This window comes from Astyanax mexicanus, chromosome 23 (genome assembly GCF_023375975.1).
Source record: "Astyanax mexicanus isolate ESR-SI-001 chromosome 23, AstMex3_surface, whole genome shotgun sequence".
NCBI lineage: Eukaryota > Metazoa > Chordata > Actinopteri > Characiformes > Acestrorhamphidae > Astyanax > Astyanax mexicanus.
In genome coordinates, this window is record NC_064430.1 from 32,156,293 (window position 1) to 32,368,045 (window position 211,753).

Here is a 211,753-nt window from a genome sequence, read left to right on the forward strand (position 1 = left end):
CAGGAACACCTGAAATGTTTTAAATCTAATGAATTATCTAGACATAGTTATTAAATTTGGCTCGTGAGCTGAATCGTTATATAAGTAGTTTTTTTTTCTCCCATGTAAAATTCCGCATAATATAATATCAGCGTGGGTCTTTTATATGGACTGTGTTACATTTTTAAATCATGCGCGCTCTCGTTCACAGCGCGTTCACGCCTATTGGTTCTGGCCCCTCGCTGCTAATGACGCGTCGGATAGTTAAAGAACCTATAGAGAGGAGAATGCTCACTTAGCAATGTCATCCGGGTTATTTAGGTCGCCGGAGGGCGCTTATTAGTGAGTTCAAAATTGATGGGCTCATGGGGAGCATTGTGTAATTTTGAAATGTAATTTTTATACTGAACGTTTTACGTTTTCCTCAAAACAGAACAATATCAAATGTTTCATTTCCGAAAAAAACTATTTTAAACTTCAGAATCAGCTCACCAGCTAGTACCTTTAATTATTGTTTAGTGTCTATACGACAGAAACCCAGTTTACTGTAGAAACATGGAAAAACAGAGGTCAGTTATCTTTGTTTTTTTAACAGAATACTTTATTCTATTTTTAAATAAAATGAATATTCCGGACAAGTAGTTAATAATTATTTTTAATTTGAATGTTTAGCCGTTTAGCTCCATGCACCCTATTTATTAAGGGCCCACTCGCGAGCTCGCCCTAGCGTCAGTTTCCGATTTACCGGGGGAGATATGAAGTGGTCAGTCTCGCGCTATAAACCAGCTGTGGTTAAAGATGGCAGGGCACCTTTAGCGTGTTTAGCTGAAGTCTGAGAACTGACCGTGTTTACATATTAAAGTAGTGAGCGGCTCAGTGACTCCTTTAGTCTAAATGCTGAGCGTGTAGTGAACTAAACAGTACGACCTTAAGAATGTGTGAGTGTTGTACAGATTCAGTGTTAGAGGATGAGGTTAGGAGGTGTTAGGTAGCTCCGCTGTGCTAAGCTAATGTTAGGTCACTGCAGGGTTCAGTACAGTATTGATATATAGTGGTGTGTGTTGTAGAGGATGTGGGGTGTGCTGTGTGTGAGGGTGCGGGGGTGTTCAGTGCTGAGAGGAGCAGTAGGAGTGTGTAGGAGGAGTTTGGTTAATCTGGTTAAAGCGCAGCTGAGAGCGGGCGCTGGTGAAAGCCCTGCCCGAGGGTGTGCTCAGGCTGCGGGCAGGAGCCTCTCTGAGCCCCGCTACAGGCTGCTGTTCTTCGGGAGTGATGATTTTGCAGTGGAGTCTTTAAAGCGCCTCCATCAGTCTCGGTAAGATCATTCTTCTCCTGTGTTCTCCTTCTTCTTGACTGTGTTCCTGTTCACACTCTCTGATCATTCACACTCTGGTGTACTGCTCTCTCTAAGCAGTGCTCCTTATAAAATGGTGCACCTTATAGTGCAAAAAATACAGTAGATTTTCCAAAAGTTCCACACTAAGCTTTGAAGACAGATCTGCACACTCTTGGTATTTTTTACGATTTTTTTTTTTATATAATTTATGGTCAATAGACCTTATTTACATAAAAGTATACAGAAATATTTTTTTTATATTTTGACAGTAGTTAAAGTCAGAGTCATATACAGTGAAGGAAATTAGTATTTGATCCCTTGCTGATTTTGTAAGTTTGCGGACATATGGATAAATGAACAGTATAATTTTATACTGGAGACTGGCTAGGCCACTTCATGACCTAAATTTGCTTCTTTTTGAGCCACTACTTTGTTGTCTTGGCTGTATGTTTGGGTCAGTGTCATGCTGGAAGACCCAGCCACAACCCATTTTGTCACTCAGGATTGAGAATGGCTTCATCCATTCTCTCATTGATGCGGTGAAGTAGTCCTGTGCCCTTAGCAGAGAAACACCCCCAAAACATAATGTTCCCACCTCCATGCTTGACAGTGGGGATGGTGTTATTTGGGTCATAGTCAACATTGCTCTTCTTCCAAACACGGCGAGTTAAGTTGATGCCAAAGAGCTCAATTTTTGTCTCCTCTGACCACAGCACCTTCTGTGATTTTCTGGATTTTATATTAGATATTCTATCTCTTATTGTTAAAATTAACCTACCCATAAGTTATAGACTGTTCATGTCTTAAATCATTTAAATGTTTGAAACATCACCCAGCACATGTGGAAAGCTTTTTTTTCATGCTAAACCGCATGTCAAACAAGTCTTTTACATTTACTATATATACATTTTTATGTATATGTAGTAGTCAGATGTGTATCAGATGTGCAGATCTGATTTACTATAGTATTCCTATGGCAAGCTTTCTTGATATAAGGAATTATTATTATTAAAATGTTTTGACAACTGACCACCTCAGTTCACATGCTTCTTTCACTTTCAGTGACAGATCTGCATCATTTAGCTTGTCCAGAAAAGGGTGATTCAGGGTTGGCTCAGAATGTGTTTTACATTTCCTGACAGTAGGTTGAGCCCAGGAGCTTTCCTAGGTTTTTCTGAGTTAGACATTTCTCTATAGCAGGAATTTCCAACCTTTCGCCACTCACAGCCCACTTCACCCACCGTTTTCCCAGCCCACCCGAATATTTTATTTGTCGTTTAAAACCAAATACAGCACAAACATCAGCTTCATAGTTTTTGGTTCCTGTGCACATGAAGCCTAGTGCTAGTTTACCACCTGCTGTATTTTCTTCATTTCATATGCTGCTTTTCTCGGTTCTCTCGGTTATTGGCTGCTTCACTTGTAGATGGTCTTTTGTTGTGAAAAAATCCTGTTTTTAATTGTTTTTTCATGATGTACCAAACAAATTCCACAAGAAATTGATAACTAGTTTGTTAATCTACTAGCTAGATAATGCTGTTTGTCATGTGATTGTACTACACCCAACCAATCAACAAGCTCGACCTAAACATGTTTTGCAAATAAATGTATTAAATGTCTTACACATCTTAAGTTACATTTACTGGACTGTCTATACATTGGAAGACTTTTACTTTGCAAAAGTTGGTTTACGGCCCCCTTGCAGTACCTCTGTGGTCCACTGGGGGCGGCACCCCACAGGTTAAAAACCACTGCTCTATGGGCTACAGGTATTGTAGGTCTCTGTGGTGGGGAGCTGTAGTTAGCTGTTAGCTGTTAGCTTATTGTTAGAATTTGCTTGTTTTACCTTAAAACACCTGCCTGACAACTGCCTCAGGGGCCAAATGTATCTAACAAGCTACTGTGCTTGTTATGAAGAAAAGACCCATAACATATTGCAACTAAATTAAATAAAAGTAATGTAATTGTAAGTAAATAGTACATTTGTTGTTTTCTCTGTATGTATTAGATGTGAAGCATTCTTTAGTTTGTTTATTATACTGCTATACGTAGTTTGTTTTAATAACTCTCTTTATTAAGTGGAGACGGCGCTTTGGTGGATTTGCTTGAAGTCGTCACCCTGTCCAACAGCGTCCCTGTTCAGAAATATGCTGAGCAGCACGAGCTGAGAGTTCACAACTGGCCGGATGTGGATTTCAGTGGTCAGTTTGATGTTGGAGTTGTGGTATCGTTCGGCTGTCTCCTGAAGGAGCACGTCATCAGCAGATTTCCCTAGTGAGCATTTTCTCACTTTTACAGTCACCCAATAATAAAATCATTTTGATTTGTATTGTGCTGAAAAAGTGAAGATGATTTACCTTTGTGTCTACACCCTCTTTCTGCTGTTATTGTTTCAGTGGAATTCTGAATATCCACCCCAGCCTCCTGCCCCGCTGGAGGGGTCCCGCACCTGTGTTTCACACTGTTCTGCACGGAGACGCACTCACCGGAGTCTCCATCATGCAGATCAGGCCAAAGAGGTCCATATCCACACCTTTTGTCTCTGTAAGATCAGGAGGACGATTGTTTGGTGTTTGTTGATCCCATTATCAGATTTTTTTTATTTGGTTATTTCGGTTTGGGTTTGTTTCAGGTTTGACGTTGGTCCAATACTCAGCCAGGAGCTTTACCCAGTCCCGGAGAAGATCACTGCAGAGGAACTGGGAGCTTCTTTGGCTGTTCTGGGAGCTCAGCTGGTAAAACTGAAAAAAAAAAGTATATTTTATAAAAATTAGGTAACATCATTGGTAAACAGCTTACAGCTGGTCTGTCCATTTCCAAAGCATTTTTCTGTGGTACAGCAGTGCTGGAACAGACTGTATTTCTGCACTCTCTACCGCAGCATTTGCACACTTACACAGAGCACATTCACACTTTCATCATAAACACTAGAAAAAGATACAGAAACGCAGAGAACTATTGAACTATTAAACTATATATACCTATTAAAATCAAAAGTGTTTTCTTTAGTGAAATTACAGTTGAAGCCAGAGAGCTGTTCCCTACACCTTTAAAAGACTCTTCGAAAACTGGTACAGTAAGAGGTCTGGCTGACCCACATGGCAACAGCACCTTTAGTTTAGCTTAACATTGGACATCTCAGTTTCAGCAGTAAAGAGAAGAATAAGTGGCAGGCAGCATTAAAGTCATTGATAAAAATGCAGCTTGTCTTGGTCATGCAGCACAACTACTGAACTACTGAAAAAAGGGATGTTCTAAAAATTGGACCAGTGGTTTATCATGATTGCAAACAAAATACTGACTGACAGACTGACTGACAAAACAACCTGTGCACAGTTCTGAATGGAAAGCTTAGCCTGATTGTCTAGAATCCCTTCTTGGCAGTTAGCTTAGCTACCCAGCTAACACATTTGGACCCCTTCCTTCCAGCTCTCGATTGCAGCTTTTAATGCCAAGTTCCCTCTCAGAGGCAGTGTGTTTTGCAGGATGCTGTCCTTCGTTTGCTAGAAATCTTTCTATCCAGCTTACAAATAGCTTCAGTTCCACCAACATGAAGCATAAACATAAATCAGTATCAAATTCCAGCTGTCACCAACATTACAGCTCTTAATTTCAAATGCCCCTGTGTCCAAGCACACAACCCTGGTGGCTGTGTGCTTGGAGATATGCTATTTGTGAATTATTTACTGGTGGAATGTGTGCTAACTTGTTAGCTGGATAGATAAGCTAAGTAAATGCCCTTGCAACAATCCATATTAATAATAGTCTGATTTGTTATTTGTAAGTTTGTGTGTAATTTCTCTACTGTTGAAATGGGTGCTAATTGTGTTAGCTAGGTAGTTATGTTGATTTTTAGAATATTAACTCTCTGCCACTGCTCCGTGTTAGATTGTACAGAAATAAACAATAGTTCAGAACAAAGGATCTTCTTCATACATTACTCTCTTGCTCCTGCCCTCTGTTTTTCCCCCACAGTTAATCGACACACTGAGAAATCTTCCAGAGAGAATAGCAAATAAAAGAGAACAGTCCAAAGAAGGTGCCACGTTTGGTAAGAATACACTTTCTTTAATAATACACATCCATATTTTTAAGGATTTTTTTTTTCAACAAACAAAGCAGTTTACATTGCATATATAGTTCTCAAAGTTACAAGAAAGAAATAATAACTGTACCCCTCTGTTAGCTCCTAAAGTCAATTCCTCCATGAGCTACCTGGTTTGGGAGGAGCAGACGTGTGCGGAGATTGATCAGCTGTATCGAGCCTTAGGATATCGGGTGAGCTGCTTTTTATTGATAACTGTGGATTTGAATTTTTAAAGTTGTGTAAAATGTTCTATTGGTTTCAGTGTTATAATAATTTAATTTATATGTGAACAGATTCCTTTAAGAACTATGTGGATGGGCAGACCAATCAAACTTCTAGATTTTGTTGGAAGATCCCAACCATGCATGAGTAAGTTGTCCTATACATGTGTCCAAATGTGTATATATTACATACATACATACATACATACACATATATGTGATGTTTGCAAATATGGGAGAGTGATGCGAAAGAAGCCATTTCTGCAAAAGCACACCTCAGGTGACTCTGTTTGTGGCGTGCTTGCAGAAATGGCTTCTTTCTCATCACTCTCCCATACAGCTTCTCCTTGTGTAAAGTGCGCTGTATTGTTGACCGATGCACAGTGACACCATCTGCAGCAAGATGATGCTGCAGCTCTTTGGAGGTGGTCTGTGGATTGTCCTTGACTGTTCTCACCATTCTTCTTCTCTGCCTTTCTGATATTTTTCTTGGCCTGCCACTTCTGGGCTTAACAAGAACTGTCCCTGTGCTCTTCCATTTCCTTACTATGTTCCTCACAGTGGAAACTGACAGGTTAAATCTCTGAGACAACTTTTTGTATCCTTCCCCTGAACAACTATGTTCAACAATCTTTGTTTTTAGATCATTTGAGAGTTGTTTTGATGAGCCCATGATGCCACTCTTCAGAGGAGATTCAAATAGGAGAACAACTTGCAGTTGGCCACCTTAAATACCTTTTCTCATGATTGGATACACCTGGCTATGAAGTTCAAAGCTCAATGAGGTTACCAAACCAAGTTTGTGCTTCAGTAAGTCAGTAAAAAGTAGTTAGGAGTATTCAAATAAATAAAATGATAAGGGTGCCCATACTTTTACACCGGTCAAATTTTGGTTTAATGCATATTGCACATTTTCTGTTAGTACAATAAACCTCATTTCAATCCTGAAATATTACAGTGTCCATCAGTTATTAGATATATCAAACTGAAATGGCTGTTCCAAACACCCAAATATTTACAACTAAAAATGATTAAGATTAATAGGGGTGCCCAAACTTTACTTGATTCATTTAATTCCATTTCACAATGATGTGCTATCTCAATAAAATACATTTATGTATTTTATGTTAATGGTTAGTTGTAAGGTGACAAAATGTTCAAGGCTATGAATACTTATTATGCCACTGTATTTGTTAGCTAGAACGTGTAAGAGTCTGCTCTTGTTATTCTGCGTTTGTGATTCTGTCATCATTGTTTTGTTTAGCAGGTTCACATTGTGCTGCAGTTCCAGGGTCTCTCTTTTATCAGAAGGAATTGAACACACTGCTGGTGTGTTGCAAGGTAAGTGCTCGGAGGTGCTGCGTCATGATAATATAGTAAGGGTGTGATGATTTCAGTAGAGTTAAGCAATAGAATGCAGGAGGAGTGTCATCAAAGCTATGATGATAAACCTGAATTTTAATGCAAAAAATCTTTTCTTCCAAAAAATAGTTTTACAACAAATGAGTTATTGGTATCTATCAGTAACAGCTCCCTTGCCGACCTTAATACAGTACTCTACAAAATATGTATATTTCTTACACTGTCTAACTGACACTGAAACACAGAAACAGTGGTTGTAACACAAGTCTTCTAATATTATTGAAACACAGACCAAATATTTAGGTGCTGTGTTACCTAATTATCCTATCAATAAAACCAATTTTCCTGTATACGTGCATCCTTCTTTCAATCTCAGAGTCATCTTGGCATAAATCAAATATGTATTGGATTCAATATCACATACCGAAGTGGTCTGAATCAGAGTGGAAAATGTTATCGTAAGTCACAAAATAGACAAACACAGTCTGCTTAAACTAATACCACACAAGAAATGATATGTTTGCATGGTTTTATTGAACACAAACTCCTTTGGCAGCAAAAACCTCAACCAAATCTTTCCTGTAGTTACAGATCAGACCTGTACAACAGTCAGGAGGAATTCTGGATCATTCCTCTTCACAAAACTGTTTCAGTTCAGCTATAATATTCTTGGGATATCTGGTGTGAATTGCTCTCTTGAGGTCATGATGCCACAGCATCTCAATTGGTTTCAGGAGGTCAGGACTCCAGAAGGCGTATTTTCTTCTGTTAAAGCCATTCAGTTGTTGATTAACTTCTATGTTTTGTGCTGTTGTCCTGTTGCATCAGCCATCCTCTGTTGAGCTTCAGTTGGTGGACAGATGGTCTTAAGCTTTCCTGCAAAATGTCTTGGTAAACTTGGGAATTCATTTTTCTGTTGATGACTGCAATCCGTCCAGGTCCTGATGCAGCAAAGCAGCCCCAAAACATGATGCCCACTTCACCATGTTTCACAGTTGGGGTGAGGTTTTAATGATTGTGTGCTGTGCCTTTTTTCTTCGCACATAGCGTTGTGTGTTCCTTCCAAACTCAGTTTTGGTTTCATCTGTCCACAGTATATTTTGCCAGTAGTGCTGTGTAACATCCAGGTGTTCTTTTGCAAATTTCAATCGTGCAGCAATTTTTTATTTTTTTTGGACTGCAGTGTCTTCCTCCGTGGTGTCCTCCCATGAGCTCCATTCTTGTTTAATGTTTTTCTTATTGTAGATTTGTCAACAAAAATGTGCCAGAGATTTCTGTAAGTTTTTAGCTGCCACTCTAGGATTCTTCCTCACCTCATTGATTATTCTGTGCTGTGCTCTTGCAGTTATCTTTACAGGACGACCACGCCTAGGGAGAGTTTGCACAGGGCTGAACTTTTTCTATTTGTAGACCGTGGACACATGAACATCAAGGCTTTTAGGGATACTTTTGTAACTCTTTCCAGTTTCATGCAAGTCAAAAATTCCTGAATGTAGGTCTTCTGAGATCTCTCTTGTGCAAGGCATGATTCACATCAAGCAATCAAGCTTCTTAAGAACAGCAAACTTAAAAATGGTGTCTGTTTTTTTTTATAGGGGAGGGCAGCTTTAACCAACACATCCAATCACATCACATTGATTGGACTCCAGCTTGCTAAATTCTGGCTCCAATTAGCTCTTAAAAAAATGTCATTAGCCTAGGGGTTCACAATTTTTTCCACCCCGCACTGTGAATGTTAACATATTGTGTTTAATAAAACCATGCAAACCTCATTGTGTGGTAATAGTTTAAGCAGACTGTGTTTGTCTATTGTTGTTATTTATGTGAAAATCGGAACACATTTAATGACCAATTTATGCAGAAATCCAAGTAATCCCAAGGGGGTTCACATACTTTTTCTTGTAACTGTATATACAATACCTGTCAAAATTTGGATGCACCTTCCTATTGTATGTGTTTATTTATTTATTTATTTAAGTGGCTCTTACCTTGAGTCTGGTAACTCTTGAAGTTTGTCTCAACTTCTTTCCTGGGATGGTTCTGATGAGAGCCAGTTTTATCATAACATTTTTGTTTTCGACTGCACTTGAGGATACTTTCAAAGCTCTTGAAATTTCGGGTTGGATGACCTTTTTCTTAGAACTTACTAGTACTACATTCTTATTACTCAAATAGAGCTATTGGCTGTATACAACCTCTACCTCTTCACAACTTTACAACTGATGCTCTTAAACATATTAAAAAACAAGAAAGTTAAGTAATTAACTCTTGATGAGTTCAGCACAGCTGTTAACTAAAAGCCTGAATTCCAGATGACTCTACCTCATAAAACTTAGAAAATGCAGGCAAAATGTGCAAAGCTGTCCTCTAAGCAAGAGGTGCTACTTTGAAGAATCTTAAATATAAATGGTTTGTTTAGCACTTTTTGTTGTTCACGAACAAAAATTGCATTAGATAGATAGATAGATAGATAGATAGAATCTGTCTGTAAACAGAGCAGTGCAGTAGATGTTGCTAATAGTCATTACATAATTAAATAATTAACAGAGCAAAGTGCAGGGTGCAATGACATAGATTATGAAAGTGACTGATGTGCCATGTAAATATAAATATGCATCTGTAACAAATATAGTTCTGAAAAGTGAATATGTGAATACCCAATCATGAGTAAAGTGTACTTGAATGTAAGTGAGATTGGGGAAGTGATAGTGAAAAGAATTAATAATTAAGTGGTTGAATAATGTCCATGTGATGTGACTGGGTTAAACTCAGTCAGCAGCAGCATCCCGTCCCCGGTGGGAGGAGTTAAAGAGTCTGATGGCTCTGGGGATGAAGGATTTTCTGAATCTGTCTGTTGTGCAGCTCTGTGACAGCAGTCTTCCGCTGAACACACTCCTCTGCTTCATGATGGTGGTGTGAAGTGGGTGACTATTGTTGTTCATGATAGAAAGCAGTTTATTTAAAGTCCTTCTCTCAGCTATTGTAACCAGAGAGTCCAGCTCCACTCCAACCACTGCCCCGGCCCTCCTGACCAGCTCCTCCATCCACAATGCATCTCTCCTCTTCATGTTGCCTCCCAGCACACCACAGCGTAGAAGAGAATGCTGGCCACGATTGATTGGTAGAACATCTGCAGAAGCTTCTTACAGATGTTAAAGGACCGCAGTCTCCTCAGGAAATAGAGCCGGCTCTGTCCCTTCCTGTACAGGGTGTCTGTATTTGTCCAGTTTGTCGTCCAGCTGCAGACCAAGGTACAGTTGTGATCAAATTTATTCAACCCCCAATGCTGTGAAGGGTTTTATGGAATTCAGTGCACATTTGTAATTGTGTTCATAATGATCATCATCCTTACAAGGACTTAAAGAACTAAATGCAACTAAGATAGCATCAATTGTTTTTGTCATAAAGTATTAAATGGCCTTTTTGTGATTTCTTCATTGACACAATTATTCAACCACTTTACGACTACCACTCCTAAGAACAGGTTCATTCCAGTGTTTTCAATCAGGTATTGAAAACACCTGTGGATGTCAACGAGCAGCAATCAAGCATGATAAGCACCAATTAGGCAGATTTAAAAGGACTGGTGTGTTTACAAGCATGGTGAAGGCAAGAGAATGGTCCCAGAAGACAAGAGAAGAGGTTATTGCTCTTCACAAGAATGGCAGTGGATATAAAAAATGGCGAAGTTGTTAAATATTCCAAGAGACACTATCGGAAGTATCATTCGCAAGTTCAAGTTAAAGGGCACAGTGGAAACGTTACCTGGTCGTGGCAGAAAGAAGATCCTGACCGCGACTGCTGTGCGCTACCTGAAGCGTAATGTGGAGAAAAATCCCAGCGTGACTGCTAAGGAACTGAAAAAAAGACCTGTCAGATGTGGGCACTGAAGTTTCAGCTCAGACAATAAGACGCGCACTGCATAACGAAGACCTCCATTCCAGAACTCCCAGGCGCACCCCCTTGCTGACTCCAAAGAACAAGAAAAGTCGACTGCAGTATACCAAAAGTCATGTGGACAAGTCACAAAGGTTTTGGGACAGTGTACTGTGGTCAGATGAAACTAAATTAGAACTGTTTGGGACAATGGACCAGCGCTATGTTTGGAGGAGGAAGAACCAGGCTTATGAACAAAAGAACACCTTGCCTACTGTGAAGCATGGCGGGGGGTCAATTATGCTTTGGGGCTGTTTTGCTTCTAATGGTACAGGAAAGCTTCAACGTGTGCAGGGTACCATGAATTCCCTTCAGTACCAGGAGAGCTTGGAGGAAAATGTGATGGAGTCAGTCACAAACCTGCGGCTTGGGAGACGTTGGACCTTCCAACAGGACAATGATCCGAAGCACACATCCAAGTCCACTAGAGCATGGTTGAACATGAAAGGCTGGAACATTCTAGAGTGGCCATCGCAATCACCAGACTTAAATCCAATTGAGAACCTCTGGTGGGACCTAAAGAAGGCAGTTGCAGTGCGCAAGCCTAAGAATGTGACTGAACTGGAGGCTTTTGCCCATGAAGAATTGGCTAAGATACCCATAGGTCGCTGCAAGACACTTGTGTCAAGCTATGCTTCACGCTTGAAAGCTGTCATAACTGGAAAAGGATGTTGTACTAAGTACTAAAAAAATAATGTCACTAGGGGGTTGAATAAAACTGATAATGATGTGAGCACAGAAAAGACATTTGTGGTTATTCCATCATAAATATTATGTTATATTTGTCTAATTTATAAGTGCCTCTTTGATATAATTGTAAATAAGATTACTGAAATGATCAAAATCAATGTCAAACTGGCCAAAACACTTTATTTCAGTGGGGGTTGAATAAATTTGATCACAACTGTACTTGTAGGTCTTTACTGTCTCCACATCAACCCCCTCGATGGAGACCGGCTGCAAGGGTAGTCCAGACCTACGGAAGTCCACCACCCTCTCCTTGGTCTTGGATATGTTCAAATGCAGTTGGTTCAGTTGGATGACATTAGTATTAACATCAATGCAGAACATTTTAAAATAATGAAAAAAAAAAACACTTAAAGGTGTGTCTAAGCTTTTTACAGGTACTGTACATGTAATCACTTTCCAAAGAACTGGAAAAAAAAAAACATTTCTATCAACATGTCTATATGTATCACGGTCATGGAGAAAGCATGAAAAGCTATTGAGTGCCCCAGAATTACTTGGAATTAAATGATTTTCCGTTGACTTCTATTTAAAGTTTTTGCAAATATGATTTTTTTTTTTATTGACCGTATATATACAAATTTTATGCTGCTAATCTTTGTTGTTCTGGTGTTTCTTTTGTGTTCCAGGATGGCTGGGTTGGATTCAGAACCATAAAGCTGAAGAAGAAATTGTCAGCAGCAGATTTCTATAATGGATATCTTCATCACAGTGTGAACAACCGCCAGTTTCAGAGCTACAGAGAGAGACCTACAGGACACAGTACTACGCCATTACTCCTGAATACAGGAGTCCATTAAACGCTAGCTGTGTTCACCAGTGAGAAACCTTGCAAATGTTTGTCTGTTTTAAGGCAATGAAATGTGCTCATTTATTATTGTACAGTACTTATTGAATGTCCTGTATGAGGCATCATAGGTGTGGTTCTTTTAATAAATCAATTTCTTTCAACTTGCATTTGATAATATCACTGACTTTGATGGTCACCTACTTACTACTAAGCATAATAAGCTATTAGGTATCTGAGCTCTGTTAATTACCAGCTGTGTGTTTTGAGCAGGTAAATAACGACTGTGCAGAAAATGTTCATATTTATTAAAGAAACCTTTGTATTTATACAACGAAATTTTTAAAAACATGTATTTTTATACTGGTAAAACAAGTGCTCTGAAAATTTGCTTTACCTGTGGAGCAATGCTACTGAAGGTTAATACCCATTGCAGTTCTTTAGGAACGTATAAAATGTATATTAATTCTGTAATAATATTTGTAGGCTAATTAAGCTTTTAAAAATATATAACATTAAAATATATAATAATATATAACAATATATAAAACCTAGCTGACTATTTGTATTTCTTTGTGTAAGAGTGTTAATCAAATTTGAGAGCAAAGTAAATATATCTGCTCAGCTTTTTAAATTTGTCCTCCAATATGATTTCACTCATTCATTCATTCATTCATTGTCAATACCGCTTTATCTGTCAGGGGGGGTGGGTGTCTGGAGCCTATCCCAGCTGGCATCGGGATGGAAGGCAGTATGCACCCTGGACAGGCCGCCAAGCCATCACAGGGCCAATATGATTTAAAGGTGTAAAATGGACTTTTGCTGTAGTAAAACGTGATAAAAAGTTCTTAGCATTGATGAACAGCACACCTCCGTTCTCCCACAGCGTTCCGAGATCCATAAATTTTAACTGTTTGTCCAAAAACCCTTCAGACTGGGTGACACAGGGCATAATTTGCTCCGATAAATAGTTTTTTCCCCCGTTATTCAGCTCAAAGTAGCTCCACACATCCTTGCTAGAAGCTGGAGAGCCCTGACATTTAAAACAAGGCATTAATAACTTAAAAAGTGCACAAAAAGTTTTTTTTAAAAACCACTGTTTACATCCCATAATAACAATACTGATAATGAAATAGACATATATGTATATATCTGTCTGAAGGGTGTTTGGACAAACTGCTAAAATTTCTGGATCTCGGAACGCTGTGGGAGAGCGGAGGTGTGCTGTTCATTAAAGGTAAGAACTTTTTATATCATGTTTTACTACAGCAAAAGTCCATTTCACACTGGAGTTCTCCTTTAAGATCACAAATTCAATTCAGTTCAGTATGGTGCTGCACAATATGGCCAATGGGAGATTATTCATCTACTTTAGATTTTTATTGCACCAATTGCTGACACAGATTTGCAAATGCACATTACATTCCTGTAAAGAAGTATTGCCAATATAAGAATCTCTTGAGCAGATAATAAACATGAAGCTATTGACATGATGTTACAAGTTTAGGTGTGGGCTGTAGATAGGTATAAAGCCCCCAGAATTCAGCTGTGAATCAGGGGAACTGTGTTCTCTGGAATGATTGAGCTAAATCCAATAGTTTTGCTATGAGTCATCCTCACAAATGCTCTTTTTGGTGAATGCAATCAAATCCGCACAGCAATATTCCTACAATTCCAATAATTCTAGTAGAAAAAATCTTTTGACAGCAGACAGTTATCTTTGATTTTAGCCTAATGAATGATCAAGTGTTCTTATACTTTTGTTCATATTTTGTATAAAGTGGACTTTCTGTGTGTTTCCACTTGAGTCTGAACTAACACTATAAACACTCCAAGCACCAAAACAATCCATCCATCTGTCTTCTGTGAATCAGCTGAAAGAGTTTGGTGTCAGGAATCAGATGCTTCTATGAGCTGTATGAATGACATCACAATAAGGAAAACCTGCATAGAACCATCCCTCATCCGTCAGCCCCCACCAGAGTCACACCCACTGAGGTAGCGAGATGAACAGTGCTGTGGAAAAGTAATTGTCCCTCTACATTTCTTTTGGTTTTTTTTTGTTTTCAGCTTAACAAACATTTTAATATCAGACAAATATAACATGAGTTAATATAAAAAGTAGTTTTTAAATCATCATTTCATTTATTATGGGAAACAATCTGTTCAAATCAACGTGGCACTATGTGAAAAAGTATTTGCCCCTAAATCTAATAACTTGGTTGTGCCACCCTTGGCAGCAACAACTGCGATCAAGCGTTGGCTATAACTGGCATTGAGTCTTTCACAGAGACTGTAAAAAAGATGGACGCCGCGTCGCTGTTCTCATTCATTCAATGAAAATGAAGCCAAAATCTTCCTCCATGTTGGCGATCCTGAAACCCGAGTCTGTGCAGTAGAGACCAGAGGAGGGAGAAAGACTGTGGAGAGACAGCCTACTCTACCTGAGGGCTGCCTCCACAGAGCTCACACAGGAGCTCACAGCATGGGTCCCACCCATTCAGTCATTGGTCCCACCTTTTTGAATAGAGCTGAATAACGTTTTTAAAAACGTTATTTAACAATATAAGCAGAGGTTACACTAGCTGCAGCATTTAAATAAAGGATGTAGAATTACAGTATATTGGAAAAAAACGTGATTGAAAGTTGTCTTTTTGCCATTGAAACCTATGGGGATGGGTGGGGTTACACAGCTTTCTGCAACCGAACAGCAGGGGGCCCCGACCTGTGGTGGCTTCACTTTTGAGAGACAATGCTCTGTCCAGCTCTATACATTCTATGGTATTTCACATCTCTGTAGAGGGATTTTGTTTCACTCTTCTTTACATGATTGTTTAATTCAGACACACTGGAGGGTTTTTGAGCATAAACCTCCTGTTTAAGATCATCCACAGCATCTCAAACAGACCACTTCAAAACCTGCATTTTTTTTTTTTTTATATATATATACATTTGGAGGTGGATTTACGGGTGAGCTTTGGATAATTGTCCTTCTGCAAACTCCAAGTAAACCTGAGCTTAAGATCACAAAATGATGGCCGGACATTTTCCTTCAGGATTTTCTGATGGAGAGCAGAATTCTTGGTCCTGAAGCAGCAAAGCAGTCCCAGATCTTTACCATGTTTTACTTTCAGTATGATGTTCTTTTTCTGAAATGCTGTGGTAATTATATGCCAGATGTATTGGAACACACACCTTCCACTGAACACAAAAAAGAACTGAGGTAGAACAAACATTGACTTTTTGTACATATGATCAAATTCTTGTATTTTTTAATATCTCAGTTAGGCATGTGCCATATTATATTGTATGCAATAATACAATTTTATTTTGATTTTGTTGCAGTAGTGTATTCTTGATTTTTTTCTTGTTTTGTCATATCACCAAGAGTATTGTTATCGCAAAAATCCTATAAAATATTCTGATATAATTTTAGGGCTATATCGCCTATCCCTGGTCTTTTGAAAAAATTATTTTCTTTTTGTATAGTTGTATAGCTGATAGTGCTGCTAGTTTTTAAACACTGTTAATGTTGCACATTTAAAAATATATAAATATGTGCTCAACATTTCCATAGCATCACTGTAATGTTTAATTCACTGTTCTTTATTAAGGTAAAGCAATACTGGTCTTTGAAATTGGCAGGTTGTGTTGCTAATCAAACAATGCAAAATGTTTACATTTTTCTAAACTGAACCATCACATGTTTATTAAATAATTATATAATCCACCACAATTTATTGTATTATTGTAATGTTTCATTCATAAATGCTGTATAGGCCTACAGTAAGAGCAGGGTAAGAGCACAGTTTTGCTCTAAATATTGCAATGCACACAACATAATGGGTGACATACCAGCGTTCAAAAGAGGACAAACTGTTGGCGCATGTCTTGCTGGCACATCTGTGACCAAGACAGTGAGTCTTTGTGCCACGGTATCCAGGGTAATGTCAGCATACCACCACGAAGGACGAAACACATCCAACAGGATTAACTGTGGACACTGTAAGAGGAAGCTGTTGGGATGTTCGGTTGCTAACCCGGATTGTATCCAAAAAAACATAAAACCACGGCTGATCAAATCAAGGCAGAATTCAATGTGCACCTCAACTCTCCTGTTTTCACCAGAACTTTCCGTCGGGAAAATAAATTGTTGTGGTCTAAAAACAGGTGCTTCAGTTTCATTGTCCAACCCCTGTCCAACCCCTGTCCAACCCATGCACCCACAATGTTGTGTGCATTGCAATATTTTAAGCAAAATCTTGTGCAGAACCGAGATGAGTACAGTGTATTAGTCTGGTCTTCTAAAACCGTTGCAATTTCTCATGTGGCCCTTGGGGAAATTAATTGTCCAGCCCTGATACAGCAGAGCAGTGGGGTATTTCTGTAGGAGGCTCCCTAATTTTCGTTCCCTATAGAGGGGGCCTCCGGCGTTTGGATTGAGCTGCACCCGGCAACCGGCCTTTTATTGGACAAAAAGTCGTGATAGCTCCGCCTTTCCCAGAAGCTGCGCGTCTATTGGCTGTGGCGTTTGTTTATTTCAGCCACCTCAACAAGTTCGGCTTCACTCGCTGCCTGTCATCGAGCTGAAGCGCGCGCCGCACTGTGAGTAAACCTCGTATTTACAGATTATAGAGGCGGATTCAGCGCGGATTCAGGGCTGATTCAGGGCTGAGGGAGGTTAGTGATATATTCTCAGGCGCTGTCTTACTCCTGTTCGGCTGATATTAAACCCAGGCTGTGGTTTAGTGTTTATATTACAGAGCTAGCTGAGCCTGAGGACTAGCTTTAGCTTCCCAGCTAACCTGCACTGTTTAATGTCTCTCTCCTGATAAACAGTAATAAAACTAATATTCACACAGACAGGCTACACTTTATACACTTTACACAGCCTGTTAATTACAGCTTTTATATAATCTCGCCATCCAGTACAGACAGTCTTCTCTGCACAGTGGAATATGAGGTTACATTTATTATTGTGTATTTTTTCATCGTTTTAAAATTATATGAAATATAGGGATAGGCGATCCAGGTCCGGAGAGTCAAACTCCAGCCCAGGATTTTATTCCACCTGCCTGAGCGGCCCTGTGTGGAGCTCAGCTGCAGTGGCTCCGCTGAGGCAGCTGGAATAAAATTCTGGACTGGAGTTTTAGGCTCTGGACTTGGATCACCTATATCTTCTTATACATTCACATATTCATATATTTAATATTCATTTTCAGGGTTTATTTAAGTAAATACTCAGCTGTTTCAGCCTCAGCAGCAGAACAGGGAAGATAAACTGCTGTGTAACTGAATGACCTTAAACCTCAGCTAGCTCTGAAATGATCAAACTCATATCAGTGACCTGCTGCTGAACACAGGCTTCATATCACTGCTGTCTTCACCAAGCTGCTCAGTATTCAGAATAAAAAAACACCAATCATAATAATATTAACAACAACAATAATAATATTAATAATAATAATAATAATAATAATGAGAAAAATAATATTAACAACAATAATAATAATATTAACAATAATATTATCAACAATAATAATATTAATAATAACAATAATAATAATAATAATAATAATAATAATAAGAAAAATAATATTAAGAACAACAACAATAATAATAATAATAATAATAATAATAATAATAATAATAATAACAACCAAACAACAATATATTACTATTATTAATTGTACTATTATTATTATTGTTATTATTGTTATTATTATTATTATTATTATTATTATTATTAGCATATTGCACTCTCACTTATCTGTATCCCTAAAGCCTCTATACTGTTAATGCAGTTGGCCAAATCTATTACTCTGTAACTCGTTGTGCAAAATAATGTCCTTTAATATTTATTCTACAGCAGATGTTCTTTTTATATTCTGTATATTACTGTCAACTCACACTGCTCTTACAGATCAACATTTAATTTGCATTGCTGCTCTTATTACATGCATACTACACTTCTAGAATAACTAAGATAATAATCGCAAGCCATCAAACCAAGCTGAACTGCTTGATTTTTTGCACCAGAAGTGGCGTAAAGTTATCCAAAAGCAGTGTGTAAGACTGGTGGAGGAGAACATGCCAAGATGCATGAAAACTGTGCATTATTTGAGGTCTGATTCTCTGTTTCTGCAAATAAGTGCTCTAAATCACAATATTTGTATTTGTAATTTGGGAGAAATGTTGTCTGTAGTTTATAGAATAAAACAACAAAGTTTATTTTACTCAAACATAAACCTATAAATAGCATAATCAGAGAAGCTGATTCAGAAACTGAAGTGGTATTCATTTATTTTTTTCCAGAGCTGTACATACAGATATTGATAGATATGCTTATACTTCTATCTGTACTACCTGTTATGGTTATTACAGCTCCTCTAATTAGATGCTCAATGGCTCTGTACCTTTATTCTGCACAATGACAAAGTTTATTCTAATCTAATTAATAATATTAATTACATTTAATAATACTAAGATTAACAGTAATTGTAATAATAACAACAACTAGGAAGAAAAAGCCCATTAACAAACTTTAATTTGTTGGAAAAAAGCTGGAAAGTTATAGAACCTCAAATTAGGGGTGGGCAGTATTATATCGTATACAATATATCGGGACACAGAAATATCATGATATTAAAAATCGATATCGTGATAATAGGGCTGTTCTGTCTTAAAAGTAGTCTATTATTTACTGTGAAGCTTTAGGTGTATTTATTGTATAATTGTTTTAGTTTGCAGTTTATATGCATGCACTAAATATTCTGCAATATTATTTGCTGCATTATATTATTTTATGCTATATTATTTATTTTGCCACATTATGATTATGCTGTTATACTCTTATACTATATTCCTGAATTTTTTTTTTTTTCTGCTTTTCTATATCGGCAAGTATATCGTTATCGTAAAAATACCCTGAAATATTGTGATATTATTTTAGAGCCATATCGCCCACCCTTACCTCAAATCCACATCTTCAATTTCACTGCCACCTTAAATTTCTGCATAGTAGTAAAGCTGTTTAAATACAGCTGTTTTCACAAACTCTTGAATAAATGTTGGCACCTAAAACCCTTGGTTTCACCAAGTTCCTTCTTTAGTTTGTGCGAAAGTCTTTAGTTACACTAATCAATTTCACACTATTATTAGACTAAATCCGGCTGCACCACAAGTATGCTTTATCTTACCTAGATAACTCATGCACACTCATTACACTGTCACCTTTACATGACGACAACAAATATACGTCAGTCAACATCCTGTCCTTGAAACGCGGTTGTCAGGCAGCACAGATGAATCCCACAACATGTAATGAAATAGAAATGAATACATGCTGGTATATTAGTGTTATATTAGTATTTATCATTCCTTCTCAATGACAGAATATGTAATAAAAAAAGCAATTTCTGAATAACAGACTCAGTAACAGCAGCATCAGTTGGTAAGTCGGACAGAACATTATCATGGCCTGTTAAAGTAATAATATATAGGTTTGATATGTTATTAAAACAGTTATTATTTATATAGGTGGAGGATATATTTGTATTATCTGAAATAGTTATGAGAAGGATGCAGTCTGTCTTGCAACACCCAGCAGTGAAAGTTATTCCAGTCACCCTGCTGGAATCGCTCCAAATGACCCGTATACTGGTTTAATTGGTTTAGTTACATCTTACACCTGCTGCTCAGGGGTGGGTGTAAATATTTAGTAGCTAGTATCTGCTATGTATATACTAGCTTCTGGGGTGCCTTTTCAAGCCAGCTTAATAATAAAAATAATAATGTCTTTACATATAACCTTTCATACATAAATGCACATCAGAGTGCTTCAAAGATTGATTGAATTCTGTATGGCCACCATTATTTTCCAGCACTGCCTTAACTCTCTCGCATGGAGTTCTGGTGGATGTTAGAAACCTTGTGCTCTTGCACCTTTCATTTGAGGATGCCCCACTCAATTGTGTTTAGGCCTGGAGACATACTTGGCCGGTCCATCACCTTTATCGTCAGCTCCCTCAGCAAAGCAAATGTCGTATTTGAGGTGTGGTCGTTATTGTGTTATAAAACTGCTGTGCAGTCCAGTTCCAAAGGTAGGGGATTATGCTCTGCTTCAGTGCTGGTCAGATTTCAGCTACCCAGTGCTGGGAGCGTTCATACAGCTCCAGACCATGAAGCTACCACCACCATGCTTGACTGTAGACAATGAACATTTCATGGTACTCTTCATCAAGGTGCCACCACACTGGACACCATCTGAGTCAAACCAGTTTGTCTTGGTCACTTCAGATTACAGGACATGGTTCCAGTAATCCATGATCTTGGACTTCTTGTCTTCAGCAAACTGTTTGCTGGCTTTGTTGTGCATCAGCTTCAGAAGAGGATTTGATGCAGTGCTTGGCATATGGTCTGAGCACTGCAGGCTGACCACCTCCAACCTCTGCAGCAATGCTTACAGCACTCATACTTTTATTTTTAAAGCTAATCTCTTGATATCACACTGAACATGTGAATTTAGTTTCTTTGATTGACCATAGGGAGGCCTGTTCTGAGCACAACCTGTCTAGTCTTTGTGGAGAGCAACATTCTCAGAGAGTTTTTATTCCGTGAGGTGCCATGTTGAATATTCAGTAGCCAGTGTAATAGAACTGTAAGTAAAACACAAAATTTAACAGCTCTGATCCCCATTCACACCTGAGACTTTGTAACTCTGAACACATGACACCAGTGAGTTATTGGGTGTACTCACTTTTGTTGCCAGTGGTTTAGACATTAATGACTGTGTGTTGAGTTGAGCAAATTTACAGTGTTACACAAGCTTTACATTGACTACCTTACATTGTATCAAAGTGTCATATATTCAGTGTTTTCCCATGAAAAGTTATAATCAAATATTTACAACAATATGAGAGGTGTACTTACGTTTTCATGTTATTGTACTTTGTACTAGTAGCTACATAATGTAGGCCTTAAACATTAGAATTCTTAAATTAATTTAGAGTTTATGCTTTATAGTATCAAAAATAATTTATTGTGTTATACTTTGTTTTGTAATTAAAAAGTTAAACAGTTACTGACTTTTAGGTCTTAAAATATAAACTACAAGAAGCTTAAAGTTTTCACTGTTAGGTAACAGTAGCAGAGACTGTATGGCAGGGTAATGATGCACAGTGCTGGGTGAGAATAATGAGATGTAAATATTAGGGGTGTCACGATTTCGATAATTCATCGAAATCGATCAAAATTATGTCATGGTCTTGAGCATCGAAGTGTAAAACAGGATCGACGATCCCTCCCGCAAATGGCACAGCACACTGTAGCTCACAGAGCAGCTCTTTCTCCAGAGAATGTGCACATTCTCATCTTCTTAAAGAAAAACTTGAAAATATAAAAATAACAGTTGTTTTGTCTAGCCTCAAATATGTTAATAGTTTTGGCATCTTAAGGAGCATCTTTCTCTCAGATAAAGTTAATAATATATCTTTATTAAAGAAAAACACTTCTCATTCTCAGGGACTGAAAAAGTCTTAAAGTCTTATTTTTCATGTTTAACTGTTATAGTAGGATAGAGTTCAGTTTGTTAAGGCCCTAATTGTTCTATTATTCTGTACACGGCTGTTCCTGTATTTTGTTTATTATTTATTTTGTTATGTTGCACATTGCTGTTTTAATAGTGCACACTGCTGCTACCAAAAAGCCACTAGATGGCATTACAAATATATCCTAATTAAATTATTTAAAACTGACCATTAGTGCCTAATGTGGTGTATTACAGATCACTTGTATCACTTTGCATCACTTATATCAAGCCCACCTTTTGAAATAAGATATTGTAAATTTGATGAATCAAACCAATGACTGACCATAGACTAATCTAAAACTGGCATAGGCCTCTCTGCTGTAAAAAAAAAAAAAAGAAAAAAAGAAAATTGAATCGTGACACTAAAATTGGAAATAAAATCGCAACGAGGATTTAGAGAATCGTGACACCCCTAGTAAATATTAGAGTTATTAAATGATCCACAGCTGCAGCAGTGTGAAGGTGTTGTGTTGATTGCACACTGATGAGTTAATGAGTTGAGGTTAATTTGGAGAAATGCTGGAGAAAGCTGTGGATTACTGTGCTGTAACTTGAGAGAAGTGGTTTAATGTAATGTTATCCTCCTCCTCCTCCTCCTCCTCCTCCTGCTGCTGCTGCTGCTGGTGGTGTTATGTACGGGCGCTATAAAGCAGTGTGGGAAATAGACAGGTGTGCAGACTGCAGGTATAAGATGGAAATCTTCCATGGAACAGTTTGGAATTACGTTCACTAGGAAACTTCACAATCCACCTTTTGTTCTTTCTGTGGGAGAGGTTGTGTATTGTTGGAAATATTGATTTGCTGATATCCTAAGATAAGCTAACGAAGGCGGTTCCTAAAGCAACTGATTCAGCATTACTATTAATATTATACCTGCTGAGCTTATCAGTGTTTTATATCAGTACACTCCAGCAGAACAATGGACTTCTGTGCTGTAAAGTTATATTATTAGGAGTGTAACAAAAATAATATTTCTATTGTATTATAATCACAATATTTTGTTTTTCAATGTTGTATCGATTTTCAAAAACACAGTATACATTTTTATTTATTAGTTAATATATAAAGATTGGTGTCAGAAATGGTTAATTTAGTGTTGTTTATAGCATGCCCACTAGATACATTGTTCTGATTGGATAAACAGTAAGTATTGTAGGTCCTTGTCAATACACAGCCCTAAAGTAAAAGCCACGATCCCAGATCATTAGATTTTACCAAATCTGATGTATGTTTCAAGCTGTTCACACAATTCTTTAAATGTGACCCGTAGCTGACATTTGAGTAAACATGCTCTGTGTAACTGATGTTCAAGCGCTAAACTGCTGGGCTTCACGTGAAGTTTCGGTTTCATCCTTACCAGAATCTGAAGAGCTGTGGATGAGTTCAGGCTACAGCTGAGCTCAGTGTCACAAGATGCATTTAAAGCAAAAAATACAAATCCTTAAAACCACTTCAAAAGCTAAACAGATGAACAACTCAGTGCCACTGGAGAAGCATTTAATTACTAAAATCTGTTAAAATTTAAAATCTTATCAGCATACCATCCAGAAACTTATCACATATGGTGACCTCATGTTAGTAAGGTATAGAGCCAAAACCTTGTTCTGGTGCAGAGAGATTGAGGGATGCTGGATGTGTTGATAGGATGTTTCTCTCTTTCTTTTTCTCTTTCTGTCTCTCTCTCTCTCTCTCTGTCTCTCTCTGTATTCAGTGTGTGTGTGTGTGTTTAGTGTGTGAACTGCTGAGCAGGTGTAGGATAAAGGAGGATTTCCAGTAGGTGTTGTAATACTCGGTGCAGGTGAGGGCTAATCCTGTTATGTATGGAACCAGCTTATCTCAAAATAAAATGTATGTGCCAAGATCTAAAACATCTGCACAGATTTTATTATGAGATTCAGATGGGCTGTGTGAACTTGTTTTACCCAAAGACATAAACATTCATACAAATCAGATTACAATCGCCCAGCAAAGAGGATGACACAAGATAGCGAGAGAACAAAGTGAGCAAGAGAGAAAGAGAGATACAGAGGGAGAGAGAGAGAAAGCGATACAGAGGGAGAGAGAGTAAGAGAGAACGAGAGTGTAAGAATCAGAGAGCTATGGGAGAGAGAGAGAGAGAGAGAGAGAGAGAGATGGGGAGAGTGAGAGAAATAAGGAGAGAGCAAAAGAGAGAGAGAGAGAAAGAGAAAAAGAGAAACTCGTCCGATTGGCAGATGTGATCCAGACATCACATGATCGTATTGGGGTAATAAACATGCGCCCATAGACTAAGACTCATCTCTATTTTTTTTTTCTGAGCATAATTTCAGATTTTATTAAAAGTATGCTTGTTTGGAAAAGTCAAATAATGTAATGAAATGTAATGTGACTCTCTTACAACAAAACTGTAATCAATAAATAACCTGTTATTTGCATAACTGGTGAAATTTGGTGAAATTGTATGCATTTTTAATATCACTATATCTATTGCATAATATCTAAATAACAAGTAAATATTGCAATGTAAATTTGTCCCAATATCGTGCAGCCCTGGTGTCTACAGAAATACTTAAGACATATATTTTATATCCCCGGTGTGATTGGTTAATTGCAGTGTGTGTAATTGAATGTACCGTGTGTAAGGGCAGGTTTTGCAGTAGGTTGCTGAGTCAGTAGCAGCTGAAGCTCGGAGCTCTGCGTCAGAGATCTCCAGGCTTTCTGCTGCAGCAGATGTTTTGTATTAAATTAGCTGTGGGTTGTTCTCTCAGCTTTCAGCATATAGTTATTAAAGCATTTGTTTCTCTGTGTTGATCTGAGGCGTGTAATTACCTGTGAACTAATGCTAAGCTTAGACAGGGAAAGTTGCTGCTGCTGTGCTGCAGGTTAGGTGGGACCCTGTGTTTAGGAATGGTGTTTGTTTTTTTTAGTCTGTTGGATCTGCTGAGGTCGGGACAGAAGCTGTGATATGAATGCAAGCATGATAATTACAGCGGCTGCTTGAAATTCTCACAGTTCCAGAGAGACCACCTCATGAGCAGACTCTGAGCTGGACCAGACTGCACTATTCAGAGTGGGGCTCTGTATCGGATAGGGGTGTGCTGTATTGTGATTTTAAAAATCTGTTCAGTAGCAGTATTCTGTATTGAAAGCAATTTAATATTTATCCTGAGACTTCAGGCCAGATTATATTAATAAAAAGATGCAGGGGGGTTGTTAGCCCTTCTAAGTGGGCTCAAGCTCCTTCAGAACATGTCCCAGCACCCCTAAAATTAAAAGCAAAAAGTCATAGATGGAAGTTTGTCTCTGAAGCTAAAACAATGAAAAAGATATTAGAAAGTAGATCATTAAACAACATTTTGGTCATACTTACATTTTCAGATTATCAAACAAACTTAAACATCAAACAAATATAATCTGAGTAAATATAAAAAGCACTTTTATAAATGATAATTTAAATTATCAAGAGAAAAAACCTATCCAACTCAATCTAGCCCTTTGTGGAAAAAAGTGTGTCCCCCCCCCTAAAATTAACTGTAATTAATCACACTTTTTGTAAAACTGAGTTCTATTTCACTACTAAACACAACCAGGCCTGATTACTGCCTGACCTGTAGAATCAAGAAATCACCTAAATAGAACTTGTCTGACAACATGAAGCAGATAAAAGATCTCAAAATGCAACACACTATACCCCGATCCTAAAAAAAAAGTCTAAAACAGATAAGAAAACAAAGTCATTGATCATCTATCAGTCTGGAAAAGGTATAAAGTCATTTCTAAAACATTGGGACTTCAGAGAACCACAGTAAGAGCTATTATTCATAAATAGAGAAAACCATAGAACACTAGTGAACCTTCCCCTGAGTGACCAGCCTACCAAAGTTAATCCAAATGGGCATGGACAACTCATCCAGAAGGTCACAAAAGAAGCCAGAACCACATTTAAAAAACTGCAGGTCTCACTTATCTTAGTTAAGGTTAGTGTTAACGATAATAAAAAAGAGACTGGGTGAAAATTGTATCCATGGGGTGAGGTTCCAAGGAAAAACACTGCTGACCAAAAAGAACCCAAAGGTCTATTTCACAATAGCCAAAATACATCTTGATGATCCCCAGGACTTTGGGTAAATATTCTTTTTTGAAAATTTTGGAAGGTATGTGTCCTGTTACATAGTAAAACTACCACATAGTTTCTGAAATAGAACATCATACTGAATACAACTTGCTGAAACAACATGATGGAACCAGAAAGTCTGTTTACCAGACAATCCTGAAGGAAAATGTCCGGCCATCTATTTGTGACCTCAAGCTCAGGCGTATTTGGGTTCTGCAGCAGGACGATGATCCAAAGCACAAAAACAAGCCCACCTTTGAATGGCAAAAAAAAGTCTAGTCAAAGTCTGATTGAGATGTTGTGGCGTGATCTTATGCTGGAAAACCCTCCAAAGTGGCTAAACAATTTTAAAACCGTTAATAAAAGAAGTGGAAACAAAATTCCTCCACAGACAGGTGAAAGACTCACTGCCAGTTATCGTTAAAGCTTGATTGGTGTTGTTGCTGCTGTGGGTGGCAAAACCAAGTTATTAGGTTTAGGGGTAAACCCGTTTTCACACAGAGCTAGATTGATTTGGATATTTTTTTCCTTTAATAAATACAATTATCATTTAAAAAGTGCTTTTTATATTTATATTTATAGTTATCTTTTTCTGATATTAAAATTTGTTTGATAATTGGAAAAATATCAGTTTGAAGAAAAGGCAAAAATCTGTTGGGGCAAATACTTTTTCATGCGACTATAAGTTTGAACCCAGAGTGTTGGGTTCCTTGGGTGCTCATCGCCCCTAAAACCTTTTAGAATCACCCCAGAAAAGGTGTAGAGTAAAATAATAAAGAACATACAGTTTTTGTTTTATTTAGATCTTACCAAGTAAACTTATTTGCATCTTATTGTTAAGAATTTTAAGCAGGGCTATTATATTTTATAATTTCAGAGTAACATATTTCAGCTATTATTATTAAAAAGTATTTAGAGTTGGTCACTTTAATATTTGGTTGGATCGCCTTTAGCTTTGATTGCAGCACACATTCGCTGTGGCATTGTTTCAATAAGTTTCTGCAATGTTAAAAGATTTATTTCAATCCAAGATCTTGCAGCAGCATTGATGATGGTAGAGTCTGACCACTGCACAAAGCAGCTCTTCTCCATCCAGCACATCCCAAAGATTCTCAATGAGGTTAAGATCTGGACTCTGTGGTGAACTCTCTCAATCCATGTGTAAAATGATGATCTCATGCTCCCTGAATCACACTTTCACAATTACAGCCCCATGAATCCTGACATTGTTATCTTGGAATATGCTCATATCATCAGGGAAGAAAAAATCCATTGATGGAATAACCTGGTCTATATTCAGTATATTCAGGTAGTCAGCTGACCTCATTCTTTCAGCACATACTGTTGCTGAACCTAAACCTGCAGAACAACTGCAGCATCAACCAACCCCACATCATTTACTTACTTACATCCAGGTGGAGACTTTTTTTGGGCCCTGTGTATTCTATATTAGTTTTGTATTGTTTAGGTGAATAAAGGAGCACCTAAAAAAAACTGGTCTAGTGTTGTAAGTAGGGGTGTGCCATATCGTATCGTACACGATAATATCGTCAAAAGTTTTAAATATCGTGAACAATATTATACCCTGAAATATCGTGCCATATCACCCACCCCATTTCCCATTATATCTGCTAGACACAGATTATATCTGTCCAGTATCATTAATTTTACTTTAATTCTGGATATATGGAGATATTTGGAGTGCATTATTATTAGTATTACATTCTGGATCATTGACATCTGTTACAAATCTGATAAAATCATTTTATTTGTTTATATCTCAATTAGGGGTGTGCAGTATTATATTGTATGCAATAATATTTTTTTTTTCTTGCAGTGTATAGTGTATTTTTTTTAAATACATTTTTTATAGTGTTTTATCATATCGCTAAGAGTATCGTTATCGCGAAAATACCATGAAATATCGTGATATTATTTTAGGGCCATATCGCCCACCCCTAGTTGTAGGCATTATACAGTATTTACAGCACCTGCTGTAAATCAATAAGCATCGCTGTATTCAAGCTGAGCGCAAAGAGCAAAACACTTTAGACTAAAATATATATGTTTTAGCCTGGTAGTGCCAGTGTGTGATGTAAGTTCGTTAACGTTTTACAGGTTTTTTTTGTTTTTTCTTGTTCACAGGTCAGAAGTTGATGCTCTTGTCTGTGATTTGAGTCTGCTGCCGTGGATCCGAGTTCTGGAATGATTCTTTATGAAACCAGTCCCAAGACATCTGATCACCCGTCCAGTTCTCTCTGCTCCACTCTCACCCAGCTCCCTCTGGACCCACTCCGACCCCTCCTGCTGCACTTCTAGCTGCTTGCCCCGCGCAGGGAAAGCTGTTCCCGGGCCCGGTGCCCCCTCCCCACCCCTGGCGGTGGCCCACGCTGAGTGTTGGCGTGCAATGGCGCGGCGGGACGCTAAGGGTTGCCGCTGCGGACTGTGATGTCGGAGCCCGGCAGCCCCGGCGAGAGCCAGCGCGGCGCTCCCAGATTCTTCGTGGGCTGCGAGGAGGATGAGAGCGAGGGCCTGGACGGCTACGGCAGCATGAGGACAGACATGGAGCTGTACGAGGACAACCAGGAGGCAGACTCGGTAAAGACACGCCAACTTTCTGGAATGTGGAAGAATGTGATCAGTGTTCGGAATAAACAGTAGACACTCCCTGTCTCATTTAGTGTCTTCAGTGTTAATCTCTAATCTGTTAAATAGTACAAATAAAGTATAATTGTTAATAAGAACGTGAAATTAATAAAAAAGTGTCCAAGCTTTGAATGGTAATGTATGTTAATGTTATATTTTTTTAACCATATGATATCAATTATGACATGTACACTGACATTCCAAAAGTCATAGGGCAGAAATTGCACCATATATACACCAAACAGCCCGAGAATAGCCCACCAACCAGAAATATGTAGCCAACAGCATCCGTTGGCAGTTTGTCCTGTGGGCACTGATGAAGTACTAGAGAATGACCAACACTGTAAACTGTGCAGCAACAGATTCAGATCTTCTGTCTCTGACTTTACTTTATCTACAAGGTGTTTCAGCTGTAGGTAGGAGTGTGTAATAGAGTGGAGAACAGTGAGAGATTAAACACAGTGAACTCAGTTAAGAACTCCAGCAGCACTGCTGTATCTGATCACCACCATCATGCTACTCAGTGCTAATCACTGCAGTGCTGAGAATAATGACCCTCCACCCAAATTATAATGTTAAGAGCTGATCTGTGTTGGATTTCTCTCTTGTGGTGTTCTGAGTATTGAAGAACAGGGTGAAAGGAGGAGAATAATAAAGTACAGACCTACAGTCTGTAATTATTATACAACTAAAAAGGGTTCTGAATGATCAGTGGAGCTAAAAAATGGTAGATGGGTTTAGAATTCTGGATATAAACAAATAAGTAAATGTAACTACACAAAATAGTATAAGTAGCCTAATCGTTTCAGCATTAAGTTGCTCTTAAGGTGGCTCTTAATTCCTGATCCAACAGAGAATTGGACCTCCTCACATTTTAACCCTGGGATTGAGTGTAACCTTCTCCCCCAGGAGCCTGTTTATGTTGACCTCACCGTCAGACTCTGTCTAGCCTCAGCTTCTTAAGTGTAAAGATGTTGACAACTTGTTAACGACTGTTTTGGTTGGTGGTAATGGCGATGCTTGTGCGCTCCACCCTCCTCACTGTTGTCTCTCTCCAGCCTCCTGAACGTCAGATTGTGGTGGGGATCTGCTGTATGATGAAGAAGTCCAAGTCCAAACCCATGACTCAGATCCTGGAGCGGCTCTGCAAGTTTGAGTACATCACTGTGGTCATCTTCCCGGAGGACGTCATACTGAACGAGCCGGTGGAGAAATGGCCCCTCTGTGACTGCCTCATCTCCTTCCACTCCAAAGGTCATTGTTTGTCCTACTTAAACTTTATTTTTAGAGTCAGAATAGATATTTGTTTGCCAAATTCTAATCTGAAGATCTCGGAACAGTCTCCAACAATCTCCAAAACTTGAGTCTTTCCGTTTCATGTGTTGCTGTCTGATGAAGGACTCTTGTCTAAACTCAGAGCCTTAAGATGTTAGCCACGTATTTGTTTATTTACAGTTGCAAGTAAAAGTATGTGAACCTTTTGGGATTACTTGGATTTCTGCATAAATTACTATTTAAAGCATGTAGATGCTCTTATCTGGGGAGCTGTTAACTTGCAGTTTCTGAGGCTGGTAACTCTGTTAAATTTATCCTGTACAACAAAGGAAACTCTTGCTCTTTCTTTTCTGGGGCAGCCCTGATGAGAGCCAGTTTCATCACTGTATTTTTGATGGTCTTAAAAACTGCACTTAAGGATACGCTCAAAGTTTTTGAAATGTTTTGGGTCGACTGACCTTCATTTCTTAAAATAATTGTTTTCTTTATTTAGTTGAGCAGTTCTTGCAGTAGAAATGTTAGAGAAGGCTGGATGCCGGTGTGCTAATGTTGCATTAGTGATTGGGAGGGGTGCAGAAGTCAGAATGCTAATGCAGTGGTAGTGATGTTGCTCAGAGCCTGCAGCTGGAGTGTTAATGCTGTGGTAGCAATGTCCGTATTGTTACACGCTTTGACGCATACATTAATGTAACAAATTCACATTGCAAAAGTAAAAAAAAGTCCTTTAATTACATGACGTGCATGTAATAAAAAGAATGTAATTTACTGTGGTCTGCATGAAAAATCTACCACTGCTGATGCATTTCGTCTGCGTGTAAAAACATTGCAACAAATTCTGTTTATTGTGAAAGTGTTTAAATGTTGTGATATACTTTTACCATATGACCTACCTCTATTAGTGCATGATAACCTACAACACAGGCATCAGCTTTTATACTGGTCATATTGACGTCGGAATTGTGCTGTTTTGACCAAAATATATTGGGTTATCAGTGTTGGCTGTATCATCCAGCCATAGACAAATTACCATGTAGCTAAATTTAAATATGTTTGTCGGTCCCGCCCTCCAAAACAGTACCAGTTTTTAATGTTATATTAATTACCCACCCCTGGCTTAGACCATAACCACTGTGCTTCCTTCTAAAACCAACAAATCTGTTGAGTTTCAGTATATACTGATTTCTCTCAATGTCTCCAAATTCCGAATGCATTTGCTAAATCAGCTGTTTTCTCATTTGATCTCTCTTTGTATTAAAGTTATGTTCTGTTTATTTACAGGCTTTCCGTTGGATAAGGCAGTGAGTTACGCCAAGCTCCGCAACCCACTGCTCATCAATGATCTAAACATGCAGTATTACATACAGGACAGGTAGGACTGAACCTCAATCAGTATCACCTATATAAAACTATGTGATATGAGAAAATATTAATGTGTGAAAGTATTAAGATTTTATTTCTTACAAAACTGGACTGATTAATGAAAACACAGTATGGATTTTTATGAATAGTTTGCGTGTAATAATTGGTAGCAGACAGTGATTAATTTATTGTTCTGATCAGACAGCACTGTTCTGAATGGTTTGAAAGTAGACTTTTCTTTTACTTTTTTAGATTTTATAAATATTTTTGTAAATATGATATTTTTTATTCTATAAAAAAACTTTGGTTTGCTTACAGTATAGCATTATATCACAATTTATTACATTTCAACTTCTTTATTCTTATACACTTTTTCATTACTTTTTTTACTTCTATTTTCTTCTACATTTTAAATTAATTCTGGAATGAATACAGAATACTAAAATACTGTGAAGAAACACATAAGGAGTCATTTAGTAACTTTAAAGTGTTAAACAAACCAAAATATGCATTTAGTTGTCTCTTAATTGGGGAGCTGTTAACTTGCAGTTTTTGAGGCTGGTAACTCCTTTTGATGGTCTTTGCAACTTAAGGATACTCTCAAAGTTTTTGAAATGTTTCGGGTTGACTGACCTTCATTTCTAAAAGTAATTGTTTTCTTTATTTAGCTAAGTATTTCTTGCCTGAGACTGAGAAAATCCAGCCAATATGTGCCAAAATGTCATCTAATCAAGAGGTGCTACTTAAATAAAATATAAAATATATATTTTGGTTTGTTTAACACTTTTATTTTTACAAAAGAGTTTAATATGTTTTTTTATAGTTTGGGTGATTTTAGTATTAATTCAGAATGCAAAACATTTTGAAATAAGGAAAACACTAAATTTAAGGAGTTCAAACTTGTGACTAGTGGGGTTGTGTCGTACTGTGTCCAGGCCCGTCTAAAGACATGACTTCATTGATGCTGCCTCTGTAAAAATCTTCTTATGTGTGCAGTGTGATTAGGAAAATCACTGTGTTGCATAATTGATGAATTTGTGGGGATGTGAGATCAGTCATGCACTCAAAATCACTTCAAATAAGCGTCAGAGTAAATCTGTGAAATCTGTGGGACTGGTTTAACACAGTGTGAAGAAGGGGCATTCGTGCTCAGGCAGCTGTGCCTAGTGTGAGTACACCCTAAAACTGGCATCAGCAATCCAGCTGAGCAGTGATTTTTACAGTAAATTAGTGCTGTCAAACTAACTAACTTACTCGATTACTCTGGAAACTCTTTATTCATTCTACCTACTGTATTTCTCGCACTATAAGGCGCACATAAAATCCCTTCTTTTTCCCCAAAAAAGTCTGCCTTATAATCCTTGTGTATGAATTTTACCAGTCAGGTATTAAGGAGCAGTAAAGCCACTCCAAAAGTACCAAATTACAGCGTTAAACAGGAGTTTCAGTTTATTTCTTCAGCATCGAGACTAGACACTGAAGCAGTGCTAGCATTAGCCACTAACTGCAGTTAGCACTAGCTCTTTTGCCATTCAGAGGTGAGCATTGCTGGCCTGTAGCCTGCTGCTAACTCTGGGTAGCACTGCTGGAGCAGCATTAGCATTACCTGCTAACCGCACTAGCTCTTTCGCCGTTCAGAAGAAAGTATAGCGGACTGTAGCCTGCCTGTTTACCATGTTAAAACAACCTGCGTCGGACAAACTGCTAGCTAATATCGCCATGGCTTACTGTGAAGTGCTGTCAGGTGGAATTAGCCACTAACTGCTGATAGCCATAGTTCACTGTAAATAAACGGAAGCGCTTTATTTACCCAAAATAAACAGTTTTCAGGAGTGAAATCTGTGGAGATTAACATCCAGCACTCATTTGACTTTAAAAGAATATATATATATTTTTTTAAAGAATTACAGTTAAGTTTACTTTCCACTCAGAGGTGAGACCTGCTGAATTACAAGGGAAACATGGCGACATCCCTGTTCCTTACTAGTGTTGCTTAATGCACCTTATAATCTGGTGTGACTTATTTATAAAAATAGACCAAAAAATAAATGTTCATTGATAGTGCGCCTTATAGTGCAAAAAACACCATATTTTGCCTCCAGTGTCCTGCTGTAATACATATGGATACTCTACTGTGCCAACACCGCCACACATACACACACACACACACACACATATTTTTGCATATTTTGCATTTATGTTGACATTTATAAGTAAAAAGTGTAAAGAAGGAAACATTTGATTATTCCCATGAATTGTGTGATTAATTATTTCCTTTTTTATTGCTCTGGTATTGTGATGACTCTTTAGGAGGGAGGTGTATCGGATTCTGCAGGAGGAGGGAATCGACCTGCCACGCTATGCTGTGTTAAATAGGGACCCGGACAAACCTGATGGTACGTCAGTGGCACCGTCGCAGACACATCTTGAACTCTTTGTGAGAGGCCAGAGCATGTAGTTGCTTTTATCCACTTGTCATGGATGAGCTGAGAATGAATTAAATGCCTCCAGAGCAGCAGAACATCCTGTTCTTTGTTTCCGCTCTGCTTTATTTTAGCCTGTGTGATTTATAAATAGCCACTAATGTAGAGCAGTTAGGAGCAGTTCACTGCTTTGACGAATCCATTAAGCATCCATTAACCCTAAGGGTGCCAGACTCTGCTCTGGGGTAGTTATCCAGGTAATCACTTAAAAACTCTTAGACTTTCAGAAACTATCAGACACAGAACTGCAGACTGTTTGGGCACAACACTGACTTGGTTTTGTTAAAAAAATCAGCAGGGTAAATCTCCAGCAGCAGAGTTATATGCTCTACTGATTTAATCACTAGTAGCATCGTTCTCTTTAGAAACAGTATATTATATGGGGAAAAATGGAGTTCAAACACGCCCCTTAATCAAAATATTCAGTGGGTTTATTTAGTGTCATGACCACAGGTGTATAAAATCAAGCTCTTAGCCTTTTAGTTTTACAATTTCATACATTTATTTCTAATTTCTCCCCAATTTACAAGGCTAATTACCCAACCCACTCATAAGGACTCCCCCTATCACTAGTGATACCACAACACCAGGAGGATGAAAACTAGCACATGCCTCCTTCTATACATATGAAATCAGCCACCACCCCTTTTCTAGCTGCTGCTGATGCAGCATTGCTGAGTAGCATCACAGCGCACTCGGAGGAAAGCACAGCGACTCGATTCCGATACATCAGCTTACAGACTCCTTCTGCTGATCAACATCACCCAAGGAGTGATGAGAGGAAAGAGCGCTATCTACCCACCCAAAGAGAGCAAGGTCAATTGTGCTCTCTTAGGCTCCGGCAGTTGACGACATGCTATGTGACCGGGATTCAATATAAATAATTTCTTACATTTACTTTAATTTAATTTAATTTATTTTACTGGATTTATTCGTTAATATACACCTATCCCACATGTTTGTGTTCTTCAAAAGTTTGCTAATTTATACATTGGTGGCAATGAGACTTAATAAAACACCTAAATTCAGTGAATTACAGGTGTGTCCCACACTTGTGTCAATATAGTCTCACAGGCTGATGACCATGTTCCTGTGAGATGAGTTGTGTTCCTGGTTACACTAGACAGGTTTATAACTGTTATATATCTTTTGTGTATGTGTGTGTGTGTGTGTGTTCCATGCCACCCACTATTCCTGTTCTACTGTTTCTGATCTTCCAGAGTGTAACTTGGTGGAGGGGGAGGACCATGTGGAGGTGAATGGTGAGATCTTTCCAAAACCCTTTGTAGAAAAGCCTGTTTCTGCAGAAGATCACAACGTCTACATCTATTACCCGACCTCTGCCGGTGGAGGCAGTCAGCGCCTCTTCAGAAAGGTTTGTTTTTCTCCCTCAGTGAGCCGAGCCTCTTCCCCTCCTTCCCCTACGTCTCCCTCGTGTCCATAGTGTTCTAATAGGCCCGTGTCATTACTGGCAAACCAGAGAAGCTCATCCAGAAATAGAGCAGACTCTTTGCTTTGTGGGATGCCATAAAACCCACAAGTACATACTGACATTTGGATCCTCCATCAGAGCTCAGCCACTAGACACTTATTTCTCTGAGAGCACCTGTTATTATGGAGCGTGGGGTGAGGAATAAGAGGTGTTGGAAAGGTTTTTAGCCATGATATAACTGAAGCTTGACACAGCAGTGTGGAATTAGTGCTGAATCATGATTTTTCCAGTCTCAACTGTGTGTGTTAGATCTCTCAAAAGTACACAATAAAGTAAACAAAAGTTTTGTGTCTGTTGTTTATTAAGCACAAACAATAATATACCAATAACATTATTCATAGTGCATGTATTTTGCGATTTGGGAAAAGAATAAAGGAATAAACTGTATCTAATTATTTTGTTTTGCCCATTATATAAAAAGAATGTACAAAGAATATGTATAAGACAAGTACGTATGAGTCATCTAAGTATGAGATAATTTACCCTTTAATATTACACTGTATACTCACCCATACTATATTATGGGTAGGAAAATATTGATACAGGGATATATTGTATTTGTTCACAATACATTACTGATACATGGCATCAAATATCAATATCTGGTATCTGGTTACACAGTTTGAAAAAAGTTCAATTCAGTTCAATTTTATTGATATAGCACTTTTACAATAAAAAATTGTCACAAAGCAGCTTTTACAGAGAAAAACAGGTCCACGCCTCTTATGAGCAGCACCACAGAGATGCCAATTACTGTGGGACACAGTGGCAAGAAAAACTCCCTTTAAGAGGAAGAAACCTTAAGAGGAACCAAGACTCAGTCAGAGGAACCCATCCTACTCGGGTTGACCCGCTCAGTACAAACAAACAACAAACAAATAACAGAACAAAAATAACAGAACAGAGAGATAATGTGAGGTGTAGCTAATGTAACTGGTACTAAATTCTGAATGTAAAAATCTGAGGGGCACATAATTGAGAGATATGGATAATGCAGAAACAGGTACTAATCTATCAATCTAAAAAAAGGTGATGAGCCCATAATTGATAATGAAGAGCTATGGCTAATATAGAAACAGATACTGAATGTGTTAATGTTGATCAGTGCAGGGTTGTAGAGCTGGAGTACAATACAGCGGGCAGTGGAGAGCCAGGGTGGGAAACCTCAGGAACAGGGCATCTCAATACATGTAGAAGAGATAGATAGAGAAAACAGAAAGAAAAGAAAGAAAAAAAAAGCAGAAGTTGTGTAATGATTCTGCTCAGTAGAGTTTAGTGTAGTGTAGTTAAATTTTCCCAAAAATCGTCACTGCACCTTTATGTGTGAATTTTACCAGTCAGATATTAAGGAGCAGTAAAGCCTCTCCCCTACAGCGATATACATTTCAGTTTAGTTCTCCAGCACCAAGACTGGAGCAGTATTAGCATTAGCCGCTAACCATGCTAAGCGCTAGCTCTTTCACCGTTCAGTTTGCTTTACCTAACTCAGTTTCCCCCCACCACCACCCAGCGCCGGGACCTGCCGAATTAGAAGGAAAACATGGCGACACCCCTGTTAATTTCTAGTGTGATATAATGCGCCTTAAAATCTATTGCTCCTTATAGTGCGAAAAATACGGCACACATTTTAACAGCAGCAAAATTTTTCTAATTTATGGCAGTGATGACAAGTTCATTTTGACACAAGTAATTTACTTTGCTACGTTGAAAAACTCCCAATTACTGAGTAAAAATAAAATGCTGGGGGAAAATTGATCATAGAAACCTATGCCTCTTGTTCTTGAAAATGTTTTATGGTTTGGTCTGAACAAATACTGCCTAAAAGGTCCAAATTATTATGTGAAATAATAGTTCATTAAAAACGATTTAATTGATGATTCTTTTTTTTACATCAAATGATTAAAAGTAACTATGTAACTTTAAGTAAAAGTTTTTTTTTTACTTTTAAATTGAGTACTTTTTTACTTTTACTCGAGTAGATTTTTAGATGGGTACTTTTTTTTTTATTTGAGCAAAGTAAAGGTACTTTTACTTAATTATAATTTTTCAGTACTTTTTCCACCTCTGACAACAGTAAAGAACAGTGAATAACACTGCTCAACTGTAGCGGGAGCTCAGGAACAAACCAGTTCACCCCTAATGCTGTACAGTAACACTCTTATTAACAGTACTAAGCCTTGTACTCCTCCTCTTGCAGATTGGAAGCAGGAGCAGTGTGTATTCTCCAGAGAGCAACGTGAGGAAGACCGGGTCCTACATATATGAAGAGTTCATGCCCACAGACGGCACAGACGTGAAGGTACAGTTTTACACAGTCATCTGAGACTCTTCAGCTGTGCTCAGTGCTGAGCTAGGTTTCATATGTGAATGATTCTGCACTTGCTTTAGTAATGGACACATGTTAAAGCTTGGTGAGTATTTTATGTAGACGTCCAGTTGACCAGCTTTATTTAAAAAAATCTATATAAAACACTGTTTTTCTATAAGGCAGCTCATCAGGAGAACTTTAATATTCCTCTTTGTGGAACATTTGATAAGCATTTTGTTTCAGGCTTTGGGATTTGGGTGTGTGTGTTTGTTTTCCTAGGTTTACACAGTAGGGCCTGATTATGCTCATGCTGAGGCACGCAAGTCTCCTGCTCTGGACGGCAAGGTTGAGCGAGACAGCGAAGGAAAAGAAATCCGTTATCCCGTTATGCTCACTGCTATGGAGAAGTTGGTGGCTCGTAAAGTCTGCCTGGCTTTCAAGGTTGGTTCTTGAACCTTGTTGAAATGTTCCAGTAATCAGTACAGAACTTTCAGCCAGTAAATCTGTTCTGTTTCTTCTACTGCAGCAAACGGTCTGTGGGTTTGACCTCCTCCGGGCAAACGGACACTCGTATGTCTGTGATGTCAATGGCTTCAGCTTTGTGAAGAATTCTATGAAATATTATGATGATTGTGCCAAGATACTAGGGTGAGCTAAGCTGATATTACACACCTTTTGATACATACTGTATCAGACAAGATGGAAACGGTGGCCACATTCACTTTAATTTGTGTTGGACTGCTGTTTTAGTCTTTACAGGCAGGTCAGTTCACTCTGTAAAAATGCCAACAGGCGGTTATATCCACTCATACAGAACCTGCATCCTGTCTGATTAAATAGAGAGAGACCAAAATACTCTAAACTGAAGGTATAATTGCCTTTTTTTATAACATTATTTAAATCACTGATATAATCTGATAAAAACTAGGGATGCACCGATACAACTTTTTCCACTGATACCGATACCAACTGTCTTATCCTAACAAAATATATAATAACCTGATTGGCTGCTCTGCAGTTTCCGCCTATTTTTGTGAAAGATCTGTAAAGATGATTGGCTGCAGTAGATAATGATTGACAAGGAGCTCCTGTTGTCGACTTAAAATGATTTAATTGAACATGTAATGATCAAAATATAGTAAATAAACATTTTTAGGCGCTTTTAAGATTTTCTATTTTTATTTTTTATTAAAAGATATATGTGCAGTGTGTCGGTGCAACCCTAATAAAAACCTCATTATTAGTTCGTAGCGTAGGGCCTAATAAAACACAAACATTTTTGTTTTAACTTGTTCTGGCTGATGTTCTTGCACAAATCACCCTCCCCACCAGAGCTGGGTTGTGCTTTATGAGAACTCTGTCAGTGGCTGCTTTAAGCCCATCTGTGCAGTGCGTACACACTAGTACACACACACTCACATACACACACACACACACACAAACACGCAGCACAGTGACCTAGTGAACACATTTGCCTAAAGCGGTAAACAACTCCAGCACTAGGCTGTAATAACACTGAGTGAAGTAAAAAAAAAAAAAAAAAAAAGTATTATAGAGAATTGTGATATTTTGAGTATCTCAGTATCACTGTAACCATATCATGATACAAACATGTGTATGTGGATACAAACAGTGTGATTTTGTATTTATTTTCAAGTGAAAACTACAGCCTGTTTTGGATGGATGATATAGACACACAAATTGGCTGAATATAAAGATTGATCTTGGGTTTATTTGATCAATACCAGATCATTTAACATGCCCCTATTTCATAATAATTTTTCGAGTGAAATTTTTCAAAAAATAGTAACAGGTAGTAACAGCTAAACACTAAGCCAGAGGATCCAGAGACATTGAGTGAAGATGCAAACACAAACTGCAGGATATAGTCACTTTTATTGCATCCAAGCAAAAAAGCAATTTGTATATTTATTAGTGCTAGTTCCACCTAATGCTCATTATTACGTCGGAGTGATATAAAACTCTCAAAAGCCAGGATGGTCCTATTGGTAATCCCAGGGTGGTCATGTTTCCAACTAAAACCACATAAATGTAAACCATTTTGTGACTGCTAACAACATCCAAACTCATAAGTAAAAACTTTCAAGTAAACAATTAAGGCAGCGTTAGTGTGGCCTACTTAGTCTTCCAGTATAAAAATATTTAGACTGTAAGCTAAAATATTCACAGAGCTAGTTATTGTTATTAAACTGCAAACACATGGTAAAATGTGCTACATTAGCTTTGCACTTTCAGCTGAACGGCACAGTGTTTTCTTTGTTTTAAAATTTCTGATATTTCAGTAGTCAATATAGATAAAAAAACATAATTACTTTTCATTACTCATTTTTATTGGACAAAGTAGCAAAGGTTAACAAATAAAAGCTATAGTATTAGTGCAGTGTCCATGTACTGCTAACATTTGTCTGCTAACATTAGGGCATGGCATCAAGTCTGAAGGAATATCTGTTTAGTACCTGGTAAACTCATGGATAATAATTCTGTGTAAACCAAGTGTGTAATGAAGATTCCTTCAAAAACTTAGTTTTGTTTTGCCAGTGTATTGACTGTGTCTGTGTCTGTGTGTGGTAATAGGAACATCGTGATGAGGGAGCTGGCTCCCCAGTTTCAGATTCCCTGGTCTATCCCCACTGAGGCTGAGGATATCCCCATAGTCCCCACCACATCTGGCACCATGTGAGTACAGACTGCAGAACTATCAGTTCACTTCAGGATTTACCATTTCCATCTGCATGCTGTATATCAGGAGTATTTCAGTATTTTAATTCAATACGCTCCAGTTATAGGAATTACTTTCTCTCTATTCCTTATCTCTGTAACTGGCTGCATGTGAAGCAAGAGTGAAGCCTAACTACAGAACAGGATGCAACAATCTAAACCTTAAAAAAAAAAAAAAAACTTTCCTTCATATTTCAGATTTTGTGTTGATGTTACTTTTTAAAATTGAGCCGGTACTAGAACAGTCTGTGTTAAAAGTAAAAAAGATGCCATTAAACAAACATATGTTAATATATATGTACAGTATTGTGCAAATGTTTTAGGCACCTGTGTGAATTTCAGTAAAGATTAAGCTTCTTATCTGTGCAGTAAGTGTTTATTAGCTCAGTAAAACACATTACAGCATTACAATAAATACAAACAGCAATTTTACTAAAATCAGAGCCGCTTTTACAGCCCTGTTTTCCTTAAAACATCTCCTAATCTCTCCTCCTCATCTGAGTTTAATAGAGTTATTTCTAGTTCTCATCATATTAATTAACACCTGGTTTGGTAAATTACTGGTAAATGTGGTAAATCAGGTGAGCTGCTGACGGAACTGAACATAATAAACACATGCTGGCTGAGGAGCATCCAGGAGAAATCTGGAGAAAACTACACTTTGTTTTTCAGCTTGGCTCAAGAACTTAGTTAAAAATGTTACGTTTTTCTGTATGTATGTTTATTTGCATCTGTTCAAATCATATGTGGTGCTTTTTTCAGGTAAAAACACTCATATTGCTGAGATAAATGGATTAGTGTAATTTGCTTTGCTGCCTAAAACTTTTGCACAGCACTGTGCAAACAGTTCTCCTGCACAGGTTTTGAAGAAGACTATTTATAAAGAATAAACAGTGTTTGTTGTGTTTTTGCATGATTAGATTATACATTTTTAGTATAAAATTAATCTATAATAATTTAATAATTAGTGCACAGTTTTCTAGCTTTGGTGTGTATGCACACATTCACATTTTAGAATCCAGGCAGAGTTTTATGAATGAGGCCCCGGGGCCGCGGTCCGCCTGTCTGTGACCTGTGCTGTGTGTTTTAGCTGAATGTGCTGTGAGTGTGTGAGTAACTGGTATCTCCTGCAGGATGGAGCTGCGCTGTGTGATCGCAGTAATTCGGCACGGAGACCGCACACCAAAGCAGAAGATGAAGATGGAAGTCAGGAATCTCATGTGAGCTTTTGTTACTCCTTATAAAACTCACAGTATAACCCTGAGACCCCTCTGTGCTCACACCCAACCTAACCTGCACTCCTACACTGATGTGCCAAAAGTCATGAGACAGCAGTATGTAAGGTGATAATGAAATGTGTTCTTAGGGGACAGCCTTTAAGTTTAAGTTTGAGGTGTTACCTTCAAGTTAGCTTGAACACTAGCCAATAGGGCATCCTGTAAGCGTGGCTCCTGTTCTAATCAATGTTTTACCTCACCTGCTTATATCTAAACACCTGTGAATGTCACCCTGTAGCCCAGTGTCTTACTTAACATAACAGCTTTTTGCTTCCTCTATTGCTGTAGAATGAAATAAACAGCAGAATGGACAGAAGTCTTTTAAATAAGGAATATTCTGATACCTAGTGAATAAATATGTATAACCTGTAATCTGTGTTTGGACCCCAGCACTATAGTGCACTGCACTTACATATGAACGATTATTCCACACAGAAATTTCAACAGAGTCAACAGATTTTTATAATCAGCTTTGTTGATTATGTTGACTAATGTTGATTATGTCCTACCTGCCAGCGTGCTCATGACACGGTGGCGTAAATGATCAGATTTTAAGTGAGGCGGGTGCTAGATGGATGGGCCATATCATTCCAAAGTTGTGCAGGTATTAAATGAATCAAAGGTATTGGTAATGTAATGATAGTGACTGTAGGTGTTTGGCTAGAACTGTCTGTCTAAACAGACTCTGTCAGAAATCACATTCAATGCAGGAGACCCCACCCACATATTCCACAGCTTAGTGCAGCATTCTTTAGCTTGGCAAAAACATGGCAAACATAGCAAACGTCATGGGACAAAATCACATCACATATTAAAATAATATACCTGGCATTTAAAGTATATTCCTGTTCATGCCCAAGTAATATGGCCCAAAAACTTGGAAATAACTGTTTCTGTTGAGGGAAAAAAATAACTTTTATGGACAATATTGTGCCATCACAGCCGAAATTTAACAAACTTCTTAACTTTTAGGGAAAAGACAATTACAGGTCATTTTGAATCATTTACATTGGTCCATTTTACATGAAACATTACAACGGTAAAAATCTAAATAGGTAAATTCTGTGTTTTCACAGGTTTTTTGAGCTGTTTGAAAAGTATGGCGGTTATAAGACTGGCAAGCTGAAGCTAAAAAAACCCAAACAACTGCAGGTAATGAGCTACATTTGTATAATATAAAGCTTCTGAAAATGTATATTTGCATTTCACCTTGGAATGAAGCCAGTAGCAGTTTGGCACCTGAAGCCAAAGAGCAGATTGTTTTATTGCCTGCTGTTTGTTTCAGTTGTTTATTTCTTGTGCAGCAGATTAAAACCGGCTGTACTCACACACTGTTTTACTGCTCTGTACTGTAGGAAGTGCTGGACATTACCAGGCAGCTGCTGGCAGATCTGGGGCAGCACAATGACTGTGAGATCGAGGAAAAGAAGTCGAAACTGGAGCAGCTGAAGACTGTTCTGGAGATGTGAGTGATGTGTTTAGAACTGGGCCACTTTAACCGGCACAAGCTGTCGCCTGCAGGAATGTTCAGAGAAGCTCTATAAAAATTACTTGTGATCAGCACACACATAATGACTATTTACTACCATTACATTGGCCTTTTATCCCATATTTATAATGCTAGGAATATCCCACTCATCTTATTGCCCCTGGCAGGCTATGTTTTTAGCCTTGTGATTGGTGAGGGTCCTGCTGATGTCAGCCTGACCCACTTTTAACCCCAATTAGCAGATAAACACACATGAACCAGGTGTTGGGTTAGAGGTATATGAAGTCCCCAGCACTGAGGTGATGAGGTAGGGTGGTGATCATCCAAGATCCTGACCTCACTGAGTGCAATCAAATCCATACAGCAATGGCCATCCAAAACCTAGTATAAAATATTTGACTCCAACAAAAGCACAATAAACTCTCTTTATATCATTGCTTTCAAAACATACAGTACATGAACTAGGGGTGAAACGATTACTCGAGTTATTCAAGTTACTCGATTAAAAAAATTGATCGAGTAATATTCTGTGCCTCGAGTAATCGTTTATTTAATTTAAAAACTCAACGCACGGTAATTCACGCTTTTAATGTGACAACGTGCTCAGCGTTACGTCCCCCGCCCACAGGAAGAAGGAGCAGGCAGCGAAGGGTCTTACTTTAGAAGAGGGTATTTTGAAGCGGTGAGGGAAAAGAGCGACAACTAGCGACAAAAAAAGGGCAATAATAATGGAGCGTTTCAGGCTGGACAGCGTGTATTTGCTCCTGCCTCCCACAACAGCACTTCTTTAATGCTGCACCGTCTCAGCCGAGAGAAAGTTAATATAACTCATAATAAATCAATAAGATTAACATGAATATACCTAATAATGTAATGACAGCGCTGTGGAGCGCTAACTACTAGAAATACTGTCTAATGTGTGGTTAGTTTATAAAAGCAGACAATTCTAAACTTAATACAGGCTTTATGTAGGTGAACACAGCGCTGAGGAGTTTATAAACAAATACACGTCACCGGCTCGGTGAGACGAACTGACACCATCTCTGCTGTTCAGAAGCTAAGATGTACAACAAAATGCAAATGTTTATGCCTTTTTATTCATTAATTCCCTATAGTTTTGATACTTACAAGAAATCCTTGTTGAAAATAATTTAACTTAATTTATTAAAGTACTAATTATTAAATTATTATTATTCCTTTATTTCTGTTTGTGTTTGCAGTTTGGAAATGTATGTTGTGAATTTAAAAATATAACTTATCCAAAAAAGGAAATCAATTTGTCATTCATTATTAAGTAAAATGTCTTGTTTTTTTTTCTTGTGTATTTTTAATCACTCTTTAAGCAAACAAATATGTTTTATTCGATAACATGATTAATCGAATCGATTTTTCAGTAGAGTACTTGATTACTAAAATAATCGACAGCTGCAGCCCTAAAATGAACAAGTGTGCCAATACTTTTGTCCACGTAGTCATTTATCATTTTATACAGCATGTAGAGAAATAAAATATAATGTGTAAATGTTAGTATTTTAGATGAAGTAATGTATTTTTTTGGTGATCTTTCACAGTGGCATGACTTTAACTGGTCATTTCTGTGTTTCTGAATTGAATTAATGTGAGTGGTTTGATTGTCAGGTATGGGCATTTCTCTGGGATCAATAGGAAAGTGCAGTTGACCTATCTCCCTTACGGACGGCCGAAGACATCCAGTGAGGAGGAAGGTAAACACGGGGTCAGATACAGACGGTTACAGACAAATCCACTGGCCACAAAAAGGATTTATCTAAATGTTTTTTTTTTGTTTATTAAATCTGCAGACACGCGTAAGGACGGCCCATCCCTGCTGCTGGTGCTGAAGTGGGGGGGTGAACTGACCCCCGCAGGCCGGGTACAGGCGGAGGAACTGGGCCGAGCATTCCGTTGTATGTACCCTGGAGGACAAGGTAGCGTATGAGACTTTATATTCTCTCTTTATATTTCTTAGGATCTTTATGTTATATTTGTTTCTTTTCTTTTCTCTTTTACACAGTAGTGACATTTTATAGGTGAAAGTTTCGGCCTAATATCTCCTAGGACTGTGCGTTATGAACGTATAGGTCCTGTGATGGTAGAAAAACATCTATTTTTAGTATTACACTCTATCTTCTATATACATGCCAAGATTTTTTGTAAAAACAGGGTGATTTTTGAACTCTTTAAACTTTATAAATATGAACTTGTTTTCAGAAAGCTCTGCATCTGTTTGTAATTTCAGCCGTTTCTTATTTTATGCAAATAAATGCTCTAAATGACAATATTTTATTTGGAATTTGGGAGAAATGTTGCCTGTAGTTTATAGAATAAAACAACAATGTTCATTTTACTCAAACATAAACCTATAAATAGCAAAATCAGAGAAACTGATTCAGAAACTGAAGTGATCTCTTAATTTTTTTTCCAGAGCTGTATGTGATTTAAGGTGTTGGGATGGAAATTGGGACACTTCCCATCATGTTACTGCTTTATGTTATGTTTAATGTTAAGTTTAATGCCAAGTTTCTTCATAAATTGAGAAATACAGTAAAATATAAAAATAAAAACATACTTACTTGTATTAACTGTTTAGTGTCATAAAAAATAGGTCTTTCATATGGTTAGTTTATAAAAGAAATCACTGAATTTATAGAAAATGTGCTGTATCGTGATCCATATCGTTAACATGATATGAAATTGCTTATATTGGGATAGGGATTATTGGTCATATCGCACAGACCTACCTCTAGCTTTATGTTAACTTTTTAAAATCAGTTTGTTCGTGTTTTTGCTAACCTTTTAGTTCTTTAAATATAAACTGTATATAAGACAGTAGGTTTAAGTCAGTGTGAGTGTGGTAGGAAGGGATTTGGAGCACTGGAAGAATGAAAAGGACCGTTAAGAGATTATATAGTCTGCTGTATTGCTGTATTGTATTGATTATCTGCTGTATTGCTGCATCCGTCCCCTCATTTAATCCAGTCTATCGCCAGCACTCCTCTTTACTGAAACCACAGGCCATGTTGAGTAGTTTAAACCGGGTCTAGAGAAACGGCCATTTATGAGGAGTGTGCAAATTGAAATTGTGATCAGTAGCCCATAACTGAATTATTTAACATTATAACACAATGTGCTTTTCTCTAGATATGGTGGATTTAGTCAGTGCTTAAAGTCAGTGCTTGTTGAAATTAATAAGAATTTATTGTGATCATGTTTTTATTCAGATATTTAAACATGGCATTACTAAAGTTTTTTTCTGTCTGTACCAAATTAGAAAACATAGATAGAAAACTCGAAAGGACCATTTAAAGATTATATTTGCTGTAGTAAATCTCAAAATGATCAGGCTATATCCTCAGATATTAAGAAAAGATGCTACGTTTTAGTAATGGCAGCTCTTATCAGCAGAGCTTCAGCCAGTATTTTCATACTTTAATTGTGTGATTCATCACTAGTGTAGGTTTAGAAATTGGAGTGCCATAGCCATTTAAAACTCTAGTGTGTAAATAACAGTGTGCAGTTGTATAATTTTATAACATTTGGCCCCTAAATGTTTTATATATTCTATTATATTCTCTGCATTCTTCATCTTCTATCAGTCACTGGAATTTTAGTAAAGAAGAAGTTGTCGTTGTCTAAATGACGCACTAATACTATTAAAAGATCGTAGTGGTAATCTGTTTTCCGGTAGTGACTGTAATTTTCCTCGGTGTTTATGTGTTTTAATGTAGGAGACTACGCTGGTTTCCCCGGGTGCGGCCTGCTCCGCCTCCATAGCACGTATCGGCACGACCTCAAAATCTACGCTTCCGATGAGGGCAGGGTGCAGATGACTGCAGCTGCTTTTGCTAAGGTACCGTTCAGATAAGATCCCTCACCTCAGATGAACTGTGCTGTGTGTGTGACGGGGTGTGTGTGGGTGTGTGTGTGTGCGCGTGGAGCCGCAGGGGTCATGGTAACTGATCTGGGTGGCATTCCCTGCAGGGTTTGCTGGCGCTGGAGGGCGAGCTGACTCCCATCCTGGTGCAGATGGTGAAGAGTGCCAACATGAACGGCCTGCTGGATAACGACATCGACTCGCTGAGCGGCTGCCAGCACAGGGTCAAGGCCAGGCTTCATGAGATCATGCAGAAAGACGAGCCCTTCACTGAGGAAGACTTTGAAAAAGTGAGACCCTTATAATCATAGCTTAGACAACAGCCAGCAATACAACACAATAATATAATGCCTGTCAAAAGCATTTAAACATATTAAACATACATTTTATTAAAACCTCATTTAGATCATTGCAAAACCCAAGAAGCGAGGTTTCAGTATCAGGTATCAGTTTGCAAAATAAAGCTGTTTATTTCTGGTCACTATTTTAAACCTTTGTCATACCAAGGAAGATGTTAAAAATATAGCTAATGAAATATAGATTTATCATGGTACAATAACATTATGTTATATTGCCCAGCTCTATTTTCTATTATAGGGTAACGTCAAGTAAAAAAAAAAAAAAATTAGTATGTAGTTGTAGTTTTTGAAGTAATTAACAATGCAATATCTCTTGAAACATTTGTCAGGCAGTATTCTTATATCTGTAATCTGTGCATATGTGCACTGTCCATAATTGTTTTCTCCAGTGATTTCAAATAGATTCTAATAAATTAATTTTATTCTGTTTCTTTCATAGCTGGCCCCAACCTACAGCGTTTCTCTGGTGAACTCTATGAGGGCAGTTGAAAACCCAGTGAGCACATGTGATAAAGTGTACAGCCTCGTGCAGAGCCTCACTTCACAAATCCGCAAGAGGCTGGAAGATCCCAAATCTGCAGGTGGCTCTTCTGATTCCTCTTCATTAAGATGCATTCCTGTTTAACACAAGTAAAACTACATTTTAATATTCCACTTTGTATTGTATTGGGCTACAAGTGAGTATGTAATCCTCTGCATGAGCTCACCCCTGCTACTCTGAGTGCTTTTATTGATGAGGTGATTTGTTGGTCAGGTGTGCAGTGCAGGGGGTGCAGAATCAGGGTTTATATGAAGACCAGTGTTGGGCACATTACTTTGAAAAAGTAATTAGTTATAGTTACTAGTTACTTCTCCAAAAAGTTACTTCACATAAATTCCCAGAAAGTTTTGGTTAATTCATGGAAATCTGCAATATACAAATGTGTGTTTCTCTTTATTGACTGAAAAAAGCTATTCTGAGCTAGTAAATATCAGCTCAGAGTTAGTTCAGTAATGTCGCCCTACACAATTGAGCTCTCAGGATCTGACACAGTTTATTTTTTAAGATTGTGTCAAAATATCTTATAGAATGTTTTATCATTATAGTTTTAGTTACTTTTGGTTTTATTGTCCAGGTCTGCACTGATGATTTAAAGATTGTATGGTCATGACAATGTGCCTTGAAGACATGGAAAAGTCCTGAAAATTTAATGGAAATGTATTAATTAAAAAGTGTATAAACCCTGTAATGGTCAGATCTGTTGTGTATTAGGCATGTATGACACGTATGACTCTCATTGTGGGCAATATTATTATAAATTCTGATTATTTATATATTTAGATCTGCAGCTGTACCACAGCGAGACTCTGGAGCTCATGCTGCAGCGCTGGTCCAAACTGGAGAGAGACTTTCGCATGAAGAGCGGCCGATATGACATCAGCAAGATCCCAGACATTTATGACTGTGTGAAATATGACGTGCAGCACAACAGCTCTCTGGGCCTGGAGGACACACTGGAGCTGTTCACACTGTCCCGAGCTCTGGCTGACCTCGTTATACCACAGGTATACAGGCATGTAAACTCTCTCTCTCTCACTGCAGAGTAAAGAGAGTTAACAGAGTGCTGACACTGTGATATCTACGCTATTTACTGCATGACTGATTAGAGGTGTAAATCACCGACCTTATGACCGGGTTTTATTGCAGTTCTTTAGGAAATGTTTTAGTAAAATCTCAGATTTTACCATGAATTAGTCCACAGCAGTTTATAAAAAAATATATATATATACACAATTACAGTAGGCCACTTATATACACTGCATGGCCAAAAAAATGGTCACACATTAATATTTGTTTGGACCCCTTAGCTTTGATTATGACACGCATTCAATAGGGAAAGCTTTATGTCACAAGATTTATTTTAATCCAGTGTTGCATAAAGTTTTTCACCAAGAAAAAAGGGAAAGAAAATCGCTTGGTTACTGCCATCTGACAGCCAGAACGCTAACCAGCCAGGCTAGGCTAAGTTAATTCTGAGCTAAAGCAAGCTACGCTAACCTAACCACAGTCCAGCTGGCTAGATAAAACCAACACCACCCAGCAAAACAAGCAGAAATGCTCAAAAAATGCGCAGCTTTCACCTGAAGACGACTCCACGGAGCAGAAGAGGAGAGTATTAGCGTTATTTCACGCTCCTAACGTTACCATCTTCACTTATTCCCAATTTTGATTTCAAGCTAACTTTCGTGGTGTTAGTCTGTATGAACCATACACTGTTTTGTAGTTAAGTTTCAGTTCTGTTACAGTTGTGGTGGAACTACTTTTTGGTGGAAGGCTCAGTCCATATTAAAACATATTCATTCTTAATTTCTTAAAGTTCTTTGATTTATTTTCTTTATTCTTTTTGTACAAAATAAACTGTTGTATAAAAGCAATAGAACACGAGAGGGAGTGTGTTATCACAGTTAACATCACGGCTGTGATGATCTACAGTATTCGCCTTCGGCTCGTGCCTACGACCGAATCACAGCCGTGATGTTATTCGTGATAACACACTCCCTCTCGTGTTCTATTGCTTAATTAATCATCAGCACATCTAAGCTGTTTATCTGTATTATTAATACAAACACAGCGATCAGATCTGATTGGTATCGGCTGATGGATTCAGAGAGAGGGTCCAAATAATCTGCTTTGGACATCCGTAATTACTAAACCGTTAAACTGTAATTGTTGTTTGTATTCTCCAAATATGTTCTTCCTTCATAACCTACGATATGCACATTTCTCTTACCTGTGTAGGAATATGGCATTAATAAGGTGGAGAAGTTGGACATAGCGTACGCTTACTGCCTGCCCCTGATCAAGAAGATCCAGCTGGACCTGCAGAGAACCCACGAGGACGAGTCTGTTAACAAGCTCCACCCCCTGTGAGTCCTGTAGTCTTTATTATGTTCCTTAATGAAGTTATTGTGCAGTAGCTGTTTGTTTGTGATGTTAAGCTGGTGGTGTTCCTCTGTGTCAGGTATTCCCGCGGCGTGCTGTCCCCCGGCAGACACGTGCGGACGCGGCTGTACTTCACCAGCGAGAGTCACGTCCACTCCCTGCTAAGCATCTTCCGCTACGGAGGCCTGCTGGATGTAAGAACTGGAACAGACGCACTCGTTACAATGTGCATGCAAACACACACACCAGTCCTTGTGCCAGTTCATACAAGTTCAGTTCATACATGCTCAAAGTGAACAGTTCACGTTCAAAATTCACAATTTTAATTCTGAACTAGTTCAAACTTCAGTTCATTTTACTTTTTTCGTGAGATATTCAAATAAATACTTTTTTTCACACTACAAGCTAGAAATCACTATACGTTCTTTAAACTGCTCATTGTAGATATTCGCTCATGATACTGTAATTGTGGGTTTCTTACCAGCTGATGAAAATGTTCATAAGGAGAATCGGTGTCTGTCTCCGTGCATCACTTCCTCTCTCTCTCTCTCTCTCTCTCTCTCTGTATCTCTGTATCTCTCTCTCTCTCTCTCTCTCTCTCTGTATCTCTCTCTCTCGCCCTCGTTGCTCCTCTCTCTCTCTCTCTCTCTCTCTCTCTCTCTGTATCTCTCTCTCGCCCTTGTGCTCCGCGCTCTCCGTGTGGTTGCTCCTTTCTCTCTCTCCCTCTCCCTCTCTCTCTCGCCCTCGCGCTCCGCGCTCTCCGTGTCTTTGCTCCTCTCTCTCTCTCTCTCTCTCTCTCTCGCCCTCGCGCTCCGCGCTCTCCGTGTCTTTGCTCATCTCTCTCTCTCTCTCTCTCTCTCTCTCTCTCCCTCATGCTCCGCGCTCTCCGCATCGTTGCTCCTCCCTCTCTCTCTCTCTCTCTCTCTCTCTGTATCTCTCTCTCTCTCGCCCTTGTGCTCCGCGCTCTCCATGTCGTTGCTCCTCTCTCTCTCTCCCTCTCTCTCTCTCTCTCTCTCTCTCTCTCTCGCCCTCGCGCTCCGCGCTCTCCGTGTTGTTGCTCCTCTCTCTCTCTCGCCCTCGCGCTCTGCGCTCTCCGTGTCGTTGCTCCTCTCTCTCTCTCTCTCTCGCCCTCGCGCTCTGCGCTCTCCGTGTTGTTGCTCCTCTCTCTCTCTCGCCCTCGCGTTCTGCGCTCTCCGTGTTGTTGCTCCTCTCTCTCTCTCGCCCTCGCGCTCTGCGCTCTCCGTGTTGTTGCTCCTCTCTCTCTCGCCCTCGCGCTCTGCGCTCTCCGTGTCGTTGCTTCTCTCTCTCTGTCTCGCGCTCCGCGCTCTCCGTGTCGTTGCTCCTCTCTTTCTCTCTCTCTCTCTCTCTCTCTCTCGCCCTCGCGCTCCACGCTCTCCGTGTCGTTGCTCCTCTCTCTCTCGCCCTCGCGCTCTGCGCTCTCCGTGTCATTGCTCCTCTCTCTCTCTCTCGCCCTCGCGCTCTGCGCTCTCCGTGTCGTTGCTCCTCTCTCTCTCTCTCGCCCTCGCGCTCCGCTCTCTCCGTGTCGTTGCTCCTCTCTTTCTCTCTCTCTCTCTCTCTCTCTCTCGCGCGTATGTTATTACCTAGTCAACGTTCATTTACAGTGATGTCTGCCGCTCATGACACATACTGTGAACTAATTCACGTTCAAGTTCTTTATTAAATAATGTGTTGCGTTCAGTTCAACGTTCACGAAAAAATGAGCGTGTTCAATGAAAGCGTTCTTTTGAACTTGTTCACGCACTGACACACTGACACACACCCACACAGGTAGCTGACCGAGATTTTGACTGTTGTAGGAGGAGAAGGACCAGCAGTGGAAAAGGGCCATGGACTACCTGAGCGCCGTCTCTGAACTCAACTACATGACTCAGATAGTCATCATGCTGTATGAGGACAACAATAAGGTATCGGGTGTTTTCCCTACACACTGCACTACTCAACAGCACACTGAACAACACTAGAATCCCACAGCTGGTCTATACCAAGCAAAAAATTATGACCATTTTTTCAGCTCCACTCATATATAATAATTATTATATGTTATAATAATTACAGAATGTAGTCCTGTATCTGTTTCTCTGTTTACTTTATTATTTTTATCCTCCTTTCACCCTGTTCTTCAATACCCCTTCAATACCCATCTCATGCATATTATTCATTCCCTTTTGGAATTGCAGTGCATGCTGGTGTAACCCAAACCTTAAACTATTTGATGTCTAAGTAAGCTAAGGGTGTTTTTTTTGACGGCTTTAGTTTGTCCCCTTATCCTTTTATGTAAAATTGTTTTAATTGGTTTTGTTTTTCTTTTTTTCTCCTTTAACACAGTATTATTGTATTTTACAGACTATAAGGTGCACTGTATTATAAGGCGCACTATCAATGAATGTCTGTTTTCATACATAAGGTGCACAGGGTTATAAGGCATTTTAAGCGAAAATAGTAAGGAACAAGGGTGTCGCCTTGTTGACAGTCTACACAGATTTCTCTCTTGAAAACTGTTTATTTGGGTGAGTAAAGCGCTTTCGTTTATTTACAGTAAGTTTAAATTTCCAATATTATCAACAGTGCTGTTAGCGCTTAGTGCTAGTATATGCTGTCCAACAGCATTACACTGAGGAACCTGAGTGTTTAGGTAAGCCAGGGTGCTTTTATCTAGCAGTTTGTCCCACGGAGCTTGCTTTAACATGGTAAACACTAGGGGTGTCACGATTTTGATATTTTATCGAAATCGATCGAAATTATGTCATGGTCTCGAGCCCTGAAGTCTAAAAGAAGATCGACGCTCCCTCCCTCTAAGCTACTCAAACACACGCGAGCGTTACGCAAATGGCGCAGCACACTGTAGCCGACGCCGCGGACATTGTGACTTCTCAAAGAGCAGCTCTTTCTCCAGAGAATGTGGAATTGTATCACTTTGCATCATTTATATCAAGCCCACCTTTTGAAATAAGATATTGTAAATTTGATGAATCAAACCAATGACTGACCATAGACTAATCTAAAACTGACATAGGCCTCTCTGCTGTAAAAAAAAAAATCGAATCGAAATCGAAAAAACGAATCGAATTGTGACCCTAAAATCGGAAATAAAATCGAATTGAGGAGTTAGAGAATCGTGACACTCACTTCCGAACGGAGAAAGAGCTAGCGCTGCGGTTAGTGGCTTATGCTAACGTGGATTAGTGCTAAAGCAACTTCACTGAAACTCCTGTATAAAGCTGTTCTTCAGCAGAGTGGCTTTACTGCTCCTTACAACATGACTGGTAAAATTCATACATACTGGATTATAATGCTCATTGACGGTTTTGGGGAAAATTTAAAGGATTATAGGTGCTCCTTATAGTGGGGAAAAATATGTTATTCAATGTTTCTATTTATGAGAAATAGAATTATTTGTTTTTCTCTGTATCAGCTGTAATTAACTGATCTCTTTTGTTTTGAAGGACTCTTCATCAGAGGAACGTTTTCATGTGGAGCTGCACTTCAGTCCAGGGGTTAAAGTGTGTGAGGAGGAGAATGCACCGATGGGCTTTGGCTTTCGTCCTGCATCTTCAGAGGTAAGCCTGTACTGCTGGCCTGCTAAGAGATCCCATATCAATATTATATAATAATTATTATAATAATAATAATTATAATATTATGTTATGATATTTACTATTTATGTATCTCTATCTCTCTCTCTCTTTTAATTAGTGTTTTTGTTTCTGTGTTTGTATTTGGTGTAGAATGATCAGAAGCAGACGGACCCTGGCAGCTTGGAGAACCTTGTGCGGGATGAACCGGACCGGGCCCTGCCTCTGTCTGAAGCGGTCAGCTCTCAGCGCCGGTCTCCTCTGATCCGAAACCGCAAGACCGGCTCCATGGAGGTGTGGCTCAGTGACAATCATGCAAATCTAACTTTATCTTTCCTTTAATGCAAATCTGCCCTTATCTCCCTGCACTGCCCGGCCGTGTGCACACTGCGTGCGATAGGGCTGCACTGCATCTGCTGCTGCACTGACCCTTAGCCTGATAACTATCTATATGATGTCAGGTTTTACACACTAATTGTGTGTGTGTGTGTGTTTTTCACTGCAGGTCCTGTCTGAAAGTACGGCCTCTAAAGCAGGCAGCCATCGCCTCTTCCCCTCCTGCTCACGCCAGTCTCCGGAGATGAAGCAGAGCGGATTAGGTGGGTATCGTGTGTCTTGTTTGTCTCCACAGTCCACACTGACCCCGCCCCTCTCTCTGTCTGAAACACACTGCCGGGTCCAGAGGTGGAAAAGTGATTCACCGAGCTTAAATAGAGCACAGCGTGTGAGTTCAGCAGTTACAGAGGCTTTGTAGACTGAAGGACGGTCCAGTAGGTGGATGGCATTTTGTCCTTGGTGTGTTCTGAGAGAGAGGAACTGGGCGGTATGACTATACACAATAGTATTGTGATTAAAGGCCAAACTGATATCTCACCTGTACACCTGTGAGCACACTTTTTCATTACAAAGGGAGCATAATCTGTTGTTGGTGTGTGTAGGGTGTGAAATTTTGTGTAAAAATATTATCATCGACAATGTACATGACATGCTAATATTTTCAAATGTGGCCCTATTGAGTCTGACAAATTGAAGCTAAATTTTAAAAAAGAAAACTTGTGTAAACTCTCATTATATTTTCTACCATGTAGTAATACAAATAAGCAATGGGGCTGCATATGTTTTCCTTTTTCTTTTACAAGATGAAAAAATAAATAAAAACCTGAAAACTGGGAAATTGAATGAAATCCCATTTTTAATTTATTATACTAAACAAAAAAGTAAAATAGTTTTACACCAAAATGTAGCCTCAGAAAAAGTAAACAATTAATGTTACACAGACCATAATGTCCATTTGTAGATAGCCACTGCCTCAGGAGCAGTTTTTGATAAACTCTATCTCAGCCGAGAAAGTTAAAGGAGAAGATATCACTTGTCCTGTTTCTTTTATTCTTCTCCAGGGAAATGAACTGCCAGCTTACTCATCCTAAACCTTCCTCCCTAACCTTTAGTTCACTGATATCTCAGTACACGGCACACACAGTCCTATCAGAATATTATTATTACCTGGCCTGGAAAATTGCCACAAATGCCAGGTGACAGGGTTTTGCTGCACCTATGAATAAATGAGCACTAATCAAATGTATCAGTGTGCAATCCATTATAATAAAAGTGAAAGGATACAGTGTGACTGATGTCAAAAAGGACATGATAATAGAGTACCGGACTGAGGGAGGGGTGATAGAATCATGGAAACAGCTTATTCTGGGGGATGTTCTTAAGACGTTGTAGTACGTCATGATTTTAAAAAATCCATATTGTCATAACAGCAATATGTTGGTATAATTTGTTTATTTATATGCAGTAATATGCTGCACGTTACTATACACTTTTTTTTTTCAACTAAATGTTTGAAACTGTTCTTCTTTATTCCGGTAGTATATTATTGCAATAAATAATTGTAATATGTTTTGTTTTTTTCATATTGCAAAGAATGTTGTTGCTAATATACCCCAAAAATGTATTAAAATATTATTTCAGTGCCATATCTCCCACCACCAGAGGGACCTCAGTGGGATGGTCTCAGTGCTCTAGTGCAGTTTAAATGGTCTCAATAGTGTCCCCTGTGCCAGGTGGTTATTCACATTATTAAGTATATGGTCCATTTATATTATTATATTATATAATTACTTACAGTATATTTACTGTACAAACATAAAAACATTATTTATGTGACATATTTAAAAAATTAGTTCAGCCCAGTTATTATATTATGTTATATTATATTATATTACATAATATTATATTATATTATATTATATTATATTATTATCTATTCATATTATGTAATTTCAAACAGTCAACAATCAGCGAACAGTATATTTTGCGGCTCTCGCAGATTAAATTTAGGATTGAATTAATTAACTAACTAATTAACCACATTAAATGTGAATCAGTTTAAGAATGTATAAACTGATCCAGTAAGTTAACAAAATAATAGCATGTACTTTAGAAAATATTTAACTGTGTGCAATAATTATAAAAGCAGCATTATGCATTATGCTCCTGGGTTACAGTTGGGGAGTTTAGTTCTTGCTTTAAATCACTTATAAAAACATACTTCATTCATTTCTGCACAAGCTGTAAAATCGGAACCTTCACTGTGAGTGAAAGAAGCATGTGGACTAATATCAGTGGAGTAATATCACAATAATATAACGGTAATATGACTTGGGTTAGGCAGAATCATGCAGGTCTTGAAAGCATTTCCTTTCCTATTCCTGCCAAAGTTACATAGTGTTACATGTATTGTACTACTGTGCATGCACGCTTGAGTAGTCACACTGTTCTTTCTTTTACCTGTCAGTGCATCACAGTGATTTTAAAGCTAATAAATCAAGGTAAAAATGTTGCATAATGTTGCTTAAATGCTAATAACCATTCATAATATCATGCTTTTACTTCATATGCACATATACAAAATCTTTAATTAATGCTGGTAATGTCCACTTTATTAAACACATATAAAGCTTAGTCTTTACCTAATTAAGACCTACTTTTACTAAATTACATTGTGTAGAACATCACATGCACTGACCATGTGAATTGTTTGTGTAATTTGAAAATGTTCAGATTACTGCTTTAAATTGCTAACCACACCTTAATTGCTTAAAAATAAGGAATATATAACTATGATTACTGACTTTCACCTCCTTTTTACGATAACTGTTGCTTTCTAAATCTAGATCTGAAGCTGAATCTGAGTAACAGCATGTGTTTGTAGTGAAGACTAACTAATGTAGTGCTCTAACCCCTCCACAGGCTCTCAGTGTGCAGGGCTCTTCAGCACCACTGTCCTTGGGGGGTCCTCTAGCGCCCCCAACCTGCAGGACTACGCTCGCACGCATCGCAAAAAATTCTCCTCGGGCAGTTTGACCTATAAAGACGGTATGTGCTTGGATGAGCTGTTCTCCTACTTTCCCCAAAAGCCAGTGAGAGAGAGCTGAGGGCAGAGACTCTTAGATCAGGGCACTTCCATCTTATGCCTGGTTAGAGGCTAAAGGCGCTAATGATAATGCTGCTAACGGTGAATGTAAGTCAGGAGCCAGTTCATAACTGTTTCAATTCTTTAAGATTAAGAGGGAATGGTAAATGGTTTGGGTATTTTTGTAGCAGTAGGGAAAGAGTTGTCTTCATCACATCATCATTACTATTTTCTAAGTCTTTGTTTGCTGTTCTCATTCATTTTTCTAGTTCATTTGTCTCTTTTTTTAGTTTTGTGCTTTGTTTGGTAGTAACTCATGGAATTTGTGCATTTGCCATTCATCGTCTCTTGGCATGTTTGTGTATTCCTTAATTCATCTCAGTGTTTTCACTTTATATTTCTTTGTTCAGTACGGATCCAATGTCGTTTAAATCAATACCAGTACAAGAGTTGCTAATGGGTAGTTAAGGAACATACACACACTATAGATAAACCTTTTTGTGCGTTTCAAGGAAATTTCACTGATTTTTCAAAACATCTACATAGTTACACTATTAGGATGCCAACAGTGTTAGTTGGAATACTCCAATATTTGGTAGACATAAATTACCAAATCAAAATGCTGCATCGGTATTGAACCAATACTGACCAAAATCACTGGATCGAATATTGTAAGAAAAATATCTACCATCAAATTACTTTTAAGTAGTGACATTTCTCTGTAAGTATCAGATTACGTTTTATATGTTTATAAAACATGTATATAGATATTTTTAACAACTGAGATTTTTAACCCCCCCACCCATATTTCTGTCCATGCAGAGACATAAGTGCTGGTGTGAACATGCCAGCCCTCTGTAATATACAGTACAGGTTTGAACACACTTCTTCTCATTCAGTGTGTTTTTTTCTTTTTTATGATTTAGAATTTTTTATGATTGTAAATTTAAAATTGAAGACATTGAAGCTATACAGGAAGATATGCAGAATTATTCTGTAAACAAAATGTGTTATACAAACCAGATTATGTTTTATACTTCAGATTTAGGCAGTAGCCAGTTCCTGGTGGTGAACAATAGTTGCTGCTTTTCCTTCATGCTGTGGTTCAGCTCATTCCAAAACACCATCTCAGTTGGATTTAGATCAGGGGACACTTTTTACTGTTTATTGCGTAGTTCCATATGTGTTCCTTAATAGTTTTATGGTCTTTAATAATAATATACAATGGAACATAAATTAAATAAAAAAAAAAACACTGAATAAGAAAAGATGGAGACAAAGATGGAAGAAAACACACAGACAATTCCATATTTCACACAAATTGTAAATAAGCAGTGCACTATAGAAATCACAAAATTGTGGATACTAATGCTGCGTTCTTTTTGAACTGAGAATTTAGGTTTGACTTAGGAAATCAAGTGGAAGCTCCGACAACCCAGAATCCAAGACGGCCGAACGCACATCAACATTAATTAAGCAGTATTACTACACCGTTAAGTTCATTATAAAGCACTTCTATCTATTAGTGTCTCATTAAATCGGTTCTACACACAGTACTAATACAACTTCTACCTGTGGAGATGCTTCCTGGGGGTTTGGATGTGCAAAATACTTTATAATGTGTTCAATGTGTATTGCTACCACTGCTGACCTGGGAACTAATATCTGAATAATACTTCAATGTGAATCAAAAAATGGTAAATGGAACGCAGCATAAATCTGTGTGTAGACGTTGTGTGTAGATTTTTATGACTTGTCTATTTCACTGTTGAGGGAGTAAAAAGGTATTTGAGATGCAGCCACAGACATGCATGCATTCGGAAGCCAAAACAGACACAATCCTGTTTTTAAAAATATCCACATTATCTATCATTTACCACTGACAGTAATGTATAGCTCTGTATAGCTACAGATGTTGCAGATTAGATTGAAATGCTGGATTGTCCCTCTTAATTACATGTTATTCGCCTCTGCACAGTGTAGGCTATGCAGTGTTGTATAACATTTGGCATTCTGAACTTATGTCATCTTATTGCTTAAAATAAGTGAGTCTGTTTCCCCTTTTATTTTATTTACACTTTCTCTTACAGACAGGAGTAGTGCTGGGCAGTATGATGTATCGACACTGATGCAACTGTATGTTTCATTACAGAGATGATTTGCTGTAATGTGTATAAAAAAGTACTTAAATAGCAGTTTTTAAGAATTTGACACTGTTTTGTCAAAGCATTGCATAAATAGCTGTTTTCCTGAAAATGTCTTTAAATATTGTAATATAATATATAGCTTTATATTTAGCTTTTAAAATATAGCTTTAGCATCGTATGCATGTGCAGTAGACACATTACAGATTATTTCACTCAATTTTGGATACTTGAAGTGCATTACTGATGGGACGTCATGAGACGTTGGATCAGTAAAATTTTTTGGATCAGTGAATTTTTAATATCACATTGTATTTTGCAACATGTTGCAAACTGTTAGTTTGTTCCCTAATATTAATGAATTTAATATTTTTGACCATGAAGCCACACCAATGCGGTGCATAATCCAGATACAACTAAATATTATCTTTAAAGTCAGGGACACAGTTGCGTTTATCAGAGTGATGTCTGAAAAAGAGATTAGCTTCTAGAATGTTCTGAGCTTGTTTCTGGCTGTGGAGAGCAGAAGAGTCCACTAGGTGGTAGTGTAAGCCTTTGGAGTATGGTTTTCTGCTCCGCTGCCATTTTCCTAGCAGTGTTTAGTGTTTGGCAGGACTCCTTTAACTATACTGCCTATACTCACACCTCACTCACTCCTTTATTATTCCACACAGTCGACGTTTATTGAAGTCTACGGTGAATATCTATTTCAGAGTGATCCTCACTATCGTTATTCTGCCCCCCTACCTCCCACTGTAGTCTACACATGTGATCTCTGTAGACATTTCCTGTTGCACTTTAGTGTTACCGTGTCTGTTGTGCTGAATGTATGTGTGTGTATGTATGTGTGTGTGTGTGTCTGTAAGTGTGTGTATTTGAGGGGGGAAAATAATGGATCTCTCTCTCTCAGGATGTTATTGTTCCAGTCTGTCCACCATTTTGTTGTCAGACAGGGATGCCATCTCATCCGAGTGTGTGTGTGTGTGTGTGTGAGGGTACCGTAGGGAAGTGCCCTGAGGCTGATTTATAGGAACTGTAGTCAGCTTTACTGTTTCCATGTTTAATTAGAAGAACAGGCAGGAGATCTGAGACATTCCAAAACACGACCCACCATTAAACTTTAAAATACTGACCCTGACTTTACATTTACATTAAATTATTCTTTCATTGTTTTGGATTAGGTAGATGTGTTTGTTCACAACCAGGATACGAATTAAACAGTAATAATTGGGGGGGTGAAGTTTTTCTTTAGGTTATAAAGGAACACCACTACAGTAAAGTATTACAATCCGTACAATGTCTTGGCTGCTTAACGTAATGCCAACAGTGTGTAAATTAATTTATTAATGTTGCATATAATACATAATAACCTCTTTATTATAGAGTAAAATCACCAGATAGTATATCTCACAAAAACACAATCTAGACCTGTACCTGTTACTTTAAATGCATCTTTTTCTACACTAACTTGTATAAATTTAACAAGTTTTCAGCATATTATTATCTATTAAAAGCTAAATTCTGATTTATCCTAAACTCTATTTACCATATTTTTCTCACTAGAAAGCGAACTCAGAATCTGTTAATTTTCCCAAAAATCGTCAGAGCTCCTTATAATCCGGTGCTCCTTATGTATGAATTCTATCAGTCAGGTATTAAGGAGCAGTAAAGCCACTCCACTGAAGTACAGAGTTATACAGGAGATTCAGTTTAGTTCTCCAGCAGTATTAGCATTATCCTCTAACTGCACTAAGCGCTAGCTCTTTCACCATTGGGAGGTGATTAGCACTGCTGGAGCAGCATTAGCATTACCCGCTAACTGCGCTAAACACTAACTCTTTTGTCGTTCAGAGGGGAGTATCTCAGACTATAGTCTGCATGTTTTTACTGTGTTAAAACAAGCTACGTAGGATGAGCCACTAGCTGATTTCGCACTGGCTTACTGAAACACTCAGGATTCCTCAGTTTAGTGCTATTGGGTGGCATTTACTAGCAGTTAGCTGCTAATGCTAATGCTGCAGTCAAAGTGGAAATCTGCAAATCTTAGCTTACTGTAAAGAAACAGAAGAGCTTTACTCACCCAAATAAACAGTTTTCAGGAGAGAAATCTGTGTTGATTAACATCCAATGCTTGTTTGACTTAAGTGCGCCTTATGTATGAAACTAGACCAGAGAATAGACGTTAATTGATAGAGCAAAAAATATAGTAAAAATTACCACCACAGAACTTTTAGTGACTTGTTTACATCTTTCCTTCCATATTAAAACATCTTTTCTCTTCCACTTTTAAAGTGTTTGTGAACTGAGCCTGGATCAGTATACACCTGCTTGTCCAGATAATCAGATAATATTAATGTAGATGATGCAATAGACTGTTTAGGCTCTTAGATTTTCATGAGCTGGATAACGAAAAATTTAGGTACAGAAAATGGGCAGCACTGGATTTACACTTTTCTCTGTCCAGTATTTGTACTGCAAAAGCATTTCTCTAAAAATACATAGGTTAAGATAAGCTTGTTGCTACAGTGGGCATAAAAAAACTTGCAAAAGTATTCATACCCCTTGAACTTTTTTCACATTTTGTCACCTTACAATCACAAACTTGACTGTATTTTATAGAGATTTTAAGTCATAAACCAACACAAAGTAGCTCATAATTGTGAAGTGAAATGAAAATGATACATGGTTTTAAATTTTTATATAAAAACAAATCTGAAAAGTGTGATGTGCAAAAGTATTCAGCCCCCTTTACTCCCTAAATAAAATCCAGTGCAATCAATTACCTTTAGAAGTCACTGAAAAAGTTAGGAGTGCAGCTGTGTGTAATTTAGTATCAGTGTAATTCTGTATCGATTTCAGTGGTTTGTTAGAAAACACTAGTGAATAAACAGCATCATGAAGACCAAGGAACTCACCAGACAGGTCAGAGATATGAAGCACTGTTCATTCCATCATCCAAAAATGGAAAATGTATTTTACAACTGCAAACCTACCAAGACATGGCCATCCACCCAAACTTACTGATCAGAAAAGCAGCTAAAAGGCTAAAATGGTCACTCTGGAGGAGCTGCAGAAATTCACAGCTCAGGTGGAAGAATCTGTCAACTGAGGACAACTATAAGTCATCCACTGTTAAAAGAAAGACATAAGAAGTGCTGTTTGTACAGCAGACATGTAGAAGAAGGTGCTGTGGTCAGATATGTTGAATACAGAATGTATACAAAATAAAAGCAACAGAAATAGAGATGCATGTTCCCCAAAGTGAAACATGGTGGTGGCAGCATCATGCTGTGGGGATGCTGATCTTCAGCAGGGCTAGGGAGGCTGGTCAGAGATGATGAAAAGATGGATGGGGCTAAATACAGGGCAATCCCGGAAGAAAACCTGGTGGACTTGAGCCTGGGAAGGAAATTCAACACAATGACTATACAGTCACATACAGTCAGAGCTACAGTGGAATGATTTAGATCAGAGAATATTCATGTGTTAGAATGACCCAGTCCTGACCTAAATCCCACTGAGCTTCTGTGGAAGACATGAAAATTACTGTTCACAGACGCTCTCCATCCAACCTGGCTGAGCTTGAGCTGTTTTGTAAAGAAGAATGAGCAAAAATCTCAGTCTCTAGATGCGCAAAGCTGGTAGAGACAATCTATGTATCATTTTCATTCCACTTCACAGTTATGTGTTAGTTTGTGTTTGTCTGTCACTTAAAATCTTAATAGAATACATTTAGGTTTATGTTGTACTTTTTATGTTTTTTAGAGAATGGTGGACAAAAAGGGAATGTGGAATGTCTCAGTTGTCCTTAGAAGTCTCTTTGTCCAGTGTTTAACTTTTGTATGGATTTCTGATATCTCTAACATGAGCTGAATCTGCAAACAGTGAAACAGACTTAGTGAAACCCTGTTTTAGATGATCAATAGTGCCAAAGATGATCAGATGATCTATAAAAAAGCTGCACACTTTAGCTTGTGAATCACTCTGAATCTGAACTCTGCTGCTGCTTGTCTTGCTCACTCCCAGTGTCCCTGTATCTTAGATGTATCCAAAACCAAAAGCAGCATAGAATCCCAAAGTAAAGCAGTCCAGCGATGTTCTCCCTAATGTCCCTGAATGTCTCTCACCTTCAGCAATGTATAACCTCCACCCCCCACCCCCCACCCCTATCTAGTTAAACAGCCCCCCATCCTCTACAGGTGCACTGCAAAGATGGTAACACCAGTGACCTTTTTTTTCCTCAGAGTTGTTGTCTATGCCGGCAGTAAAGCGATTTTCTGTGTCGTTTGCAAAGCATCCGACTAATGGTACGTCTGCTTCTCTTCAAGTATATTTCCACGTTTCTCCACCTCCTCTGTCTTGCATGTCTGTGGAAAAAAAACATCTGTTCTTTAGTGTTTCAGTTTCTCTCAGTTTTCAGTTTAACATGGTGACTGCCATGGTTTCTCCAGTCCCTGCCAGTTTTCTTTCTGTTTCTGTCTGCTCATTCATCTGGACACTAGCTCTAACACCACCCTCACATTCTGTTTTGTAACTTCTTGCGTAAGATTGTCACTCTCACCTAATCACTCGGTGTTGATACGTTTCTGATTTCTTTCTGTTTTAAGTTTATTTCTAAGAGAACAGTACTGTATATTTATCAGGATGTGTGAGTGTGTGTGTGTGTGTGTGTGTGTGTGTGTGGTTATAGCATGCATGCACATGTTTGTTGGGTGGTGAGGTGTTTGTAGTATTATTATGATGTGAGTTTGTGACTATGTGCATTTGGGCCACAGATTTAGGTGTACGTCCTGGTGAACCATTCTCCTTTAAATATACATTATACACAACATAAAAAAAATGTTTTACTGTGAGTGAAAGGCATTTCTATGTATAGATACTATGTACTCCACCTTCTGTGAGCAGATTGACCTCACTGTCCACTGCCATATGTTCTCAAGGGCTTTTAGAGCAGTTAATGTGTCGGAGATACAGAGCAGTATAGCTGCATTATTTTACACACCATCAGTACATCTGCTGTAAACATGCGTCCTCTGATCCTCCGATATCCTATGAATTAATAACATTATTAGCATCATTCAGGATGCGTTAAGCACTTGAGTTGCATTAAGAAGGATTTCCAGTGGGTGTAAATTTGCATAATGCTGGGTGCATGCTGGGTATTGTAGAATGTACAGTAGAATAAAGAAAATAGAAAAGGTTATAGAAACATGAAGTCTAAAGGATAAACTGCTGCAATACAGAGTATTGTGGAAAGCAGGTAACTTAAAAGCATTATTATTGTTATTCTGTAAGTGTTATACAGAGTTATTTAATATTTGTTTTAAATTATTCAGTATTTACTATGATTGTGTATTAAGTATCTAAATCATCCACTATAGATGATGCAGTATAATGAATAAATAAATGATTCAGTAACTACTTTATGTAGTAGAAATGATTCAGTGATTCAGTTTTTATTATAAATGAATGATATTTAGTTTATTATTTAGCATTTGCTGTAAATGGTTCAGTATTTACTATAAGTAATAGTAGTTCAGTGTCTTGTAAATATTATGCCTTCATACTCCCTAATTCTAGTTTTAGGTGGTCATCTGCCTGTAGGTCTTCAGTAGAGCTGTAAAATCAGATCTTATGATTTATGATCTTGTGTCTTGAGATTTTGTGCACACATTAGGAAGGCAGCAAATATAACTGTGCAGTAATTTTAGTAACATTGTTAGAGGGAGATTTCTCTAATCCCTTGTACTGCTTGTAATTCTGTGTTTCTCATTGTGTACCATATATCATGTTATTGTGTCTTTATATTTACTGCAATATTGATAGTGTGGAGTATAGACCATTATAGAGTGTTTACTAGTCTGTAAGCAGTGGGAGTGGTACTAAACCTGCATGCCTGATTTAGTACTGATTGAATTTATCATATCATGCGCAGCTCAGTATCCACTGTACAATTCAGACTGAGCTTAAAGATTTAGGTTAGTGAAGTGCACACTACATTTCCCTCCCACACACACACACAGCCATACTGCTCCTGTGAGGTAAGCTGCAAGCCCACACAGTACACCCACTACATCTTAGTAACCATACAGCCTGCCCTTCGGCTTCACTACCATTGTCACGCTTTTACCTTCAGTCCAAACCAGCAGAGCAAATCAGCTCACAGTTTTTAAATCAGGGACTGTATTGGAGAAGATGCAGTGGTTCTCAACTGGATATAGAAATACATTATTATAAAGAGCCCATATCCAGCATTTACATTTTAGTCCATGTGTGACATTTGTGTCGTTTTATGTATCAAGAATTATTTAAATTAACTTGTATACTCCCATTTTCTAACCTTCCTTTGTCTCTTTAAATTAAACAGGCTAACTTTCCCACTGGTTATCTCCATACGCAACAGTATTTTGGAGCATTTGGTTCATTTATCATAACATTTTTACACAGTGGGTACGTTTACATGCAGCCTAATGATCTGTTAAAAATCAGATAAAAATCTAATTGAGGCCGCTCCGAATACAATTTCTATCCGATTGAACGAGGTGAATAATCCTTTTAATAATCCGATACAGAGAAGTAAAACAGCCTTGTAAACACCTGTGCCCGATTACATCCCCAATCGGAATGTTTAAGTACGTTTGCGCATGTACCACAGCATTTTAGGGCCACTCTTAAAAATAAAAACAGTTCGCTTCAAGATTAAAGTTCTAATATTAGGAGAGGAGATAGTCGTAGTATTTTAGGTAAATTTAATTCCAACTGCTTTAAGATGCAGTTTAGGAGTGGAGCAGAGGAGAGCTAATGAGCTGTTTCATAATCATCATCAGTTATCTGCATGTAAGATGCTGATTATTAATGCTGTAGTTTTACAGTTACTGTACATAATCCAGTGTCCAGATTTTCCCGTGGTAGCCTCCCGGAAACCGCGAGAAGCCTCCAGAAAGAGCAGGTGCTCCTGCGCAGAGATTTACGTTCCTTTAAAAATAAATAAATGAATAAATAAATCAGATGCTTTTTGAAACTGTTTGCTGATGCTGCTTGTCTGAGCCATTTCTTTGCTGCATAAAAGCAAAAAGATGCTTCTTCTCTTCTCTTCTTATCTGTAACACTATATAAAAACTATACTTTACTGTCCCCCTCACTCGCCTTTAACTACACCCCTATACTCTACTCTCCCCCTCACTTACCTTTAACCACACCTCTATACTCTACTCTCCCCCTCACTCACCTTTAACCACACCTCTATACTCTACTCTCCCCCTCACTTACCTTTAACCACACCTCTATACTCTACTCTCCCCCTCACTCACCTTTAACTACACCCCTATACTCTACTCTCCCCCTCACTCACCTTTAACTACACCTCTATACTCTACTCTCCCCCTCACTCACCTTTAACTACACCCTCTATACTCTACTCTCCCCCTCACTCACCTTTAACTACACCCTCTATACTCTATTCTCCTCCTCACTTACCTTTAACTACACCCCTATACTCTACTCACCCCTCACTCACCTTTAACTACACCCTCTATACTCTATTCTCCCCCTCACTTACCTTTAACCACACCCCTATACTATACTCACCCCTTTACTCACCTTTAACTACACCTCCTATACTCTACTCCCCCCTTACTTACCTTTAACTACACCTCCTATACTCTACTCTCCCCTCACTCACCTTTAACTACACCCCTATACTCTACTCTCCTCCTCACTTACATTTAACTACACCCTATATACTCTACCCTCCCCCTCACTCACCTTTAACTACACCTCCTATACTCAACTCTCCCCCTCACTTACATTTAACTACACCCCTATACTCTACTCTCACCCTCACTTACATTTAACTACACCCATATACTCTACTCTCCCCTCACTCACCTTTAACTACACCCTCTATACTCTACTCTCCCCCTCACTTACCTTTAACTACACCCCCTATACTCTACTCTCCCCCTCACTCACCTTTAACTACACCTCCTATACTCAACTCTCCCCCTCACTCACCTTTAACTACACCCTCTATACTCTACTCTCCCCCTCTCTTACCTTTAACCACACCTCTATACTCTACTCTCCCCCTCACTCACCTTTAACTACACCTCTATACTCTACTCTCCCCCTCACTCACCTTTAACTACACCCCTATACTCTACTCTCCCCCTCACTTACCTTTAACCACACCTCTATACTCTACTCTCCCCCTCACTCACCTTTAACTACACCTCTATACTCTGCTCTCCCCCTCACTCACCTTTAACTACACCCTCTATACTCTACTCTCCCCCTCACTTACCTTTAACTACACCCCTATACTATACTCACCCCTTTACTCACCTTTAACTACACCTCCTATACTCTACTCTCCCCTCACTCACCTTTAACTACACCCCTATACTCTACTCTCCTCCTCACTTACATTTAACTACACCCTATATACTCTACCCTCCCCCTCACTCACCTTTAACTACACCTCCTATACTCAACTCTCCCCCTCACTTACATTTAACTACACCCCTATACTCTACTCTCCCCCTCACTTACCTTTAACCACACCTCTATACTCTACTCTCCCCCTCACTCACCTTTAACTACACCTCTATACTCTACTCTCCCCCTCACTCACCTTTAACTACACCCTCTATACTCTACTCTCCCCCTCACTTACCTTTAACTACACCCCTATACTCTACTCACCCCTCACTCACCTTTAACTACACCCTCTATACTCTATTCTCCCCCTCACTTACCTTTAACCACACCCCTATACTATACTCACCCCTTTACTCACCTTTAACTACACCTCCTATACTCTACTCTCCCCTCACTCACCTTTAACTACACCCCTATACTCTACTCTCCTCCTCACTTACATTTAACTACACCCTATATACTCTACCCTCCCCCTCACTCACCTTTAACTACACCTCCTATACTCAACTCTCCCCCTCACTCACCTTTAACTACACCCCTATACTCTACTCTCACCCTCACTTACATTTAACTACACCCATATACTCTACTCTCCCCCTCACTCACCTTTAACTACACCTCCTATACTCAACTCTCCCCCTCACTCACCTTTAACTACACCCCTATACTCTACTCTCACCCTCACTTACATTTAACTACACCCATATACTCTACTCTCCCCCTCACTCACCTTTAACTACACCCCTATACTCTACTCTCACCCTCACTTACATTTAACTACACCCATATACTCTACTCTCCCCCTCACTCACCTTTAACTACACCTCCTATACTCAACTCTCCCCCTCACTCACCTTTAACTACACCCCTATACTCTACTCTCACCCTCACTTACATTTAACTACACCCATATACTCTACTCTCCCCCTCACTCACCTTTAACTACACCCCTATACTCTACTCTCACCCTCACTTACATTTAACTACACCCATATACTCTACTCTCCCCCTCACTCACCTTTAACCACACCTCTATACTCTACTCTCCCCCTCACTCACCTTTAACTACACCCCTATACTCTACTCTCCCCCTCACTTACATATAACTACACCCTATATACTCTACTCTCCCCCTCACTTACCTTTAACTACACCCCCTATACTCTACTCTCCCCCTCACTCACTTTTAACTACACCCTCTATACTCTATTCTCCTCCTCACTTACCTTTAACTACACCCCTATACTCTACTCACCCCTCACTCACCTTTAACTTCACCCTCTATACTCTATTCTCCTCCTCACTCACCTTTAACTACACCTCCTATACTCTACTCCCCCCTCACTCACCTTTAACTACACCTCCTATACTCTACTCCCCCCTCACTCACCTTTAACTACACCCCTATACTCTACTCTCCTTCTCACTTACATTTAACTACACCCTATATACTCTACCCTCCCCCTCACTCACCTTTAACTACACCTCCTATACTCAACTCTCCCCCTCACTCACCTTTAACTACACCCCTATACTCTACTCTCACCCTCACTTACCTTTAGCTACACCCTCTATACTCTACTCTCCCCCTCACTCACCTTTAACTACACCCTCTATACTCTACTCTCCCCCTCACTCACCTTTAACTACACCCCTATACTCTACTCTCCCCCTCACTTACATTTAACTACACCCTATATACTCTACTCTCCCCCTCACTCACCTTTAACTACACCCATATACTCTACTCTCCCCCTCACTCACCTTTAACTACACCCCTATACTCTGTTCTCCCCCTCACTTACATTTAACTACACCCTATATACTCTACTCTCCCCCTCACTCACCTTTAACTACACCCTCTATACTCTACTCTCCCCCTCACTCACCTTTAACTACACCCCTATACTCTACTCTCCCCCTCACTCACCTTTAACTACACCCCTATACTCTACTCTCACCCTCACTTACCTTTAGCTACACCCTCTATACTCTACTCTCCCCCTCACTCACCTTTAACTACACCCTCTATACTCTACTCTCCCCCTCACTCACCTTTAACTACACCCCTATACTCTACTCTCCCCCTCACTTACATTTAACTACACCCATATACTCTACTCTCCCCCTCACTCACCTTTAACTACACCCCTATACTCTGTTCTCCCCCTCACTTACATTTAACTACACCCAATATACTCTACTCTCCCCCTCACTCACCTTTAACTACACCCTCTATACTCTACTCTCCCCCTCACTCACCTTTAACTACACCCCTATACTCTGTTCTCCCCCTCACTTACATTTAACCACACCTCTATACTCTACTCTCCCCCTCACTCACCTTTAACTACACCCCTATACTCTGTTCTCCCCCTCACTTACATTTAACCACACCTCTATACTCTACTCTCCCCCTCACTCACCTTTAACCACACCTCTATACTCTACTCTCCCCCTCACTCACCTTTAACTACACCCTCTATACTCTACTCTCCCCCTCACTCACCTTTAACCACACCTCTATACTCTACTCTCCCCCTCACTCACCTTTAACTACACCTCCTATACTCTACTCTCCCCCTCACTCACCTTTAACTACACCCCTTATACTCTACTCTCCCCCTCACTTACCTTTAACTACACCTCCTATACTCTACTCTCCCCCTCACTCACCTTTAACTACACCCTCTATACTCTACTCTCCCCATCACTCACTTTTAACTACACCCTCTATACTCTACTCTCCCCCTCACTCACCTTTAACTACACCTCCTATACTCTACTCTCCCCCTCACTCATCTTTAACTACACCCTCTATACTCTACTCTCCCCCTCACTCACTTTTAACTACACCTCCTATACTCTACTCTCCCCCTCACTCATCTTTAACTACACCTCCTATACTCTACTCTCCCCCTCACTCACCTTTAACTACATCCTCTATACTCTACTCTCCCCCTCACTCACTTTTAACTACACCTCCTATACTCTACTCTCCCCCTCACTCACTTTTAACTACACCTCCTATACTCTATTCTCCGCCTCATTCACCTTTAACTACACCCCCTATACTCTACTCTCCCCCTCACTCATCTTTAACTACACCCCTTATACTCTACTCTCCCCCTCACTCACCTTTAACTACACCTCCTATACTCTACTCTCCCCCTCACTCACCTTTAACTACACCCTCTATACTCTACTCTCCGCCTCACTCACTTTTAACTACACCTCCTATACTCTACTCTCCCCCTCACTCATCTTTAACTACACCTTCTATACTCTACTCTCCGCCTCACTCACTTTTAACTACACCTCCTATACTCTACTCTCCCCCTCACTCACCTTTAACTACACCTCCTATACTCCACTCTCCCCTTCACTCACCTTTAACTACACCCTCTATACTCTACTCTCCCCTTCACTCACCTTTAACTACACCCTCTATACTCTACTCTCCCCCTCACTCACCTTTAACTACACCCTCTATACTCTACTCTCCCCTGCATGTCATGCAGTGCCTACACTTATCTAGTCTAGACCCTCAAAAGTGATTCCAATCTGGTAAGAAAACAATGCACAGTCATATGAAAAAGTTTGGGCACCCCTATTAATCATAATCATTTTTAGTTCTAAATATTTGGGTTTTTGCAACAGCCATTTCAGTTTGATAATTCATATATGTGAGAGTGATGCGAAAGAAGCCATTTCTTATTATGCCAAATATATATTCTCATTATACAAAAGCACACCTCAGGTGAGGTTTGTGGAGTGCTTGCAGAAATGGCTTCTTTCTCATCACTCTCCAATACAACTTCTCCTTGTGTAAATTGCGCTGTATTGTTGACCGATGCACAGTGACACCATCTGCAGCAAGATGATGCTGCAGCTCTTTGGAGGTGGTCTGTGGATTGTCCTTGACTGTTCTCACCATTCTTCTTCTCTGCCTTTCTGATATTTTTCTTGGCCTGCCACTTCTGGGCTTAACAAGAACTGTCCCTGTGCTCTTCCATTTCCTTACTATGTTCCTCACAGTGGAAACTGACAGGTTAAATCTCTGAGACAACTTTTTGTATCCTTCCCCTGAACAACTATGTTGAACAATCTTTGTTTTTAGATCAATTGAGAGTTGTTTTGATGAGCCCATGATGCCACTCTTCAGAGGAGATTCAAATAGGAGAACAACTTACAATTGGCCACCTTAAATACCTTTTCTCATGATTGGATACACCTGGCTATGAAGTTCAAAGCTCAATGAGGTTACCAAACCAATTTTGTGCTTCAGTAAGTCAGTAAAAAGTAGTTAGGAGTATTCAAATCAATAAAATGATAAGGGTGCCCGTACTTTTGCACCGGTCAAATTTTGGTTTAATGCATATTGCACATTTTCTGTTAGTACAATAAACCTCATTTCAATCCTGAAATATTACTGTGTTCATCAGTTATTAGATATATCAAACTGAAATGGCTGTTGCAAACACCCAAATATTTAGAACTAAAATGATTAAGATTAATAGGGGGGCCCAAACTTTTTCATATGACTGTAAATATCATAAATCTACTGGAACTGTGCTAGCTTGTATCTGGTAATGAAGGATTTTTATGCTACAACTAATTTGAAAGCTGGTCGTGATCATGAATCAGAAGGGCTAAAATGCTATGAGCAGTGACCTTGTGACCTCGCTCTGGGAGAATAAAGTTCATAAATGAGCATTTGTCACATATTACAGTATTATTTAATTCAGCATTGTGATATTAAGTTGTTTAAGGATTTAGACTCTTTCTGCTGCAAAAACTGTAGAAAACATGGACACTGTGTTTTTCTTGTCTTCCATTCTATAAAAAATAAATCCAGAATTATCCGCCATGTTGTCAGATTTGCATTTACAAAGTGCAGTGATCAGTAGAAGTCAGAAACGGAGCCAGACTCACCTGCTTCTTTGGTAGACCTGCCCCATCTGTCTCAGACCTCCTTCATTGAGTTTGCAGCGCAGCCTAAAGGACCAGAAACAATGCATGCAGTCCATGTAATGAACAGAACAGGTGCAATGCAGGTCCTGCAGAAGACTGGTCTCCTCCAGGCATCACTGTCGGTCAGTCACTTAATTCCTAAGTTTAGCAACTGATATCAAATAATAAGGTTTAAAAACTGATTTCAGAAAAAAGTAAAAATGTGGTAATTCAGGGAAATCTAAGTGATGGAATAGTGGGACACTGGAGATGGAAAGACAGTATAGAGAAGAAAAATGAACTGGGCTGTTTTGTCATTGAAACATATAGGGGTTGTGCAGAGGTACACATCATACTTCAACCATCCAGCAGAGGCACTAGACCTATGGTGGCCTCTCCCGAGATGTCTAGGATCTTTTTTCCATTATCCCAATTATTAGTTGATCAGCCAAGACAAGTTTGCTTAACAAGATTACAAGGCTAATGTTGCTAGAAAGTAGGGATGCAATGGTACAGTGTGGCCACGGTTCGGGTTCGATATATCAATATTAGAGTTTAGATTATCTGCCCGAACCCAACCTGACCTGAGATTTCCCACCAGTCCAGAAATAGTCTGTGACATAGGTATCTGTTTTTTAATGCTATTTTTATTTTATATAAAGCAATATAACCAAGTAACCAAGTATTATCATAAAAAAAAAACGAACGAAATAACAAAAACTGAAAGTAAAAAAAACATTTTCGGTAACTGAAACTAATAAAAACGGTAATTAAAAGAAAAAAAGGAAACTAACTGGAACTGTATTGAGAGTTTATAGAACTAATACTAAAACCAACTGAAATTACTGATATAATACACTTCGTTTTTGTGTTTGTTAATTTATTTATAAGCGCTGTTTCCACTCTAGCAGTTTTACAGCGGGCGGTGTTGTGGTTGCGGTGTTCGGCACAACAGCAGCAGCGCAGCGGCGCCTCGAGGTCCGTAGCGTTATAGAATATAAGCGCGAGGGAGATAAAACAGGAGATACAGTACCTGTTGTGAGTAGCTCATACATCAGAACACCCCACGCAGAGGATAAACTGATTAATCTCTTTCTCGCACTCACTCATAGTTGATAATTTTGGTGAAAATCAGGGAAACCTGTAAAGATTATTGAGTTTTTGAGTTTGTTTGTGTTTCTCAGATTGAGCTTTCTGTCAAAACTAATAAAAACTAGAAAACTCACTCTAAAAAAAAAATTAAAACTAACTGAATTAGGGGAGAAAACAAAATAAAATTAAACTGTAATGAAACATTCAAAACTATTATGACCTTAATTTACAAATCAAACTATATAAAAAAAATCACCAGTTAGAATGGTATAATCAGGCAGCTCTGGGTGTGGGCGAGCTTCCCCACTTGTCTGTGTTTGAGGTGCAGCGCTGTGTTTAGCTGTTCTTACACATTTTTATTAAATAATAGGTCTGTGCTCCTTCAGTGTTGTAGTGTTCATTAACATTATTCTGAACAGATTTTGCTCATTCAAACGGCCGGAAACAGCCAGTTTATAGTGGTATAGAAAAGGAGGAGCACTCACTGCAACCACCAACCGCTACCCCCCAACAGCACGCGATCAGCAGCCCCTCAGGGCCATTCAGTACCAGAGCGTTTGTTCACTCTGTTAGTGCGCACACCGAAATACTGCGATCCATCCGGGTGTATCGAACCGAACAGGCCAAACCGAACGGTTCAATAAAATACAGAAAAACATTGCATCCCTACTAGAAAGTAATGCAATTAAGAAGACATTCATTAGCAATGTGCTTATTGCATGCTTTAATCATCACACACTCAAAACTGTGTAGAGTTGTTCTCTGTGTAACACACTGCTGTCTGTATGAATAAAACATTAAGTTTTGCCCATACCTTCCACTGTTTGAACAGGGTTAGCTGTTAAGTTCAGGCTGTGTACAATGGATGTTTGAGCTACGGGCATGTGTGTTTTAAAGCCAGTGTACAGGGTTTGGAGAATGAAACTGAAACACATGGATTTAGACCACAATAATTTATTGTGGTGACGGACAGTTCTGGTGGAAACAGGAGAGTTGAGGTGCACATTGAATTCTGCGTGATTTGAGAAGCCGTGGTTTTATGTTTTTTGGATACAATCCGGGTTAGCACCCGAACATCCCTTTCAGACAGCTTCCTCTTACAGCGTCCACAGTTAATCCTGTTGGATGTGGTTGGTCCTTCTTGGTGCTTATGCTGACATTACTCTGGATACCGTGGCTCTTGATGCATCACAAAGACTTGCTGTCTTGGTCACAGATGCTCCAGCAAGACGTGCACCAACAATTTGTCCTCTTTTGAACTCTGGTATGTCACCCATAATGTTGTGTGCATTGCAATATTTTGAGCAGAACTGTGCTCTTACTCTGCTAATTGAACCTTCACACTGCTCTTACTGGTGCAATGTGCAATTAATGAAGATTGACCACCAGGCTGCTCCAATTTAGATATGAAACCTCCCACACTAAAATGACAGGTGTTTCAGGTTTATTGTTCAACCCCTGTGGATGTAAACGGAGTAAATGGGCCCAGCTGCCCAGTGAAAGGTTAGAGAGCTGAATAAAATCTGGGTAATCTTCTGAAATTTAAAGTCTGACAATATATCGTCCATAACCCCCAGACCACCCCCACCCCTGAACCACTCCCTCTCTTCGTCCTCGCACCTCCACGCTCTACCTCTTCTTCCTCAGAACCCCTGGAGGAGCACCACGTAGCCCAGCTGCTGAGGCGCTTCTCCACTGCCCCCAATATCGACCACTCGCTCTTTCTGGACAGTGCTCTGGCCCACCACCTCCACCAGTGCTCCTACCACCTGCGCCTCTTCCGCAACTGGTTAATCTCCGGCCAGGACCCCCTAGAGTACCTCTACGGTCAGCCAGCCCTGCTGCTGCAGCACCCCCTTACTGTGTAGGGCTGCACAATAAATATGAGAACAGTTGTTTAGGCATTATTTTAGACTCTATTTTAGACTATTTAATTTTATATAGCTGTAAGACAAAATTTCTTTAAAGCCTCTGGGAACACATTTTTTTATATACATTTATTTTTATAATACTAAACTTTAGCCAAGTTTAAATGTTAAGCTCCAGCCTGAGTAAAGAGTTTTAGCCAAACCGCTGGCCTTCTCCGTGAGGTTACAGAAGCTGGTTGTGTTGTAGACGACTTCACTGTGCCCAGTGCAGAATTAAAAACATATCCAATATTTGTGTGGTAAAACCTTAAAGAAAGACAGACCTGTATCTATTTAACGGCTGAATGGGCATCCAGAGAATGCACACCTATGAAATTTGAATAGTCTAATTAGTTAGTAAAATAGTTACTAAACAAAAGCTCACCAGCTTGACAATTCCCACAGGTCGACGGTTGCTCAGGCTCGAAGAGAGGGCAGTGCTATTTTATTAACCTTGTGATTGGTCAGGATTCAGCTGAGGTCAGCCTGAGGTCATCCAGTTTTAGTCCCGCCCATTATACATCTAAAGAAGAGTGATGGTGAAATTCAACCGATATTTATTAGAGTTGGGAAAATATTCATAAAATATACACACATTTACTTTCCCAGGGGCTTTAAATATACAAATTTTGTAAAACTAAATAACCAAAATAGCTGATCTACAACCACAAAGAAAGGGTTTATACCTTGAGTTTATGACTTTTAAACACAGCAAAGGCAGTTACATTACATTAAATCCACAATATAATACCGTATAATTAATTGTGCAGCCCTGCTCCTGTCCCCTGGCCTGGCCTGCCTTGCCCTGTGTTGCTGTGTGCTGTGCTTGCAGTAGCCTGTGCCCTGCTGCCACAGCTGCCCCTGAGCTTGTGTGGAGCATGTAATGCTTGCGTTTTCTTATAAGAAGATGTTGGTTTAAGCAGCTGGTTTGAGATTTGGAAAAGAGACATGTTGTGTAAGGCGTTTGTGAAAGAGTAACAGCTGTGTTGTGATTAATGCAGTTGACTGAGATTTCAGGGCTGGATGATGTGGATGTAGATCACCTGCTGCATGTTTGTGGCATTTGAATGCTCAGAGTTTTGGATTAAACACTATGCCAATTTACACCTCACTACTTGACCTGAGGCAGCAGCATTCGGTCCTTTCATGATTTGGATCTGCTTTGTAGCTGCTGATGTAAAATCTGGAGAGGGATATTATAGTATTTTATCTTACACGTGGTGGCATTAATCCAATTAATAGGGTAAACCTGGGTTAAAGAATATTGTTTGTTAAATTCTGTAAATCTGAAATAAATTGTCCTCTTCAGATGCTGTAAAGTATAGTAGTATATGATATAATCATTATCGTGGGCAATGTATTGTGATAATATCGTATTGTGATAGTATTATTATAAGATTCCCACCCCTAGTTATAACAGTGTATACACACACTAAATGGTCAAATGTATTGGGACACCTGCTAATGTATTGTTTCTTCTGAAATCAAAGGTATTAATCGTGATTTCTCTTTATGCTCCTATTTATTTTTTGGAGTAACTGTCTTTACTGTCCAGGGAAGGTTTTATCCTTAATCTTTGCAGCTACAGTGAGGATTTAATTGAATTCAGCAACAAAAGCATTAGTGGGGTTTGGTGTGTTTGGTTCTAACCTTTTTCTTGACTTTTTAACTATTAAAATGTTGTCTCAACAATAAAGTCCATATATCATTTAGGGCTGATAAGAGTACTTGGAATATTATTATTTTTGTAATGCAGTTTTTTTGCATTTTGCATTTTCAGATTTTTTGTTTGTTTGTATGAAGTAGCCTGATCTACATTCGTTTATATTGTTATTGTTTTTAATTCTACTTAATTTATTTTTGTCTTTTATGCCTGGTATTTCTTCTATTAAAAATCATCTGTAATATTAATACACAGTCCAGTCATAATATTATGACCATTTTTCCACCATCATTAGCCATTTTTTTTGGCTTCACTAGTCATGACACTGGCATAGTGCTGTATGATGTTAGTGTGTGTTGTGCTTGTATGAGTGGATCAGATACAAGATACAAGAACAGTGAGAGATTAAACACAGTGTTTAAAAACTCCAGCAGCACTGCTGTATCTGATCCACTCACTGTACCAGCTCAACACACACTAACACCTCACACACCACCACCATGCTAATCAGTGTCCCTGCAGTGCTGAGAATCCAAATAATAATAATGTAAAAAAATAATGATAATAGTATTAATAATGTTTTTTGCACCTGTGGAGTTAATATAATAATAAAGTATGCAGAGAAACAGATACAGTCTGTAATTATTATACAATTAAAAAGTGTCCTGTATGTGAAGACAGTCAGTGTAGAAACAAGGAAGTGTTCATACTATTGTGAATGGACTGTATATATTTAGCAGTTAATGGCAATTGGCTTGAGTCAGTCTATATAGAGTTTGATGCTTAGCTGAGTAAAATGTGCTTGGATGTGGTATTACTTGGTTTTAGAGAGCATCATCTTGGGAATGTGTGTTTGTGTGTCCTGATCCTGCCTGTGTTCTCTCACTAACCAGGATGTGGTGGAATGTTGGATTCTGTGTAGTGTGTTGTATGTGTGTGAGTGTGTGGGTGCGTGTGTAGTGTGGTGGTGTGTGGGTGGGTGTGTAGTGTGGTGTGTGGGTGGGTGTGTAGTGTGGTGGTGTGTGGGTGGGTGTGTAGTGTGTGGGTGGGTGTGTAGTGTGGGTGGGTGTGTAGTGTGGTGTATGTGTGTGAGTGTGTGGGTGCGTGTGTAGTGTGGTGGTGTGTGGGTGGGTGTGTAGTGTGGTGGTGTGTGGGTGGGTGTGTAGTGTGGTGGTGTGTGGGTGGGTGTGTAGTGTGGTGGTGTGTGTGTAGTGTGGGTGGGTGTGTAGTGTGGTGTGTGGGTGAATGTGTAGTGTGGTGGTGTGTGTGTAGTGTGGGTGGGTGTGTAGTGTGGTGGTGTGTGTGTAGTGTGGGTGGGTGTGTAGTGTGGTGTGTGGGTGAATGTGTAGTGTGGTGGTGTGTGTGTAGTGTGGGTGGGTGTGTAGTGTGGTGGTGTGTGTGTAGTGTGGGTGGGTGTGTAGTGTGGGGGTGTGTGGGTGGGTGTGTAGTGTGTGGGTGGGTGTGTAGTGTGGTGGTGGGTGGGTGGGTGTGTAGTGTGGTGGTGTGTGGGTGGGTGTGTAGTGTGGTGGTGTGTGGGTGGGTGTGTAGTTTGGTGGTGTGTGGGTGGGTGTGTAGTGTGGTGGTGTGTGGATGGGTGTGTAGTGTGGGGGTGTGTGGGTGGGTGTGTAGTGTGTGGGTGGGTGTGTAGTGTGGTGGTGTGTGGGTGGGTGTGTAGTGTGGTGGTGTGTGGGTGGGTGTGTAGTGTGGGTGTGGGTGGGTGGGTGTGTAGTGTGGGGGTGTGTGGGTGGGTGTGTAGTTTGGTGGTGTGTGGGTCGGTGTGTAGTGTGGTGGTGTGTGTGTAGTGTGGTGGTGTGTGTGTAGTGTGGTGGTGTGTGGGTGTGTGTGTAGTGTGGTGGTGTGTGGGTGTGTGTGTAGTGTGGTGGTGTGTGGGTGTGTGTGTAGTTTGTGGGTGTGTGTGTAGTGTGGGTGGGTGTGTAGTGTGGGTGGGTGTGTAGTGTGGTGGTGTGTGGGTGAATGTGTAGTGTGGTGGTGTGGGTGAATGTGTAGTGTGGTGGTGTGGGTGAGTGTGTAGTGTGGTGGTGTGTGGGTGGGTGTGTAGTGTGGGGGTGTGTGGGTGGGAGTGTAGTGTGGTAGTGTGTGGGTGAATGTGTAGTGTGGTGGTGTGTGGGTGGGTGTGTAGTGTGGTGGTGTGTGGGTGGGTGTGTGTGTAGTGTGGTGGTGTGTGTGTAGTGTGGTGGTGTGGTGGTGTGTGTAGTGTGGTGGTGTGGTGGTGTGTGTGTAGTGTGGTGGTGTGTGGGTGTGTGTGTAGTGTGGTGGTGTGTGGGTGTGTGTGTAGTGTGTGGGTGGGTGTGTAGTGTGGGTGGGTGTGTAGTGTGGGTGGGTGTGTAGTGTGGTGGTGTGTGGGTGAATGTGTAGTGTGGTGGTGTGGGTGAATGTGTAGTGTGGTGGTGTGGGTGAGTGTGTAGTGTGGTGGTGTGTGGGTGGGTGTGTAGTGTGGGGGTGTGTGGGTGGGAGTGTAGTGTGGTGGTGTGTGGGTGAATGTGTAGTGTGGTGGTGTGTGGGTGGGTGTGTAGTGTGGGGGTGTGTGGGTGGGTGTGTAGTGTGGTGGTGTGTGGGTGGGTGTGTAGTGTGGTGGTGTGTGGGTGGGTGTGTAGTGTGGTGGTGTGTGGGTGGGTGTGTAGTGTGGGTGGGTGTGTAGTGTGGGGGTGTGTGGGTGGGTGTGTAGTTTGGTGGTGTGTGGGTCGGTGTGTAGTGTGGTGGTATGTGGGTCGGTGTGTAGTGTGGTGGTGTGTGTGTAGTGTGGTGGTGTGTGTGTAGTGTGGTGGTGTGGTGGTGTGTGTGTAGTGTGGTGGTGTGTGGGTGTGTGTGTAGTGTGGTGGTGTGTGGGTGTGTGTAGTGTGGGTGGGTGTGTAGTGTGGGTGGGTGTGTAGTGTGGGTGGGTGTGTAGTGTGGTGGTGTGTGGGTGAATGTGTAGTGTGGTGGTGTGGGTGAGTGTGTAGTGTGGTGGTGTGTGGGTGGGTGTGTAGTGTGGTGGTGTGTGGGTGGGTGTGTAGTGTGGGGGTGTGTGGGTGGGTGTGTAGTGTGGGGGTGTGTGGGTAAGTGTGTAGTGTGGTGGCGTGTGGGTGGGTGGGTGTGTAGTGTGGTGGCGTGTGGGTAAGTGTGAAGTGTGGTGGCGTGTGGGTAAGTGTGAAGTGTGGTGGCGTGTGGGTAAGTGTGTAGTGTGGTGGCGTGTGAGTGGGTGTGTAGTGTGGTGGCCTGTGTGTGAGTGTGTAGTGTGGTGGTGTGTGTGAGGGTGAGTGTAGTGTGTGGGTGTGTGTGTAGTGTGGTGGTGTGTGGGTGTGTGTGTAGTGTGGCGGTGTGTGGGTGGGTGTGTAGTGTGGCGGTGTGTGGGTGGGTGTGTAGTGTGGCGGTGTGTGGGTGGGTGTGTAGTGTGGCGGTGTGTAGTGTGGGGGTGTGTGGGTGGGTGTGTAGTGTGGTGGCGTGTGGGTAAGTGTGTAGTGTGGTGGCGTGTGGGTGGGTGTGTAGTGTGGTGGCCTGTGTGTGAGTGTGTAGTGTGGTGGTGTGTGTGAGGGTGAGTGTAGTGTGTGGGTGTGTGTGTAGTGTGGCGGTGTGTGGGTGTGTGTGTGTAGTGTGGCGGTGTGTGGGTGGGTGTGTAGTGTGGCGGTGTGTGGGTGGGTGTGTAGTGTGGCGGTGTGTGGGTGGGTGTGTTGTGTGGCGGTGTGTGGGTGTGTGTAGTGTGGTGGTGTGTGGGTGGGTGTGTAGTGTGGTGGTGTGTGGGTGGGTGTGTAGTTTGGTGGTGTGTGGGTGGGTGTGTAGTGTGGTAGTGTGGTGGTATGTGTGTGGGTGAGTGTAGTGTGTGGGTGTGTGTGTAGTGTGGTGGCGTGTGGGTGTGTGTGTAGTGTGGTGGCGTGTGGGTGGGTGTGTAGTGTGGTGACGTGTGGGTAAGTGTGTAGTGTGGGTAAGTGTGTAGTGTGGTGGCTTGTGGGTAAGTGTGTAGTGTGGTGGCGTGTGGGTGGGTGTGTAGTGTGGTGGCGTGTGGGTGGGTGTGTAGTGTGCTGGCGTGTGGGTAAGTGTGTAGTGTGGTCGCGTGTGGGTAAGTGTGTAGTGTGGTGTGTGGGTGGGTGTGTAGTGTGGTGGCCTGTGTGTGAGTGTGTAGTGTGGTGTGGTGGTGTGTGGGTACGTGTGTAGTGTGGTGGCGCGTGAGTGGGTGTGTAGTGTGGCGGCGCGTGGGTGGGTGTGTAGTGTGGCGGCGCGTGGGTGTGTGTGTAGTGTGGCGGCGTGTGGGTGTGTGTGTAGTGTGGCGGTGTGTGGGTGTGTAGTTTGGTGGTGTGTGGGTGGGTGTGTAGTGTGGTAGTGTGGTGGTATGTGTGTGGGTGAGTGTAGTGTGTGGGTGTGTGTGTAGTGTGGTGGTGTGTGTGTAGTGTGGTGGCGTGTGGGTGTGTGTGTAGTGTGGTGGCGTGTGGGTGGGTGTGTAGTGTGGTGGCGTGTGGGTAAGTGTGTAGTGTGGTGGCGTGTGGGTAAGTGTGTAGTGTGGTGGCGTGTGGGTAAGTGTGTAGTGTGGTGGCGTGTGGGTGGGTGTGTAGTGTGGTGGCGTGTGGGTAAGTGTGTAGTGTGGTGGCGTGTGGGTAAGTGTGTAGTGTGGTGGCGTGTGGGTAAGTGTGTAGTGTGGTGGCGTGTGGGTAAGTGTGTAGTGTGGTGGCGTGTGGGTGGGTGTGTAGTGTGGTGGCGTGTGGGTAAGTGTGTAGTGTGGTGGCGTGTGGGTAAGTGTGTAGTGTGGTGGCGTGTGGGTGGGTGTGTAGTGTGGTAGCGTGTGGGTGGGTGTGTAGTGTGGTGGCGTGTGGGTAAGTGTGTAGTGTGGTGGCGTGTGGGTGTGTGTGTAGTGTGGTGTGGGTGTGTGTGTAGTGTGGTGGAGTGTGGGTGGGTGTGTAGGTGGGTGGGTGTGTGGGTGTGTGTGTAGTGTGGTGGTGTGTGGGTGTGTGTGTAGTGTGGTGGCGTGTGGGTGGGTGTGTAGTGTGGTGGCGTGTGGGTGTGTGTGTAGTGTGGTGGAGTGTGGGTAGGTGTGTAGGTGGGTGGGTGTGTGTAGTGTGGTGTGTGGGTGGGTGTGTAGGTGGGTGGGTGTGTGGGTGTGTGTGTAGTGTGGTGGTGTGTGGGTGGGTGTGTAGTGTGGTGGCGTGTGGGTGGGTGTGTAGTGGGTGGGTGTGTGTGTAGTGTGGTGGTGTGTGGGTGGGTGTGTAGTGCGGTGGTGTGTGGGTGGGTGTGTAGTGTGGTGGCGTGTGGGTAAGTGTGTAGTGTGGTGGCGTGTGGGTAAGTGTGTAGGTGGGTGGGTGTGTGTGTAGTGTGGTGTGTGGGTGGGTGTGTAGTTTGGTGGTGTGTGGGTGGGTGTGTAGTGTGGTGGCGTGTGGGTGGGTGTGTGGGTGTGTGTGTAGTGTGGTGGTGTGTGGGTGGGTGTGTAGTGCGGTGGTGTGTGGGTGGGTGTGTAGTGTGGTGGCGTGTGGGTAAGTGTGTAGTGTGGTGGCGTGTGGGTGGGTGTGTAGTGTGGTGGCCTGTGTGTGAGTGTGTAGTGTGGTGGTGTGTGTTAGGGTGAGAGTAGTGTGTGGGTGTGTGTGTAGTGTGGCGGTGTGTGGGTGTGTGTGTAGTGTGGCGGTGTGTGGGTGGGTGTGTAGTGTGGTGTGTGGGTGGGTGTGTAGTGTGGTGGTGTGTGGGTGGGTGTGTAGTGTGTGGGTGGGTGTGTAGTGTGGGTGGGTGTGTAGTGTGGTGTATGTGTGTGAGTGTGTGGGTGCGTGTGTAGTTTGGTGGTGTGTGGGTGGGTGTGTAGTGTGGTGGTGTGTGGGTGGGTGTGTAGTGTGGTGGTGTGTGGGTGGGTGTGTAGTGTGGTGGTGTGTGTGTAGTGTGGGTGGGTGTGTAGTGTGGTGTGTGGGTGAATGTGTAGTGTGGTGGTGTGTGTGTAGTGTGGGTGGGTGTGTAGTGTGGTGGTGTGTGTGTAGTGTGGGTGGGTGTGTAGTGTGGTGTGTGGGTGAATGTGTAGTGTGGTGGTGTGTGTGTAGTGTGGGTGGGTGTGTAGTGTGGTGGTGTGTGTGTAGTGTGGGTGGGTGTGTAGTGTGGGGGTGTGTGGGTGGGTGTGTAGTGTGTGGGTGGGTGTGTAGTGTGGTGGTGTGTGGGTGGGTGTGTAGTGTGGTGGTGTGTGGGTGGGTGTGTAGTGTGGTGGTGTGTGGGTGGGTGTGTAGTTTGGTGGTGTGTGGGTGGGTGTGTAGTGTGGTGGTGTGTGGATGGGTGTGTAGTGTGGGGGTGTGTGGGTGGGTGTGTAGTGTGTGGGTGGGTGTGTAGTGTGGTGGTGTGTGGGTGGGTGTGTAGTGTGGTGGTGTGTGGGTGGGTGTGTAGTGTGGGTGTGGGTGGGTGGGTGTGTAGTGTGGGTGTGGGTGGGTGGGTGTGTAGTGTGGGGGTGTGTGGGTGGGTGTGTAGTTTGGTGGTGTGTGGGTCGGTGTGTAGTGTGGTGGTGTGTGTGTAGTGTGGTGGTGTGTGTGTAGTGTGGTGGTGTGTGGGTGTGTGTGTAGTGTGGTGGTGTGTGGGTGTGTGTGTAGTGTGGTGGTGTGTGGGTGTGTGTGTAGTTTGTGGGTGTGTGTGTAGTGTGGGTGGGTGTGTAGTGTGGGTGGGTGTGTAGTGTGGTGGTGTGTGGGTGAATGTGTAGTGTGGTGGTGTGGGTGAATGTGTAGTGTGGTGGTGTGGGTGAGTGTGTAGTGTGGTGGTGTGTGGGTGGGTGTGTAGTGTGGGGGTGTGTGGGTGGGAGTGTAGTGTGGTAGTGTGTGGGTGAATGTGTAGTGTGGTGGTGTGTGGGTGGGTGTGTAGTGTGGTGGTGTGTGGGTGGGTGTGTGTGTAGTGTGGTGGTGTGTGTGTAGTGTGGTGGTGTGGTGGTGTGTGTAGTGTGGTGGTGTGGTGGTGTGTGTGTAGTGTGGTGGTGTGTGGGTGTGTGTGTAGTGTGGTGGTGTGTGGGTGTGTGTGTAGTGTGTGGGTGGGTGTGTAGTGTGGGTGGGTGTGTAGTGTGGGTGGGTGTGTAGTGTGGTGGTGTGTGGGTGAATGTGTAGTGTGGTGGTGTGGGTGAATGTGTAGTGTGGTGGTGTGGGTGAGTGTGTAGTGTGGTGGTGTGTGGGTGGGTGTGTAGTGTGGGGGTGTGTGGGTGGGAGTGTAGTGTGGTGGTGTGTGGGTGAATGTGTAGTGTGGTGGGTGGGTGTGTAGTGTGGTGGTGTGTGGATGGGTGTGTGGGTGGGTGTGTAGTGTGGTGGTGTGTGGGTGGGTGTGTAGTGTGGTGGTGTGTGGGTGGGTGTGTAGTGTGGGTGGGTGTGTAGTGTGGGGGTGTGTGGGTGGGTGTGTAGTTTGGTGGTGTGTGGGTCGGTGTGTAGTGTGGTGGTATGTGGGTCGGTGTGTAGTGTGGTGGTGTGTGTGTAGTGTGGTGGTGTGTGTGTGGTGTGGTGGTGTGTGTGTAGTGTGGTGGTGTGTGGGTGTGTGTGTAGTGTGGTGGTGTGTGGGTGTGTGTGTAGTGTGGTGGTGTGTGGGTGTGTGTGTAGTGTGGGTGGGTGTGTAGTGTGGGTGGGTGTGTAGTGTGGGTGGGTGTGTAGTGTGGTGGTGTGTGGGTGAATGTGTAGTGTGGTGGTGTGGGTGAGTGTGTAGTGTGGTGGTGTGTGGGTGGGTGTGTAGTGTGGTGGTGTGTGGGTGGGTGTGTAGTGTGGGGGTGTGTGGGTGGGTGTGTAGTGTGGGGGTGTGTGGGTAAGTGTGTAGTGTGGTGGCGTGTGGGTGGGTGGGTGTGTAGTGTGGTGGCGTGTGGGTAAGTGTGAAGTGTGGTGGCGTGTGGGTAAGTGTGAAGTGTGGTGGCGTGTGGGTAAGTGTGTAGTGTGGTGGCGTGTGAGTGGGTGTGTAGTGTGGTGGCCTGTGTGTGAGTGTGTAGTGTGGTGGTGTGTGTGAGGGTGAGTGTAGTGTGTGGGTGTGTGTGTAGTGTGGTGGTGTGTGGGTGTGTGTGTAGTGTGGCGGTGTGTGGGTGGGTGTGTAGTGTGGCGGTGTGTGGGTGGGTGTGTAGTGTGGCGGTGTGTGGGTGGGTGTGTAGTGTGGCGGTGTGTAGTGTGGGGGTGTATGGTTGGGTGTGTAGTGTGGCGGTGTGTAGGTGGGTGTGTAGTGTGGCGGTGTGTGGGTGGGTGTGTAGTGTGGCGGTGTGTGGGTGGGTGTGTAGTATGGCGGTGTGTGGGTGGGTGTGTAGTGTGGGTGGGTGTGTGGGTGAATGTGTAGTGTGGTGGTGTGTGGGTGGGTGTGTAGTGTGGTGGTGTGTGGTTGGGTGTGTAGTGTGGTGGTGTGTGGGTGGGTGTGTAGTGTGGTGGTGTGTGGGTGGGTGTGTAGTGTGGTGGTTTGTGGATGGGTGTGTAGTGTGGGGGTGTGTGGGTGAATGTGTAGTGTGGGGGTGTGTGGGTGGGTGTGTAGTGTGGGGGTGTGTGGGTGGGTGTGTAGTGTGGTGGTGTGTGGGTGGGTGTGTAATGTGGTGGTGTGTGGGTGGGTGTGTAGTGTGGTGGCGTGTGGGTAAGTGTGAAGTGTGGTGGCGTGTGGGTGGGTGTGTAGTGTGGTGGCGTGTGGGTAAGTGTGTAGTGTGGTGGCGTGTGGGTGGGTGTGTAGTGTGGTGGCCTGTGTGTGAGTGTGTAGTGTGGTGGTGTGTGTGAGGGTGAGTGTAGTGTGTGGGTGTGTGTGTAGTGTGGCGGTGTGTGGGTGTGTGTGTAGTGTGGCGGTGTGTGGGTGGGTGTGTAGTGTGGCGGTGTGTGGGTGGGTGTGTAGTGTGGCGGTGTGTGGGTGGGTGTGTAGTGTGGCGGCGTGTGGGTGTGTGTAGTGTGGTGTTGTGTGGGTGGGTGTGTAGTGTGGTGGTGTGTGGGTGGGTGTGTAGTTTGGTGGTGTGTGGGTGTGTGTGTAGTGTGGTAGTGTGGTGGTATGTGTGTGGGTGAGTGTAGTGTGTGGGTGTGTGTGTAGTGTGGTGGCGTGTGGGTGTGTGTGTAGTGTGGTGGCGTGTGGGTGGGTGTGTAGTGTGGTGACGTGTGGGTAAGTGTGTAGTGTGGGTAAGTGTGTAGTGTGGTGGCTTGTGGGTAAGTGTGTAGTGTGGTGGCGTGTGGGTGGGTGTGTAGTGTGGTGGCGTGTGGGTGGGTGTGTAGTGTGCTGGCGTGTGGGTAAGTGTGTAGTGTGGTCGCGTGTGGGTAAGTGTGTAGTGTGGTGTGTGGGTGGGTGTGTAGTGTGGTGGCCTGTGTGTGAGTGTGTAGTGTGGTGTGGTGGTGTGTGGGTACGTGTGTAGTGTGGTGGCGCGTGAGTGGGTGTGTAGTGTGGCGGCGCGTGGGTGGGTGTGTAGTGTGGCGGCGTGTGTGTGTAGTGTGGCGGCGTGTGGGTGTGTGTGTAGTGTGGCGGTGTGTGGGTGTGTAGTTTGGTGGTGTGTGGGTGGGTGTGTAGTGTGGTAGTGTGGTGGTATGTGTGTGGGTGAGTGTAGTGTGTGGGTGTGTGTGTAGTGTGGTGGTGTGTGTGTAGTGTGGTGGCGTGTGGGTGTGTGTGTAGTGTGGTGGCGTGTGGGTGGGTGTGTAGTGTGGTGGCGTGTGGGTAAGTGTGTAGTGTGGTGGCGTGTGGGTAAGTGTGTAGTGTGGTGGCGTGTGGGTAAGTGTGTAGTGTGGTGGCGTGTGGGTGGGTGTGTAGTGTGGTGGCGTATGGGTAAGTGTGTAGTGTGGTGGCGTGTGGGTAAGTGTGTAGTGTGGTGGCGTGTGGGTAAGTGTGTAGTGTGGTGGCGTGTGGGTAAGTGTGTAGTGTGGTGGCGTGTGGGTGGGTGTGTAGTGTGGTGGCGTGTGGGTAAGTGTGTAGTGTGGTGGCGTGTGGGTAAGTGTGTAGTGTGGTGGCGTGTGGGTGGGTGTGTAGTGTGGTAGCGTGTGGGTGGGTGTGTAGTGTGGTGGCGTGTGGGTAAGTGTGTAGTGTGGTGGCGTGTGGGTGTGTGTGTAGTGTGGTGTGGGTGTGTGTGTAGTGTGGTGGAGTGTGGGTGGGTGTGTAGGTGGGTGGGTGTATGGGTGTGTGTGTAGTGTGGTGGTGTGTGGGTGTGTGTGTAGTGTGGTGGCGTGTGGGTGGGTGTGTAGTGTGGTGGCGTGTGGGTGTGTGTGTAGTGTGGTGGAGTGTGGGTAGGTGTGTAGGTGGGTGGGTGTGTGTAGTGTGGTGTGTGGGTGGGTGTGTAGGTGGGTGGGTGTGTGGGTGTGTGTGTAGTGTGGTGGTGTGTGGGTGGGTGTGTAGTGTGGTGGCGTGTGGGTGGGTGTGTAGTGGGTGGGTGTGTGTGTAGTGTGGTGGTGTGTGGGTGGGTGTGTAGTGCGGTGGTGTGTGGGTGGGTGTGTAGTGTGGTGGTTTGTGGATGGGTGTGTAGTGTGGGGGTGTGTGGGTGAATGTGTAGTGTGGGGGTGTGTGGGTGGGTGTGTAGTGTGGGGGTGTGTGGGTGGGTGTGTAGTGTGGTGGTGTGTGGGTGGGTGTGTAATGTGGTGGTGTGTGGGTGGGTGTGTAGTGTGGTGGCGTGTGGGTAAGTGTGAAGTGTGGTGGCGTGTGGGTGGGTGTGTAGTGTGGTGGCGTGTGGGTAAGTGTGTAGTGTGGTGGCGTGTGGGTGGGTGTGTAGTGTGGTGGCCTGTGTGTGAGTGTGTAGTGTGGTGGTGTGTGTGAGGGTGAGTGTAGTGTGTGGGTGTGTGTGTAGTGTGGCGGCGTGTGGGTGTGTGTGTAGTGTGGCGGCGTGTGGGTGTGTGTGTAGTGTGGCGGTGTGTGGGTGTGTAGTTTGGTGGTGTGTGGGTGGGTGTGTAGTGTGGTAGTGTGGTGGTATGTGTGTGGGTGAGTGTAGTGTGTGGGTGTGTGTGTAGTGTGGTGGTGTGTGTGTAGTGTGGTGGCGTGTGGGTGTGTGTGTAGTGTGGTGGCGTGTGGGTGGGTGTGTAGTGTGGTGGCGTGTGGGTAAGTGTGTAGTGTGGTGGCGTGTGGGTAAGTGTGTAGTGTGGTGGCGTTTGGGTAAGTGTGTAGTGTGGTGGCGTGTGGGTGGGTGTGTAGTGTGGTGGCGTGTGGGTAAGTGTGTAGTGTGGTGGCGTGTGGGTAAGTGTGTAGTGTGGTGGCGTGTGGGTAAGTGTGTAGTGTGGTGGCGTGTGGGTAAGTGTGTAGTGTGGTGGCGTGTGGGTGGGTGTGTAGTGTGGTGGCGTGTGGGTAAGTGTGTAGTGTGGTGGCGTGTGGGTAAGTGTGTAGTGTGGTGGCGTGTGGGTGGGTGTGTAGTGTGGTAGCGTGTGGGTGGGTGTGTAGTGTGGTGGCGTGTGGGTAAGTGTGTAGTGTGGTGGCGTGTGGGTGTGTGTGTAGTGTGGTGTGGGTGTGTGTGTAGTGTGGTGGAGTGTGGGTGGGTGTGTAGGTGGGTGGGTGTATGGGTGTGTGTGTAGTGTGGTGGTGTGTGGGTGTGTGTGTAGTGTGGTGGCGTGTGGGTGGGTGTGTAGTGTGGTGGCGTGTGGGTGTGTGTGTAGTGTGGTGGAGTGTGGGTAGGTGTGTAGGTGGGTGGGTGTGTGTAGTGTGGTGTGTGGGTGGGTGTGTAGGTGGGTGGGTGTGTGGGTGTGTGTGTAGTGTGGTGGTGTGTGGGTGGGTGTGTAGTGTGGTGGCGTGTGGGTGGGTGTGTAGTGGGTGGGTGTGTGTGTAGTGTGGTGGTGTGTGGGTGGGTGTGTAGTGCGGTGGTGTGTGGGTGGGTGTGTAGTGTGGTGGCGTGTGGGTAAGTGTGTAGTGTGGTGGCGTGTGGGTAAGTGTGTAGGTGGGTGGGTGTGTGTGTAGTGTGGTGTGTGGGTGGGTGTGTAGTTTGGTGGTGTGTGGGTGGGTGTGTAGTGTGGTGGCGTGTGGGTGGGTGTGTGGGTGTGTGTGTACTGTGGTGGTGTGTGGGTGGGTGTGTAGTGCGGTGGTGTGTGGGTGGGTGTGTAGTGTGGTGGCGTGTGGGTAAGTGTGTAGTGTGGTGGCGTGTGGGTGGGTGTGTAGTGTGGTGGCCTGTGTGTGAGTGTGTAGTGTGGTGGTGTGTGTGAGGGTGAGAGTAGTGTGTGTGTAGTGTGGCGGTGTGTGGGTGTGTGTGTAGTGTGGCGGTGTGTGGGTGGGTGTGTAGTGTGGTGGCGTGTGGGTGGGTCTGTAGGTGGGTGGGTGTGTGTTTAGTGTGGTGGTGTGTGGGTGTGTGTGTAGTGTGGTGGTGTGTGGGTAGGTTTGTAGTTTGGTGGTGTGTGGGTGTGTGTGTAGTGTGGTGGCGTGTGGGTGGGTGTGTAGGTGGGTGGGTGTGTGTGTAGTGTGGTGGCGTGTGGGTGGGTGTGTAGGTGGGTGGGTGTGTGTGTAGTGTGGTGGTGTGGTGGCGCGTGAGTGGGTGTGTAGTGTGGTGGCGTGTGGGTAAGTGTGTAGTGTGGTGGCGTGTGGGTGGGTGTGTAGTGTGGTGGCGTATGGGTGGGTGTGTAGTGTGGTGGCGTGTGGGTGGGTGTGTAGTGTGGTGGCGTGTGGGTGGGTGTGTAGTGTGGTGGCCTGTGTGTGAGTGTGTAGTGTGGTGGCCTGTGTGTGAGTGTGTAGTGTGGTATGGTGGCGTGTGGGTAAGTGTGTAGTGTGGTGGCGTGTGGGTGGGTGTGTAGTGTGGTGGCGTGTGGGTAAGTGTGAAGTGTGGTGGCGTGTGGGTGGGTGTGTAGTGTGGTGGCGTGTGGGTAAGTGTGTAGTGTGGTGGCGTTTGGGTGGGTGTGTAGTGTGGTGGCCTGTGTGTGAGTGTGTAGTGTGGTGGTGTGTGTGAGGGTGAGTGTAGTGTGTGGGTGTGTGTGTAGTGTGGCGGTGTGTGGGTGTGTGTGTAGTGTGGCGGTGTGTGGGTGGGTGTGTAGTGTGGCGGTGTGTGGGTGGGTGTGTAGTGTGGCGGTGTGTGGGTGGGTGTGTAGTGTGGCGGTGTGTGGGTGTGTGTAGTGTGGTGGTGTGTGGGTGGGTGTGTAGTGTGGTGGTGTGTGGGTGGGTGTGTAGTTTGGTGGTGTGTGGGTGGGTGTGTAGTGTGGTAGTGTGGTGGTATGTGTGTGGGTGAGTGTAGTGTGTGGGTGTGTGTGTAGTGTGGTGGCGTGTGGGTGTGTGTGTAGTGTGGTGGCGTGTGGGTGGGTGTGTAGTGTGGTGACGTGTGGGTAAGTGTGTAGTGTGGGTAAGTGTGTAGTGTGGTGGCTTTTGGGTAAGTGTGTAGTGTGGTGGCGTGTGGGTGGGTGTGTAGTGTGGTGGCGTGTGGGTGGGTGTGTAGTGTGCTGGCGTGTGGGTAAGTGTGTAGTGTGGTCGCGTGTGGGTAAGTGTGTAGTGTGGTGTGTGGGTGGGTGTGTAGTGTGGTGGCCTGTGTGTGAGTGTGTAGTGTGGTGTGGTGGTGTATGGGTACGTGTGTAGTGTGGTGGCGCGTGAGTGGGTGTGTAGTGTGGCGGCGCGTGGGTGGGTGTGTAGTGTGGCGGCGTGTGGGTGTGTGTGTAGTGTGGCGGCGTGTGGGTGTGTGTGTAGTGTGGCGGTGTGTGGGTGTGTAGTTTGGTGGTGTGTGGGTGGGTGTGTAGTGTGGTAGTGTGGTGGTATGTGTGTGGGTGAGTGTAGTGTGTGGGTGTGTGTGTAGTGTGGTGGTGTGTGTGTAGTGTGGTGGCGTGTGGGTGTGTGTGTAGTGTGGTGGCGTGTGGGTGGGTGTGTAGTGTGGTGGCGTGTGGGTAAGTGTGTAGTGTGGTGGCGTGTGGGTAAGTGTGTAGTGTGGTGGCGTGTGGGTAAGTGTGTAGTGTGGTGGCGTGTGGGTGGGTGTGTAGTGTGGTGGCGTGTGGGTAAGTGTGTAGTGTGGTGGCGTGTGGGTAAGTGTGTAGTGTGGTGGCGTGTGGGTAAGTGTGTAGTGTGGTGGCGTGTGGGTAAGTGTGTAGTGTGGTGGCGTGTGGGTGGGTGTGTAGTGTGGTGGCGTGTGGGTAAGTGTGTAGTGTGGTGGCGTGTGGGTAAGTGTGTAGTGTGGTGGCGTGTGGGTGGGTGTGTAGTGTGGTAGCGTGTGGGTGGGTGTGTAGTGTGGTGGCGTGTGGGTAAGTGTGTAGTGTGGTGGCGTGTGGGTGTGTGTGTAGTGTGGTGTGGGTGTGTGTGTAGTGTGGTGGAGTGTGGGTGGGTGTGTAGGTGGGTGGGTGTGTGGGTGTGTGTGTAGTGTGGTGGTGTGTGGGTGTGTGTGTAGTGTGGTGGCGTGTGGGTGGGTGTGTAGTGTGGTGGCGTGTGGGTGTGTGTGTAGTGTGGTGGAGTGTGGGTAGGTGTGTAGGTGGGTGGGTGTGTGTAGTGTGGTGTGTGGTTGGGTGTGTAGGTGGGTGGGTGTGTGGGTGTGTGTGTAGTGTGGTGTTGTGTGGGTGGGTGTGTAGTGTGGTGGCGTGTGGGTGGGTGTGTAGTGGGTGGGTGTGTGTGTAGTGTGGTGGTGTGTGGGTGGGTGTGTAGTGCGGTGGTGTGTGGGTGGGTGTGTAGTGTGGTGGCGTGTGGGTAAGTGTGTAGTGTGGTGGCGTGTGGGTAAGTGTGTAGGTGGGTGGGTGTGTGTGTAGTGTGGTGTGTGGGTGGGTGTGTAGTTTGGTGGTGTGTGGGTGGGTGTGTAGTGTGGTAGTGTGGGTGGGTGTGTGGGTGTGTGTGTAGTGTGGTGGTGTGTGGGTGGGTGTGTAGTGCGGTGTTGTGTGGGTGGGTGTGTAGTGTGGTGGCGTGTGGGTAAGTGTGTAGTGTGGTGGCGTGTGGGTGGGTGTGTAGTGTGGTGGCCTGTGTGTGAGTGTGTAGTGTGGTGGTGTGTGTGAGGGTGAGAGTAGTGTGTGGGTGTGTGTGTAGTGTGGCGGTGTGTGGGTGTGTGTGTAGTGTGGCGGTGTGTGGGTGGGTGTGTAGTGTGGTGGCGTGTGGGTGGGTGTGTAGGTGGGTGGGTGTGTGTTTAGTGTGGTGGTGTGTGGGTGTGTGTGTAGTGTGGTGGTGTGTGGGTAGGTTTGTAGTTTGGTGGTGTGTGGGTGTGTGTGTAGTGTGGTGGCGTGTGGGTGGGTGTGTAGGTGGGTGGGTGTGTGTGTAGTGTGGTGGCGTGTGGGTGGGTGTGTAGGTGGGTGGGTGTGTGTGTAGTGTGGTGGTGTGGTGGCGCGTGAGTGGGTGTGTAGTGTGGTGGCGTGTGGGTAAGTGTGTAGTGTGGTGGCGTGTGGGTGGGTGTGTAGTGTGGTGGCGTGTGGGTGGGTGTGTAGTGTGGTGGCGTGTGGGTGGGTGTGTAGTGTGGTGGCGTGTGGGTGGGTGTGTAGTGTGGTGGCCTGTGTGTGAGTGTGTAGTGTGGTGGCCTGTGTGTGAGTGTGTAGTGTGGTATGGTGGCGTGTGGGTAAGTGTGTAGTGTGGTGGCGTGTGGGTGGGTGTGTAGTGTGGTGGCGTGTGGGTAAGTGTGTAGTGTGGTGGCGTGTGGGTGGGTTTGTAGTGTGGTGGCGTGTGGGTGGGTGTGTAGTGTGGTGGCGTGTGGGTGGGTTTGTAGTGTGGTGGCGTGTGGGTGGGTGTGTAGTGTGGTGGCGTGTGGGTGGGTGTGTAGTGTGGTGGCGTGTGGGTGGGTGTGTAGTGTGGTGGCGTGTGGGTGGGTGTGTAGTGTGGTGGCGTGTGGGTGGGTGTGTAGTGTGGTGGCGTGTGGGTGGGTGTGTAGTGTGGTGGCCTGTGTGTGAGTGTGTAGTGTGGTGGCCTGTGTGTGAGTGTGTAGTGTGGTATGGTGGCGTGTGGGTAAGTGTGTAGTGTGGTGGCGTGTGGGTGGGTGTGTAGTGTGGTGGCGTGTGGGTAAGTGTGTAGTGTGGTGGCGTGTGGGTGGGTTTGTAGTGTGGTGGCGTGTGGGTGGGTGTGTAGTGTGGTGGCGTGTGGGTGGGTTTGTAGTGTGGTGGCGTGTGGGTGGGTGTGTAGTGTGGTGGCGTGTGGGTGGGTGTGTAGTGTGGTGGCGTGTGGGTGGGTGTGTAGTGTGGTGGCGTGTGGGTGGGTGTGTAGTGTGGTGGCGTGTGTGTGAGTGTGTAGTGTGGTGGCGTGTGTGTGAGTGTGTAGTGTGGTGGCGTGTGTGTGAGTGTGTAGTGTGGTGGCCTGTGTGTGAGTGTGTAGTGTGGTGGCCTGTGTGTGAGTGTGTAGTGTGGTATGGTGGCGTGTGTAGTTTGGTGGTGTGTGGGCGTGTGTGTAGTGTGGTGGAGTGTGGGTGGGTGTGTAGGTGGGTGGGTGTGTGGGTGTGTGTGTAGTGTGGTGGTGTGTGGGTTTGTGTGTAGTGTGGTGGTGTGTGGGTGGGTGTGTAGTTTGGTGGCGTGTGGGTGGGTGTGTAGGTGGGTGGGTGTGTGTGTAGTGTGGTGGTGTGTGGGTGTGTGTGTAGTGTGGTGGTGTGTGGGTGTGTGTGTAGTGTGGTGGTGTGTGGGTGGGTGTGTAGTTTGGTGGTGTGTGTGTGGGTGGGTGTGTAGTGTGGTGGCGTGTGGGTAAGTGTGTAGTGTGGTGGCGTGTGGGTAAGTGTGTAGTGTGGTGTGGTGGCGTGGCGTGTGGGTAAGTGTGTATTGTGGTGGCGTGTGGGTGGGTGTGTAGTGTGGTGGTGTGTGGGTGTGTGTGTAGTGTGGTGGAGTGTGGGTGGGTGTGTAGGTGTGTGGGTGTATGTGTAGTGTGGTGGTGTGTGGGTTTGTGTAGTGTGGTGGTGTGTGGGTGGGTGTGTAGTTTGGTGGTGTGTGGGTGTGTGTGTAGTGTGGTGGCGTGTGGGTGGGTGTGTAGGTGGGTGGGTGTGTGTGTAGTGTGGTGGCGTGAGGGTAAGTGTGTAGTGTGGTGTGGTGGCGTGGCGTGTGGGTAAGTGTGTAGTGTGGTGTGGTGGCATGGCGTGTGGGTAAGTGTGTAGTGTGGTGGTGTGTGGGTATGTGTGTAGTGTGGCGGCGTGTGGGTGGGTGTGTAGTGTGGCAGCGTGTGGGTGGGTGTGTAGTGTGGGTGGGTGTGTAGTGTGGCGGCGTGTGGGTGAGTGTGTAGTGTGGTGGCGTGTGGGTGGGTGTGTAGTGTGGTGGCGTGTGGGTGGGTGTGTAGTGTGGTGGCGTGTGGGTGGGTGTGTAGTGTGGTGGTGTGTAGTGTGGTGGTGTGTGGGTGGGTGTGTAGTGTGGTGGTGTGTGGTTGGGTGTGTAGTGTGGTGGTGTGTGGTTGGGTGTGTAGTGTGGTGGTTTGTGGATGGGTGTGTAGTGTGGGGGTGTGTGGGTGAATGTGTAGTGTGGGGGTGTGTGGGTGGGTGTGTAGTGTGGGGGTGTGTGGGTGGGTGTGTAGTGTGGTGGTGTGTGGGTGGGTGTGTAATGTGGTGGTGTGTGGGTGGGTGTGTAGTGTGGTGGCGTGTGGGTAAGTGTGAAGTGTGGTGGCGTGTGGGGGGGTGTGTAGTGTGGTGGCGTGTGGGTAAGTGTGTAGTGTGGTGGCGTGTGGGTGGGTGTGTAGTGTGGTGGCCTGTGTGTGAGTGTGTAGTGTGGTGGTGTGTGTGAGGGTGAGTGTAGTGTGTGGGTGTGTGTGTAGTGTGGCGGTGTGTGGGTGGGTGTGTAGTGTGGCGGTGTGTGGGTGGGTGTGTAGTGTGGCGGTGTGTGGGTGGGTGTGTAGTGTGGCGGTGTGTGGGTGTGTGTAGTGTGGTGGCGTGTGGGTGTGTGTGTAGTGTGGTGGCGTGTGGGTGGGTGTGTAGTGTGGTGACGTGTGGGTAAGTGTGTAGTGTGGGTAAGTGTGTAGTGTGGTGGCTTGTGGGTAAGTGTGTAGTGTGGTGGCGTGTGGGTGGGTGTGTAGTGTGGTGGCGTGTGGGTGGGTGTGTAGTGTGGTGGCGTGTGGGTGGGTGTGTAGTGTGGTGGCGTGTGGGTAAGTGTGTAGTGTGGTGGCGTGTGGGTAAGTGTGTAGTGTGGTGTGTGGGTGGGTGTGTAGTGTGGTGGCCTGTGTGTGAGTGTGTAGTGTGGTGTGGTGGTGTGTGGGTACGTGTGTAGTGTGGTGGCGCGTGAGTGGGTGTGTAGTGTGGCGGCGCGTGGGTGGGTGTGTAGTGTGGCGGCGTGTGGGTGTGTGTGTAGTGTGGCGGCGTGTGGGTGTGTGTGTAGTGTGGCGGTGTGTGGGTGTGTAGTTTGGTGGTGTGTGGGTGGGTGTGTAGTGTGGTAGTGTGGTGGTATGTGTGTGGGTGAGTGTAGTGTATGGGTGTGTGTGTAGTGTGGTGGTGTGTGTGTAGTGTGGTGGCGTGTGGGTGTGTGTCTAGTGTGGTGGCGTGTGGGTGGGTGTGTAGTGTGGTGGCGTGTGGGTAAGTGTGTAGTGTGGTGGCGTGTGGGTAAGTGTGTAGTGTGGTGGCGTTTGGGTAAGTGTGTAGTGTGGTGGCGTGTGGGTAAGTGTGTAGTGTGGTGGCATGTGGGTAAGTGTGTAGTGTGGTGGCGTGTGGGTAAGTGTGTAGTGTGGTGGCGTGTGGGTGGGTGTGTAGTGTGGTGGCGTGTGGGTAAGTGTGTAGTGTGGTGGCGTTTGGGTAAGTGTGTAGTGTGGTGGCGTGTGGGTGGGTGTGTAGTGTGGTAGCGTGTGGGTGGGTGTGTAGTGTGGTGGCGTGTGGGTAAGTGTGTAGTTTGGTGGCGTGTGGGTGTGTGTGTAGTGTGGGTGGGTGTGTAGTGTGGCGGCGTGTGGGTGAGTGTGTAGTGTGGTGGCGTGTGGGTGGGTGTGTAGTGTGGTGGCGTGTGGGTGGGTGTGTAGTGTGGTGGCGTGTGGGTGGGTGTGTAGTGTGGTGGCGTGTGGGTGGGTGTGTAGTGTGGTGGCGTGTGGGTGGGTGTGTAGTGTGGTGGCCTGTGTGTGAGTGTGTAGTGTGGTGGCCTGTGTGTGAGTGTGTAGTGTGGTATGGTGGCGTGTGGGTAAGTGTGTAGTGTGGTGGCGTGTGGGTGGGTGTGTAGTGTGGTGGCGTGTGGGTAAGTGTGTAGTGTGGTGGCGTGTGGGTGGGTTTGTAGTGTGGTGGCGTGTGGGTGGGTGTGTAGTGTGGTGGCGTGTGGGTGGGTTTGTAGTGTGGTGGCGTGTGGGTGGGTGTGTAGTGTGGTGGCGTGTGGGTGGGTGTGTAGTGTGGTGGCGTGTGGGTGGGTGTGTAGTGTGGTGGCGTGTGGGTGGGTGTGTAGTGTGGTGGCGTGTGTGTGAGTGTGTAGTGTGGTGGCGTGTGTGTGAGTGTGTAGTGTGGTGGCGTGTGTGTGAGTGTGTAGTGTGGTGGCCTGTGTGTGAGTGTGTAGTGTGGTGGCCTGTGTGTGAGTGTGTAGTGTGGTATGGTGGCGTGTGTAGTTTGGTGGTGTGTGGGTGTGTGTGTAGTGTGGTGGAGTGTGGGTGGGTGTGTAGGTGGGTGGGTGTGTGGGTGTGTGTGTAGTGTGGTGGTGTGTGGGTTTGTGTGTAGTGTGGTGGTGTGTGGGTGGGTGTGTAGTTTGGTGGCGTGTGGGTGGGTGTGTAGGTGGGTGGGTGTGTGTGTAGTGTGGTGGTGTGTGGGTGTGTGTGTAGTGTGGTGGTGTGTGGGTGTGTGTGTAGTGTGGTGGTGTGTGGGTGGGTGTGTAGTTTGGTGGTGTGTGTGGGTGGGTGTGTAGTGTGGTGGCGTGTGGGTAAGTGTGTAGTGTGGTGGCGTGTGGGTAAGTGTGTAGTGTGGTGTGGTGGCGTGGCGTGTGGGTAAGTGTGTATTGTGGTGGCGTGTGGGTGGGTGTGTAGTGTGGTGGTGTGTGGGTGTGTGTGTAGTGTGGTGGAGTGTGGGTGGGTGTGTAGGTGTGTGGGTGTATGTGTAGTGTGGTGGTGTATGGGTTTGTGTAGTGTGGTGGTGTGTGGGTGGGTGTGTAGTTTGGTGGTGTGTGGGTGTGTGTGTAGTGTGGTGGCGTGTGGGTGGGTGTGTAGGTGGGTGGGTGTGTGTGTAGTGTGGTGGCGTGAGGGTAAGTGTGTAGTGTGGTGTGGTGGCGTGGCGTGTGGGTAAGTGTGTAGTGTGGTGTGGTGGCATGGCGTGTGGGTAAGTGTGTAGTGTGGTGGTGTGTGGGTATGTGTGTAGTGTGGCGGCGTGTGGGTGGGTGTGTAGTGTGGCAGCGTGTGGGTGGGTGTGTAGTGTGGGTGGGTGTGTAGTGTGGCGGCGTGTGGGTGAGTGTGTAGTGTGGTGGCGTGTGGGTGGGTGTGTAGTGTGGTGGCGTGTGGGTGGGTGTGTAGTGTGGTGGCGTGTGGGTGGGTGTGTAGTGTGGTGGTGTGTAGTGTGGTGGTGTGTGGGTGGGTGTGTAGTGTGGTGGTGTGTGGTTGGGTGTGTAGTGTGGTGGTGTGTGGTTGGGTGTGTAGTGTGGTGGTGTGTGGGTGGGTGTGTAGTGTGGTGGTTTGTGGATGGGTGTGTAGTGTGGGGGTGTGTGGGTGAATGTGTAGTGTGGGGGTGTGTGGGTGGGTGTGTAGTGTGGGGGTGTGTGGGTGGGTGTGTAGTGTGGTGGTGTGTGGGTGGGTGTGTAATGTGGTGGTGTGTGGGTGGGTGTGTAGTGTGGTGGCGTGTGGGTAAGTGTGAAGTGTGGTGGCTGGTGGGGGGGTGTGTAGTGTGGTGGCGTGTGGGTAAGTGTGTAGTGTGGTGGCGTGTGGGTGGGTGTGTAGTGTGGTGGCCTGTGTGTGAGTGTGTAGTGTGGTGGTGTGTGTGAGGGTGAGTGTAGTGTGTGGGTGTGTGTGTAGTGTGGCGGTGTGTGGGTGTGTGTGTAGTGTGGCGGTGTGTGGGTGGGTGTGTAGTGTGGCGGTGTGTGGGTGGGTGTGTAGTGTGGCGGTGTGTGGGTGGGTGTGTAGTGTGGCGCTGTGTGGGTGTGTGTAGTGTGGTGGCGTGTGGGTGTGTGTGTAGTGTGGTGGCGTGTGGGTGGGTGTGTAGTGTGGTGACGTGTGGGTAAGTGTGTAGTGTGGGTAAGTGTGTAGTGTGGTGGCTTGTGGGTAAGTGTGTAGTGTGGTGGCGTGTGGGTGGGTGTGTAGTGTGGTGGCGTGTGGGTGGGTGTGTAGTGTGGTGGCGTGTGGGTAAGTGTGTAGTGTGGTGGCGTGTGGGTAAGTGTGTAGTGTGGTGTGTGGGTGGGTGTGTAGTGTGGTGGCCTGTGTGTGAGTGTGTAGTGTGGTGTGGTGGTGTGTGGGTACGTGTGTAGTGTGGTGGCGCGTGAGTGGGTGTGTAGTGTGGCGGCGCGTGGGTGGGTGTGTAGTGTGGCGGCGTGTGGGTGTGTGTGTAGTGTGGCGGTGTGTGGGTGTGTAGTTTGGTGGTGTGTGGGTGGGTGTGTAGTGTGGTAGTGTGGTGGTATGTGTGTGGGTGAGTGTAGTGTATGGGTGTGTGTGTAGTGTGGTGGTGTGTGTGTAGTGTGGTGGCGTGTGGGTGTGTGTCTAGTGTGGTGGCGTGTGGGTGGGTGTGTAGTGTGGTGGCGTGTGGGTAAGTGTGTAGTGTGGTGGCGTGTGGGTAAGTGTGTAGTGTGGTGGCGTTTGGGTAAGTGTGTAGTGTGGTGGCGTGTGGGTAAGTGTGTAGTTTGGTGGCATGTGGGTAAGTGTGTAGTGTGGTGGCGTGTGGGTAAGTGTGTAGTGTGGTGGCGTGTGGGTGGGTGTGTAGTGTGGTGGCGTGTGGGTAAGTGTGTAGTGTGGTGGCGTGTGGGTAAGTGTGTAGTGTGGTGGCGTGTGGGTGGGTGTGTAGTGTGGTAGCGTGTGGGTGGGTGTGTAGTGTGGTGGCGTGTGGGTAAGTGTGTAGTTTGGTGGCGTGTGGGTGTGTGTGTAGTGTGGTGTGGGTGTGTGTGTAGTGTGGTGGAGTGTGGGTGGGTGTGTAGGTGGGTGGGTGTGTGGGTGTGTGTGTAGTGTGGTGGTGTGTGGGTGTGTGTGTAGTGTGGTGGCGTGTGGGTGGGTGTGTAGTGTGGTGGCGTGTGGGTGTGTGTGTAGTGTGGTGGAGTGTGGGTAGGTGTGTAGGTGGGTGGGTGTGTGTAGTGTGGTGTGTGGGTGGGTGTGTAGGTGGGTGGGTGTGTGGGTGTGTGTGTAGTGTGGTGGTGTGTGGGTGGGTGTGTAGTGTGGTGGCGTGTGGGTGGGTGTGTAGTGGGTGGGTGTGTGTGTAGTGTGGTGGTGTGTGGGTGGGTGTGTAGTGCGGTGGTGTGTGGGTGGGTGTGTAGTGTGGTGGCGTGTGGGTAAGTGTGTAGTGTGGTGGCGTGTGGGTAAGTGTGTAGGTGGGTGGGTGTGTGTGTAGTGTGGTGTGTGGGTGGGTGTGTAGTTTGGTGGTGTGTGGGTGGGTGTGTAGTGTGGTGGCGTGTGGGTGGGTGTGTGGGTGTGTGTGTAGTGTGGTGGTGTGTGGGTGGGTGTGTAGTGCGGTGGTGTGTGGGTGGGTGTGTAGTGTGGTGGCGTGTGGGTAAGTGTGTAGTGTGGTGGCGTGTGGGTGGGTGTGTAGTGTGGTGGCCTGTGTGTGAGTGTGTAGTGTGGTGTAGTGTGTGAGGGTGAGAGTAGTGTGTGGGTGTGTGTGTAGTGTGGCGGTGTGTGGGTGTGTGTGTAGTGTGGCGGTGTGTGGTGGGTGTGTAGTGTGGTGGCGTGTGGGTGGGTGTGTAGGTGGGTGGGTGTGTGTTTAGTGTGGTGGTGTGTGGGTGTGTGTGTAGTGTGGTGGTGTGTGGGTAGGTGTGTAGTTTGGTGGTGTGTGGGTGTGTGCGTAGTGTGGTGGCGTGTGGGTGGGTGTGTAGGTGGGTGGGTGTGTGTGTAGTGTGGTGGCGTGTGGGTGGGTGTGTAGGTGGGTGGGTGTGTGTGTAGTGTGGTGGTGTGGTGGCGCGTGAGTGGGTGTGTAGTGTGGTGGCGTGTGGGTAAGTGTGTAGTGTGGTGGCGTGTGGGTGGGTGTGTAGTGTGGTGGCGTGTGGGTGGGTGTGTAGTGTGGTGGCGTGTGGGTGGGTGTGTAGTGTGGTGGCGTGTGGGTGGGTGTGTAGTGTGGTGGCCTGTGTGTGAGTGTGTAGTGTGGTGGCCTGTGTGTGAGTGTGTAGTGTGGTATGGTGGCGTGTGGGTAAGTGTGTAGTGTGGTGGCGTGTGGGTGGTTGTGTAATGTGGTGGCGTGTGGGTAAGTGTGTAGTGTGGTGGCGTGTGGGTGGGTTTGTAGTGTGGTGGCGTGTGGGTGGGTGTGTAGTGTGGTGGCGTGTGGGTGGGTTTGTAGTGTGGTGGCGTGTGGGTGGGTGTGTAGTGTGGTGGCGTGTGGGTGGGTGTGTAGTGTGGTGGCGTGTGGGTGGGTGTGTAGTGTGGTGGCGTGTGGGTGGGTGTGTAGTGTGGTGGCGTGTGGGTGGGTGTGTAGTGTGGTGGCCTGTGTGTGAGTGTGTAGTGTGGTATGGTGGCGTGTGGGTAAGTGTGTAGTGTGGTGGCGTGTGGGTGGGTGTGTAGTGTGGTGGCGTATGGGTAAGTGTGTAGTGTGGTGGCGTGTGGGTGGGTTTGTAGTGTGGTGGCGTGTGGGTGGGTGTGTAGTGTGGTGGCGTGTGGGTGGGTTTGTAGTGTGGCGGCGTGTGGGTGGGTGTGTAGTGTGGTGGCGTGTGGGTGGGTGTGTAGTGTGGTGGCGTGTGGGTGGGTGTGTAGTGTGGTGGCGTGTGGGTGGGTGTGTAGTGTGGTGGCGTGTGGGTGGGTGTGTAGTGTGGTGGCGTGTGGGTGGGTGTGTAGTGTGGTGGCGTGTGTGTGAGTGTGTAGTGTGGTGGCGTGTGTGTGAGTGTGTAGTGTGGTGGCCTGTGTGTGAGTGTGTAGTGTGGTGGCCTGTGTGTGAGTGTGTAGTGTGGTATGGTGGCGTGTGTAGTGTGGTGGTGTGTGGGTGTGTGTGTAGTGTGGTGGAGTGTGGGTGGGTGTGTAGGTGGGTGGGTGTGTGGGTGTGTGTGTAGTGTGGTGGTGTGTGGGTTTGTGTGTAGTGTGGTGGTGTGTGGGTGGGTGTGTAGTTTGGTGGCGTGTGGGTGGGTGTGTAGGTGGGTGGGTGTGTGTGTAGTGTGGTGGTGTGTGGGTGTGTGTGTAGTGTGGTGGTGTGTGGGTGGGTGTGTAGTTTGGTGGTGTGTGTGTGGGTGGGTGTGTAGTGTGGTGGCGTGTGGGTAAGTGTGTAGTGTGGTGGCGTGTGGGTAAGTGTGTAGTGTGGTGTGGTGGCGTGGCGTGTGGGTAAGTGTGTATTGTGGTGGCGTGTGGGTGGGTGTGTAGTGTGGTGGTGTGTGGGTGTGTGTGTAGTGTGGTGGAGTGTGGGTGGGTGTGTAGGTGTGTGGGTGTATGTGTAGTGTGGTGGTGTGTGGGTTTGTGTAGTGTGGTGGTGTGTGGGTGGGTGTGTAGTTTGGTGGTGTGTGGGTGTGTGTGTAGTGTGGTGGCGTGTGGGTGGGTGTGTAGGTGGGTGGGTGTGTGTGTAGTGTGGTGGCGTGTGGGTAAGTGTGTAGTGTGGTGTGGTGGCGTGGCGTGTGGGTAAGTGTGTAGTGTGGTGTGGTGGCATGGCGTGTGGGTAAGTGTGTAGTGTGGTGGTGTGTGGGTATGTGTGTAGTGTGGCGGCGTGTGGGTGGGTGTGTAGTGTGGCGGCGTGTGGGTGGGTGTGTAGTGTGGGTGGGTGTGTAGTGTGGCGGCGTGTGGGTGAGTGTGTAGTGTGGTGGCGTGTGGGTGGGTGTGTAGTGTGGTGGCGTGTGGGTGGGTGTGTAGTGTGGTGGCGTGTGGGTGGGTGTGTAGTGTGGTGGCGTGTGGGTGGGTGTGTAGTGTGGCGGCGTGTGGGTGGGTGTGTAGTGTGGGTGGGTGTGTAGTGTGGCGGCGTGTGGGTGAGTGTGTAGTGTGGTGGCGTGTGGGTGGGTGTGTAGTGTGGTGGCGTGTGGGTGGGTGTGTAGTGTGGTGGCGTGTGGGTGGGTGTGTAGTGTGGCGGCGTGTGGGTGGGTGTGTAGTGTGGTGGCGTGTGGGTGGGTGTGTAGTAGGGCTGGCCCGAATAGCGTTTTTTGAGCTCCGGATATTCGGCACTGATTCGAAGCGAATATTCGAATATTCGTTTTTAAAAAAAGAGGTAAAAAAAAAATAAATAAAAAAAGCAAATCACGGCCCCTTTAATCCACTGAAAAATGTTCAATTTGCTCTGACCGACGAGACATATTCACCCCGGATTTTTGGTGTTTTTATCCCCCATATTTTTTTGTTTTCACCCCATATTTTTTCTGTGTTTTTAGCCCAGATTTCTTTGCGTTTTCATCCCGGAATTTCTGCTGCCCCACACGCGGCTTATCCGCTGCGTAAGCAGGCTAGGAGGCTGCTGCACGGTTTCTCCGCTGCGCAAGCCAGCCCAGTAAATTGCTGTTTGTGTTTTCACACTTTGGCTATTTGCTTAAAAAAACAAACAAAAAAAAAACGTTTGTTCAGGAAGTATTTTATATTCTTAAAAATTGTTAATTATATTAGAGGACAGTCATTGTAAACTGTACTTGGTCTATTTCGGTTAAAGGATTGTGCAGGGCATATTACTGATTTTGTATTTTTGCACTTGGGCTATAAGCTCAATATTAAATATTTCGTTTGTTTAGAAATTATTTTATATTTTTAAACCATGTTAAATTATATTAGAGTAGAGGAAAGTCATTGTTAATGACGTTATTGTACTTGGTCTATTTCGGTTTAAGCATTGTGCAGGGCATAGCCGTATTACTGATTTTGTATTTTTGCACTTGGGCTATAAGCTCAATATTAAATATTTCGTTTGCTTAGAAATTATTTTATATTTTTAAACCATTTTAAATTATATTAGATAAGAGGAAATTCGTTCAGACATCATTTTTGTAGGCCAGGCTTTTGTAACCGATTTAGCCCCTACTGTTGCCACATTACCCCTTACGTTTTATTATATAAATCAGTTTCGAAGAGCCTGCATTTTTTTTAATCATGTATAATAGAGGTCTGCGCGAGACTGATTTTTAAACCCACTCTTCCACGCTCCCGCGTTTCTGTCTCGTTACCGCTCCGCAAAAAAATTGCTTCTTTTAATCCCGCGCCCGCCCGCCACATACACATTTCTGCCGCTCCCGCCCCACGTTCCTAATATAAATTAAATAAACTACATTTAATGCTTCAAATTTACTTATATATTTATTAAAACAGCAGCGCTGAATAGTGCGGTCCCGTTCCTTACCCCAGTCCAAACACCATCGGTGTGTGCGTGTGTGTGTCGGTCCATCCTGCGCGTTGAGAGTTTTCTTTAGGTTTTTTTTTTTTTTTTACAATTATTACAGTTTTCTTAACTATTTATTAATTTGCTCCCGCATCGTCTCACGCTCCAGCCAATAACAGTTCAGTTCTGTCCCGCGCGCAAGATATTCTGACGGGACCCGCGAAAACAGAAGTGGTTAGAGTGAGGTGGAACTCTGGAAAGGAGAAAAAAAACGAATATCCGAATACCAAAATTAAAAACCGAATACCTACTCAACGAACGAATATCCGAATACCCGAATATTCGGGTCCAGCCCTAGTGTGTAGGTGGGTGGGTGTGTGTGTAGTGTGGTGGTGTGTGGGTGTGTGTGTAGTTTGGTGGTGTGTGGGTAAGTGTGTAGTGTGGTGGCGTGTGGGTAAGTGTGTAGTATGGTGGAGTGTGGGTAAGTGTGTAGTATGGTGGAGTGTGGGTAAGTGTGTAGTGTGGTGTGGTGGCGTGGCGTGTGGGTAAGTGTGTAGTGTGGTGGCGTGTGGGTGGGCGTGTAGTGTGGTGGTGTGTGGGTATGTGTGTAGTGTGGCGGCGTGTGGGTGGGTGTGTAGTGTGGCGGCGTGTGGGTGGGTGTGTAGTGTGGTGGTGTGTGGGTGGGTGGGTGTGTAGTGTGGCGGCGTGTGGGTGGGTGTGTAGTGTGGCGGCGTGTGGGTGGGTGTGTAGTGTGGTGGCGTGTGGGTGGGTGTGTAGTGTGGTGGTGTGTGGTGTGGTGGCGTGGCGTGTGGGTAAGTGTGTAGTGTGGTGGCGTGTGGGTGGGTGTGTAGTGTGGTGGTGTGTGGGTATGTGTGTAGTGTGGCGGCGTGTGGGTGGGTGTGTAGTGTGGCGGCGTGTGGGTGGGTGTGTAGTGTGGCGGCGTGTGGGTGGGTGTGTAGTGTGGTGGTGTGTGGGTGGGTGGGTGTGTAGTGTGGCGGCGTGTGGGTGAGTGTGTAGTGTGGCGGCGTGTGGGTGGGTGTGTAGTGTGGCGGCGTGTGGGTGTGTGTGTAGTGTGGTGGCGTGTGGGTGGGTGTGTAGTGTGGTGGTGTGTGGGTGGGTGTGTAGTGTGGTGGTGTGTGGGTGGGTGGGTGTGTAGTGTGGCGGCGTGTGGGTGAGTGTGTAGTGTGGCGGCGTGTGGGTGGGTGTGTAGTGTGGCGGCGTGTGGGTGGGTGTGTAGTGTGGTGGCGTGTGGGTGGGTGTGTAGTGTGGTGGCGTGTGGGTGGGTGGGTGTGTGTGTAGTGTGGTGGTGTGTGGGTGTGTGTGTAGTGTGGTGGTGTGTGGGTGGGTGTGTAGTTTGGTGGTGTGTGTGTGGGTGGGTGTGTAGTGTGGTGGCGTGTGGGTAAGTGTGTAGTGTGGTGGTGTGTGGGTAAGTGTGTAGTGTGGTGGCGTGTGGGGGTGTGTAGTGTGGTGGTGTGTGGGTATGTGTGTAGTGTGGCGGCGTGTGGGTGGGTGTGTAGTGTGGCGGCGTGTGGGTGGGTGTGTAGGTGGGTGGGTGTGTGTGTAGTGTGGTGGCATGTGGGTGGGTGTGGGTGTGGTGGCGTGCGGGTGGGTGTGTAGTGTGGTGGCGTGCGGGTGGGTGTGTAGGTGGGTGGGTGTGTGGGTGTGTGTGCAGTATGGTGGCGTGTGGGTGGGTGTGTAGGTGGGTGGGTGGGTGTGTAGTGTGGTGGCATGTGGGTGGGTGTGGGTGGGTGTGTAGTGTGGTGGCATGTGGGTGGGTGTGGGTGGGTGTGTAGTGTGGTGGCGTGTGGGTGGGTGTGTAGCTGGGTGGGTGTGTGGGTGTGTGTGTAGTATGGTGGTTTGTGGGTGTGTGTGTAGTATGGTGGTGTGTGGGTGTGTGTGTAGTGTGGTGGTGTGTGGGTGTGTGTGTAGTATGGTGGTGTGTGGGTACGTGTGTAGTGTGGTGGTGTGTGGGTGTGTAGTGTGGTGGTGTGTGGGTGGGTGTGTGTGTAGTGTGGTGGTGTGTGGGTGGGTGTGTGTGTAGTGTGGTGGTGTGTGGGTGGGTGTGTAGTTTGGTGGTGTGTTGGTGGGTGTGTAGTGTGGTGGCGTGTGGGTGGGTGTGTAGGTGGGTGGGTGTGTGGGTAAGTGTGTAGTGTGGTGGTGTGTGGGTGGGTGTGTAGTGTGGTGGCGTGTGGGTAAGTGTGTAGTGTGGTGGTGTGTGGGTACGTGTGTAGTGTGGTGGCGTGTAGGTGGGTGGGTGTGTGGGTGTGTGTGTAGTGTGGTGGTGTGTGGGTGTGTGTGTAGTGTGGTGTAGGTGGGTGGGCGTGTAGGTGGGTGGGTGTGAGGGTGTGTGTGTAGTGTGGTGGTGTGTGGGTGGGTGTGTAGTGTGGTGGTGTGTGGGTACGTGTGTAGTGTGGTGGCGTGTAGGTGGGTGGGTGTGTTGGTGTGTGTGTAGTGTGGTGGTGTGTGGGTGTGTGGGTGTGTAGTGTGGTGGTGTGTGGGTGGGTGTGTAGTTTGGTGGTGTGTGGGTGGGTGTGTAGTGTGGTGGTGTGTGGGTGGGTGTGTAGGTGGGTGGGTGTGTGGGTAAGTGTGTAGTGTGGTGGTGTGTGGGTGGGTGTGTAGTGTGGTGGTTCGTGGGTAAGTGTGTAGTGTGGTGGTGTGTGGGTGGGTGTGTAGTGTGGTGGTGTGTGGGTACGTGTGTAGTGTGGTGGCGTGTAGGTGGGTGGGTGTGTGTGTAGTGTGGTGGTGTGTGGGTGTGTGTGTGTGTAGTGTGGTGGTGTGTGGGTGGGTGTGTAGTTTGGTGGTGTGTGTGGGTGTAGCTCCTTGCTCAGCTGCAGACTCACACTGATAGCAGGATGGGACCACTGTCTGCTTCTCTGTCTCTTTTCTCTGCTCTGTAGGGTTTGAAGGCTGCTCCATGGTGCCCTCTATCTACCCACTGGAGACACTGCACAACTCCCTCTCCCTCAAACAGGTGGACAAGTTCCTGACGGCAGTGTGTGAGAGTGCTGGGGACTCGCACAGCAGGACCACCAGAGGTGAAGACCACCATCTAACACAATATGTCTTTCCAATCAGAAGAGATCAGGCCTGAAATGTGTCACCAGTGCAACGTATCAATAATTTCTTTCATATTTAAATGTTATGAAGAAGCATGAAGAAAAAAGCTAAAAGCTAATTATTATATTGGTTGTTATTATATATCACTAGGCTGCATTCCTCACTAAATCTGTCCTGTTACCCTTGAAAACATGCATGTGATTTAATTGCTAACACAGGGAGCATCTTTGTTAACGCCCACATGTGGCCACCAGAAGAGGGGCTGATGTCAGGCAGTGCTGTAAAATTGTATTAAACAGCAAACTGATGCATTATGCATTTTAAAGCATTATGATGCATAATGAATTGCTGCATTATGATTGCTCCACCCTATTCTAAGGCCGTGACTTAAACTCAGTGTCCCTTATTAGGCCGCATCACGCACTAGGACTATTCACCCTTCATATAGGCGTACTCATACTTTGCATATAGTAATATATATATATATATAGTGTATAGTATATAGTGTAAAGTAATATGTAATTTTGATTTAGAAGGTACGTTATACAACTTATACAACAGTTAGTTCCAACCTCACAATCTGATTGGTTGAGAAGTGTTCTAGCCGTGCTGATATATGTGATAACATCACGGCCTTCTCACACTAAACTTGTATCACTCCGCCGACGCGTTGCCGAGTAACAGCGTATGCACACAAGACACCCGCAGCAGCATTAGCTTAGCACAGGCTAGCGCTCAGCCGCGGCAAGCTCGCCCGCAGCGCTGACTCGTCTTTTTTGGAAAAAAGGAAAAGAAAATCACTCGGTTAATGCCGTCTGACAGCCAGAGCGGTAACCAGCCAGGCTAGGCTAAGCTACGCTAAGCTAATGCTGAGCTAAAGCAAGCTACGCTAACCTAACCACAGTCCAGCCGGCTAGCTAAAACCAACACCACCCAGCAAAACAAGCAGAAATGCTCAAAAAATGTGCATCTTTCCCCTGAAGACGACTCCACGGAGCAGGAGAGGAGAGTATTAGCGTTATTTCACGCTCCTAACGTTACCATCTTCATTTATTCCCAATTTCGATTTCAAGCTAACTTTCGTGGTGTTAGTCTGTATGAACTATACACCGTTTTGTAGTTAAGTTTCAGTTCTTTTACAGATTTTGTGGAACTACTTTTTGGCGGAAGGCTCAGTCCATATTAAAGCATATTCAAACTGAATTTCTTAAAGTTCTTTGATTTATTTTCTTTATTCTTTTTGTAAAAAAAACTGTTGTATAAAAGCAATAGAACACTCGAGGTCGTGTGTTATCACAATTAACATCACGGCTGAGATGATCTACAGTACTCGTCTTCATCTCGTGCCTACGACCGAATCACAGCCTTGATGTTATTCGTGATAACACACTCCCTCTCGTGTTCTATTGCTTAAATACAAAACAGCACATACGAAAGTTAGTCAGCTTAGCTGAATGTTGCATTAATTAGCTGATTGGAGATTAGTCACATCCACCTTCATGTTGCCTACTTATTTTGACCAGTGCTGACCAGTTTGTTGGACTTATATTAAACTTAGGATTAAACTACTCCAACATACTCTGCTACTCTAACTCTTCCTGTGTTCTGTAGCTCTGTCAGCCATGTTCGACTGTCAAAATCAGCCCTCAGTGGACTCCTACATCCCCCAGAGAGTGCTCTCTTCTTCTGCTTCTCTGCGACAGCGTTCTGATCGCCCACCCTGGTGTGAGTACTGCACTCCTCAGCTTTTTGATAAGTAGGAATATTTTGTAAGAACCCTCCAGCTCCACATGCTGGCCGTGCTTTAGTGCCCTGGGTACCCAGTAATAAAAATGAGATGGAGTTGGACTTTAGATGTATCAGAGGATACGTGTGCTAGTCTTCACCCTCCTGGTGTAGGGTGGTATTGGGTAGAAAATGAGATAAAATGAGATATAAATTATAAAAATTAAAAAATAACATTGACAGGTGGTTAAAGACTTTTGCACAGTATTAATTGGTTATTAAATTTGCTGCAATTTCTCCCATACAGATAGCAGTGGTCCCTCCAGCACGGTGTCCAGCGCTGGCCCCTCATCCCCCACCACAGCCGACACCTCCCCTCGTTTCAGTTTCAGCGAGAAGGCGGCTCTTACCCCCCAGAGCAGCGAGGAGATCCACCCGCCCTGCCAGCCGCCCAGCCAGTCCGCTTCAGCCTCCTCACTGCCGGGCAGTCCACCTGCTGACACAGACTCCCCCACTGACCCCCATCCCCCCGAGGACCCTCAACCCCCATGCCCCAGTAGACCCAGTGAACTGGAGCTGGGCATCACAGACAGCCCTAACGGCCCAGGACGCGAGGGAGCCCACAGCCCCCCCTGCTCTCCTCTGGCCGAGCTGAGCCTGCGGATAGAGCCCTTCTGCAGCCTGCCCGGCTCACTGCCTGTGCTGCTGGAGCTCCGGGAGAGCAGCTCGGAGGCCGGCTCCAGCGCCCAGACGCCCCTGACCCCCGACGAGCCCGACGAGTTCTTTGATACCCAGGAGTCTGTGGAGGTGTGGCGGAGCAGCCCGAGGAACCTGCCTCACTCTGGCACTCCGCTGGAGGTGGGAGTGCCACATGTACCTGAGCCCTGATGACCTGGAGCAGCTATATCTCTCACAGGACACTGCAGAGCTCTGCACATGTTTGTGTTTTTTCCTTTACTACACTAAAACGCTTTCAACACATTTCAGAATGCCCCTGCCCCTCACACACACACACACACACACAAATTCAAGGTTAGGTAGAGTGCCTGAGGAAACTGCTGAATAGGATTAGTTCACTAGGGGTGCTTGATACAGGTGCTCAAAAAAAATTGAATATCGTTGGAAAGTTACTTTATTTCAGTAATTCAATTCAGAATGTAACACTCATATATTATATAGATGTATTACACACAGTGATTTATTTTAAGTGTTTATGTATTTTATTGTTGATAATTATGGCTTACAGCTAATAAAAATATTATATAAGACCAATTGGTACTTTTGTCAGTGTGAGCAGTGTGCCAAGTCCTGCTAGAAAAAGAAATGTTGTCATTGTGTTGTCAGCAGAGACTGCACTGACTCTAGACTTGATAATAAAACACAGTGGATCAACACCAGCAGATGACAGACATGTCTCTCCAAACCATCACTGATTGTGAAAACTTCACACAAGACCTCCAGCACTGTGTTTTATTATTAAGTCTCTTAAGTTCCCTCTGCTGCTGATAACTTTTATGGAGATGCAGATTTCATTTTCCAGCAGGACTTTGCACACTGCCCACACTGCCAAAAGTACTATTTGGTCTTATATAATATTCTAATTTTCAGAGACACAGATTCTTGGGTTTCCATTGGCTGTAATCCATAATCATTGATAATAAAATAAATAAACCCTTCAAATAGATCACCCTGTGAGTAATACATTTTTATAATATATGAATTTCACATTTTGAACTGAATTACTGAAATAAAGTAACTTTTCAATGATATCATTTTTTTTTTGAGATGCACCTATACATAATGATATTGTGATAGATCATACTGTTTTCGCTTGCGATACATTATCAATATGTGGTGTGAATTGTGGTTATTCTTAATGAAAAATATGAGCTCTAAACTCTCTAAGACTTGCCGCAATTAGACTTTAGTCTCAAGTTCTTCTTCATTGCTCCACATCAGGTGCTAATCAAAAGAATAGATTAAACCTGCGGTGACGAATATTAGTTAAACTCTATGAAACTGACACCAATAAATCTGTAATTACTTGTATTTGGATACAATTGACAATTATTATCTTTGCAGTCACTCCACAGTTGTTAATAACAGATGAACAGACACTGTAGATTCATACAGGGTTAAAGTAAAAATATAGTGCCCAATCTCTTCTAAAACTGCAGTTGCACCTTCAGGACTGTCACACAGTTAAATTAATAAAATATAGAACTAATTAGCTTTAGTTAATAACAAAAATGTCTTTAACTCAACAGTTATCATCATACTGTAAAAACTACACACATTCATACTGTTTTAAACAGTAAAAACACAACTGCAGATTTAATGTGGATTAAATTATGTTATTACTATCAGGTTGTAAATAAAACTCATCTGCAGATTAATACTGGTATAAAAGCACAACTATTACTGACAGACTTAAAAACACTCACACTGCACATTGATACTGGTTTAATATCACTGACAGGCTGACTGAAAGCCACACCTACTTCATATTCATACTGGATTATCTTACAAACCAAAAACTGTGTGAAACCTGGGCTCCGCAGGACTGGGGCTGGGGTCCTGAGCCTCTCGTGTGACTGTGGTGTTTAAATGTGTGTCCTGCGCCTCGGCAGTGGTGATCCATTATTGCTCCTGCTACAGTGCCTCAGTGACGTCCCATGAAACTCATACCGGGTCCTGTAGATGCGGAGAGTACGCGGGGTTACTGAACCCAGTCAGTGGGGGAGGGGGTCAGAGAGACGGAGGCGTTCTCTGCTGGTAGTCTGTGTCTGTGGTTTTGCACGTTTGGATTTCAGTGTGAAGTTCCGATGCACTAAAATAAGAGACTTTATAAGAGGTTTTGCTTTGAGAGTGCAGTTATGCTGCTGTTGTAACGAAGCCCTACACTCTCAAACGTAAAAGTGCTTTAACTGTTTATTCGAGGGATGCTATAGGGATTAATCGTTTTCAAATTGTTAACAATTCTCTATTTGACTTTTTTATTTTGTTTAAATTTGCTACCCTGCACCTGGAGCAGGCTACTTTTTACTACCAAATTTCAGAGTGAGTCGAGGAAGAACTGTAGGAAAGTTGCAATAAAAAGTAGTTTTTTTTTGTTTTTGTTTTTTAAATCAGCAGTAGTTCTTATATGGCATCACTCAAATAAGCATTTAATGCTTCTTTTTTCAAAACTGTAACACTTCCGTCAAGGAAAGTTTATTTTAAATCAAAGTAAATTCAGATCATTCTGGTTAAAAGAATTTTCTCCAATATTGATGTTTTTATGCTTGTATTCCATTAACATGCTCAAGAGTTAGCTGTGTTGCTGCTGTTAATGAAGGCTGTTGCAGAGTATATGGCCAGTGATCAAAGCTGTGTGAGGTGCACTGAAACTGATTCTAACAGAGAAAATGAACCAGACCCTCCTGCTGTCTCTACTGCTTACTGGCTTTGGTTTATAAGAAGCTTTTTGCTTAAATTGTCCTTATTGTGGAAAAACAAAACTATTGAAATCTATTTTATGGATAAACATCAGTTCTGATTCAGTTCTTGATCATTTCTTTATTGATTCTGTCGGCTGTCGATTTTTTACGCATTTGGCAGAAAACCCTTTGCTTCAGATACTCCCTCCTTCCCTTTACACACAGAACAGAAGACTAAAGACTGAAAGGCAGTCTACTTAAGATTTAATGATTTATAGCTTGTTTTATTTTGCCAAACCCTTTGACACCACTTTCATAACTTATTATTAAATCATAAAGAACTGCATATCTGTGTACAATATATATATATTTATCAGCTAACAAAAAGAAGAATATTTTTAATATAGAGACAAAAATTAATAGTCTCATCTTTTATCAATTTTATATTTTTGTAAAACATATAGTACTACCATGGTTTGGACTAATGAATAAGCTCCTTATTTTATCATGATGAATTTTGTCCAGTTCGTTTCCCTCCGGCTTTGTAGCTTCTTCTCTTTCAGGAGCAGGTTTATACAGCGAGTTTGGCTCTGCTGGCTCTGAGAGAAGGAGAGATTAGCATTATTATAAAATATGATTCTGTTCTTTCTTTCTATTGTTTATAATGTACAGAGAAAAAGCTTACGAATAGGGAAAGGTAATATTTAATCAGTAAAATACAGTAAATATGCTGCTGCTGCTGCTGCCCAGAGGTTTACACTGTAATTTGCTATGTTGTCTGTTGATGTGCAGACCAGTAGTCGTGTACATTTCAGATTAAGAGTAGAGATTATTCACACTTCTATTTGACTCGTGTCTGAACTGTAGATGGTGGGCATTAGTACAGAATGTGGGTAGAGATCTCCTCATTTCGCTGATCTATGACCAGCATCCCATACTGCTCTTACCTTCCCCTCTCCGTTGTAAACAGAGGGGCGCTGTCCCGTCGGGGGGGGGGTGTTTATTTGCTGACAGACTACATTTCACTGTTCAGGCAATTTCACCACACTGTGGCTATTGATTGCAGTGAGACTTTTTCTCTGTGATTGGTTGAATCACGGTTGAACTGGTTCATAATCACTGACACCGAAGCTCCGCCTCTCACACATAGTGCTGCTGGTGCTCTGTATGCAGTCTGTGCAGTCGTATGTACGTGGCGTTCCTCAGTGTCCCAATACAAATGGCTTTCTTTGTCTACACAAACAGACGTGATAAATAAAGTCGATGTAAGCTGTTCTGTGTGTGTGTGATTACTGAGTGTTTTCTTGGTTAAACTTTATAAAGCAATGTTGGAGCACTGATCAGAAGCTTTCTCAAAGGGAAATTCATGAATTTGTTTATTATATTTTTAATAAGTTTAATCTTTATGAAACATTTTTAAACAATAGAATGCACAATTAAGTCTTGTCAGTTAGAAATATCTTACAGCACCTCCCAGAAGTGAGTACACCGGTCATATTTTTGCAAATATTTTATTATATACACTGCCTGGCCAAAAGAAAAGTCGCCACCAAAAAAAAAAGGTCACACACACTAATATTTAGTTGGAGCACATTTAGCTTTGATTGCTGCACACATTCACTGTGGCATTGTTTCAATAAGTTTCTGCAATGTCATTCATTTTTTTTTCAATCCAGTGTTGCATTAATGTGTTGTGTTCACCGAGATCTTGCAGCAGCATTGATGATGGTAGAGTCTGACCACTGCACAAAGCAGCTCTTCTCCATCCAGCACATCCCAAAGATTCTCAATGAGGTTAAGATCTGGACTCTGTGGTGAACTCTCTCAATACATGTGTGAAAATGATGATCTCATGCTCCCTGAACCCTGAACTCTTTCACAATTCCAGACCCATGAATCCTGACATTGTCATCTTGGATTATGGCCGTACCGTCAGGGAAGATAAAATCCATTTTTTTTTCGGTTAGGTTTATTTATTAGTGTTTTTCTTAAGACTAAACAGCTGTTCAGTCCCAAGCCCTAGAGTTCCCTTCAAAGTGTGGGTGTGGAAATGCTCTTACTGTCACTATTAAACATATCACTGACTTCTCCTGATGTTTTTCATCCATTTGATTTCACCCAAAGTTTAAGTGATTGTTGATCACAATAATTCATCGACTTTTTTCCAAGACGATGTATCCCACAGTCCTTCCAGTTTTTAATAATGTGTTGGACAGTTCTTCACCCAATTTTAGTAGTTTCTGCGAATTTCTTAGATGTTTTCTCCGCTTGATGCATGTCAGTGCTCTTCTTAAACAAACTGACATCTTTTCCATGACTACAGGATGTGTTTTTCAACATGGTTGTTTAAGGAATGAGAAGCAGCTTATGGCACCAATTGTTAGCGGCAGAAAGATAATCGCGCATGCAGTAGTTTCCCAATAAGAGGCTCTCACCTATTTGCTTAGTTTTATTTTTTGGCCAGGCAGTGTATTTACACTAACATTATAGAAATAAAATTTAGACATATTCACTGTCTTCTGAAAATCACACAGCCATTGCCACCTCATTGCAAAGAACTCTCAAAAGATTTGAGAAACAGAATTATTGCTCTACATGAAGATGGAGTAGACTATAAGAAGATTGCCTGAAACAACCGTGAAACTGAGCTTCAGCATGTTGTCTAAGGTCAGTGCTATAATGTCACATAGGTATGAACTGTTTACCCCCCCCCCCCCCCCCCCAAAAAAAAAACATATTTCATATTTTATAACCTGTAGTATTTAAATGTATACTGGTGTAAGTACTTTTTAAGTGTGATCATAAAGGTGCATCTGCATGTATTAAACATCTCAGACACTAGTGTGTGTTACATTAGTCAAATATAGCAATAAATAATTAATATAATTAGCAGTTTATATAATCGTATAATAAGAAAAAAACCCATATAAAAACCCCCATATAAAATGAGACAGTGATCAAATTTAAGACACAAGCTTTGGCTGAACCTGGAAAGTTCAGAGTACTCAGGTTTTGCATGAAATTTGTTATTTAAAGTTTTTTGGTTCATGGTGAGTCTTAAAATCTCTGAAAATTTGTCTTTATTTTTGCTCACAGTGAATCTTTCTCTCACTTGCTACAAGTGGAAATGAGGAGCGCAGACAATAACGTCTCAGTGTCAGTGGTATCAGCAACTACCACCCAAAACCTGATCCGGTTAATGGGGGTGTGGAACAGTGAGGCCTTGTTGGCACAGCCGCCGTACCCAACACTGCGCTTTCATACAGACACAAGAGCTTTGTTTATCTCTGTTAATCATCTATCAGGATTAAAAATGGAGGGGGGGTCTCAAACAAAAAAACGTACATGTGATTCAGATGGTGATGTCATGGCCATGTGCGGTCACTCTTAGCCAGTTCTGAAGGTGGACGCCAGCCAACCTCCCAAAATTCAGCACTGTCCATTGTACTGAGGGACAGTGTTTCAGTTGTCTAAATATCACAACTGAGTGAAAATATTGGCACTACAGTCCTTCAGTGGGAACGGCCTTAAGTAGACTAGTAGAGAAATATACACTATATGTGTATATTATATTTGCTGTGATTATATATGTTCTATAGGTTACAGTATGTTACACATCTCTGCACCTTATCCTCACTATACACTTTATTATACCGTATCGGTACTGCACTGTTTTTTTTTTTTTTGTATTGTCTCGTCTTTTGTATTTATTGTAGTCGTATAGTTTTATGTTGCACTATCGTCACTCCTGCACTTTATGTTGTCTATTGCTTGTTGTTCCATGTTGCAGAGGAATTACGGAGGAACGTAATTTCACTACACTGTGTAGCTGTACTGAGATGTAATGACAATAAAAGCCTCTCGACCTGACTTACCTTGTAATGGATACAGTTGTGCTCAAAAGTTTGCATACCCTAGCAGAAATTATTTTTCCTGTCCTTTCTTCAGGGGATGTAAAAACTTCTGAGCACAACTGTACTGTATATAAAGCTAATTAAGTTACATTTCGATTTCATAACATCCTAATGATTCAACTTCTTTTAGTAAAGTTGTAATTTATAATAAAAGACTTCTATAACTTAATACACTTGAGTAAACTTCACTCCACCCTTTCAAGTTCTTCAGTGATCATATGCACAGGAGCAGGAGAACTGCCTGCTCAACATTGGGTAAGCTATTCTACTTAAATGCAAATTAACATTCTGTAAATCACCTTCACTAAAGTATATTTTAGTTCCTGTATCTTAGTAAATTTGACTTAAATAAGATGGACCATAATAACATACATCTTCCCGACTGGTTCCTGGCATTCACCACCACTAACTCAGCATCAGTGTGTGGTCTTGCCCACACTGATGGTGGGGGAACACACCCAATATGCAAATAAATGATGCCAGAAATCATATGGGTATCAGCTATGGTTGTGTGAACTTCAACACATTGAGTAAATGAAACTGTTTTTTAGGTGCACTTAAACAGCAGACATTAAATAAACATAACTTGAAAATAAGTAAGTAAAATCTACTTTTAAAGTGTTACAGTGTATAAAGCCCCCAGTATTGAGCTGTGGATGAGTAGAACTGTGTTCTCTGGACTGATGGAGCTCCATCCAGTTCTTTTTGGTTTGAGTTATAATAATAATCTGGGGAGGGTGGACACGCAACATTCTGATATCACTAATGCTCTTATAACTGAATGCAATCAACTCCTCACAGCAATGCTTCAAAATCTAATACAGGGGCCCTATTTTAGTGATCTACAGCGCACTGATCATTTGTGATTCGCGCAGATTGATTTAGGGGCGTATCCTGTGTCAGTGGTGCAGCATTTGCGCTCATTTAAGGGAACAGCAATGTTATTTTATTCTTTATTCTGCTTATTGTTTATGTAAAAGCTGGGTTTGCAACACACAGACTTCAAATCATGGAAACCTCTACCTCAATATTTGATTAACTTTGCAGGTCTTTAATCACCTTAAGTTTATTTATCTGCTCTGCCATGCAGTTTGTGTGGCATTTAACAGCACTAAATGAGATTTTAATTAATTAACTAATATATTTTATATTTTAATATGCCAGATATTTACCTGAACACACATCACCTCCAGACCACCACGCCCACCTGCATTAATATTGTGGCGGCTCTGGGTTGTGTGTGTGGCTGCCTGCAGGCATGTTTCTGCTCTCCTGTGTGCGAGGATGACAGGGGTGGGGCATCTCCCTTGGGAGGGGTTATGCAGAGAGGGTGGGCACCACTCTGGATCTGCCATCTGGGAGACACACAGCTGGGTTGGTGGCCTTTGGGCTATTTTAGCTCTGTGGTTGCGGTTTAGCTCTCCTAGTCTTGTTAAAGACTGTAAGTGAGTGGCAAGCCTGTTCAATAAAGGAGCTGTTGAGCATTCAGCATGAGTCTCACGGGTCTTCCTTCCTCTTCCACGCCACATTTGGTGTCAGAAGTGACCCTGCTGGAAGATATTGAGCTGCTGGCAGGGGAAATCGAACGGCTGAGGAGGAAGACAGTGGACCAACGGACTAGAGGCAAGGCTCTCCAGCGGAGTGGACTCGGACCTGACGGCGCCAGCGGGCTGTTCGGAGGTCGTGGCCGGTGAGAGGACGACGCGAGCACGGCGGCGCTGGCTCCCAGAGCGGATGGCGCGAGGACGGCGGTGCCGACTCGCGGAACGGACGGCGCGATGATGGCGGCGCAAGCCTCCGGGATGGCGGGCTTGACGGCTCAACCCCGCCTTACCCCCTACGACGGCAGCGCTAACTGGACAGCCTTCGAAGCTCAGCTTGAGATCGTGGCGGGTGGTGCGGGCTGGACGGACGCCGAGACGGCAGCCAACCTCTGCCTGGCGCTGCGGGGCGACGCGCTGAGGGTACTGATCGAGCTCCCCGCCGAGTGCCGCTGTGAGCTGCCTGAACTGACGCGGGTGCTGAGAACACGTTTCAGCTGCCAACCGTCGGAGGCGGCCGCCAAAATGCTAGTGGTGGACAGACGCCGACAGCAGGGAGAGACACTGGGCGTGCTGGCATCGGAGATGGCCCTGCTAACTCGGCAAGCTTACCCAACGTTTCCGCGAGCGGCCCAGAGGAGGCTCGCGTTGGATCACTTTCTGCGCGCCCTCGAGCCGAGCGAGCTGCGCAAACACGTGAGGCTGGCCGACCAGCAGACCCTGGAGTCCGCGGTGGAGGTGGCGGAGCGGTCCAAACTCATCCTCTCAAGCCATCCTGGACCGTGGGGGGCATCGCCGGTTGCCCGTGATTCGCAGAGGTGGGGTCGGAGCCGGTCTGATGCCCAACTGGAGTGCTGGCGCTGCAGGGGGCGTGGCCACAAGCGAGCGCACTGCAGCCGGCCAGGAAACGGAGCCGGGACCACCCAGTGAGGGTTACGGTGGCCCCAGGAACGCTATGCTTACCCTCGGGATCTGATTCCGGAACTGCCGGACTCAGCGGCTATTTCCTGAAATGCACATTGAATGGAGTGACGGTGAACGTGCTGGTGGACACGGGCTCGTCAGTCTCACTGATACGGCCCGAGCTAGCGACGGAGGTAGCGGCCGAGTTTGTGACTGACAACAGCCAGCGCATCGCTCTCTCTTCAGTCACCGGGGATCCTATAGGTTTACTAGGATTAACGGAGTTGACGATTGATGTCGGCAAGGGGCCCTTTCAACAACAGTTCTGGGTAGGACGCATCAACGACCCGTGCATTCTGGGCAAGGACCTGCTCTCACGCGTCGGAGCTATCATTGACTGTGCACAGGGCTCGGTGCTGGTGACTGGACTCCATGTAGAGATACGCGACGAGTTAGGGGTAAGTGAACTGGTGGGAGGGAATGTGTGTGATTCGGTGCGTGATACAGTAGAGGGTCCGCTGGATGCGGGGTTGAGTGTAGATCCGATAGAGGAGATGCTGGAGCTCCTACCCGCTCCCCAGGATCGACGATACGCTGGACCAGCTGTCTGGCTCAGCCTGGTTCAGCTCGTTAGACCTGAGGAGCGGATATTGGCAGGTGCCCCTTGCGGCGGGGGATAGGGAGAAAACCGCTTTCTCGCTCGGCTCAGCCCTATGGCATTTCACGGTGCTTCCATTCGGATTGTGTAACTCGCCGGCTACTTTTGAGCGTCTTATTGAGCGTGTTTTATGCGGGGTTCCGCGGTCGTGCTGCCATTTATTTGGATGATGTCTTGGCGCACGGAACCGACTTCGACTCCGCACTGTCTCACCTTGAAATGGTGCTCGGCGCGATTCAGGTGGCTAACCTAAAGCTCAATCCGGCAAAGTGTAATCTGCTAAGGCAGCGCATGAGCTTCCTGGGCCACGTAGTGAGCGGTGCTGACGTGGAAACCGATCCCAAAAAGACGGAGGCGGTCCATGACTGGCCCACACCGCGAGACGCAAAAATGGTTCGCAGCTTCGTGGGGCTCGCCTCGTATTACAGGCGGTTTATTGGGGGGTTCGCGGACGTGGCAGCGCCGCTTCATGCTCTGACTAAGCCTAGTGTGAAATTCCGCTGGTCTGACGAGGCGGAGCGGGCATTCGAGGAGCTAAAAAGCCGCCTGCGCAATGCTCCGATTCTAGCGTATCCGAAGGTGTCTGAGAGTTTCATTGTGGATACTGATGCGAGCGACCACGGCCTCGGAGCAGTCCTGTCGCAGGTTCAGGACGGCTCCGAGCGCGTAATAGCGTACTATAGCCGCCGCCTGGACAAGGCGGAGCGCAACTATTGCGTAATGCGCCGGGAACTACTCGCAGTGGTCGAAAGCCTTAAACATTTTCGAGCGTACGTGTATGGGGTGCCCTTTCTGCTGCGCACTGACCACGCCTCGCTACAGTGGCTCATTTGTTTCTGCGAGCCCGAGGGCCAACTCGCGCGCTGGTTATCTAGACTCCAGGAGTTTCGTTTTGAGGTTGTGCACTGCCCGGGCCGTGGCCACAGTAACGCGGATGCTTTGTCGCGCCGGCCGTGTGTGGCCGCCGACTGCAAACATTGTGCTTGTGCTGAGGAGAAATCTGCTGAGACTGCACGCTGCGCTGCAATCTCCGGGGATGTTACTGGCGCTGTCGGGTTGGCTCAGGTGTCCGTAGAGCAGCTCCGCGATGCGCAACGGGTGGATCGCGAATTATCGTGGGCAGTATACGCGCTCAGTGCGAACATCACACCGTCGTGGGGGCAGGTGGTGCCGCTGGGCCCGATTGCTAAGGCGTTGCGCTCCAACTGGGCTAGTTTTAGTTTGTCCGACGGCGTGCTGCGCCATACCTGGGAGGATCCGGCGAACGGGCGGCGCGTTTTTCAGGTGGTGGTACCGCGGGCGCTTAGGGGATCGGTCCTACGGGGAGTTCATGGGTCACCTGGGGCTGGGCACTTTGGTGTCACCAAGACTCTGAAGCGCCTGAGGCAACGCTTCTATTGGCCTGGGTGTAGAACCGACGTGGAACTCTTCGTGCACTGCTGTGACGTGTGCGCTGCCAAGAAGGGCCCCTCGAGGGCGCCCCGTGCCCCACTTCACCCTTACCAGTGCGGCAGCCCGATGGAGCGTGTGGCCGTGGACGTGCTGGGCCCCTTTCCGGTGACGGACTCTGGAAACCGCTTTGTTCTGGTGGCGATGGACTATTTCACGAAGTGGCCAGAGGCCTACGCGGTGCCAGACCAATGGGCGGTCACTACTGCGGATATCCTGGTGCGGGAGTTCTTTTGCAGATTCGGGGTTCCGGAAGAACTGCACAGCGACCAGGGGAGAAATTTCAAGTCGGAGGTCATGGCGGAGGTCTGCCGCATCCTGGGAATCCATAAGACCAGGACGACGCCCCTTCATCCGCAGAGTGACGGACTGGTGGAACGTTTTAACTGCACGCTGGCGGCGCAGTTGGCCATGGTGTCGGACAAGAACCAGCGTGACTGGGACAGGCACCTGCCGGTAGTGCTGCTGGCCTGTCGCTCCGCTGTGCAGGAGACGACAGGATTCACGCCGGCTCTGCTTATGTTCGGGCGCGAGCTGAGGACGCCGGTCTCCCTGGCTTTTGGGGCGCCTCCTGACGGGGGCGGGTACGCTTCGGACACGCCCACTTTTGTCTCGGACCTTATGTCTTCGCTGGAATTAGCACACCGTCTAGCGCGCTCCAACCAGTCTGCTGCCGGACAGAAGCAGCTGCTGCTTTGGGGACCCGTTGGCCCCGTTGGGGACCCGTTGGCGGTGGGGGCGAGGGTTTGGCTATATAACCCTCAGCGGAAGAAGGGACTGTGCCCGAAGCTCCAGTCGGCCTGGGTGGGTCCGTGCTTGGTGCTGTCCAGGCTGGGGGAGGTGGTGTATAAGATCCGGTGGGGAAGACGCACTATGATTGTGCACCGTGATAGGCTGGCCCCCTATAGGCCGAGACTGTCGGACACTGTGGACGGTGGTGCGGAGCCTGCTGGCCTTGCACTCGTGCCTGACCTGAACTCTGGCTCTTCGGAGCCGCTGGCAGGCGGTGCCGTGCCCGGCCCCTCCAGGCTGCCGCGGGCGCGGAGGCCGCCCGCCCGCCTTAATGACTTTGTTTGCGACTGATTGTTAAAAAAAAAAAAAAAAAAGTTCTGTTGTACACGGGGTTTGTGTTGGGTTGGTGGGGTCGCCGGGACGGCTGACCCTTGGGAGGGGGGCTATGTGGCGGCTCTGGGTTGTGTGTGTGGCTGCCTGCAGGCATGTTTCTGTTCTCCTGTGTGCGAGGATGACAGGGGTGGGGCATCTCCCTTGGGAGGGGTTATGCAGAGAGGGTGGGCACCACTCTGGATCTGCCATCTGGGAGACACACAGCTGGGTTGGTGGCCTTTGGGCTATTTTAGCTCTGTGGTTATGGTTTTAGCTCTCCTAGTCTTGTTAAAGACTGTAAGTGAGTGGCAAGCCGGTTCAATAAAGGAGCTGTTGAGCATTCAGCATGAGTCTCACGGGTCTTCCTTCCTCTTCCACGCCACAATATATTATCAAACTCCACCGTTATTTTAAGGACACGTGCGCAAGCATGAAAATAGACTGTTGATGGAGTGTAAGATAGCGATGTATGACAGGGCCCTGAGTCTTTAAGTCTTCTCCGGACAGTAGAGACAGTTGCTCCAACGAGAGGAGGATAAACTCTTTTTATTGGACTTGATTTCAGAAGAAACGATGACCATGATCAGGTGTCCCTGTAGTGTTAGAGAGTAATATGATCTTCAGTGCAGTTGAGGAGAAGCTGCTGACCGCAGTCTGTCTCCAGTCTGAGCTTTTACAGCGTCTCACTGTGTCCTGTACTCCACCACCCCCTCCAGAGCTTCTGTATCTGAAGTCCTGTGGGGTTCAGAGTAATGATCAGATTATATGATGCCTGTGCATTTAACTGAATTTCAGCAGATTCACCCTCATCCAGTTACAGAGCTTCATCTCAAGGACTCGTTTCCTGCTCTCTGCTCTCTCTCTCTCTCCGCTGGATCCAGTTACAGCCTCGATACTGTACTGTGGGTCAGATTATATACATTTCCCCTGCTGTTTCTCTTTACCCCTTTACACAGTTCTTTTTAGTTTACTTCCAGGTATTTTCACCTCACATTGTAACTTCTGCCTTCCATTTATCTCAAAGTTCAGAGCTGGATATGATGTAACACCTGAGCTGACCACGTTACAGATCATTTTACCCAAACTGCTTCACCACAACTGGTTTAAGGAGTATTTATCAGTGCTTTATGGGGAATGTTTATGTCTCTGGTTGGTATTGTGCTGTTTTAAGTCCCCCAACCTTACCTTAAAGATTTTCAAGATATGGAAAATACATAATGCATTTTTTAAAATCAAAATTTAATAGAACTGAGAGTCTTTACCTTTTTTTTTTTACTAGTACATAGATCTACATTGTATTAAAATGGGGTTTGTCTCTTTAACTCTTAAAAAACAGGTTAGTTGATTATTTTTAAAATTCTACTCTTTTCCCTAATTTAGCTATGCCGATTACCCCCCCACCCCCCCTCACCTGTATATCCCCCATCACCAAGAGAACTTAGCCTAGCTGCACACATAAACCTAATTCTCCTCTTCTATATTAAGACAGAAAACATTATATATATGTGAAGCCAGATGTTCAAGACACAAAAGAAGAATTTTATGGTTAATGCATGATTTTGCAAAATATGTTCCCATCAACTGCTTGACAGTCAATCTGCGATCATACCTGAGGAGGTAAATGTATTTTCTCAAAGGTTAAACAAATTTGATCTACAATTAAATTAAATTATCAAAAATTTCAAATTTGTATTTTTTTTTTCATAAAAAATGATTCACCTGCGATAAATGTAATTCTGCGTATCCAAACAGCATGTAATTATGTGCACTGGTAGAAGTTGTACAGTACAGTGTGTAGGACTGATTTAATGAGACATTATTAGATAGAAGTGATAATAAACTGTACAATAATATCGCTCTACTACTGATGATGAACTCAGTTGGTGAGGACTTTCCCAGTAGGAAATCTGATACAGTGTGTTTGGGTGTTTCATTGTTGATTTTCTTATTTGAAACTTGCACATTCTGATATCAGAGGTCAAATTTACAGTATAATTCTGTGAGTAAAATAGATTTGTTCCTTCAGTAATTCCGCCTATAAAACATCATCATCAGACTCCGCCCTTTAATCATAACAGTAATAGTAAAAGCATCGTAACAGTAATATTTGCTAATTTCCCAATCACCGGGCGTCACATTCTCGTTCTGTGTCTCTCATGTCTGTCTCTGTGTTTCCTCCCCTCCTGTTTGTAACCTTTCTCTTCCATGCCTGTGTGTTCCTTGTAAGAGTGTTTTACTCATCAAACAACACAAAAAAACAAAAGCATTATAATTTTTCAACAACTGTATTTTAATGGTGATCACCAGGTTTACCATTTTACAACAAATCTGTAGATCTTCTACATTAAGAGAAATCCAAAATAAAGAACAGAATATTGCACACAAAATAAAGGAGGAAAACACAGAGCAAATAATAACTTAGAAAAGAAGAAAACTAATAAATCTGAAGAAAAAAGTACACAGTTTGTTCATGTTTAAAACACCGCACAGAGAAAATGAGAGCGCGGCCGGGTTATATGTGCCATCGAGACCATTGAGACACTTAGCATTTAAATATATATCTTTAAAATAGCACTTGGTTTAATATCGTTATTCAACTAGAACATTTAAGATCACATGCAGAAACTAGCTAGACTCCAACGGAATGCAATATCTGGATGGTCTGAATACGGTATGATGTGAAAAACTGAGGGACGCTCTGCACGGCTCACTGATCAGCTCTTCATCTTTTATCTTCAGTTCAGAAAACAGAGGGATATAAACAATGGATATAAAGTGTGATCAGTGATTTGGTCACATGATCTGGCAGTCAGGTACATGGGTTGGTGTTTTTGTATAGAAGTGTAATGCGCTGTTGGAAGTTGAAGCAGTGAGTCTATGGGGACGTGAGGACATTCAGGACAATGAGTTCAGTATAATGTTAGCATCGTTATCACTTGTTAGCACTTTAAAAATCCTCAGCAGCTCAAAAGTTCTTTCACACAGTAAACATCTTATAAACGATCGCCCAGATCCCCAGACTGAAGAGCCACTCGTGCTCTGTGGTCCTTTCCTTTTCAATCAATCATAAACGATATGATTAATTAATTAATCAACCTATCAATGCTGTTGATGTTGCTTTTTATCTTGCATGTTATGTTTTATTTTGGTCCATATGTTCTCTGAATTTACAAAAACGATGGTCATTTTTACCAATCCAAAACAACAAATAAATGTATAAAAATGACTGTTTACATGCACTCAATAATCCAGTCAGAATCAGGTTTCTGCGGTTATCTGATTATTTAATTGATCATGTAAAACCTTTTTGTTTCTGTAATCCACAAACGAGGTTAACAGCTCCACAGCTGGACAACAGCTTTGCAGTCACGACAACCTCAGACTCAGTGTGAAAGGAATCGTTATTATAGGTGGGTCACTTTTATAATGTATGTCATTTTTGAAAGTTTGTAAAAATCTGTGTGAACTCAATCAATTCATCCAATAAAGAGCCGGATTTGATTTTGCTCAGTAATCAAATCTCTCAGCACATATTTACACAAGTGCGTTAAAATGTGTTCATGTGATTACTGACTGATATCGTATTCACCGCTGTTCCCTGGTTATTAACTTCATGTAAACACACTGTACTGTGAGGTACCAAATCTTTGTTTCTTTATTGGCAGTAATATACAGTACAGTACATGCACGCATGCTGTACAGGCCTACAGTTTTAAAAAATATTATTATTTTGTCTTTTGGAAAAGGAAATAAGCTTCATTCAAACTGGCATATCTTATATTTCTAGTAGTAGCCAATTTACGTCTTTTTTACATACTTTTTGACGTACATTTGATTTGGCAGTTGTTCTTTACACTGTTTAAAACTTTCATGATGAATGGACCGATAGAAATGCTTTAAAATGTTTTTTTTTTATTTTTGCTTAACAGCAATGATGTATTCATTTTGTACCAAAGCCAAAAGTAAACCGGCAGTAAAAGTACGATTGTAGTTAAATGCCACAATGTGCTTATTTATTATTATTATTCCAGCAATATAAACACACTCCCATCCTGTAACTGTACGGAGTTCAATAAAACTCTACTGTCGTAATTCCGTGCACTCCCGGCCTCTGCATGTCACCTTACACAGGTTTATACTATTTAATATACCACAGATCAGAACGCTCAGTATCCTCAGTCTCTCTATTGCTTATTCCTTTGGCTTTGACTCAAACAGCTTCAGTCTCGCTCTTTATTTTCCTTTAACTCCATCTAATGAAGAATCCTGCGAGCTGTATTTACAATGCATTTAAAAAGGAAATGAAATCAAACTGAATTAAAGTGCAGGTAAATCTCATGTCTGCAACTGGGCAACACTTAAAATACAATGTAACAAAATAATGATTACAGGACTTTTTTACTCTTCTGTAAAATCTAAAAATAATGATTAACTCTTTTAGTGTACACCTCTTACATCACGTTTATATCATCAGTGAACATCGACTTAGCCTAGCTGCACACATAAACCTAATTCTCCACTTCTATATTAAGACAAAACAGTATATCAGACAAATCTCGCATCATATGTTTTAGATCCTACTTGATTTAGCGAGGTAGGGCTGGACGATTGGGCCAAACTTTATATCTTAATATATTTCTTTATTTTGTTCGATTTAAAATAATTTCTGATAATGATACAGAAAAACTGCAGAGAGCCCACAACTGAACTGAACCCACAAACCTCTCAAAAATGAGTTTAACTATTAATGTAATGCATGTCAGTCAGTAACAGATGCTGTAAATAATATATATATATATTAAAATGTTGGAAAGATTTTATATCACAATATATATATATATACATATATATATATATATATATATATATATGTATATATATATATATATATATATATATATATATATATAATACTGTACTGTATGTGCTATAGAAGGATTCTCAGAATTAGTGTGTGTGATGAATCTGGATAGTGGTCAGAGGATGATGTATCTCTGAAAGTTAGGTACTTGATTAAGATTGCCTGTGTACTGCACGTGTGTGAGAGAAAGACAGAGAGACGCAGGGGGGCTATCTATGTTCACTGTCATACCAAAACCTTATATCTCCATTTTTGACTTTTGAACATAATAAAAAATCACTTCAAAAAATCTGGCAGTAGTATTTTTTTTATATTGTATCCAAATTTCATGAATGAACCAATAGAAATGCTCTGAAAAGACATGGAATAACATAATATTTTCATGTCAATACCCCTTCATCTGTAAAGTCAACATTTTGTGGATACAAGGTTTTTTTTAATGACAGAGATAAGATGTATATGTGGTCATATCAGAATATTATTACCAATATGAACTTGAATGAACTTGGCCTGGGATGTGACACGCAGATGCCACGTGCCATTGTGCTGCAGCACTCAGGGAGCAGTGGTGTACAACTCGGGTAGCAAACCAACCATGTCATCAATAGCCCAGTGCTCTAACCACTGAGCCCCATGAACGTGTTTTACATTTCCCTGCTGAGAAAGCTGGTGTCAACCAGTCTAAGGCACCCATGGAACAAAGAGGGTTAAGTTCCTTGCCCTTGGGTACAGCAGTGGTAGTTAAGGAGCCTTGGGTATTGAGCTCACATCCATGGTATTAATGCCCCAGCACCCACTAACCTACTAGAACTCATCTTGAAAACTGCTTGTGGGTTCTAAATGTTCTAGAGCCAAGCTGAGAGCTCGTACCTAAAGTAATTCCCAAAGGCATTACAGTGGTGTCCCAGGTAACCCTAGTGCCTCCAGATACCTTCCATATCCCTAAAGTCATCCAAGCCAATGGTGGTTACTCCCACTGTTACACGATTAGGCAGGTAGGTGGTGTTAATATTGTGATATAACTGTGTGTGATTATGTATGCACATTAAGGTCAGAAGCTGTTTGGGGAAAAATTATGCATAAATCTCATTAAAAGATAAGGTAAGCTTGTGCTTTGATAAACTCGAACTGCTTAAGTTAAATCAAGAATAGTGAAGTGGAGCAAAGTAAAGATGCACCCAAACTGGCCAAAACAAGAAGATTGCCATTGTATTCCTTACTTATCCAGGCTTAAAGGGAGATACTGTTTTAAGAATGGAGTTAAAGTTAAAGGCACATCTTCCACCTAGTTAGTGTTTTTCTGTTGCTATCATAATATGCTCAGTAAAGTTAGGGTTTGGTTAAAGTCGGGACCTTTAATCAGACAGACAGGTAGGACATTAACAGGGCTGAATGCTGACTAACAGCTTGTACACGGAATAACCCACAAATAAGGCTATAAGGGAGCGTTTGAGTAAAAGTGTGAACCCGGGAGCCGTGCCAGAGTTAGAACTCAATCTTGCAGGCGGGGAAAGATTCGTCCTGCATTACAACCGTACTGCTGCTGGCCAGCACCATAATGTTCAGCTCCTGCTGCTTCTCGTGGGTCTGCTGGTACCATTCTCTCATCACTTCAGTGTCGTGGGTCGGGATCAGTGTCACCTAAACACAGAACAGATTTTACATATTTAGGGTGTTTTTACATCTGAAAATCTAGAACAGAGATCACACCAAGATTGCTGTGTGTTATTCTGTACACTTAGTTTTGGTTTCTGGCTGCAATTTACTAAGCAGGATACAGAGCTTTACCACAACCTGTCATCATTAGTTGGTTTGTAGAATGCTGTGCCGAAGTGCCAAAATTCTATTTTGTGCCAAATTCTATTTCTCTGTCAGAGTTTGGCTCCCTTTGAATGAAGGTAAAAAACACATTTCCCTGTTTTAGATTAGTGAAATTAGATCTGCAACTATATTACAATCATATCATGGCAAAAAAAGCTGTTACTGGTGCAACATTAACTGCATGCTGTTATTCTAACCTCTAAAGAAGGAGCAAGGTATGTTGTGAGATGCTGTACCTGCAGATTAGACCCCCACTGTGCTTTTCCCTCCAGCAGTGCGTCCAGGACCACACGGCTGGGCTCGCCGTTACTGGAGTCATTTCCACTCACTACATAATAGGCCGAGCGCACGCGCTTGAAGAACTCCTGGTCTACATTTTTAGCACTGCAGTGGTTTGGAATGTAGGCCAGGTCCACGTAGATCAGAGGACCAGCGGGTGCAGAGGAACTGGATTTTGCAGAGTTAGAAACTGTTGGGAAAAAGGTGCTTTATTCAAATTCACTGCAGCTCTACATATTCATATATACATTAAACACACAGTTGACCTACTAATAAGAATATGCTCTAACTGTGGCAACTGTCATGATGATTGTGCTTAAGATGCATTTTCTTGTTTTATCAGCTTTAACTCACCAAATATCTAAGTATTAAAACTACAAATAAACCCAAACATATGTGACAATAAATGTAGTTGACATAATTCCAGTGACAAGGTGGTACTTGTATGCTATATTCAATAAATCAATAAAGGTCGAGAAAAAAGAATATCCAAACACATACCTGACGTATTTTTAATTCCATTGACGTGTCCCCTGCCAGTGTTGTGACTTGACCTAGACACATCGTCCTCAATGTCCTTCTTCTTTAAAGAGGTGGTGCGAGGGGACGAGTCCTTGGATGGGGATCTTTTACGTCTGGCATCAGCCTTCCTAGCTGGAGACTTTGACTTGGATTTACGTAGGCCCTTCATCTTAGGATCTTTCTTGAGAGGTTTATCAGTCAGGCTGGAGAGTGCCTCTGGGTCTACCATACACACATCAGGATGAGGGGGGTAAGGGGCAGGATCCATCATGGGTGAGGGCAGTGGATCATGATTTTTTTCTGAAGACCTGGAGGAGTAATGTTTGCCACCGTAGGCTCCGGACGACTTATCGACAGGGAGGTAATCTGCGTCCTCGTCAGATTCTGCATTTCCTTCGGCTGTGATGGAGGGACACTCTTCGGTTCCTGGTGGAATGTCAGAATCTGTCTGAGAGGGCAGTGATTCGCTGACAGAGGTCGGGGGCGTGTCGTCTCCAGCTAGGCCAACACCTGCAGCCATGGCTCCAGAGAGGTGCTGCGACTCACTGTCCTCCTTGTGAGAATGATGTTGAGGCTGGTTGTGGTATCTTGTCTTGCCTGATGGCTGCTGCTGATCAACATCCTGGCTTCTCTCTTCCTCATCCTCCTCGTCACTGGAAAGCTGGCACAGGCTTGGGTTGATGAACGATGGGGATGTGTCTCCTTTCCTCTGCTTGTACTCAGAGGATGAGTAGCCTGGGGAAGCTGATGAGGAGAAGGGGCTTGCACCCATGAAAATGTCAGGAGGATGATCTGAGTCATCTTGCCTGCCTTGGTCTTCTTTGTAGTAGGAGGACTGGAACGACTGATCTGCAGATGCGAGTGAAAGAGGACGAGGTGGGTGCTCAGGTTCCACCTCCTCTTCCTCTTCATACTCGTCCTCATGGCGATAGTGGGGAGGTGAAGCACCTGGATAGATGCCTCTTTGCTGCTGCATTTCCCATTCGAATGGGCTTCTAACTTTGCAGGATTCAAAGGGTTCCTCGCTCTTCAGTTCAGATTTAGAAAGGCTTGATGGTACCTTGCTGACTCCACTGAAAGGGTCTGGTGGTGCCATGCTGATTTCTGCAGGACCGTTTGCAGTGTCTGGCTTTGTAGGCTGAGGAACTGGAGAAGTATATGTAAGCACATCTGGAAGAGTGCCAACCTTACTAGCAGAGGAAACCATTGGTAGTTGTTCTGTCAACGAAAAGGGACTTTCCATCTTGTCTGATTTGGCCATGAACGGCGATCTTACATACTGTAGCTTATCCTGTTCTGTTTCGCACATGTAGTCCTCCTCCTCTTCACTGCTCTCAGTGTCTTGATAGTACTGCTTCTCTGTGATATCAGCATGAGCAGTTAAGGAAGCACCAAACAGTCCTGACGGCATAGAGTCCTTCTCAGAGGCCTGAGGCAGGGGATTGTAAGGTCCGGTAGCACCATATTCAGCCTGCAAATTCATCTCGTCACTCCATTCTGGCTTGTAAAAGCAAGCGCCCTGAGGAGCCTTGTCCACAGCATCACCGGCAGAGCTGACATGTTCTTCCCTCTTATTATCATCTACAGAGGGGACTGAGTGCTGAGGGAAGGGCTTGATTTCCTCAAAAGGCGACAGTGGAGAAAACCTTGCAAGGCTTGAGGTGGACTCAGCTGTGGTGGTGGCTGGAGTGAGCTTCTCAGAAACCTCTAAATACTCATCTTTAACCAGACCTCCAGAACTGGAGATAGGAGAATCTATCACAAGAGAATGCTCATCTCTGAATAAGGAATATTCATATCCAGCACTGGCGGGGGTCTCCAGCTCATCTCCAAACTGGCGGCTGGTGGAGAGAGAGGCGGATGCAGAGGAAGAGTGGCTGTAGGAGGAGGAAGAGGAGTAGGCCGTGGCTGTTGCAGTTGCATAATTGAAACCTGGTGAAACCGAATCTCCAGGCTTTTTGCCTAAAACCTCTGGGTTTTTTTGTTTTTCAAATTCAAGAACTTTATCTTCACTTGATTTTGTGGAGAAAGGCAAGTAAGACTGATCATAGCTGCTGTCTTTCTTGGCCTTGTCTTCGCTGAACTTGGTGGATGGGAAAGAATCCTTCTCCTCGTCATAAGAATAATCATATCCAGAAGAGTATTCTGTCATACGGCTGCCAGAAGCCTCAGCAGGGCTTTTATGGCTCACAGTGGGCTCAAAAGAAGCAGGGGCTGGGGGTTTGCCATAACTGTCCAAGGTATGGCCATAGTCTTGTAAAGTGTCTTTATTTTCCTCCTTAAAATCAGGAGGCATTTTGGAGGCTGCTGCACCACCAAATTGGCTGAATTCTTTTTCAGATTTGTCTTTGGCACCCTTCTCCTGGTCACTGTCGCTGACTCGTCGTGCATACATTTCATCATCATCCTCTTCCTCATCCTCATCTTCTTCCTCTTCTTCTTCCTCATCTTCATCATCATCCTCTCCATGAGCTAGCATCTTCATGTCTTTTGCAACTGCTCCTTTTACATCAATCAAAGACTGAGCTACTGCAGGACTTGAGCTACTTTTTGCAGAGTAGCCAGAAGCAGTGAGGTTGTCTAGATAATCGGTTGGTGGTGCGGCAATGACCTCTCTCTTTTCACAGACACTAGGTTTATCAAATTGAATAGAAAAGGGATCTCTTTCTGGCGAGAAAGATTGTGAAGGTTTTTCAGGTGTCTCCTGTTCAACCTTAGACAAGCTCTTTGTAGTTGTTTCTTCTGAAATGTGACTTACAGAAGATGAGTTATGTGTAGTAGATGATAAAGACAATTCCTTTAGAGGAGATTCTTCAAAATCTGACATCTCTTTAGTTTCCTTTAAACTGCTACTATGTTCAGTACCTTTTAGGTCAGATTCCTTCTCAGTGTTATCATTCTCTTCAAATTTGTCCATAAACTCCTTTGGTAAATTGGGTGAGTATGAACTATCCACAGAACTGGATTTACTGTCATATACCTCAGAATATGTAAAACTCTTTCCTACATAGGGTGTGTCTTGCCTTACTTCCCGTGCATACTCATCTCTAGGGCCCTTCTCATGTTCAGGAAAAGAATACAAGTTGAAGTGTACACTTTTATCACTGTCTTTGGAGGTCGCTGTTGTGTCATCCTGCTCTGAGAATGACACGTCTTTCTTGCCTTGGCCTACTGACACTGAATCTAACGTAGCCTGAGGCCCTTTTACACTCGAGTAAGTGCAATCTTCAGTTTCACTATCATCTTCCTCTTCCACAAAACCAACCATCTGGGGCTTGCGTTCTTTTTCCAACTGGGTCACGACTTTTGGTTTATGCTCCTTATCTGCTTCCTCTTTCTCCTTCCCAATCAGCTTCTCCTCTTTTAGGAACTGTGGCTCACAAATGTATTCCTCATCAAGGAAAGTGCTTTCCCTTTCTTCTTTGTATTTCGTTTTGCTGCAGGATTTAAAGTCTTCCCTCTTGTAATCATATTCCTCCTCCTCCTCTTCCTCTTCTTCGTCTTCTTCCCCTGAATCATCAAATGTTGCTCTTGTGCTAGAGAAGCCCTTATTGAAAGGGTCACCTTCATCCTCCAGTATTTTCACAGAGGTCGTCTTTCTATCTGCATCAGTTAATGGTACTGTTGTGTGTTTTGTTGTCATTTGAATTTCATAGGTATCTTTGTCCTGTTTGTCCTCTTTCTCCAAAATCATGGACTTCTGTGCCTTCTCCTCAGTAGGAGAATAGCCGCTGCTGGTAGGACCCGACTGTGTAGGTGAGGCCATTCTCATTGTGCTATCATCTGGACTTAGACATCTTTCCTCTGGATCTGAGGTACCACTTATTTCTGGCGTACTGGAGAGGACACCAGGGTAGGGTAAAGAAGATAGAGGTTTCTCAGCTTCTTTCTCAACTTTCGAGTCAGTTTTTGTGGGCTCATCCTGAGGAAGAGTAGACATCTTTTCATCTTTTACTTGCAAGACAGGAGACAGCACAGGTGAAGGTACTGAAATTGGAGGTCCCATTGTAGAGGGGGACTTATCAAAAGCTTGCTCCTGCAAGTCTTGCAGTGCAGCAGATGCATAGCCTTCGTGCAGTTTACCAAGAGGCATGTCGACATTAGGCGTCTGGTCTTCATCTTCTTCCTCGTCTTCTTCGTCCTCTTCATGTGCCTGAGAAATGGGCTTTCCGGAAGTTTCCACCTCTGGAACAATGGGCTGGTACTCTTCGGATGGAGGTGATTTAAAGCACTTGTCTTCCTCTAAAGATGATGTAGGTGAGATTGTGCCAGCTGAGTGTAAATACTCCTTTCCTTCTGTGCGACTGGATGACGGTATACTGTTTACAGTGTCCAGAAGTAAAGAGCTTTTCCCGGCATCCTCAGTTGGAGGAGCTGTCACAGACGCAATAGACTGATCCTCAGTGACGGATGTTGCGAAAGAGGATAATTTATCATATTCAGTAATGGAAGTGGCTGAGGAGATGTGCTCCTCTTCAGCCAATGGTGCCGCAATTATATTAGAGGCATAAGCTGATAAAACTGGCTCTTGGCCCAAGCTGCTTCCCTTTGCCGTAAAATCAGATCCAAAAGAAATTGTTGGGGGCTTCATCTCTTTTACACCGTGGATGGTGTCAAAAGAACCAGGCTCATCAGGAACAGAAATGTCGTAGGAGCCGACATCATAACGGAGTTGAGGGATCCTGTCTTCCGTGTCTTCATGGATCTCCTCGTCAGAAATGGTCTGTTCAGTCTCGGAATATCCGGGAATGGTCTCATCCTGGATGAAAGAGATGTGTTCGGCTGCACCAGAAGGTTTGACTGTTTTACATTCACTGTGTTTGACATCCCAGTCCTTGTCAATCTTGTCTTTCTTTGCCTCCTCAGATTTGTGTTTTAGCTCGTCCTCACGAACGATATCCTCTGCCTCCTCCAGCTCGGCTTTCTCAATGACATCCTCTTCCTCCTCACTGTCGCTCTTTCTCGTTTTCTTTTCGAAATACTCTTCTTTCTCCTTAATCTCCTGCCATTTCTTCTCATCTGGCTTTGCTGAAACATCTAAAATTTTGGCTGGTGTGGTTTCAGTGTTGTAGTCCTCCTCGTAATCATCTTCTGTTCCAGCACCTTCATCCTCAAATTTCTCTGCGGTCTTAATTGGTGATTTACTCGTCTGTGCTCCAAATGGTAGCTTTTCTTCATGAGGTGATTCAGCCTCCACATCAGTAGTGGTGATTCCTTCATCAGGGGAGTCAATGTGAGCATCTTTAGTGACAGGAAGTGTTGTAGATTGAAGATTTGTAGATTGTAGAAGTGTCGGGAGAACTTTGCTCTCAGAAAGCTCTTCTTGTTTTAGCGCTTCAAAATCCTTGGTAAGATCTTCTGGTGAAGAAACCAGGGACCTGTCATTTTCCTGCTTCTCTTTTGAAACCTGTTTAGCAGCAGGTCTGTTCTCTTGCTCTTTGACTGCCTTTGTTTTCTCAGTCTTAGGCTTTACTTGAACCTTTGCTTTGTTCAGGGTCTTCCTGACCTCAGGAGTGAAGGGCTTTAAATCAGGTTTGGTGATTTTCCTCAACTCTGTCTTCTTTTCATCCTTTAATTTGGCTTCTTTGTTGTCATCTTTCTTAGCAGATTCCTGCTTCTTTACTTCCTTCTTTTCTCTTTTAACCTCTTTCTTTTCTTTATCTTTCTTTTCTTCCATTTTGGATGCCTTATCTTTGTCATGTTTCTTGGGTGACTTTTCTCTCAATAGTTTCTTTTTTTCTAACTTCACAGTATCTTTTGTGTCCGTATGGGCTTTCACAGGTTTGGGAGTTTTTACACTCTCCTTCAGTTTTCGGGGCTTCTTTTCCACTTTATTCTCCTTTACTGAGTTACTCTTTGATTCAATGTCTTCGTTTGCCTCTTTTTTACTTGCTTTAGTGGTGGCATGCATCTTGGGTGAGGATTTAAGGCTTTCCTTGCTATCAGTGCGTGGCTTCAGCTTAGTTTGTTTAATGATTGGAGGGGGAGCTCCAGACGATATGTCTTTTTGAGTCGCCACCGGATAACGCAAAAAGTCAAGATGCCTCAGCTTTTCAAGGCCCTCAAAAATTTTGTTCTGTGGTGCATTTCCAGGAAACAGGACCCTCACTATCTTTTCAGTAGGGCTGGCGGGAACCCAGACAACAAGAGCTGTTACTGATGTGAGGTATGGAACAGAAATTTCTCCTTCTTTTCCATTGGCTAAGGTGATGCCAGTCTTGGCCTTACTGTTGCCCGCCCACTTCTGCATAAAGAACTGCATTTCCTTACTGTCCTTGACAGGGTTTAGAATGTACATGTCTAACTTGCCGACTCCCAACTTGTGAAAAAGTGTGACCGGCTCAATGGTGTTGCTAACAACTCGATACAGAGGTTCTGGTCTGATCCCCAGTTTGCTGAGGTACTGCAAAGTCAGAGAGGCCTCCTCAATACTCCTCTTCACTTTCAGGGTTGGTTCTGATGTCTTTAGCTTGTCTGGAACATTGAAGAACACTACACCAAGCTCGGGTGAGATCAGGTTTTTCATCCATTCTCCATAGGCATTGGAGCCTTGGGACTGTTCCTCTTCTTGCTCTGCGATTTTCCTCTGCAACAGTCCATTAATCCCAGGGATATTGTCTGCTCCGATGTGGGTGAGGAGTACGGAATCTATCCGATCCAAGTGTCGCACCAGCTTCCAGAAGCAAGACTTTCGGTCTGAACCGCCATCGATCAGAATGTTGAAGCCGTTGACCGCAAACAGTGCTGAGTCTCCTCTGCCTCCAGGGAAAATGTAGCAGCATGGTTTAGACAGCTTCAGGAAGCCCCCAGAGGTGGGTGGCTCCAGCAGCTCAAATGGTGAAGGAACGTCCACCGTCTCCGAGACATACTCCGTAAACTCTGCCACTCCCTCCATCTCAGGCAGGACAGGCTCAGGGTTCAGTCGTATGTCTAACAGGTACTGCTCCTGGTTGAGCTCCAGGGAGCTCCAGGCCCCCTCTGCTGGACAGCACACAGTCAGACACGCCTGCTCTGCAGGACCTGACTGTCTCAGGAAGTTTTTAACCTACAAAAAGAAAAACAAATGAATCAAAGTCTTATTAGTGTGCAAAATCATTCGTCTTCTAATTACACAATATACAGATTAATTATTATTTAAATAAAGGATCAACAAGGCTGCAGTGTTGTGTAAATACAGCATACACTTACTCTTTGGCTTGTGATGATATCAGAGAAGCTCTTCCAGTTAAATACGCCCTTTTGTAGGATGATGTCACCACCTTGTTCAGTGCTTTGACCACTCAGAATCAGTAGCTTGTGTTTGGCTGAGTCACAGAGTAGTGTTCTGATCTGTTACAGAGAGAAATAAATGCTAGTATTTTTGGCACTGCTTTTTAGCATTAGAGTCTCATTAAGCACATGCAGTTAGAAATGGCTTCCTGTTAACTATTACTGGAGTAAGAACTTTTCCACTGCATGATACCTACACAACTGGACTCTATTGTAATCTGCTTTTTGCACATTTTAGGAACCTGGTACCTTGAACCTGGTACTTTTTAGCACCTGCTTGCTTGTGGTCTGTTTCAAGGCATTTGGGGGCCCCAACAGTTCATAAATGTGCACAGTAATTTTAGTTGCTATTACTTAATTTTTTTCTGAGATTTATAAGGATTTATATTTATGTTTAGAACACAGATTTCCTACTTGTAGCTAAACAGAGCAGATATATACGCATTCTGCTGTTTGAGAATTTAACATTGCATTTTTGGAAGTTTAAAAATTAAAAGAGAAAAGCACTTGACTGAACATAAAGCACAGTTCCACTGCACTCTCGCACCTCTTCTCCGGCTGTGCTGTCTATCAGTTCTTAAATACAACTCCCAGTAAAAACAGCGGTAAAATACAAAGATTTAGGTTTAGGTTTTAGGTTTATCCATTCTAGTGATGAATACAGTAAACAGTTGGTGTGCATGGATACTGCTGAACATGTTCCAGTCTGGTTACTTAAACAATAGTTAAGTTATGTTTTAACTGGAGGGGGGCAAACACTTTTTCACACAGGTACATGTATGTTTGGATCTTTTCTCCCTTAATAATAAAAAACATTAAGATATTGAAAGGCTAAATGTATAATCCAGTACAATTACCTCTATAGCAATGTTGTCCGCAGATGGATTCACCAGAACGACTGTCTCCAGGACATCACTCTTGTATTGCAGAAGTCTCTGTCCTGTAGAGTGAAAAACATGCAGTTAAAGAATAAAAAACAGAAGCAATTAGACATAATGTAGGCCTAAGCTTTTATACTGTACTGGAACTTGTTAACCATAACATTAATTAGATTATGAAAAACATCAAAGCACAATTCCTCTGCACTCTCGTGCCTCTTCGCTGGTTGCGCTGTCCAACAGTGCTTTAATACAATTCCCAGTGAAACAAGCAGTGAAATGCCCAGATTTAGGTTTAGGTTTATTCATTAAAGACAGTGAACAGTGAATAGATACTGCTGAACATGTTCCAGTCTGGTTTTATGCTACTATCAGCAAATAATGGGAGGGTCCGCTTGAGGGTCCTGATAACAGTGTTGAATTAAATGATCTCTTACACAGTTTGTCGTTGCATTCAGTTCATGACCAGTCATTGTCTGGGGACCCCAGGACAGCACCTCCTTAATTCTACACTAATTGTCAATCTTATCATCTCCACTGATCATACAAAACACTGTATACTTTATTATTATCCTCATTTCACCCTGTTCTTCAATATTCAAAACCCCACAAGAAAGAAAACCACCACAGATCAGCTCTTATTATTAATAATAATAATAATAATAATAATAATAATAATGCTGCTGGAGTTTTTAAACACTGTGTTTAATCTCTCACTGTCCTCCACTCTGTTACACACTCCTACCTACAGCTGAAACACCTTGTAGATAAAGTAAAGTCAGAGACAGAATATCTGAATCTGTTGCTGCACAGTTTACAGTGTTGGTCATCCTTTAGTCCTTCATCAGTTGGCCCAGGACACTGCGCACCGGGTGCCGTCTACAGGGTGCTTGTTGGCTGAATATTTCTATTAGTGGGTTATTCCCAGACACCGATGTGTTTAAAAACTCCAGCAGTACTGCTTTATCTGATACACTAGAAACACAACACACACTAACACCTCACACACCACCGGCGTGCTAATCAGTGCTAATCACTGCAGTGCTGAGAATAATGATCCATCACCCAAATAATAATAATAATAATAATAATAATAATAATAATAATAATAATAATAATAGTACTAGCTGATCTGTGGTGGTTTTCTCTCTTGTGGGGTTCTGAGTATTGAAGAACAGGGTAAAAGGAGGATAATAATAAAGTATACAGAGAAACAGTTACAGACCTACAGTCTACTGTAATTATTATAAAACTACAAAGTGCTGATAACATGAGTGTTTAATGAGTGTAGTGTGGAATCGAGGAGATGGTGTGAATGTTTTTGGTGAATGTGATTTTTTTTATTGCACTGCCGATGTGCAAGACCCCACTAATCTCAGGGAAGCAGCCTGTTAAATTCCATGCAACCAAAACAATGTTGCAAAGCTCCTGCATGCAAATCTGTTGGCTGTTGCCATGGATACAGAGAGAGAGCAAGCGAGCGCCGACAGACGCGTTACACTGACCCAGTCTTGGAGCTGTGCGTCGCATTGCAGCATTTCTGCGAGAGGGAGGGAAGAACAAGCCCCTCCCCTCTGCTGCATATGAAAATGCATGGCGCTGCAGGAGAAAGCTCGGCTGCACCACGCTGAGACATCCAGGTGCTACATCATGCTTTATTAAACCTTAACCTCTGATTGGCCAAGTGAAGCTTCAGATACAGAGCAGCCCTGTCCACAGGGTGTGGGTAATTTCCACTGCAGTCAGGAGGGGCGAGGGCACGGGGCTTTAAATAACACACACATGATGTGCCGGGGCTGTTCACACTCTCCTGCAGCTTAACACACGTGTGTGTGTGTGTGTGTCTGATGAGCTTGTAAAATCTCACATAATTAGCATTTTAAGGTTGGGATGTTGCTGGGTAGAACACAAAGGTGTCGGGTGGGGCGAAAGAACAGAAAAAGGTGTGAAGAGTGAAAAGGCAAAAAAAAAAAAGAAACACAATACAAGAACATTTTACACAGGTTTAAAACAGCTAATCTCAAATTTCTAAACACTTACAGAGCTGGAAAAATCAGGGATGATTCTGGAAGCTCAGTATATATCAGTGTGTCTCCACCTCACCATACCTCACTGTTCACATAAATAGAATTATTACATTTATAGTAAAAATCTACCAAAAGTATTGTATGTTTTAGTGCTGCACAATATTGGGAAAACTGGAATTGCAATATTTCATTGTTCTACAGTATATTGCCAATTCCAGCAACATCAGCAGCGTCAGCATCAGCAGTCCGTCATGTCATGATGACAATAATGCAATCTGTGTATCAACAGTGTGATTTTTCTTTGTATCAAACAGCAAAAAGGTTTTTAAAATATTGCACAAGTAAACATTGTGGTATTGACACTTAATTATATACTTTGCAGTATATATATATATATATATATATATATATATATATATATATTGTAAAATGAAAAAATGTACTGATATCTTTATTCACTACTGTTATTTTGTAATTATTGTTGCATTTATTTTACTGTAATTCTGTTATTTTTTTATGTTCACCATGTCCAGGTCATTTACTGTGTATTCCAGTTCTGAGTATGAAAGTCACTGTTCCACAGTTATCCAGCACAATTTAGCGCTCTATTCAAAATACAGTACAAAGGACAGAGTCTCTAAAGTATTCCAACAGATAAGCACTTAATTACATCATTTCTCTTTACTGCTATTCCCAAAAGAGCTGCAGCCCTGAGGGAAGACTGACTCTATAAGATTTCAACAATAATCTAGAATAAGTGGTCTTTAACTCTTACTTTAAAGAGTTTTTAGGTTAAATATTAAGTTTGCAATCAAAAAATATAAATATCTATATTTGTTTTTACATAATATGAATGTGTTCATTGCTCTTTACATTGTATACACATTTTACAATAAATGCACCAGCAGAAACACTCCATGTACAACTTTAAAATAGGATTACCTTTATAACAGGTTTATTAATGGTATTAATTAAAATAAATGAGTAAAAACTCTCATATTATTATCTGTTACAATCATGAAGAATGAAGGCTACCATGCTGAAAATGCCTGTAAATAATAATAATTAATAATTTATTTTAAAGATTAAGGCCATTAACACATATGCTAATAAGACAGCTGACTTACATTTTGTTATTCTGATATATATATATATATATATATATATATATATATATATATATATTCTAATATGTACATATTAGAAAAGACAAGGATTAACACCATATTTGGCAAAAAGTCAATGATGATTTAAGATGTAATGATATTAATAATGCAATCTGTGCATCAATGATTGGAGTAACATGAGGGGTATTGGGTAGATATCATCTGTAATCTGGTACAAATTATTATGTAAAATATGATATAAAATATAAATAAAAAAAGAAAACAGAAAAACTTTAGAAATGTAATTTGACATCAACTGTGTATCATTGTGATGATGATGATGCTGAATCAATATATTGTGCATACAGCACAGGCCAAAAGTTTGGACACACCTTTTTATTTAATGAGTTTTTTTACTGACTATTTACATTGTAGATTCTCACTGAAGCATCAAAACTATGAATGAACACATGTGGAGTTTTATGTACTTAACAAAAAATGATCTGAACCTCCACAGTCACCGGACCTGAACCCAATCCAGATGGTTTGGGGTGAGCTGGAGCACAGAGTGAAGAAGACAAAGAGCCAACAAGTGCTAATAAACACCTCTGGGAACTCCTTCCTTCAAGACTGTTGGAAAACTTTTCATTTCAGGTGGCCACCTCTTGAAGCTCATTGAGAGAATGATACCAAGAGTGTGCAAAGCAGTAATCAGAGCAAAGGGGGGCTATTTTGAAGAAACTAGAATATATTTTTTTTCTTTTTAGTTATTTCACCTTTTTTTGTTAAGTACATAAAACTCCACATGTGTTCATTTATAGTTTTGATGCTTCAGTGAGAATCTACAACGCACTGAAAAAGAGAAGGTGTGTCCAAAGAACAGTACTGAATGCAAAGGTGTCTGTGCTGAGTGCAGCATGACCTTCACACATGCGCTGGAGGACAGGGGAGACGGGATAATGGTGTAAGAGGTGAAATAGGACAGCACTGTCCCTAGTGACGCTGATCATTCAGACTGAGGCCTGAGGACACTCAAAGTCACCTTTAAACAGGACAGGAAATCATACCGCCTTAAATAACGCACTGAAATGATTTAGAGGAGAATAACAAAACCAGTAATGATGCTGACTGATCTAAATCAAGTATGATTACAGATGTGCAGAAATGGGAACTATCGGCTGATATTTGATAAATTTACAGCTTGCACAAGTCCAAATTGTGATAACGATTCTGAAACGATATATTGTGCAGCTCCACCACATAATATATATATATATATATATTTCTGGTTAGGACCATGTGATCATCAGACTGAGATTTGTAAAATTACAGTAATTCACTGTGCAAAAGGATCACAGAATATTACTGAACCTCATAATCAAGCTTTACCATAATATTCTGCTGTTTATGCAACATTAATGCAATAAATGCATTCATCAATAATATACTAATTTAAAATATCTGTCAAATATAAACATATGAATTCAATCTTTTAATATTTTCAATGTTTTTTTTTAAATAAATATTAGATTCTAAAAAACTAAGTTTCTCCTAATAATGGATGTTAAAACGAGCTGTTGTTTATGAAAGCACAGTGACCCACTTTACATTCCTCAGCAGAGTAAACAAGCACTGCACGGTTCAGCTGTTTCCCTACACACACCAATATATCACACACACTACTGTAAATATATCTCACACACTACTGTAAATATATCACACACACTACTGTAAATATATCTAACACACTACTGTAAATATATCACACACACTACTGTACATATACCACACACTACTGTAAATATATCACACACACTACTGTACATATACCACACACTACTGTAAATATATCACACACACTACTGTACATATACCACACACTACTGTAAATATATCACACACACTACTGTAAATATATCTCACACACTACTGTAAATATATCACACACACTACTGTACATATACCACACACTACTGTAAATATATCACACACACTACTGTAAATATATCTCACACACTACTGTAAATATATCACACACACTACTGTACATATACCACACACTACTGTAAATATATCACACACACTACTGTAAATATATCTCACACACTACTGTAAATATATCACACACACTACTGTACATATACCACACACTACTGTAAATATATAACACACACTACTGTACATATACCACACACTACTGTAAATATATCTCACACACTACTGTACATATACCACACACTACTGTAAATATATCTCACACACTACTGTAAATATATCACACACACTACTGTAAATATATCACACACACACTACTGTAAATATATCACACACACTACTGTAAATATATCACACACACTACTGTACATATCCCACACACTACTGTAAATATATCACACACACTACTGTACATATACCACACACTACTGTAAATATATCACACACACTACTGTAAATATATCACACACACACTACTGTAAATATATCACACACACTACTGTAAATATATCACACACACTACTGTACATATACCACACACTACTGTAAATATATCACACACACTACTGTACATATACCACACACTACTGTAAATATATCACACACACTACTGTAACACACAACTGTAAATATATCTCACACACTACTGTAAATATATCACACACACTACTGTAAATACATATACACTACTGTAAATATACCACACACAACTGTAAATATAGCACACACACTACTGTAAATATATCACACACTACTGTAAACATACCACACACAACTGTAAATATACCACACACAACTGTAAATATATCACACACACTACTGTAAATACATCTACACTACTGTTAATATACCATACACACTACTGTAAATATACCACACACAACTGTAAATATACCACACACACTACTGTAAATATATCACACAGTACACACACTTCACAAACTGTACACACACCTGACACACACTGTACACACACCTCACACACAGTACACACTAGGGATGGGGCCGATCCGATCCAGTATCGGTATCGGGTTCCGATATCAACCTAATTCACGTATCGGAAATTTCCGATCCACCCTGTTAAGATTCCGATCCACACATTCTGCTGAAAAGATTCCCCGCGCACGGTTCCTGGTATGCAGCTTTGCTACTGCAAGATGTGGAATGGATTTCCTAAACGGGTCATCTCAATGATCAGAGTAATGCACAAACACGCCTCCGTTCAAGAATTCCATGCCATAGTTTGCAACAAGCTAGCAGGCGTACGTTTAGCATATGGTCTCTTGCTGGGTAGTTAGTGCTAACACTCATTTCGTCTCAAGATGTCTGCTGTATGGAAATATTTTTTTACTTGATTCACCGCAAAGCCTTACAGCAACGTGTAATGTTTGCAAAGCTGTTGTACCCAGAGGTGGACGCTCCGTTGCGACATTCAATACTACGAACCTAATAAAACATCTGCAGAAGCACCACCCTAAAGAGCACGATGAGTTCTTAGCCATGAAGGGGCTGAAAGCACAGACTAGCCGTCAGGAGTCACTTCTGCAGTCATTCGAAAGACAAGGTAAACTCTCACCAGACAATGTGAAAGCTAAAGAGATCACTGAGAAGGTACTGAACTTCATTGTACTCGATGACCAGCCATTATCAGTTGTCGAAAATGAAGGCTTTTGCAGCCTGATGGAATACTTGCAGCCAAGATATAGTTTACCATCGAGGAGATATTTGTCAGAGACTGCGCTACCTGAACTTTACAACCGAGTGTCAACCAAGCTAGCCGACAAGTTAAAGGGAGTCCAAAATTTGAGCTTTACCACAGACATTTGGACGTCAGATGTCAGCCCGATGTCACTGATCAGTCTAACAGTGCACTGGATTGACCGCGACACATACGGGCTCTGTTGTGCCATGCTCCAAGTAAAAAAGTGCAGAGGCTCCCACAACCGTGCAACAATCGCAGCATCCATTACAGAGATGCTAAATCACTGGGGGATCCCACTAGAAAAGGTGCATGTAATTCTAAGGGACAACGCGAGTAACATGAAGGCTGCGATGCAAGACTTGTCAGTTTCTAACCTCGGCTGTTTTGCCCATTCGCTGCAGCTCGTTGTGAACGAGGGGCTAATATCACAACAAACAAACAGCAGAAAGATTGTTGCACACTTCAAGCATTCACAACTTGCACAGTCTCGCTTGGAAGACCTGCAGCGCGAAATGCAAGGTGCGGGAACAACGACGAGCCCTTCTCGCCTGGTTCAAGATGTGCAAACTAGATGGAATAGTTCCTTCTACATGATCAAGAGCATCCTGAAAGAGAAACGACCACTCTGTGCCTATGCTGCCGACCACAACTTACCAGCAACACTGTCAGCCAACGACTGGGCTTTGCTTGAAAAAACAGCGGCTGTACTGGAGCCCTTTGAGGAATTAACCAGGAAAATCAGCTCTGCGACCTCCACTGCAGCCGAAGTAATTCCAGCCGTCACAGTTTTACAACGCCTGCTCGCTGAGAACACAAGTACCGGCATCAAAACAATGAAAACTACGCTCCTCCAAGCTGTGAAACGGCGTTTCAGCAACATCGAAAGTGAGCCACTCTATGCTGTTGCCACTTTAGTGGACGCTCGATACAAGGACAGGTGAGGCATTTTTGTTGCAATTTAATCAAAATTAAATCCTCCTGAATCAATTGTTAACCTATTCCTAACATTTTAAAGCTTAGAATCTCTGCTTTTCAGTTATTTAGCCTATTTAGCAGTATCTCCTTTCAGAAAATAAACATTTAGGGCGAAATATGCCTAGTTTAATAAAGATATTATTAATAATTGTCATATTTGTGTTTATCGTACGTCCATATTTGATCGAATGCGGTCATGTTATACACCATTCGAACCGTCTGGCTGCTCCGTTTTACTGTAGGATGTACGGTTACTGAATTATAGCTAAAAGAGCGTGTCGGAGCGCTCCAATATTTCATTTTATATATCTGAAAATAAAAAAATAAAATAGAAAATCTGAAAAGCGCCTAAACATTTTCCTGTTTTTTTATCATATTTTGGCCATTACATGTTCAATTGAATAATTAAAGTGCTTTAAATGAATTGTGTAAAGGCTTCTAATTAATATTAATTCATAGAATTGACTCTGAATTATTTAATATTGGAGTGATAAGCCTTCAAATGTGAGTATGTAATTTCAGGCGGAAATTGGTCAAAATAGGCTTGGAGCTTAAGAGGTTAACTTAATGTAAACTAAAAGTAACTGGATAAGGGAGGGAGTGTGTGTGTGTTTAAATTCTGCCGAATTAATTGTTAACCTATTCCTAACTTTAATGTGAACATTTGTTTATGACATTAACTTCATGTAAACCAAAAGTAATTGGATAAGGGAAGTGTGTGTGTGTGCGGTGTGTGTGCCGGTTAGCTGTATAAATTGTACTCAATGTTTCTTCTTGTGTGTTTCAGATTCTTTACAAGTGGAGATGCTGCCAGGAGAGGGAAGGCTCTCCTGATTCAAGAGCTGGAGAAGGTGGAGCAAGCACTCACTGATGAAGCTGGGACAACGGTGGCTGAGCCAGCCAAGAAGATGGCTTGCATGGAAGCTGGGCCAAGCACTGGTGTTCCTCCAGGCACAACGAAAAGCAGCTTCAGCAGTCTATATGACAAAAGTTTGGAGGAGCATGATGAACCTGCAGGAGGTACCCAGGCTGACGTCACACAAATGCAGATGTTCTTAAAGGAACCAACTATAGGTGAGGCAGACAGCCCTTTTCAATACTGGGCAAACCACCATGCTCGGTTTCCCCTCCTTGCTGCAGTCGCCACAAAGTTCCTGAGTGCCCCTTCAACCAGTGTGGAAAGTGAAAGACTTTTCAGCACAGCATCCAATATCGTGGATGAAAAGAGAAATCGCCTGACAGCAGAGCGGGCAGAAATGCTAATCTTCCTCAAAAAGAACCTGCCGATGTTTAAGTGAAAGTGGTTGATCCTGGCCTCACTGTTATGTTATGTTATCTCAGATAGTGCTGCTGCACTTCATTTGTTTGTTTTGTTAAGATAATGTTTTACCCATTATGGGTTGCTGAGGTGAATAAATATTGAAGGCCAACTTGAAATCCTGCTTGAGTGTAGTTTGTTAACAGTAATGGTGATGATAATGTATGTCCTCATAAATGTAAGGGCTATTTTTTGAGGTTTAGTACAACTTCTACTTAAGTGCTTCCAGTTTCAATATACTATGGTCTATCATCAAGTGGCTGGTATAATTTCAAAGAACAAGAGTGTCACCAGAGGTATCGGAATAGTATCGGTATCGGCAGATATCCAAATGTAGTTATCGGATCGGATGTGAAAATATGTGTATCGGTGCATCCCTAGTACACACACTTCACACACTGCACACACACTGTACACACACCTCACATACTGTACACACACCTCACATACTGTACACACACCTCACACACAGTACACACACCTCACACGCTGTACACACTGCACACACACTGTACACACACCTCACACACTGCACACACACTGTACACACACCTCACATAGTGTACATACGCCTCACACGCTGTACACACACCTTACACACTGTACACACTGCACACACACTGTACACACACCTCACACACTGCACACACACTGTACACACACTGTACATACACCTCACACACTGTACACGCACTGTATACATACCTCACATACTGTACACACCTCACACACTGTACACACACCTTACACACTGTACACACCTCACACGCTGTACACACTGCACACACACTGTACACACAGTGTACATACACCTCACAAGCTGTACACGCACTGTACACACACCTTACACACTGTACACACCTCACACACTGTACACACACCTTACACACTGTACACACCTCACACACTGTACACACACCTTACACACTGTACACACCTCACACACTGTACACACACCTTACACACTGTACACACCTCACACACTGCACACATACTGTACACACACCTCACACGCTGTACACACACCTCACACGCTGTACACACACCTCAAATGCTGTACACACACCTCACATACTGTACACATACCTCACATGCTGTACACACACTTCACACACTGTACACACACCTCAAACGCTGTACACACTGTACACACACCTCACATACTGTACACATACCTCACATGCTGTACACACACCTGACACACACTGCACACACACCATAAACACACTGTACATGCACCTCACACACTGTACACACACTGTAGTGTACATACACCTCACATGCTGTACACACACCTCAAACACACTGTACACACACCTCACATACAGTACACACACCTTACACACTGTACATACACCTCACACACACTGTACACAAACCTCACATGCTGTACACACACCTTACACACACAATGCACACATATACACACTGGACCTGGTCTGGGATCACATCTGCTCTACTGCAGAACAGGGTATTTGTGATACACTATCTGCATGTGGCGTACGGCTGGGTGATATAAAATATTGTTTTTACTCATTAGTGAGAGAGAGGTTCAGATGTGTGATGTGAACACAAATCTTTTAAGGCAGTTAAACTCATTCCAGGATCAGAGCTATAGGGGTGCTGAACAACTACCTAACGACATTCAGATCAGACTCAACTTCTAGCGTACAGGTGACAGGTGGATACATTTCTTTTTTCATTTTTTAGATCTGTCACGTTTGGCAGTCTGAAGCCCAACATTAGCATGTGTCGCTGCCAACTCAGCTCTGCGCTGTACCTCAACTCCCTAATTCACTAATTTACCCCTATTTTGACTAAAGTTACTGCTTTATTACTCCACATGGTGGCACTAATAACATGAATAGGCTAAACCTGTAGTGAAGAATATTGATAATTAACTTCTGTGAAACTGACACCAATAAATGTATAGTTCCTAGTATTTGATTACTTAGTACTATGTTATCCTAATTAGTAAGACAGATGCCATGAAGTATTGTATTGTGATATATTGAGCATCACAGAATCACAGTATCATAATATCATCAAAATCATGGGCAATGAATCGTGATAATATTATATGAGATTTCCTGTGTTTCCCACTCCTAGGTAAGACTGTGGTCTGGAATTCCTCATGAATCAGTGATCAGATATTTTCTCTAAGATATTAAAGCCAATTTAATCAGAATGGAGCTGAAAATAAGAGCATTTCCAACTCAGACAGTGCCATATTGTTCTTAATTAAATGGCAGGGAGGGGAAGGTTTTACAGTCACTGTCAGCTGGAGAGAAAGCAGTGTGTAATTGTATTTTAAACTGACAGATTCCTGCCTCATCTCTGAGCCTTATCTGAGCTTCCTCTGTGACTCTGTCAGTGTCCGTGTTCCACAGATCAGTCTGAACTCAGGAAATATCCTGAACTGCTGGTTTAAAATGCTTATTTCAGGTTATATACAGAACCCAGCATGTCTTTAAGGTTCTCTAGCAGTGCTAGTTGATGTAAATGTATACAGAACACTGGTGGTTCTATACAGCACTGAATGGGTTCAACTGTCGTTATGAAACAAATCATCTTTATTATTATTATACCCATCCAAGGCTTAAACATGTGTCTTCTACCCAATCAGAAGTTAAGTTCTTCACATTCCTTAACACCCAAATGGTTAACAGTCGTTGGACAGTAGGTTTCAAATGTAATGTAATTTACATGTTTTAATAGTCTGGGGCAGTGGCGTCTCAGCAGATCGAGCACCGGGCCATCAGAAAAAACGCCCTATATGCAGCCACACTAGCATTTATTTTCTCTATTAAAGCTCAATTACACTCAGTAACTCAGCACCTTACCATATTCCATATTCCATATTCCTTAAAAATATTCCAAAAAGCTTTAAAATTACCCAGAGATATTATAATACAGTAAAAACTTTAGTTTAAATCTACACTACAATATACCACACACTACACTACTATTACCCCCTCCCAAAAAAACGGAACTATCAGCATTAAAAAAATTAAACATTGAGTCATTTTCAGCAGGGTATTAAAAGCTTTATAGACTACAGTGTAATAAATGTATATTACTCAATGTGTAGAGGCAGAGAGCTTACTTGTTTAGTTTAGCTTTTGATAATTAATGTTTTTTCCATTAGACAAGGCTGCAGATCCAGGGGTTCATGGACAGAGGGAATTGTGGGTAAACTGAGATGCTGGTGCTGTTGTTCTCCCACTGCACACAGTCACTCAAGTTTGTGGAGGGTGGAGTCGGTGGATGCTTCAGGGAGCCTCCGTGTCTATGTTACCTTCTGGCTCTCTCCCTTTAGTTAGGCTGTTTTATTCAGTTCTGCCGGAGTCATTAGATAATCACACTCTGATAATGTTTTATATTCTCCGTTTTACATAAATCCAGTCAAAACTAATTCCATCTCTCTGCCTTCCTCCGAGTTACTGACTGCCCACCTGTTTGACCCGATACTGAGGGATGTTAGATGAAGTCTGTGGAAATCAGGCTTCCACATAACCCACCACAGATCAGCTGCCTACAGTCCAGTTTATTCCACCTGCCTCGGACTAACTGCTTACCCTCTACTACCGACTACACACAAGTTTATACAAACTAGGATTTTCTTACTTCTTCCATTGCTAGTGTGGCTATTTCCCTGAATATATCAGAGCTAAATTAATATAAAATGGCTTTACCATTTATTTATTAGTAGTCTGGATGGATTTAGGAGTTTTGGTTTCTATCAGTGTTTCTTTCTCCTCCAGCTCTGAGGGAGTTTTTCCTTGCCTCTTTTGCTCACTGGGGGTTCTGTGTTGTATGTTCAGTGTTTTATCTGGTACTCTGGTACTACTGCCCTGCAGCCACACTTCTGTAAAATCTGCTTTGTGACATAAGCTGTAAAAAGTGCTGTTTGATTTGTGATTGGGTTTGTTAGGTGTGAGTGACAGCTTAAACCACAAATGCAGAGCTAAATCCATCTTAATCTGCCAATATTGTACCTGGACTGAATACTAAACAGCAGTCCAGACTAGACTTTACAAATATGCAGGGTTTCTTATTAATGATAGTGCTGTTTCAGGAATATTTTTGTAAATAAATAAATATATTTTAAAAGATTAAAAATAGGATTTTTAACACCTGAAATATACTAAATATAACATCATTATACTACATCTTAATTAAAGCGTCAACAGTGTTAGTAGTTAAACATATAGTCCAAAAGTATTGGAACAGTGAGACTAATCCCTTTATTTCTGCTGTAGACTGAAAACACTTGTGTTCGACAATAAAATATGAATATGAGACAAAAGTAGGTATTTACATCTGGATTTAATACACTGTTCAGAAGATAGCACTTTTTGCCTGGGCCCACCTATATTTCTTGCAGGGTTATTCATATTTGTGTTTTATCTGTGCCGTCTTAGCATTTATAGTTAGAGGAGTAACCAACATGATGAATCCCCAGAGCTGACTATGAGTGAAAAGCAACCAACTGTGAAGCTGACAGAAGATGGAAAATCAATCAGAGCTTCTGCACAAATATTGTTCACAGCCAGAACAACCGTTTGGAATGTCCTGAAAAAGAAAGTCATCACTGGTGTACTAAATAACAGATGTCAAACAGGTAGACCAAGGAAAACCACGACACTTTATGAAAGAAACATTGTGAGTGCTGCAAATAAAAACCTTAAAATAACTGTGAGAGACATCACCAACAGCCTCCAGAGGGCAGGAGTAAAGGTATTACAGTCTAGTCTTCACATAAGACTTCATGAATAAATATACAGAGGCTTCACCAGAAAGATAAAAAAACACTATTAACAAGAAATTGTCCACCCCTAGTGGAGCTTTGAGACTAACACTGCTAACATGCTGTGTGATCTTTCTTTTCCAACTTTGTCCCATTTTTAGAAGGCCATTTACCCAACCACTTTCTTAATACTCCCACTCTATCACCAGTGATGCTCCCAACACACGAATAATGAAGACTAGCACACGCCTCCTAAATGTGAGACCAGACTCTTTTCCAACTGACGCTGATTCCACATCACTGGGTAGCCAGCGCCAATACAGCAGTTAACAGATGGAATCCAATGAAAGGACAGAGTGCCCAACTAGAGAGGGCATAGCTAATTGTCCTCTCTCAGACTCCGGCTGCTGATGGGGAGCAGCATGACCCAGGATTTAAACCAGCAATCCTCAAATCATAGTAACAACTCCTTATTCTCTTTGACCGCTCGGAAACCATGTGAGCTTTCTTAACCAATCAGTTTTCTCCCCACACAGGCAGCAGTCCTCCCACTGTTTCTGATTTACATATTGCATACATGCCATGATCTCTCATCCCAATCCCTCAAAGGTCACCAGATCAGCAAGCAGGCTAATATGCTAATTTACATACAATTGCTTTTCTGAAAAGAGGACGACCATGAATGCACAAGTTCACATACACATTATAATGAATGCATTCATGTATTTTATTACCATTGCAACAGATCTGCAACTGCACACATACAGTGTGTCTAGTCCCTGTAGGAAAGTATTGCCAATAGAACAGGAACACATCAGCTACTGGTTCCATGCCTAATGCCAGGCATGACCTAGAGAATGGGTATGAAGCCCCCAGAATTGAGCTGTGGAGCAATGGAACTGTGCTCTTTGGAATGATGGAGCTCCAAAGATGGGATGAGGGAATATACAGTCAGCTAAAGACTCCACAACTAGTTTGACAGTCGTTTAGCAGTGTTTTATGGTGAATCCAGACAAAAAATACCCCACTTTTATATTCCAGGTATTCATCATTAGAGTAGTTAAAATCAGTTGCTATCAACTCATTATGCAGTATTGGCACATCCAGCCCCCAGTAATTGTGTCCACACACAGGTAGAAGTTGTACAGTACTGTGTGCAGAACTGATTTAAACTGATTTGTTCTGTTATTTGTTTATATTTCCGGGTCGACCCGAGGGGGATGGGTTTCTCTGAGTCTTGGTTCCTTCTAAGGATTCTTCCTCTTAATGTAAGGGAGTTTTTTCCATGCCACTGTTGTCAACACAATAATTGGCATCTCTCTGATGCTCATTTATAAGAGGCTTAGACACGTTTTCTCTGTAAAGCTTGAATTTAATTTAATTAAAGACACATTAACAGATTGAAATAATAATAAACTGTATAATACTACTGCTTTACTACTGTTGATGTGCGGGGTGGCCATCTTAGATTCTGAACTCTGGGTTCATGACAATGTTTATCACTTCAGGATCTTAGAATCATATCTCTTCATGGAACCTAGAGGACACTATAGGGTACTTTGCTACAAAGAAACTTTGGATCAGAATTGATTTGGGATTTAAAATGTGATATCTGATCAAACTAAAAAATTGCCTGGGTTGGCCCGCTCCTGATTCACGGCAAATGAGTCAGAATGCACGTTCAAAGTTAAGGGAAACTATAAAAAATAAACAACATGATCTTGAAAATGAGTTTGAGAACCACTGCCCAACAGAATCTAAATCTAAACAGAAATCAACATTTATGAATACATTTTTCCACGGAGCTGTTTCTGTAACAGCAGTAATTGCTAAGGTGGCATTCAATAAGTCCCTGAATAGAACAGGCTTTAGCTGCATTACTCTAAAGCCCTCACTTTATATCAGTTCATCTGCTTCCTGTCCATCACTGCTACTCAGTCTTTTCTTAATGTACGAGAAGAAAAAAAAAAAAACAGGAAGCCATAAAAAGAGATAAGAGGTGGAGAAAGAGGGAGAGTGAGCGAGTGTGTCCCAGTTTTGCACAGTTATCTAAGGCCTGTGCTTTAGTAGGCAGTGGGGGCTTCTGACTTTAATCCTGTTAAAGCCTCTTAATCGCATCCATACCAATGAAATTCTGACCACTACCTGGGAAGCCTCTCAGACAGGCCTCAGAAACCACTGTAATGAGTTTACGGCGTTGAAATGACTTGTTAACAAGCAATGGGGGGATGCTGTGAACAGAATCAGCATAAGAAAGGAAACAGAGGGAAAGTGTAATGGATCTAGTTTAGCCAACAGCTGAAGCTAATGAATACTGAACACTGACTGAGACTGTGCTGTAGTGGTCTTTCAGACACAATAAATAAATAAGAAGGACAAGTTGCGCTAAGTAGGAGTGGGCACTGACTGGCCTATGAGACTTGTGCCTCTCTGTGAGAATAGACTGTAACTGATTCTTGTAGCCGATGGGAAAGATGGGCACAAATACGCTGAGGTAAATGTAATGAACTGCCATGACCTTGTTTAAATGTACATATACATATATGTTTATGATATGCATAGATTGACATTAGAATACTAACATATGCTGTTATGACGAAAGTCATGGGACAGGAACTAGTTTTGTGTCCAATAGCTTTCGCAATGTCCCATGGAATCTAATGATTGCTGCACTACACTTGTGGAATATATGGGTGGGGTCTTATGTATTGAATGTGACCTTGCTTTGCCTGGCCCTGCCATGAGCACACTGGTCAGTGTTGAACCCCACACATCATATTTTACACAGGCGTGGACCCTGCCAAGCCATCTGCAGATATACAATTTTATTTTACAAGTTTAATATATTTAAGAAATTTAAACATACAGACATTTGATATCAGTTGAACAATATTGAGAGAAGGAGGGGAATGCATAACTAAATGCAAGGTTTTTAACAGAAATGCAATTTTCTTGTGAGGAAAAAGTTAGGACAGCCCCACATTTATTCCTATTTAAAATGTACAATTAAAATCAGGTGCTGTGCATCAGCTTCAGTTGGTTTAACTTTTGTTAGAGAGTATTTTGGAGGACCTCAGACATTATTGTGCTTTAATCTTGATTGTTAAAGTAAAGAATTCGTTCTGATTCTTCAGAAAGAAGAGTATAGATGAAGATTGTATTGGATCGGCTATCTGCTATTTTAATACCAATCCAGTTCTGAGTCTTCGTATAAACCACAGTTCAGAGCACAATCTGGTGTCCTTAAACCTTCATTTCCAGACATTACTGTCCAGCCGGTAGCACCGAGAAGGTAAATAAAATAGTTTACCGGTAGTTAGAATCTGCAGTGTGAAAATATTTTACAGAGGAGCATAAAAACATAATGTATAAATCTATAACCCAAAACACTTTGTTTTACAGGTGGAAGAACCACACGCCTTTCTTTGTTTTAAACCAGCGGAGGCTAATGCTAATGCTAATACACACAATACCCAAACCACAATACATTCACCTCATTATACAACCTAAATAAAGTAAACCAGTCCAAAATGTCTATTTATATAAACTGTTACTATAAATTATATACTGATTTTAAATACTGATATCTTATCTTAATGTGTTGAAGTGATCAGACCATACTGCATATGCGTTTTCTCACTCAACATCATAAAAACAGAGATACAATGTCTTTACACAGCATAACAGTAATAAGCTAAATAGGTCTTAGAATTACGCATTGAATAATATAAAGACACAAATAATAAAAAAAATAATAAATCATTATTAAAATAATAAAAATATTAAATTGTGAGAACAATCACAATTTCTAATATTTTATAAATAAATGTACAAAGATTTTGTCATTCGAGGCCTGAAATTACTGGTGAAGTCCCACAGGGCTCTATTGAAATGGATAATTATGTGATAAAGTGAGGGTTTCTGCACAGGGTCAAAAGGTTTTAAGATAATTAAAAAAATCTCAAAAACACTGAGATACAGTGTCTCTACATAGCATCATGATTTAAAGCCTAATAACCTGATGATTTAAAAATGACTACTCCTTATAAGTATGTAAATTAACAATGCACTGAATTTATTTTAAGGATTTTATTTATTTTAACAATTTGTCTATCATTAGCCTAGATGTATTTTTATACAGAAAAACAAACTATTATATACCTACATTTTTTATTTACTAAAGAAAAAGAAACATTTTATTTTAAAATCCTGAACCCATATGATAATATTTTTGTCCAAAGAAAACTGCTCTTAGAGAGCATATAATAATAATTAATACCTTATTTATTGAAACTGCTATTATTGTTAGGGTGAGATCATTGCTTCATTACCAAGATTTTTAAATTAAAAATAAAACAAAACAGAAAAAACAACATTCACTGAAATGAAAAAGAGGAATGCTAATTTAAAAATGCTAATTTATACAAAGGCATTTTAGTTTTTTTTAAATAATATACAATGATGGGATCCTAAAGTCTATGAAATTTTAATGATCCCATTGTAAAACCTATTTTTCTAATTTAAGAAAAAAACATCACAAGGTCACAGAGTCACTGTGTGTCACAGATGGATTTCCAATTCATCACTGCCCTTCTCCTGGGCAATAAGAAAGCAAAAGCCAAGGCCTCCTTAATTCTGTCTGGAATTACCCAGCGAATCTGTGTTAACCAAATTCAATAAACTGATTTAAAAGACTTCAGAGCTTCAGGGCTAAAGATTATTTAAAAAAATACTCAATGAAGAAATGTAAGTTGTGATTCTGTGATACTCGATATATCAAAAGACATTTCTCTATGATACTTCACAGCATCTGTGTTATTAAAGATGATAAAATAATGGATTTATTGGATTTAAGAAGCAATATTCTTCACCTCTGTTGAGTAATGAAGCAGTCTTAAGAAGGAAGTTTAGACCACAAATATAACAATATTTCAATAAACATATCCGTATTTAATGCCTTGTATTGACAATATGTCTCAAACAAAAGTGACACGATATGTCGCAATATTGATATTTTGTCCCACCCCTAGTATGAATGTGCACAGATTTGGGTTTCTGGCATGTGTCCCATCAAGGCCTAGTAAAGAAACTGCAGTAGAGGGGATGGGGGAGCAGCTGGAATAGGCTGTGATGGTCTCAGAGCTGGGAGGAAGAAGTGGGTCAGCCGGGCAGTGCCCTCACTGACTAACACTGAGTTACACAAATAATGATGATGATGATGATGATGATGATGAAATGAAACGATATGGAATGAGATATCCGAAATGAACAGGTACTGTACTGAATGCAGGTGTGTGACTTTCATCCTGCAGCCAGAAAGCTGTGCATTACAATAACAGCAGCCACTGGTAGACCAATATCCATCTTCTACAGGAGTCAGTGCCAGCTCTCCCCCACTGCATTCACACCACTCACTGCCTGCACACCGCCATCATCGCCATCACCATCATCACCACCAACATCAGACCACCACCATCATCACAATCATCACCATCATCACAATTATCACCATCATCACTATCATCACCATCATCACCACCAGCATCAGACATCACCATCATTACTATTATTACCATCATCACCATCATCACCACTTTCATCAACATCACCATCATCACCAACATCAGACCATCATTAATATCACTCCCAACACATTCAGTGAGCGGTGCAGAATCCCCACTGACCTATATATAACCCTGACCGGACACGGAGCGATTCATCGCAGTTTTAAACACTAAACGAGTCAAAGCAATAGTGCAGGACTGACACTTACCGCTGCTGAGAAGATGAGGAGCGCGCGCGTGTGTGTGTGAGTGAGTGTGTGTGTGGCAAGCGGAGCGCGTTCACAGACGGCGAGGACACACACACATCCGTGTGCGCGCGTGCGCCGGACAGGCACCGAGTGGGAGGGGATTTACTGTGCGCGCGCGTGCGTGTGAGAGAAAGAGAGAGTGGGAGGGGTGGGGATTCGGTGTGTGTGTGTGTGTGTGTGTGTTTGTTTGAGAGAGAAAGAGAGAGAGAGAGAGAGAGAGAGAGAGAGAGAGAGATAAAGATAGTGGGCGGGGCCTGTGTGTAGATAGACAGGCATTCCTACCAATAACATCCGTACATCCGTCAGAATTAATATCATCTCAAAATATTACTCAGAGCATGTTTACACACGCATGCGCGCGCGCACACACACACACACACACACACACACACACAAATATGATATAAGGCAATCGTATCATATCCAGTTCTCTATTGCAGGTTAGCTTCCACACCTCTGATAAGAAACATTAAGGAGCCATATTTATTCTATTTTCAGTACAAACATATCATGTTATCAGAATCAGCAGACAACTCTCTTTAGTGTTTTTAAATTGGACAGTGATAGCCATCTTACACACTTGCTGTGGTTTCTTTAAATCTGTTAGTCTCTGTGCTAATATAATTATTATTGTCAGTGAGGTCACAATGCTTTAAATCACATCACAAAGAAGAAGTTACACCAGTTAGACTGGAGCAAACACAACATAAATATAGTAAATATTACCTTAAACAAAAGGCAAATAGCTTACAGAGTCTGTAATCAATGTTCTCCAAAAATGGCAAGGACATTATAATACATCCAGACGTAACCCTGGTTCATCATGTTGTTGAATGTCTTGCTCACTTCTGAAGTTCTGAAGAACATATAGTTGGGTTGGGTTGAAGTTGGATCACAATTATGAACAAAGCCCCCAGTATTGAGTGGTGAAGCAGTGAAATTGTGTTCTCTGGAATAATGGCGCTCATCCAATACTTTTGGATGGGATGAGTAAGGGAGTTGAAGATGAGGTGACCTTACTGACACTCTTGTTGCTGAATGAAATCAGATTCTGATAGCAATGCTTGTCACAGAAATAGACATGACTGCCCAGTGTCCCAGGACTTTTGTCCATATAGTGTATAGTGTATAGTGATAATGAAGAGTCTTATAGTCTGGTACAGTATGTCTCTCAGTATCGGCACAAAATGAATCTACAATATTGCATGTTGTTTGTTGTGTCACAATATTTTGGTCGATATAATGAATGTAAGATGCTTATAATAAAGTGGCCATTAGTTTTATAACAGAACAGAAGGTACAGTTAATCTGCTGTGTCAGTAAGAATCTGCACAGGCCTATCTAAACTGATATTACAGCCCTGCTCAGTGAAGGAGAACACAGTGAGCTCCTGCTCAATCAGTCGATAGGAGGCCTGAGCTTTCAGCAGCAGGGCTTAGGATATGATTACACATTAAAGGAAGGGGAAGCATCAGAAGAACTGGTTGAAAGGATTGGCGCCTGAGGGCACTCCTCTCCTCCAATTTCTGCCAATGTCTGCTTCACTCCTATACAACAAGAGACCCCCCCAACCCACCTTCACTCAACCTCTCTCTGACTTTATTGATGGTGAATAGGGAACCAGGCAGCAGGCTGATGATTCACTGTCGCTGGATAATTGGTACCATGTTGAGCTTCAGAAAGAGTCTCACATTTTTTTTTCTCCCATGACAGGTGAGCAGGTGAGATGTGTTTGTAAATTACCTCGGACTGGAAATCCAAATCCATATGTTTACTTAAAATGCCCAAATTTAATTTACCTTAATATAATTTTAATTACAATTCGATAAGGCACATTTACACACATTTCAACAAGTACATACAGTACATTCAAAAATATGGTAACAACACTTTAGTTTAAATGCTTTTGTAATGTCATGGAAGCTAAAACATTTACAAATATCTGCATACAGCACCATAGCTCCGCCCACACCAAAGTGTTTCAGCTCAGACTGCTTAATGAATGAGGCTTAACAAAGGGCACAAGAGTTCATTTATACACAACAGTCTTCAGTAAAGTAACAAAAAGGACTTTTAGTTACAAGGATTTGAATAGTGTTTATAAAATAACATTTAAAAATGCATATGAACAAATTTAATTTCAGCTTCTGCTTTATGATAAACTAAAAGTGAATATTCGTTAGTGCTTTTGTTTTTGTTTAAATGTAAATGGTAATATTTTCTGATAAAATGGCTGCTGATTATTAACACAGGGTCAGTGTTTGTAATGACCTGGTGACCCCAGTGTATTGAGGTCCTGGACTGTGGTCAACCAATGAGATAGCATTACAGTCTGCTTGGATATTGACTGAAGTAAGACAGGCGAGGCAAAGGTTGGATTTTAATGCATCCCATGGGCATCTGAATGTAGCCAGCAGCTGCGGGGTGGGGCTGTCCATCTCTGAACCAGTAACCACCTTCAGTATTCCCCCTCAGCCCCGGCCTCAGACACAGACAGACGAGAAGACTAGAGATTAGCTGCGTTGTTTAACTAAACGCAGCACATTCTTCTGGGGAGGTTTTTACTCAGCATGACAAACAGACAGTTGTTCCAGATTCAGAACACGTCAAGGACCTGATACGCATTTAAATGAAGGGATCGCATCTTTAGTAGCCAGAATAAAAAAAAGAGATAAATTTAGCACAGACAAAAATACCCCTCGTATACAGCTGGAGCTTCTCAAGCACTTGCATCTGTTAGATCTCGCCCAAAATGGTATTATTATTACAACTTTATAAATAGTACACCCAGACAAATCCCAGACAACTGTTTGAAGCAGAGACTGCATGCCACACCCTCACTGCCAGACAGGCCATACCCTCCACCACCCCCTCCCCCTCAATTACTTTAGCTATTTCATCCTATCTAATGGTGAGTCTCCAGCTGGGGCCATAAAACTGGGCTGTATTAGCATGCTTATATTCCCATTTGATCCCCATTATCCCAATATAACTGCACATGTGGAGTAGGGCTGGGTAATATTATAATATGATTTAATATGATAAATAGTGAGCATATTCTGAATTTGATCACAACTGATCAATTGATCTGATGAATATAATGAAAAAGCTTTAATAAGGCCTCCATATTCTGCATGTTTTCTATGTTGTCAGCAGATGGTGAATACTGTATACTGTACTGAGAGCAAATTGTTGGGAGGACAAAAGGAGTAAGTGATGTAAAGTGAACACGGTACAAGAACATTTGTTCTTAAATTTACAAAAAAAAAATATTGCAATATATTATTGGCTGGTTTTATGGAAATACAGAATATCCATGAAAAAAAAACAAACATCAACTTAATTTAACTGGTTATATGTAAAGACCAAAGAGAGGTTTGGTGTGAAATCTTCTATTTAAGAGAGTCTACAGTATCAGGATTATTCACGGTGGTGCTGACACTACCAATAGATCTGAAGCTTTTAATTCTTCAGAGGAAGATTTACACAAAGTATGTTATGAGACATGTTATAGATTTGAAAAGCAATGCAGCAGTAATACATTTAGATTTTAAGGCAAAACAGTCCTTAAAGAAAACAGATTTAAAGGCTGCTGAGTGGCACAACTGTCTAGGTGCAGGCAGATATCACACATTATGCCACAGCAATCTAGTTTAGAGTCCTGGAGAGCATAGTTGTTTGAGCATTTTCTAGCAATACTAACCAGTGTGGTTTACATTAGCTGACATTAAAAATGGAATGGAATCGGAACTCAGTCTAGACTTCTCTTTAGAGCCCCATTTCTCATGATGGCAGTACACCCAAAATTAATACAACAGAAATAACTGTCATATTTTGTCCTCCAAGCGTGTTTACCTGTATATGGAGCCCCAAAAACATGGGCTTTTTATAACAGGTAAAAATATGCCTGCCTGTAAACAGAAATCTTGGAGTTATCATAGATTCAGATCTAGCATTCGACAAACACATTTCTAATGTTACTAAAAACAGCTTTTCTACACCTCTGTAACATTGCCAGACTAAGAAATGCCTGATCACTGCATGACGCAGAAAAATTAGTACATGCCTTCATTACCTCAAGGCTAGATTATTGTAATGCGCTAATATCAGAATGTTCCTACAGTAACTTAAATAAACTTCAGCTAGTTCCAAATGTTGCAGCCAGGGTCCTCACTAAATCTAGAAGATTTTATCATATTAGCCCAGTCCTATCAGCACTGCACTGGATTCCAGTCAAATTCCGCAAAGACTATAACATTCTATAAAAATCTGTTAAAGTATACAGTCCTACAACTTCTGAGTATTTGCGAGACCTCATCTCCTATTATGAACCACCGCAATTACTTAGATCTCAGGGTGCTGGTTTCTTAGTAGTTCCCAGAATTCAGAGCTTTCTCCTATAAAGCGCCTCAACTCTGGAATAATCCCCCCAAATATGTTCGGGACTCAGACACAGTCTCAATCTTTAAGTCTAGACTGAAAACTTACTTGTTTAGTTTAGCTTTTGGTAATTAATGGTTTTCCATTTAGACAAGGCTGCAGATCCAGGGGTTCATGGACAGAGGGAATTGTGGGTAAACTGAGATGCTGGTGCTGTTGTTCTCCCACTGCACACGGTCACTCAGGTTTGTGGACGGTGGAGTGGGTGGATGCCGGTGTTTCAGGGAGCTTCCGTGTCTATGTTACCTTCTGGCTCTCTCCCTTTAGTTAGGCTGTTTTATTCAGATCTGCCGGAGTCATTAGATAATCACACTCTGATACTGTTTTATATTCTTTGTTTTACATGAATCCAGTCAAAACCACTTCCGTCTGTCTGCCTTTCTGTTTTCTCTATCTATCTCTTCTACATGTATTGAGATGCCCTGTTCCTGATGTTGCCCACCCTGGCTCTTCACCGCCCGCTGTATTGCATCCCTGCTCTACAACCCTGCACTGATTAACATTAACACATTCAGAATCTGTTTCTATATTAGCCATAACTCTTCATTATCAATTATGGGCTCATCACCTTTTCACATTGATAGATTAGTACCTGTTTCTGCATTATCCATATCTCTCAATTATGTGCCCCTCAGATTTTTACATTAATAAATGAGTCTGTCGTCGCCGTCGTCGGCATCCTTCTGTCTCGTGACAGACTGGTGGCTGTACAGTCTAATCTGTTAATGGCAGTCTCTGTCACACCTGGCACACACAAAAGAAGAAGGTTATGGAGGCTGTTGTTTCCACTCTTTCTGTCTGGTTCTCTTTTGGGTGGCGGCTTTGTTTCTTGCCTCCTCTGCATTTTGTGTGCCTTTACTCCAGGCAGGGCGGGTATCCGTCTGGCCCTTCCATGAATGAATGTCTAAGCCACACTGCTTCATGTGCTTCTTGCACAGATCCTTGAAGCGCAGTTTCATGCACCCGCTTTTCCTCATGCCCTCTGCCAGCTCACCCTAGAGGAGGTCTGCTTCCATCCCCCTGATGTGGGCGAAACAACAGAGATGCCTCTCGCAGAGTATTGCCTGCATACAGCCCATGTTGGCGGGTTTCCGCACCTCTGTATTGGGGACCTTGTCCTCCCACTTGATATGCAGGATGCGCTGCAGACATCTCATGTGGAAGCTGTTGAGTTTCCTTTTGTGCCTCATATATGTGGTCCATGACTCACTGTCATAAAGGAGAGCGCTGAGCACACAGGCCTTGTAGACACACAACTTGTTCTTCTCAGTGAGGCTGGAATTGTTACAGACTCTCTGGTTCAGTTTGGCCATGACTGCTGCTGCCTTGGCAATTCTGCTGATGACCTCTGCAGCAATGGAGAGTGAGCTAGAGAAGATGGACCCAAGGTAGGTGAAATTCTCAACAGCTTCCAGATGGTATCCATCGATGGCAGTGTTTGGCAGGGTATCTGTGCCTTGTGCCATAACATTTGTTGCAGATCATCATCTGTGTGTGATGTCAGGGCTGCATCATCAGCGGGCGATGTTGTAAAGTTTGCTGTCAGACCTGGTGTGAATAGACACCAGTAAGACACCTTACTGCAGCCCTTGAGGGCATACTGAAGTAGCGTGGAGAAGAAGGTGCCAAAAATATATGGTGCAAGGACGCAGCCCTGCTTTACACTGCTGCTGACTGGAAAGGGATCAGATGTAATGCCACTGTAATAAATTGTGCTGTGCATGTTCTCATGGAATGACATGACCACTGCAAGCAGGCAGCAATAGTAGAGTTGTACACGGTGTCAAATTGGTGTTGATGGTGTCATCTGCAGCTGTTTCTACAGCACGGGTTTCTTCCAGTTTACTGATGAATTGCTGTGTTTTCTCAAGGTTTCTGGTGCAGCCGGTGATGATGGTGGGACAACCCTACTTTTTTGAATGACGAAACTTCATTTCGTCATTCAAACTTCTTCAATGTTACTTCATTGCTTGATGGCAATGAGGGCGTGATCCGTGTCACAGTCTGCACTGTGGTAACTGGGAGTGAGGAGGACGCTGGAAAGGTCCATGCATCTCGTGATGACTAAATCAAGCCGGTGCCAGTGGCAGGAGCGTGGGTGCCTCAAGGACACCTAATGGATCTCCTTGCAGTTGAAGAAGGTGTTGGTCACCAGAGGCCATGGAGGCAGGGGAGCTCCTCCCAAAACTTCCAAGGCAGGTCTCCAAGGAGGTAGAGGCCTGTGCCCTGTGCTGGGAATCCTAGATATTTCTTCATCTAGTGCCTGATAGAACAGATCTTTTTTTCTCAGTGGTGGAACAGAGGGTTGGAGTGCACACAATAAAGATGTTAGCTTGGCCTTTGGATGTTAACAGCCGGAGAATAAGGATTCTCTCCGGGTCTCCTGTGGCAGGCTTGATAAAGTTGATAAGGGTGCTTTTACCACGAAACCAACACCATGCAGTCTTGATTTGTGTAAAGACTTTCCTTCCCATAAAAAGGTGTAATTAGATTTTCTGATGGATCCATTGCCAGCCAGTCAGGTCTCCTGTAGGCAGGCAATGTCGATGTTTAGCCGAGAGAGCTCTCTCTCAAAGACTGAAGGTCTGCAGAGAGACCGGTACACATTGTCCTGTTAGCTAGCAATTCAAAGAACTGGAGGCTTCTTTGAGGTTATGTTTTCTCTTTTTAGTCTTGCCTGGTACTGGCAAGGTTTGAGATGACTCTCTAGTCCCCACGCACCCAGTGGAGCAGGAGAGCCATAGTAGGACAGCACCCTACTTGCTGGGGGCTGCCCAGCTTAAGGCAGTAGTAGCAATCCAATGAGGCACAAAGTCCCCTCCTTCCGACAGAGGTGACCCCTCACGCTTGTTTCCTATTACATTACATTACATCATTTGGCAGACGCTTTTGTCCAAAGCGACTTACAATATTGAAGTGAAAGCATTCGACGAAGGTGGGAATCGAACCCACGCGTGCAGAGCACAATGGATTAGCAGTCCAAATTGGATGAGCTTATAACCGGTAACTGCCCCCTCCCGCGTTGTGACGACATCTTGCGATGACGCACTCCAGTGGAGCTACAAAAGCCTGGGCAGGCAGATATGGAGGGTCAGCTGTTGCCCATGCAGTAACCCCCCCTCTCTGTGCAGTTCGCATATCCAAGGGAACGACAAGACGATACAGCAAGTGAGCTGCAGGAGTTGCTGGTGGTGGCAATACAATGCCATACCGCCCTAGGGACTCTAGCTCCTGATTTTCTATAGGGGTTTACTCCTTTAGCCTTAGGCTAACCAAAGCTAACTAACTGCAAGGCAGCAGTAGACTCGTGGAGGGCGGGGACATCTTACATCACACGTGTGCAGATGCACAACGTAACCACAATGCAGCATCTGCCCACTGCCCATAATAAATTAGTACCTGTTATATTAGCTATAGCTCACATTATCTCTCTTTACTGTCATTTTCTTCTGTTATTTGTTTGTTATTTGTTTGTACTGAGCGGGTCAACCCGAGAAGGATGGGTTCCTCCGACTGAGTCGTGGTTCCTCTTGAGGTTTTTTCCTCTTAATGGGAGTTTTTTTGCCACTGTGTCCCACAATACATGACATCTCTGTGTTGCTGCTCGTACGAGGCCTGGACCTGTTTTTCTCTGTAAAGCTGCTTTGTGACAAATTTTGTTGTAAAAAGTGCTAAATAAATAAAATTTAAATGAATTGACATTTTTTTTAACTAATAAAAATAATCACAAGTCATTTTTGCAGGCAGTAGATTTTATTTTTTTACCTATTATAGACCCTTGTAATGTTTTACCTATTATAAATCTGTGATTTATTATAGTTTATTTGTTATTTATGAATTATTTGTTTATTGGCTGAATGTGCTGTTCTTCCCAAGTGTGTATATCCTTTGTATACCTATCTGTTGTTCCTGTGTGTTCTTTGAGTGTTTTTATCTTATATTGTTTATTTTGGTCTATCTAGGTGCAGGTGGGAGTCTGAGTTGTTAATTTGGGATAATTCACACAGGATTTCCACTATTTCACAATAAACAACATTACATATTAAATACAGAGGACATATGCATGTTCATACTGATTCCAGCAGTAAAGAGCACACTGAGCTTTAGGGTCAGCATTAGTTACTCATGCCCTTGTCAGCGGGGGAGACACAGGACAGTAATACCGCTCGTATGTGGGCCCAGGGGGCTGGCGCTGGGCTGGGGTCAGGTTTCAGAGTGAGTGTGTGTGCATGTGTGTGTGTGTACGTGTGTGTGTGTGTAGCTGCTGTGGTGCAGGACTCTGTCCCGTGATCAATGGCAGCATCAGCAGGCCGGTGACGCCCAGTCTTCTGCTGATGCTCTGTGTTCACATTCAGACTGCAGAGACGTAAAGTGCTGGGATCAATAACCTGCTCTGAATTATTGATAATCTCTTATAACACACACACACACAAACAGGACCCTCCTGAAACCTCATGCAGACGACAGGTTCACAGCTCGCGAGAGCTGCGATGGTGTTTCCACATTTCTCAGTGGTAATTTTCAGCATGGTGATAAGTTCACAAATCTGCAGAGCGGCTCACAGCTCCAGTTTTACTTGTGAAAAAAGGTTTTCTTTAAATGTGCGACAGCACACATTTGGAATCTATTTATAGATGTAAGTCTTAGAAAGAAGCTTTGAAACATCAACAATTAACAATGAACGAAAATGTGCAGAAATGAGAAACAGTTCTGTACTTTTTATGTCCAGGTGGCTGTAATTACAGTTATCTTAGAAAACATCTGCAGTTGTGGAAAAACAGCATTTTTGTAAGTAGAAATGAATAAATAATACAAATCTCTGGCTGTGTTTACACAGCAGGTAAAAGTGGCCCAAATCCAATGTTTTATCATGTAGCACACTGAATCAGATATTTTCAATTTCGATTTGGGCCACTTTAAAATGAGGTCTTAAAATCTAATACTTATCTGATTTATGGCAATCTCACTCTGTCTCAACAGCCAGATCAGTATTAACACGGCTTTTACTTCAAGGAGAAGGTAAAAAACACTGTGCAGAGGCGGGAAACAAGATGTGAGTTGACGATAAGTAGGCAACAGCTGTGAATAAGGGTTTTATTAGTGGTATAATGAGGTAACAGGGCTCATAAACATTTGGACTGATAACCTGTTTCAGACATACAGGACATGGCTCAGTGTCAAAGGAAAAAAGGTTAAATATAAGCCTGAACTCATTCACAACTCTGTGTTTATAAGATTCTGACAAGGATGAAGCCAAAACTTCATGTGAAGCGATGCTGTTTTCAGTTACACAGCGTCACAATAGAAAAATAACAAATGTGAACAGTCTAAAACAAATTTTAGATTTGGTGAGAAAATCATATTGGGTCAACTTTTACCTGCAACATGAATGAAAGAAAGAGAAGAAAAGGAGCACACAGAAAAGTACAATATATGTGGAGCATGTATGGGTCTGTCTGGCCACCAACTGGTCAGCTTGTATTAAGCGATGGTGATTCTCTTTTATCAGTTGGTATGGGGGGAGGGGGGGGGGGGGGGTCAGTGGCTCTGGAAGGTCTGATCATGACACAACATTTTACAGATTTAACCTAAAATCAAGTCAAAAAATTGCTCTGCTTAGCATTCCCAAACCTGTCTAGTGTGATTTTACTCCCAGATGTCATCAAGGTAGCATGGAGATTTTAGCCATAGGTGTGTCACTACATCGATAAAAGACTGTAAAATAATATGAAGATCATTTTTTGGAAAATATGAAATTCATAATAAAATGAATAGTAAATAAATTATGAATGCAGACTGCAATCACCAAATAACAGTATATGACCTGCAAACCTCTATACACAAAGCTCCTTTATGTCCTTGAGTATTTATTTAAAGGGGGAATGTCCTTGGGTGTGTATTTATGAGGAGGGGGTGTGAGATGAGCTATCTACAGGGATCATTATTCATCTCCCTGCCCTGTCAATGTAATTCTATTGATTGACTACATTAAGAGCCGAATGCTCCCATAGCAGCTAGTACATTTGAAGAGCACAGCAGCAGGGGTACAGCGGACTCTGAGGTACAGGCTGTTATGGGTCAGCAATATGACGCCCAGCCTGGTTCAGTCAGTTTCAGCAGATCCACTGCAGTGACTGATAGCGGCGGTCATTAAGTTGTGGCGCGGTGCTGAAAGAATGTAATTAACTGAACAATGGCACAGGCAGCTGAGCCCATAGAGGCCATTACAGCCCCCCCCCCGGCCGTTCTCCGGGGGGGTGCAGGGATGTGTATGATGGTCAGGAGCCCATCCATCCATAGTAGCTGTAAAACCAAAGGCAGAGGTGCCACAGAGGTGATTACATCTCTAATACACTGACACCTGTAAAACAGTGAGATACTGGGTTTACTGGAGTCAAATGTCTACATTATATTTTGTAGTAGGGCGGCTGACAGCTTTCACAATGTCAGCCTGCAACGTTACAGAACATACAGAAAACTTGACAGATTGAACATTATATACGTTCACTGTAACGTTTCGAAAACATTCAACTAACTAAAAACTGTTAACTGGGTTTTACAACCCCAGAAAAAGAACATAAGACCACTAAATGGAGGACACTACATCAAGAGATCAACACACAAACACACACACGCACGCACGCATGCACACACGCAAGCACGCACGCACACACACACAATATTATATCTTGACAGGTACAGAAAAATGTATAATATATAAAATAGTTAATCAACCTGAACTAAAAATCTGTCATATAAATCAATATTTTACTTAACTTGCCTACCTGCAGGAAAATCCATCAGCAAAAACTAGATTTTGAAACATTTCTTAGTAAGATTTCAAGGAAGATTAAAGTCAAAATTTCTGATTTTTAATCTCACATTTGAACACAAGAATCAGAATAACACTAACAACACATTTTGCACTTATTTTGTGTCAAATTTCTTAAAATAACTGACAAAGAACATAATTCCTAAAAATAAGCAAAATAATCTTAATACGTTGTAGTAGCACAGTATTAGTAGAAGTAGTAGTACAATATTATTACGCCGTTTATTTTTTCTTCTATCTATCAGTATCTCATTAAATCAGTCCTACATAAGCTTCTGTCCAATCTATATCTATGGAAATAATAACATGGCCATTGCATTGTTAATAATTGAAAATGCTAATCATACTAACCTGGGACAGTGCTAACCCGGGACATAAAAAGAAGGGCACATTTTGTTTACATTTGCCATTAAAAAAACAATAAAAGACTGTCATATTACTTGTAGAAAATAGTTAGATAACTGTTTTAACATATTTTAAATTAATATACAGTTAACTGAATGTCCATTTGTGACACTGTCAACTTGGTTGTGATGAAGATAAATAGGATGTAGTGCAATAACACTAACAGTTAAATTAAGCTAAAACCACTTAGAAATCATGTAATATTTTTTTTAATAAGCAGCAGTTCTGTGAATGTCTTGTGGATGAGAGAGGTCAGAGAATGCTCAGACTGGTTGGAGTAGACAAAAAGGCTACAGTAACTCAGCTAAACACTCTGTAAAGTTGTGGTGAAGAGAAAAGCTTCTCTGAATCCACAGTTGAATATCCAACCTAGAGGTCCACTTCTATCAGCCAAGAACAAAAAGCAAACAGATGTTCTGCTGTGATCTTTTATTCCACTCCCCACAGAAACAGAAAAAGCTTCTGATTGGGTTGTGAATGTTGCTGCTGTTGGGTTTACGTGTGGAGGAGTGTAAGGACTGGAAAGCGGGCTCCACCAACAAGAGAGAGACGAACGCATATGAGGTAAGTGCAAAATCCCAAGTGATTTTATTTTAGTTCACAGCACGCAGAAAAAATGTTAAAAAAAAAACTGTACAAAAAATGAAAAGAAAGGAGTTTTAAAAGTAATGAGGGCTACCTGACTTCACATCAGCCAGTAAAGGGTCACAGCTGGCCTGCTGCACAAAAAAAAACCTACCTCCCTCTAACAATGCCCTTTTCAAATACAAAGAGGAGCCCCAAGTTTAGTCACGCCTCCCCTTTTAAGGCTGTAGCCCCACCCACCAAACAATTGGCTGCTACCATTACTAGGGGTGACTAAAACATACATATAAACATACAGAAACAACAATAATAATAATAACAATAATAATAACATTTCATCCTGTTAACTTGTTTTCTACAGATTCAGCACATAAAAGTATATAGAAACACAATATCCACAGACAGTGGTTGTACAGTACTGCGTAGGACTATATTTAATGGGACACTAATAGATAGAAGTGATAATATACTGTGTATTAATACAGCCTTAACTAAAAGCAGATATGGTGAGGCTCTATTTTACCTGTGAGTAAATCCTCCTATGTATAGAATTCTAATAAACTGTTCAGTGTCACATTTCAGTGTAACTAAAATTAAAGGAACATTCTTCGCAGACTGTCTCATTTTCCCTTCTCTTGCTGTCCATCAGTTACCTTGAAGAATATTACAATCTGAGTGGTGATGTCCAATTATTATTGGAAATCTGGAAATCTGTGAGTTTTTCCTCCTGACCTTTGCTGTCACAGTTCGGTAGTGCTCTATCTCTCTCAGACTTCATCCAGTGTCCTGTCAGCTCAGCTCATCTTCACCCCCATGCTCTCCCCCCCCCCCCCCCCACTACGCTCTCCTGCTCCTCTGAGGCTCAGACTGAGGCTCAGACTGAGAGAGAGAGAGAGGTAGTGATGCCCACGTCTGCCACTCAACCCCACGACCACCCAGCTCCCTTTCACCCCACATGTTATCTGTCGGAGCGAGAGACAGCGACAGTCTCACATTCAGTGTTCACTCATCCCAAACCAGAGACCAGCTTCAATACTTCTCCGTCCACTTTAAATTAGAATAATTTGGTGAAAAGATAAGATTGAAAACCACTGATGAAAAAAAAGTCCTGTGTCATTTTGTTGTGCATTTGTTATGACTGATTTTGACACATTTTGATATGTTTTCAATGTGGCATAAATTGCTTGAGAAGAATTGTCCATTATATTCACCTTCCCTCAAATTCCCTCACCTTTCCCTTGCCTTCCCTCACCTCACCCACCTTCTGCCTCCTTCCCCCACCTTCCCTCTCCTTTCCCCCAAATCCCTCTACCTTCTCTCACCTTCCCTCGCCTTCCTTCATCTCACCCACCTTTGCTCCTCCTCCCTCACCTCCCCTTTTTTCCTCCATTCCTTTCCTTCCTTTGCATTTGCTCACATTCCCTCGTCTTCTCTCACATTTGCTCATGTTTGCTCACCTTACCTCAAATTCTCTCACATTCCATCGCCTTTCCTCATTTCCCTTCGCCTTCCTTCACATATCTACACCATCCCTTACCTTCCCCACTTTCCCTCGCATTCCTTCACCTTCTCGCACATTTGCTCACATTCACTAACCTTCCCTCAAATTCTCTCACATTCCATCACCTTACTTACACCTTCCATCATCTTCCATCACCTTCCTTTACATTCCATCTTTCCTTCACATTCCCTCACCTTCCCTAACAGTTCCTTACTTTCCTTTACATTATTTCATCTTTCTTTACCTTCCTTTACATTCCCTCATATTCCCACTTTCCTTCACATATCCTCTCCTTCCTTCACATTTCCTCACCTTACTTCACATTCCCTTTTCTTCCTTTACATTCCCTTAACCTTTTCCACCTTCCTTCACATGCCCTCACCTTACTTCACATTCCCTCACATTCCCTTTCTTTCCTTTACATTCTTTCTTCTTCCTTTACTTCTATCACATTCCCTCATATTCCCACTTTTCTTTACATTCCCTCAGCTTCCTTCACATTTCCTCATATTCCCACTTTTCCTCACATTCCCTTAACTTCCTTCACATTCCCTTATATTCCCACTTTTCTCCACAATCCCTCACCTTCCTTTACATTCCCTCACACTAGTTCACATTACATTTTCTTCCTTCACATTCCCTCACATTCCCTGACCTACCTTCACATTCCCTCTCCTACCTTCACATTCCCTCACCTTCCTTCACATTCCCTGACCTACCTTCACATTCCCTCACCTACCTTCACATTCCCTCACCTTCCTTCACATTCCCTCACCTACCTTCACATTCCCTCTCCTTCCTTCACATTCCCTCTCCTTCCTTCACATTCCCTCTCCTTTCTTCACATTCCCTCACCTTCCTTCACATTCCCTCTCTTACCTTCACATTCCCTCACCTACCTTCACATTCCCTCACCTACCTTCACATTCCCTCACCTTCCTTCACATTCCCTCACCTACCTTCACATTCCCTCTCCTTCCTTCACATTCCCTCACCTTCCTTCACATTCCCTCACCTACCTTCACATTCCCTCTCCTTCCTTCACATTCCCTCTCCTTCCTTCACATTCCCTCTCCTTTCTTCACATTCCCTCACCTTCCTTCACATTCCCTCTCTTACCTTCACATTCCCTCACCTACCTTCACATTCCCTCACCTACCTTCACATTCCCTCACCTTCCTTCACATTCCCTCACCTACCTTCACATTCCCTCTCCTTCCTTCACATTCCCTCACCTTCCTTCACATTCCCTCTCTTACCTTCACATTCCCTCACCTACCTTCACATTCCCTCTCCTTTCTTCACATTCCCTCACATTTCCTTTCTTTCCTTTACATTCTTTCTCCTTCCTTTACCTTCCATCACATTTCCATATATTCCCACTTTTCTTCATATTCCCTCAACTTCCTTCACATTCCCTTTTCTTCCTTCACATTTCTTCTCCTTATTTTACATTCTCTCACCTTCCCTCATCTTGCTTCACATTCCCTTTTCTTCCTTCACATTCCCTCACCTTACTTCACATTCCCTTTTCTTCCTTCACATTCCCTTAACTTCCTTTACATTCCCTCACCTTACTTCACATTCCCTCACCTTCCTTTACATTCCCTCATATTCCCTTACTTTCCTTTACATTCTTTCACCTTCCTTTACAATCCCTCATATTCCCCCTTTCCTTCACATTCCCACACCTTCCATCATATTCCCTCACATTTCTTCACATTCCCACACCTTCCTTCACATTCCCTTTCCTTCCTTTCCATTCTTTCACATTCCGGCCAACACCAAAAATGTGATTTTCCTAAAGAGTAGCACGGATATCTCCCACCCCAGGTCAGGGTCTGATCGTGACAGAGAACAGTAATGAATCAGGATCAGAGCACTGAATCATATGGGTTCCTGTAGATTTCTGCAATCACTGCAGCGGAATGATCAGTATTCAGGTTTATTCTACTTTCAGAATCAGGAGCATTTCATCTGCTGAACCATCTACATCAATACTGAAATTATTGTAATCATATTCATAATAATATTGTGGAAATACCTCTTTACTGTACTTAGAATTTATTAAATCAGAACAAAAATAATCTATTTGATTATATTAGAGATTTCCTAAAGCATTTCCTGCATTGCTGTGAGCTCAGAGATTTTCCACTTGCTGACAGTAAATCGATAAAGCTGGTAGATTTAGATGGGATGTGGCATTTCTTCAAAAGCATTTGTTTTGAGTTCTCTGATCCGGAGCGGTCTGGTTCTATACCAGGTAAACTTCCTGAAACTCAGCAATGTGTGAAATCATCATGTCCTGATTTATATAACGTCATTGATCACTGCTAAGGTTAGCACAATAGAAGGCACTTCATAACGGCACTCTTTTCTATTGGAAAGCAACAACATCAGAGCAATCATTACCAAGCACATTACCATATTATATTGAGGCACATCATCATGACACCCTAGAGAGCAGTCCCCATGTAAAGGGCAGCAAATAGGGTATGTTGTAATGTTTTTGACACTCTAGAGGACACAAGAGAAGTGGTTGCCCCCTCCTGCCCCCCCCTCCAATTCTGCCAGTTCTTATCAAATACACACGCTGACAACCTAGTCAGCTGTGCTAGTTTTATTTCTTATTTTGTACATGCATTTTATACATGTAATACACATGCCATTCATACACTAAAAGGTATTATAGGAGCATTTGTTTGTCTCTTGTGAAAGTTTAAAATTAAACAATATTTTTAACAGTTTTTTAAACCGATTATTATATGTAAAATAACAGTATTTCACATAGGAATAAGCATACAACCATATATTTTTTCTGTATGGGCACCCTTAGGACATCAAGCAGGTCTTAGTTCATCACCTCAAACTAAAAATAAACATATGTAAATATAAAATAAAAAATAATGTAAAATGTGAATATAAAATACAAATAAAAAATAAAAAATATATAAATATTTTCATTAATGTATTGCATCTATGCAAAACAACAATTTGAAATATGTTTATTGTATGGACTTGTGCTTATGGACTAAGGAAACGAGTGAGTAAGTTGTGCCTCAGTCGCTGTTACACTATCAGTCGCTCTTCTCTCGTACTTTTTGAAGGCCAGTACTAAGTTATGCCCTTTGAGCCGGGCTGTTTGAGGGCAGCTGAGATCTGTAGAATGAAGATAACTGGCTGGTTCTCCAGGCTCCACCGTTTCAGCTACAAAGTCAGAGCTCTTTATAAAGAGCTGCTCTGTGGCTTCAAAGCCCCTCCGCCATGAGAGCCAGTGGTGCCATTTTATCTCTTTATCTTCCATTAATTATCTGCCAGTTAATTGCATCCTTCACTCAAGTATGTTCTGCAGAGCCGGCTGTTACTGGAAGCAGCAGAACAATGGAGATTGTTGCTATGATGGTTTGTAGCCGTTACTCACAACCTGCTTCTATTTGTGCAAATCCCTCTGAAACCCAGAGTCCGCCCACACACATCCCAGCACTGCTTTGTTTACTAATACACCTCTTTTAACACCTCTATCAAAGAAATAAAGGTGTTCTTTTTGTGGTAGAGATTAAAGGAACAATATCTATTACACATTCTGTAGTAACTCATAAAACGATCAGGGTGTGTGATCATATGATAAACTCTAGCATCTCTGCAATGTTCTTCTTTGAATTGTTTGATACAGAGCATCTATTTGTATTTTAGCCTCCAATCCCTCCCACTGCCCCGCCCATTGCCAATAAGCCAGAGATTCTCGTTTTGACAAATCAGATAAATCCAGGTTAAGTAACTGTGCACTTAAGTAACTGTGTTACTTAAATATTTTAAATGTGAACGGGTGGAACTAAACATAAACAAATAAAAGGGCATTTGAAATTAAATTGAAAAAGAGAATAAATTAGAATTAAGTATTATATATATATATATATAATATATATATATATATATATATATATATATATATATATATATATATATATATTGTGACTGGTCCCTGGGTTTAGGGGCGTGGCCACTGTGACCCGGTAGTAGGATATACAAAGACACAGGGAGTAAATTAACTCAAATCATACCTGTTAACCCTCGCTATGTTTTCCTGTGTTTTCCCCGTTTCCTAGTGTGTTTCTCTTGTACTTTTCCATCACGTGTGTGTAATTTGTAGCTCCGCCCCTCGTTACCTGTTTCCCCAGGTGTTCAGTGTTTCATGTTACTATAAATAGCCCTCCTCTGCCACCTTGTCCTCCGTCGGTCTTTGCACCTTCCTCTGTCGTTTGTCTCGCCACGTTTGCTATTGTTTACTACGTCACGTTATTGCTCTTTCTATGTTCTTGTATTTACACGCTATTGTTTATTTCTAGTCACGTTTCTTGCCTGTTTGTTTCTTTGTTTATTTTCTATATATATTTATGTATTTATCCTTTGTATATATATCCCTAGCCCTGTTTAGTTATTATCTGTTTAGTTTAGCCACTTATCTGTTTAGTTTAGCTCTTTGTTTGTTTTCCCTGTTTGTTTATGTACATATTTATATTCGTTATTCCCCTGTTTGTTTATTTGTTTATTTGTTATTTATTAAAAGTCTGGTCTTACCCGCATTTAAATCCGCCTCCCGTCTCATCCCCGCGTCACATAAAGACCGACCGTATGGATTTTGCGGGTAACCCTTGGGCTGGATGCAAGCTGGCCATCCGTCACGCTCCCTTTGGGACCTCGGCGCAGGATAATCCGAGGCCTCGAGGCCAAAGAAGGCCTCGGTCACGGCGCTCTAAGAGGTCCCAGGATCCGGAGGATTTTCTTGGGGGGGGGCTAACGGTTGGGGCCATCGGCCTCACTCCTAACCGCGAGGTAGGCAAGGCGGGCAGAAACGCGGGCTGTGAGGACTATTTTTGGGATTACGTGGACCTCCTCGCAGCCGCGTCCAGTTCGGAGGACGAGTTGTACTGTCCGACGAGAGCCCGCTTGCCGCCGCTTGCGGAGGCTATCCTCCACCCGCCTCCCAGGGCGCGCTCCACCTCGGCGGCTCCGCAGCTAGCTTCAGCGGCTAACAAGCTAGCATCTCCGGCGGCTGCAGCTCCAAGCTTTTCCAAGGCTACGCGGCTAACTCAGCTAGAATCTCCGGCGGCTGCAGCTCCAAGCTTCTCGACGGCTCATGTTTCTTTGGCTGCTACGGCGCTCTCCTCTCCAGCTGCAGCGGCATCTGCTTCTCCTACGGCGGCAGATCCAACCTCCTCGGCGGCCGCCCAGCCGCGCTCCGATGCGCTGGACTCTTCCGGGGAATCAGCAGCTCCAGCCCAGGTTTTCGGGGCTCCGAGGGCGGCAGCAGATCTCTGCTCCAAGGTCTCCATGGCAACGGCGCTACACTCTACTGCTCGCGCCACCCCGGAATCTGCATACACTGTGGTGAGTGCTCAAGTCTCCGTGCTCTCTCCAGCAGTCCGAGTCTCCACGCAGACACCTACTGCCCAAGGGTCCAAGTCTGTTTACGTGAGTGTTCCTGTGTCAGCGGTGCCCGCCACCGCCAATGTTCCTGTGCCAGCTGTGCCCACCGCCTATGTTCCTGTGCCAGCGGCACCCACCGCCAATGTTCCTGTGCCAGCGGTGCCCACCACCAATGTTCCTGTGCCAGCTGTGCCCACCGCCAATGTTCCTGTGCCAGCAGTGCCCACCGCCAATGTTCCTGTGCCAGCGGTGCCCACCGCCTATGTTCCTGTGCCAGCGGTGCCCACCGCCCATGCTACGATGCCAGCGGTGCCCACCGCTCCTGCTACGATGCCAGCGATGCCCACCGCTCCTGCTACGATGCCAGCGGTGCCAGACACCGTCCATGTTCCTGTGCCAGCGGTGCCCACCGCCCAGGTGCCGATGCCAGCGGTGCCCACCGTCCATGTTCCTGTGCCAGCGGTGTCCACTGCCCATGTGCCAAAGCCAGCAGTGCCCACCGTCCATGTCCCTGTGTCAGCGGTGCCTACCGCTCCAGCGCCGACCATGCCGCCAGCCCCAGCTGCTCAAGTCGCCGCGCCGACAGCTCCAGCTGCTCAAGATGCCGCACCGCCAGCTCCTGCTGCCCGAGTCGCCGCTACGCCAGCTCCTGCTGCCCGAGACGCCGCACCGCCACCAGCTCCTGCTGCCCGAGTTGCCGCGCCTCCAACTCCTGCTGCCCAAGCCGTCGCGTCGCCAGCGAGGCCCGTCACCACACCCACGCCCATTCCTGCACCCAGAACTAAGTTTTGCCCCAAGCCCCATGTGCCCAGGTCTGCCCCAAGGCCCCCGGACTCCAGCCCAAGAACTTTGCCCAGGCTGGCTCCATGGACTACCCCACAGACTTTAGCCAGTCCTGGGCATCCCCAAGTGGTTCTGGTCCCCATGTCGCTTCCTGTTCTGGTCCCCGTGTCTGTCTGTGTTCCTGTTCCTGTCTTGTCTGGTTTTTCTGTGCCTGTTCCTGTCACCGTCTTCGTGTCTGTTCCTGTTAATGTTTTTGTTCCCGTTCCCATGTCTAGTCCTGTCCAGTCACCCGTCATGTCTCACGTCCAGTCATCGTCCCCTGTCCAGTTTCCTGTCCAGTCTCCTGTCTCGCCCAATGTCCAGTCTCCAGTCACGTCCCCGGTTCAGTCTCCTTTCTCTGTCCAGTCTCCTGTCCGGTCTTCAGTCCAGTCTCCAGTTCTGCCCCATGTTAAGTCTCAGGTCTTGTCTCTTGTGTTTCCCGGCCTCTCCCCGCCGCCGGCCCCCGGGGTTCGTTTTTACGCGCCTCGGGAGCTGCGCGTTTAGGGAGGGGCTTCTTTTACGCCCTCGCTATGTTTTCCTGTGTTTTCCCCGTTTCCTAGTGTGTTTCTCTTGTACTTTTCCATCACGTGTGTGTAATTTGTAGCTCCGCCCCTCGTTACCTGTTTCCCCAGGTGTTCAGTGTTTCATGTTACTATAAATAGCCCTCCTCTGCCACCTTGTCCTCCGTCGGTCTTTGCACCTTCCTCTGTCGTTTGTCTCGCCACGTTTGCTATTGTTTACTACGTCACGTTATTGCTCTTTCTATGTTCTTGTATTTACACGCTATTGTTTATTTCTAGTCACGTTTCTTGCCTGTTTGTTTCTTTGTTTATTTTCTATATATATTTATGTATTTATCCTTTGTATATATATCCCTAGCCCTGTTTAGTTATTATCTGTTTAGTTTAGCCACTTATCTGTTTAGTTTAGCTCTTTGTTTGTTTTCCCTGTTTGTTTATGTACATATTTATATTCGTTATTCCCCTGTTTGTTTATTTGTTTATTTGTTATTTATTAAAAGTCTGGTCTTACCCGCATTTAAATCCGCCTCCCGTCTCATCCCCGCGTCACAATACCTTTATTTTGGCTCAATTTTTTTATTTATTTATACATAAACTACAGTTAACACACATAAAAACTTAAACATAATACTACATATATAAACTAAATAATACTTCTATATTTATATATATATAAACTAACTAATATAAATGATATAAATAATATTCATAATATCTATAAGTATTTATATATCTATAAACTACATAATACTACATAATACAGCCGACTCCTCGGCTGACAACGCCCTTTTTTGCTGAAATAAGCCGGCGTGAAATGAATCTTGGGATACTGTAGGCCGTGAATCCTTCGTTTCCGAGGAAAAGTAGGCTGCATTCGAAAGAGCCTCCTAGTTGCACCGCAGTGACGTAATCAGCCTTCAAACGAGTCCTTCGAATGATGCAGCCCCTGAATTGAGACACACTGGTAGTGTCCATCTCAACACCTTAAACACTTACCTTTCCTGTTTTAAACATCCAAACTTTTAACATAAACACAACATGTTCATGTAAAATGCTACGTGGCCGAGTCCTTCTGCTGTTCAGAATAATGCAGTCCTGCTGTGCTATCACTCTTCTGTCTTAGCGCCTCACCCAGCAATTAACATAGAAAAGCTTTTAACAATTATATAGACAATACAGTGCAACATTAACTAAAGTAAAGCTGAGCTAAGTAAACAAAACCATAACAAGTCAAACAGGAACTGAATGTTAATCTACACAGATTTCTCTCCTGAAAACTGTTTATTTGGTTGAGTAAATATATATTTCTAGATTTTCACTAAGGCTGGGTGCAGCAGCATTAGCATTAGCAGCGAACCGCTAGTAATAGCCGCACAACAGGGCGGAGGAACCCAGAGTATTCCGGAAAAGCCAGGGTGATATTAGTTGGCAGTTCATCACACGTAGCTTGTTTTAACATGGTAATTTAATTTGTAACAATGCTGTAAACCGCAGCATACTGACTCTACAGCATACTGACTCTACCGTATACTCTTTCCACAGCATACTGACTCCACAGCATACTGACTCTACCGTATACTCTTTTCACAGCATACTGACTCCACAGCATACAGACTCCACAGCATACTGACTCTACTGTATACTCTTTCCACAGCATACTGACTCCACAGCATACTGACTCTACCGTATACTCTTTCCACAGCATACTGACTCTACAGCATACTGACTCTACAGTATACTGACTCCACAGCATACTGACTCTACAGCATACTGACTCTACCGTAAACTCTTTCCACAGCGTACTGACTCCACAGCATACTGACTCTACAGTATACTGACTCCACAGCATGTTGACTCCACAGCATACTGACTCTATGGTATGCTGACTAAATATCATACTGACTCCACAGTATACTGACTCCACAGTATACTGACTTCACAATATACTAACTCAACAGTATACTGACTCTACAGCATATTGACTCCACAGCATGTTGACTAAATTTACAGTACACTGACTTTACAGCATACTAACTCTACAGCATACTGACTCCACAGCATACTGACTCTACAGTATACTGACTCTACAGCATGTTGACTCCACAGTATATTGACTCCACAGCATGTTGACTCCACAGCATACTGACTCCACAGCATACTGACTCTACAGCATACTGACTCTACAGCATACTGACTCCACAGCATACTGACTCCACAGCATACTGACTCCACAGTATACTGACTCCACAGCATACTGACTCTACAGTATACTGACTCCACAGTATACTGACTCCACAGCATACTGACTCCACAGTATACTCACTCTACAGCATACTGACTCTACAGTATACTGACTCCACAGTATACTGACTCTACAGTATACTGACTCCACAGTATACTGACTCCACAGTATACTGACTCCACAGCATACTGACTCCACAGCATACTGACTCTACAGTATACTCACTTCACAGTATACTAACTCCACAGTATACTGACTCTACAGCATGTTGACTCCACAGCATGTTGACTCCACAGCATGTTGACTCCACAGCATACTGACTCTACAGTTTACTGACTCCACAGCATACTGACTCTACAGCATACTGACTCCACAGTATACTGACTCCACAGTATACTGACTCTACAGTATACTGACTCTACAGCATACTGACTCTACAGCATACTGACTCCACAGTATACTGACTCCACAGTATACTGACTCCACAGCATTCTGACTCTACAGCATACTGACTCTACAGTATACTGACTCCACAGCATACTGACTCCACAGCATACTGACTCTACCGTATACTCTTTCCACAGCGTACTGACTCCACAGCATACTGACTCTACAGTATACTGACTCCACAGCATACTGACTCTACAGTATGCTGACTAAATATCATACCGACTCCACAGTATACTGACTCCACAGTATACTGACTTCACAATATACTAACTCAACAGTATACTGACTCTACAGCATATTGACTCCACAGCATGTTGACTAAATTTACAGTACACTGACTTTACAGCATACTAACTCTACAGCATACTGACTCCACAGCATACTGACTCTACAGTATACTCACTTCTCAGTATATTAACTCCACAGTATACTGACTCTACAGCATGTTGACTCCACAACATACTGACTCTACAGTATACTGACTCCACAGTATACTGACTCCACAGTATACTGACTCCACAGAATACTGACTCTACAGTATACTGACTCCACAGTATACTGACTCCACAGTATACTGACTCCACAGAATACTGACTCCACAGCATACTGACTCCACAGCATACTGACTCCACAGCATACTGACTCCACAGCATACTGACTCCACAGCATACTGACTCTACAACATACTGAGAGAGATAGAGAAAGAGAAGTAAAGAGGGGGAAAAAGATAGGGAGAGGGGGCAGAGAGAGGGATAGAAAAATAGAGAGAGAAAGAGGGTGAGACAGAGTGAGTAAGAGAGTGAGAGATACAGGTTAATGTGCTGATGGGAAGGTTGTGGTTATTGTTATTTATGGGGGGTAAATAATTGGGGGTGGGATTGATCTATTATTCGTTAGAGATCAGGAGAGGACGAAGGGGGGCGAGGCACGAGAGAATTAACCCTTAAACCCTAGGGGCTGTATGTTGGCCCACCCTCTAGATAATTACTGTCATAACTACAAAACACACAGCAGCCTCAGAGCAGTTACTGATTAATGCGTTTTACTATTAATATTATATATTATAATACTAATACTATATAACTCTGCGGAAAAAATGAGACCACTTCAGTTTCTGAATCAGTTTCTCTGATTTTGCTATTTATAGGTTTATGTTTGAGTAAAATGAACATTGTTGTTTTATTCTATAAACTACAGACAACATTTCTCCCAAATTCCAAATAAAAATATTCTCATTTAGAGCATTTATTTACAGAAAATGAGAAATGACTAAAATAACAAAAAAAGATGCAGAGCTTTCAGACCTCAAATAATGCAAAGAAATCAAGTTCATATTCATAAAGTTTTAAGTGTTCAGAAATCAATATTTGGCGGAATAACCCTGGTTTTTAATCACAGTTTTCATGCATCTTGTCATGCTCTGGTGCAAAAATTCAAGCAGTTCAGTTTGGTGGTTTGATGGCTTGTGATCATCCATCTTCCTCTTGATTATATTCCAGAGGTTTTCAACTTGGGAAAATCAAAGAAACTCATCATTTTCAAGTGGTCTCTTATTTTTTCCAGCGCTACATATATATATATGTTGCTAAAGTATTGCTAGGTTGTTGTTAAGGTGTTGCTAAAGTATTGTTAGGTTCTTGCTACATGGTTGATAAGGTGTTGCTATGTTTAATGATAATATTTTTAACGATCAAACCATAGCAAATGTATTTGGATAATAGAGCTGTGACCACAATCTTTTGGCTAAAATGCATGGTGCCAAATATCTTGAGCTTATTATTATTATTATTATTATTATTATTATTATTATTATTATTATTATTATATTGTTACATTGTTATATAAACAACAGTCAAAGCTTTTTCCACCATAATTATTTCAGAAACCAAAGTGGTTCTTCTGTGGTATTTCTCTAAGGACCGTGTTGTGTGTTGTGCACCCGTGTGTATGATGTGTGTGTGCCTGCATGTACATGTGTGAAGGTGTGTGTGGGTTCTGTCAGGCAGCGTTGGGAACAGAGTAAAGTCAGATTTACAGCTTCATCCCCTGCAGACTCAGAGTGCTGACGGCGCAGTACTGGGATTGGTGTGTGTTACTGGTGGGAGTGGTGTGTGTGTTGCAGACTCAGGGTTATGGTCTCAGTAACTAATAGAGATAAGAGCAGATGTTGGCAGGTCAGCTTGTACGCGGCACACAGCAGAGTAAATGCTAATAAGAGGATTGTTGATATACTGTAAAAAAATCACTTTAAATTCAGAGTAAAATACTGGAAGTACAGATGCCAACATGTCAGAGTTATTTTACAGTGCACCTATTGTAATTTTAAATTACAAATATACCGCTACCACCACAATAACTACTACCTCTACTACTACATTATTAGTACCCTACTCTTATTACTACTAATACAGTTTTTTTAAAACTGCTAAGAAGCATTTACCAGTACGTACAATACTTTTTTCTAAATGCTTAATATAGCAACACACCTCCCTCATATAATTAATCAAATAATTCATTTTCTGAACAAAAGCAGATTTTCTTGTCACAACACAAAAACCTGGATCAACATTTTTTTTTAAACACTAACGCGTGCTCTCTGTTCTAGAGCTGTGTATAGCCAGTCACAGTGCGGCTACTGCTAAAATAATAACAGCTACAGACATTACAGAAACAGCATCACTGTTTTAGAATTATATAATTATGATTACTTTTTACTTGAGTGTCAAATATGTGCCAAACTCTAGGGGCATGAAATTGTTCTAGAGAATACAAAGCAAGAATACTAAATTCTGCTTTATAAATAAACATTCGTACTCCTCTTCTTTTTCCTGGCAAAACTATTCTTCTCCCTTGTCCTGGAACAACAAATCATCTCCATTTTGCTGGATTATTCTCTTCTTCTGCCTTATTCTGGAATAACTAAACCTTGTCCTGGACTAACAATTTCCTTCCTCTCATCCAGACATAATTTTATTTTTCTCTCTGTCTCTGCTCCTGTAGCTACACTGGCCACATTCAGTCCAAATGATCTCTTTTTTGTTTGTTCATGTCACTGACAGCACCTGGCTATGTGTCTCATGCTAAGAGCAGAATTAATAATCTGTACATTCAGAATTGTGTAGCGGTTTATACTGTATTTAAAGTTTGGGACATGAGGTATTTAACTTTGGCATGCTGTAGGCAAGCATCTGTAAACAAGATTAGAAAGATCCAGAACTGTTTTAGAGGATAACCTTGATTATTCATGAAATGTAAGCATGTTAAAAAACATGCTAATTAAATGCTTATTGCATGATAGCAGCATTAACTGTATCAATAGTAAAGTCCACAACAGACAGATTGGACAAAAGCATGTTATTGAATGTAAAAAACAATAACAATGCAATATAACAATGGCATTATTAGTATCAATAAATACACTATATGTCCAAATGATTCAAATGAATGTATATTACTGCTATCAGGCATGTAGAAATGACTAGAGACCCAGACTTGAGTAAAAAGCCTAAGTACACTATTAAAAAGTGATTTGAGTAGAAGTTAAAGTGTTGTTTAATCAACATACTTAAGTAGAAGTACTTAAGTATTCAACATTTTTTGTATCATATTGTTTATATTATTTTAAACGTTATAGTTTTTTAAACGCTAAAGGACTTGGCTGTAGCAATAGCACAATAACAGGAATCTACAGGAAGTAGTACATTTACATAAAGTCCTAAATTAACTCTCTAAACAAAGTTACCCAAAAGAGAGGCTAAACATAAGCCGTTAGGATATTTTAACAAATTTGGAATAGAAGTTCACTAGTTGGTCTATCACTATTGTAAACTCAACTAAATCTGTGAATGGTGAAGGGATTAGAGCAGCTCTTTGTAAACAACAACAGATCAACATATTTCCCATCTCTCCCTTCTCTTCCCCACTCCAACAAATAAAACATGGACTCTAAACAGGACCAGAGGTATTTTTCCTCACCTTCACCATCACCAACTCTTCATGTTAAAGGTGGTGTTTCTGGTTCTTCCAGCTCGAAATAAACTAACAAAGCTTCAGTGATCTCAATGCAGGCAGGCATCAGAGCAAAAGGCAGAATGGGAGTAATGAGATCTTAATTAAATTAATCCAGCAAGGAATTACTCTTTTAATGCTAAGAAAAAGCAAGTTTGTGGAGACCTTCCCTAGTTTTACATTAAGCTACTTTAAGTTGCACCCATTGCTTGCACAGATATGCAAATGCGCACAAAACCTGATAGTCACTGTAGAAAATGAAATATTTTTATAGCAAATAATGAACTAACATTGAATCAGAATTTCTAACATTATCAGAAATGTAAAAAAGCAATGACTCTGCCTGTATACAAACTCTTCAGTTAGGCCTGTCGTAATAACTATGTTATCGACTTATCGTACGATCATTTTTTTAATTGCGATCATTTTTGCCGACGCCGTTAACAGCCATTGGATTTCCGCGTGAGTTTGTTTACATGAGAGAGCAGGTCGGGGTGTGCTGCTCTCTCACCGGCTCTCTGTAGGTTAGGAAATTAGTTCACACAGAGTTTATACAGCAGGGAGGGACGGACGGACGAATGTACGGACGGACGCGCACACACACATTCACACGCAAACATACACACGAGCGCATTTGTGTGTGGAGGTGGGTTAGCTTGCGAACATATTCAAGGCTATTAGGACTTTCTCAAATCTAAACAGCTTTAGAGAACGTTTAGAGTAGTCCAGTCTGGGATGGACTGTGCTTTACAACAGCATTCCACGGCCCCGGTGTGGAAGAAGAGTATTTTAGCCAAAAGAGGAAAGAGAACCAACAATGCTAATGAGCTGGTATGTTTACTTTCACAACAGTGGCAACGAAAGCTGGCAAAACTACTAACCTGAATATTAAATATGAATATTGTTTTCCCAGAAAGATCCTGCCTCAAGCCCCACAGGTACATAGCTGGTGTTTCTTGCTCTGAATTTGTCTGACAGTTACATAAAAAAATAAATACATAAAGCTCTGGTCTGCTGAGCATCTGTTTTTGAGCCAAGTTGTGTTTTATAGCATATACATATATGATCAGAAAAAACCAATCTGCAAGTGCCTTCGTGTCCAGAGTTAAAACATATATTGTAAATGTTACTTTAATCTATATGTTGTTACTTAATTTTTTTTTATAAAGGTCTGTTTAATATTTAGTGCCGTTTTCTCGGAACCCAAAGAGTCCCAGGGTGGTTGTGCTTTATTTGTTTTAGTTATTTAGGATATTAAAATATTTTTATATTAAAAGCCCAATGTCTGCTCTTAATAATAAAAGTTAGTTTAACTGTAAAATTGTGTAATAGTACTGTTATGCTACTATATTATTAGTGTGGCACATTGTCTTAAAGCTCCTTTAGGGAGCCTGAGAAGCAAGTAAAAGCATTTTCTATAGTGGCGCCTTAAAATGACAATATTATCATTTAGTGCAATCATTTATGAGACAATATATCGTCCTGAAAATTTTATTATTGTGTTATTTTGCAGGTCAGTGCTTTAGCATTACAGTACAACACGTACACGGGCAGACACAGGCCTAATCAATACACCTGCTGATCACCCTGATGCTCCTGCTGCTCCTAATCTGATATAATGTTCCCTTTCAACCCAGCCAGATCTAACCAAATCACACGCAATACCAGCCAGAATAAAGACAATCAGTTCCTTTCTCCCACTGCCCTTCAACTGCCATACACACACACACACACACACACACACACACACACAATCGCTCACACACTCTAGCAGCTGTCAAGAATGGGCTGCCTGCAAGAATCTGCCTGCCAGAGCACTAGTAAAGGGAATCGCAGGGCATCTGACAATACAATATTATCACAAAAACGATATTATGATGATACGATTTTGTCACAAAATTATATTACCATAATACGATATTATCACTATATGTTGCCCACGATAACAATATCATGATACTGTAATTCTGCGATACTAGACATATCACAATACAGTTCTTTACAATTTTTCACAGCATCTGTGTTACTGAAGAGGATAAAATATTCCAAATACTTTAAATACTTAGTAACACACAGTTTTTAGCCAATATGAAACAATATACCACAACGTTTAGCATAGCTTAGCTCAGTCTTTTTAACACACACACACTGACTGCAACTCTTCCAAGTGTGCTATTATTATTATAATGTTGTAAAATAACCATAAACTGCTTTTAATTAGAACAGTGCTTTTGCTGTTAAAATATGTGGGAAGAACATGCTAGAATTACACTACACTAAACTCTCAAACTGTGTAACACAAGCTTACAAAAAATATACAGCACAGGCCAAAAGTGTGGACACACCTTCTCTTTTTCAATGTGTTTTCTTTATTTTCATGACTATTTACATTGTAGATTCTCACTGAAGCATCAAAACTAAGAATGAACACATGTGGAGGTTTATGTACTCTACTAAAAAAAAGGTGAAATAACTGAAAACATGTTTCAGATTCTAGTTTCTTCAAAACAGCCCCCCTTTACTGCTTTGCACACATGCTTTGATTACTGCTTTGCACACATCAGCTAACTAAAGAAAAACGAGTGGCCATCATTACTTTAAGAAATGAAGGTCAGTCAGTCCGGAAAATTGCATTGAAACTGGCGCACATGAGGACCGACCCAGGAAAGGAAGACCAAGTCACCTCTGCTTCTCAGGACAAGTTCATCTGAGTCACCAGCCTCAGAAATCACAAGTTAACAGCAGCTCAGATCAGAGAGCAGTTGAAAACCACACAGAGTTCTAGCAGCAGACCCATTTCTAGAACAACTGTTTAGAGGAGACACGCAAATCAGGCTTTCATGATCAAATAGCTGCTAATAAACCACTGCTAAGGAGAGACAACCAGCAGAAGCAATCTGTTTGGGCCAAGAAACACAAGAAATGGACATTAGACCAGAGGAAATCTGTGCTTTGGTCTGATGAGTTTGAGAATTTGAGATCTTTGTTTCTAACCGCTGTGTCTTTAAGAGAAGCAGAAAAGGTGAACGGATGGATTCCACATACCTGCTTCCCACTGTGCAGCATGGAGGAGGAGGAGCTGTGATGGTGTGGGGTGTTTTTCTGTTGGGGATTTATTCAAAATTGAAGACACACTGAACCAGCATGGCTACCACAGCATCCTGCAGCATTATTCCATCCCATCTGGTTTGCGTTTAGTTGGACGATCCTTTATTTTTCAACAGGACAACGACAACAAAAAAAAACCCAGCCTGTGGAAGAGCTATTTGACCAAGAAGAAGAGTGATGGAGCACTGCGGCAGATGAGCTGTCCTTCACAATCACCAGACCTGAACCCAATCCAGATGGTTTGGGGTGAGCTGGATCGCAGAATGAAGGCAAAGGAGCACCAAGTGCTAATAAAACACCTCTGGGAACTCCTTCCTTCAAGACTGTTGGAAAACCATTTCAGGCGGCCACCTCTTGAAGCTCATCGAGAAAATGATGCCAAGAGTGTGTAAAGCAGTAATCAGAGTAAAGGGGGGCTGTTTTGAAGAAACTAGAATATAAAAAATGTTTTCAGTTATTTCACCTTTTTTAGTTAAGTACGTAAAACTCCACATGTGTTCATTCTTAGTTTTGATGCTTCAGTGAGAATCTGATAGTCATGAAAATAAAGTCATGAAAATAAAGAAAACGCATTGACTGAGATGGTGTGTCCAAACTTTTGGCCTGTATTGTATTTTAAAACAAAAATACATTAATAAAAAAAAATCACATATCATTATTTGACACCACATATTAACAATGTATTGCAAACAAAAACTATACAATATATCTATACAATATATATATATATATATATATACTGTATATATACCATATATTTTGCACACACACACACTAAAGGGTCTGTGTACGTTTGAAGTAATAAAGTTAAATAGAAGGGCGGGGACAGGTGAGACAGAAAAGGAAATAGAGAAAGCAAACAAGAGAGAAAGAGATAGAAAGATATATAAAAAGACAAAGAGAGCAAGATAGCAAGTGAGAGAGACATAGAGAGAGATACAGGGACAGAGAGAATGCGACAAAAGGATGAGAGAAAGAAGAGGAACAGAAAGGAAAGGAAGAGTAGTTGGTTTGGCCGTTCAATGTAAACAGCAGCATCTCATCAGTGACTGACCTTTGACCTCTGAGGAGAACTGAGCGGAGTGCTTGGTCTCGAAGAGCTGCAGCTCCTGGTTCAGATCACAGACGCTCAGATCCACAGGCCACGAGTGAAGCCCTGTGAGAAACAGGACATCACACTTCACTATTACATACAGAACATTAGTGTACTTTATACATGGGTCTTGTTGTTGTGTGTATTTCATCAATACCTATTCGAATGAATGCATTTATGACTGTGTGTAAGCTTGTATGTCTTACTACAATGAAAAAGTCAGCTACGCTCTCCATACGACATAAAAGCGGCCAAACGTGAGCACAGAGAGAAAGTGGAAGCACAGTTTAACACAGCCAACACCCGGAGCTTGTGGCAGGGTCTGAACACTATCAGTGATTACAGGAGAAGCTCTCACACTCTGACCAGCACCAGCGCTGAGCTGCCGGAGGAGCTGAACACTCGTTTTGAGGCAGATCACGCTGCATTCCCAGAGTGCGCCCCGCCCACCACTGATCCCACCCCACCCTCCGTCTTCGAAGACAACTTGCACAGAGCCTTTCAGCGGGTAAATCCCACTCCCTGTTCTTACAGCTGCCAAATTGAAGGAGGCACAGAAGCTTGAAGACCAGAACCCGCTGGTTCTGAAATAGCTTCTTCCCCCAGGCGACCAGGCTGTGGAACAGCCAGTAGAACAGTGTTCTGCCCAACCCACCCCCACTGACACCCATACAAACTCTCCACCCTGCACTTTACTTTATACTGCATCTATTAGACTTTCCCATATTATCCTACATACAGCATTCTGCACCCTGTACTCCCCACACAACTCATTCTGTACCTGCTATTCTAGGTATTCCAAGGCAAGGAAGTGAAGAGTAACCCAGCTGAACCTGTAGGAACTTCAGGCACAGTGAGATGATCTAGATTACAGACACTGCAGTGCAGACAGGGCCAACCTCCTGAAAGAACGGGAAAGTGGAGCAATGCAGATGTGCTGATTTTGGCATACATCTGCAGGGCATGCAGCTCAGATAGACACACACACTCAAACACACAGGTACTGAAATCCTCTCTACTTGTGTGTTTAGTTACAGTAAACATGACGTGTCAAAACAAGATTAATATGAATTATTAAAGGCTTTGGGAAGATAAGTGTGAGTTTTATTTCTTTCTAAACTCTTATAAATCTCTGCTGTATTTCACCACTGTCACTCTACTCTGGGTGTAGAATGGGCGTGTCTAAAAGTGGGCCACACTTTTAGACACAATGGTAAACACAAATAATTAATTGAACATTTAATCTTAATAGTTGTATAAGTATTATATCACATTAATTTTTACTTTATAGTAAAAAACATTGGCATGTCAATAGTAATGCGACAGCTGTATGTACATTGATCATGAAGGGTTACCTCAGGGTTCAGCATGGTAACACACGCACATGTATAAGTTGTGAGGTATAATCTTGGGAAGTCAAGATTTTACCCCAGTGGATTTAACACATTTAACCTATTGAACCATGGATTAGTTGTCCAGGTAATTAAGGAACTGCTGTCAAATGTTTGGTAAATGTTTAGTTGAGCATATTCTGTGAATTAACTCAGGGTTCTGTTTTAGGGTCTGTATAAGGCTGATGATAATTATAACAGTAGTTATGAAAGTGATTATGTGAGTAAAACCTGTGATTATGTACAGGGTAAACCAGCTGGTGATATGATGAGGATGATAAATATTACTAGACTACATTAGAAGAAATGTCTGGAGATGATGGAAAACCTTGAAAGTTCATCAGTGTTATTTGCATTTAGACTAATATAAGTGTTTTGGGATTTTGCCCAGATTACATATGATTTCACAGTCTATTAATTAAACCAGCATTTTGTATTTCCATAAAAATGTACCCCATCCAGCCATTTAATTAAAACCACATCACACATTCATATGCTTTTTTCCTGCTTCAACACATCAACTTCAACAACTGACTGTTCACTCGTTGCCTAATGTATAACTTGGACTAGTGCTGGGCGATATGGGAAAAATCATATATCACGATATGGATTTTTTTATATCACGATATATATCATGATAGACCACATTTATAAAAATAAATTATAAATAAATTAAGAAACACAAAAATGAGGGTATTTAATCTAATTTCAGTTCGTTTTAGTTTTTTTTTTTACTTAGTTTCAGTTAAGGAGAATTCCACTTTCAGTTTTCCTTATTTGGTTAATTTTCGTTAACAATAATACTTGGTTACATAGCTATATGGTGATTTTCATACCATAGCTTTATATAAAATAAGAATATTATTAAAAAACAGATGACTACATCACAGACTATTTCCTGGAGCCCGACCGGCCGAGGAAAGTGACGTGCTCATCCTCACGATTAAAGCTCTGAATGGTGGATTAATGGGTGCGCGGCTTTGGTGGTTCTTCTACTGCTTTGGGGCTGCATGACCTGCAGTCTCTCAGCTTGCCACTCAGACTACAGTGTCAGCATGTAAATCAGTTGCGTTTTCCTACAGGACAAACCATTCAAACATGCGGATGAGCTCTCAGCACCCGATTAAAAAATAACACAGTGTCTGTCTGGCTTAAAATAGTTAGATACAGCTATCAAATGAATAAATCAACATTCATTTAAAAGACAAGGGAAATGTTCTGTATGCTAAATAACAAAGCTAATAAGCTAATAACAACATTTAATAAAAACAGAAAAATAGATATAAAATAGGAAAATAACCAACTAAACTAAGCTCAATTCTAAAATATCAAAACGAAATAGTGAACACTCAAAGCAGCAGCTTAAAGACAAAAAATAAAGCTTTATCAGCGCTATGAGACGCAACACCTATAGAACAAAGGAGCACCGGCAGCGTGACGGTTCTAGTGAAATAATTAAAATGTAAAAATACACGATAGACCACCATGTACCACATAAAAACAGTCTACGATCCTCACCAAAAATAGAAAACCATGATAGAAACCCAACCCTAACGCCAATACATTTTATAGTAGTCTACTTTATATATTTGCATGAATAATTGATGAAATTACTGTAGAAACGATAGGGACCTAGATAGAAGGTAAGTAGCACGATAGACACGTTTCTATCGTCCCCACAATATTTATCACCATATCACACAGCACTAACGTGGACAGGCCTAAAGCATCCATGAATGTAGCCTAAATAAAGTGCCTATAGAAAAAGTAAGCAATACAATCCGTGCAAATCAGACTGATTTCCCAAATCCTCTCCTCTTCTCATACTTCAGATACTACATCTGTGTCTGAAACAGTAGACATGCTGCCTATTCAGATTCTGAGACAAATAGGCAGCCAGTCCTGTCTGAATGAAGGTTTAGTAACCTAGTCTTTTGTTTGGGTGAAAATGCTAATCGCTAATGACAACACCGCTAACTGTTTAACTAATGTAGCAGTGAGCTGTTTGTTTGCAATGTTAAGATATATGGTTCCTATTTGCATTGGTTGACAGTCGATAATACAGAGTAAAGTGCAAGTAATCCTTAAACAAAGATAATTTGCAAATAAATATAGACACTGCTCCAGCATTAAGTTGTACAACGTTAAGTTGCAGACGTCTACAAGTAATAAATCTGAGTGTGTCCCAGTTGTGTATTAATTACTTATACTAACTATTTTTTAGTGTGTAGTACAGTGTAAAAGTTGTGTATACTTCCCCCATACATACTCAGAACCAGTTGGTTTTTGAGTGTGATAATAATGGACACTATTAACCCACAATGCAATGCGAAACAGAAAAGGAGGAGTTATTCTATATTCTATATAAAAAAAAACACAGGAAGGAGGAAAATAAATTGATACAAAAATAAATCAAAATAAAAAAAACTGCTTTATCACTTGCAGTTAGTACATTTTAGTATGTTCATGTTTTGTGTACTAACCTGCCAAACCCACAGTATTAGTATAAGGTTTATACTATATACTATATAAACTATATACTATAAATATATCCTAATTCCTTTATAGTATTAGTGTATAGTGCAGAATTTTCAGAACTTTCATCAGAGTAAGGGAGTATTCTATGATTTAAGGTTAGTTGACAATGAAATTCAATGAGAAAATGAGTTGTATATATTTTTTTATATAATCCACATTATTGATTATGACAACTAATTTTAGCAGCCCTGTTTCACACACGGCCTAAAACAGAGGCTGGCCTGCAGCCTGTGAGCTGTAGGTATAGATAGGTTTGAACTCACCCTGCTTTATGCGATCCTTCACCTTCTCCAGCTGATGCTCTCCCGACAGCTCCCCGATCACGATCAGCGCGTAGTGCTGCTGTCCGAGCCGCTCGGCTGCGGGAAGAGCAGCACCCGTCGCCATCGCCATGGCAACCCCGCCGCCACCAACCCGTGCTTGAGCCTCTTCCGTCTCCATGACAACTGCATCCATAGGCTCTCAGCTCAGGAGGGGAGGGATGGTGTGTAGGATGGGTCAAAGGAGTGACTCGGCTAGAAACGGGAGCAGCTGATTGGCTCTCTGGCCATATGGCTATTTGACATCAGCAGGAATATATTACCTGGTCAGTCTGAAAGTAATCAATCTGCTGTCCACTGCTCTATCTGTCAGAAACATAACATGTCCAAATGTTTGTGGACACCCCTTCTAGTGAATGCAGCCTAATTTAAATTGCACTAATTTCTGACACACATATCCACATGCACACAACACGGCTGGTCTAGTCCATGCAGATTAATAATGTTCTTCTCACAGCAATGACTAACACAATAAAATCTAGTAGGAAAGTCTGAATAGAGTTACTCCAATAAAAAGAGAATTAATACTTATATAATTTTTTATTTTGGAAGAAACAATAAATATTGTACTAATTTTGAACTAATATTGTGTCCCAAGACTTTTGCCCTGTCTATTGGAAGCTAATAAACGCTGCACTGGTGCGCGGGGTCTCCTGTACTAAATGTGGATGTGATTTCTGCCAGAGAGGAGAGTTCTAACCGAACGCCGGTCACAATCATAACCACTGCACTCACTTAACCATTTCCACCAATGCGGAATGGGTTCCATTCCATTTCGCACACCTGATTTTAAACCGTTCTTCACCAACATTACCAGTTGAAATAAATTACTTGTTGTGAATGATTACATGTTGTAATTAATAACCAATTGTGATAAATTACTGGCTGTGATACATTTTTCGTCTGTAATTGGTAAATTTCGCCTATATTTATAGTGAAACTGTCCAATGGACACTCAGGAAAACACTGAGGACACACCCATCATGTCAGAAATCTGTCAGTGTTGATCAGAGAGAGGAATGTGTAAATAGTTTACAGCTGTTGGAGTTTCTGCGTGGCTTTTGGAAAGCAGCAGCAGAGCTTGAGGGATCTTATTTATATAACGAAGAAAATATGAAAATAAAAGATTATTAATTAACACCACTGAGATAAATGTGATTTTGTTGTTCCAATCTTAATTACATTTTAATATTCACTATTAGAAACTTAAATATTAGGAAGAAGAAAAAGTGTGATTATTCATGATTAATCACAGAATATGTATCGATTGACACCACTTAGAAGAATGTTTCAGGCCTTTCATATCAGAACTGACAAACAGATAAATACATTCTTCCAGCGACAGCTTTACAGCAGAAGGACTATACCCTCCTAAACAGCAGCCTGAGATAAACACTTTCACTCCCAGTGCTCACTGCAGCAGGACTTGTCACAAACAAACGGCCCTGTTGAGGATCCAGTTCCCAGGGTGGGAAAACCATCTCCTGGCACAGCCAGACATGTAAAACATCTCAATAAAGAAACTCAGTCATTAATACATTCCACAACACTGTATTATGTCTGTTCAATAATTGGGGTATTTTTCATTACTCAACAGGCAGGGTGGTTTTATTAAAAAACACACACATTTCTAGCATTAACTACCAAGCAAACATCAATATAATGAATCCCACCAGCTGAAGGCCAAGCTTGTATTATTAATCTTCATAAATATGAAAAATGAAGCACCTATTACAGTCGTGTGTGATGGGAATACACTATATGTAGGGGATGTAATCTCAGACACGTCGGAGGATTTGGAGCTTTGAGTTATGCTCTGGCTTCTGGTTGGACAGGCTGTTATAACTCAGCATTGAGGCTATTTGTTCTGTAAGACCTGTTCTCACTGAGGGTCTTCAACCCAGTGACCCCATGCATGAATCAGCATCCCTGCATTTCCACAACACTGCAGAGCCATCAGCATCATCCACTGCCCCCTGCTGGAGACTATACTGCACACCCTACATAACACAACACACATACTGTGTGTACAGAAGTGTGTACACACCTGCTCCTACTGCTTTCCCTGTGAAATCAAGACCATTAATATACTGTGAAGTTTGATCAAATTACTTTACTTATTAAAATATTTTTTTACTTAATATCTACTATTTAATTGTGCTTGAAACAACACTGTTATTTTTACTCAATTTAGTTAAGTTATACTGACTTTCATAAGTATACTGAAAAAGTATGTGAACCCTTTGGGATTACTTAGATTTCTGCATACATTGATCATTAAATGTTTTCTGATCTTCATCTAAATCACAAGAAGAGACAAACATAGTTAAACTAATACCACACAAAAATATATATGTTTGTTCAAATTCACAGTGCAAGGTGAAAAAAGTATGTGAACCCCTGGGCTAATGACCTTTCTAAGAGCTATTTGGAGCCAGGGGTCAGCCAACCTGGAGTCCAATCAATGTGATGGGATTGGATATGTTGGTTAAAGCTGCCCTGACCTGTTAAAAACCCACACAGTTTTGAGTTTGCTGTTCTTAAGAAGCATTGCCCGATGTAAATCATGCCTCACACAAAAGAAATCTAAGAAGACTTGTGTTCAAGAATTCTTGACTTGAAGCTGGAAAGGGTTACAAAAGTATCTCTAAAAGCCTTGATGTTCATGTGTCCACGGTAAGACAGACGGTCTACAAATGGAGAAATTTCAGCACTGCTCCCTAGGCGTGGTAAAGTCCTGTAAAGATGACTGCAAAAACACAGCGCAGAGTGATCAACGAGGTGAGGAAGAATCCTAGAGTGTTAGCTAAAGACTTACAGAAATCTCTGGCACATGCTAATATTTTTGTTGATAAATCTATTTTCGAGTTTATGGGAGGACACCATGGAGGAAGCCACTGCTGTAAAAAAAAAAAAAAAAAAAAAAAACATTGCATGTTTGAAGTTTGCAAAAGAGCGAGAGTTTCCACAGCACTACTGGCTAAATATACTGTGGACAGGTGAAGCCAAAATTGAGTTGTTTGAAGGGAAAACACAACACTATGCGCTGAGAAAAAAAGGCACAGAACACCATTATCAAAACCTCACCCCAACTGTGAAACATGGTGGAGGGGGCATCATGGTTTGGGGCTGCTTTGCTGCCTCAGGATTGCCGTCATCAACAGAAAAATGAATTCCCAATTTTACCAAGACATTTTGCAGGAAAACTTAAAACCATCTGTCCTGAAGCTCAACAGAGGATAGATGATGCAACAGGACAACAACCCAAAACATAGGAGAAAATCAACAATTAATGGCAAAAATCAACAATTAATAAACAGAAGAAAATATATTATACATAAATACATTATTTAGGTAAAATCTATGAAGATCTAGCAACTAAAATATACTTTATTGAGTGTAAGATACAAAGTGTGAACTGGGCTCATTTTACTGCAGTAACAATGTATAATTTTGGGAGGCTTTACACTTTATGTTGGAGTAATGCTATGAGAATTTGCTTGTATTTAGTAGTGTGAAAAAGTATTTGCCCCCTTACAGATTTATTTTGTTATAGCTGTTTTGTCATAGATAAATTACTAACTTTAAACTTCTTTTACTAAACTTTTTGGAAAGCTCAAGTTCAATTTCACTACTAACCAAAACAGGCCTGATTACTGCCAGACCTGTAGAATCAAAAAATCACTTAAATAGAACCTGTCTGACAAACATGAAGCAGAGAAAAGATCTCCAAAATCAACACACTATACCCCTTCAATATGGCTGAATTTAAACAATCCTGTAAAGAAGAGTGGACCAAAATTCCTCCACAGAGATGTGAAAGACTCGTTGCCAGTTATCAGTAAAGCTTGATTGCAGTTGTTGCTGCCATGGTGGCACCTTCTGCCTTTTTAATGATATAAGTGTGACACTTACGAGTGGTGGCTTCTAGCCATTTTTACCCATGCACTTATATACGGACTACGCCACTCCCGTTAAAAGGGAGAAACCTAAAAGGAATGTGAAGCCCTTCCCCTTCACAGATCCCGACTGTATTAAAACAGTCTATAGAGGCAGAGTTTGATATCAAAAATACTTTTATTCACAATCATCAAAACACAAACACATTAAAAACACTCAATGAATCTCCACTGAATTGGTTGACACTGACAATACTTGGGCTTTAGCACATGAACACCAGTTTTGGATGGAATAAAGCAAACCAAAAATAAAGGATCCACAAACCCCACAGCTTAACACTACACTGCACACCACACCAAACAAACCATAATGGGGAGGACTAGAATGGATTCTTTCTTTGGTAACTTCAGAAAATACTGTTCAACAAAACACACTAAGTGAAAAGAACTCAAAAGTGTGGCAGAGTATTAATAAAAAAAAAAAAAAAACACAAAACCCACAAAGCTACTGAAACCAATGAAAAAAAAAGAAAAAACTAATTAATATAACCCAAAAAAAACAAAGAATTACAAAATTAAACAAAACTTAAATACAATAAATTATGCAGATAATCATAGCCAGAAAACAATGAAAAAAATAAAGTACCAAAAAAACTAACAAAACAAAGAAACAAAGAAAACTAAAGCAATCAGTAAAGAAATTATAAAGAAAGCAATACAGAAACTATCCAAAAAAAACAATAAATGGACCACCAAAAACAGTAGAGAACCATTAACAAAACAGTAGAAAACAGTCAAGAAAACAGTAGAAAACAGTAGAAAACAGTGGCCAATATCCTCAACTTTCAGCCATGCACACGTCCTGCCAAGACACACAATTATTCAACATTTATTTATTTATTTATTCATTAGCTCAACCAACTTTAAAATGTTACATACCCTTGCAGTCTTGAGATATCCTACCATTGCTTTGCTGATGACACCCAGCTATACCTGTCATTCTCACCTGAAGATAACTCAATCTCTGCACAGATTTCGCAGTGTCTCTCTGACATATCCTCATGGATGAAGGAGCATCACCTTCAATTAAATCTCTCAAAGACTGAACTTCTGGTCATACCAGCAAAACCATCTTTTCAACACAACTTCTCTATAAGTATCGACTCTCTCTCTCTCTCACCGACAAAGGTTTCTAGGAACCTGGGTGTTATGGTTGATGACCAGCTCTCCTTCACGCACCATGTGGCCTCAGTTGCTCGGTCCTGCCGCTTTGCGCTCTATAACATCCGAAAAATTAGACCGTTCCTGACGCAACAGGCCACCCAACTCCTGGTGCAAGCGGTCGTCATCTCACGCCTCGACTACTGCAATGCCCTGCTAACTGGCCTCCCAGCCTGTGTAGTAAAACCACTCCAGATGATCCAGAACGCAGCAGCACGTCTGGTCTTCAACCAGCCAAAACGGGCACATGTCACCCCGCTGCTCATTGAGCTCCACTGGCTACCAGTTGATGCTCGCATCAAATTCAAAACTCTTACAATCGCCTACAAGGTGATGTCAGAACAGGCTCCTTCCTACCTGCACTCGCTCCTGAAGGCTTACGCTACCTCCCGGCCGCTGCGCTCCTCCAGTGAACGTCGCCTCGCTTTACCAAACAAACATTCACACAAAGCAATCCAGACTGTTCTCATACAGAGTTCCCCAATGGTGGAACAAACTACCCTCCACTACCAGATCAGGAGAATCTCTCGCTATCTTTAAGAAACTCCTGAAGACAGAGCTCTTCAAAGAGCACTTACTTTCTTAACACCTCTAACACACTAACTACTTCTAACCTCATTTCCTTCTTCCCCTCCTTCACTCCTCTATCCTATTATTCCCCTTTGTCCTCCTTTTATCCCTATCCAAAGATGTTTTTCCTTTAAACTTATTTTACATTGTACTTGACTATTGTAAGTCGCTTTGGACAAAAGCGTCTGCCAAATGTAATGTAATGTAATATCATCTAAGCACATGGAGGGAAAGGGAAAATCAGGAGCACCCCAGCCTTCTTGTGAACTTGGACAATGAATAACAACCAGTTAAAAATATACATAATATATAATTTTACTACAACCCAACGCAATGCAGACCTTAAGGTACTTGGAGTGTTGTAAAATAGCTATTAAATTTTACATTTGTGTACAACCACTGCAATACCCAACATACCTCTTTCCAATGTATGATGAGAGTCAAGTGAAACAGCAGCACCTGCCCAAAACAGTTCTCTGCTCTGTCTCCACTCCTCTCCAACATTCACACCAACAGCAGCTAAATCATTAAAAACTGCACTATCCAGCAGCACCTACACAACACAACCACTTCATAAGATCAGCCAGATATCAGAGATAAGTATAAAGCTGCTACAAAAAACTAATTAGAAACATTACCTTCTCTTGCTGCTGCTGCTGCTGCTGCTGCACGTAATGGAGGCCAGGTACTCTCCCCACTAATGAGCTCACCTGCAGCTCCCCTCTTCACCGTCTTTTTATTCTTAAAGGGGCAGGTTGCTCATTAGCCCTCAACCCTCCCAGGTCCTAGTGCCCACCGGCTACATTCACCCCAGCCGAAATGGCACCATCCCGGTGTCCTATTCTTTGACAGTTAACTTACCCATTTATTGCCACGGCCTAAAAGGACCTACTGCAGGTACTACCTCCAGACAAGCTGCATCCCCCACAGCTGGATCTGGCTGTAAAGTCACCACAGAGCGAGGAAGGTTGTAAGGATTGGAATGATGCCCCGCCGTTGCCCTGGATGAATGTCGCACCCCTCCCTCCTGAGGATGGGCTATAAGGGAAATCTACCGAACCATCCGGGCCCACCATAGAAGCATCACCTGAACTGGGCTGTGTGGAACCTTCACTTACCTCTGGCTGCTGATCTCCTGAAAAACTACTCAAAGTCTCCTGAGGTCGAAATATTGGTAGCCCTACAATCAGACAGTCTTCCTCCTCACTATCCAGCCCTCCGTCTTCCTGAGGAACCAGTTCTAGAACTGAATCTTTTTGGCCTTCTCCTTGCACCTGTGGAGCTACATTGAACTGGTCGGGAGCACCCTCAACTCGGAACGATGAATTACACGATCTGAACCACCTTCTAAGGGACGAATCTTGTACACTCTACCCCCAGAATCAAGACACTTGACTACTGTGTACCTAATGGAATCCCACACGTCCTGCATTTAATTTCTACCTGGAAAATGATTTTTCCGACATACTAGGGTCCCTTCTGATAAAGGGGTTACTAAAGTAGCATCTGCATCTCTCTGAGCCAGGTGAGCAGCGGAGGCCTTCAAGTGCCGTTTGGCACCCATATAAATGGTCTGCAAATGCTGTTGATGCCCTCTTGTCCACTCTTCCACTGTCTGTGGGTGCCCAGACGCTTCTGACCTACCGAGCATCGCATCTACTGGGAGGTAAGGCTGCCTGCCAAACATTAACTGAAAAGGTGAGTACCCTGTAGATTGGTGTGTGGTGGTGTTATACGCAAACAGGAGCTGAGGAAGATGCTGTGGCCATCTCCTTTTTTGCTCTGGAGGAAGAGTACGGAGAAGGTCATGGAGAGTTCTATTTAAGAGTTCACACTGGCCATTTCCGGCCGGGTGATAGGGGGTAGTACGACTCTTTTCCACCCCTAATAATTTCGCACAAGCTCTTCAGCAGCTCACCTTCAAAGTTACGACCTTGATCTGTATGCAAACGACGGGGAACACCAAACAAGTAAAACCATTTCTCAGTCAGGATCTGTGCCACCGTGGAAGCCCTCTGATCACGTGTCGGGTAGGCCTGTGTGAATTTAGAAAAGACGTCAGTCGCAATGAGTACATTCTCTCTACCATCCGCCGCACACTCCATCAAAGTGAAATCCAGGGCCAAAATTTCTAGAGGCTGGAAAGTTAACAAGTGCCCCATTGGCACTCGAACCTTCGGGTAGACCGTGACGCAGCGTTCGCAATTTCTGCACAACTGTTCAATATCTGCACTCATGCAGGGCCAAAAGCAACGCTGTCTCACTAAGCTGGTGGTGCGTTCACACCCTTGATGCCCCTGGTCATCATGGAGAGCCCAAAGCACTTCAGTTTTTAAACAAATTGGAAGTATTAACTGAAAAATACCCTCTCCTCCATCAGAAGGATACAACACCCGGTATACCACACCTTCACGCTCCCTAACTCGCTGCCACTGCCTTACCAGCTCCAGTATCGCCACATCCTCGCCTTTCCGTTCCTGGGCATTTGGGGGTTCCCCTCTGTGCCAGTACTTCAGAAAAGGACCAATGACTGCATCCTCCTCCTGCAGGACCTGTAACTCACGAGCAGAACGGACTAGGAAAGCATTAACCAATGAAACTGCAGCTACCTGGGAACCATCAAGATAAAGCTCATCCATGGGAGCCAGATGAGCTTGTGAAGGAACTGACACTCCTGGAGACACCTCGGCCACGTGTCCTGGACCTAAAAGACTGGGTTGGTGAGAAAGAGCAGTATAAACAACAAACTTGGCAGCTAGTAAGTACTCTCTAAACTTCTCTGTAATCGCCCACTTTAAAGCCAACAGTTCTAATTTCATAGAACTGTAGTTTGACATGTTCCATTCACTTGGACGCAGACCTCCGCTGGCGTATGCCACTGGTCTTTTCTTTCCATCCTGCTCCTGTGCCAAAACTGCCCCCAAACCAGTATGAATGGCATCTATTTCTAAGATAAAAGGCTTAGTAAAATAAGCATAAGCAAGAACTGGAGAACTCACCAACTTACTCCTCAAGGCCATGAACGTCATCTCAAAAGCTTCATCCCAATGGTCACCAAATGCCGAACATCTTGCCCTTGGACCACTCTGCAAGATACCCACCAAGCGATGCAGGGGTGCAGCGTGTTTAGCAAAACCCTCCACGAAGCGGCGATAGTAAGAAGCAAACCCCAGAAAAGATCTCAAAGCTTTCAATGTCCTTGGGCGTTCCCACTCCGCCAAAGCCCGAACCTTGTCAGGGTCAGTAGAAACACCTGAGGCAGAAACAACATGCCCCAAATACTTAACTTCTTCCTGAAAGAAATGACATTTAGACAGCTTTAATTTTAAGTTATGCTGCTGTAGCCGCTTTAGCACCATCTCAAACCGATGCAAATGGGATTCAAAGGAACTAGAAAAGACAACAATGTCATCGAGGTACAGGAGCAGAGACTGGAAACGTTCATCTCCAAAGATGCGCTCCATCAAGCACTGGAAAGTGCTTGGAGCATTACATAACCCGAAGGGCATACGATTAAACTGAAAGAGTCCAAACGGTGTACAAAAAGCTGTCTTTGCCTTATTCTGCTCAGCCATAGGAACATGGTTGTAACCACTTGCAAGGTCCAAAGTGGAAAAGAACTTTGCTCCAGACAAGGCATCCAAGGACTCTTCAATCCAGGGCAACGGGAAGGCATCTTTCCTCGTTTTAGCATTTAGCTGACGATAGTCGACACAAAGCCGAATCGTGCCATCTTTCTTCTTGACCACCACAATGGGGGAAGCGAATGGACTACAACTTGTCTGGATTACACCCTGTTCCAACAATTCCTGTATGTGAGCTTTCACCAATTCATACTGAGATGGTGGTAACCTACGATAACTCTGTCTAACTGGAGTCTCATCAAGCAAGTTTATCTCATGCTGAATTAAATCAGTACAACCCAAAAGTTCTCTTCCCTGACTGAACACTGAACTGTACTTACAAAGCAAGTCTTTGCCTTTTTCCACCTGATCAGCAGATAGGTTCGGCCATGACACATCTGACACATCCAGAGGAGCACTACATACCTGTGAAGTAGGAACAAAGCCCACAGGACCCAACCCGTTATCTGTTTCAGAAAAACTGATTGAGGAATTCAATTGTTCCTCTACTAATGACAGTTCCCCCAAATGAGTACGCAGTGGGAGCCACACATCACAATTCTCCACATTAAGCACTGGAACAAATACCCTACCTCGACTCACCTTTAACCAGGCTCGAGACAATAAAAGTCCACTCAGGAGACCATGATCCACCGGCTCAAACAAGGCAGACTGAAGAATGGAACCCGTCCTAGAGTTGCAGGACGCTGGAACCAACTTCAAAGAACCAGCCGGTATACAAACAGACACCTTACCCTGCGCCCTAACTCCACCTAGGCCCCCTGTTTCGGAAAAAACACTCCAAATTATGACACTCCATTAACGCCTTCTTCCAGGCCCTCCCAGCTTCCTGCAGAACTAAAGAGTCAAATAATGAGGAGCCATGCTGCTGAAACAATTCCTGATAACACTCTCTAATGATATTCATCCCAACAACCCAGGAACCTGTTGCCTTTGTTTACGCAGGGAATGATCCCCCATATCCCTAACAACTAGGACCCCCATTTTAGGAAGCATCTTCCCCAACACCTTGACATCAAGCCCACATAGGGAATACTCAATCCATTGGCAGCCTTAAGCTGAAGCCAACTGCAATCCCTTAACATCCCCACTGAAAATTACACTGAAAAAAACTTTCAGAAATCATAGTTACCATGGAGCCCGTGTCAAGTACACAAGGTACATTAACCCCTCCCATAGTGATTTCCACCAAGGGGCACTGCCCAATAAGATTACTGGCAGTGTCCCTGGCCAATCCAGAGCCTGTAAACCCCCTTTCTAGTGCTTGGCTCCCAGCACCAGAGGGAACTAGTTTCCCTGTGGCACTGGGAAGTTATTTTCTACATCCTGATTTCTAGCGTAGGGCTTATGTCGGGTGTTCCTGTTTTCCCCTCCACTACCAAAATTACAGAATCGGGCAATAAGTCCAGGCTGATTACCATCTGCCTCAAACTGATATGACTTACGTTGACGCTGGGGAACCGGATCCACCCTGGTCGGTGGAGACCAGGAATCTAGTCTCTTTAAAACTGCATCAAGCTGAGCTTGTTGTTTACGGACACACGCTTTAAGTTCAGCCAATTCACTACTCTGCTGAGGTAAAATGGCACCACTACTAGCATTACACTCACCGACCAGTTGGATCCAGGAATCATTTGTTCGAGCTCGGGTCCTTAGGGGCTCTACCTGTTCCCCTTCTGTCCACCTAAGGGCTTCACGACAAATCTCTAAAAAAGATAAAGCGGGGTTATTCCTCACAATGCGCTTGAGCTCCCTACTCAAAGTACAATCTCCCACATGCTCAACAAACTGATCACGCGAGAGTTTGTCTGAATCAGGAATACCTCGAGGGTCTCTGCGCTTCATAGTCTCCATAAGTGAGAGCAAAGCATGAGAATATTCTCTAATAGACTCCCCATCCAATTGTCTACGCTGGAAGAATTGTTTGTGCAAACCCACATATGACTGGGAACACCCATATAGCTCAAGTAATATAGAAAAGATTCTATCAGGATCATTTCTATCAATTACTGGACGAAAATGAATTTCAGATTTAGCTTCACCATCTAAGTGGTCATACAAAAATAAAGCCTGTTCCTCAAGAGACATATGACGGACCCGTAAGGAGCGCCGAGCTTCTTCCACCCAGTCTTCAATTAACAAAGGATCAGTGATGGCACCTGAAAACCTTGGACATTTCTCTAGGTACATAAAAATAACATTCTGGCATGTTAACATGAGCTTCAGATGTTGATTGTGCACCCCCTTCAACATTACCTGAACCAGCATTTGTTTGAGAAGTGGATACGGCTCCATTAGCATTACCTGAACCTCGCAAACGTTCATTGTCAGCCTGCAACTGCTGAATACGCTCAGTCAAGGACTAGACCTGCTCTTCCATACTCTGCTCTTCAAACATAATTACCCAAATACAAAAAAAAGGAAGAAACAAGGAGTTTTAGATAGTGACCACTGTTTTCAATTTCAGCAAAAAAAACTTCAATAAAACAAAAAAAAAAAACTGTAAAAGTTATTTATGATATCAGCCTCAACCCCTTTAGACCCTGCCGACTACGCCAAATGTGACACGAGTGGTGGCTTCTAGCCATTTTTACCCATGCACTTATATACGGACTACGCCACTCCCGTTAAAAGGGAGAAACCCAAAAGGAATGTGAAGCCCTTCCCCTTCACAGATCCCGACTGTATTAAAACAGTCTATAGAGGCAGAGTTTAATATCAAAAATACTTTTATTCACAATCATCAAAACACAAACACATAAAAAAACTCAATGAATCTCCACTGAATTGGTTGACACTGACAATACTTGGGCTTTAGCACATGAACACCAGTTTTGGATGGAATAAAGCAAACCAAAAATAAAGGATCCACAAACCCCACAGCTTAACACTACACTGCACACCACACCAAACAAACCATAATGGGGAGGACTAGAATGGATTCTTTCTTTGGTAACTTCAGAAAATACTGTTCAACAAAACACACTAAGTGAAAAGAACTCACAAGTGTGGCAGAGTATTAATTGAAAAAAAAAAAAAAAAAAACAACACAAAACCCACAAAGCTACTGAAACCAATGAAAAAAAAAAGAAAAAACTAATTAATATAACCCAAAAAAACAAAGAATTACAAAATTAAACAAAACTTAAATACAATAAATTATGCAGATAATCATAGCCAAAAAACAATGAAAAAAATAAAGTACCAAAAAAACTAACAAAACAAAGAAACAAAGAAAACTAAAGCAATCAGTAAAGAAATTATAAAGAAAGCAATACAGAAACTATCCAAAAAAAACAATAAATGGACCACCAAAAACAGTAGAGAACCATTAACAAAACAGTAGAAAACAGTCAAGAAAACAGTAGAAAACAGTAGAAAACAGTGGCCAATATCCTCAACTTTCAGCCATGCACACGTCCTGCCAAGACACACAATTATTCAACATTTATTTATTTATTTATTCATTAGCTCAACCAACTTTAAAAATGTTACATACCCTTGCAGTCTTGAGATATCCTCTAAGCACATGGAGGGAAAGGGAAAATCAGGAGCACCCCAGCCTTCTTGTGAACTTGGACAATGAATAACAACCAGTTAAAAATATACATAATATATAATTTTACTACAACCCAACGCAATGCAGACCTTAAGGTACTTGGAGTGTTGTAAAATAGCTATTAAATTTTACATCTGTGTAAAACCACTGCAATACCCAACATACCTCTTTCCAATGTATGATGAGAGTCAAGTGAAACAGCAGCACCTGCCCAAAACAGTTCTCTGCTCTGTCTCCACTAGTGATGGGCAGATGAAGCCTCATTGGGTGTATGGCACATTTCCCAAACTGTATCGACACTTTGTTGAAACTGTGTTGCTGTATCACTTAATGGCGACATCTGCTGGACTTAAAAAGTAATTGCAAGCAACTGTGCAAGGAACTGCATCGATCACGTGGTTTTCCTTAAAATGATACGTGGTCCGACACAGGGGTTCGCCTTGTTTGCTCGGTGCATGCGCCGAGGTTTCAGTGTCGTCAGACCCATCGCTACCAAATGATACAGGAAGTGTATCGGTCACGTGGTTTTCCTTTACTTGATACGCGCACCGACACGGGGTTTCGCCTTGACAGCTCGGCGCATGTGCCGAGGTTTCAGGGTCGTCAGACCCATCACTAGTCTCCACTCCTCTCCAACATGCACACCAACAGCAGCTAAATCATTAAAAACTGCACTATCCAGCAGCACCTACACAACACAACCACTTCATTAGATCAGCCAGATATCAGAGATAAGTATAAAGCTGCTACAAAAAACTAATTAGAAACATTACCTTCTCTTGCTGCTGCTGCTGCTGCTGCTGCTGCTGCTGCTGCACGTAATGGAGGCCAGGTACTCTCCCCACTAATGAGCTCACCTGCAGCTCCCATCTTCACCGTCTTTTTATTCTTAAAGGGGCAGGTTGCTCATTAGCCCTCAACCCTCCCAGGTCCTAGTGCCCACCGGCTACATAAGTTAAATCAAATAACCTTTGTAACTGTAACCCATGATCCTCTGTCTAGTTTAGGTTTGGACTCTACCCGTGGATTTTATTAGATAATATGTGCTGTTTTAACGTAGCAATCCATGTTCACAACTTGTTCCAATAATTTAATAACTTTGTTATTAAATTTAGAGCAGGAGAGGACAGTTCTAGTCTTGTGTGGCAGATTCCTGCTTGGTTTTCCTGATTAAGCACGCCTGATTCAACTCACATTAATTAACGTTAATTACAAGATTTAGCTGCTCTTTTAAACCAGGAATATCAGCAAACTGTGTTGGACTCTAGCCCTTCCTCACCTCCAGGTTAAGAAAAGCTTACTTTAAGTTGAACCAATGTAAAATATTTAACAATTACATAACAACACATCATTTCTAAACTAGGTAAAATGTTAAGTATAACAGGGAGTTTTATTTAGAAATAAAACTCATTTGTACAGCTAATGGTAACCGGTTTTTACAGCTGTTAACGGTGAGGACAGGCAGTCAACCATGCAATACACTGCTCAAACAAAATAAAGGGAAAACGTAAACAACACAATGTAACTCCAAGTCAACCACACTTCTGTGAAATCAACCTGTCCAGTAAGCAATACTGATTGGATCAATTTCACCTGCTGTTGTGCAAATGGAACAGACAACAAGTAAAAATCAGAGGCAATTAGCAAGACAAGAGTGGTTCTGCAGGTGAAGACCACAGACCTTTTCTCTGTTCTCATCCTTTCTGGTTAATGTTTTGGTCACTTTTGCATTTTGTCAGTTCTCTCACCATAGAAGTAGCATGTCTACAACCCACAGAAGTTACTCAGGTAGTGCAGCTCATCCAGGATGGCACATCAATGGGAGCTGTGGGAAGAAGGTTTGCTGTGTCTGTCAGCACAGTGTCCAGAGCACGGAGCAGATACCAGGAGACCGGCCAGTACACCAGGACACATGGAGGGAGCCAGAGGAGGGAAACATCCCAGCAGCAGGACCGCTACCTCCTCCTTTGTGCAAGGAGGAACAGAAGGAGCAGTGCAAGACCTCCAGCAGGCCACTAATATCCATATTTCTGCTCAAACTGTCCAAAACAGACTCCATAAGAGTGGTATGAAGGCCTGACGTCCACAAGTGGGACTTGTGCTCACAGCCCAACACCGTGCAGGACAATTAGCATTTGCCAGAGAACACCAAGATTGGCAGATTCGCCACTGGCTCAATGTACTCTTCACAGATGAAAGCGGGTTCACACTGAGCATGTGTGACAGATGTGACCGAGTCTGGAGATGTTGTGGAGAAAGTTCTGCTGCTGCAACGTCCTCCAGCATGACAGCAAAGCAGAGATGCTATGCCAGCTTTGTTATGAACCGAAGTTAAGAACGTTAAAATGTCATGTTATTAAATACGGTAAACAGTGAATCTGGAACAAATCTGTGTTTTCCTTATCTTGTTAATATAACATATTAAAGTGTGGAGGCATATTATAAGACCTGTTCGAAAAAACTGGTCTAGTTTATTACTAGCATTACTAACATATACATCACCCATATATTTTGTTGCTAGCCTATCTGCTGCTAAATTACACCATTATTTTACACCAATGTAAAGTATTACTTACAGCTGTCTTTCTTTCTTTAAAAACAGCTGTAGCTACTCCTTTAGGGGCACCAGCAGGAACAGTTACCTGTTTATCAGGAGCCAGCGCACCGGACATTAGTGGCAACCTTAGGCTGTTAGGTAATAGGAGATATTCGAGGGTAGTAATTCATGTAGGGGCCAATGATATTCGTCTGCGGCAGTCTGAAGTAACTAAGGCTAATGTTAAATAGGTGATCAAACAGGCCCAGTCCCTGTCCGAGAAGGTAATCTGCTCTGGCCCCATCCTAATGAGACGTGGTGATGAAGCTTACAGCAGGCTTTCTTCACTGAACCACTGGATGTCCAAGTGGTGTGCAGAAAATCATGTGGGCTTTATAGACAACTGGCTACAGTTCGAGGGCAAGCCTGGTCTTTTAGGTAGGGATGGTGTCCTCCCCACGCGGGAGGGTGCTGCCTTACTTTCATGCAGCATAGCACATAGTCTTTTAGCTAGTCGACATAGTAGCTTTAAAAGCTGCTGACAATCCAAAAAGAAAAACTAAAAAAAACGGTCAAATCACTGGCAGCAGCGGCGAAAGTATAATATTTTTCTTCATATGAAGTGCAAAACCAGCAAATTCACATGCATTTTCATTGCAGCCTTTGATACAATAGAGTTACAATTAGGGTAAATGATATACCAAACTGAGAAAAAAGAAAATCGAGGAATGTGTAAAAGATGTGAAATCATGGATGTCCCACAACTTTCTCCTATTAAACAATAATAAAACAGAAGTTCTCCTATTATGGACAGAGGAAATTGTGGTAAACTGAGATGCTGGTGCTGTTGTTCTCCCACTGCACACGGTCACTCAGGTTTGTGGACGGTGGAGTGGGTGGATGCCAGTGTTTCAGGGAGCCTCCATGTCTATGTTACCTTCTGGCTCTCTGCCTTTAGTTAGGCTGTTTTATTTAGATCTGCCGGAGTCATTAGATAATCACACTCTGATACTGTTTTATATTCTTTGTTTTACATAAATCCAGTCAAAACTAATTCCATCTCTCTGCCTTCCTCCGAGTTACTGACTGCCCACCTGTCTGACCCGATACCGAGGGATGTTGGACCCTCAGGCTCTCATGTCCTCTGTCTGGCCAGACTGGAAGTTTCTGAAGTCAGCTCTTCTCCATCCACCACCACAGATCAGCTGCTCATCATCCATCTTACTCTATAAGCCATTAGTGGAGCTGCTATACACCTGAATATATAAAACCTATGTGGATGTATGAAAGACTTTTTAAAATTAATTTAAAAGCCATTTGACCAGTGGTAGGATGGTCCCCCCTTTAATGTGAGTCTTGGTCCTCCCAAGGTTTCTTCCTCCTCCTGCAGCTCTGAGGGAGTTTTTCCTTGCCTCCGCGCTCACTGGGGGTTCTGTATTATGTATATTCTATGTTTAATGTTTTGCCTGATTCTTTGTCCTGTAATCGTGTTTCTGTAAAGCTGCTTTGTGCCAACACCAGTTGTAAAAAGCGCTATACAAATAAATTTGATTTGATTTGATTTGATATTAGGCTGACGGTGGAGTGGGTGGATGCCGGTGTTTCAGGGAGCCTCCGTGTCTATGTTACCTTCTGGCTCTCTGCCTTTAGTTAGGCTGTTTTATTCAGATCTGCCGGAGTCATTAGATAATCACACTCTGATAATGTTTTATATTCTCTGTTTTACATAAATCCAGTCAAAACTGCTTCCATCTCTCTGACTTCCTCCGAGTTACTGACTGCCCACCTGTCTGACCCGATACCGAGGGATGTTGGACCCTCAGGCTCTCGCGTCTCCTGTAGAGCCAGACTGATGGAAGTTTCTGAAGTCAGCTCTTCTCCATCACCCACCCACCACAGATCAGCTGCTCATCATCCAGTTTATTCTATCTGCTTCAAACTAGTTGCTCACTGTCCACTACCGTTTACATCCAAATTTATATGAACACTAGGAATTTTCTAACTGCTTTTACTGATGTTGCTATTCACCTACCTGAATATACACTACCTGTCCAAAAAAAGTTGCCACCAAAAAAGGTCACACTCTAATATTTGGTTGGATCGCCTTTAGCTTTGATTGCAGCACACATTCACTGTGGCATTGTTTTAATAAGCTTCTGTAGTGTTACAATATTTATTTTAATCCAGTGCTGCATTAATTTTTCACCAAGATCCTGCATCATTGATGATGGTAGAGTCTGACCACTGCACAAAGTCTTCTCCAGCACATCCCAAAGATTCTCAATGAGGTTAAGGTCTGGACTCTGTGGTGAACTCTCTCTCAATCCATGTGTAAAATGATGATCTCATGCTCCCTGAATCACACTTTCACAATTACAGCACCATCAATTTTGTAATATACTCGTGTCATCAGGTAAGAAAAACTCCATTGATGGAATAACCTGGTCTATATTCAGTATATTCAGGTAGTCAGCTGACCTCATTCTTTCAGCACATACTGTTGCTGAACCTAAACCTGCAGACCAACTGCAGCATCAACCAACCAACACATCATTTACTTTAAAAAAAATGTATAAAGTAAAAGTACCTTTACTTTGCTAAAATTCTACTCAAGTAAAAGTAAAAGTACTGATCTAAAAATCTACTCGAGTAAAAGTAAAAAAGTACTCAATTTAAAATGTACTTTGAGTAAAAGTTACATAGTTACGTTTAATTATTTGATGTAAAAAAGTAAAACAAATCATAAATTAAATCTTTTTATTATTCCACATAAACATTTGGATCTTTTAGGCAGTATTTGTTCAGACAACCCCATAAAACATTTTTAAAAACAAGTGGTACAGGTTTCTATGATCCATTTTTTTCTTTACTATTAAACAGTAAAATATAGGTGACTATAAACTGTATTTTTATAGTTTTACAGGTCATTGTTATACCTTAACTTCCCATTGCTATGCTTTAACTGCTATTTACATGTTTTTTTAACATTCAAGCAAACTGTTTAATGATAAAAATACTCACCACCACATGTTTTCACAGGTTTGAGGTGGAAGTTTTGAAAGCTGACAGCTCTGTCCGCAGGGCACTTTTATTTTTTACTCAGTAATTGGGAGTTTTCCAATGTAGCGAAGTAAATTACTTGTGTCAAAATGTACTTGAGTAAAAGTAAAATGACCTATTTTAAAAACTACTTTAAAAATTTAATTAATTACTCATAAAATCCACTTAATTACAGTAATGTGAGTAAATGTAATTCATTACTTCCCACCTCTGTCCAGGGGTGACCATTTTTTGGCCAGGCAGTGTATTAGACCTATGTGGATGTATAATGACTTTTTAACATTTATATATAAATTGTCTGACCAGAGGAGAATTGTCCTCCATGACATATTAGACCTTAATAATACATGTGATACTATAAGGTATGTGAGCCTCTGTTTCTTCCCAGTGTTTCTTCCTCCTCCAGCTCTGAGGGAGTTTTCCTTGCCTCCATTCTGTGTGTTCAATGTTTAGTCTCTAAAGCTGCTTTGCAAAATAAATACATTTGATTTGATTTGATCTACTTTCTTTTGTAGTTGCATTTAGTTCATAACCACTTATTGCCTGGTGGCCCTGCGTCATCTCAGGGTCCTAGGCAATTGTTGGGTTTACTAGTCTTGTTGCAACAGGTATGTCCCAGACCATCACTGTCCCTGCACTTCACAAATGTACTTCTGTTTAATCCAAAGAGCTCAAACTTGGACTCATCACCTTTCTTCCATTTCCCAGCCTTTTTTTGGTGTAAGGTATGGCTTTTTTTCCAGTATCCTGAAGTCTCTCATAATAATATACAGTTATTATGCAGTTATCAGGTTGACTGTGACATCAGAAGGCCACAATTTTAAATCAAGGCCAGGCCAGAATTTATGTAATGTAGAATAGTGACGATAGATGAAAATGGATAGTTTTAGGATGTGATGATAAGAAACCAAAAATTTAATG

The 211,753-nt window shown here is 42.5% G+C and overlaps 3 protein-coding genes and 2 long non-coding RNA genes across 14 annotated transcripts; 2 read left to right on the top strand and 3 right to left on the bottom strand.

The window, feature by feature from the left end:
* Nucleotides 1-724: 724 nt before the first annotated feature.
* On the top strand, nt 725-12,620 carry mtfmt (mitochondrial methionyl-tRNA formyltransferase). 2 transcript variants are annotated; one of them, XM_022665163.2, is made up of 9 exons: nt 725-1,291; nt 3,392-3,586; nt 3,709-3,831; nt 3,945-4,047; nt 5,288-5,363; nt 5,499-5,590; nt 5,693-5,768; nt 6,888-6,961; nt 12,295-12,620. In XM_022665163.2, the coding sequence occupies exons 1-9, from the start codon at nt 1,050-1,052 to the stop codon at nt 12,463-12,465; spliced, it is 1,152 nt and encodes a 383-aa protein (XP_022520884.2). In that variant the 5' UTR covers nt 725-1,049; the 3' UTR covers nt 12,466-12,620. The 2 variants fall into 2 exon arrangements, with proteins under 2 accessions (XP_022520884.2, XP_022520883.2); XM_022665162.2 differs by having other exon boundaries at nt 726-1,291; nt 6,885-6,961.
* Nucleotides 12,621-17,003: 4,383 nt separating this feature from the next.
* On the top strand, nt 17,004-113,052 carry ppip5k1a (diphosphoinositol pentakisphosphate kinase 1a). 7 transcript variants are annotated; one of them, XM_049471139.1, is made up of 31 exons: nt 17,004-17,057; nt 28,280-28,732; nt 29,839-30,034; nt 31,334-31,424; nt 33,725-33,810; nt 35,118-35,272; nt 37,587-37,688; nt 37,977-38,138; nt 38,224-38,345; nt 40,293-40,394; nt 41,570-41,656; nt 42,790-42,865; nt 43,069-43,178; nt 44,841-44,926; nt 45,023-45,148; nt 46,949-47,070; nt 47,202-47,384; nt 47,893-48,034; nt 48,775-48,998; nt 50,233-50,360; nt 50,456-50,570; nt 52,194-52,301; nt 53,841-53,954; nt 54,123-54,263; nt 54,475-54,568; nt 57,228-57,353; nt 63,779-63,841; nt 75,666-75,845; nt 106,473-106,610; nt 108,244-108,357; nt 108,665-113,052. In XM_049471139.1, the coding sequence occupies exons 2-31, from the start codon at nt 28,583-28,585 to the stop codon at nt 109,243-109,245; spliced, it is 4,224 nt and encodes a 1,407-aa protein (XP_049327096.1). In that variant the 5' UTR covers nt 17,004-17,057; nt 28,280-28,582; the 3' UTR covers nt 109,246-113,052. The 7 variants fall into 7 exon arrangements, with proteins under 7 accessions (XP_049327096.1, XP_049327099.1, XP_049327098.1 ...); XM_049471140.1 differs by having other exon boundaries at nt 17,047-17,132; XM_049471142.1 differs by lacking the exon at nt 75,666-75,845.
* Nucleotides 66,563-70,341, bottom strand: LOC125787226 (uncharacterized). 2 transcript variants are annotated; one of them, XR_007429141.1, is made up of 5 exons: nt 67,795-70,341; nt 67,175-67,712; nt 67,051-67,133; nt 66,763-66,968; nt 66,563-66,721 (listed from the first exon to the last, which is right to left on the bottom strand). It is a non-coding gene; the product is annotated as an uncharacterized LOC125787226 (long non-coding RNA). The 2 variants fall into 2 exon arrangements; XR_007429142.1 differs by having other exon boundaries at nt 67,051-67,765; nt 68,056-70,341.
* On the bottom strand, nt 70,365-71,803 carry LOC125787227 (uncharacterized). 2 transcript variants are annotated; one of them, XR_007429143.1, is made up of 4 exons: nt 71,448-71,803; nt 71,154-71,237; nt 70,608-70,859; nt 70,365-70,565 (listed from the first exon to the last, which is right to left on the bottom strand). It is a non-coding gene; the product is annotated as an uncharacterized LOC125787227 (long non-coding RNA). The 2 variants fall into 2 exon arrangements; XR_007429144.1 differs by lacking the exon at nt 71,448-71,803 and having other exon boundaries at nt 71,154-71,264.
* A 10,559-nt stretch (nt 113,053-123,611) lies between the features above and the next one.
* On the bottom strand, nt 123,612-192,479 carry map1aa (microtubule-associated protein 1Aa). The gene is made up of 7 exons (XM_022665171.2): nt 192,287-192,479; nt 188,056-188,157; nt 136,955-137,037; nt 136,017-136,157; nt 128,808-135,873; nt 128,264-128,496; nt 123,612-127,847 (listed from the first exon to the last, which is right to left on the bottom strand). Exons 1-7 carry the CDS (start codon nt 192,477-192,479, stop codon nt 127,692-127,694), a joined length of 7,974 nt encoding a protein of 2,657 aa, XP_022520892.2. The 3' UTR covers nt 123,612-127,691.
* Between the last annotated feature and the right edge of the window lie 19,274 nt (nt 192,480-211,753).

Excerpts from the sequence above, each read along its gene's own strand:
- mtfmt (XM_022665162.2), top strand. The coding sequence starts at position 1,050 with ATGTGGGGTGTGCTGTGTGTGAGGGTGCGGGGGTGTTCAGTGCTGAGA. Across the intron at positions 1,292-3,391 it reads AAGCGCCTCCATCAGTCTCG|TGGAGACGGCGCTTTGGTGG; the intron begins GTAAGATCATTC and ends CTCTTTATTAAG. Across the intron at positions 5,769-6,884 it reads AAGATCCCAACCATGCATGA|CAGGTTCACATTGTGCTGCA; the intron begins GTAAGTTGTCCT and ends TGTTTTGTTTAG.
- ppip5k1a (XM_049471139.1), top strand. The coding sequence starts at position 28,583 with ATGTCGGAGCCCGGCAGCCCCGGCGAGAGCCAGCGCGGCGCTCCCAGA. Across the intron at positions 43,179-44,840 it reads CTGAAGACTGTTCTGGAGAT|GTATGGGCATTTCTCTGGGA; the intron begins GTGAGTGATGTG and ends TTTGATTGTCAG. Across the intron at positions 54,569-57,227 it reads GATGAAGCAGAGCGGATTAG|GCTCTCAGTGTGCAGGGCTC; the intron begins GTGGGTATCGTG and ends ACCCCTCCACAG.
- map1aa (XM_022665171.2), bottom strand. The coding sequence starts at position 192,479 with ATGGATGCAGTTGTCATGGAGACGGAAGAGGCTCAAGCACGGGTTGGT. Across the intron at positions 128,497-128,807 it reads TGGAATTAAAAATACGTCAG|TTTCTAACTCTGCAAAATCC; the intron begins GTATGTGTTTGG and ends TTTTCCCAACAG. Across the intron at positions 127,848-128,263 it reads AGTGGGGGTCTAATCTGCAG|GTGACACTGATCCCGACCCA; the intron begins GTACAGCATCTC and ends TTCTGTGTTTAG.